The 288,358-nt window shown below is 47.1% G+C and overlaps 5 protein-coding genes and 2 long non-coding RNA genes across 16 annotated transcripts in view; 4 read left to right on the top strand and 3 right to left on the bottom strand.

The window, feature by feature from the left end:
• The first annotated feature begins 5,716 nt into the window (after positions 1-5,716).
• On the top strand, positions 5,717-23,301 carry LOC102917942 (pancreatic lipase-related protein 2). The gene is made up of 12 exons (XM_076567965.1): positions 5,717-5,774; positions 6,208-6,362; positions 7,636-7,761; positions 8,394-8,528; positions 9,277-9,388; positions 10,811-10,930; positions 12,616-12,735; positions 14,837-14,955; positions 16,718-16,847; positions 20,407-20,518; positions 21,660-21,827; positions 23,188-23,301. The coding sequence occupies exons 1-12, from the start codon at positions 5,732-5,734 to the stop codon at positions 23,249-23,251; spliced, it is 1,404 nt and encodes a 467-aa protein (XP_076424080.1). The 5' UTR covers positions 5,717-5,731; the 3' UTR covers positions 23,252-23,301.
• Positions 23,302-32,342: 9,041 nt separating this feature from the next.
• On the bottom strand, positions 32,343-39,512 carry Spmip5 (sperm microtubule inner protein 5). 3 transcript variants are annotated; one of them, XM_015997091.3, is made up of 6 exons: positions 39,379-39,512; positions 38,236-38,296; positions 34,347-34,565; positions 33,569-33,755; positions 32,673-32,761; positions 32,343-32,585 (listed from the first exon to the last, which is right to left on the bottom strand). In XM_015997091.3, exons 2-6 carry the CDS (start codon positions 38,288-38,290, stop codon positions 32,455-32,457), a joined length of 681 nt encoding a protein of 226 aa, XP_015852577.1. In that variant the 5' UTR covers positions 38,291-38,296; positions 39,379-39,512; the 3' UTR covers positions 32,343-32,454. The 3 variants fall into 3 exon arrangements, with proteins under 3 accessions (XP_015852577.1, XP_042122171.1, XP_042122170.1); XM_042266237.2 differs by lacking the exon at positions 39,379-39,512 and adding an exon at positions 39,045-39,089; XM_042266236.2 differs by lacking the exon at positions 39,379-39,512 and adding an exon at positions 38,951-38,973.
• A 1,116-nt stretch (positions 39,513-40,628) lies between these two features.
• Hspa12a (heat shock protein family A (Hsp70) member 12A) lies at positions 40,629-198,393 on the bottom strand. Of its 3 annotated transcripts, none has more exons than XM_015997188.3 (13): positions 198,254-198,393; positions 184,710-184,797; positions 74,897-74,982; positions 73,054-73,178; positions 69,297-69,483; positions 67,300-67,404; positions 66,395-66,511; positions 56,284-56,455; positions 52,238-52,324; positions 51,609-51,713; positions 50,670-50,928; positions 45,719-45,822; positions 40,629-44,895 (listed from the first exon to the last, which is right to left on the bottom strand). In XM_015997188.3, the coding sequence occupies exons 1-13, from the start codon at positions 198,254-198,256 to the stop codon at positions 44,258-44,260; spliced, it is 2,076 nt and encodes a 691-aa protein (XP_015852674.1). In that variant the 5' UTR covers positions 198,257-198,393; the 3' UTR covers positions 40,629-44,257. The 3 variants fall into 3 exon arrangements, with proteins under 3 accessions (XP_015852674.1, XP_076419519.1, XP_006978517.1); XM_076563404.1 differs by lacking the exon at positions 198,254-198,393 and adding an exon at positions 184,956-184,977; XM_006978455.4 differs by lacking the exons at positions 184,710-184,797; positions 198,254-198,393 and adding an exon at positions 112,630-112,826.
• LOC121824773 (uncharacterized) lies at positions 94,814-105,050 on the top strand. Its single transcript, XR_006066753.2, has 3 exons — positions 94,814-96,003; positions 102,589-102,799; positions 103,144-105,050. It is a non-coding gene; the product is annotated as an uncharacterized LOC121824773 (long non-coding RNA).
• Positions 198,174-228,985, top strand: Eno4 (enolase 4). Of its 5 annotated transcripts, none has more exons than XM_015997191.3 (14): positions 198,174-198,419; positions 200,300-200,428; positions 201,837-202,027; positions 212,481-212,623; positions 215,369-215,538; positions 215,641-215,772; positions 217,155-217,208; positions 218,954-219,010; positions 219,968-220,135; positions 222,260-222,385; positions 223,869-224,064; positions 226,772-226,839; positions 227,351-227,468; positions 228,682-228,985. In XM_015997191.3, exons 1-14 carry the CDS (start codon positions 198,255-198,257, stop codon positions 228,816-228,818), a joined length of 1,854 nt encoding a protein of 617 aa, XP_015852677.1. In that variant the 5' UTR covers positions 198,174-198,254; the 3' UTR covers positions 228,819-228,985. The 5 variants fall into 5 exon arrangements, with proteins under 5 accessions (XP_015852677.1, XP_015852681.1, XP_042122152.1 ...); XM_015997195.3 differs by lacking the exon at positions 198,174-198,419 and adding an exon at positions 198,469-199,250; XM_042266218.2 differs by lacking the exon at positions 198,174-198,419 and adding an exon at positions 198,514-198,847.
• Positions 228,986-232,005: 3,020 nt separating this feature from the next.
• The window catches only part of Shtn1 (shootin 1), a 107,114-nt gene continuing 50,761 nt past the window's right edge, over positions 232,006-288,358 (bottom strand). Inside the window, exons 9-17 of one of the 2 annotated variants that reach the window (XM_006978456.4) lie at positions 285,185-285,331; positions 282,605-282,758; positions 278,076-278,175; positions 270,742-270,824; positions 262,885-262,994; positions 259,041-259,094; positions 254,224-254,344; positions 249,308-249,500; positions 232,006-233,849 (exon numbers count right to left, since the gene is read on the bottom strand). In XM_006978456.4, coding sequence (XP_006978518.1) covers positions 233,627-233,849; positions 249,308-249,500; positions 254,224-254,344; positions 259,041-259,094; positions 262,885-262,994; positions 270,742-270,824; positions 278,076-278,175; positions 282,605-282,758; positions 285,185-285,331 — 1,185 coding nt within the window. In that variant the 3' untranslated portion in view covers positions 232,006-233,626. The remainder of the gene's footprint in view (positions 233,850-249,307; positions 249,501-254,223; positions 254,345-259,040; positions 259,095-262,884; positions 262,995-270,741; positions 270,825-278,075; positions 278,176-282,604; positions 282,759-285,184; positions 285,332-288,358) is intronic. The other variant, XM_015997190.3, reaches the window with a different exon arrangement.
• Positions 239,149-243,325, top strand: LOC143271190 (uncharacterized). The gene is made up of 3 exons (XR_013048415.1): positions 239,149-239,315; positions 241,694-241,748; positions 242,927-243,325. It is a non-coding gene; the product is annotated as an uncharacterized LOC143271190 (long non-coding RNA).

Consider the following 288,358-nt stretch of genomic DNA (forward strand, 5'->3'; position numbering starts at 1 on the left):
GAAGTTGGTACACTTGTATTCAGAGGAAGTGGTAGCCTGATGGTGCCACAGCAGTCCACAGACAGCCATGGTTTCCTGTGCTGTCCAGTGCTGCCCACAATCCCTCAGTGATGCCTGCTTCCCTTGTACAGTGACAACTCAGTGCCCTCTGGCCCTCATCCTGGCTTCTGCTGAACCCTGAGCCAGCCTTCCTTCCAACCCTCCCTGAGGCTCTTAACTCTGTTCTGTCCCTTCGACACCAGAGACTGGTGTAGTCAGAAGTTTTCCTGTGTCCTAGTTGGCTGGCAGTCAGGATAAATCTCTTCCACTTGCATCCCCCAAGTAAGCACACAGAGGCTTATAATTAATATAACTGCTCGGCTATTAACTCAGACTTATTACTGACTAGCTCTTACACTTAAATTAACCCTTGATTCTTATCTATGTTTAGCTACGTGGCTTGGTACCTTTTCTCAGTTCTATCTTCACATCTTGCTTCCTCTGTGTCTGGCTGGTGACTCCTGACTCAGCCTTCCTCTTCCCAGAATTCCCCTCTCAGCTTATCCTGCCTATACTTCCTGCATGGCTATTGGCCAATCAGCATTTTATTTATCAACCAATCAGAGCAACACACATTCACAGCATACGGAGTGACATTCCACAGAACTTCCCCTTTTCTGTCTAATCAAAAAGGAAGGTTTTAACTTTGACATAGTAAAATTACATATAATAGAACAGTTGTCAATCAAGAATTACAGTTACAATATCTAGTCTATTTGTATTTGGCAAAATTAAAGAAAATATTTTATCTATCCTATATTTGTGAGTCTAAAGTTTCATATCTAATTTATCCTTTATCATAACCAAGGAAAATTATAACTATCTAGTCTTCAAGTACATCAAAGACCTCAAAAGGATATAATATTACCTAAGTAAACAGGAAGAGCATTGTAAGCAACTTTCAGAAATCTAAAATGACAGAGACAGCTGCCTGTCAGGACAGTTATCCAAAGTTTCTCTGTAATGTTGGGGCATCCATTTTCAGCCCATAGGCCTAAAGTCTCTCAGTCACTTCTCTCTGTGTCCTGTAGAATATCTGGCAGTTTCTTCTGTGAAGCAGGAACCTGAAGGACCATTTTGCCTTGCAAAGTTCAGTGGTCACCTTCCTATGGGTCCTGCATGTCCAGTCGATACAACATTTTGTCAAGTAGTCCAGGCAAGAACAGTTTATTGCCCAAATGGCTAACTTTTGCCATGAGGAAGATAAACTCCATATGGACTGTCTTTGGTGACCATCATGTTCCTTGAAGTAATTGGTGCTGCCAGGAGCAGACATGTCTTATTGTCCAGAAAAGTCTAAGTTTTTTTTTTTTTTTTTTTTGGTTTTTCGAGACAGGGTTTCTCTGTGTAGCTTTGCGCCTTTCCTGGAACTCACTTGGTAGCCCAGGCTGGCCTCGAACTCACAGAGATCCGCCTGGCTCTGCCTCCCGAGTGCTGGGATTAAAGGCGTGCGCCACCACCGCCCGGCAAAGTCTAAGTTTTTAAAACATTTTAAATGCCATATTCTGTAGGTCTTTGAAGTGTTTTAAGATTACCTACCTAATTGAATTATATCTATGTATACCTATAAAACTTAACATGACTATAAGCTTGACTATCATAGAAGACTAATTATTAATCTGTATTTCTTAATTATCCATTACAATTTAAATGAGTTACATAAACATAATACCTTAAATGAGAGTAGAAATATACATACAGTATAACAAAATTAACTTTAAATTTGTATCAATAAACTAAAATCCATAGCAATGTAAAATATTTTAAGCAAGTTGTTGCTCTTTAAAAAGTAGGTTCAACAATCCACCCTTTTATCCTATCATATCCATATCCTATATTTCCATATCATACCCCCTTTCTTCTTTAGAAAGATATTGTCTATGACCAATAATAATTTGTAACCAACAACCTAAACAACGACAAACATCCATAATCTATTTTTTGGGAATGTGGGTGTAGTTTTTTTTAGGCTACTTCCTGCTGATAAAGGGTGCCGTATTCTTATGGGGATCCTGAGAAAATTAAGAATTATGGTCAAGCCTTGACTGAAATAGTCTATGAGGCTGCATTGTCTGAGCCAGTTGCCTTGAAACTGTTTTGGATGTTGTTGGATCATCTGGGCCATGGTGTCATCAGAGACCTTTCAGGGGGTCTTGGTTGGTAAAACCATATTAGCCTGGAAGCAATCCACAGGTTCTCATCTTGTGTGGAAACAAAAGCAGAACCTCTTTTCCAAAGCAACGTATCCTTAGACATAGATTTTGAAATCAAGATATCTTTAAAATATACATATTGATTTAACTCAGCAGCTTTTACAATCAAATGTCTTTCTGCAATTAAAAATCCCAAAGACAACATAATCCAGACTCTCTGTGTAATATCCATCTTTACATGGCTTATATTTATATTACCTTTACTGTCTCTTTAAAGACATTATTTTTTTAAACTATTTCTTTATATAACTGTCTATAGTCCTTTTCTTCTCTCTTCTAAGCCTAAGTACATTTTTACACACACCCTAAACCATTTAGAGATTTATTTAATCTGAATCTGTCTTATTGTGAATCTATTGCTTTAAAATGTAGAATGACTAGGACTGAAATGGCAGCTTTGGCTGCTGGTTCTGCCCACCTCAGCTTCCCAACATGGCGGAAGTACGTTTACTTCCAGCTCTGGGAACCATGCTCACCACTGACTCTGGGAAGCAGTGGGTCTATGCTTCCATCCAGCAGCGTATAGCCCAGGTTTTTTTTTTAGTAGCAAAAGCTATATCCACCACGCACTTGCAGAAACCTCTGTGTAACTCAGTAGGAATCCGCCATGCTGTAGCTCCAGCCCACATGCCATGAACCCACCATAGCCAGGGGACGCATCATTGTACCTAGGCCCGCCATGAGCGACATGAACTAGGAAGGTGCTCTTAGCTACATTTATAATCTCTTCTTAAGATCACTCAGATTTCAGATGGAGAGTAACTTTTGTATTTTTTTTAATCATAACTTTGACACAAATCTAACTATTTTGAAATACCATTTCTCCCTTAGGATGTAGCTTACTAATTTACATATGGGAAGCTACTCTTCTTACTTGTGATCAAGTCTTGTGTCATTTACCATGGAAATGGGCCAGTATAATGCCACTCTACATCTAACATCGTGTGTCCAATAAACAGCACTTAATTCACAAGAGGTTTCTACTGAGGCACAAAAAAGAGATGTTGGAATCGGTTGCCTGGTGTTGAGACAAGCACTTAGGTTTTAAATATGGCTAACCATTGCTCAAATTCTAAATGGTCTTATAATAAAACCTGGAGCCAGATATTGGGGTAAATGCTGAAAGATCAGAGAGACAAAGGAACAAGCCAATGCCATGTCTCACCTCGCCAACTCCATGAATGCCTCTGAGTCCTCAGCTGAAAGGCTTCATCAGCCAAAAGGGTTCCAGCTGAAAAGGCTCCAGCTGAAAAAGAGCTTTAGTTCCCGTCTCCTCACGCCTTATATACTTTTCTCTGCCCAGCCATATTACTTCCTTTCTAGTGCTAGGAAGGATCAAAGGTGTGTGTGCTTCCCAAATACTGGTATCAAAGGCATGAGATCTCAAGTGCTGCTATTAAAGGCATGTGATTCCAAAGTACTGGGATTAAAGGTGTGTGCCACCACTGCCTGGCTCTGTTTCTCTCCTAGACTGAGTCAATCTCATGTAGTCCAGGGTAGCTTTGAATTTACAGAAATCCAGATGTACCTCTGCCTCCCGAGTGCTAGGAATAAAGGTGTGTGCCACCACTGCCTGGCTTCTACGTTTAATCTAGTGACTTGTTCTGTCCTCTGATCTTCAGGCAAATTTTATTAGGGTACACAATATATCACCACAGCTAACCTGTCCCCCTACTGTTCTGGGGAAAAGCGCAACTCTTCCCAGATCTACCAACACAGACAGTGTGCTGCTGGTGGTGTCTTAGAAGCTGCTTTGGAAACACTCTATGCTTCGCAAGGACCACATCTGTGGGAGCATTTGGGAATACCTTCATGGAAATTGGGATGGGGGGCATGGGGTGTGCTATCTCTTGGCTATCACTATAAAACCACAAAACATTCCTGATTTCCCTTGTGTAATTTAGCTTCAGTCCCCACTCAAAGGAGGTCCACGACCACTCAAGTGTTCCTGTCCCACCATGACCTGCACAGCAACTGTAAAAAGTAGTGGGGGCTGGAATGATGGCTCAGTGCCTAAGAGTGCTTGCTGCTCTTGTCGCAGACCAGAGTTCAATTCCAGTATCCATGCTGGGTTGCTCACGGCTGCCACAACTCCAGGTCCAGGGGATCTGATACCCTCTTCTGGCCTCAGTAGTCACATATATATGCCTGACATATACATGCATAGACACACACACACACATTTTTAAAAAATTACTGATGCATGTGAAAACATGGGAGAATCTCAAAGATACCTTCTGTGAGGAATAAAAGACACCCAAGTATCAGCTCCTTTACCTAAATGTCTAGAACAGACAAAGTAGAAATAGAGATCATCGCATATGTCATAACAGCAGGTGGTAAAAGAACCACCACAGACAGTGCGAGCCAAAGGGAATCTTGACCCAGGCATATCCACAGGAGCATATGTTCTCCAGAACTCACTGCTAAGTTTTCAACTAAAGATCTGCATCCTTCAATGTGTCCATGCAATATACCAACCTAAAACATACCAAGGCAGCACCTGGCTGTTCCCAGGACCGCTTCTTAGCTGTGAAGGAAAGAAAATACTTCCACTTCTTATCTCTAGGCCAAAGTACAGAGAGCAGCTCACAGGTGCTTTGCAAATAGACTGGATTATTTCTAAACAAACCTGGCTGGGAACAAAGTCATCAGTGTGGCTATCTCCTCCCCCACCGTCTGAGCCTTTCCAGTCTCTTTCTGGGTTCACAGGGGTGGAAGACTGCTGGCCACCCATCCCACCCCTCAAGTGGCCAAGGCATGTGTCTTCACAAATACTTCTTTTCACTGAACAGCACCCCATAAGGTCTGTTAAAAGCAACAGAGTAGCAATATGATAGGGAGGCCTTGTGTCTAGAGGGACTGTGATGATGACGTACAGCTTGGGGGTCTCTTCTTCCCTGTTCTTATTTTGGAAACAGTGTTGGACTCAGAAGGAGCCACAGAGCCCTTTCTTCCTCACACCCCACCCCTCGCTGTTTCTTTCCCTTGAATCTCTCTTTATAACAGCCCTGCTCCACAGACTGTGCTGGTCTGCGTCTTTGTGATAACTGGGGTTCAGGGCACTTGTGCGCAGCCCTCTCTCTCTTGTCCTGGCATTTCTTCAACAGAGTCCGAAAGATAAAACATGTTTGTAGAAGGTCATGGCCAAGCCCCTGATCACACCTGTACATCCCACTGCAGCACAGTAAGTCACAGTGCCACCTGAACAAGAGAAGTGGGGAGGGCACCAAAGTGGGAGGTGGCTTCAGGAGCAGACTCTGAGCCCAAGATCCCGGGGTGGTGCTGCTGGCTCACTGTACCCTGGGAGGCCTCCCTCTGGTCCCGCCCTCCAGGGATATCCTCATCTCTGCGGTCCAGGCTCCTAGTCATTCACCTTCCCAAGCACACTTGAGAACTGCTGCCTTTTTGAGCGCTGCCCCTGCGGGCTCATCCCTATGTCTATGGGTGTCAACAGATTCCTGTTTCCGTCTGTGCAGATGTTGCTCTGCTGGACCATTGTCCTGCTGGCCACCGTCAGAGGTAAGGATGCTATCACCATCCCTCCAGTAAAAAGGTGACAACTGGAGACTGAGATGAACAAATGCCATGTCTAGGGTTCATAGGCATGTCAAAGTACTTAATGTTAAGAACGATGTGACTTGCTCTGACGAGCGGCTTCCTGTGCTGTTTCATTGCAGGTGAATGTGTCTTGAATTTGCCTGATAAGGATGCTTATTAAATATGCTATTGCAGAGTCAACCTAGGACCCTCCTAGTCTCTGGGGGAGATGCCTGGATGTGTATATGCCAGATGTATCCACACCCCAGATATCTCTTATAGGCACAGAAGTTCGGATAACTATTAAGACGACTGGTCTGGCCAAGGTCCACCCTGAAAAATCTTCCTGTGACAAATGACATTACCCCTTCCCAGAACCTAATGCCTGTCCTGTCTGTGGCTCTTCCTGCACCAGGGAAAGAGGTTTGCTATGGACATCTTGGCTGCTTTTCCAATGAGAAGCCATGGGCAGGGATGATTCAGCGGCCTTTGAAGATGTTCCCTTGGTCCCCAGAGGACATCAATACCCGCTTTCTTCTGTACACAAATGAAAATACAAACAACTACCAAGTAAGTGTGGGCATGGATGTCTGGGTTGGGATGACAGAATCAGTTTGGACCACATACCGGTGGCACTAAGTAGCTGGCTAGGGCATAACTGACACTTGGGAACCATCCTCCTAACGTGGGAGTTCTTGGCTCTAAGGGTCATAGCCCCTGAGTATCTGAGAAAATACAGAAATAAAATGCAGAAATGTACACATTCTTACACATTAACATACAGATCTCCAGATCCACCCTAGAACCCTGTCCCAAGAAGAAGAGTAACAGTGATATTTGTGGAGAAGGTATAACCCAGCTACGTCCTCCATCACCTTTTCATGGGGGTAACAGAGCAGTAACATATGCAAAGCAAGAACACACAACATGATCAGGGAGGACGTACAACTAACCACGGGATTTGAGAATATGGTGTCCCTGGGGACTTTCAGGACAGGCCTGTCCCTTGAAGTCACCAGGTGACCAGAGAGTTTTTCAAAGATGACTTTGCTATGAGTTTGAGTAGCTCAAGCTGTGGTCCTTGGCAAGTGGGTCTGCCTCTAGGTGCCTGGGGCCACCCGCTCTGGGACTTAGTTCCTCCAGCCTGGAAGCTGTGTAGACACAGTGGCCATTATTGCCTTTGTTGTCCTATCCTTCTAGCATTTGCTGGCAGGAGGGTCCTGAGCAAGTCTGTGGGCATGTGGAAGTCTATTCTAAAGTATCAGGCTCCCCAGAGCTGGAGCTCAGGCTTGTGGCGTCTAGCCAGGGGTTTTCTACCTTCCCTGTGTAAGGAATCTATTTAGCTACCAGAGGAAGCCTAAAGGCTCTTCTCAGGATAATATCTGCAAGTGGATAAAATAAAATTTAATGGACTGCAAATGAAATCAATTAGATTGAAAACAGTCATCAGAATGTGAAAAAATAAAAAATATGAAGCATAGTATTAAATATGCTATTTTATCATCTCAATAAAGATTGATCTAAAAACTACTGTAACTAAGCAGCAATGAGTATAAATGACACTTGGAGGTATTTACAACATGGCATGAAAATATCTGTGACTTTAATTGAGGAACTGAGTCACAGCTGTTGCTAATTCCACCATAGTTTCTTGCCTGAGCCATGCTTAACAGAAATACTAGATTTAGGTTCAAGGTTCAGGAAAACAGGAAGTCAGTGAGCATGTGCTTTCTGGATTCACAGGACACAGCTACAGGACCTGGGATCTTAGTCTCATTGGTCTGTCACAGGCCTGCAGATGGGCCAGGCCAACATTCAAACTCATCTTGTCTAATTAAACCAGGTGATCTCTGCCACTGACCCAGCCACCATCGAGGCTTCCAACTTCCAACTGGACCGCAAGACACGGTTCATCATCCATGGCTTCATAGACAACGGAGAGGATGCCTGGCTGCTTGACATGTGCAAGGTGGAGATCCATCCTCCTCACCCGATCCCACGCTGCATGCCCTTGACACCAGGAAAGAAAATATTCCTGGAAGAGAAGGATTCTTCCTAAAAAAAAAAAACCATTAAAGAATGCCTGTTTCTCAGGCCTCCATTGCCACATTCTCCCACGGTTGCTAGCCAGCAAGTCTCAGACGTGGGGACTCCACACACCACCTGATAGTTTGTCTCTGGCTCCTGTGTGGCATTAAAACGAACAAAAGTATTGCCCTCTTAAGCTCCAGCAGCTCACAGAATGTTCTGTGGTGATGGACATGTTCTGATCTGTGCTGGGAGCCGCTGGCCACATGCAGGTTTGGAGCCTTTGAAATGTGCTATTGCACCAGATGACATGCATTGTGAGCTTTATAGCCTAGGAATTTGTTTTTCTCTGACTTGGTAATTTATTTGGACCTGGCTTTGAGCCCTGAGACTAGGAACTCATCTGCTCAGGCCTCAGTTTCCGTTCACAGTGCCTCCCCAAAGGTCCACTGTGGCAGGCAGGAGGGAAACTGAGGCGCTGCCAAGGACCAAGTGCTTTATGGAAGAGAATCCCTGTCTCTGAGGTGTGCAACCTGGCCTGTTTATGAAGTTTGTTCTATTTCTTTCCCCTAGAAAATGTTTCAAGTGGAGAAAGTGAACTGTATTTGCGTCGACTGGAAGCGCGGGGCCAGGACCGAATATACCCAAGCTGCCTACAACACTCGGGTCGTGGGCGCTGAGATTGCTTTCTTAGTACAAGTGCTGTCGGTAAAGGGCCCCCTTTGGCCCAGTCTTGGGCAAGGTTGGAGAGGGGCGGGGCTAGATATGGGCGGGGCTAGAGAGAAGGGCGGAGAAGTGCCACCTTGTACACCGAGGTTGCTAGGGACCAAGGGCAGGGGTGGAGCTGTAGGTCAAACAAACCAAGTTCTCAACACCCTCCTGAGGTGAAGCAACAACCTTTCTCCCTGCTGACTGTGTACAATGTCCTAGCTGTGGACCTGGGAGCCTCGGTTTCCCCTTCTGACATAAGGCCTTCCTTGCAAGTTATTCTGGGAACTGAAAGCAGACTGGTACGGCCAGCAGTTCTCTCTGTGAAAGAAGGCTTTTGGGTTTCATCCTTTCTATGGGATAGGGGTGGGGTGGGGATTACTCTTGGATCCCTTTCTTCCCTGTTCTAAGTTCTAGAAGGTCCAAGGTCTCACTGTATCCAGTCCTCTACAACCAGGGCAGAGGCCTCCATGGCGACACCAGGTGGCGACAGCAGCCAGAGAGGTGGCCTGCAGTTAGCCTGGCGGCCACTGGCCAGCACTGTTGCTGCGCACAAGAGCAGGGAACCTTCTCCAAAGGCACAGCAACCTGCAGAATCACTTGGCTGAGCAGTCCCGGGTGGAGGGCTCATTCCCCTGAAGTCTCCAGCTCCGAAGAGTCCAGTCCCTCTGGCAAAGACCAGCCTCTGCTCCCCGACCTTCTCGTTCTCAAGTGGTTCTCGGGGAGCTAACGCTTCGTCTTTCCACAGACAGAGCTGGGATACAGCCCAGAGGACGTGCACCTCATCGGCCACAGTCTGGGAGCACACGTGGCCGGGGAAGCAGGCAGGAGGCTGGAGGGGAACATAGGCAGGATCACAGGTAGGAGTCCTGAGCGCCAGTCTGGGGTCCAAGGGCCGGGGAAGTGAGTAGAGGAAGCCTCCGCCATCGCATGTCCCGCGCAGAGGACGCGCCCCTCCTGCTTTCCTGAGTTTAGCTGATAGCCTGACTCAAAAAGAATTGTCCTTGGCCGGGCGATGGTGGCGCACGCCTTTAATCCCAGCACTCGGGAGACAGAGGCGGATCTCTGTGAGTTCGAGGCCAGCCTGGACTACCAAGTGAGTCCCAGGAAAGGCGCAAAGCTACACAGAGAAACCCTGTCTCGAAAAACAAAAAAGAAAAGAAAAAAAAAAAAAAGAATTGTCCTTGTTTCTTCATACCTATTAGAAAATTCATAGTCATAGATAAAAATATGTTTGTAAAACAAGAAAAAAATATAACCAAGTTCAGGCTCATGAAACCTAACTTCAGGGACATGACTGCTGGAATGTAGCAAGGTTATCTTTGTTTGTTTGTTTGTTTGTTTTAAGTGATAAGATTTTTTTTTTTTTAATTTATCAGTTCCACTTACTCCTTGAATGTTTTTGCTCAGTCTGGCACAGCCAGAAAGAGACTTACCACTTAGGAAATGCTTGGTGAATGAAGGAAATATTAGATGGAGCTCATGCACACAGGACAGACTGAGACAGCTATTCTGTCCCTGCCCTGGGCCCTGGACTGAAGGATAGGAATAGTGTTTTATAATCCTGTAGACATCTTCAGTTTGCAGGGGCCTGTCTGTTACATCTCATGGGATTTTCATAATAGACCTGTAAGAGGGATGGCCTGTTCTCATTCCCTGGATGGGGGCAGATGCCGGAACAACAGACAGTCCCCCTTCCCATCCTGGCATCTCTCTGAAAATGGTGGGTACAGCCTCTGTTTCAGGGAACCCACAGACCGGTCCAGAATGCAGAAAGCTAAGAGCACAAAATAATGTCATGGCTAGGACAGGAGGAGAAATAAAAGTTTCCATGAGGAGGCTGTATTTGAGCTGGGGCTTAGTGAAGAAAGAGGTAACTAAAGGGAGAATGTGTCAACGGGTCAGAAGGCTGGGGAATGGCATGGGGAAAGATGTCGGTCATGTATAGATCTCAGGGACTGGGGAACAACTGTGTGAGGTCATAGAGCTTGTGATCTCTGTGAAGAAAATAGGGGAATTGAGAGGAGTGGGTGCCTCACCCAGACCCTCCCTGGAACTGACGCTAGGAATTTCTGAGCATTCTCTAGGCAGCATTTCTGTTCCCCACCCCCTGCTCTGGCTTCTCTTTCTCAAGTAGACCAGGAGCTGCAGCATCGCAGCGCTGTAATCACTGGGGTGTGCAGGGTTTCCTTACCCAGCACTCCCCGCCTCAGTCTGTGGTTGGACACTTGAACCTTGTCTTCCGTGGGCTAAGATGCTTCTACCTCCATTCTACCCTTCAGGGCTGGACCCTGCAGAGCCCTGTTTCGAAGGCCTGCCAGAGGAAGTTCGGCTGGATCCATCAGATGCCATGTTTGTAGATGTGATTCACACAGATAGTGCCCCAATAGTTCCCTACCTAGGTGAGTTCTTCACCCCAACTCCTCATGACCAGTGACTGATGGCATCATGTCCAGGTGACTCCCTCCCCCCGACACACAGCTGCAGAGGAAATATTCAACATGGTTAAGTACAGAGCACCTTAGGTCCCGATCAGTAACAATGGATACCAGCCACAACAATTACCCAGTACAGTGCTGCTGGCAGGGGTCTGTGACCCCAGGCCGAACTGAAAACTCTTCTATAGCCTAGGACTCATCCATGGCTGCATCTCTCCCTACCTCCAAAGTAATAGATGTTTTCACTTGACCTGACTCCAGTTTTTAGACTTAATTTTTTATTTTAAAAAAAAAAATTGCCAAAGCTTTGGTTACAGTTTTGTAACACAAATCCTAATTGGTCTTAACAATAAAAACCCAGAGCCAGATACCGGGGTAAATGCTGAAAGATCAGAGAGACAAGGGAGCAAACCACAGCCACCTCTTACCTCGCCAACTCCTCAGAGGAAAAGGAGGCTGAGCCCCTGTCTCCTCCCACCTTATAGTCCTCTCTCCGCCCAGCCACATCACTTCCTGTCTCCATCTCCCTAGTGCTGGGATTGAGGCATGTGCCACCACTGCCTGGCCTCTATGGCCGACTAGTGGCTTAGCTCCACGCTCTGATCTTCAGGCAAATTTTATCTGTTCAAGCAAACAAAACCTCACAACAGTTTGTCCTGTTGAAACTACATCCTTTTGTTTAATTCTTCTAAAATCAGCATTCTTTTTCTTCAGTACTTTGTATCACATAACCACTCAAGAAACATGCCCACACAGGGTGTGCTTTAACAACAATGGCAACGATGATGACAGAGAGGGCATTTACTGAATATTTAACGTGTGCTGCACTGAACATTTTGTGCATAAAAGCTTATCATGCAGCACCCTAAAGGGGAAATTGTCAACACCTCACAGCTGAGGAGATTGAGACTGAATAACTCAGTAAGATCGTGAAGTTGGTCAGTGGAACCAGGGTCTGTGGACCTCAAAAATCTAAAGGTCCTCCCCATTTTCCTGCTCGGATAACCTCTGTGGCCTCACTATAGGAATACAAACTAGAGGATTTGAGACGTAGTTCAGTTGTAGAGAGTTTCTGTCATATGCTCACCACATCGCAAATGTAAGAACTGCAGTGAGGGAAGGGCTTGCTTAGTGGTTAAGAGCACACACTGCACTTAGAGGAGACCTGGGTCTGGAACTCTACCTCCAGGAAGTAGCTGCCTCTGGCTTCTGAGGGCACCTACACTCAGGTGCACGTATCCATACACAGACACCCAACATACACATAATTAAAAAATATATAATGCAGAAACCAAATATTTAAATAAATAATATAATACACATGCTACCAGATACATGCCAACTGGTTCCTTATGATCTTGGACTTTTCAGTATTGCCCAGGACCTCTCCAGGTTAGACAGATAGGCACATATATGAGTAGATACACACCCATAACTCACCCTCTCCCCACCTCCCCTCCTGTGTTGGTACTTCCTCCTTGCCCTGCCAATTGCCCATCTGAGAACTCTCTGCAGAGAGAGTTGATGTGGTGAAGGGGGAAATTGCTGAGGTTTGTGCTCCTGTTTGAATGGACTGAACACCTCACTGAGGCCAGATGTAACTCTGGGACCATATACACCCCTGCTCACTTGTGCTTCAAATATTTCAGGTTTTGGGACGAGCCAAAAGTCAGGCCACCTGGATTTCTTTCCAAACGGAGGGAAGGAAATGCCCGGATGTCAGAAAAACATCCTTTCCACTATTGTTGACATAAACGGAATATGGGAAGGTATGTGTGTGAAGGAAGTGAGGCAGTAACCACCCACCTGGGCGTGAAGGCAGAATGTTTGAGTCCAGCCACCACAGTGATAAACTTGCTGCCATTTATCACGGGCTTGGTCTGAGCCAGGCATTCACAACACCATGAGATATTTCACATGCAGGCACAGGGTGCCTGGAAAGCTACACATTTTGTTCAAGGCTGCACTATATATAAGCCTGGCTTCTTACTGGAAGGCTCTGAGCTCATATCTCAGTTGTCAGAATGCCAGGATAAGATTTGGACACAGTGGCAAACACCCAGCTCTGGCCTCGCCCTCATCACCTTCTTAGCTCCTGCTCCCCTAAAGCGCTGCAGAACCTCCACAGGTGTGCAGGCTCCGCCTCTCTTGCCATTGGCTGTGTCAGGCAGGGAACTGAGGTAGCTGGTTAGAAGGAGATGCACTCTGAGGGTTTGGGGTATTCATGGGCAGGGAGGCGTGAACTGTGAGTAACGGTGTGAGTTCCTGAAGCCTATGTGTGACTTTGTTCTTCTGGAGAGCAGGACTTGCACACTTCATATTAGGTGACACCCCAGAGCCACCAGGAGAGGGACAAAGAGAACAAGTGGCAGTCATATCGATGGCTCCAGCCACTTGTTGTCTTTGTCCCTCTCCTGAGACCAGGCTTCACCAAAGAGGGGGTTGGGGTCAGTAATCATTTTATTTGTCATTATTTTTCTGAAGCTGAAGCTCCATGTGGCTGTGTCTTTACACACCCCCACCCCATCACCCCAGTACCTGGCCCTGACCTGAAGCAAGCACCAAGCACAGGCTGTTGAGTGGTTTGGTGTGGCCTTTTAATGTCCCACGTGCTTAATGTCTGCAAGCAGTATGGATAAAGAGACATCCAGCACCTAGTGAGAAATAAACAGAGCTTTTGACCTCTTGGCCCTTTACCTGGTAACTCATTGGGGGACTGGCTGTTCTCCCCCTAAAGAAGCCCCAGTCGTGATAACAGCTGCCCCCTCCCAGAAGTGACAGACAGGGCACACACAATAGCAGAGAGTCCGGGTTTAATTAAAGAGGCAATTTAGAGCGAACCAGCCCATGAGCACTGGAGTGTGTTTCTATTGTATGCCACATAAGTCACGCCGGCGCTGGGCACAGGGAACCATTGAACACACTTTCTCCTCTATTATGGGATCCCTGAGCGGCAATTTTGGATGAAAGAAACAATTAAGTTTAAAGCAGGCTCTGTTGTCTACGGAGGGGCACTAGTGTGAGCACTCTGAACTGGATGGTGGGCTGGGGGCACAGCAGGAAGGGCGAGCTCTCAGCTGAGAGAGCAGCTACCCCACCCACAGAGGGAACAGGTCCTCTTTTGATGAGTGACTCCCATGAATGGTCCTATTAGATTCCTCCATGGGAAGTTTTATGTCAAGTAACTGGAGAAATGAAAAGTGATTTTTCCCAACAAGTCATCTTTGGGTCAAAGTAGAAGGCGGTACACTGGAATCACCTGAACTTGGCCCAGCTTAGAGGAGGTGTAACTCAGCCTTAGCGCAGCCTTAACAGTGAGGCCTGAGAACGGCCTCTCAGGAAGGGCTGTGTACACACGTGGCTGCTGTGCAGTACTGTGCTGACAAAAAGTCAGCACATGCTTTGTGCAAATACAATCATCATAGACCTAACAGCATGGTCCAGTCATAGCTGGCTGAACCCAAGGGCGTAGAATTCACAGACAGTGAAGACCACCTGTTGGCTATCTCTATCTTCTCTCTACTTGCATACCTATCTGTGTGTTCTGTTTTTAAAAACTAAGCCTTTAAAAGCTTTTTAAAATCGTTGGTTCTGTTTTCTCTTTCCATGTATATGCAGACTTGTCTGTTTTTGTCTGTTCCTCTTTCTGTGTGTCTATCTGTCTCTTTTTCTCTCTGACCCTCGGTTCCCCCATCCTTCAGTTCTTTCATATGTTACACACATTCAACACACATACTTCTAGGACTTGTCTCCCCAGCAGGTGCCTGGCCTAGCATCCAGAGGGTAGAGGCTGCTCCTTGCTCACTCAGAATGGCTGGCCTTCTGAAGGTGAAGGCTCTTCTCTCATTCCTGTCTCCTTGGCTTTCTCAGGAACTCAAAACTTTGCAGCCTGCAACCACCTCCGGAGCTACAAGTACTATGCCAGCAGCATTCTCAACCCCGATGGCTTCCTGGGGTACCCCTGCACCTCCTATGAAGAGTTCCAGCAGGTAGGTCACTGCAGGGCCCCAGAGAGAAGAGCCTGGTGGCCCCGCTGGTTGTGTCTGTCTCTGTGACATATAGCATAATAAAAAGATGCCATCTACTCTGCAGGCATGAACAGGGATGTGGGAATGAAGAGGTTTCCAAAGCTGCCTTCCTCCAGCAGTGAACTGGACTGGAGGGGAGACCACATTGCTGGCCACACTGGACCTCCCCAGGGTCCCCAGCTTTTCTTTTAGGACAACTCCTAGTCTATAAGCAGGTTGAAAGAGGAGCACAAAAGTGCCTGTTACACCTATCACTTACACATACCAATTACTAAGGTTTCACACACAAGCATGTATGTGTGCTTTGTCCCTTAAGTATGTGACAGTGAATCATGGGTCCTTCAGTATTCTCCTCCAAGAACAAGACCACCCTCCTGTAAAGGGCACTTAAGAAATTCATCTCTGTACCCCCACAAAAGACTACTGGCAATGGTCGAGAGACAGCTGGGACTGACCTACTCTGGTGATGGGATGGCCAAACACCCTAATAGTTGTGCCATAAACCAAGGACTGAGGAATCTGGATGCAGACATCCATGGCTAGGCCCCGGGTGGAGCACTGGGAGTCTAATTAGTGAGAAAGAGGAGGGTTTATATGAGCGAGAATTGTTGAAACCAAGGTTGGATAAAGCACAGGGACAAATAACCAAACGAATGGAAACACATGAACTATGAACCAAAGGCTGAGGGGCCCCCAACTGGATCAGGCCCTCTGAATAGGTGAGACAGTCGATTGGCTTGATCTGTTTGGGAGGCATCTAGGCAGTGGTACCAGGTCCTGGGCTCATTGCATGAGTTAGCTGTTTGAAACCTGGGACTTATACAAGGACGCTTGTCTCAATCTGGGAGGAGGGGACTAGACCTGCCTGGACTGAGTCTATCAGGTCGATCCCAGTCCTCGGGGGAGACCTTGATCTGGAGGAGGTGGGAATGGGGGGTGTGCTGGGGGGAAGGGGAGGGGGGCAGGAAGGGAGAGAACAAGGGAATCTGTGGCTATTATGTAGTACTGAATAGTATTGTAAAATAAATAAAAAATTAATTAATTTAAAAAAAAGAAATTCATCTCTGATACACTAACATTTTAAATGCATAGGCCAGGGTCAAAACTCCACTTACCTGAAGTTTGCCGGAACTGTGGTGGCCTGCCACTGTCCCTCCTTCCTAACTTCCTTTCTCTGTTCCTCACATCCTTACCCTCTTCCTCCCAGTTCCTCATTTTCTCTTCTTTTGAAATAACTTGTCTTCCCAGTTAACTTCTCCCTAGAGGCATTATCTCACGGACCCCCTTCCTATTTATTTTATTTTTTCCTATATGACTTGTCTCCCAACTATAAGTTTCCAAAGTAAACTTTGGTCAAGAATGATCCTATGTACAATTCTAAGAATGAATGCATGGAGTCACGGGTCCAGGGATGTATAGATAAATAAATGCATGCATGTTCAAGCTAGTAGGATGTGTGAATGACCAAGAAGATGACTGAAAGATGGGATAAATAGAAGGATGGATGGAAATAAGAATGAACATAGATAATAGATAAAAGATAAATCAATAAACCAGTAGATACAGCAGATGATAGGAAGGAAGGAGGGAGGAAGGGAGGGAAGGAGGGAGGGAGGGAGGGAGGGAGGGAGGGAGGGAGGGAGGGAGGGAGGGAGGGAGGGAGGGAGGGAGGGTGTCATCTGGGGCCAGGGTCTCCTGCTAACAAATGATCTCTTCCCACTAGAATGGCTGCTTCCCTTGTCCAGACCAAGGATGCCCCAGAATGGGGCACTATGCTGATCAATTTGAGGGGAGAACCACTGCCGTGGAACAAACCTTTTTTCTGAACACAGGAGATAGTGGTAACTTTACCCGTAAGTTCCCATTTCACTTAAAATTTTCTAAAAATAGGGCGGTGGTGGCGCACGCCTTTAATCCCAGCACTCGGGAGGCAGAGGCAGGCGGATCTTTGTGAGTTCGAGGCCAGCCTGGGCTACCAAGTGAGTTCCAGGAAAGGCGCAAAGCTACACAGAGAAACCCTGTCTCAAAAAAACCAAAAAACCAAAAAATTTTCTAAAAATAATTTTAAAAGCACCTGAGCTCTGTTAGTGAAGCCCCTTGGTATTAATTAAAAAACAAAAAAAACCTCAAGTGTCACCAGCTCGAGCTGTAATGTAAGGGTGGCAGAACAGCATGGGTTCATATTCACTCCATTAACCCATAATTCCTATGAAAACTAGAGTTAAGAACAGTGAGTGGCCAAGTCGCATGTCCATCTACTCATGACAGAGAAGATAGATGTGTTGATGCAAGAAGAGGACAGCTGAGGCAATGTGACTGTAAATCAGAAAATCATCATGGAGATGACTACCCTCTGACATCACACACTCACACACACACTCACACAATGTATACAAGCACACATGCACATACACACAACACTCCATTGTCATGGGCTTCATTTTGCTCAAGTTCTCATTAGAAAACACAAGGTAGTAGAAGCATTAAGGGTAATTTGTTACAAATAGAATCAAGCTAACTGAAAAGCCTTTTCTGTGGCAGCTTTATGCTTAAATGATTATATGGTATACACTTAGATTATCTCATGCCATCCTGTCTTTATCATAAAAAAAAAGAGTAACTCATTAGTATCTATAATGTCTTAACATGCATATCCTCTTGGCTTAGACACTATTCTCAGGACATTCCACAGAAACACAGATGTGCTCAGATATTCTTACTAGGATTGCTTTCAAATAAAAGATTGAGGGGAAAATCTAACTGTTGACCAATTGGAAAAGAAAAAAGTGATCAAATGCCACGAATAACAGCATCACCTGCAACCAAGCCTTAGCTGGTTCAGTCAGCTACAGCGGCACTCTAGACCAGGAGCTTTATAAGCACATCTATTCCCCAAGGTCCTGGAGGCTGGATGTGAGCTCAGCACAGCCGCATGGTCGGGTTCTGCACACAAGCATCTTCCTATCGTACCCTGCCTCGTGACTAGTGCAGAAAGGGCTGCAGCGCCCCTGGAGTCCCTTTAATAATCTCGTGCCCTCAAGACTTATCTTCCAAAGGCTCCCCCTCCCCTAACACTGTCACATCAGCAGTCCCCGTTAGGGATACTATTGCTGTGATGAAACACCATGACCAAGAGCGAGCTGGGGAGGAAAGGGTTTATTTGGCTTACACTCCCAGGTAACAGTCCACCACTGAAGGAAACTCAAGCCGGGCAGCGGCCTGGAGATAGGAGCTGATGCAGAAGCCGTGGAGGGGTGCTGCTTACTGGCTTGGGTCTCCTGGCTTGCTCGCCCTGCTTTCTTATAGAACCCAGGGCCACCATTCCAAGATGACACCACCCACAAAGGGCTGGGTCCTCCTCATCAATCACTAATTAAGAAAATGCCTTACAGCCAGATGTTATGGGGCATTTTCTCAATTGAGTTTTCCCCTTTCAGGTAACTGCAGCTGTGTCAAGCTGACATAAGACCAGTCGGCTCTACTGACCCTTGTCAGCTTGACACGTAAACACACCGCTGTTAAGCCACAGCCCTTCCTTTTGTTCTTTGCCGAGATCACACATTAATATCAACATTACAATATAAATATTCCAAATTTTAAAAGCCCCACCATCTTTAAAAATTAAAACACTTAAAAATTCAGTCTCTTTAAAATAATCTCTTTAAAATCTAAAGTCTTTTAAAATTAAGGTCTCTTGACTGTGGGCCCCTGTTAAATCAAAAATAAATACTTTCTTACTTCTCAAGAGGGAAGAACCAGGGCACAATCACAATCTGAACAAAGCAAAGCCAAACTCCAACAATGTAAAATCTCAATGTCCAATTATCTAGGACTCATGATTTTCTGGGCTCTTCCAAGGGGCCTGGGTCACTTCTCAGGCTTCCTCTTCTGCAGCACACACAGCTTGTCTTCTAGACTCAGTCCGACTTCACTCCATGGTGGCTGCTGTTCATTGTGTCAGCTCATGGTCCTGGCATCTCCAAAGTGCTTGGTCTTCTGCTGCAACTGGGCTGCACTTTCACCAATAGCCTCTCACAGGCTCTCTTCACGGTGCCAAGCCTCAACCTTCTCCATGATCCCTTCAATCCTGGGGCTTCCACTGCTAATCCAGCTGCACCTTCACCAATGGCCTCTCCTGGCCTCTTGCAGTGCCAAGCCTCAGCTGCTCTCCATGACCCCTTCATACCTTCAAAACCAGCACCACCCGGGAGGCTCTTACACTACCAAGTTCATATGCTAGCACAAGGTACAATCTTGGCTTCTGTGTGCTGACTCTCAGAAAACACTTCCAGGAGATTTCACATTAATGATGCTGGTCTCTTCTTAATCATCATTGATTTCTCAGCTTCAGCTAAGCCCATCGAGTATCCCAGGAAAGCAAAGGTTTTCCTTCAGTGGTTCTGGTCTCTTGTTAGTCACAGCTGATTCTTCAGCCCAGATGACAAGAACCACAGATTCTTAACTCAGAATCATTAATGGACTTTCAAATTTCCCTCTGAAACTTCACAAGCCTGGCCCCCATCATCTGGCCTGCTCTCATTGGTCTTCAAAGCTCCTACAGAACAGCCTACTGAGCTCTCAACACTCAATGGCTCTTCTAGCCCAAAGTTCCAAAGTCCTTCCACAATCCTCCCAAACACATGGTCAGGTCTGTCACAGCAATACCCATATCCTGCTACGGATTTCTGTCCTAGTTAGGGTTTCTATTGCTGTGATGAAACACCATAACCAAAAGCAAGTTGAGGAGGAAAGGGTTTGTTCCTTATACTCCACATTGTAGTCCACTGAAGGAAGCCAGAACAGAAACTCAAACAAGGCAGGAACCTGGAGGCAGGACCTGATGATGAGACCATGGAGGAATGCTGCTTACTGCTTGCTCACGAAGGCTTGCTCAGCCTGCTTTCTTATAGAACCCAGGACCACCAACCTAGAGATGGCACCACCTACAATGGACTGGCCCCTCCCCCATCACTAATTAAGAAAATGCTGTACAGGCTTGCCTACAGCCCAATCTTATGGAGGCATTTTCTCAGTTGAAGTTCCTGCCTTCAAGATAACTCTAGCTGTATCATGTTGACACAAAACTAGCCACCACAGTCAGGACTTCAACATACAAATTGGGATGGAGGAGGGGGATTCTCCTGTATCCATCTGGGGCCTGTGTAGCAATAGATGGTCCTTCACTTGTCAGGGCAGACACTGCGTTGTGCTCAGCTGTCATGTTTTCTGTCCCCTTGGTCTCCTCACCTTGCCCAGTATCTAAAGTCATGTGTCAACTCCATGGAAGAACACAGTCACATCCCTCACCTCTTACCCAAGGGAAGCTGATCTTAGAAAAGTAACACTTCCAGTTGAGTTTTTTTTTTTTTTCAACAAGATAAGTTTGTTAAAATGATATACTTCTTGGCACAGGTTGGAGATACAAGGTGTCAGTCACACTGTCTGGAGAAAAGAAACTGAGTGGGTACATCTTGGTCGCTCTGTATGGAAGTAATGGAAACTCAAAACAGTATGAAATTTTCAAGTGAGTTCTGTAGCAAATGCAACGGCTAAGCTTTCCATAAGAGGTGACTCATAAAGGTGTGGCTATCCACTGCTTTACTAATTCAGGTATTATTTACTCAGCGGAACCCAAGTCCCAGGCTGTCTGAGCTGGGAGGAAATTGCTACATCTAATTCAATCACCCCATCTTATATGTGAGAAGAGAAGACCCTGGGAGGGAGAGCTTATTGTTTAAAATGGATCACACAGATTGCTTTTGTTAATCACAGGACTCTGTGTGTGTGTGTGTGTGTGTGTGTGTGTGTGTGTGTGTGTGTGTGTGTGTGTGTGTGTAATACTCAGAGTTAGGGCCTCCTGCAGGCTGGGCAAATACTTCACCACTGAGCTATAGCTCCAGCCCTCTTTCTAGTCTTTCTGTTTTAGTTCATTTGTTCGTTTGTTTTGAGACAGGGTCTCATTAAGTTACCCAGGCTGGCCTTGATCTTGCGATACTCTTGCCTGAGCCTTCTAAATGGCTAGAATGACAGGCCTGCACCATCAGCCTGGCTTGGTCTTCATTTTTCTTTTGAGCAAGGTCCATCTATGTGACAACCCCCTACCTTACTTCCCCATCCCAATATATACAGAGAGACATGTGAAGCCTGGGGCCCACAGCTTATTCCTATCATGGTCTCAGCCCATAGCTTATGCTAGATGTATGAAGAGCTTGGTAGGTATGTGTTGAGTGAATATATAACTTAGAAGTACAAATTAGAGTCTGGTTTTGCATTTAACATTAATGGCTCTACAAAATAGTTTAATTTATTTGACAACTTCTGGAGTTACTTATGTGATATTAACAAATTGTGTTTACCAAACTGCATGCATCTTTCAAACAAAGACACTGCATCAACTTGTCCTGTAGCACTCTTAGAGTTCCCAGCTACCCCAAATATTTCACTCCTCTTTGGGACAAACAAAAACAATGATTATCTAAAGGCTGACTTTTTTAAAAGATGTGTTCTCCAGAAATATATTTGTTTGTGAAGTCCACTGGATATGTTTGCAGTTCTCCCAGGTGTTTGCAGAAACCCACCACCCACTTTATTTAGAAACAATGGGTGAATATCATCCTATGTAGTCATGCATCCAGATGACATGATATCGCTGTCTGTGTAATCAGAGGATCCCTCAAACCAGAAGCAACGCATGTGCAAGACATTGATGTGGACGTCGATGTTGGAGAAATCCAGAAGGTTAAGTTCCTCTGGAACAACAAAGTGATAAATCTCTTCCGGCCCAAGATGGGAGCTTCACAAATCACAGTGCAAAGTGGTAAAGATGGGAAAGAGTACGTATCTGATATTCCTTCTGTCTGGCTGTATTTATGTACCTGTCTGTCTTTGCATCCACCCATCCTTCCAATCATCCTTCATCCAGCCTCTTTCCTTTTCACTTCCTCTTTCATCACCAATTCATCTGTCTCTCAACTTTCACATCTTCCAGACATTTGTTCATCTAATTCACTCATTAAATCACCCAACTTTTCATCTCACCTCACCACCTATCCATCTGATTTACTGTGAAAACTTGAGTACAATTTCCCTTAGATAATAATATTCAACATGATGAGGACAAAGCATTGGTTGTAAGATATAAGAAACAAGCAAATGGGAGATCATTTCCTTTCCAATGACAAAATTATCTAGGAAAAACGTGGTGGAATTAGTTTCCGTTAGTATGCAGTGTTATTTGTGTGAACTGAGTTTTTTGAGACTTGGCATGGGAGGGATATAGACATGAGCTTGGCTTACGGTAACAAGCTCTTACTCTCAGGGAAGGGAATCTTCTTTAGTAGGAGTTGTAATGGAACCTGCTGTTGTAGTTTCTGTTCTGTTGCTGTGATAAAAGACTCTAACCAAAAGCAGCTAGGTGATGGGGGGAGAGGAGTATTTTAGCTTACATCTCCAGGTCACAGTCCATCACTGAAGAGCACAGGCTGGACTCAAGGCTGGACTGGCAGGCTGGCTCTCTTGCTATCCCAAACAGCATTCTCTGGTCAAGGAACTCACTTCCTAGCCAAATGGAGAATCCTGCTTGCTACATGGCTCAAAGGCTGGCTTATATTCAGCTAACTTTCCTCAACAGTTCAGGACTATCTGCCTAGGGATGGTACTGCCCACAGTGGGTTGGGACCTCTTAATTAAAAGTCAAGACAATGCTCCACAGATGCCCACAGACCAATCTGACCTAAGGGATTCCTCTGTTGAGGTTCCCCTCTAGGGTGACTCTAGGGTATGTCAAGTTGGCAGTTAAAGATAACCAGGAAACCAAATAATTTCAAAACATAGAAAAAAGGATACCTCAATTGACAGTAATCAGAAAATAATGAGATATTATAGCCTGAAGAAAATGCAGACCTCAAAGGGAAGACCTGCTCTGGGCCAGTGACAGGGCCACTGCTGGCTTCTGTGAGACCAAAGCAACAGGAAAGGCTGAGTTACACACTTTGCTTTGATGTAGCTGTTGCACTTTTGGCGTTTGAACAGCCCTCAAGGAGAAGAGTGGGTCAATTCCTCTTTGGAACTGGTTGGGTCCCTGCCTAGGGTCCTAGAGTCCTTCAGTCAGAGGAAGCAAACCTGGGAGACTGTCTCATGGCTGCATCAAAGCCATGGACCCACTGACAAGCCAGCCTGATGCTTTCTCCACAGGTACAACTTCTGTAGCAGCAACACTGTGCGTGAAGACGTCTTACAGTCTCTTTACCCTTGTTAAAGGTGTGCTCAGACTCTTGCCTCTTTTCCATAATAAATGTTTTCAATGCACTTGGTCTGAGGTTGAGGTTTACTATGACATTCTGTGCACTAGGGTCACATTTTGGAAAATGGTGACTGGGTCAAAAGGCAAGGTCACCACAGGACTTCACACAGACACACACATACACACACACAACACACACACACACACACACACACACACTCCTCTGTTACATCTCTCACTTTCAGGGCATTTTGTGTATCTTGTGCTCGTAGAATGCTGAACTTTTGTGTTTTGTGTTAAAATCAACCCATGGCATGAAAGAGGAAGAGCTTTAAAACAGCAAGTTAATGCATGCTGTTGGTACAAAATTCAAGTGATACAGAACATTCCTACATCTTCAGGTGTCTCAGTTTTTCTTCCTTGGGACAACTTCAGTTTATTCCCCAGAAATATTCTACATATGAATATGTTTGTGTCCACCTCACACCCTACCCTTTTGTCCAAGCACAAATAGAAGAACACTATACGTACCACTACCAGCTTGTGTATTTAATTCTCCATAAATTGGGTATTAATATCTAATGGTACAGAAAAGGGCTCTCATTCATCAAGAAGCTTTGTAAACTCCAAGGAGAGGCATGCATAGTGTGAATGGTGGGTCCTAATGCTGAGGAGGATGCACTCTTTCCCATCACAAGTAATCATACAATTAATATCCTTTTGTGATGTTTTCTGCTGGGTGAACTTGATGGGCCATAGTGGGGTGGTCTCTGTTCAATTCTTAGAATATAGAAATGGCCTCATTCAGTAACTTCCAAGAATGGTGTCATGGCAGCCAAGAGCAACGCTTGGTGAAGAGCCCACAGTGGAATCGAAGCTTCAGTTCAGTATCTCAGGCTTTTCAGCCCATTCTTTTTCCTCATTTCTTTTGTTAGTATTTTCCAACTCTTTTTCCTTGGAACCCTATGTATCATTTAAAACTCCTTGCTTGGTACAATGAAATGGGTCATTATCTGAGCCCTACTCTGTGTTTCAGATAAAGCCACAGAACACAGAGCTTCTGCTCTTGGTCTTGACCATGTATTAGAATCATTATGGGGCTTTCATATTCTGGCTGTATCCTAGCCCAGTCACCACCTCTGTGGTGGATACCTGTATTTTTTAAGCTCCTGGGAAACATACAACCAAGGTGAAAACCACTGAATACAGTTCCTTCTGGGTTTCTAACAAACCCTTTATTAACAACAAATTCTTTTCCTAAAAAACTTATTTCTTTAGGTTATATGTGCATCTGTGTGGTTGTAGAGTGTGTGTGTGTGTGTGTGTGTGTGTGTGTGTGTGTGTGTGTGTGTGTGCAAGTGAATGTATATTCTAGAGCTACAGGTGGTTATGAGCTGCCCAGTATGGGTGGTAGGAACCAAACCCAGGTCCTCTGCCATGGTAGTGCATGCTCTTAACCACAGAGCCATCTCTCCAGCCCCTACAGATCTTAACAGTAGGAAGAAAGCTTTTCAGTTGTGCTGAGCTGGCTCTATGTCACAGCCACATTGTCCTCCATGCTCAACAGCAACCTCGCACACAGGGCAGCAGTTAGCATTAAATACAGCATACCACAGCCTGGCACATAACCAGCAGCTAATCTATGAGGCAAAAAGTACTTGGTTGACATGAATTTTATTTCAGAGTAACAGAGAATCAAAAACAAACAAGACATGTCCAGCCTCAGAGAAGGTGTCCCAAGTAGGCACAACCAAGATCGAGTATTCAGATACCATAAATAGAAGACTACAATGAGAACATGGACAAAGGACATGGGCAGGTAGCCCATAGAGAGGCTGCTGTAATCTGTTACTATTGAAACAAACAATAACAACCTGATGCTGAACAAAAAAAGAAGAAGCTCACTTCTCATTTGTCTCACAGTTCTGGTGGCTGGAAAATCTACATGGCAAGGGCTGTATCACAGCATGGTGGACAGTGGATATGTGCAGAAACAAAAGAGAAAGAAGCACAAAGTCAAACTGACTTTTATAACAACCTATCCTTGTGAGAAATAATCCATCCCTGAGACCCGACTAATGCCCTGTGGGGACCTCAATCCCTTCCAATAGCTGTGCCCTCCTGGCACAATCTGCTTCCAAAAGGCCTCATCTCCTAAAGACCCACAATGTCTCAACATCCACCAGGGGACCAAGGTTCCATCATGTGACCCTTTTGAGGCCAATCCGTATCCAAAGCACACCAAGTGAAACTGAAGTACAGATGCTGGCGATTCCATCTCACTTAAGGAATCAGAGAAATGCAAATAAGACCAAAATGATAGTTCACTCATCAGATTACACAAAACTTGACTTTTTCAAACAAAAATGACAAACTGGGAACTATATGTATCAAAATAGGTAGAGCCTCCAACATCCTGGAGAGAACCTAAGCAACACTGAGAAGCTGCCATGGAGCTCAGAGATTTTGTATATTTCACTCCTCATAAAATATTACTATCCACCACCCATGCTATTTGAAATATCAAGACAGCCAAGAAGTCTGCTTAGAACCCTCCTAAGAGACCAGCAATATCATATCTATTTTCATTACAAAAGAAGTTGAGACAAATGTGATGAAAAGGATTATTTTTCATAACTCCATGTGGTTGTCAGTAAGGTTTCTTTGTAGTTTAACTTTTTAGAAGTCCAAATATAAGAAAAGGAAGAAATATAGAAACCATCTGATAGAGTTACAGGAGCCCAATAGATCACGTTTGTTACTATATTTGCAGTTCAGAGACTATGGAAGGTAAAAAGCAACCAAATGGCCTCCCCTGGGATGGACCTACGTCTCTGATTGAATTAGATTCTGATTTATCACCTGCTATTGCTGAAGCACAAGGCAAAGGCCTCTCTTCTCCCTCTCCCCGGACTCATGACTGTCACAGAGAACCCTTTTTCCTCACCTCTGATGCTCACACCCTATAGCTGTGGCCCTGCCAGACCAGCCAAAGCCACAGCTGTGTAGACAACTTTATTCCACACCAGGCTCAAGGCATAGTGCCACAAAGATTTTACTGACTGAAGATGTTAACAGCAACAAAGGTGCGATGTAAAGTCACCCACAGAGGATCTGGCATCTTCATCACATCTCCTCAGCCTCCATAGAGTGGAAAAAAAATGAATACTTTACAAAGCTATTTCGTAAAATGTTATGTTAAATGAATATCTTTTACTAGCTTTTAATGCTAATAGTGCCATTTATTCCTGACCTTCAGAAATATGAGATATTTTAAATGACAACATAAAAAGAGTTCTTGTTTGAAAACCCAAGCTACTTTAGACTGCATATTATTAGTTATAAGTATAGTGTGTGCCAGCATCACTCATTTCAGCATCCCATTTCTATCTGGCTGGTATATATTTCAGCTGACATTTATTGTTCTCCTGCGTACGTGTCAAATTCCTTAATGACGACCAACAAAGCCATAGTGCTCGGTATATATAAATTACATTTGCTACCATATAATCAGTGTTATCTATTAGAATGCTATTTGTGACAAATCACGTTCAAAATAAAAACGGAATCGACTTTTCTGTTATTTTAATATTGTGCCGCACGCAGCAAGCCTTTGATTGAACCTTAAACACTTTAATGCTCTATTTTTGTTTGCTGCAGATCAGAAATGGAGTTTGTACTATTCACAAAGCTAAAGCAATTTGCAAAAACAACAAAATCAAATTGCTGAAAAAGGAGGAGAAATATCATCTTTATTTTCCCGAGCCAAGGGAATATATTTTGTAAGGCTATCGTTAGAGGGCATACAGCTGAACGGCTGAAGCCACACACACTTTTCATTTCTGTGCCTCCATTTTCATCTAAATTAGATTTTAACTTTAATGCATGGTATAAAAAGCCTCTCCTGGGCCTTTGTTTCTGCCTTCTCTCAAGCCACCGTAGGCTTTCTCCTGGCTAATACAAGCTCCACACTGGTCTTTGTCCTCCTGTCTTTTGGCCAAGGGTTTAGACTATATCCTCAGGGCTCTAGCTGCAGGAGGCTATGTTTCTGGAATCTTCCAGTGGGCTGTCTCCTAGAGGGGTGCTTGCTTGGCCCATACTGCAACAAATAAATCACAACTAGAGTCTGGCTAGCACCATGCTTTGGACTTAGTGTGTGGCTTTTGCAGAGGCTGGACTTGGGGTCCTAGCCATACTCTTTGTCCTTCTTCCTTTCCTAAGAATGGCAATCACAGTTAATTGTGTCCTAGACATTCAAAACACAAATGACATTTTATGATACATGAAAATTTGTATGAACTTAAAATTTCAGTGTCTGTCAATAAAGTTTTATTGAAACACAGTAGCCATCCATTTAGTTACACACTGGCTAGTCTCCTACTGTTGGCAGAGTAGTCATGAAAGTTCATATGGCTCACGAAGCCTATAATATGTAATTGTCCGGGCCTATTCTGGTTTTCTTTCTGTTGCTGTGGTAAACACTATGACCAAAAGCAACTTGGGGAGGAAAGGATTTATTTCAGCTTACACTTCTGTCACTCATCATTGCAGGAGTCAGGAAGGAACTTGAGTAAGATCTGCAGGCAGGAACCACGGAGTAAGGCTTCTTACTGGCTTGCTCACTAGAAATGCCTAGCCAATTGGTTGGCAATTACTTTAAAACACACTCACACACAAATGGGGTCCTCTAAGCAAGTAGAGAGTTCCGGGTTAGCTTGCACCAGGTGAGGGGGTCTGTCTTTATTCAGTTTCTTCCTGTGTTGTCTGTCCTGGTGCTTTTAGCAATGATTATTGAGTGATCATGAAGGCCTGCACATGTGAACTTCACACCTGCAAACTGTTAATATCATGCTAAGCACATCATTTCACTGAGTCTTCCACAACAACCTCACAAGGAAGGCTGATCATTCTTACAACAGAAGACAGGAGCCTGAAACAGTTGTTTTCCTATGGAGATCATCCAGCAATAATACGGCAACACAGATCCTGAGGACTCCCAAAGCCAACAGTGGCCACCCAAACCCTGGGGCAGGCTGCATCCCACTCCTCACACTCTTGTGTTCACTCCTTATCCTCTCACCTGTTACCTCCTTAAGGTGACCCAGGGTGAGGCCACAGCTCTTTAGAAGTTGTTTACTGTGACAATGGCCAAGGAAGAGATCCACAGATCACAGAGTGGCCTGAGGGCTTAGTGCACAGACTGGTTGTCCCATGTGACTTCCTACACTGTTATTTCGATTGGCTTTGTCTTGTTCTGTTTTATAGGTGTAATAGTTTTCAAATTATCAACTTGGCAGGATCTAGAATAACCTAGGAGACACACCTCTAGGCCTGTCTGTGAGGGAGTGTCCAGAGTAGGAAGACCCAGTCTAGCCAGCCGTCATTCTACAGGCTGAAGTCCTGAACTGAATAAAGAGGGGAGCACTAGGGGAGCTTTCTGGCTTGCTCACTGCAGATGTGACGTCATCAGCTGCCTTCTGTTCCCACAGCCAGTGTCTTCCTGATGATGGCATATTGTACCCTCTTGAACTGTAAGAGAAGATAAACTTTTCTTTAAATTTCCTCTTGTTGGGTATTTGACACCAGCAACAAGTAAAGTGTAACTAATATTAACATAGCAGGGTTGTGGATGGAACCCGGGACCTTGGCCACAGTAACCAGGCACGCTACCACTAAGCTACAGCCACAGTCCCTCACCTGTCTTGTCTCTTAATATCATAAGGATGCTATGAGGCTCTTGCATAATCTTCATTTCACAAATTAGGAATACGATGCTCACAGAGTTTTAGGGGGTGTGTCCACGGTCCCATGTGCAGAAATAAAGAGCTGAGATGTGAACTCTGGGGATCTACAGCCTACACCACACACAGCTGCGCTTGAGCAAAGTCAAAGCTATAACTGAGAGCTTTGCAAGGAGGTTTGCAGGCAGCTGGTCACCTGCGGCAGGGACAGGGACCACTGGTGTCCCCTCTCTACCAACTTAAAGGAGGGCTATCAATTTCTGTACAACAGAAAGCAAAGGTGACCCCTAAAAAGAGGACTTTAATTCACAAAGATTGAGCTATCCTGACAAAAAGGCCCAGTTGGCCCAGGGATTCTTTTCTTCTCAGGTAATAGAATTGTTTTTAGTGGCAAGAATGAGCTCATTATGGATGCAGCCTTTGCTAATAACGATAATTTGCTGCAAGACAAAAATCACCTCTATACACCCCTCCCGACTGACAGAAGCTCTTGGAAATTATAGGCTAGGGAGAAACAGAAAAGATGAAGACTCAGGAGAAGAATTGCAGAGCAGCCCTGGGGAGACAAAGGGAATTGCAGTCCTGCGCCCTGAACTTGGTGATCATGACCTGGAAAAGAACAGACCGTGGAGGAGTTGAATGGCCTCATCTCATCACCTCTTCACTGGGTTGTTTCAGGGGTTTTGTTGGAGGTTTTAAGTTTCAGCCATTTTTTTAAAGTTACTGTAAAATGAATTAGCCAAGAAATTAAATATTGACACAGGCTTAAACTCCTGGGAGGAGGGCAAGGCGAGAAGTATGCCAGTTTGTCTCATTTCACTGCGAAGACCCCAGTAGCCCAACACGGTTACCTGCACACTGTGGGTCACGTGAAGGGCCAAGCAGACACACCTCCCATGCCTGCTCTTCTCACTCAGCCCATCTCGGAGAGGCTGATGGAGAAGCAGGGGCCTGGGCCACACACCTCCAGGCAGCTGGGGGACCTGCCTCCTGGTGCCTTTGTGGAGTTGTGTGATCACTCACTCCTTCAGGGATGAAGAGCCTGGAAGAATCCTGACTGATCTTGGAGCGTTGCTTCAGCCCTATGAAGAGAATGTCAACCTTCTACTGAGATGTGGCTTTTTCCTTTAAACAACAACTCCAATATATTTTTAATTTTTTAAAATGTATTTAGGCACACATGCCACAGCATACTTGTGGGAGTTAGAGGTAACAACTTATGGGGGGTTGTTTGTAAGATGAATTGCTAAATGGTCTTATTAATTAAAAAAAAAAAAGAGCCAGATATTGGGGTAAAAACTGAGAGATCAGGGAAGCGGAAAGAAGCTAGCCACGTCCTTACCACTAGAAATCCTCAGCCAAAAAGAGAGCTACTTCCTGTATACTCATGCCTATATCCTTTCTGTGTCCTCCATCTCACTTCCTCTCTCCACCCAGCTACATCACTTCCTGTCTATCTGTACAGACCTCCAAACCTCTATGGTTAATTAGTGCTGGGATTAGGGTTAGGGTTAGGCTCTGTTCCCAGTGTGGCCTTGAACTCACAGAGATCTGGATGGATCTCTGCCTCCTGAATGCTAGGATTAAGGGTGTGTGCCACCGCTGCCTGACCTCTGTGTTTACTAAGTGGCTAGCTTTGTCCTCTGGTCCTCAGATAAGCTTTGTTGGGGTGCACAGATAAAAGATCACCACAGTTGGTTCTCTCCTTCCATCTTATGGGTCCCAGGGATTGAACTTAAGTCATCAGGATTGATGGCAGGAGCCTTTACCTACTGAGCCATCTCCCTGGCCCTAACATATCTTTAAAACAACTCAGACTCACTCCCCTACCCTCAGCATGCTCTTTTTTCCAGAGAACTCAACTATGCACTATGCAGCAAGGATGGCCTGGCTGTGTGAGGAGCTCCCAGAAAAACAAACAAAACAAAAAAACCTCTTTCTGTGGGCTGTGGTGATATTTTGTTTGTGATCTAACAAATGAAGCTTGCCTGGAGATCAGAGTGCGGAGCTAAGCCACTAGCCAGCCATGCAGGCCAGGCAGTGGTGGCACACACTTTTAATCCCAGCACTCAGGAGGCAGAGGCAGATGGATCTCTGAGTTCAAGGCCAGCCTGGGCTACATAAGACTGGTCCAGTCTAAAAGAGAAACAGAGCTGGCATCGGTGGCTCACACTTTGATCCCAGCACTTCTGGTAGCTGGCTGCTCTGCTTCTCTGATCTTCTAGCATTTGCCCGTATCCAGCTCCAGGTTTTTATTATTAAGACTAATTAGAATCCGTGTAACAGTGGGCTCTGAGTTTCCAGGAGTTTCGATGCCCATGGACAGACTCTGTTCCTCAGAGCTCCCTATGACTTCTTCTGTGTACTGACAGCTACCACAGGAAATCAGACACCTGGCCTGCCACAGGAAAGACAGAAAGCCAATCTTAATGACTGAAATGTGTCCCTTAAAAACAAGGACCTCAGAATACGACTTGGAAACACGGTCCTGCAGGCTTGACTAGTTAGGATTGCATCAGGATGGAGCACAGTGAACTCCGGTGCCAACGTGGCCAGTGTTCCCGAGAGGAAGTGAGTCTGCAGACACATAGGAGGAATGCCATGCGACCAGAAGACAGAGACTGCAGATCTATGGCCTGGTCTGAATGTGAAACGTCGCCCACAGGCTCCAGTGTTTGAACACCGTCCTCCAGAGGCGGCGCTGTTTTGGAATGCTGCAGGACATTTAAGAGACGGAGCCTCACTGGAGGAAGTGTGTCACTTAGGGGGCCTCCAGGTTTGGTGTAGCCTGGCTCTGTCCCCCGTCTGACTGCAAATGCAGTGTGTCTGTCCACCTCGTGTTCCTGCCACGCCTCCCCCGCCATGACCGACTCTGAACCCCTGAATTGTGGCCACAACAAACCCTTCCACTCTTGAGTTGCCTCTTAGGTATTTGGTCCCAGCAACTGAAACCTACAGATTTGGACTTCGTGTGTGGTGAAGCCACCCCGCTGGGTACTGTGTTCAAACAGCCCTGGTAATCTCACAGAGCTGGGGTCTGCCAGCTGGAGTCTCCCTAGGGACTTGGATTCTAGAAAACCAGGGTTGGAGTAGGATATCTGTACCAGGGTTGCGGGCAGTCTACACCAGGGTTAGACTATTGAGAAGGATTGGCTAGGCTTTCGAAGAAGAGCCTGGCCCAGCTATACAAGGTTACCTCGGTGTCAAGAGGGGACAACCCTGGAAGGGCCCTTCACCAGGTCAACATGTTGAAAACTCCCATCACCCCTGTCCTCAGACAAAAAAAAAAAACTTAGCAGGCTGAGAGGTGACCTCTCTATTCAAAGATCGTCATGGGTGACATTGCCAATCACGCAGGGCACAGGTAGCAGTTAAAGAATTCTTATTAAATTTCCTCACTGCCCAAAGAGTGGGAGGGGCTGGATTTGATGCAAGTGCAGCAGGCTTTTGAACACCTCTTCGGGAGGATGAAGGATTCTAGCCCTCTGCAAATGTCTTTGCTGAGGAAGGTGGCTCCCCATACACGTTCCTGCTGCACGACAGACTGGACCACTGAGCACAGCCACAGGTTCCAGGAGCCCGGGAGCCCTCACTCGCGGGGGTTAGACCTGGAAGAGAAAGCCTTCACATGAGCTGCACACAGGCGAGCTAGCTGAGCAGGCAGGTCGGAAGGAAACAGTGCCTCCCTTGCTTACCTGGCACAGAGGATTCGGGTGGGAGACCTTGGAGCTGTGAGACTTTTGGGGAAGGGTCAGGAGGCTGTGCAGAGCTCACACCGTATATTCTAAAGTAAGCAGAAAGCATGAAGTTACTCCTTATGTAAGAGGTATAGCATTCAAGGCCTGCGCAAGCACAGTGTGTTATAATCCTTACAATCCACCCTAACGTTCAGAACTACGGTCCCTGTGTCACGGATGGTAACTGAGACACAAGAGCCGCCTTGGACAGTGCTCCAGTATCCCTGGCAGCTCCCTCCCTCGGCATCTTGAGAGACTGTTTTGAGGTTCTAGCATGGAGCACAGCAGACCAGTCCTCCTCTATTGGGGGAAGGCAGTCCTCTTCAACAAAGCAAACAACTTCCAGAGGGATGCACGTGGAGCAGCGAGGAAGAGGACAGCTGCCCAGCCAGCCAGATCCACTGAACCAACCCCAGGACGCTAGATGTTGTAACCGATCATCCTCATTTATTTTTTTTATTTGATTATTTGAGACTGGGTCTCTCTACGTAGCCCTGTCTGTCCTGGAACTCAGTATGTAGAGCAGGCCCTGAACTCACAGAGATCTGCTGGCCTCTGCCTCAGGACTGCTGGGATTAAAGGTGTGCGCTACCATGCCTAGCATCCCTTAGCATGTCAGCCAATGCTGGGACAGACAGTTCCATCGGTTGTTTGCAGTCCTTCCCTGTCCCCAGGGCACAGCTGCCTGCAGGAAGGCCCTGCTGTGACAATTAAGGCACATTCTAACAGCAGGCCAGACCCAGAACTAAGACAAGGTAATAGGAGCGCTGGGGTCGGGTGTGTGCCCTGCCGTCCCTTCCCCTCTGCTCTGCTCCCTGCATCCTGCAGCTTTGGGTAATGCAAGCTGCACTTACTGATCATATGGCTTCAGATGTGTCCTCTTGGCCTGCTCCATCCGATTCAGGAAGTCCTCGTAGCACTTTTTGGCCATGATGGTATACCTTGTGGCACAGCCAAATTCAGTGACCCTGGCTCTGGGCAGGAAACCTGCCCAGCCAGGGATGGGGGGCTCATCCAATGATTTTTTCACATTCTTGCATTCTGCAAGGAGACAGCAGGGGTCCTGAGGGCTTCAGAGAAGTACAGTACGGTGGGAAGCACTCCCAAGCCCCCAGCACATTAACAGTTAACCCAAGAGACCCCAGGCCACACCTAGATCCCCAACTTTGTGCCAGTGATCCTGGGAAGGGCTTCTCTCAGGTAGATCATCTTATTTCATTCTGTCAGCAGCCAAGGAGGCAGATGCCACTGTTAGCCTGAGACATAGCCAGGAAATATAGGTAGTGTAGGTCCAGGACACACTTTGCTCTCGGGTTCTAAATCCAGAAGAGCTTCCAGGTGGGAGAAAGCATATCAGAATCATCACCAGAAGTGCCATTAGGGTGAATGCAGGACTTGCTCAGAGAAAACTCCCAAAGTGGCATCCACAGATCCATGAGCTGATGCTCAAAGTCCACTGGGACTTGCCTAGGGCCCCAAGGGTGCTGCCCTCCTCCCCCAGCTACCTGGGATGGGTCCCTTCTCTTTGATATCAGCTGTGTTTGGTTAGGTACTCTCTCTGGCTGTACAAATGACCTGCTGGGATCTCACTCAGGACCAGGGTTGAGAGAAGCTGATGTGGGGAGGCCATACCCAGAGTCAAGGGGTGGTACTTCTTGGCATACTCATGCAGCGTCCATAGGACTGTGTCCTCAGAGCAGATGGGCTTCAGGGCTGGGGCGCTAGCAATAGAGCAGTTCAATTCCTGCATCTGCTCCTTGTATCTCTGTGTTCTCTCCTGGAAGGCTTTCACGCAGTGATTCATGTGGTCCTCGCTGGGGGTTCCCTGGCAACTGAGCCATGGTATGAAGCCTGAGAGAGCACAGGGAATCATAGCCTGAGTGAGGTAGCTGGCTGCCGTCTGAGAACCAGCCTCTGCACCCACCACCGCAGCCCTCCACTTGGCTCCCCTCCACTGCCACCAACGCTGTATTTTTCCAAAGGCCATTAATACAAATGGTGTTGTTGTTCGCGCCATGGCTGGTCCCTCCCAAGGCTGCAGAAAAAAATGACCTTGGAGCTGGGGAGGGAAGGTCCACTTCAACAAAGGATATGACAGTAATACACTGTGATGGCAAAGCCCCCATGTCAGGCTGAACAGCAAATGGGGAAAGCATTTAATGGGCCTAAATGATAGTCTGAGGAGTAACTGAAATTATTCATCTTTTTTTTTTTTTTTTTGAGAGAAAGCTTATTTTCCTTGACACTTCCCAAATGCAATCTGGGATCTTTCTTGCCAGACCGTAGAGAAATTGCAGGCCCATTAAAAGCAGAGACAGATAACATAAAAAGGTAAATTCATTATCTGCAAGACCCACGCCTAGGACAATTTTTCACCATTTCCCACGAAATAGCATGTAATCATTACAATTAGTAAGGGTAAAACACAAGTATTCATTTACACGGGATGCGGAGTCCTAAGTCCTATAACATTGCCACAATAAAGCCGTTTTCTAAAAGAACGAATGAGGGAAACTGGTTAAGAACTTGCTTTAAGCTGCAGAGTAAGTATCTCTCAGGACTACAGCTCATTGTTTTTCGCCTTTGTTGCTTAAGAAAGAAAGCCTGGCTTTGGGGCTGAACGAAGCAGCTCCAAGTCCTGTACCCCCAAGAAAGCACCTTCTAGAAGAATCTAATAGACTGACCTCAACAGAGCTGAAGTCACAGACCCCTCATCCGTTATGCTCTATGTGTAAAATGTATTCCAACGGGCTTATGTGTTTGAAACTTGGTGTCCGGTGCTACTGTTCCAGGAGACTGTGGAAACGTCAGGAGGTGGGGCCCGGCTGGAGGCGGGCTTTAAGATTTATAATCCAGCACCACTTCCTGTCCTCTCTCTGCTTCTTGGTGTTGTGGAACATTTCACCACGTAAAGGTGTGTTACGTTTGTTTATGCTGTGGGATATTACTTCAGCTGTGTAAAGGTGTGTTACGTTTGTTTATGCTGCCTTTGTTAATGATGTAAAGATGTGTTGCTGTTTCACTTTGCCTTTAAGGCACCTGATTGGTCTAATAAAAAGCTGAATGGCCAATAGCCAGGCAGGACAGGGATAGACTGTTGCACAAATCTTAATTGGTCTTATAATAAAAACTCGGAGCCAGATATCAGGGTGAAAGCTGAAATATCAGAGAAGCAGAGCAAGCCACAGCCAACCTCACCTCTTACCTCTCCAACTCCTCAGCCTGAAAGAGAGTGAGTTCCTGTCTCCTCCCTCCCACCCAACCATATCACTTCCTGTCTGGAACCTTCCTAGTGCTGGAATTAAAGGTGTGTGTCACCACTGCCTGGCTCTGTTTTCCTTTTAAACTGGATTAATCTCGTGCAGCCCAGTATGGCCTTGAACTCACAGAAATCCAGACAGATCTCTGCCTCTGCCTCACAGAGTGCTAGGATTAAAACTGTGTGCACCACTGCCTGGACTCTATGTTTAGTCTGGTGGCTTGTTCTGTCCTCTGATGTTCAGGTAAATTTTATTTGTTCAAAATATCACCACAATAGATGGGGCTGGCAGGCAGAGAGAATAAACAGGAGGAGATAGCTAGGCTTGAGAAGACGAGAAGGAAGAAGAGAATGAGGAGAAAGAGGGGAACACAGCTGGGGCCAGAAGCCAGGCAGCTGACAGACAGACACAGAGACAGCAGGAAAGTGAGATATACAGAAAGAAAGGTCAAAAGCCCCGATGCAAAATGAAGATAAAGAGAAACAGATTAAAAATAAGAGCTAAGATAAGGCCAAGCATTCATAACTAATAAGAAGTCTCCATGTCATGATTTGGGAGCTGGTTGGTGGCCCCAAAGAAAAAGGCTGGTATATCATATTTTGGTCTATCAAAATGTGAGGAGTCCCCTCCATAAGCCCCCTTTGCCAAGCCTTCTCAACCATCATGGGTCGTAGTTCTAACTGTAGCCAAAATAAGTTCCTTTTTCCTGACATTGTCCCTTATCAGGTACTCAGTCACAGAAACAAGTAACTATAGACTATTTCACCAAGCCCTGGGCAATCAAAATATGTCCTATGATGTCATGGAGAAAGCCACAGAAACTTAAGGCCCTTTTCGAAGTGGCATCTCTACCAGCAAGGCCTACTTTTATCTATATATTTATGTATGTGTATGCATATACATGACACTCACATACCTAGTTACACAAGACTTCCTACCAAGTGAAGTGTGCATATACTGACTTCTTTAATTATCATAATGACCATAAAGAATATCTAATGATAAGGTGCATTGTATTCCCCAAATAGACATATCCAAATTCCTAATACCTATGAGCACAGTCTTCTGGGGGAATATGGTCTCAGAAAACAGAATTAATGAGCTAGAAGTAAGATCGCTCCACATTTAAGCTGTCCCTAAAGCCAAAATGTCCTTAATAAGGGGGGGGGGGGACTGGAAACATTCAAATTTACAAACATCCATTTGAAGAATCAGATGATGGGGCTGGTTGCCATTTTATAGAATTCACTCTTTACATAGAGAAGGCTATTACAGTAGACAGTGGACAAAGGGAGGTGTGAAATAAATCTGAACTGTTGAAATCCAAAACACATTCTCTTACCTAGTTAGTAGGGCCAGGGTGAGCCTGGAAAACCATGGAATGCTTTCAAGCATAGCCCCTTCTGAAACCAGCTATGTGTGAAAAGTGAGGGATCACTGAGCATGTCAATTATTTGCAGTTCTCAGAAGCTTGAGGGGGAAGAGCCTTTAGAGATGGAGAGCAATGCCTGCATGGGATCAGCCTAGGCCCTCTACATGTATGTGACAGCTGTGTAGCTTGGTCTACTTGTGGGGTTCCTAACAGTGGGGCAGGGGCTGTCCCTGATGCTTTGGATGGCTCCTGGAAACCTATTCCTCACACTGGATTGCCTTGCCCAGTCTTAACACAAGGGGAGGTGCTTAGTTTTATCACAACTTGATGTGCCATGCTTTGTTGATACCCATGAGAGGCCTGCCCCTTTCTGAACAGAAACAGAGGAGTGGACTGAGGGGGAAGGGTGGAGGGGAGGAGGGGAAGGAAACAGGAGGAGAGGAGGGAGGGAAAACTGAGTTTGGGATGTAAAATAAATAAATGAAAAGAAAAAAAGAGAAATGGAGACCAACGGTCAAAGATAAAAGGGTTTCTTAGACATACAACATTCAGGGCTACAACTTTGATAGGGCAGGTGGTCAGTCTCCCTTTTGAGACTCAGAAGGAATGAGAAGGTAAGAACCACTCTTGTGGGAGACTTGAGAACTTTTCTTTCTCTGTCTATCCACAAGCCACCCAGCAGGTGTCAAATGCTTCTGGTATCCCAGCCAGCTCTTGAAGTGTTGGCCTAAGTGTTTTCTCAGTTATCCACGACTGACTGTCATCCTCCTGCGGCAGGGGGTGCTCTCAATGTGTGTCTTAGAAGCTGGAGCGCTTTCACTCTTGTTAGACACAGACAATGACCAAGACAAGCCAGAGCCCAGGACTACTTTTTATGAAGGTCACTTACCACTGTATCCTGGTGTGATGGGCTGTTTTCTCATGAAGGTCTCAGGAGACTCCATTTTACTCTGCCAGTGAAGGGAAAGAGGCATGAAATGGTCTCAAGAGTCCCTGCCTCAAGGACTTAGTGTGCATGTGCAAGAGTTCTTGGGTATAAAAGAATGACTTTGTCAGGAGCTGAGACTGAGAGGGAGGGCCACCATCACACCCAAAGCTAGCTGACAGTTAAGTTAGTTATAAACCAAAGACCTGGTACCAAGGGCTCATTATTTTTTATGCTTATTGCGGATCTCCACCTATGAGTGTCTCACTTTCCAGAGATACCCCTCCTACCACCTCCCATCCATCTACCCACTCATCAACCTAATAAAACTGTATGCATATGGCCATAGATTTGTGAATAGAAAGATGAGCCAGGCCAAGGAGCCACCATGTAAAAGCGACTTGCATGAGGGAATGATAAGAAGCCCATTTCTCCACAGTCCACTCTTAATTCAGGCAGAATCTGGTAGCGACTGGTATCTGACAATGTCTGGAGACATTTTGGGTGTCATAACTAGGGGGACAGGATGCTACTAGTATCTTGTGACAAGGTCCCTTCTCAATTTTATTCAATGCATATGAGACCCCTACAACAAAGGCTTGGAGCAATTCTGGTCTTGGATCTGAAAACCACACACACACACACACACACACACACACACACACACACACAAACTAACATGGAGTCCAAGGAGGGGATGAATAGAGGTGATGGGTGTCCATTCTAGTACCAGCTAGACAGATACCACCTCTGGAGCAAATCCTTCCTCTCACCAGGGATCATCAATAGTCTGCCACAACGGACCAAGGTTTGTATATGGGTTCTGTGGCTCATCTATGCCCTATCCTGCCAAGCTAGTGCATCTCCCTGTAAAGTGATGCTTTTGTGGCTAGGAGATTGTTTCAACGCTCTAGAGTGAAGGGGAGTATGAGCAATGACGGGTAAAGTCCTAGGATATGCTTGTGTCCCCTCAGTGGTTAGAACCAGGCCAGCCTGTGAGGAAATGGGGCGGGGAAACACTTGGAGGGATTTCTGAACAAAAGCAGGGCAGGGTCCAGGAGAGAATAGGACCCTTCACCACCCACTTCCACCGGGCCATGCTCTCACCTGGGCGGGCCGAGCACCCCCACGGGAACTAGGCAACCCTGCCTGCCCGCCTGCTCTTCCAGGCCTTTGTGTGTTCACACTAGGGGGGCGGGCGCAGATTCTGGATCCATCCGGGATATTTGGGGCTGGCCCCGCCCCTTACATGGGGACCAGGGGTAAGGGTGGGGAACCAGGAAATTGGTAAACCCAGTAAACTTGGCCGCGAATTCCTCAGCGGCTAGTTCTGCCCTGCACTGCCAAGTCCAAACGCTTGCCCATAATCGTTTGTTCTGGGAGCAGATGCCTGTAGCTTGAGTGCCCCATCCCCATCAGGAGAAGCGAGCTCCTGTTCGGTGGTGTGAACGCAGATGGGATGTGTGACGAAAACCACTCCCATTTTCCCCCAGAGGTTGCCAGTGGTCGCCATCCCCACCCTGTGAGGGCCAGCAAGGGGCAGGAGACAGTTTGGGAAAGAAGGCCATCTGTGTCTACGTTGGCTTCCAGACACAGGCACCTTCCCCAGCCTAGTACATCTTTCTCCATTAGAAGAGCTGGGGTTTCGGTTTTCTGCCAAGGTCTCAGGACACAGACGCTTACCAAAATGAAGGTGTGCTTGGGGAAGTTGTCTTACTCCTTTCTAGCAGTGGTTTAATGGGAGAGAAGATGGCCTGAGCCATCATTTCATTTGGCTGAATCTCGGTATGATGGAACCGTGTGAACCAAATGGGGCGTGGGTGCTTCTGCCTGGCTGCTGCTGCTAAGGAGAAGGAACTGCTTTCTATGGCCCTCCTGAAGCTTGTTAGTGCGCTTCCCTGGAGAGGGCAGGATCTTGCTATTCTGGAGACTCAACTTCAGATCAAGCCAGGTGGAGCCAACCACCTTTTCACCCCCTTGGACTCCTGGAACCACACCTCAAGCCATGCAGACACTTCTGGAGCCAATTTAGAATATGCCCCAGGGAAGCCAAGAATTTAGACAGATAGCCTCTGCCTGCAGGGATGCCCCAAGGGCAGGCACAACCCAGGCATTATACACTTTTAATGATTTTCATCTGGATGTGGTGAGTCATCAGTTGACCTGCCCTTCTGCCTTCTCCATAGCTAAACCACCCTTCCTATTTGGAGGAGACAGGACTCCAGGCATCCATGGAGCTTTGGTTCCCAGCAAAGGAAGGGCTGTCAGTAAGGCTTGAACTACCTGAAAAAGGACTTGAGACAGGAGGAAATCAGTCCCACCAATAAACCCCAAATGAGAAATTTCTAGGCCACATGAAATTCAGAGTTTCACTTTATTAGAATCTGTGAAGACAAGAGTTTGCAGACACAATCCTGTCTGGTTGTGGACTGCTGCAAAATTCTGTGAAGTTTGGCTCTATCTTGTAGTGAACAAGACTCCAGTGGCTGAGATCTTAGGATATTGTTCCATATTTCAAGCAGATGAGAGGTGTTAGGATATTGTGGCCAACACATTTTATACTAGCCATCCCCTTAGCCACTCCCCGGCATACTTACTATGCAGCCTAATCACAACGATTACATCACTACAATGTGGAATTCGATCTTCGATTAATAATGCATTTTGACTCCTGTGTATATTGGTGCATGCAATTCTTTGCTACCCTGGCAATTAACCAGACCTGGACTCTAAAAGCTAAACTTGGTTTAAATAACATTCTAAGGGTGGGGGGCAGGCTCTGTAACCTGGACTCAGCCATCACTCCCCAGGACCTCTTCCGAAGCATCTCCTCTTTCCTACTGTATGCCACTTGTCTGACAATCTGCATTTATGAATGCCTGCTGTGTACAGAAAAGGTAAGTAACCAGATAATATACACAAAGGGCAATTAGTCAAGACCACAGACCCTCTAGGACTTCCTAAGTTGGGGAATGTGTTCCAAGTGTACTTATCCAGTGTGCTAATAAGATTATTTCAGCTGGGGTAGGGATAGATTGGAGAGCTTTATTTAAAGAGTTTGGCTACTAGGGCTGCATCTCTGGGCCAGAAAGAAGTCAGTAAAATTACCACTCCTCCATCATCAGTTTGCTAACATTGCAGATTTCTATCAGCTCATTTAGGCGAAATAGGAGCAAGGAATATAGACTTAGCATAAGGTGAGGAGTGCTTTACATTAGCCAGGAAAAGAAGGGCTGAACTATACCGCTCACACTAATTCAACCCAACAGAGACCCTGGTGTATGTACCACTTGGTCCCTTGGATCACAAAGTATGCCACGCTCTGCCTTGCCAGAGAGGAGAGGTCAACCACCCTTGGAGACATGAAGCGTTTGGGTAGGCATTGCTTACAGAACCAGAATGTTCAGCTCTCAAAGTCTGGACAGGAGAATTGATACATGACTCTTCATGCAGAAGCTTTTCAGCTTTGGGCAGGGTGTGCAAGTGTGGAAGGGTCTGATGAGGCTGTCGATCTGGGTAGTCTGTGTGATCAGAATACTCTGACCCAAGGCACCTCTGTCTATTGCTCAGTCTTGCAATCATAGTCCATTGCATGGTATCAGCACAAAAAGTGACCAGTGAGAGCAATTAAGAAATGAAGCTGTGGAGCTAACAGGCAGCAGTGTTATTAACCAAAATTAAGAGTATTTTCCTTTGCAAACAAGCACACAGTAGAAATAAAGATTCTGTACAAGATTCTAGTATTATATATACATACATAAAATTATATCCATTGTAACAAAATTGAAAGTCTATTTGAGGACTGTGGCTGCAAACACCAAAAAGAGACCCATGAGCTCCTGGGGCAGAGTGAGCAGGAGAGTCCTAGCAAGCATCCTGATGCTGGGATTTGAGACCCTGCCATTCAGTTTGGGGTCCCATTCTCTTGTTCTGTGGTTTGATAGCATTTTCACATTCTAGCAGGGAATTCAGCAAGTGGTGTGAAAAAGAAGACAATAGGTTGGAATTCAAAATGCTACTTAAAAATACATGTTGGCTATGATGATGGGTTCACAAATCCAACTTGCATTTGAAGTCCCTTCCCTCATTCCGTATTCATTCATTCATTCACTCATTCATTCATTCATTCATTCATTCATTCATTCATTATGTATGTCTCCAGCGATTTGAAGTCAGAATGAATTCCAGCAGGTGGGAAAGGCAGCTTTGAACGGATCAAACGGACTGTGAGACAGATTCTTGATTCTTTATCCTCAGTTGGCTCCTGAACGTTGGCGAGACTGGCTTTGGCTTTGCACAGAGGGAAAGCAAGAACATAGAACTTAATGGCTCCCTGGGCAGCTTCATTCTCAGGGTTCATTTTGTGATGTCCTTTTCCTTCTCTGGGGGTTAAAAGGCGCCCCCACCCCCAGGCAGGTGGATCTCTAACCCCTCTTATCTGACAGGAAGGTTTGAGGCCACGTGCTGTGGTCTGGGGTCACTTCAGCTTTCACAAAATCTCAGGTGCAGAATTCTCCCATCTTACACTCAAAACGCAGACCCCATCTCTCCCGAGTCAGCAGATTCAGGACCTGCTCTTGACAAGCACCCAGGCAATTCTGAGGCAGGTGAGCCACAGACCCGCTTTAGAAAAGGCATTTTCATTTACCGGTCTAGGTTTACATACTATTTTCAGGTGAATTTGAAAAGCTGAAGATTTGATTGAGACATTTCATGGAACAGAACCCCCTTTCACATTTCCTTATTGGTAATGAAGAACAGCCGGAAGAAAGGGGTTAACTGGAAATGCGCATGGTTTGCAAGCCAGGGGCTGTGCTGGATTTCTGGGCTTGGTGATACATATAAACAGGGCAAATAAAAACTTCATTTTCTCAAACTAAATTCCTACTAAGATCACCTAGAATTATGCAGAGCCTCTGAACTCAAGGTTTATGGTTCTGGGAATTACTTTCTGATCTGTGTCTTCATTTACTGGGTTTTCAGTGAACCCTAGTCAACTGTGGTCCAAAAATGCATAACAGTATAGTATAGTGAGATATGCTGCGATAGACCACCACATTCATATAAATTTTATCAAAGTGTGTTTTCACAATTGTCCTATTTCATCATTATTGTTGCTAATCTCTTACTACTTTATTAAATTTATCACAGGTATGTAAGTATAGAAAAAACTCAGTATAGATAAGGTTGGTGCCATCCACAGCTTTGGGCAGTTGTCAGGCGACCTCAGAATGCATCTTCTGTCAATAAAAGGGGGCCGCTGTAATTTGGGGTAAATCACTAACTCTTCAGTGGGCATTTCTACCAAAGGAAGTTTTACCTGCTCTGGAAAATTGAGGTATCAGCATTCTTACCCTCATTCCCCAATCCTGGTTGAGTTAGCCAAGGCTGTCCTATCCTTCATTGAGCCTTCCTGGAATTTAAATTATGTGAGAACTTAAAATAGTGCCGGCAGTCTTCTCCCACCAGCTTAAAAATACTGTAAGTTGCCACTGAGTCACCGATTTGAGTCCCATGATAAAGAGAAGAAATTAACTGCAGGAAGCTGATATCTCCTATTCACTGCCATCCAAGATAATTTAAAAAGACCTCTAAAGAAGATTCCCGCCTGGCTCAAAGATCTCACTTTAAATCTAAAGAGTTGGCAGTGGGTGTCCTAACTCCTCCCTTACAGGGACCTCTTCATGGCAAGCTGCACTGATTTCCTCACCAAGGAACCTGTGAAAGCTGGCTGCTTTGGGATTCTTGAACTTTCTATTTCCAGACCTTGATATTAATTTCTGAGTTTTTCTGACTCCAGCGTACCCTCAAAAAAAAAAAAAAAAAAAAAAAGATCCTTAGTTAATTCTCTCCCTGGTTCTCATCTTTCCTACTGAAATTCAGGTGGGCAATGGCAAGGGTCAAGGTTGGGGACAGAACAGTCAAAGTTGAGGTCAGCGAATGCAGACAAGTCCCAGGGGGTTGGTGGCAGGGAGGGACGGTTACATTAGTAATTTAGGAAGTCTATCCCCACTTTGACACTCTTTGAGGTGGCGATATCAACGGCTGTGGCCTTGATCTCAGTGTCCCCAAACTGCATGAGGGTCTGGATTTCCCTGCGGGCAGGCACCGCTGTGCCGCCGGTCCCCGTGAGATCCAAGCGGAGCGTACCACACTTTTTCACCCCTGGGTCAGTGATGAAGCTGACATTGTCATGCTCAGAGCTGTAGATGTTGATGATGATGACCAGCTGGGAGGGCTTGGCTGGAGTGTAGCTGCGCTTGACCAGCTCCCCCAGGGCCACGGACTGGTCAGCAGAGATGAACTTGTCAAAGACATCAGTGCACCAGCGTGTGCCGTCCTTCACCAGCAGCTTCTCAGGAGGGTGCTTCCCCTCCACGTAGCGGTTCAGCACACCCACTCCGTAGGTGAGAGGAGACCGGCGCACCTTGATGACAGCAGGGTCCAGGCCAAAGAGGACAGCGCCCTTGAGGATGGTGAGGCCCACATCCTGGGGGATGATGACCCTGCACTTGTCACCAAAGGCGGCCTGCACTGCCTGCTGCAGAAGGGGCGCCTCTGCAAAGCCACCCACCAGGAAGAGGAACTTGACTGTGGAAACCTCGGGCTTCTGAAACAGGTCCCCTGAAAGGGAAGGAGAAGGGAAGATCAGGTTACCCAAAGCAAGCCAGCAAGGGGGAAACGCAGCTGTCTGAGCCTGTGGGGGTCACTGCCTTTGCCTGAGCTCATCGAACGGAGTTTGTACTGAGCTAGTCTTATGAGGAAAGGTTTACACACTGTATGCCTAGGAACAAAGGCCAGGGCTGTGCCAAGTAGAAGCCTAATTTGTCAGAGGTGGTGGTGACTTTAATTAGAATTCATTCTTCATAACAATAGTATTCCTTTAAACATGTAGTCCAAGCTGCTAGAAATAATTGTCTCTGATATTCGCAAAGGTGGGTGAGGGATGAATACAGGGTATGATGTTTGGATCCTGAAAAAAACTCTCCATCAGGTTACTGTGTGTCTCTGGGTGAGGACAACCGACACACAAGATGACAGCATGAACAGACTCTGTCTTGCTGGACCCCTCCCTTGGTTCACCAGACAGTTCCTTCTTTCCCAGTGAGGCAAGGATTCCTAAGTCATCCTGATACTTCAGACGAGATAAATTCCCAGGGCGTGTCACTCTAGGATGGCTTCAGAGTTTCTTGACCTCTGACCTTCAAGGCCAAAGTGAAGCCTAAGTAAGGGCAGGTCCTCAGCTTTCTCAGCTTTGCAGAATTAGAGAACAATATACGGAGCCACGTCCAGCAGCCTCCCTCATGATGCACCCAATCCCTGCCCATTCCACAAGGCTCCAACCTTGTAGCTTCCAGATCCAGGTTACTACCAACTAGTCTGCCTCAGTAACTGTCCCTATTCCAAGTTCTGTCTCACAAGCGGCTGAGGCCCATCTGATACTTACGGAGGTGCTCGATGATGCTGTCAATGGTTGGCTTAAAGAGGGCATTCATGGCATCCGGACTCATCCTCAGCATCCCCTGGGAGGACCACTTCACAAAATCCACACTGGGAATAGCATCAAGAAGAAGAAGCAGCAGCAATGAATGAGTGCCCAGTGCCCAGGTTGATCTGCACAGATGTGTGGCCTGAGGAATAGCTGTCCCATCATGGGGATAAAGCATCTTAAAGTTGGGAATTGACTCAGCTGCCTGGACCTGGACCCTCGGAAGCTCAAGAGCTACGACATAACCTTATTTGTTTCTCTTCGCTCTATACCAGCCCCAAACTCCCCCCAGTATAATGAAGGCCAAAGTCTAGCACAGGAGACACGGAGAGGCCCTCAGTCTTTCACTTTACCCAGTGATAGCTGGATACAAGCATGTTAGAGGACTGTGGGACTGACATGCGCTACAAACCTGTGCTCAGGCGCACCTCCTCCGCTCTCCAGGCCCCTGTGGTGTCACAGAGCTGAGCCTAATCTTACAGGATGGACCCTGGGTTTCTAGTTCTCTAGTCAAGCAGCAGTGTGAAGCAGAAAGAGCACTGGCCAGGGAGGCTGGGCTGTGGTGTGGCCTCATTACTCAGTAGCCATGGACTCTGGCCACATTGCCCTCCATCTTCTCGAAGCCTGGTCTCCATGGCTGGAAGCCAAGGTTAACAGTTCAAACCTTAGTGCCCCTCCCAGGGAAGGCTGTGAAGATGGAGTAGATGCTATGTCTGTGGAAATACTTGGGAAAGATTTTTCTTTTCCTAGCTTAACTCATGTTGGTAACTATTCTTTATCCAGACCCTCAGTGGAGACCCCACCTTCTCAAAAGTTCAGGGACCATACAAATGACATTTCAGGCTCTGAAGCAAAGTGCACACCAGCTTCTCAGCAACACGTCTGGATGACACCAGGTTTCCTGAGCCAGGACAGATTTCCATGGCATAAGCCAAAGGACAACGTATGGTGTGGAACGACCCTGTGGCTGCTTGTGGCTGACTGGTTTCCACAATGGGATGATTGGAAGGCCCCAGGACCTGGGATTCAACCCAGAGGGCAGGTGTTCTACCTAGGAAACCAATGGGGCAGAGAAAACACCATCCCGGAAGATTGCCAGCCTGATGTGGCCCTGTTCAGAAGGCAGGGAATCATGAATCAAATCTACTCTGTTTCTCACTAAAAGGAATCAAGGCTTCTTAGAGAAACGGTCCAGTCCAGGTCCCGGGCAGGGAGTGTATGAAGTGAATCAAGAACACCTTCACAGAGCAGAGGCCATTTGTGGCATCAAAGGGGCTCAGAACCAAGGGGAAGAGGCTGCTTCTCTCCCGTGGGACATTCTGGGCACCAGTAAGGCCATAATCACCATGGTTTAGAATATGCCAAGCATACTTAAATCCACATTTCCCTACAAAATTAAACTCCTTACCACTTTGAAGGATGTTAGGATCTACTTTTTTTTTTTTTTTTCCCGAGACAGGGCTTCTCTGTGTAGCTTTGCGCCTTTCCTGGATCTCGCTCTGTACCAGGCTGGCCTTGAACTCACAAAGATCCACCTGCCTCTGCCTCCCAAGTGCTGGGATTAAAGGTGTACACCACCACCTGGCTACTTTTTTTTTTTTTTTTTGAGACAGGGTCTCACCATGTAGTTCTAGCTGGCCTAGAACTCCCTATGTAGACTGGACTGGCCCCAAACAGACAGTCAGTCTCCTGCCTCTGCCTTTCTAGTGCTGGGATTAAAGGCATGTGCCACCACTCCACTTTTAAAAAACAACTGGGAGGAAGAATCACCATTTATTCTCTTTTCTGAAGTGACCAAACCATTGAGGAAAAACTGTTTCTTTCCGAGTGTTCCAGACACACCAGCTAGAAAGAGCAAGACAGCAGAAGAGTAAGCGTGGGTCCACCCCTAACGAAATGTGGGCCTGGACAGTGGTCATCAGTGGGCACTAACATCTCAAAAGAAGGGACAAGTAGACTGCACATGTCCCCTGGTGTGGTGTATTAGGAACTCGCAGCAGCTACGATTACCTGCACGAGAAACTGCCCAAGGTTGGGCTTTCAACATCCTGTCATGGGAGGGGAAGAACTCACGAAGCCCTGCTCCTCCCTGAGAATTACAGGTAGTAATGGCTGCTGGAGAGGGTGATGCTTTGCTTCCAACGATTTAGTGGTAAGGTGCCCATGTTCCTCTAAATAACCTTTCACCAATGCTCCTGTACACAGTCCTAATGAAACTGGGCTACACACACACACACACACACACACACACACACACACACACACACACACACACACATAAACTAGAAGGGGACTGGTAGGGAAGAGGAAGGATCAGTGGGAGGGGGAGGGGCACAAGAGAGGATGATGAGGGATGTGCTGGTTAGTTTTAATGTCAAATTGGCAGAGGCTAGAGTGATTTTGAAAGATGGAATCTCAATTGAGAAAATGCCCCCATCAGATTGTGACTGATATGGGAGGGTCCAGTCCATTGTGGGTGGTCTCACCCTGGTAGTCCTGGGTGGCACAAGCCAGCCACGAAGAGCAAGCCAGTAAGCAGCACTCCTCCATGGACTCTGCTTCAGTTCCTGCCTCCAGGTTCCTGTCCTGCTTGAGTTTCTGCCCTGACTTCCCTCGGTGATGGACCGTTACGTGGAACTGTGGGCTGAAACCCTTTCCTCCCTGACTTGCTCTTGGTCATGGTATTTTATCACTGCAACAGGAACCCTAACTAAGACAAGTGGTGAGATCAGAGTACATTATACACATATATGAACATGTCACAATGAGGTTATTGCATATAATCATTACATATGATTATTCTGTGGTAATAAGCATAAATTTACAAAAACTGCCATACATTAAATAGATTTGCCCAAAATCCAAACATGAATCCACCTGAGACTCAGTGTCAATCTATTTGGAAGCACAGACCATGGAACCTGTGGGTGCACAGTGAGTAAAATTAAGACTGTGGAAAACTCTCAGGGCAGCCAGTCACCTTGACAATTAACACACATGAAGGGTGAACCCAGGAGGGAGTTTGTATACGTGTGGGTGTGAGAGCACCTCATGCAACACAGCCTTCGTTAGGTTGCTGATACAAACTAAAGAAAATGAGACAGAGAAATTGATAATGCTAGTTGGCTTTAAAAAAGTGTGTGTGTGTGTGTGTGTGTGTGTGTGTGAAAGAGAGAGAGAGAGAGAGAGAGAGAGAGAGAGAGAGAGAGAGAGAGAGAGAGAATGTGTATGTGTGCATGTGTACTCATGCAGACGTGTGGGCCCAGACATGTCACAGCATGTATGAGGAGTCCCCACTATTCACCTTGTTTGAGATGGCCATGGTGTTTATCACAGCAATGGAAACTGCCCCCCACTGAGTATTTCAAGCTTCCAGGGGATCCTCCTGTGCCCACCTCCTCTCTTCTGTAGGAATGCTGGGATCTCAGATGCATGCTTCTGAGCCTGGCTTTACGTACGCTCTGGGGACCCAAACTCTGGTCCTCACATTTGATAGTGTCTTACCACTGAGCCACCTCCCCAGCCCCTAACTCAACAGCACTGAAGAACAATACATTTTAAGTGCGACCATATTATGGTCCTATTAAAATATCTCTCCTTTAGAACTCCAAGATGACACATTTATGGATTAGATAATAATCAGAGATTTGCTTTAAAGTAATTGGGGGAGGCCCATGTGATTTAGACTGGCTAGGAACTGCCAATGATTGGAAGTAGATGATAGACTTTCATTTTCCATTATAAGAAGGCCATTAAGAGGGGGTGACTATGGAAAGTGACAGGTAAGAAAATTAGACTATAGTGCCAACCACTCTGGACATGTATAACAAAAGTAATTTTTAAAATGGTCTTGTTATGTTGCCCAGGCTGGTCTTGAACTCAAGACACACCTACCTCAGCCTCCATATTGCTGGGATTATAGGCATGCGTTACCACATATGGCTCAAAAACAACTTATAAAAAGTTATCAGAAACTTAGGGAATGTTTTTCTATTTAAAAAACTTTCAGCTTTAATCAAAATCTTCCATATGGGTTCATTTTGCAACAAAGTGAGCTATAATTGCAGGCCAGAGCCGTGGAGAAGCAGGAAAACCAAATTCCCACTGAGGTTCATTCGCCTAGAACACACCAAATCCTATTCTGGAAGCTGCTATAGCAGCCACCTATGGTGGTTGGAATGAGAACGGCCCCCACAGACTCATACATTTGAACACTTAGTCACCAGGGAGTGACACTATTTGAAAAGCATCGGTGACGTGGCCTTGTTGGAGGAAGTGTGTCACTGCAGGGTGGGCTTTGAGATTTCAAAAGCCCATGCTAGGCCCAGTGTCTGTCTGTCTGTCTGCCTACCTGCCTGCCTCTGTCTGTCTCTCTCCTTTCTCCTCTCTCTCAGTGGATCAGGATGTAGCTCTCAGCCAATTCTCTAACACTATGTCTACCTGCATGCTGCCAAGCTCCCTGCCATGATGATAATGGACTAAACCTCTGAAACTGTAAGCAAGCCCCAAATTAAATGCTTTTATTTACAAGAGTTGCTTTGATCATGATGTCTCTTCACAGTAATAGTGACTAAAGACATCACCCAAACAAATTGTCTTATTTTTGTAAAGCTATTATTTTCTCAGGGAACATACCAGCTAACACGTAGACCACACTTTCTGGGACCTGGGTAGTATGCTAGCTGCCTAACCGACAGGAACTCATGTTATGCCCACAACCACCCTTTGAGGTAAGTAGAATTATTACCCTCATTTTCCACAGCAAAAGTGAAATTGGGGCATTGATGAATTGAGTCACTTGCTCAAGAGTACACCGAGCATTGTCAGAATGCACAGTCTACACCTCATTTCTCTGTCCCATCAACACTGTCTACTCCCAGACTCTGGAGCCCAAGGTGAGCCAACTTACTTGCTCTTCCTCAAGGCATGCTCCACGCTGTGCCCCCGGAACTTCTTGTAGTAGTCGATGAAGGAGAAGGGCAGAGTGATGTTCAGGGGATTGGTTCGATCTGGTGCAGCGGCTCTTTTGCGAGACTCAAAAGCGATCATTAGGTCAACCCAGGCTGCCGGGCGCTTGATCTTGAACTGTTCAATGAAGTCCTCTCCAAATATTTTACAGAGCAGCTTTTCAAATTCATAATCTACTCCCAGAGATCCATAGGGTCCACCTGAGATGAGAACCAAATGGGAGCCCACAATGTTAGAAAACCCATGAGAGGCTGAAACCAAACGCTGAAACCCAGGCCTCCCCTGTGTCCTCTGAAGCACACTGGGGCCCCCTCACTCTTTAATACCTTAGGCTCTTACTCTGTGACCTTTTCCCATGCAGCAATCCAACAGTCTGTTTAAACCTATTTCATTATAAATAAAATCAATATAGATAACTAACTTCAAAAATCACAGTCCTCCCTTTTGGAAAACCCACAGGTGAGGTCTGGAAAACCAGCTGGACTCAGGCCATGCAGTCTGCCGATGACATCACCTCATCTTCTAATGACATCACCTCGGCAGACTTGCCCTCCCAAATGGAAAGGTATGTTCCTTATTTTGATGATCTTGATCTAGGTGTAGAAATCTGGCCTTAGATTTCAGTCAGGTGACTACAAGCTACAGGCAACTCATGGCAAAACTGCATTAACAGTGTCACTATCCAGTTTGATGCCCAAACTCAAGGGGTGGTTTGCCTTTGCAAGAACACTTGGCTATATTTTGCTTTCCTATTGTAAACAGATGGAAGGGCCCTCTGCCACCCACTGTCCACATGCCTGTGATGCTGAGAGAAATTTAAAATGAGTGAACCAGGAATGACTGGAGGCTGGGGAAGCCAACCAGCCAGGCGGTGGGTCACCTGTTGCTTTGTACAGTTCTTTAAGGTGTCCCTCCGGTAACCGTATCTGATGGACCGTCAGGTCTACAGTGCCTCCGCCACTGTCGACAACCACATACTTGTCACCTGGCAGAAAAGACAGTAATCTTTAAGATACGCCACGTATCTGTCCCCCTCAAACAAGCTGGCGAACGATAACTTGGACTCAGCCACTCACGTCAACACCGCCCACAAGCACAGTTGTTTTTGTTAATTAGCAGCAGCACAGCAAGTTATTCGGTAACTAAAGAGAATGCAGTCATGCCCATCCAAGAGGGAGGGCTAAGCATGGATGAAGGGGCAGCTGAGAGGATCCAGAGGACCAAGGCATTCATGCCACACAGGGCTGTGTCCCCACCACAACCCACGGCATGTGCTTCAACACAAGACTCCCTCCAGAAGTGGCGAGCCTTATGTTCCTTGGGAAGAGTATCTGCATGGTTTTCCAACACGCGGGACTCCAGATCCCAGAAGGGCCATCCCTGAGCAAGTGGCCTTTAAAGCTACTGAGCATCTTCCCAAAGTGCAAATGTAATGAATAATAATACATTTTTGCCGGCAGTGAAAATAAACAATAACAAGTAGGGGCAAAAGACATCCCAACACACTACCTTCCTCCAGCTCAGACCAGATCTCTCCTATGACATTCTCCACCAAGAAGGTCCGACTCTGCCGGTTACGCCGAACATGTTCCTTAGCTAGCGGCCAACAGAGAGAAAAAGACCAAGCATAAGAAAAAAGCATGAAAAGGCGACATTTGTCTGCAGCAGCTGGAGACAACAGCATGGTGGGTCCAGGGATGGGACATTTACTGACCCTTAGCCAATAGGATTAAGAAACACAACATCAAAAACCAGAAAGCCAGTTCCTCCAAGGGAAGAAGCCCTCATCTTTGGCCCATGCCCAGCTGTAAAGCCTGCCCTGAGGAGATTCTTGGCTGTGGTGACTTTCTTCTGGGGAGCGGGTTAATGAAATGGGCCAGTTTCCCAGCGGCCCACAGTGCACTAGGTTAAACCATTTCACATCATGGAGCTTTGGAATGCCGGGTATATTTTGCTCGCGGGAATCTCTGGGATAAAAGGATCTGGAGCCCCTTTCCCGCAGCTGTTGAAGGCAATGTGCACTTCTGCCACATGGGGGCGCTTCAGCCACAAGGCAGCATCTGCACGTAAGGAATCCCAGCGCTGCATCACCAGGGCACCCAGGGGATGCCTCTGCCAGTGTGATGAGTGGCTGGACCACCTTTGCGACAGACAGGGCACTAATAACCGACCATCCTGTGCTCAGCTGAGGAGGGTGAGGACGTGGGACTCAGAAATCCAAGTTTTTTGTTTGGCAATGTGAATCCCTCAGACCAGAGACCAGAGACTTTTGAGATCTAACAATTTCTAAGTTTGGAAAAGCAGAAAAATGAGCCAAGAAAAGTATTGTGAAAGGGTATGCTGGAGACAGCAGGCCACAGACAAATGGGCTTTAGCCCTTTGGGCTTCAGTTTTCTCATCACTAGGTCTAGGTTCCCCGTGGGCAGAAAAGGGATTGCTTCCCTAACGCATCCTGCGGGCCAACTGTATACCTGGAGTGACGGCCTGCATACAGTAGATGATAACAAAGGCAGAGCACCTACTATGAGACCTGGTGCTCTGTCTCAAAATGCCAACCACAACAAATAATTTCTTAGAGCAGCCCTAGGGTGACAGAGAAAAGCTCTCCTGCCTTGTCCTCCCCCGCTCCCCACCATTGTGTTCTTTAAATCCCTAAGCTACCCTTCTCCTTCTGAAATGCCTTTGAATCCCTCCTTGCTGAATATCTAGCAGCATCCTTGACCTTCTAGTCTCTTTCTGCAAGAAGCAGTGTTTGCAAAACTAACTTCTCTCAGGATTAGACCAGCAAACGCCCAGCCGGCTCCAGGTTCTTCAGAGCCTGGGTTGGAGTGGTCAAGGGGGCCCCTCAGAGGGCTCCCCAAACTTGGACTTCTCTCCCATCCCCACACTGGTTCCCGGTGAGCTATAGTAGACTAGAGGTATGGCTCAGTGGTAGAGCCCATCCGTAGCATGCAAGGAGGTTGACTCCCAGGCACAGCACGGGCCAACCAAGACGCAAACTATGTCTTAGACCTTGTAGCAGGGATCTGGTTTGCTTTGCTTTCTTTTCTTTTCTCTTCTTTTTGAGGCACAGTTTCTCTGTGTAGTTTTGGTGCCTGTCCTGGATCTCGCTCTGTAGCCCAGGCTGGCCTCGAACTCACAGAGATCCACCTGGCTCTGCCTCCCAAGTGCTGGGATTAAAGGCGTGCGCCACCACCACTGCCTGGCCCCGGTTTGCTAAAACAATTTAGATGGCTACAGATGGGATTCATAAAATAATATCTGAGTGAAGGCAACAAAACGTCTTTCCAGTTCTCAGAGAATTATCCCAGTTTTTCAGGTAGATTAAGCCCAAGATTGGAGAAAGTATCTTTTATGGATTCCATTAAAACCCATCAGGAGTCACATAATGTTCCCTGTAAACCCTGCCTAGTGGAGGCTGAATGTCTGCCAGCTCCCTCCCTCTGTAGGAGCCTCTGTCTACCAACCTGTGATCACGAGGACCCTGAAAAAGTGCTCCTCTGGGGTCCGGCAGCATCCCACCCCGGGGAGAGCCCGTCCAACTGCAATGTGAGGCTGACACCCAGCCCCTGCCTTGCGCTCCTCCGAGGCATGTCGGCCACCAATGAGGGCTCCGAAAACCAAAGGAAAGGCCCCGGTGAGCACACACAGACAGCAACAAAACCCTCAGGCCACAGGACAGACACCACGGTGCAGCAATGAGGAGACATGGATCTCATCTGAAATCAGCAGGCACCTCCCGAAAACCGGGGGCTGTTCTACACCACAGGTAAAAGCTGTGCACGAGCTTCATGGCCCTTCCAATGAGACAACGGAGAAACTGCCTTTGTGTATTTGAAATGACAAAGCACCGAGTTCCTTAGAGGAAAGGCTGGCCTTGGCATCCCTTGGCAAGGCCAGGGTGGCCATTAATGAGGATAAGGACTAATCCAGCCCTTGGGCCTAAAGGAAAGTCTCTGCCCCCATCCTGGTAAATCAGATAAGGTGTTAACGCATAGCCCCAGGCAAGCAGAACGGGCAGCTCAGGGACAAACATAGTTCTTGCCACCTCCTGGTAGCCACTAACAACTAACTCAAGGGATGAAAAGGAACAGGGTGTCCCCTGGGACGGAGCTGTCCTCATGAAGATGACTGAGGAGCGACCAGAAGAAAGCTGGGATCTTGGCAAGGGCAGACTCAGGCTTTTGAGTGTGGGGACTACGGGAAACATAGGTCCTGTTAGGTCCCAAACCTAGAACAAATGGCTGAGGTGCCTATTTAACATATCAAAAGAGGACCTGGCTGCCAGGTTCTCCCAGCATCCCTCAGTCTCTATCTGTTACAGGGCCCTCATGGCTGGCATACCCTGCCCCTTACCCTAAACTTCTCCAGCCCAAGGGGTTGGGCTGCCCTTCTCTATATAATCCAACCATCTTGATTGCCTGCTCTTTTTTGTACCTTTGGGCCTCCTGGCTGCTGCACCAGGTTGTCCTCTCTCTTCTCTCCCTCGTCCCTCCCCCTCTCCCCACATGACACAGCTCTGTCTGGTCAGGTCTAGACTCTGGACTCCCCAAGATGCCCCTGCCTCTGGCTGTGGGTCTCCCTTTTATCTACAATAAACCTTCTCCTCCACCAAACCTAGAAGCAGTCATGTTACTTTCAATGTTTCCTCCCCCCCCCCCCTTTTTTTAAATTCAGGTCCAAGCTTAGGTCAAGCAATCCTCACTAATGTTCTTCCTAACTTCCTCCTGGGCCTGGGTCCTTCCAGAGCCACTTGGGTGTGAACGTGGGTAGAGGGTGTGTTTCTGCCCACCAGGTACTCATCGCGGAACTCAGCGGAACTCAGAGCTGGGGCATATAGCACCTCCCCACCCATACTATGCTCCCCAACACATATGGTGCTCCCCGTTAGTATCCAAGCTCTCAGTGGTGCTTTGACCATGACCTCATCTCTCTAAAACCCCTGGAGCCCTGGATAGACCCACAGAGCCTGGACCCACAGAGCCTGGACCCACAGAGCCTGGACCCACGGAGCCTGGACCCACGGAGCATACAGTTCTGGGGACCGAGATAGTCAGTTTATGCAGGGGAAAGCTCCTTATAAAATACCTAGGCTGGGTCAGGCTGAGCAAGGGCTCCTTCCCCACAGCTCAGGGTACATCTCCTGGGTCGGCACAAATCAGCCACTTTCTCAGCTAAGGCACCTAATGAGCTCCACACACCCAGAGCAGCCCAGTGAGTAAGACAGCGATAAGACAACAATCTTAATGGGGGAATTAATAGCAGGCAAACTGGATTAGACTGACTCAGTTAGAGACAAGAAAGTCTCAGATCCTAGTGAAATGCAAGGCTAGGAATGGCTCTCGGGTCACCCTTGGGTTCTGGGAGAGAGGCCCCCAAAGGGTGGCCAGCCAGGGTGACCAATGCTTAGCTCACGGGGGAGTCCCTCCTAGGGGCCAGGTGGGAACACCAAGCAAAGAGGGGCTTAAGACCCACCTTCCCCACGGCATATCCCGACCCTTACAGCCTGAGGTGCCTCTGGGGGAGCAGAGGGGGGAGAGAGAGAGCAGAGGTACCCTGTGTGAACCCCGCTCCTACTGTGTCACTGGCGCTGTACCCATTGACCACCGCCTTGCTGCTGAGCTCAATCATCTGGTGCAGCCGCAGCTTCCGGCAGTAGATGGAGGCGGCCTCTGGCTCCAAGGCGATGATGAGCTGTTCCGAGTTCTCAGGGGAGGCCAGGCCCGCCTGGAAGACAGAGAGATGGAGACTAGAACCTAGGATTCGTGGGCAGGCCTGCTCAGAGGACACCACACCTTGCAGTGTGGTTGGCACTCTCACGGAAGAAACTGAACAGTAAGCTTAGCTTGTTCAGGAGGGACATTCCCTCCACAGTCCTCTGCAGAATTTAATACTGGGGGTGACCAGACATTGAGCTTTTAACTGCCTCTGAGTATGCAAAGGACTCCTGGGAAATTCAGGGCACTCTGGCTATAGCGCCTCTGGCTTGTTCAGATCAGAACTGAAAAGAGCCATTGAAGAGGCCAGGATACTATGGCGGGTGGGTAATGATGAGGTTAATACGCAAGCAGTTGGGGGACAGAGTTGCAAAGGCCCCAACACTTTGAAAAGCATGACAGAGAGAAGACAGGTGGACCCCTTCCCTGTGACAGTGGTCACACACCTTCCCTCAGGCTGTGCGGGGATCCTGATCTTGGTGACCCGCAGCTAGGCAAACACTTGGAGGGCTCCTGTCACTTGCCTACTGGATGTAACATACGAGCAGTGGCTCCCAGAGGAAGCCTCCATGGAGTCTCCTATTTCCTAGAGTGAGGGTGGGCAGTCAGCTGACAGTTGCTTTAACTAACGCCTTTATTCTTTCGAGAACTTACTGTATAATACTTTTATTTTTAAGATGGGGTTTCATAGATCCCAGGCTGACCCCAACCTTGCTGTGAAGTCAAGAGTGACCATGACTATCTAATCCTCCTGTATCTACTTCATGAGTGCTGCTCTGGGATTATTACAAGTGTGTGTCACTGTATCTGTTTTATGTGATGCTAGTGATTGAAGCCAGAACTTCACACATGTGAGACAAACAGCACTCTACTGACTGAGCACACCCCAGCTTCTACATATTCTTAATATTGTAACAGTTACACCCCCAGGTTCCCATCTGCAACTCCATCTGCTAATATCTGGGATCTTCCTTGGCTGGCAAGAGGCAGAAGTGCTTTTGTTCATGACATGTGTGTGACCTGTCCCAGTCACCTCCCCTCCAGGCTCTGGAGGTCCCAAAGCCACCCTTCTGCACATATGCAGAGAAATAAGCATTGGCCTGTAACCAGATCCTTGGGTATGCCCAGAGCCCTGGGCCAGAGCAGGAGTTCTTCCTATAGACACTGCATGGTGCAATTTCTTGGCCATGAGCAGCACAAATCATTCCTGTCACCATGGTGCTGCTTTTCTGCTGTTTCCAAGGAAACCTGGGGATCTGTCTCCAAGCCACACCCACTTGGAGAAAGTTCCCCCTACTCCCACCTCCACTCTACACCAGAAGTTTAGCAGATAGAAAGTCTCCTAATGCCACACAGTTACCGGAAGAGCAGCTAGGAGCCAAGGGCAGAGGGGCTCAGGGGGTTTCCATCAGTGAGCAAGGAGGAGAGCAGGCTCAGATTGGAATGTGGGAAGCCCAGGGACCCTCAGAGCCTTTTGTGTAACTCCTTCGCTACAGGTAACGTCTTAGTTACTTGTCTATTGCTGTATAAAACATCATGACTGGCAGAGTTGCAGGGTTGCTATTGCTGTGACAAAACACCATAACCAAAGCAAGTCGGGAGGAAAAGGTTTAATTGGCTTACACTTCCACATCAAAATTCATCTTCAAAAGAAGTCAGGACAGGAACTCAAGCAGGGCAAGAACCTGGAGGCAGGAGCTGATGCAGAGACCATGAAGGGGAGCTGTTAGTGGCTTGATCTCCATGACTCGCTCAACATGCTTTCTTATGGAACCCAGGACCACCAGCCCGGGGGTGACACCACCCACAATGTGCTGGGCCCTCCTGTGGTGGTATTGTGTTCCCCAAGATATTGTGTACCCTAATAAATTTATCTGGGGTCAGAGAACAGACAGCCACTAGATACAAAGGCTAGAAAATGGTGGCACTCACACCTTTAATCCTAGCATTCCAGGCCGGGCGGTGGTGGCGCACGCCTTTAATCCCAGCACTCGGGAGGCAGAGGCAGGCGGATCTCTGTGAGTTCGAGGCCAGCCTGGTCTCCAAAGCGAGTTCCAGGAAAGGCACAAAGCTACACAGAGAAACCCTGTCTCGAAAAAGGCAAAAAAAAAAAAATCCTAGCATTCCAGAGATAGAAATCCCTCTGGATCTCTGTGAGTTCAAGGCCACATTGGAAATAGCCAAGCATGGTGACACATGCCTTTAATCCCAGAAAGCCAACCTTTAATCCCAGGGAGTGGTGGTAGAAAGCAGAAAGATATATAAGGCGTGAGGACCATAAACTAGAAGCATTTGGCTGGTTAAGCATTCAGGCTTTTGAGCAGTAATTCAGCTGAGACCCATTCCGGATGAGGACTCCGAGGCCTCCAGTCTGAGGAGACAAGACCAGCTGAGGATCCGGAGAGGTGAGATAGCTGTGGTTTGTTCTGTCTCTCTGATCTACCAGCATGGACCCCAATAACTCGCCTCGGGTTTGATTTTATTAATAAGAACTTTTAAGATTCCTGCTACACCCTCCCTCATCAATTACTAATTAAAATCACTAAAAACAAAACAAAAACACCCATATGTTTGCCTACTGAGGTATTTTCTCAGTTGAGACTCCCTCTTCTCCAGTGACTCTAGCTTGCAACAAGTTGACATAAAACTAGCCACCGCAATGACCAAGGCACTTATATTATAAAGAGTTTATTTCAGCTTACAGTTCCAGAGAGTTAGAGTCCACGATGGGAGAGCAAAGGCGTGGTGGAAGAAGAGGGCTTACATCTGGAACCACAAACATGAAACAGAGAGGGCATGTTGGGAATGACTCTAGGCTTTTTAACCTCAAAGGCCACCCACAGTAACATACTTCTTCCATCAAGGTCACACCTCCTAAACCTCCCAGTGACACAACTGGGGACCAAGTGTTCAAATGCTCAAGACTATGAGGGACATTTAACATTCAAGCCACCACAGACAGGAAGACTCCAAGGCCCCAGTAGAAAGTGACCAACTACTCCAGTTTGTCTAGGAGAGGAAGTATCCCATGGAGCATGGGGCTTGCAGAGTTAAACAGCAGTCTTATTCACAGGTATCCAACATCAGCACAGGTGAGGATTTGAGTCCCTTAGACCAGGCTCCTTAAATCACACCAACTCTCCAGCTTGGAGTGCCCTAACATTACAGGGGAGAGGCCTGGGCCCCACCTTTTGATAAAACTTCATCCTCCGTTGGCTTTAGGTGCCATCTCTTCACCTGCTGGGTGGGACAGTATCAGATAATGCATTGCCCACAGTTCTCCATGGCAATCATACCCCAAATAAATGTCACTAATAGCATCGGAAAGAGCTGCTACCCACCAGGCAGGAGAAGGACAGGCTCCTTCTGTATTCACCATGTGCCTCTCTAGTAGCAGAACCACTGTGGGAGGACTGGCTTCCAAATCCATACCAGTGCTCCACACCAGTCATAGGGTACCTCTTCCCCACAGCCTAATACCCCCGTTACGGCCAACTACACGGGCAACGATAGCGCTTGTTATTCTGGTCCATGGGGCAAATAGGCTGGGGTGCCTTTGGATGACATCCATCAATAGGCCACTGGCTTAGGCATGAAGGATCTTCCACTGCCCCCTGTCAAGCATGATAAGTACCCCTGCCCCAGCTACTCCTCCCCAGGTCAGACCATAAATCCTCAGCACATAGACAGACTGTTTGAGGAAGCTGGGGAGCCTTTGGAAGGTGGAACCTTGCTGGAGGAACTGGGTCACTCGAGGCAGGTTCCGAATGTTCCAGAGCTTCACCCCTCCTCCAGTTTGCCCCTGCTGACTGTGTTTGGAGTTGAGGATGTGCTCTTCCAGCTCCCTGGTCCTGAACCCATGCCCGTTCCTGCTGCCATGTCTCCCACCATGATGGCTCTTATCCCTCTAGATAGTGAACTAAAGTGAACTTTCTTCTAGAACTTGGTTTTGGTTGTGGTATTTTATCAAAGCAACAGAAAAGTAACTAACACAGTAACCATACGCCATTTATCTGTTCCAGCCCCTGTTACATTATCCAAGAGACCAAGGAGCCTTGTTGCCACCAGTAAACTCCTGTGGAGCCGTGATGAAGAGCTACAGGATGTGACTGGTCAAGAGAGTGGAGAAGTCAGGTGATCCTGCACAAAGACTTCTATCTTCTCAGAAGGATCTGAGAATCACTCACAGACCCGCCCCCCAAGAACAGGAGGACATAGAAAAGATCTGCCTAGACCTCAAAATCCTAGAGAGCTTCATCTCCGGCAGGAGACCCTGTGCTCAAACGCTTAGAGCAACTCTCATTCCAGCTCCTTGGCCGGGAAGCCCTCAGGAGACCGGGGAATCCATCTGCCTGGGATGGGACCAGGGTTGCTCTGTCTTTGGAGCTGTACTTCGGAGTCACTATTCTTGTGTGTGCTCTTCTCTACTGGAGAGGCAGGCAAACACAGGGGACAGCTTAGCAACCTGGGACTTCACTCATTTTGGGCTGTGCGCGCGCACGCGCGCGCACGCGCGCGCGCGCACACACACACACACACACACACACACACACACACACACACCTCTTCTAATAATGCACTTGGCAGCCTAGATCTCTCATCTGCACATGGTATGCGCACACATCCTTCTCTGAATAGTGCAACCTGTTAGCAACCGAGGACTCCAGACTGCACTGAGCTACACACACACTGCTCTCGTAGCAATAGAATAAGTTTTTCCTCTTCCTAAAGACCATCAAACTTAGATTCAATACAATTGTTTATGTCTGGGCATAGAGAGTAGGAAGGCCAAGATGGCATGAACTGGTTTGGGGTATATGCACAATAAGGCTAACTATGTCCTTAAAGTGAACATTTAGAGACAATCCTCTATTTACCTATGCATAATTGGGTATATATATGACTTAAAAAACCCTATGCATTATTTGAAGGGGCATGCATTGTAGAAAAACCATTATAAAAGTTAATCTGTCAATATAATAGAGAACCACACAAACTACCTCCCTAGGAATCAAACGTGTCTTACCATTAGACCCCCATAAAAGGGGGCTCCTGGTAATAACCTGGGGCCCTGTGAATCTTTACGCATGTGACTGTCAATCTTAACAGCATATTCCTTTCTAAATGCTTTGAGTAAAGCATTCTTGATACTTTGCAACTCCATATATACCTTTCTTTCTTGAAGGAGAAGCCAAGAACTTGGAAACCAGTCCAGCCCCTGACCACCAGTAACCCTGGCACTGCTGCCAAGCATTCCAGTCTGTCTCCAGCTATGTTGAGTTGGTACAGACACATCCAGCCTCTGTGGCAAGGCACTGCACCCCCTAAGGGCAACAGTGAGGCCTTCTTGCTCTGTAGCAGGTATCAGTTGCTCAGGAGGCAGCTGCTGAATGAGTGATTCAACCACTCCTCCAGCCAGCCTTCTTCTGCACTCTCCTGGCCCTGGTCTCTGCTGAGAAGAACATGAGCGTTCTGTAGGACCTGGGTGTCCTGCAAATAGAAAAGTGTGCAAGCCTGTGCACACTACCATATTTACTCCTCCAGGATCTAATAGAATCTTGAATGGTAACACCTTCCTGGAATCGTGAGATCCATGCAGGAGGTGGAGGTGACAAAGCTGCTCTCCGAGGAGCCCACAGAAACGACTTGTTAGCCCGACCACTCAGCTCCTCGGTCCCTGCAATCTGCCAGGAAAATCTGCCAAGAAACCGCGTCCACGGATGAGAAAAATGGCCAGGCCAGTGATGCGTTCTACCCGCCTGTCAGTGAGTTCCAGCTGCCCCAGCTGGGCGTCCTGCACTTGGTTTCTCCTGATAGGATTATTTTTCACTGCAGCCTGTTCAGGCAGGGAGGCAGTTACAAGCTGTGTCTCTGTGTTAAATGAGGTCAGCATACATGGGAGCATCATTAATTTAACAGGCATCACTCACCAGAGTTACACATTTTATGCAAAACACCTCTAAAAACTGGACAACTTCCTGTCTCTGATCCCCTGAGATTCAGTAGCACTTTCTCTCTCTCTCTCTCTCTTCCTCTCTTTCTGCATGTGTGTGTGTCTGTCTGTCTGTCTCTGTCTGTCTGTCTCTGTCTGTCTGTCTGTCTCTGTGTCTCTGTCTCTCTCTCTCTTCTGTCTCTCTCTCTCTTCTGTCTCTCTCTCTCTTCTGTCTCTCTCTCTTCTGTCTCTCTCTCTCTTCTGTCTCTCTCTCTCTCTCTCTCTCTCTCTCTCTCTCTCTCTCTCTCTCTCTCTCTCTCTCTCTCTCTCTCTCTGTCTTTCCTGAAGGCCTCAGCTGTCCGTCCTGACATCATCTTACCACTGTCTGCTCTTCAAGCATCTGTAGCTGTCCTGAGTGTATAAATCCATTGAGGTTTGGCACATTCTTTTACCCAGGACTGAGGCCGGACAGGCCTAGGGAGAGTCTCCAGATGAAGCAGAACTGTGTGCAAAGCTCTGCAACCCTTGCGGGCACTGACTCAGCACAGACTCTGGACCTGGTCCAGCCTAGAGGACGCTATGCTGAGACCACTGCAGCTCTGCTCTCTCCCGGCCTCCTTCCCTCCCTCTGGCAGGTGAATGTACCATAAACTTGTACTCAGAAAGCCTCTTCAAAGCCTAAAGGTGGGCCTCCATGCTTCCAACCCAAGCAGAATGGCATGCCCAGTTGTCTTACCATTCTGGTGGCACACTAGTTCTGCTTCGTTCTGAAGCCACTCTTGGGGGTTTATTGGCAGACAGCTACCACCATGAAGGAGGAAGCAAATACCCACCTGATGCAAGGACCTTTCATGGAGATGGATATGTGGAGAGCATCCTCAGAAGACACTGGGCTAAGAACTCAGGTTTTGCTCATGTGCTATATTGGGCACTCAGGGCTCTCCAGAGAAACAATACAAGCTGTATACTGAGACACACAGCAAGAGGCTTCTTATAGGGATTTGGCTCACGATTACAAAGCCTGATGAGTTCCAAGATCTCCAGCTGGAGACCCAGGAGATGTAGCTGAGCAGCTCCTGTCCAAAGAACACAGGCTCAAGATCCCAGAAGAGCTGATGTTTCTGTCTGAATCCAAAGGGAAGAAAAGAAAAAGAAAAAGGCCCAGCTCCAGGGCAGGCGGGAGGGATTTCTTCCCTGTCTGGGAAGGGTCAGATCTTTGGCCTCTTTAGCCTTCGGTCCACTAGAGGAGGCCCGTCCATGTTACATGAGTATCCGCTTTACTCTGGACAGTTAAATGACGACATTCAAAACACCCTCACAGGAACGTCAAGAATATTATTTAGCCAAACATCTGGGCAAACTCTGGCCCAGTCAAGCTGACCAACAAAAATTTACCTTTACAGGATTGGACCTTTCTCATGCCATATTAAAACAGCATCAGGGTGCAGCCAAGGGCTGCGCTCCCATTCTTCCTGGAACTCTTCCTTAGGACACCGTAGAGCAACCACGCTTCCTGTCACTTCCAAACTATGAGCCACTGGGCCCCGTGAGCAACCTGAGGACAGGGACCCTGACTCAGCTGGGTTGCTGCATCCAGTGTTTTCCAAAGCCTGCCACACCGAGGTCCTGATGTAAAGGCCTCATGAAGAAAGAGTAAAGGAGCAGAGACTGGCTGAATGAGGTGGCCATCTTTAAACCCACCTGGTCATGGGAACTGAATGTAAATATCAAAGCAGAACTACAAAGGGTCAAAGCATAAGCTGCAAAAACACTACCAAAGAAAGGTTGCCCTGCCCTGGAAGGCAGTCCCTGTGTCCTGTGTGCCTCTGAGCAAACCATGCAATGTCTGTCCCAATCTTTCTGACCCAGCCTTCCAAGTCCTGAGATTACAGGGATGAGCCACCAGGCTGGACTAGTAGGGTCATTTTTATTCCACCAAAGCCAAGAATAGTGTGCCTGTGCCCTCCACTGTCTGATTTTATCCTCAGACTCCACAGGGTGCGGCCCCACCCCTTGTCCCACCCCCTCAGAGACTTTGTCCTTAGGGAGAGCCAGTCCAGGGCTGCACAGCCTAGCGACCTGACCAGCCACCACATTTCCTTCTTTTTCCAGTCTAAAAATAAGATCTGACCCCTTTACAGGTCACACATTTACTGCTGAAGTCTTCCTGTGGGCTGGGGAATGTGAGCTGAGGCCACGAATCTTGCCATGAATATCCTTCCCGGGAACAGCTCAGGGCACAGTGCAATGTGTGCAAATGACCATGTCCTGATGGCCCATCTCTGGACACTCCCTGAAGGCTGAGGCTGTGATGCCCAGGGCTTCTGAGAAGAAGAACTAAGACGCATCTACCTTCCTCCTCTTCCTAATGAAACTACCTCTTTCTGGAACTTCCACCCTCTTCCCTCATCCCTATGAAAGCAGATCTATTTTTGGCAGATCCATACACAGAGTCAGATTCTCACACTGCATGAAGGAAGGGGAGAGCAGAGGAAACAGTCCCGGAAAGGGGACAGTTAGGGGAGGGATAATCCGCCCTTGACCTGGTACAAGCTGAGCTCTGCAAGCTGGTCGGGTAAAGCCCTGAGCACTGAGCAGAGCCTATGGCGCTGGAGTTCCTGGGGCCACTTTACCATCTGCTGGGGCTTGGGATGATTCTGTGACCCTTTCTTTTGGAAGGAAAGGCTCATATACATGGCTACTAACTTGATGTCAGAATTGTGCCTCCCGGGAAAGATGGGCGCGATGCCCCTTGAGAGGTGTGATGAGGATGAGGAGACATCTATTGCATCAATGTGCCTGCCCTGCTGGGACTGAGATTAAAGACCGAAAACTGACTCTCAAGGCACAGCATTGACCCAGGCTCAACAAAAGCCAGCTCTGTGCTGGGGACAGGAAGAGCAGTTTGGCGTGGCTGGCTGTACCTATCACGGAAGACTGCCGGGCACAAGTTGTCTGTGACAGTAGGAAGCTAGCTGTATTGGTCACTTTCCTCAATGCGACCACAAAACACCTAACAAAGGCAACTCCAGGATGGCAGCGTTTATTTTGGCCCACAGCTTGAGAGTACAGTCCACCATGGCAGGGAAGGCATGGAGGCAAGAGCGTGAAGCAGCTGGTCACATCGCACCATTGGGAAGCAGGGAGGTGAATGCTGGTGCCGAGCTCCCTCCCCGCCTCCAGCATATTCAGTCTGGGACTCCTGTCCCTGAGGTGGCGCCATCTGCCATTAAGGTGGATCTTCACCCCACAATTATTGCCAGAAATTCCCACACAGAAATGCCTGAAGCTTTGTCCCCTGGGTGATTCCAGATCCCATCAAGTTGTCCATCAATATCAATTGTCACAAAGACCATGAGTGTTTATGGTGTTGGTGGACCCTTGATAGCTGGTCACCAAATACAGGAGAGTCTTACCTCTGAGGCTGACCATGGAGCCACACTGCTGCTCTCACGGGAGCCTGCCAGCACTCGGTGTCAGCTCTCCCTTCCCGGGAGCCCACGTACTACTGTGTGGCTCCGACAGGCAAATGCTATGAAAGACAATTCAATTCCCCAGCTGCAGATGGCCATTTTCAGCCTCCTGGCCAAGCTGAAATGCCTGGGCCCAGGCCAACATCCTTGTCTCTATTCCTTTCTTATACAAATATTCTTGTTTCCAAGGCTTTTCCTGAAGTTTTTCACTTCCCTTCATCTACAGGAAATGTCTCTGAACCTCAGTTTGAAATCCAACCCCAGAGAATTTACAGTGGAAACATGACCCAGACACATAAATCCAGAGAGAGAGAGAGAGAGAGAGAGAGAGAGAGAGAGAGAGAGAGAGAGAGAGAGAGAGAGAGAGATATCCCTGTTAGACTGACCCAGGAAGCTGAGGCATAGGAAGGCTCTTTGTCCCATGCCCTTTCCCATCCTCCTTAAGAAGCTGGAGAATGCTGGGAGACACCTGAGCACAGTCACCACTGTGGGCATCCCAGCTCCCTTTCCTCTACGCCCCCCCCCCCATCCCAATGTCCCTCACCTGGTAGGCAGCTTCTCTCATGAACTGCTTGGCTGGCTGCTTCCAGATGGCAGGCACTGTGATGACCCATCTGACATCAGAGTTCTCAAAGTCCGACCCTGCCTGGTCACTCAGCTCCTAATGTCAAGAAGAGTAAATGGAACAGGTGGGGAGATGCTGCTGGTCCCCTGGGACACACCTCCTGTGGCTCTGCTGAACAGTCAGGATTTTATCAGACTCCAGAGGAGCCTGTGCCTGGCCCCCACACATAGCAGTGTGCGGGCCGGGTGCTCCTGGCTCTCATTTATCTCATCACCCACGTCCTTTAGGGGACTGTCCTCATTCCTATACCCCTAGCTCCCTGAAAACTGCTGCCTCTATGGATTTACCTGTCATGAACATTTCATACAAATGGAATCATATGATGTGGCTTTTATATATTGTTTCTTTTGTTTTACAAGACGTTTTTAAAGTTTATCCATACTGTAACATGTATCAGTATTTTACTCCTTTCTTGTGGCTGAATGACATTCCAATGAACAGACGCACCACATTTGGTTATCCATCAGTTGATGGACATTTGAGTTGTTCCCACTTTTTAGGTATTATGAATAATACTGCTATGAACATTCATGGAACAATTTTATGTGCACATGTTTTCATTTCCCTGAGGTGTGTGCCTAGGAGTGGAATTGCTGGGGGATGTCTGTGTTTATCTTTTTTTTTTGGTGGGGGGGGGGGACTTCCAAATTTGTTTCAAAATGCTGAGCCATTTCACCTTCCAGCCAGCAGTGCTGCAGAACACGCTCCACTGTTCTGACCCCAGAGCCTACCTCTCCGCCCTGCAGGCGGCACCTCTGCCCAGCTGGTGGGTACAGCAGCCCCAGATGGCCTAACACACGAGGGGCTGACTGCCACATCCTCACCTTCAGCGCCTGCTCCTTGAAGTACTGCAGGGCGTATGTGAAGATTTCCAGGGCTTTGACTTTCTTGCCATTTGCCGCTATCAGGTCCGTGTCCATGGTGAGGTCCTGGGGGAAGAAAGACGCGTGCCGGTAGAGAGGGGCAAGGAGAGCCGGGCCTTTGGTCGGGGGAACTGCTGTTTGGAGGTCAGCGGAATCTACGGGTGCACTCCCAAAGGCACCGGACAGTAATGCCCCCTTACTGTAGAAGAGTTCTGGCTGTTCTCTCCAGGCCCCACCTCATGGCACCCCCATCCTTCCCTTCCCCCCTCTCTCTCCCTTTGTTGGATCCTCAGGAGTCGGCATCTCTGGCCAATAGCAGGTCCCGGGAAGAACGAGTGGGTAGCAGGTGCCAAGCCCAGGGAAATTTACATGCGACTTCCAGACACCAGTCACCCTTGGGAGCCCTGTGATAGCAGCTTAAATCATGCCACTTCTCTGCCAAGCAGGATGCTAACACACACGAATCTCTCCTTCCCCGGTGAGCTGCCAGCCAAGTCCCTGAAATAGAAGAGCTCCTATTTTAAGGCCGGTTCTGTCTAATCTGCTGAAAGGGAGGCATGGCTGCCTCTCTGGCTCTGTCAGAAGCCAAAGCAGCTGTTATACATAGTCCCCGGGTAGAGGACGCTGTGCAGAGGCCAGATGGTGGGTGGAAAGAGGTCATCAGAAAAATGATGAGCAGGTCTCCAGGGGGAGAGAATGGGTGGAGCATGGAAGGAAGCCCCTGGACTAACCTGCTTATTAGTGCCAGGAACAAGTTAATCAGTAGACACCAGACTGACGCAGCTACATAACTGCCTTTGTTTTAGGTAGGGCCACAAGTTACTAACGGGTCCTTGTGGAACCTTTGTGTGTATTCTAAACCATCTCCTCATGCTCCCTGCTCCCAGCCAGCACCCGCTTCTCCTGGTGTCCAGCAAAGCCTCCCTGTTTCTAGACTCTCAGGCTCAGGGAGGCGGCTGAGTCCCATGAAGCTACACTTCATCCTGTGTATCCACTGCCCAATCCTGACAACCAGCATGGAGTCCCACGCGGAGAAAAGGGGTGAGTCCTTTGCAGTCCAAGCTGATCCACGGCCCAGAAATGCAGCCTCACGTGAGCCTGGAGCCTTGGACGGCGAGGAGCCGGCGGTGGCTTTCCCACCACCTCTGCGCTGCCATCTGTAAATGCTAATGGAAGCCACTTGACTATCGCGTTCCCTCCTCTGGAGCACCGTGCATTTCTACCACTTGGATCCTTATATTCTCCTGGTGAGCAAGATGCTATAACTGTCTGCATCCTAAAAAGGAGGTGTAACGAAGTACAGCAAGGTCACATGGCTTGGACTAAGTGTCTTGGAGGAACCAAGAGTGAAACTGAAACCCAAGGTATGCGGCTCAGAGTCGGTGGTCTTCATCTAGCCCCCACCTTTCCCATGAAGCTCTGGGGCAGGGATGTCTGCTGGACCCAGGCATCTCACAGAACTTGCTCAGGGTTTCAGAAGAGAGGCCACTGCTCTGGCATTCAGGCCTCTAATGGCTGCTCCACTTGTACTTGGCTTCTTGCTCCACACACAGACAGTGGCCTGTCCAATGTTACTGGTTGTTACTTCCAAACCAACCAGCTAATAGCCACAGCCCTGACCCACCTTCCCTCCTTGGGCCTTTGGACACAAGTTGGTCTCAGTGGATAGAGGGCAGCAAGGTGGCAATACCCTATACCTGTGTCACAGCTGGGGTCTTCTCAGGCTTGTCTGCTTTCTAAACAAAACAAACAGCTAAATACCCCCAACCCCCCTGCCCTCCCCCCACCACAGCAGGAAGAACTGTCAGTCCACAAATGGATATGAGGAGCCCTGCACTCCAGGCTGTTTCCAAGAGCCAGTCAGATGGGCATTCATTTCTGTTTGGGGCAACCTGGAGGGCTCCGGTGGAACATTCCTCACACTAAGGTCCCTTGCTCTCCTAGAAAAGCCAGCTCACCCCTGTGGTGTGGAGTTTCATCTTGAACTTCTCCAAGTATAGCCACTGCTTGGCCTCGTTGGGGTCCAGGTCATGGTAGAAGTCCCTGGCAGCGTACCCAAAGCTGTGGAACTTCCTCTCTGGTGTCAGCAAGATGGTGGTCGGGGTCTTCTGGTTGGAAACGCCAGGGTCACCTCCCTCCCATCTCCTGTCACCAAGGGAAAGCAGAAGTTACAGGTCTTTGAAAACCCCAGTCCAGTCAGCATAGTGGAGCTGAGTACCTGCTATGCGTATGTCTGTCACTGAGTGCTCAGACTTACTCTGTATCAGCTAACATCTAGACACACCTCAGAATGAGAAGAGGCAAAAACCAGGTTCTTACTCAAAATAAGCTGTGTTTATCTTTCACTCGGTGTTTGCTGAGCACCTACTATGTGCCACATGCTGGTGTCACAGGGGACAAAGCTTATCATGCTTCAGCCTTCCAATAATACAAAGTCTGGATGGTCATACATTTTCTTTTGTTTTTTATTGCAAGCACTCAGACATGGATACAGAGCTGGCCGGAATCCTCTTCTAAATAGGATGGGTGTGAACAAACACATCGAACCTTCCTGACCAGGGAAATGGCCTAAAGGGCCAAAGAAGGTATTCATAGTGACTGGTGGGGCCCAGGAGACAGGACTCAGGAGAGAATGGAAGATGGGGAGAACAAGTAGACCTCAGAGAGAAGGTCACTCCAGGCTACTCTGAGGTGAGCTGGCCCAGGAAGCTAAATGATGGTGTTGGTCAGACAAAGCGTGTGTATGTGAGAAAAGCCACATGTAAATAAGAAGAGCGAGGAATGAGCTGGGAAAGCAGCAGAGCCAGGCTGGAGAGAAGCCCGCAGACTTGGGTTTAATCTGTGAATAATGGGGGTCCCTGAAAGCCTAACAGATCAGAGATGCTGCCATTGAGAACAGACTGAACTCAAAGGAATGGAGGCCAGGAGGCAGATGCAGAGGTCAGGCCCAGCCTGGGACAGAGCTGAGAGAGACAAGAAGAGAGAGGTGAGTACCAAACAAGTCCAGAGGGAGATGACAGCCAAGGAGCCTCAGGACCCTGCAGTGGGGAGCACAGACAGTGACCTGGAGTGCTGGGGAGGAGGGGGCCTTAGGGGAGCACCCAGAAGAGCACAAGCATTTCACCGGAGGGGAAGGCCCCAGACACAACTTCCAAAGCTCAGTGACAGCCCCAGTGACAAGAAGGGATGGCACTAGGGGTCATCCAGGACCAGTCAGTTATAAACTGAGGAAGCAACAGCAGAGGCAGAGGAGGGCACAGGTAGACAGACACAGGTGTGCAATGGGACAGAAGGAAAAGCAAGAGCCAAGGACACAGTGTGGGGAGGACAGGCTGCTCATGCTTCTTCTCTCTTTGGGGTCCCTGCCTTCCAGAAGCCAGGGCTGCCAAGAGCTGTGTCCTTCCCTGCCAAGCTTAGACCCGAGAGCAGCCTCAGGGGGAGACTGGGTGCCAGACACTGGCCCAGTCCAGCAGGGGAGGGGGCAGCTGCAGCCCAGGCTGAGTTCCAGCCTGTTCTCGTGCGCATCACTACAGTCAGCATGAGGAGACGTCACAGGGCAGATGGGTGCCTCCCTCCCGAGGGACTTCCACTCGATGGTTCTGGCATTATCCCTGGCCAGCTTCCCAGTCAGGAAGCATGTTCTCCCTCAGGCTAAGTGTCCTAGGTGACTGAATGGGGACATGGGGTGACTTTTAGGCTAGGTAGCTCTGTTCTCTGCTACCTAGTGGACACCCCACGAGCTTCTTCCACTCAATCTTTTATTCTTTCACTCCCATAAATTTTATATATTTATCCCCTCAGCACTATGTGTGTGCGTGTGTGTGCACACACACGCATGGACTGCATGTAGAAGGGTCCTCACAGAGGCCAGAAGAGGGCATCTGATCCCCTGGAGCTGGAGTTATAGGCAGCTGTGAGCCACCCGATGTGGGTGCAGGGAACTGAACTTTGGTCCCCTGGAAGGACAGCGTAAACTTCTGGGCCATCTCTCCAGCCCTCTTCATCCCCATTCACATGCAGTCTTACACTTTCTCACCCATGCCTTTATCAGGCAGAATCTGGCCATGTCAACATGTTCAGAGCGACAGAAAACCAGAGCAGAGGCCACCTCGCCACCCAGCATCAACGAGGCTGACACCTCCATCCAAAGGACTCTCGCTGTGTGTCACCTCTCGATGCCGACCACCCTGAGGAACAGCACTTCTTAGAACAACTTCAGGGAAGCTGACAAACAGGTCTGTGCTCTCTCTCACTGGGGTTTTCCATCTCTAGGGACATCTGTCTGGCTGTCAGAGGGGGAATCCAGGGTCCATAGCCCTCCGAGGGCCATGTGACATCGGGGTTCAAGAGCCGATCTGAGCCACTAAGCCGGATGACCTGAGTTCCATCCCTGCCCAGGACTCATGAGGTGGACACAGAGAACTGACTCCTGCACCACGGTGTCCTCTGACCTCTGCGCCCTCCCTGCAGCAGAGGATCACCTTGGCATGTGCGTCCCCCCAACCTTCACCTAATTAATGAATAAAAATAGTTCTTTATGTTTTTAAGAACAAAGCTGGCTTTCCATTGTTCAGTGTGTATGTGTGTGTGTCCACATGTGTGCACGCGTATGTGTGCATGGGGGCGCCCAGGCATAGGCCGGAGGTAAACAATGATATTTTCCTTAATTGCTCCCTGCCTTATTTTTTGAGACAGGGTCTGACTGAACACGGGCTGGCCAGTGAGTTCCAGGGGCTGGCCTGTCCCCACACCTCACCACTGTCCCCTGCTCTTCACCATTGCTGGGGACCTGAACTCATGTCCTCACACTTGCTCACAAGCTCTTTACCCACTGAGCCACCTCCCCAGACCCTGGAACCTCTGGTGGCAACAGCCTCAGGCCGAAACACCTGGTTTTCAAGAGAATGTAGGGCCTCACGAGGCGCGTTTGACATTTGACGTTGCGGAATGATGTCGTCCTTTACAAACCTCACAATACAGCTTTGGAAAAATAACCAAAACAGGAAAACCCAAACAGAAACCAACCAAACAAACAAACAAAACCCAAAACAACTCTTAGTGTTTTAAGTGAGGCTATGCTTTTCTGCTGGGCCACATTCATAGCTCCTTAGCCAAGCGTGGCCACATGCAGCCTGCTGCAGGATGGACACCTGGTAAACAGGCTTGCTTTGAGTCAGTTTTACGACGACGACGACTTTAGACAGATAGCTGAGGTCTCACTCTAGGAGTGATGGCTGAATCCCACAATTAACCCTGTTACAGGCAACACAGCACCAATCCCGGTGCATCTTAAATTAACCCTGGCTGGAAAAACAGTCACAAATCCTGAGCTCCTGAAGCTTTCTGTGGATGTCTGAGGACTGCAGGAGCTGACGATGAACCCCAGGGATGGTGGTGTGGGAGCCAGGCTGCTGTAGGCATTAAAGTTGCTCCAGGGCACTTGGGCTTTAGGGTCACCAGGCTAAGGTCCACTCTTCCTTGCTTTCCCAATTGTCTGGTGTTTTCTGTACAGAAGGAAGGCTCCTTCCTGCTTACATGTTCATGTATGCTGATTTGCCCAGTAGAAAACCTCACTAAATTTGCACAAACCGCACATGAGGCATGCACTGCCGTCATCCCCAGTGTTCTCCCTAAGCACCAGTGACTAGCCCTACCTCCAAGTTTACACAGGCGAGGTGACCAGGCTACACGATGCCCTCCCCCGGCAGCACTCACCTCATCACGTGGATACATTCTGGCTCCTTGGTAAAGCTGTAGGCATAGCCACTGGATGTGGTCCCAAAGTCGATGGCCACCACCACAAGAAACGTCTGCTGTTCTGAGACCGGGTCAGCATCGTTCTGCAAATGCATAGCAAGGCCGTGGAGGGTCAGCGCCAGGCAGGAAGAAGCCTCTGCCCTGCCCAGTTTCACCTTCACTACAGGTAGACCACCCCAGCTCAAGCAGACCAGCCTCAGATCCCACCTGAGTGGCTCCAAGAGAGATGAAGACACCCCAGATTGGGGTGTGGGTCAACTGTCTAAGAGCGCCACCTACAGACACTTCTCAGCTGTGCACACGGAGGTGCTACCATCGTGCCCAAGCCCCGTAGAGTGGCTCCGTGTGTGGACACAATCTCCCCACTGCCGCTGTCCCCAGCTCCCTCTACAGAACCCCTGCCACCACTCAGAGCTCTCGCCAGCGCCTGCTCCATCTTTACAGTGTTTCCTTTACCTGGACAGGTGCATGCGTGGTGACTCTGTCCAAGCCCACATACCCATCATGAGACCTCAGGGCCCAGGCCTCATGTGCACAGCTGTTCCTCATCTGTGAGGCCATTTGAACAGCCCACCTCAGGTATCTCAGCTTTCTTTTTTTTTCCTAAAGCAATGTAGACTTTCCTTTCCTTTTCTTCTATTTTAATTCCCAAAGAACACCAAAATTATAAACCTGGCAAACTGTGGACTGAGCTGCTCTGGCTAAATTGGGGGTGAGAACACTACCACTGGCCTCCCTTCTCACTCTCCGCAAGTGCCCTCCCAAGGAGCAAAGGGTACAAAGTCTGAATTTTAGGGGACCAGGCCCACAGGTTACTATTTCCTCCAGTGTACTCAGGATGTGGTCCAGGACTAAGGGAGTTTCCCAGATTCAAGACTGAGACTCCTGAGTGTAAGCCTTTCACACTGAGAGGGCTCTGGGACAAACAAAAAAGGCAGCAACCCCCTAGGGGGCAGTGGCTCCCATGTGTTCCTCACTAGAGCCTTTGTGGATCTGAACAGCGAGTCCAAAGCTACGCTTCTGTGGGCTGCCCCTGCCATCCATCTTTCCTTGTATGGGGACTGGGGAGGGCAAGAGCCCATCCCCTAAGACCAGTGGCTGCTCAGATCTCTCCAAGGAAAATGGAGAAAGAAGCAATTCCCTAGCCACTGATTCTTGGACACAAAGAGAACCTCTGTAGTGGGTAGCCATTCCAGCTTTGATCTGGAAGGTCCAACTCCCATTGAGACTCTGGCAACTGTCACACCTACGAGGCGGGGCCAGGGGAGGCGCCTGGAGACCCAGATCTGGATGGGCCAGCGCTCTCTCTCTCAGTTCTGGGACTCTGAACAGTGGAGGGGGACCGAGCAGAGCTCCAGAGAACACTGCTGGACTGTGATACACCTTCCCCAGATCCCGTGACCTACCTATCACTTAATTTGTAAGTTACGCCATTAAATAAATATCCTTTTAACTACGTGGAGTGGCCTTAATAATTTCACCAATATCTAAACCTCCATGGACAAAGTCACAACATTTTGCTGACTGGTCCCCAAGACATGGTGCTTCCTTACAAGAAGTTGCCTTGTCATTTCTAGGCTCTGGTCTCTCAAGAGCTGATCCCTCTGTCTGCTCACATTATCCTCCAGGCTGGTGTCTCGGCAAACATCAGCCACACCTCAGAAAGCTTTTCCAGGCCAGGGTATGGAATAGGTTTGGCAGAGTGCACACACTACCACCACCTCAATGTACACTCAGCAAAGGGAGAGAGAAAGCAAAGGCAGTTAGTGCATGCACATGCTCACACACACATATTTCTTACCAAGATATGGGAAGGGGACAGAGGTGTTATTCCTGTGTCCCCGAGACTCCGGGCTGGAGAGGAATATGCAGATGTGGGGGCCGTTTCTAAAAGCAAAGACAAAAATTAGATTCTTAAAAGTGACATGGACCAGTCTAGGGAGCAGAAAAAGATGCTATGTGGCTTTGCTCTCCACACAGGGGTTCTTGCAAGTCTGCTACCATGCTGAGCAGAGCGAATTCCCAGCCAGGAAGGCAGGATGTCCCTGCCCAGGCCAGCACCTTGTGCTTGGCCTTTAGAACTTGAACAACTGGATGTCCCTATCCCTTTTCTCTAAGTGACCACCAGGCCTGTCACTGTCCACACACACACACACACACACACACACACACACACACACACACACACACACACACACACTGCTGAACAGGAGGTGCTGCTCTGTTCCCAGAAGGGCTCAGCTCCTGGCCAGGTGCTCTGTAACGCAGACTCCACAGTGGGCTAGTGCAACCTGAATCCTCTGCAGTAGAACGTGGTCCTCTGAGCAACGCAACCATCACCTTCATCAGATCAGCTGTAGCTGTTTGCAAGAACCCACCTCAATGGGGCCTGTCAACTATGAACATTCCCTCACCTGAGAGTCCAGCCTTTCCTCCCAGCATGTGTATGCCATTCTGCCCTAATTGCAGTGGCCTTGGGGTCTTGGGAGTGCTGGAGTACACAGGCAGGGGGAACTTTAATGGAAGGGGCTCCTCCAGTGTGGCTATGGAGAAGCCATGACCCCAGTGCTCGGTGAAGGTTTTCTAGTATGGCTGCTTTGTAGTCACCCATGCTCTGTAAGCCCAACAAACTCATTTCCCACTCTGACCTTTGGTGGAATCATATGTTGTTACTGAGACTTTATTTTTATTTATTTATTTGGTTGGTTGGTTTTTTGTTTGTTTTTTTGAGACAGGGTTTCTCTGTGTAGCCTTGGCTGTCCTGGAACTCACTTGTAGACTTTTTTTTTTTTAATGTGCAATGGTGTTTTGCCATGGGTGTCTAGTTGACTGGAACTGGAATTACAGGCTGTTGTGAGCTGACAAGTGGGTGCTGGGAATTGAACCCGGGTTCTCTGGAAGAGCAATCACTGCTCTTAACCACTGAGCCATCTCTCCAGCTCATCACTTGTAGACTTTATAATGGGGAGAGAGATTCCGTTTATGTCTCTCCAGGGAAGGAATTTTTGCAGCAGTACCAGAGAGGATGTGATAATTTCCATGGATTCTGGAAAAGCATCTATAGCCCACAGGCTCCCAAAGGTGCACAGGACACCCCCTATCCCAGGGTTAACAACTCCTGTCCACAGGACATGGAGCATGAGTACAACTCCGAGGACAGCATCTGATGGCCGATGCACGACCTGCCATCTTCTTCTAGCACAAGGACCTCCAAAGCATGGACAACTCATGTCCAATATTGGGGGCGTGTAGCAGCCAAAAGGGGGCTAGGTTAGCTTCCCTGGCCCTGGGACACAAGGAACCCTAAGTCAAACAGAAGAAGGGCCAACAGCAAAGTAGCATAAATATCATGTTGTCCCGGCCCTGTTGCAATGATCCAAGTACAGACATTTGTTCTGCAGTAGTCTCAGGGGCCCCCAAGGACAAGACACACTGTCCCTGGTCAGTGCTTGAAGGCTCCACAGTGGCCTTATGCCCATTGCCCAGGGCTGGCAGGGCACCAGAGCAAGCAAGCAAAGACCAGAAGCTGCCAACCAAACGGGGAAACAATAGCCAGATGCCTCACGCCCACCAGTACCAGGGTCCAGGTCTTACTCTGAATACCATGCTGGTTTAGTACACAGCTTAATTCCATGTGGGCAGTAGGTGGGTTGGCTTTCTCTGGGAAAGGCTCTCCCCCCCACCCGCCGGGGGGTGGGGGGAAGCATGAAAAATAGCTCCATCTGCTAAATCACTTTGCGTTAATCTCAGGCTCTTGCAGAATTACTTTTTTTCTACTTGGTGGGAATTCAAACAGCATCATCTCAGTGGCTCTTGAACAGACTGAGGAGTGAAACAGATCACGAAAACGCAAATGGAAATCTTTGATGGGAAGCTTTGAATCTGCAAGTCACCTCCCATCTGTGGGCTTACAGCCCTTCTCTTCACCAGGAGAATCAGCAAGTATAGAAGATGGCCGGCTTCAATGCCACCAGAGAAATGCAGACCAAAACTGCAATGAAAGCAGGGTGTGGTGGCACACACCTTTGATCCGAGCACCTGGAAAGCACAGGCAGGCAAATTTCTTGAGTTTAAAGCCAACTGGTCTACCAAAAACTACAATGAGATGTTACTTCACCCACAAGGATGACTATAATTTTTGAGAGGAAAGGAAAACAAGTTTAGAAATTGGAACTCTCATGCATTGCTGGTGAGAATGTAAATGGTGCAGCTGCTGTGCAAAACAGTTTGGCAGCTCCTCGAAATGTCATATACAGAATAACTGTATGATCCAGCAATGTGACTACTAGGGACTTGAAAACAGACTCACAGAGAGACTTGTATGTGAATGTTCATTGCCGCAATATTCACAATAACCAAACGGTAGAAATAAGCTCATGTGTCCACCAACAAAGGAGTGGGTAAGTAAAACGTTGTTCACTCAACACAGTGGAATGGTATTAGGAGCAGTTCAACTATGTGCAAAGGGAATGACATTCCTAGACACACTGTAACACCAGTGGACCAGGAAACTATTGAAATAAGCTAGACACGAAAGGGCAAATAGTACGTAATTTCACTTGTATGAACTATCCAGAACAGGCAAATTCAAAGAGTCAGAAAGTAGATGAAAGGTCACTGGGAGTTACTGCTTAATGAGCCCAGAGTTCTTGACCGGGACAATGAAAAGTTTTGCAAATAATTAGTGATGCTGTGGCACAGTGTTGTGAATATAAACCATGCTGCCCAACTAATGTACATTTTAAAACTGTTTCAATGGAAAGTTTTGTGTTATGTATACTCTAACATAATAAAAAAAATCATTTATTAAAAACTCATCTTGGGCTGGGGATGTACCTCAGCTAATAGAGTGCTGGCCTAGCATACACAAAGCCCTGTGTTTGATCCCCAGCATCATATGGTGACCCACACCTGTAATCCCAGCACTGTGAAGGTAGAGAGGCTGGAGGATCAGATACTCAGGGTCATTCCCATGCTGCATAGGAAGTTTAAGGGCAGCCTGGACTACTTGAGCTTTGTCTAAAAACAAAACCTATCACTCATCTTGCTCATCAGAGGACACAATATTTCCTGTACCTATCAGTACCCATGTCCCAGGGTGCTTGGGAAGAGAGAGTACAGTTGGCTCCTCGGCTAGCCCACTGAACACCTCCAGCTTTGTTCGTCTCCAAGCTCAAGGCCCCTCTTTCCACAAAAGCCAGAGGATTCCTCTGTCTCCACACGGGGGCCCAGCCAGGCAATCATTCCACTGGGGTAACCTCGGGAGAGCTGCCATCTACGCAGGAGCTGCCCTCTCCCCACCTGCTACCTGGAAGGCCTAAGGCTGTGTGTCCACGTTTGCACAGAAGGTCTTGGAAGACACCAAACATCTAATTGCCCAGAAAATCTGGTGCTGGCAATTAGCAAACAAGTTATCATGCACAGATGATGCATCCACCCTGCTGTTGCCTGGTTCTAATTATCCCATCACTCAACCCTTCTCAAGCATGTCTTTGTTTGTCCCACTGACATGCAAAACAGCACATGTCCAGCCATGCATTGAACATGCACATGCCTTGGAACCTCAGGGGACACCAGGATATACTGAGGGCAAAAATCAAGGAGGCGGTTCTCATCCTCCCCTCCGCCGCTGCATATGGCATGGTATTTAAAAAAAAAAATCATTTGACTTGCTGATCACTTTCCAGGCCTAGAGGCAGTCGAACTTCATGGACTTCTTCCATTAGAAATTAAAAGTCAGCTGCACTGTGCAGATTTCAAACTGATCTGCATAGATGGGGTGGATTGGTAACATTTTCATAGACATGAACAAAAACACTTTTTAAAACTTCATGAGGAAATGGAATAGCCTACTGTACTCCCTGAGAGGTAACAGTGAAAAGTTCCTGGGCACTGACAGTCTCAACCAGAACTGACTTCTTTCATGCTGTACACAAATAAGGATAATTAAACACACACATGAAAGGACAATGGAGCATCAACCACTTCCTGATGGATAGGAGATAACAAACCCCAGAACTGATCTATGAGTCTGCGAGCATAGGGAAGAAGAGTATTTCTCTGGCTATCCCTTACCAAAGGCCGTCTACAAAGGGACACGCCGCGTGTCATTGGTTCATACTGCTGTACAGTGACATCTCCATAGGACACAAAGCTCAGCCAGCAGAAGTTTCTGACTGGTGGGCTTAGGAACAACGAAGCCAAAGAGAAGAAAACTGGCTCAGCTGTAGGAGTGGGGAAGGAAGACAGCTAAGATGTAGACTAGAGGGAAGTGCTTTACGAGGAAGGTGGCCAAGGGCAGAGCTGAAAATCCTAGGAATCCCACTGGATCACACAGAGACTATCCAAGGTCTGTCCATAGCACCGTGGGTGGATCAGCTTTCTGTGGCTGTGACAGAATACCTGAGATTATCAACTAAAAAAGAGGGGTTTATGTTGACTGACATCTCAGAGGATTGGCTCTGGTGCCTTGGTCCTGCTGCTCCAGGCCTGTGGTGGGGACATGTGGTGGAGGAAGTCTGCTTACCTCATTTGGGCCAGGAAGTACAGACAGACAGACAGAGACACAGACAGACAGACACACACTCACACACACAGGCGTGGGGGAGTCTCAATACCTCCTTCGAAGACACATGCCCAGTGACCTCACATCCTCCCAGGAGGCTCCGTTGTCTCCCAGTGGCCTTGGCAGGAAGGGAAGAGGGACCCCGAAGTTAAGTCACAGAAGTTAGAAGGACAGGGACCATTCAAAGATGCAAGCCATCAATGGCAAAACCCAACAGGGCTAAGAGGAAGTGACCCTGGTGTTTTCCGGTGAATGGACATTTAATCATCAAGTCTCCTTCATCACTAGTTTTAGATAATTTTTTGTGGTGCTAGGAACTGAACTCAGAACCTCACAAATGCCAAAGGTGCTCTACCGCTAGGCTATATCCTCAGTCCATGGTTTAGATAATTTAATATCACTCTGGTCTTGTACAATTAGGGCATAGGTGATCTTTTTCTTAACAGTTTAGTGAATATAAAAGCAAGTTGACAAGGGTGTTTGTTCATTTTTAATCCTGGAAGCCTCCAATACATTCTTCAACCAAGTCACTTTTAAAAATAAATTTTCAGCACCAAAGGCTACAGAAAATCAAAGTATTTACACAGCAAAGGAAAAGAGAAACTAATAAATGTATTCTGAACCAGTAAGTCTCCTGCTACAGACCTCCTTGGAACCCCAGCCTAGCAGTGGGGAGCAGGTAGTTAGCTTAACCCTCATGGCTTGCCTTAATGGCCTAAGAATTAAAATGTGGGCTTCATTTGGTTCTAGCTACAAAATGCAAGGTATGTAAAAATACGACGCTGTTTTATTTGCTCCGGACTCTAATGGCTTTAATCCGAGCAGACGTTCTTTAAAAAGAAAAAAAAAAAAAAAAAACTTGCAAAGGGAATCGTAATTCATAAACTTGCTTGTTGCCCTTGTCTCCATGGGGGACATTAGTCAGCAATGGCAGTGAGCAGACTCCCCTGCTGTCTGAGATACATGAAAATCGATCTCCCACCCTAAATACAACACTCTTAAAGATGAAGATGGAGCCACTGGCCTGACCTCAGGCTGCAGCGCTCCAGATTCCTGTAAGATGTGACAGGTGGTCTCAACACAGGATGACCTCTCTGCAGTGTTTTCCTTGCTGACTTTCAGATTTATGTGTCTATTAAATAAACAGTCCTTTTTAAAGACATCATTTTTTTAAGGTCCTACAACTTTAAAAAATGCAATATGTATACATTTTCCATTTCTTCTTTCCGGGATGACAGGCGTTTGCGAAGAAGCCTGGTCTTTCTCTCCTCACACACACTCCCTGCAGTGTTATCCTGGAAACTGATCTGCTCAAGGTCGTGTGTAGGTTACTGGGAAATGTCTTTTGGGAGGGGGATAAAAACTCTTTTATTGCCCTGGAGCAGGCTTCACGGCTAGCCGAACTAACACATTATACCAAGCTGAAGTCCCATCTCAGTAAATAATTGATGGGATTTTTTTTTTAATTAATGTGGTTGATGTCCAGAGTAAATGGAAATTTTATTAGCATGAGCAGGGAGACCCTCTCACTATAGAGAACGCTGAGTATAAAATAACTGCTCTCCAAATGCTAAGTCCTAATTATGGAAATAAATGCTCCCTGGTTGAAACCAAAGCATCTAGTATAGGCCGAATGGGGGCTGTCACAATGGGCTGTGTCTTCTAGTAACCCTTCCTGCTTCCTGAACAATCCAAGAGATGAGATGAGAACAGAGCAGTTAGGTCTCCCCAGTCGATGAGTTCCCAGAATGCTCAGTCGGATAGAACATGCTCTCCTCATATTGGGTTCCCAGGCCTTCAAACTGTGCCTCTGCATGTCCAGGCAACTCCCAGAAGCGGTGAGGAAATGCCTTTTAGACCAACAGCTTACACAAACTGGAACTCAGCAGCCATGCAGCCCCTGGCCACCAGCATCCAGCATTTAGAGAAACTTCACACATGCCTCAAGATAGTTCAGCCCACCAGCGCCCCACCCCCACCCCATGGACTCTGTTCCATGGGTGGAGGTCAGGTCTTACTTCCTTTCTGATGCCCCTGGCTCCTGACATGTCACAGGATAGTTGGATGGACTGGTGAATGGATGGGTAGACAGACTGAAGAGTGGACAGATGTGTGTGTGTGTGTGTGTGTGTGTGTGTGTGTGTGTGTGTGTGTGTGTGTGTGTATGATGGTTGGTGTTAACTGTCAGTTTGATATCTAGAATCAGCTGGCCTCTGGACATGCCTGAAGGCAGTGATCTTGATTACCCAAATTGAGGTGGAAAGACCGGCTCCTCCGCTCCTCCACAGGCAGCATCGTTTCCTGGCTGAGATCCTGGAGTGTGTCATAGAATGTAATGGAGAAGTGGAGCTGAGCGGGCAGCATTCATCCATCACTCTCCACTTCCTGACTGTGGGTATCATATGACCAGATGCTTCCAGCTCCTGCTGCCATGATGGACTGCACCCTTGAACTCAGAGCCAGAATAAAAGCTTTTTTCCTTGAGTTGCTTGTGTCAGGGTATTTCATCACAGCAACAGGAAAAGAAACTAAAACAGACGGATAGGTGGGTTTTTATGTGTCCAAGAGTGGACCTGGTGGCTATTACCCACAGATTTGGGGGGGGGGGCGATGAGGTCTTTCCCAACTGAGGCTCTAACCTCTCAGTCAGAGTATTAGGAATGCACCCAGTGCTCTTTAGGTTACTGCTAAAACGTAGAATCAACTCTCAAATCAGCCAGATACGCCTCTCTCTCTCCTCAGACACCCCTTTCGTCAGAGGAACCATCGTGGTTCCCAGACAAGGAAGGTCCTACATGCTCTCTCTTTCTCGTTCCATCCCCAAGCCCCATCATTCCTGTTTCTAACGCCTCTCACTTCTTAGTTTGCATTCTGCAAAGTCACTACCACAGCCTTGTCCCAGACCCTCTTGGCCTCGATCATGGATCCTGCTTGGACCTGCCCAGTGCAAGCCATACTCACCCACCTTGCAGTCAGAGCATCCGGTCAAAGCTCAGCTTCTCCCACATCCTCAGTCCTGTCAGGGGCTTCTTAATGTCGATTCCCCGTGAGGGAAGGCTCTGCCCACTGATAACTCTGGCACTTCAAAGCCCACTGCATCCACCTACAGCCTCCTTTCACCCTATGCCTGGCCATGCCACATCTTCCCTAGGATCCCAAACACTTTGGTTACTCTGCACACAAGAGTGTCCCAGCTTCTGTGCCAAGACAACCCTGCCTTGTCCTCAGGCCCTATCCCCCCAAGTCAGCCCTTTTGTTTGGGTACCAGGAGAAAGGACTCTGTTCATCGGTGTTTGGCAATGAACCGGTGACGTTCAGGTGTCAGCTGCTCTAAATTGGGTTTCTCCATGAAACAACCACAAGGAAGAGGCAAGGGGCTGGGGACATGGATCGGAGGGTTTCACGCTGGTGTGCATTAGCGCCCCCTGGAGGGCTTGTTAAAGTGGAAGCTTTAGCACCCAACCCTTCCAACAGGGTTGAGGCACTAAGAATGTGAGCCCACGAGGAGTTTCCAGTCCCTGACTCTGCCCCAGACACCAAGGGCTACAGCTTTACAGAGACTCAAAACACGTCCATCACAGGAATCGCAACCTGTGAACTTTTACAGGATTGTAATTTTTGTTTGTAATTTGTGAGACAATGAAAAATGTAAAGACTGACCTGATATTAACGATTTATTATTCATAGCATGGTTGTGGAATCCTTTAAAAAAGATTTCCTTTAGGGATACATCCTCAGATATTCACAGGTGAAGCAATACAGTGACCGAGAGTCACGCCAAAATAATTTGGGCGGGGTTGTGGCTCAGTGGGTAGAGCGGCACATCCTGTAAACACAGCACTTGGGATGCAGCCCTCCAAGGTTACCTTTGCTGTCCTGGTTAGTTCAGAGTCACCCGGGAGGAGGAAACCTTAACTGAGGAACCGCCTCCATCAGCTTGGCCTGTGGGGCGTTTTGTTAACTAGTGATTGACATGGGAGGTCCCAGCTCACTGTGGGTGGTGAGCTCCACACTCGGGCAGTCCTGGGTCATACAGGAAAGCAGGCTGAGCAAGCCACGGGGAGCAAGCAGCATCCTCCATAGCTTCTGCTTCAGTTCCTGCCTCCAAATTCCTGACTTGAGCTCCCGCCGCCGTGGCTTCCCTTGATGATGGACTGGAACCCGAGTAAACCTTCCACACATTTTATTTATTTGTTTGTTTGTTTGTTTGTTTTGGTTATTCAAACTTGAGTTGATAGTTTGGAACTATTTGAAATATACAAGCCCAGAAATCTATTGGGAAAGTTCTCACTGAACACACATTACATACCACGCTGAGCACTTTATAAGTAGAACTCACAAAATCCTGCCTTGTAAAGTTGCTGTTAGATACTGTCAAGATTCCCATTCTAATGATGAGAAAAAATTGAAGCCTGGGAGGTCTGGGTGCCGCCCAGCTGAATTCAGAGTTCTCCGAGTCCAAGCATTCTTCCCACTATCAGGCCCCATACGGATGAGACCGTGAAACAAGCGTTGTCAACAGAATGTGTGGGGCTGGGTACTTCAAAAAGAATGGGCGTTTGTTTCCTTGAGTAGCTGGACTGGTTAGTCTTTATTGTCAACTTGACACAGCCAGCAGTCACCTAGGAAGATGGAGTCTCAGTAGAGCATTGCCCAAATGAGATGGGCTGTGGTGTCTGTACGGAACAGTCTTGGTTGCTGATGGTTGTGAGAGGCCCACCCCACTGTGGACAGTACTAGCCCTGGCAGATGGTCCTGGGTTGTGTGAGAAATGTGGCAGGGCACACAGAGAAGGGGGGCGGGGCGGGGCGGGGAAGAGGGAGAACGGGAGAACGGGAGAACGGGAGAACGGGAGAACGGGAGAACGGGAGAAGGGTAAGCAGAGTCCCTCCCTCGTTTCTGCTTCAGTCCCTGCGCTAACGTCTCTTAGCAAAGCCTGTTACCTGGAAGTGTAAGCTGCTTTGGGTCATGGTGTTTATCACAGCAACAGAGATCAAATTGGAACAAGTTCCGGAAGCTGGGAAGTCTAGGGCTGAGAAGCCTCATGTGGATAGGCCTCCTTGCTGTGTCATCCCATGGCCGAGAGCAGAAGGGCAGAAGTAGCAGTGATCTGGGGACCAGAGGGGACACAGCCATCCTTTAGTTAGGAGGTCACTCTGTGATCACTAACCCACTCCTGAGGTACCAGCAGTGATCCATCCACAAGGACAGAGTCCTTGCGACCGATCTAACCTCTGGAAGAGCCCACTCTTCAGCACTGCTGTGTTGGGCATTAAGTTCACACCACGCGAAACAGGGGGACACAAACAATCCTAACAGTTATGAATGAAAATCTCTACTTCACATATGAGCAAAACAGTATGGGGGCATCAGGGCATTCCCAAGTCAGGCCACCATGCAGTTCTGCCTTCCTTGGGGGAAGGAAGTTCCTGAAGATCTGAACAAGAGCCTTCATTTTTCAAGCTATTAATTGGCCAAAACTCAAAGATCCAAGTAGGGGAGGGATAATTTGATGTCACAGAAGAATAGGAACAAAGTTAGGAAAGTGGGGGTTCAAATCCTGGCCTGGCCACTTTCCAAATGCAGGCCTGGAGTGGGCGACTTTCCTTCTCAAGACCTCATTTTACTCACCTAGAAAGTGGGGCTGGGTAACCATGGTGATATATTTTATTGGTGCACTATGAGGATTAAGTAAAAAAAAAATATCTATCAAACATGGAAAGCATCCAATAGAAGTTTTAGGTATTTTTTTTATTTATCATCATCATCATCAAGTTGGTCCAGCTGCTGCAGAGGAAATGATCTGGTGGTTACACCCTGGAACAGGCAAAGAGTCCCCAAACATACAAGGTCAGTAAATATATTCCCTCTACATTTAGATTCTGTGGGTTAGTTCATCAAAGCTGAAAAATCCATACCAGACAGAAATTTGGCAGATGGAACCTTCAGGAAAACTCCTAGTGATAGGAACTGTGAGGGCCAGCACTGCCAAGGATGAGGGAGACCGTCTGGCCCCAGCTCCCCGCTTAGGCTGTCTGCTCACCCAGGGGCACTTTCAGAATAACCAAGAATGTGGGAGCCACGTGGCCATGACTGCAGCCTTCTTAACTCCTGCGAGGAAGCCTGGTTTCCCATCTAAAAACTAAACAGGCCAACACAGGGCTCTTTTCTACCTGGGACCGACCCCCCCACCCGGCTCTTTTCTACCTGGGACCGACCCCACCCCACCCCACCCCCGAGTTGATAGTGAACATCCTTGGGATTGGTTCTGCCTTAAGAAGCTGAATCCACAGCTGCTGGGATTGCTCTGAGGCTAAAGAAAGTTCTTCTACCATCCCAGTCAGTTGGTCTCACACTGAGCAAAAGAGCACTCCCCTCCCCCACCTGTCTTTGGAAGGAAAAGGGGACAGCAGGCGAGGGCAGGGGATGGAATGGCTGGGTTCACCTTTCCATAGCTGAGCTCTCTACAGAGTGTGGCACTGTGTCCAGGAAAGGGGTTTCTCAGCCAACCGGGTGTTCCTAGCCTGGGGAACTTGAACACAAACCTCCAACTTTATTTAGGTGTCTGGGAGAGTAGAGGTGTGAGCTCCTTCAGAGTCCTCTGCAGAGTTCCTTAATAGATGTCCCAAGGCAGATGTGTAAATGATTCACTGACCTTGGAGGGTACCTCCCAAGCACAGATGTGTCATTTCCTTATACATAGGTGCTATCCCATGCCAGGAGCTTAAGGGCTACTGTCTCTCTTGGACACCAAGATGTGGCAGCACAAGGATGTGGTCACAGACCAGCACAGGACTGCTCTGAAGCCCAGACTGCTGATGCAGCTGAAGGGCTGAGAAGGGGCCACCCTCCTCCCTGTCCCTGCCTGGCAGATGAGCAGTTTCAAAGTGCTCTGGAATAAATGCTAAGATTCCTAATAGGCCTCGGGAGCCACATCGGGATGAACAGCCCCAGCACTGATACAGGCTGTGTAGCGGGCCACGGTGGTTCATACTTGTCATCTCAGCACTTGGGAGGCTGAGGCAGGAGGATCAACATGGGAAGCTAGCCTGGACTACACAGTGAGTTCAGGGATAGCCTGAGCTTTGGAGTAAGACCCTGTCTCAAAAAACTAAATGAATTCTGTGTGACTATTTTCATGGACCAAAGCTTCTGCTTCCAGAAGGTAAAAGCAAAGAGACACAAATGCTCAGAGGTTCGGGGGAACCTTGGGAGAAACAAGGCAGGACCACTACCCAGCACAGCCAGAGGAAGAGGCTGGTGGCTGCTGTCCAAACTGCAGGGACACCTCTGGGAACCAACACCTCACTTAGAAAAAACTCTTGCACCACTGTGGGTAACTTCCTTGGAGGCTTACAGGGAGAAAGGAGAAAAACGTTCTTTCAAAGACTTCTTAAGATCCTTTTAGCTCAAAACTCATAATTATTTCTCAGTGTTTTTAATACAAAAATCTTTAGTGGTGAATTTGTATGTCAACAAAGACAGAATTTGTCAGCTAGACCCAGTTACTGATTAATAGTGGGCTTTGCTAAGGTAAGTGTGTGTGGCAAAATTTTAAGAGGAGCTTCCCTCTGAGGGAGTTGACAAAGGAAACTTAACTCAGAGAGGCAGAAAAGAGAACACCGGTGGATACCAAAGGAGAGCCCACCCCAACCCTCACCCGCAGGAAAGGTAAGGGGTTCTTGAAGATGCTTTCTAGGGAGGGGGTTCAGCTCTGGGGCATCTCCATAGAGCAAAGGGTGAGTATCAAAGCCCTAGAGACCAGAGATAAGCAGCCAGCCCAGAGGTCAGCAGCCAGCCCAGAGGTCAGCAGCCAGCCCAGAGGTGAGGAGCCAGGCCAGAGGTCAGCAGCCAGCCAAGAGGTCAGCAGCCAGCCCAGAGGTCAGCAGCCAGCCCAGAGGTCAGCAGCCAGCCCACCGGCCACCTAGGAATCTACCATGAAGTCGGCAGGGGTGTCCTCACGAAATGTCCCTAGTGCTGGTCTTACCCAGAGAAGGCAAAGGCTGACCACCAAATAAAGATAAGCTTTGAAATTTCAACTATAGTAAGTCTCAAAACAGGAATAGAAGAAATAAACCCCAGACTCCTTATCCCACCCATCCCAACCTCCACCCAATCACACACCTCTGCTAAAACACAAATTGAATCCCTTCAAATTCTTTACAGACCTGAGGTGGGAGAACACAGCAAAGCCAGGAACTAGCATGTGTACTAATTTTCAGGGGTCTGGAGAGACAGCCTGGGTGTTCACACACCCCAGCGTGTGTGTTATGTGTACATGAGTGGGCTTAAGATCATGTGGCATCCCAGGAACCCTTTGTTCCTGACTCACATTCAGCTCAGCAATGCTTGGGCCCAGGAAAGGAGACTTTGTACCGTGACGGCCATGCATGGGTGGCCAATGGCCCCATCTGGGCTTAGGGAGGAGATTGTGGGCACCCAGGGTGGTCCATCCGCCCTGTCATCCCTCTTCTTGCCCCACAGGCCTATTCCTCCAAGGACGCAGCATTCTGGCTTCACTTGGCCATGGGTGGCCTACAAGGACAGCCTCTCTGACCTCAGTGTTACCTTTAACAGCCTGTCTGGAACTCAATTAATCGGCACCATCTCCTCTGCAGAATGGAATGCTCCACACCTCCCAGAATGACCAGCCTGATTCCTGCAGGCACACCCCACTGAATCTGGAATGTCTGAGTCCTGTGTTGACCCTAAGACGAGGAAATGGGCTGGTCCCAGGGACACTCAGCCTTTACTTCCCATTTAGTCTGAGAGGGTCCTGAACGGTGTGGGCATCTGCTGAGAATAATCAGGGATAGTGAACAAGCAGCTACACACACTACCGGGAAAGGAAGCAACTGACCCTGGGCAATCAATCGCTTCAGCTCTCCCTGCAAAGGAAATTATTGGAATGAACCAGGACCTTAATAAACATCTGCCTGACACGTGTTCTCTCCCAGTCCTCTGCTGCCCACCCCACCAGCCTGCCATCCTCTGGACCAGAGAGCGTGCAGCCACGTGAATTTCATAGAGGAGGAGCTGACTGTGTGCCCTCCAAACTGAGCCAGTGACTTCAGATTAATACCGCAATGGGAAACATCACAGACTTCTGAGCTCTTTGTGAGATGCTGGGTAAATGATGCAGCGGTGGGACAGACTGATGCCACTGGAGGCAGTGGGAAGGCAGCCCCAGAAAGGGAACGCTGACTGGAAGGAGGATTGTGCTGAGTGAGCAAGATGCAGAGGGGACCATGGCAGAGGGAACATCATGAGAGAGACAAAGCAGTGTGAAGAGCTTCCCTGAGGGCCCCTCACCCATCGGGCTGGTTTCTGCCTCCAGGTTGCTCCCCTTGGACCCCACCTTAACCATGAATGTCATTATAAAACCCCCGCCTTGGTACGTGATGTATCCCTCTATTGCCCTTTGCATACGATTCAACTATGTAACCAATCAGTTGCCTTAATTAGGATCTCACCACTTCCTCTTGTCACCTTTGCCCCTCATACAGCCTCTCCATCAGCGGGCTGTGCTCTCTGCCATCTGGGAAGCCATCTGCTGTCCCCCAGTCTGTCTCCTGCACTGTCTGCAGGACCAGGGCCAGCTTCCCTTCCTGTGGGAGGAGCTGACCCTTAGGGCTGTGCTCCTCCAGGGTGGGGGATGGGACTAAGCTCAGAGCTAGCTGGACTCCAGGGATATCCAGTTCTTCCTTCAACACTTCTGCCAAAGACAGGGCTTTGCCCCAGGCCTCAGATTCTTTGCTACAAACAGCTAGCAAGAGTCTCACTCAGGGAAGACCTGTAAGAAAGCTTCAGTACCACACGGGATAGAGAAAGGGTGCTCGTGAGAACGGGAGCCACCTGCCACCTGGCCACAAGGGAGGGTTTCCAAGTCAGGCTTGAAACCTGTTTTGGTCCAGACAAGGCGCCCATCCCACGTGCACTGCGAGAAATGACTACAAGCAAGCAAGGCAGCCACTGACCCCAAGTCCCTGTGACAGCCATGAACCTTACTCATGTGTTGAAATCCCTGTGTAGTTGAACATATGCCAAACCTATGGCCTAGTAACTCTACTGTCAGGCCTTTACTTATGAGATGTGAAGGCTTGCATCTAACATGAGAGTTATTTCAGAATGTCCACAGTGGGATTTGTTTATTTGTTATTGCTTTCACAGGAGTCAAACACAGCTCCAAAGAGAATGGAAAAGCAGAGTATGGTTTAATCTTGCAGAGCTACTCCTCAGCAATAGGAAAAGACCCAGCGACTGGGATATGAGAGCCGGAGCAAGCCTCCAGGTCACTGCAGAGGAAGAGGCCCTGGGCAGGGCGCACATACTCTATGGTTCCTTTATGAGAAGTTCGGGAACAGGCAGACTGGGCTAAAGAGTCCACAGGCACTGAGAAGGGGCACAGGGAACTCTGTGGAGTGATGCCATCATAAGAGCTGGTGGTGTGGCTCAGTTATAGAATGCTGGTCTAGTACGCATAAAGCCCTGGGTTCCATGTGCAGCACTGAATTAACTGGGCATGGTGGCACATGCTTGTAATAACAACACTTAAAAGGCAGACAGGAGGAAGAGGAATTCAAGGTCTTCCTTGGGTATATAGCAAGTTCAAGGCCAGCCTGGACTACATTTAAAAAAAAAAAAAAAGAAAATTCATCCTCTGTTTTGCCTGATGTGGTGCTTAAAACATGCTTCTTGTTGCTATGGTAACAAGTTATTAGCATTTAGTGGCTTAACACAAAATGCCTTCATTCCGTTACGGTTCTGGAGGTCAGGCATCTGAAATGGGACTAATGGCCACATTCAAGGTGTAAGAGGGCAGGGCTGGTTCCTTCTGGAGGAGCCAGGGAAGAATCCATCCCATGCCTTTTTCAGACTCCCAAGGACATCTGCATTCCTCGGCTCAGCTCGCCTCCAGCTCCACAGGCAGCCGCACTACAGCTTCAAAATGCCATGTCTGATTATCCTGCCTGTCTCCTTCACTTATGAGAACCCTTGACATTACACTGGCGCACCCAGGGAGTCCAGGAAGCATTCATACCTTCAAGGCCCCTCCTGCCATGCCAGGTAATATTCGGAATATGTTCCTGGGAGATATTGGCTTAGTCCAGTTGGACTGTAAGAAAATAATAAAGTGGGTAGTTTACAAATGACAGATATTAATTTCTCAGCATGGAGGTTGGGCAGCCCAAGGTGAATCCCAGGCAAATCCAATGGCTTCTGAAGGAGGACCTGCTTTCTGGGATGTGTCTGGCCCCATCTGGCTGTGTCCTATTATGGTGGGTGGAAGAGGCAGGGCAGGTCTTGGGGAATCCTTTATAAGGGCACTAATCCCATTGATGAGGTTCAGCTTTCATGATTAATCACTTCCCAAAGACCTTACTTCTAATGCCATCAAGCTGATGACTAGGGGGTACAAAGAAACCAGAGCAGACATGTTTAGGGGCCCGGTACCCTGCAGATACACATACCGAAAACCCATGAGCTATGTACTCACTACCTGTATGTCTATTGGTTGATAAATCATATCAGTAATAATAAAGAGCAAACATTAAGGGCTCCTAAGTTGGCTGCAGAGGCCCCATCCCCTTTGCCCACACCCTTTTACTGAATCCTCACACTCACCCTAGATCATGATTTATGGAAACTGAGACACAACCAAGTTGCTTAAAATCTCTCTTGTAGCTGGAAGAGGTAAAGCTCCCTTGAATCCAGGTCCATGCCCCACCCACTGAAGTTCCCTGTTGCAAAATCCAGGCAGGCGACCCAAAGGAGAAAGGAAGCGCTGGGGTGTAGGCACCAAAACTCCATCCTTGCTCTGCCCTAAGCAGATCAGCAAAATGAAAGAAGATGGCGAGAGCAGGCACAGTGGGAGTGACGGAAACCACAAACTGAAGAAGAGCTCTGATCGCCGAGGCCATGGAGCTCTGGCTCCACCCAACAGAGGACTCTGAAATCCAGACTTCCACACGAATACTCTCATAGGCAATGAATCTAAACTTTCTTAAGAGAATAGAGAAGCCAGGCTTTCCCACACACACACTCCCAGGTTGGCACCATGTGCTCCTTGCATAGCCTCACCCTGGGAGAGTGGCCTGGGGTACCCATGCGGAACCTGTCAGTGGGAAACAAAACTTCCCCCAGCATAAGGAACCTCAGATCCTCAAGTGTCCAGTATCCAGAGCCATGGTCATACACACCCAGGAACATGTAGTGCCATGCTCAGTTTGAGTTTCAAATGGCAATCCCAAACCCTAGGAAGAGAAACCATGGGCCACTTGTCAAATACTCCTCAGTAGGCTGGTACAGAGTGCTGCAGCTCACAGAGTCCAGCCCTTTCTGCTCCCCACATATTTGGGTTGAGGGAACCACCGGGCCTTAAGAGTGGTGTCCTCGTAGTTCATGTCAGTGTCCCCAGGGAATGTCATAGACAGTGTGCAGGACAGAGATGCAGCACATGTCCCAGGAACCATCAGGCCGTCACCATGCCACAAACCATTACCCTTCAAGTCTCAGTGTCCTGCTCCGTGGAGGAGGACAATGCCACCACCTTGTGACACTGGACTGTGAGTGCTAACCTGCAGCTTTAGGGACAGACAGGTTGACTCTGGGTGGAGCTCCCAGCTGTTTCCTCTTTCCTGCCTTTTGGTTATTCTTTCTACAGAGGACAGGGAAGTTCCAGCCATGGGAACCGATGCTGCCTTACTTCATACCCAGGCCCTGTCCAGGAGATGTGGGTGGGGGGCGTGACAAAGTGCTAAGCTTGCTCCTACCTCTCACCTCCTGCCTACCTGGATGCCCTGCTGCCCAGAGTCTGGAGACCCCAACTGCTTCTGGCCAGGGTGCTAGTCCTGTCTGGGTTTTATGTGTCCTTATCCTGCCCCAGGATCCTCAGCCTCCACCAGCTCCCAGAAACTGTCTGGCTTCCAAGCCCCAGGACCAATTCTTCCCAGCAAATCTCCCTGGCGACACTCAGGTTCAGGCCCTCATTCTTAGCTCCATCCTCTAAGTGGGGAAACAGAAACACAGGGAAGTTTAGGGGATGCTGAATTCTCACAGCAGATCACAGCACAGGCTTGAGCTGGGGGCTTCAACTGTTCCCATGATACCACCTTCCTCCCAGAGAAAATCCAGGTCAGGGACCCTGTCCTAGCAGACTGGAGTTACTTTGCCCTGATCACCCACATACACCCAGGTCCCCGAAGCCACACTTTATGGGTGTAACTTCTGACCTCAACCTTTGACGGCTCAAATGTCTTCTGCCTGAAATGAGGCTCCTCCTCAAAGGCAAGATGGGAATCCTACAGGTTTAGGGGGCACTTGGTTTGGGTCTCAAGCCCCACACAGGGGACAGGAACCTGGTTCCATAGCTGGCCTCCAGCTTTCCCACCTGAATCTCTGCCCGCAGCTTGAGTGCTGAATTCAGAGTTCAGTTGCCAAGTGTGGGGATATCTGGAGCTGGAAAGGTGGGGTGTCCTTGGGATGACCTCAGTCACAACAGGCTATGAGCCCCTAGAAGGATGGGCGAGGGGCATGTGGAGTGTAAGCAGGTGGAGGCCCATTTACAAATTCTCCAGCAAGTCCTGGGACAGGGGAAGGAAGGGCAGGTATACTGGGACACAAAGTCCTGACACTCCCGTGAGTCATAGGCTAGCAAGAGCTCATCGTAGTGTACAGTCTCCGTGTTTTAGGGCTGTGTTTGTGTTCTGCTGTTTATTTCAAGCTCATGACTGAGAATTTCTTAGAAAGTTGGGTTTCTTTTTTGCTTTTTGTTTTTTGTTTTCCTCCTTTCCTACCCTTACCTCAGGATTCTGGAGAAAAATCTTTAAAAAAAAAAAAAGAAAGAAAGAAAAAAGATTTATTTATTGTATTTTAAGTATTAGAATGTTTTGTCTGCATGTCTTGCATGCATCTCGTGCATACAGTGCCCTCAGAGGCAAGAAGAGGGCATCAGACCTGTGGAAGACACCCACAGGCATGAGCGAAAACCTGAGTAAAGGTGTGCTGTTGACATGGGCACCTCCTTGTCAAGGACCCTGACGCTCCCCACAACGTCGTGTCCAGGGCAGGGTGAGGCTCAGAGGGAAACGGTCTGTCTGTGGATGTTGAGAGTGTGTGCAGAAAATGTCCACCACAGCCTGCTCCCTCCACCCCAAAATTTATACCCTGGGAACTGCGCCCCTCCAGAACCTGGTTCTATGGAGCTTAGCTAGACTTGATTCCTTGATCAAGCTACAAACCACAAACCCTCCTCCTTGTTTATCTGTGTGTGATAGCCCCAACTCCTTGGTCAGCAACACACAATAGCCCTGCCTCCCTATTCAACCGTATGGAATAAACTTGTTAAGCTTCCGGGGTGCTGTGGTTTCTCCATCGGAGAGTGAGTCCACCCGATCCAGCTTTGCTGTGTGTTCGTGTGTTTGTCTCTTCTTCATTCTCCCACCACCCCAGTCAGGTCTGTCCCTGGAACCACGATAAACACAGCAGATGCCCTGGAACTGGAGTTACAGTGTGCTGTGAGAGGTCCTGTAGGTGCTGGGGATTGAACCTGGGTCCGAGGCAAGAGCAAGTGCTGTAAACTGCTGAGTCATCTGTCTACCTCACCCCACCCCGGGCGGTAAAAGCCCACCGTGTGCTCATGCTATTAGGGGTCTCACTCCTAGAAATACATCTCCCTCTTCATCAGGCCACTCGGCAAGGATGCCAGTTTTCTGACTGAACCTCATTCAATGCACAAAGCTTTGCTCTTCAAATAAGCCTCACAGGACTGCAGGACCTGACATGTCCGTGCCCCCCCTAAACCCCACACTGCGGGTTGCTGCCCTGTCTACCGCTGCAGGCTCTGCTCCCCGCGCACAGCCCTTCAAGGACTCAGTGAACGCTCACTGAAGGGCAAGGAATGCAGTGTCGAGAGAACCAGCCAGATCCTGTGGGTTCACATTCGATGGGACCAAATGAAACTTAAGGGAAGACTTTCTAGAAGGTCCTACCATCTCCAGTCTCTGGGTCAATTTCCGTCTTTCTCCCTCCTTAGCCCCTTCCAATTCCGCGGCTCTCTGTCGCACGCACGCACGCACGCACGCACGCACGCACGCACGCACGCACGCACGCACGCACGCACGCACGCACGCACGCACGCACGCGCCTCTTCCTGAACAGGCCTGGCGGGACAACAGCAGCACTCAAGGCTTTTCTGCGTCTTCTGCACCACGCTCAACACGCGCCCTGTCCCATTCCCCTTAGGATGTTGCTCCAAAGAATGGGGTCCTCAGGCCACAGTCCTCTGCTTCCCACGTCCCCATTGCTTAAACATATCCCCTAAAGGCATGCGTTAGAAACTCAACCCTCAAACTCATGGGTTCGTGGTACTGAAAACTATTTGGGAGACAATTAGGATTAGATGATATCATGAAATTAGGGCCTCCCTGACGGCAACAGTAGCTTTGTGCTTCACAAGAGGAGGACACACTCATTCTGTCTCTCCATCTGGTGCCCTCCGCCATCTTATGCTACAGGAAGAAGGCAGATTCAAAGCAGACACCAGCATTGTGTTCTTGAATTTTCCAGCCTCAGAACCATGACTAAACAAACCGTGTGTGTGTGTGTGTGTGTGTGTGTGTGTGTGTGTGTGTGTGTGTGTGTGTGTGTGTGTAGGGCAGAAGTTTCTGTCCCACCAGCAACTTCTAAACACCCAGCAGCCGCTGTAAAAAATTATTTTTGTCATGCTGTATATATGTTGCTACTTCTGTTTGGGATATTTTTGTATGTTGATGCAAATTAAGGTTATTTTTGTCATATTGCATTTTACATTCCTACCTCTGGTTAAGATTTTTTGTATATTGTCACAATTTCGAGGTTGTCCTTATACTGCACATATGTTTCTATATTACATAAGGTATGACCTCTACAGCTTGTTTATTTTTATAGATGAAGCTTTAGTCCTTAAGGTATATAGATTGATAAGAATTACAGGTTAATAGTCACCCATGTTTGTCAAACTCATTGTCATGTTAGTTAGGGTTTCTGGATGTGCAAAGATATGTTCCAAATAGATAGGTGATCTTCAAGCATTTCAAAGATGTACAGAATATGGCATTTATAATGTTTTACTAACTTAGAATTCTTTTAACATGAGACACATCTGTTTCTGGCAACACTGATCTACTCTAGAGAGAATGATAGGCATCAAAGACATTCTATATGGAGTTTGTTTTCCTTTTGGCAAAACTTCCTACTGGGCAAGAAACTGCCCTTGCCTCGACTGCTGACAGTAAGCACAATGTCCAATCTGGACAAGCAGAACACAAGGAAAAGCGACTTTGGCCAAACTTTGACAAGACAAGGTAGGACAAACCTTCAAATTATCCTGCTTCTGAAAAGGGTCTGTCAGATATTCTATGCCTGTAAGCCAAAGTTGGATACCCCAATGTTACAGAGAAACCTTGGGTGACTGTCCAGGCAGCCAGCTGTTTCTGTCATTTCTCACATTTTTTGGAAATTACTTGCAATGCACTTATTTACTCAGGTAATATTATATATTTCTGGGGTCTTTGATGGAGTTGAAGATTAGATATTGTTATAGTTTTCCTTAGTTATAATAAAAGGTAAATTAAACATGAAACTTTAGACTCACAAAGATAGGATAGATAAGAGACTCTTTAATTTTGCCAAATACAAATAGACTGGATATTATAACTGATTCTTACTTGATAACTGTTTTCATTGTATATAATTTTACTATGTTAAAATTAAAAACTTTCCTTTTTGATTAGACAGAAAGGGGGAAATGCTGTGGGATATCCTTCTGTACACCATGAATGTGTGTTACTATGATTGATTGATAATAAAGCAGTTTTGGCCTATTGCAAGGCAAAATAAGGTTGGAGGGGTGGAATCAAACTGAGTTCTCAGAGGAAGGAGGGCAGAGAGAGGCAAGCAGCTGCCCAAGGAGAAAGATGCCAAAGGAGTGATAAGCCATGGGACAATACATAGATGGATAGAAATAGGTTAATTTAAATGCAAGAGCTAGTTACCAATAAGCCTGAACCATTGGCCAAGCATTTATAATTAATATAAACCTCAGACTGATTGTTTGGAAACAGCTGCAGGATGGTGTGGGACGGAGAAACTCTTTTACATATATACATGGGGGCGTGTTTTGGTGTTTTGACTGAATGTCTATCTGTGCATTGTGTGCATATCTAATGCCTGCAGAGACCAGAAAGGCATCAGATCCCCTGGAACTGGAGTTACAGACAGCTGTGATATGCTATGTGGGTGCTGAGAATCAAACCCAGGTCTTCTTGAAGAGCAGCTAGTGCTCTTAACTGCTGAGCCATCTCTCCAGCCCCAGAGCATTTTAAAATAAGCCCAGTTTCTGCTAAAAGAAGACAAGACTACATTAGTTTATCACTGCTATTGCAAACAAACAAACAAAAACAAAAATTCACTCCATAATTTAGTGGTTTAAAACAACCACTTATTTGTGAAGAACTCCAGTGTTTGTTTGTCATCTGGGGCCTCACAGGGCCTTCATCTGAAGGCTTGACGGTCACTGCGTGGCCCATGGCAGCCTCACTTGTGCCTGACGCACTCGGCTGTTGGTCAGGGGCCTCAGTTGTCCTCTGTGTGGAACCTCAAGCCCGACAACTTACATGTCCTAAGTAGCAAAGTAAAGAGGGGTGAGTCCCAACACACTGGCATTGCTCAGTTTATAGCACTGGTATATGTTAAAGGTTTGATCCCCAGAGTAGAGAGAGGTGAGGGGTGTCCCATAAGCACCTTGGACCAAGCCCTTTATCAATGGGACTCCAGGACTCTGGCGTGTGTCTCTGTCCCCACACCCACCTTGCTTTCTGGCCATAAGGTAAACATTCTCCTCACCATCCGGCACCACAACAGGCCTGAAAGCAAGTCCATCTGATCATAGACTGAAAACCTTTAGAGGGACATGAACCAAAATAAACCTTTTCTTTTGATAAGTTAATTCTCTCAAGTATTTTGCTCTAGTGATAGTTAGCGCAGGTTAAAATGCCAAGCTCCTGCTGACTTCCTGTTTGCTAAAACAACACACACAGCTGAGCCCTGAAGCCAGGTAAGAGGAGAGTACCAGGATGTGTGTACCTGGAGATAAGGTTTATTACGACTAGGCAACGATCTACTATAAGGACATACTGTCTGTGGTATTTAATCACGACTGTCAACTTGAATAGACTCAGAATCGCCTAGAGGACAAACCTCCCGGGGTGTGTCTGTGAGGGCATTTCTAGGGATCTTAACTGGGGTGGGAAGAACCACCCTGAACAAGGGTAGCCCCCTCCCGTGGGCTGGAGGTCCATACGCAATAAAAAGGAAAAAGGGCTGAGGACCAGCAGCCGTTGCTCTCTGTTTCCTGAGTGGACACAACATGGCAAGTAGCCACACTCCTACCGCCATTACCGTTCTTTCCTGCTGTGGTGGACTGTGCCCTTATACCACGAGCTGAAATAAACCCTCCATTCCTTGCTTTTATCAGGTATTTGCTTACGACAATCAGAAAAATAGCTGATGCGTGATCAGAAACTCTTTTTGAGATGGAATAAACGTGGCTTGGTGAAACCATCTGGGTAGCCTCCTCATAAACCACCGTGGCCCTTACCAGAGCCTCCTCGCTGCCCAGCCCCGTGGCAGGCCTTGGGAACAGTGCTCAGTCATGGCCTCACTCTTTCAGCTGAGCCAGAGCTAACAGTGACTCTTATCCACACAGCATGACAGATGGCCTCCTCCTTACTGGTCAGGGATGCTGCATGTGACAGAAGCTACTTGCCTTCACTCGGCCAAGGGCTTTATTGGCAGAGCGGCTGGTGATACCTTGTCCCTAATCCTTAAGTCATGCTTTCCCGGTGTCACCTAATTGTTTTTTCTTACGCCAGGCAATCAGTCTCCCAGGACAAAGCTCTTGCACCTCTGCTTTATGACCAAAAGCGAAACAGAAAAAAGAGACCAGGGTCCTCCAGTCCCCTACAGTGACCTGTGGATCTCTGTCACTATGCTTTATCTCCCATTAGCACCACACCCTGGAGACAAAGTCTTGAACGCATGGTCTGCATGTGAGGACCACAGGCTATCAGTTTGGACCAAGCCTAACCCGCCCTGGCTTTCTGAATACTTCAGAGTTCACCCCTACCTATGTCTCCACCCCCAGTCCCATGGATCCTTAGGCTCTACCTGCAGCACCACCTAGTCTAGGGCCTGACCAAGGATATCCTGCAGGCTCCAAGTCTCCCTTCTCCATAGCCAATGAGGAGCAGGCTAGGAAGCACAACTAAGGTCCCCACAAATCCCTTGCAGAAAGAGCCTCAGGGCCCAGGCAGAGAACCTGACTATCATTCAATGAAACCCTGAGGCCCAGACCTCGGAATGCCCTACCATCTGAGGTGGGGTCTTCTACAAACCAGATGGATCCTATTTGCAAGTCTTCCAATGACATAATTCTCCCAAGCTGGAAATAGTCTACACTTTGATGTAATGGTGGTTATATAACTATATTATCTTTGTCAAAATCCATGGAACTGAATACCTGGAAAGCTTTCACCTCATGTGACTTACACCTCAATAAACAGAAGTTTCCAGGAGCCACCCCAGCAGGGAACCTCACCTGATTACCCAGCACTATGCCCACCTGCTAGCAGGTCCCCAGTGTGCTTCAAATAGTAATGATGAAACCTAACACTGAACGCACACAATTGTGTTCAGGGCAAGTTCTTGGCGTGTTTGACCACCTCAGCTCTCAGGACCATCCTGGGAAGTGTCAGAACTAGTTTTCAGCTGACATAACAGGTTCAGAGAGGTTGCACACCTCACTCACAGAACTCAAGCAGGACTTCTTAATGTCACGTCTGCCTCCCCCCACCAAATGCCCACAGTAGCTGCTGAATGGTGTGTTAGGTACTTCTTACACATGAGGCCCAGAGACACCAACTGATGTGCCTAAGCCAGTAAAAAGTGACTCCAAGATTCAAAGCAAGCACTGTCTGATTCTGAAGCTCCCTCTGCTCATGAAGGCCCTGGGTCCCTCCCACCCCATCCTCAAGGATGGCCTGACTCTGAAGACTCTGCTTTCTAACTCCGCTCATCCAGTTCCCCTGGCCAAGACTACCAGCAGCAAAGCCCAGGGAAGAAATCGGTCTTCAAAGCATCTTGCTAAGTCTGAGACAGACGCCCCAAGGCCGTGGGTAAGGGCCTTTCCAGAGCATCCACGCAGTGCTGGGGACACACCTGACTTCCCTAGCTGGGGTCAGCATGACTCTCCTCCAACTCCTGAGTTCTCCCAGCATTTCCCGGGGGAAGTGGAGGTGGGGGGGTTAAGGAAACTGCACCTGGGTGAGACCCACTCCTCAGCACAGCCTGGTTCCCAGGGTCTGTTCCAGTGTCCTGCCGTGTGGGCCTTTGTCGACTCAGCCAGGGATACATCCTTAACATGCCTCCCACAGATAACCACTCAAGCCCCCCACGGAGGGCCCTTAAGTCCGTCCTTGACTTTAAACAGAACTGGCGCTGGAGCGGATACAGTGGATGATGTATTTGGCATCATTCGACGAGCATCGTGTCCCTTCTGCTGGGCTCTGACAGCTAGCCAGGGAGACCGCAGCTTGACCTGGTGCCTAGAGTCCCCTCGAATGGGCCCACTGGCCAGTGCCATGTTCACAGACTAGGAGGGCCCAGCCTGCATCAGGAAAATAGCCTTGGATCCGCCCTTTTTTCTCACTGGAAGGACCCAGTGGCCATTTACCCTGTGCAGCATGAAATACTTGGAGGAGGAAAAATAATTTTCTCCAAAAAAGAACGGAAGAAAATATCTCCAACAGACTGCGGAACCATCCTCTGTATGTGCAGCCCTGGACTTGGTACTACGTCCTGTACTAGATGGCTCGGCTATCAGAGCTGGAAGTGTGGAGCGGATACCACGCTCTAGTCAACAAAAGATGCATCCACTCATTCTCTGCTCCCAACAGATGACTTTATCCTCCAGCCAGATTTGACTGTTCCGGGAGCCTGAACACAGGCATCACCTCTGGAAATCTGGACTTGGGAAGACAGACAGTCAGATGAATAACAGACAACAGCCCTTAGAGTAACCAATATTGTCAACTTCAGCATGGGCACTGTGGTAGCCACACTGACCCTGCAGATACGGACTACACACCATGGGCCTGCAGGAAGGCAGGAAAAGTACTACACAGACCTGACCTGGCACGTGAGTACCACTCCAGGATCTATACCTTAAAGTCACCTTTTTTGCTTCCTCAAGCAAAAGGGTTTGTTGCCTACACCTAATGCACTAATGACTGGCCTTTTACCCAAGACATTGTGTGAACCAGGCCAAAAAAAAAAAAAAAAGAAAAAAGAAAAGAGGCAGCCACCAAGGCCAAGTGAGAGGCTACAATATCCACGGTTCCGACATTAAGGAGTCTTATTCATGGCAATTTGATTTGACACCTCACTCCTCCAAATCAAGCTTTTTCTTGGAACACTGTTTGATAACGTAATCCCTGCAGGGAGAGACACATCGTTCATCTATTAGGAGCACCAAAGCTTAGGTCTTGTGCTGTCCATGGTGGCCGGACGCCCATGTGGCAGAAGGCCTTGGGGCCATACCCCAGCTGAAAGTCTGACGAGGGGGCCAGCAGAATGGGCTCTAAGCTCGGTGCTGCATGCATTCCTAAGTGGTCTGTTCCCATCCCGAGCTCAGTCTGCCCAGCTGGGGAATGGGAGATAAGACCCAGCCTGAAGTTTGATGATCTGGGTCTCTGGTGTTTATCACAAGTTCTGTTTTCTGACAGTAACTTCCATCTGCACTTAGGGACCAGGACACCTTACATTTGTGACATCCAGCTAGCAGAGATGGCCCCTCATGACCAATGAGAAAAGGAAAAGAAAGGAAGTGGCCAGTGGAAGTTATCCTTCAGAGCAATCAGACACAGAGAGGCCAGCAGGAGGCCACAGGGTCAGCCTGGAGCTCAGATGCCCACATCTGGCATCCCAGAGGGGACCAAGTATCTGAGCATAAGAACCATTGTCCTTCATTACAGAGAAGCCAGGGGGACCTTAGGGGACAGAGAGGGCCACAAAGATTGACTTTCATTACCAGTTCCTAGGCAGCAAAGGGAGCTGGCAAAATCCACCTTCCTCTCAGATCCTAGCGTGTTCAGCAGGGAGCAGAGGATGATGAATCAAGAATCCACAGAACTTACAACCTGTCAGATGAAGGATGCTACACGGCCAGATCTTATAAGGGCAGGACGGTAATCTACCACCACCCTGTGCTGTGGATGATTCATTGATTGATAAATAAAACACTGATTGGCCAGTAGCCAGGCAGGAAGTATAGGCGGGACAAGGAGAGAGGAGAATTCTGGGAAGTGGAAGGCTGAGGCAAAAAGACCCTGCCAGCCACTGCCGCCATGACAAACAAGATGTAAGGTACCGGTAAGTCACAAACCACATGGCAAAGTATAGACTAATAGAAATGGGTTAATTTAAGATAGAACTAGATAACAAGAAGCCTGCCATGGCCATACAGTTTGTAAGCAATATCAGTCTCTGTGTTTACTTGATTGGGTCTGAGCCGCTGTGGGACTGGCGGGTGAGAGAGATTTGTACTGACCGTGGGCCAGGCAGGACCAGGAAAACTCCAGCTACAACCCTGCTTGGACTTCTGCTTCTAGGTATGGAAACCAGAACCCTGCAGTCACAACTGCCCAATCCACTCTGTCTGGAAACGCCCAGGAAGCGAAGCAGTCTTCAAAGTTCGGTGTGTAAACCCAGAGATGAAGCAAAACGAGAGCAGACAAGAGCTCCACCTCCCTGTTGGAGGAAATATGTTTAGGTAGACATTCATCCCCATGTGAATATAAACATTTCTAATATGATATTGTCTCTTTTCCTAGAAGTCTTCACATTCTGCAAAATCACTCTCTGAAAAAAAACACAGGATTCATGAAGGGAAGCAGAGCTGGGACACTTTTCTCAACACCTTTGTAACCTTGTTACCAGAATCTCCCCCAACAGCCAAGCCTATAATGAGGACCCAGAACAGCAAATCAAAAATTATCCCAGCTGCTATTCAGAGATGGAGCAACTATGGCCCTTGATGCTTAGGTGAGCATTTTCATTCCTGTTCATGTTAAACACCTACCCAGCTTAACTGTTGGCTACTGATAGATTCTGAGGGAGGGGAAAACATTGTCTTCAGTTGTATGCCAAGTGGTGAGTCTACCAGCCTCCAAGGGATAGTTTCAAACCTGTTGCCACATCGACCATCAGTAGATTGGTAACAAAACAAAAAGACTGGAATGTAGAAGGGACCTGTTGGGAGGAGAGTGTGCATAAGAGAGACAGGACGGAGAAAAGAGAAGGTGAGAGTATTCACGTGTGAAACTGCCAGGGAACAAATTTAATCAACACAAAACCATTTTTGAAGCCTACCCACTATTTTCTTATAGGGACAACATCTCTGTAGCTCCTTTGGTGCCTTCTGGACTTCTGCTTTAATGGCATGGAAGCCGCTAAGACAGCCAGAACTTGCACACAAATTTGGTGCATCCGTAACATTTCCAGCTTTCTCTTACTACTTCCTCATCTGTTCCTCTTTACTCATAAGGAAGTTTATCCCAACCTATCAAAACCACCAACGAGCCTGCATGACTTTCCCAGGACCAACGGCATCCCTCTGTCATCCCTCTGTCCATCACACAGACCTAGGCTGCAGCCAGTGCCTCCAAGTGTCAGATTGCTGCGGAGCACTCCAGTCTTGCCAAGGGAGGAACTCTGGCCTGCAAGCTGTTGCGACAAACAACTGTTTTAAAGGTTGGGCTTTCAACATTTTAGTCCAGCTGACTCTGTTAGAGGAAAAACTCACACATTATTTGTAGCAATTCCCCTTCGAGGTAGTTTATGCCCTCCATTGCAACCCCTTGTAAATTGCGCTAGACTTCAGAAATACAGCTCAGATGATTCTCTGCCTCTAAGGAAGTCTTGGGGGAGGCTTGGAACCCCATCTTGTCCTCTCACTGGCCCGAGACCATCATATTACAAGCTGAAGCTGGCCTCCTGGAACAGAAGATCCTGGCTCAGAGCCAGCACTGTTCCCATATTCTTTCACTGTCCAGTGCAGTACAGCCATGAATGAGCACAAACACCTGCCCACGAAAACGGCCAGCAGAACAAAAACAGTTGCTTTAACCCACCAAAGATTGTCTGAGCTAATATAATGAGACATCTTTGTAGATGTTTCACTAGTTCTTTGATACTTTGATAGTTTTTCCCTGCCTGGGAGTCGATAGATCTTTATTTGGATCTTTATTTAGCATGGGCCTCTGAAAGGAGGCTGACTCACCCTGAAAATGGCCATGACAGGTCTAAGGAACCTGTCAAGATTGAATCATGCCAAAGGTAATACTCCAAGAAGGAACTTTCCAACATCCAAACAGGTCTCAAGAAAGACAGACCTTCGACTAACAGTCCCCAGTCCATGGAGACCTCCTCTACTTTCCTGGCTAAGACCTCACCATCCACAGTGTATCATGTCCCAATTCCCAGGACCTATGAATGTATGACATTCTATAATCAAAAAGGAATTCTTCAGGTGACTGCAATAAGGATCTTAAGACAAAGACCTCTATGGTCCAGGTGCACTTTACAAGATATCCTTATGCTAGTGTCCTTATGGAGGTGAAGACGGAGTGGAGACATCACAATGGAGTCAGAGCTGGGAGCGATGGACTCTGCAGATGGAAGAAGCAGTCTTGAGTCAAGAATGCAGGTGACTTCCAGAAGAGTAAGAATGTAGGAGACAGATGGACGCTTCAGACGGGACCCAGCTAGGCCAACACCTCAGTGAGACCCATCTTAGGGCGCATGTCTAACTTCCAGGAACCAAAGATAAGAAATTTGGGCTCTTGGGCTGTGATACAGCTCAGCTGGTGGAGTTTTGCCTGGCATGCCTGAGGCCCTGGGTTCAATATCTAGCACCACATAAGCTAGGTATCCTGGCATGTGTTAGTAATCTCAGCATTTGTAAGATGAAGTCAACCAGATCAAGAGTTTAAGACCAACCTGAGCTACATAGTGAGTTTGAGGCTAGCCTGAGCTGCAGGATACTCAAAAATAACAACAATAAATCATTATCATCATCATCATCACCTTTGGGCTGGTTTTTGATCACTACAGTTGTAGTCCTTTTTATGATGCCTTGGCTTCTCCCTGCCTACAAGAACAATCTTTGGAGGTCCATTTGCAATAACACTAGCAGTCAGTCAATAATGCAATTGTCAACACTAAATCTGTGCCTCTTCCATGATCAGACTTGTCCTATGTGCTTTCCTTGAATAAACTCTGCTCACAAAAACCTATGAAGAAGGCACTATTATAATCCACATTTTTAAAAGATTTGTTTTATTATTGATTTATGTGTACATGCGCATGTCCCTGTGTGGGTTTGCACACACAGGTGCCTGCAGCAGACAGAAGACAGTGTCAAATTTCCTGGAGCTGGAGCTACAGGCAGTTGTGGGTCCCATGAACCAAACTTGGGTCCTCTGGGAGAACAGCACACACTCTTAACCACTGAGCTACCTCTCCAACCCCCATAACCCTCATTTTGTAGATGAAAAAGGAAAGACTTTAAGAAGATAGGTACCTTTTCAGAATCACAGGACATGAAACAATATAATATGAATGGATTCAAACCCAGGTGCCTGTTCCCAGATCCCATGTCCTCACCAAGAACCCAGTGACACCACTAATAAAGTCGCTGTCACTTAGGATGGCCTCTGTATAGCAGGCTCACGCCAAGCCCTTTACAAATATCCTCTCTCATCACCCAGAAGCAGCAACATCAAACCCCGAGGTCAAATCCATCGAACCCACAAGGGTGGGTTTCGGCCAACCCTCCTGCCTGCCTTGTCACACCCAGAGGGGACAAAGATGAGGAATACAAACAGATGATTCATCTTCTCAACAGAGACACTTAGAAAGTGAAAGGAGTTGCTATTAGTAATTAGGGATTCATGTTTAGAACCATCCCAGCAACGCTGGACACGTGGACATGCTAAAGATAAGGGCAGTAAGAACAAGATCTGGCCTGTGGGCAGCTCAGGGTTTCCCAAATGGGTGTCTGGGAGCAGCTGCTGTGCCAAGGGACTTCCTCAGTCGTTAGGTCCCAGTCAAGGCTGGTTTACAGAAGACCAGCCTACAAAGCCCCAGGTCTGGAGCTCAGCACTGTGGGTGGAGCCCGCCTAGGGTGGAGGAGTTCTTCTGAGGTCAGAGGCTAGGCAGTGCTGGATAGAGTCCAGGGATGCAAAGACTTTGAACCCCACTGGCTGCCTGTTCAGAATAGCCAGTGAGGAGCTGGGAGCCATGGCAAATGGCCCAGTGAGCAAGCAGCCTGAGACCTCCTAGGTTCTGGGTCTGCTGGACAAGACTCTGCACAGCCCTTGCCTACCTCTGCCTAGCTGTGGAGGTCTCAGGCTAGCCTTTCTCCACTCTGAGCCTCCTGGACAAAATACAGCTGCTGATGGCTGCTCTGCTGCTTCCACAGGATTCAGGACAGTAAGCAACGATGGCCGATAACAACAAACATGGACCATACTCAGCACTTACTGACAAGGGTTATGGGAAAGAGTAAAATCCAGCGTGAGATACGTAGTGTGAATATTTTCATTTTACAGATGAGGAAACAGGTAGGGATAAGGAAGATTCCCAAAGCTAGTCAGTGGGTGTCCAGGCTGGCCTCTGAGCTCACAATTCTTTATAATCTTTTGGAACACTTTTGTTTTCTACTCTGCCTCCACAGAGCTGGCCACCTTCATGCAGGGTCACCATTAGGGGCCTCAGCCCTCTCAGTGAGCAGAGGACTGGCAGTACACGGCCACATCTCACACCAGTTCCACCAGGTTTTAAGCTTCAGTGGTGAGTTTTGCAAATACGTGGTCCCAGGCCTCATTTCCTGGAGGGACCATTGTGGGAATAGAAATTACAACACCAGCGTCATCAGCAACATCCATCCATCCATCACAGAGAATGTCTCCATCTGCTGCTCTGACCTACTTCACTATAAAACTCTCCAGGCTCTTTACAGCCTAGACATAAAGCCTTCTGTGGGCAGGATCATCTACAGGAAGTATAATAACCTGATTTTAGACATGCATGCTTCATGCTGTGAGCACCTGCTGTTTATGGCAAAGGACACAGATTTTTCTGTTTGTAAAATTGACATAGTCTTCCCAAAATAATGGCATATTTTTTAAACAGTGGGTTGACTTTTAAAAGAAGCTATATATCATTATTGTGGCATGGAGGTATCCATACATCCACTGGAGTCAGTTTTCGGGGGATATGGCATGCTGTCTTCTGTCTTAACATCACCCCTAGAGATCCTGACACCCTAGGACCTGAACTTAACTCTCCCAGCCTCAGGGTCTCCCACTGTAGAGTCACACATTTTATGGGCTATTGGTGAGGACCGAATAAGATAATTTAAGAGCCAACAGGATGCTGCCTGTGGCCCCAGCTACAAGCCCAGGAATCCAAGGCTGGCAGGGACTGTACACCGAGATCCTCTCTCAAACCCGAAGAAGTTAAAGGCACAGGGGAAGCCTTGGCCTGGACCTGTCACTCAAGAGAGGCATGCTGGCTCAGAAGGCATGGGGCCAGGGGTGGCTAACCTGTTGCTACTCCCAGCCCCCACACTACATGATCAGGTCCCTTATCTGTTGGAACACAAACTATCCTCCACAGGCTCCTGTAGAGGGGGGCGGAGGGAGACTGGGGCACCAGCTCTGGGGAAGTGACTGGATCCTGAGGGTTCTGATAAGCAATGGATTCATCCCTTAATGGATTCATAATTTGAAGAGACTGGTGGGCGGGGCCTCGTTGGAGGAAGAAAGCCAATGAAGGCCTGCCTTTGAAGGGAGATAGCTCTTCCTCACCCTTCCTGTCTGACTCTGTCTCTCCGCTTCCCCACCGGCTGCCATGAGCTGCTTTGCTCTTGTGCATGGTACCTGCTGCAGGTTTCTACTCCACCACAAGCTGAGAGCCAGAGGCCACGCAATGAAATTCCTGAAGCATTTGGCTAAAAGAACAAGTCCTCCCTTTAGGTCATTTGTCGGGTGCTTGTCACAACATGGAAAATGGGACTAACACAGGTCTGGAGTCTGACACCAGTTGTGTGGGCCTCCCTGGTTGGTGGCAACAGCAGATGTCTACTAGAAGAGGTCTGGCTGTACCAGCTCTGGAGAGGACTCAGCCTTGGCACCATGTCTAGGTGACTCCAACAGTAAAATCAGCCTGAAGGACATCTAGTGAGCACAGAGTGACTCCTGCTCTCAGTCCCCAGGGCAACCCTGCAGCAGACATCATCCTCACCCCCACCATGGAATATACAGGGATAGGGAAAGAGCCTTGAGGGAATACCCATGTCACTCCCAAGGGGCTGGCTTCTAAAAGGGAAGAACCTCAGGTCTAAAGGACCAAAACAGGTCTCCACATAGCCCCAGTGCAAGGGGGAAAAACCCAAACAAAACAGAACAGCTTGACCCACCACCACAGCTCAGAAGGAAACTGAAATCCTGATGGGCAGAGGCAGGAAGGCAGCAAAGAATTCATTCAGTGAGTGACAACGCCATTTCCTGCCCATCCCTTATCTCTGGCTGTTTCCAACAGACCCAGGCAATCACCACGTACTGCTATCACAAACCAAGGAAGCGAAGTCTAGCTGGCGTCTGCATTCCAAGTGTGGCTGAACATCTGGGGGACAACAGGCATCAGGCACAAGCCCTGCAAAGCAGGGAGAGTCTGCAGGGCCTGCCCCTGTGGGCCAGAGACCCTGCTGGACATTGTGGCTCCTCCCTGGGGGCCTCCTCTACTCCCCTACCCCCTGTAAGGAATGCCAATGTCCTGTGGGGGCAGGTGTTGTCCCTGCCACTGCTGCTTGTTCATTAAAAGGCCCTGATTTCTCCTTGCCATCTAATTATGCACAGCGGTCATAAAGAAGCTTTCTCCTTTACCAAAGAGGCCTATTTATATGATGAGAGAGCACTTCGCCCCCACAAGATTGAATCGTCACTCAATGCCTTGTTGGAATCAAAGCCTCATCTCTTCAGAGATGCCCGGAGCCCCGCCTGCCTCTCCCCTCCAGCTTGGCCCACTTCTGAGCATGTGTTCCCAGAAGTGCCACCCTGGAGTGGGCAGTCATGGATGCCGTTCCCCACTGCTGTGGTTCTTCACATCTTGCTGACAGAGTCATTCAACACACAGGCAGGTATTTACTGAGAACCTATGTGTCCTTACTGAGAGCGATGGACATGAAAGATAAGGACCCTGTCTTTGTTGAGAGAAAGGTCACAAGCTGTTGGACAACATGACTGATTCAAAGCTGACTCCAGTGTCCACTGTCTGGGCAAGCTACCAACTTCTCAAAGCCCTCAATTGCCTCCCTGTCAAAATGAGGTAATAATAATACCAACCTCAGAGGGTTGTTGGAGGACAAATAGTATACAAGCATCTAAAGCTGACACACTCTCTGCACTCAAGATGCACTGGCTGAAATCATCAACATTAAGCACCCAAGGATTGACAGGTGCATTTCACCAACATGCATGAATCTGGGGTTTCCTAAGAGGGGGTTTTGAAGGATGAGTAAGAGTTTTATAGGTCAAGAGAGACATATCACAAGGGAGAACTCCATATGTCAAGAGCCAAAGGGGAGCCTACATAGGGCTTTAGTAAACACAAGACGTTGAGAGATGAGGGATGGATGCCACCATGCAGGGAACAGCTCCAAACACAGGCATTGACACATCATGGGTCCACGGCAGGACCCTAATACCAAGAACAGCACCCTTTCGACTTTTGCTTGATTCCTTAATCAGTCAGAGGGAGGGGGAGGCCTCTCTTAATTCTGTGCCCAGTCACACAGACACACTTCACATCACTCTGAGGGCCTACAACATAGCAGGCATGACCTAGGAGAGGCTGTGCGTGGCATTCTTCTGAGTCCAAGTGGCCTGGGCTCTAAGCCTCACCCACCCCCTTCCCCACAGTGTACCATGCCTGCCTGTGGCAGAATGGTGAAATGCTGGTCACAAGGCCCCTCACTGAGCTGTCAACAAGTGTGGCTGCGGCTAGATGAGATGATTCAGTGCTCTTCATTAAGTCCTCCATTAATATCAGTGCTTATTTTTATTAAGATGAACTGCTGGGGTGGTGAGAATCCCATCTCTAAACCCCGGGGCTCCACTCCTCCACCCACTCCTGGAGAAAACACCTGGGCTTCCACTGTCTATGCCAGCCCTGACTTGGACACCAGAGAACCTGCCCCCATTTGAACCACCAAGCGCCCCACCCACTCATCTCCCGCTAGGGCTCCTGACACAGTCACTCAGGTCATGGGGAGGAACAGAACTGAAGATCATCTCAGTCTCTGCTGTCTAAGAGACCAAAGGTGACCCTTCAGATCTTGTGAATTAACTAATTAATATTCTATTAAGGAACTTTGCAAACACAGTCAAGCTGAGTCTCAGGGGTCACCTACTCACCACCCAACTTCTACTACATTCTACTCTTCTTGTTTCATTTCAACCCCACTCACCCCACCCTTAGGTCCTTCCCAACATGAGAGACCAGTAGTTCACAGATCCCAATAGGCTGGGGCCTGTGGAATCTTTCAACATTCATTTGCTTCAAGAGCATCCTTGAAATAGCCCCTTGAAACACAAATACTTTGTCATCCCTAACAGTATGGTGGCCACCAACGAGGGCTGAATCGGTAGAGTCAGATGGTCTGAGTCCTAAGCAAAGCTTCCTAGATCTGTGACCTTGGACAGGTTGTTTAATTGATGTTTAAATTTCTCATCAGTAAAAGGAATGCTGGTGACACATTTATCAGGACACTTGAGACATAAAATAGACATATTCATCACCCAGCAAAGAACATGCAGTGACAGAAACCTCAGAAGTAGAAGGGACTCTGCAGATAAAGGGGTGGTCGCTCAGAAAAGCACAGTGACTTGCCAGGATCACTTGCCCTTCAGGTGGCTGGGCCCCAGGTGTCCCTGCACCAGGGTGCCTAAAAATCACCCTACAATAACCCCGGTGAGCAGTGACATGTCTGCCATCATGAATGTGGACCTGTCCCAGCAGTGTGTGTGTGTGTGTGTGTGTGTGTGTGTGTGTGTGTGTGTGTGTAGGGTAGGATAGAAGCAACAATGTGACTTTACAAGACAAATCAGGGAGAGGGTGCACATCCCTGCCTCCAATTCTGATTTGACAGATCTTATACTCAGCCTTGCATTTGATATAACCACCCACTCATTATCTCAGCATGAGAGACATGAAACTGGATCACTTACTCTCTAGCTTAAAGCAATTCTTGATGCCTCTCACCAGCATCCTAAATGTTGGGATTTTTTTTTTTTTCATTTAAAGAAAAAAGGTGGGGGAAAATGAGTCGATCCAATTGCTGAGTGATGCTCAGACAAAGAAAGGCAACACTGCCAGGCCATGGCCCGTGTCTGCAGACCAGGAAAGGTCAGGACACAGAGGCACATTCCGGGTGCCTGTTGGAGTACCACCGCCTGGGCGTGGGTTGGGCCTCTCCCTCCGTGGCTCCCAACCCCCACCCTGCACTCCTCAACCTCCGCAGTGCCTGCGGCCTGGGGAGGCCCCTCCCAGATCCGCAGGAACAATGGGCTGGGGAGGGGGCAGGTGTGGCTAGCAGCAGAGCAGAAGAGGGGGCTGAACCCAACCCACACCCGGACAGAGAACGCCATCGCCAATGCCAGCTGCGCCGCAACTGGCCTCAGTTTCCCTGTTTGGGGTCTCCGCAGAGCACAGAGCTCTTTTTTTTCTCGCTGGATTTCGCTTTAAGTCCGGGCATTTTAGTGTCATCCTTGCAGCTTGCTTGGAGCTCCTGGGAAACCGGCTCAGGCGTCTGCTTCATCCAAAGCTCTGCAGGTCAGAGACACGCGCGGCACCTCCCTGCAACCAACTTTCCCCACTTGAGATACACAGGAAGAAGTCTGGAATCCTGACCAGCCCATCCCCTGTGCTGGCAAAGCCTTGATTTACAGCTCTGGCTCGAAAAGCACATCATCCTCTTCCCGGATCCCTAGACTCTCCCTCCCATGCCATATGAGCCGCAACCATGCTCCAAATGAGCCGCTCTGCCATAAATGTAAGAGGCAAGGCTACAGTACTCCGCATGGGACACCCCTCCAACACACACACACACACACACACACACACACACACACACACACACACACACACACACACACACACACACACCTCTGACAAGGAACGCACAGCCCAGTCTCCGCAGTTTCTACACCCAAACTCAGAGAATCCTAGAGAATGAGGGGAGAACCGTGGGACACCCTTTGGCCTGCAGCTGCAGCCGCTACTCCTGGCTCCTGGGTCCGGTGGGGTGGGGTGGAGACAGGGGACAGATATGAATCTGATTTTTCCCAAGGCTTGCACCCCTGCCTCATTTGAGTCACAGAAACGAACCGTTGGGGACCCGGGGCCACCTGGCGGCCAGCCATCTACCAGGTCAGCACTGGCATCCGCGACACAGCGCGCAGGCGATGGACAGGAGGGGCGGTTCTCTAGGGACTGGTACCCGGCCCTAACCAAGGAGCTAACCCGAGGTGGAAACAACCAGGGTGCCCCAGGCAGGGATTTAGTCCTGGTTGCAGTGTCCGCACCCTGGCACAAACCTCGCACGTGACTGGAGGGCGGCCTCCCACCCGGTGGGCCGCGGGTCGCGTCCAGACGCTCTCTGATCCGGCTGGGGATGGCAAGATGGAACCAGAGAGGTCACTTTTCTAACGCCCTCGACTGGGCTCCGGGCTGCTTTACGGAGCGTGCCTCATCCTTCCCAGCCCACGGCAGCCCGAGCGGCAGCCACGGGTCCCTCGCCCCGCGCTCACCTCGGGACCCGGTGTCGCCGCCGCCAGCTTCCTTGTCCGCCATGGTCCTGCAGCCCCAGCCCAGAAGAGGAGCCGCCGGTGCGAGTCTTCGGCTCTCGAGCTGGGTCTGAGCCTGTGAACAGCGGGAGCACCGCTCTGACGCTGCCGCCGCAGCCCGGGCTCCTCCCCGCGCTCCTCCCTGGCCCGCCCCACGGAACCAAGCCACTAGGGAAGGCTGGAGAAGGCTCCTCCTCCGAGCTCTGAGCCCGCGGGTCGCCGCCCAGCCAGGGCCACGCCCCGTCCTGTCAGTAGCGCACAGGGACTCAGCGTGGGCGGTGGAGGGTTAGAGGCGAGCCCGGGTCTCTGCAGCTGGTCCAGCCCGGTGGACACAGGAGCGCGCAAGGTCTGGTTTCCAGCCCCGGAATTCCCGCTCTCGGGAAGGTACAGCGTGGCAGGGCCTGACGCCTTCAGCAACCACTGCACACTCAGCACTTCTTGGCAAGGGTGTCTGCTCCAGTCTGCATCTATGACCTCTGTCCCTAGGTCCCAGAGGAGCGGACCAAGGCAAGCCCTGGAGACCCTGCAGCGGCCAGGAGCCAGGCCACAGCTCCAGGACCTGCGCAGGGCCGAGTCCCAGCACAGCCATCCAGCTTTCCCCTTCAGGATGTCTGCAAGACTCCAAAGCATCTCCCGACCCAGAGAGGTATTCGACGCAGAGACAGTGTTGCCCTTCCATATATGGGATGCATCCCTGGCCCCATTAGAAGTCTGAGAATACTACATTAATTATTCAAGACTTCCATGGTTGAGTGATTCACCGGTCTCTGCCTTCTGGCGTGCTCTCTCTCTCTCTCTCTCTCTCTCTCTCTCTCTCTCTCTCTCTCTCTCTCTCTCTCTCACACACACACACACACACACACACACACACACACACACACACACCCCTGAGCCTCTGGCACCTGTTAAGGCCAGGGAGATCCTGGGTCCTCAGTACCCCCAACTCTTTGGCAAGAGCAGTGGTAAGGATCTAATTACCATAGTTATTGGGTCTTCCCCAGGGGTGGGGGAAGAGGGTCTGACACTAAATTGCTGAAGTGCCTATATCCTTAACTCGTAGCTGTCGGTTTTTGCATATAAGAAAACCTGGTGTGGCAGGTTTAAATTATGATTTCAATATCACACACAGCAAGTGAATGACTGGCTGGGATCCCATCCGGGTGGTAAGCACTACCTATCCCTCTTACTGAGACAGGCAACATCTCTTGCCCGGGGTACCTAGGGAATTGCCTCCACAAGCAGCCTCCCTATGGATGGTGGGGTGACCAGAGGTCTGCTACCAAAGCCTACAGAGGAGCTTCTACTCAGAAAGTGACAGATGGGAGAATGAAAATGAGCAAGACAAAACCCGGGCTGAGGATGTAACTCGGTGGTGAAACTATCACCCAGTGCTCACAACTGTCTTCTATTTGCATTAGAATGTCGCAAATGCAGAGTCCCAGGCTGTATGTGAGCCCATGATCAAACTGTGTGACCTCTCTGAGCCTCACTGCCCTCTGAGAAATAGATTCTCAAGACTAAAAACGATTAGATGAGATCATGCCTAGCTTGGAACCTAGGATAGAACAGTTTAAAAAGCATGCGCGACAAGATGCCAGGCCAGTTGTGCCCGGCAGTGGTAGTGGGTGCCCGGAAGCCACTCCCAGAGTGTAGAGAACATGCTTCTATGGAGCAAATTCTCCCAATCAAGATGGCTTTCATGCAGTAACAGCACCCCATTATCTCAGAGGCAGATCCAAGAGATCAGTTCCCAGCAAGGAGCTGGAGGCCAGGAGCTGGAGGTACCCAAAAGCAGAGAGGTGGGGAGCAGTTGCTCATGACAACAGCCTGATGCTCCTGAGCCTGGGACAGAGAGGGGAAGGGCTGGCTTTGGCCCTTCATCCACCCATAGCTACCTTCTGGTTCTGTTCACACCTCCCAATTAAGTGAGAGCAGCTAGATAGAGGCCACATGAGCCATAATATGAAAAGGCAGGAATAACCACTGACGCTGTCCACTAAGTCCGTGTCCTGGAGACGTGTGTGATAACCACTGACGCTGTCCACTAAGTCTGTGTCCTGGAGACATGTGTGATGACCACTGACACTGTCCACTAAGTCCGTGTCCTGGAGACATGTGTGATGACCACTGACACTGTCCACTAAGTCCGTGTCCTGGAGACATGTGTGATGACCACTGACACTGTCCACTAAGTCCGTGTCCTGGAGACATGTGTGATGACCACTGACACTGTCCACTAAGTCCGTGTCCTGGAGACATGTGTGATGACCACTGACACTGTCCACTAAGTCCGTGTCCTGGAGACATGTGTGATGACCACTGACACTGTCCACTAAGTCCGTGTCCTGGAGACATGTGTGATGACCACTGACGCTGTCCACTAAGTCTGTGTCCTGGAGACATGTGTGATGACCACTGACACTGTCCACTAAGTCCGTGTCCTGGACACAGGTGCCTAGGTTACAGAAGAGTTGATGGGAGCTAGTGTGCCAGTCATGCTGGACTTCCTCATTCCCTAAGGAAAAGCCCTAACTGAGCATGAATCTGCGTTTTGTTTTGTTGAGATGGAGTTTTGCTATGCAGCCCAGGCTGGCCTTAGACTTTCTATCCTCCTGCTTTAGCCTATAATGCTGGTTTTACAGATGTGTGCCACTGTTCCCTTGGTGCAACATTCAATACTTCACTTATGTGCATGTGTGTATCTGTGTGTGAGTACATGCACATAAATGCAGGTGTCTGTAGAGGCCAGAGATGCCAGATCCCGCTGGAGCTCGGGTTACAGAAGACTGTGAGCTGCCTGACGTGGGGGCTGGGAATTGAACTCGGGTCCCTTGGAAGAGCACTATGTGCTCTTAACCACTGAGCCATCTCTCCAGCCCACTTCAATACTAGTAAGCACCAGACATTTCCATCTAAGCTCTCTCCCAAGGAACGACCATTAACAAACTATTTCAGTTTCCACGGCGTTTTATTCTTTGTGTCTTTTCTCTACCAGCCACACCCAGGCATGCACCAGGGCCACCGTCCCCTGCTGCTACCCATAGCTTGCTGTGACGATTAGTTGACACAATCTGGAATTACCCGGGAATAGCATCTAAATAGGAGACTGTCTACACTGGGTTGGCCTGAGGGTCTATCTGTGGTACATCTATGTACATCTACATTATTTGGTGTGGGAAGTCCCAGCCCACTGTGGGCAGCAGCACTCCCTAGGCAGGGGGTCCTGAACTCTGTAAGAGTGGAGAAGGCAAGTCAGGCATAAGCAAACAGGCAAATGAGCATGCGTGCATTCATTTCTCTCGGCTCTCAACTGATCATGGGACGTGACCAGCAGTCTCAAGTTCTGGCCACCTTGATTTCCCCACAGTTAATGGGAAAGCTGAATTTGTGAGCTGATATAAATCCCTTCTTCCTGAAGTTGCCTTTTGTCCAGACATTTTCGTACAGCAGCAGAAATGAACTAAAACACGCCCCACAACGTCCAACACCCAACGCCTCTATTTATTGCCCTCTCTGTGTTGACTCAGCAACTCTGCCTTTCTCGCTCTACCTGTAGGGATGCCCACCTCCACACCCAGGACTGGACCTTCCTCCAAGACTCCACAGCTACTGAGCCTCTCCCAAGGTGGCTCCCGGCCTCTCGCACTTGGCCCCTCTCTCCTGGGGTTAGACGGTACTACCCACCAGGACCCAAGCCGCACACCAGGCTACCCACCAGGACCCAAGCCACACACCTGGCATCCACCAATATTCCTCCTTCAGTGTCTATTGTGTTCGGCATCCCCAAGTCAAGTGTGGCTGAGCCGCTTCTGACACCTCGTTTCCATCCATCCATCCCTGGCTGCTTGTGAGTCTGCAGCAGCCTCCTCCCAGGCACTCATCCTCCTTCCTCCCTCCCTCTCTTCAGTGTGAAGGCAGAAACGTGCTTCAAGCCCGGGTCACTTGATTCCTTGTCCTGGCACCTTCAGCCACTCAGATAACAACTTTTTTTGCAAGCATGGACTTCCCGGTTCCCCTATGCTAACCAGGGTCCCTCTCCAGATTCTCCACTGTACCCTGTCCCTCCACATCACGCACTTGACCCTGGCATCAGGACATAGGCCTTGGCAGTCTGTCAGAACCAGGAAGATCCCACATCTGCCTCCTGCTGTAGAAAGGCCCTGGGCACCATCTGCCTTCACTGATAATCCTAACCACAGTGACATGAGGCACGTGAGGAGGATAGGAGATGACATGCAGGTCCCAGCGCTAGGGGCAGAGACTCGTTTTTATTTTCAAGGGAGCATAAAATGCAGTGTGTACTGTGCCCTGCCACTGTTCTCACCATGAAATTAGTAAGTGTCCTGATGAGGCTGGAGAGATGTCTCAGTGGTTAAGATCACCAAGGTTATATTTTCAGAACCCACACGGTGACTCACAACATCTGTAACTCCAGTTCCAAGGGATCCAGTGCCCTCTTATGGCCTCTGCAGACACATGGAGCACAGACACACATTCAGGCAAAACACTCATATACATAAAATCATTTTAAAAAGGAGGAGGAAGAAGAAGGAGGAGGAGGAGGAGAGGAAGAAGAAGAAGGAGGAGGAGGAGGAGGAGGAGGAGGAGGAGGAGGAGGAGGAGGAGGAGGAGGAGAAGGAAAAGAAGAAGTGGTGCCCTGGCTTGTGGCCAGGTCCAATAATCTGAGTTTAACCCTCAGGACTCACAGTTACAAAGAGAGGACTGACTTCCGAAAGTTGTCCTCTGACCTCCACACACTTCATGATAGATAAATACCAACACACACAAGAGTTCCCACACAAAATAAATGAACAAGTGCAATAATGAAAGAAGTACTCTGGTGAGCACCGCTCTGCCAGCCAGGTGCCATTATAAGCTTACTTCCTTCTCCTGGTGGCCCTGGACATTTCACACAAGAAGAGAGGGGGACATGCAGAGGCTGAGGTACCCACCGTAAGCAACAGAGCTAGGCAAATTTCCACATTGTTCAACATCAAGAGAGAGCTCCCACCTTCCTCCCCTGAACCCTGTCATCAGCCAGGGGTTGCCATGGTTTGAGTCTCAGATGTCCTGAACAGGCTTGCGCCCTGAAGGCTCATTCTCTAGCAGGGAGACTATCTGGGGGAGGCTACAGAATCTTCAGGGACACAGTTGCCAGAAGTAAAGCACAGTGTGTTACTCTGCCCGTTCCCTGTCTTGCGCTCTGCTTCTTGGGTCTGTGTGATGAGAATAGCCTCTGCCACCCATTTCTGCGGCTATGAGCTGGGTAAGCTTCTCTGACATGCCCTTCCCTCTCACCACAGATGGACTGAAACTATGGACTCAATCAAGCCTTTCCTCCCTGCGGTTGTCCGGGACATAGTTTTGGTGTCCATGATGCTAAAGGAACCAACAGACAGGGCTACATGGTCAGCTCCTGATACTTTGATGGTTTCAAGTCCTTCTACCTTCTACTCACCCTCACTCATGATGTACATATATATCACCAAAAATTGCACCCCACCCAACCCATCCCCTGCTGGTGCATCATCTCCCCAAAAGAATCATGGCACATGCTCTCTTCTTAGCTTCATGAAATCATCCCTTATCAGACGTCTTTATAAAAACTGTGATGCCAGGAGCTCACACACCTCCCTGCATCTCCAGTTATTCAAGCCTGCCCAGCCCCGTGGGAAGGCTCGTCTGTCCCAGGTTCTTTCTAGACCCTTCACAGCTTCCTCCTCTGTTCTCTCTCCCTCAGAGTCATCCAGCACATAGCCAAGCCACCATCTCCCAGTCTGCCTCCAGCTGGTCTGGTCACGCCAGCCTCATGAGCTTGCTCTTGGTGGGAGACTTTGGTCTGCTTGTTATGCCTGGCATTGACATCTCCTCCTACAAGTCTCAGCTTGGATGTCCTCTGCACCAGGTTGCCACCTGGCCTTCCATGGCAGCAAGAAGACCCTCCTCTGTCCCCTGTGACCAATCCTATGACCTTTGCTGTAGCACTTACCAAAACTCTGAGATCAAGATTACTGTTGACGCCTTTACACAGAACGGTCACTGAACTCAGGAGCCACAAAACAGAGGCCAGAACTTAACAACCTCAGGTTCCCATCTCCCTCTCTGGTTGCAAGCTCTCAGGGTGGGCGTGGAGGTCATCCACATCCACATAAGCAGTCCCCAGGCCCTTGCATACTACCTGGCCCCAAAAAGTTAAATGTGAAGCCAACAGGCTCCTCAACTCCCTTCCGGCCTTCTCCTTTTTCTCTGGGCTCCTCCATCCACCAGCCCACAGACACTTCTCTGCCCACAGATTCCCTCTCTGTCCTCCAGACCTAAAATAGGCGCCTCAACTTCAGTGTTAACTCGGGCACACAGAAGCTAGAGCCAAGACACAGGGCCAGCCGACTCCACCAGGCAGCCAGGGACACTGTCACCTACTGTACTAAGCCCCACCCAGGAGTCAGGCCTGTGACCCTGGACAGGGAGGTGGGCGCATCCCCTGGTCCCCAGCTCAGAAGAAACCAAAGACCATCAACTGGCAGATGAGCTCAATGAATTCTGGGACACATCAAGACAGGGTTCGAGGGGAGCAGAAGAGAGGTGGGGAGCCTGGGGCCAGCAGGAATCTGAGGTCAGCCCAGCCCTACAGACCTACTGACCCACACTACAGGGTCTATTTCTTCACCTGAAAAAAAGGTCCCAGTACTGTAACTATAGTAAATACATTATAATGGGATGCAATACATGTAAAGACATCCAGCTTAGGTCAAGGCTATCTATGTACAATAAATATAACAAGCTAAGTTAAACATTTGGACAGCGAAACACCCTCGTGTATCATAAATCACAAAAAAGTGGATCTAAGCACATTTTCCTTTTTTTGCCACTGAAGATACAGATCTAGAAACCTCCAGTGGGGACCTTAATTTTCTTTCTTTCTTTCTTTTTTAATTTAAGAAACTGATGCATTCAAATCTAGGCTTTTTCATAGGAATATTCTAGAAAAAAAACTGCTTCTGATTTTAATATAAAAGTGACTCCTGCATTTGAGAGGCAGAAGCAGGAGGATCTCTGTGAGTTTGAGGTCAGCATGGTCTGTGTAGACAGTCTCCAGGCCAGCCACAGAGTCTAAAAAAAAAAAAAAAAAAAAACACAGTGACTCCTGAACAACAGGACCAGGGCTTCATTGCGCAAAGAGGACGTAAAACATAACCTGGGCCTGTGTTACGCTTGCTGACCGCTGAGGAACTCTCAGCACGGAGCCTCAGTGACCAGCGTCCTTCCCACTTGGTTCCCATCCCATCTGGGGTGAATCAGCCTCTCCACTAACATTCCGAAACACACTTCACCACATGTGCTGCTGGAGGACTTTTCCAGGGCCAAATTTCAAGGGTGGGAGGAAATGATGTCTCCAAATATCAGAGTCACCCAGGCCTGCAATGTAAACTTTGGAAATGCCTGCTCAGGTGGCAGAGGGTTATCCAAATATTTTTCAGAAGTATTTCAAACAGCAGAAGGATCTATGGCCACTTTATCAGCAGCCTTCTCAGACCCCTTCAGACCCTGGCTCTACAGAAGTCTTGGCTCATAGCAACACAAGACATTCCAGACGCTGCGTCTCAGAGGGGAAAGTGCAAAGTGTGGGATGAGGTTCAGAGAACCGCAGTATCCTTCACTTTCCCTGGGCTGCAAGGAACCACTGACACAAGGGCTTTTCACGCTGTGTGGTTTCTTTCTTCCCGTCTTAGTCCACACCTGCTCTCAGTACATGCTCAGTAAACACATGGAAGAAAGGAACTGATGGCCCATGGTATGCATCATGGTGTGAAAATTGGCTCCCAGAGAGCCAAACTTTTAGTCAAAGTCACACAGTTGAAGAGGAACTAGAGCCAGACTCTACCCCTTCCCCGGCCCCCACACTCCTAGCTTGACATTCACTGTTCCCTTTACCAGGTGCCAAGTGGGGCATGGTTTGTGCCACAGTCATGTGGAACACTTGGGTAGTCTGGTCTCCATAGAACCCAGGCCTATCCTGTCCTGCCTCTGGGAAGGAGCCGGTGCAGGAAGATGTCTAGTCTGGCACAATGCACAGGCCAAGGTCTCCAGGAATGTGTTGAATGAGGAAACAAACAATCCAACTAAGAGACAGAGTAACCGTTTATAAAATGTTCTGCTTGCCCATCTCTCCTCTTTTTCAAATCCTGTCTCAGGATGGAGAGAGAAGCATCGCTACCCTGGACTTAGTGTAGATAGGGAAGTGAAAGCCCCATGAGACTGTGAGCAGCAAGTAGGCTGCCATTCTATGCGGATGCTTTGTTTAAAAGTGGCTTATACAGTTTTCATTCTATTCTCTGAGCTATCTGTGATTGTTTCTTAAACAAAGCTAACATCTCAGAATCTATTAAACGCTTTTAAAGTGTATTATTGAGGAAAACTGTAAGCATTCACAAAAGTAGGGAGGGTGTAGTAATGATCCCCCAGGCACTCATCACCCAAATTAATTAAAAAGCCAACACTGTAAGGAAAAACAGCTTACCCAGACAGGACTCCCAGCAGCTGCCATCCATACTCTTCATGCCAATATGAACATTTAACACCATAAGATATTGAAGGTCAATTCTCTAGTAAGACATCTTGGATACAGAACTGGCAGGGCCTGGAGCCACCAAGAGCTGGCCTGCTTAGTCACTGCATACACCTACATGGGGCCCCAGGGGCAATGGCTCCAAAATACATCTGAGTCTAAGGTCTCTTATTCATTTCTTTAGTGCATGGTGGATTGGTGTGTGTGTGTGTGTGTGTGTGTGTGTGTGTGTGTGTGTGTGTGTGTGTGTGTGTGTGCTATTGCTCATGTGAGTGCACTCACCTATATGGGTATGGGTAGTGGCTAAAGGTTAACTCGGGCTGTCTTCCTCAATTCTTACTCCTCCTTATTTACCTACTTTCATTTTTGAGGCTGGGTTTCTCACTGAACCTGAAGTTCACCATTTTGACTGCACTGGCTGGCCACTGAGCCCCAGATCTGTCTGTCTCTGCCTCTGTTGCTGGGGTAACAGATACAGGCTAGAACTTGGGTCCTTATGAGCCATCTTTACTCACTGAGCCATTTCCCCAGACCCTAGATCCTCTGTATTTTAAGCCTCTGGTTTGCATAAACCTCATGGTTTCTAGAAGCACTCCATGTCTGTCATCCATTCACGGTCCCCCATCCTCTCCCAGATACTTTCAGGAACCCACACTGTGCTGAGACATTAAGTTTACCCAGACAAGGACCCAATGTGACCTTGGGGTGGGGAAAGAAACAGATAGATATGACCAAAATCGTGGCAGACCTTGATAGCACCCCAGAATGGAAAACTTATTGGTAAACTGTTCCACACGTTCCTACCCTCAGCCTCCTCCATAAGGAAGGCCAGGGGAGCCAGGGGCAGAGAGGATAAAGGTGTGGTTGGAAAGTGAGTTTATATGTGGATTTGAATCCAGTTCCATCCTTCCCTAGCTGTGCATCCTTAAGTGAGTCACCATTCTTCTCTGATTCATTCCTAAAAGAAGGTTGATAAAGCCCCCAGATGCTAAATTCTCTGCAGCAGCCTATTATCTAATGCTTAACCCAGTTTCCGCAACAGCGGAAGTTCTCCATCAGTGCTGGCCACTCTAATTGGCTGTTATCCATGACCAGCTCTCACTCTGCCTGGCAAAGCAGCAGTGCACACACCTACATGCCCAAAAAGATGGTTGATGGGAGAGCAGGTTTTTTCGTTTTGCAGTGTTGGGCATTAAACCTGGACCCTCAAACCTGCTAGGAAGGTGCTCTACCACTGACATGTATCGTCAGCCCTATGGTGGTGGTGATGTTTTGAATCAAACTCTACTTGGAATATATGTAAATTGGGAAAAATAAATTTAAAAGTAAATATCCCTACCTGCTGTAGGGATATTAGCCACGTGGTGCCAGTCTGTGAGGTCAGGACGAAGACACCCTGCTATTCCCCATTTCAGCACTCTGACTCTGTCATACACTCCATGGTCCTGCAAGCCCACAGGCATGAAGGCCAAGATGGTCAGAGCGAGGGCTCTGCATGTGAGCATGCCCGGGTCTTGGCCAGCCTTACTCGGGAGCTTCTTCTGGGTGGATTGAAGGGGCCTAGAAGGGCACACAGCATGCAGTGAGCTCTTTACTGACTCAATGAAGCATCTGACCTCCAAGATCAGTCTCTTCCACATATCTGCTGTGTAGTCTTGGAAAGGTCACCTAAGCCCACCTGATGCCCAGGATCCCCCAGCTCCCTTTATCATGCACAGGAGGAGAGGCAGCCTTTGGGAACAACATGTGCTCAGCCCGTTCCTCTACCACACCCAGGGATCAGCTATTGCAATTTCACCAGTGGCTATGTATCCAACAGTGCTCTAGAGTCCACTCACGGCCTTCCCAAGCTGGTAGGTGCAGAGAGGAAGAGAAGGGAGCAGCTTCCTCCCTACCCAGCCTCCACTCAACAGTCTCCATCCAGGAATGGGGAAGTGGCTCTGTTTCGGGATAGTTGATCGCACTGTGAAAACTCTGAGACGTGTTAATAAAATTAACCTTGGATCAGGGGGTGGAGCCAGTGACTAGTTGACAAGAATTAGCCATAGAGAGTATGGAGGACCTGGGAATACAGAGAGACACTCAGGAAGAAATAGAGAGGGACTTAGAGATTCTTGGGTCTTTTGGTTTGGTACAAATGGAGAGAACACTCTCTTGCTGGGTCTCCAGGAAGAAGGTCAACTAGTTGCTTCTCAGCTTCTCTGATCCAGCAGATTTTCCCCAACATCTGACTCCTGAGTCTTTATTGGTAGGTAGAAGAACTTAGATAAAAACATCATGGCTCTTGGCATGAAGCTGAGAAATGCTAAGGTCTGGATGAAAGTGAGAAGGTTCTACTTTACCCCATAAATGTTCTTACTATATTTCTTATTTTGCTTCATATCCAAATGAAGTTCTAAGATTACAGCAAGAGGAGAATTAAGGGGAGAAAACTTGGAGTCTTGGCATATTAAATATAAAACTCAAATCTGGTGTTTTAGGAAGTAAAATCAGAGATGGTAAGAAAACGGATGGGGAGATAGGTCTTATCCCCCTACACTGTCTCACGGCCCATCTGAACCTTCCCTTAGCCCAGCTCGGCAGTCACAAGGAGATATGCTCAAGAAGAAAATAAACAGTTAAAAAGGTGCATGAAGGTGTCATCAATCCTGCTCAGCAGCTGGCATGTATGTACATACACAGCTAAACACATGGTGAGCACACGGTAAATGATAAAATGAAAACACCCATGGTGGTGAGGTCAGTGCCAAGTCTATGTTTTCAGACCGTCATAAACTACGTCATTTCTAACATTTTAAACAGGCTGGGTTTGGATGTGGTAGCACACACCTGTAATCCCAGAATTCAGGAAGCTGAGGAAGGAGGATTTCAAATTAAAGTCCAGCTTGGGTTATATAACAAACAAGACCTTGTTCCTAATTGATTAAGCCACCAAATCCTTCTCTTAGAATTTATTCTATGTCAAAAGAAGACTATTACATAGCACTCTATGGATACAAACATGGAGGAGGTTTGGCATCATAGGTAAATGCCACTTACTATTAAGTGGGAATAGTTCATAATTTTAAAGTCAGACCTACGTAGGCGTGGACAGTACCTGCGGACAGACCAAAGAGCCCCACAGGCAGAGACTAACGAGAGATGTTGTGTCCTGTCTGGGCTTCTCTTGGGGCTTTGTCACTGCTTCCCTGTCTCCCTCTTTCTCCAAGCTCTGCCTAGAAGCCGAGGCCTCTCACTTCCAGGCAGGGCTGAGCTGTGTCCTGCCCTAGCACAGCTCTGGCTCTTGCTATTTGATTTGGTCCCTAATGACACCACTGTCTCTTGAAACTGCAACTTAAAACAAACTGGCCCAAGTGTGTGTGAGGTCAGAGGCAAACTCCTTCAGCAGATATTGTGACCACAGCAAACACTCCAACTGAGTGCTAGCGCCGAGGAATTTCACACTTGGACACAAATTGTGTCTCGGGCCTTCTGGAGCCTCTAAAGCAACCCAAGAATGGCTGTCTTTCTTGGAGCACACTTTTCAGGGCACAGGCGCACCTGAGGTAAATTTTGTTCTTGCCTCCATCTCCCTAGACCTGTGGCCATCTCTCACTCTGCTCCAGGTCTTCTATACCTTTGAAAATTGCACAGATGCTCAGATGTGGCTAACTACTTGGAAGGGTTCATAGATCCAAGTGGTAGTGGTCCATTCACACACTAAAATAAGCATGTATCAGGGATGGGTGTTAACCAGGCCATCGGGATAAATGCAACAATGTGAAAACATGGGCTCTGTCTGAAAAAGACCAGTCTCCAAAGAGAAGGATGACTTCCCAGAGTTGAAGTCGGGCTAATTGGAGTAGAAAGCTGTGCCAATTACCAATGTCAATATTTATTGAGCATTGACAAAGTTCCAGGCATTGTCTTTGGACTTCTCTATGAAATATACAACTCTGTGTAGATTATACTTAAGTCATCTGTTCTCCTGACGACAGCCTTCTCATGGTACAGAACAGGGTGTGGAGGCTCAGGGTAGTTCCCTGACTTACTATAGGATGGTTAGCCATGTGTGCAGCCTATGATTCTGGCTAGTTCTGTGCACGCCAGTGCTAATGCTGGGAACCAGGCAGCTTCGGGCATAATGCAGAAGGGGCCATTAGTAAATAGGAAGTGGACCCAGCACTCCAGGGGTCCTCTCTAGACTGTGATTCAAACTTGGTCTGTTCCTTCTGAAACTGTGGATGGTTACTGCCCACTGTGAAGCATTACAAAGCTGGAAACTTAACACAGTGACTTAATCTGACTGTGATATTTAGAGGTGGGGCCTTTGGGACGGTTAGGATAATGACATCTGGGAAAAGCCTCATCATTGAACCCTGATGGCTTTGTAAGAGACTATACTGGTAGTTTTATGACAACTTGACACAAGCTAGAGCCATCTGCTGTGGATATCATTCTGTACAAATAAAACACTGATTGCCAGTGGCCAGGCAGGAAGTAGGCGGGACAAGGAGAGGAGAATTCTGGGAAGTGGAAGGCTGAGTGGGGGAGACACTGCCAGCCGCCACCGTGACAAGCTGCATGTGAAGATGCCGGTAAGCCACGAGCCACATGGCAAGGTGTAAATTTATAGAAATGGGTTAATTTAAGATATAAGAACAGTTAGCAAGAAGCCTGCCACGGCCATACAGTTTGTAAATAATATAAGTGTCTGTGTATTTATTTTATGAGGGCTGTTGGACTGCCGGGGTTTGGTGGGACCCAGAGAGAAAACTCCAGCTACAGTCATCTGAAAGGCAGTAACCTCGACTGAGAAAATGCCTCCATAAGATCTGACTGTAGAGCATTTTCTTAATTAGCAACTGATGGGGGAGGGCCCAGGACATTGTGAGTGGAGCCGTCCCTGGACTGGCTGAGCAAGCCAGAAAGCAGCACTCCTCCATGGCCTCTGCACTAGCTCCTGAATCCAGGTTCCTGCCCTGACTTCCTTCAGTGATGGACTATAGTGTGGAATGCCACCCAAATAAACCCTTCCCTCCTCAACTTGCTTTGGGTCATGGTTTTTCATCACAGCAATAGTAATGCCAGCTGAACTACGGAATCTTGATCACTGTCCCCTACCATGTGATGAAGACCGTGTACCCACGTGGAGTCACTTGCCTTCCAACCAGAACTGAGGTCTAAAATAAAAACTCATTTTTTAAATAAGTCACCCAGTTTGTGGTATTGTGTTATTAGCCACCAAAAACATTTACATGGTGTGATGACTGGCACACTGGTGTCCCGTGAGCTGCTGTCTCCAGGGATAAATGAACTCTGGCCTTAGTGCTGAAGATCTGGCCTTAGCTTCTGAAGGTTTCTCATGGCCTCGGTGAACACACCAGTTTAGCAGAGTCTGAGGGCAGCCTGGGAAACTTCAGTGAGACACCTCCCCCAGCTCTAAACAAAAAGAGACGGCTAGAAGGAAATACGCTAACACACTAAAGTGCTGACACATTAAGAACAGTACTCCCAGTCTGGACGCAGAGACAGGAGGATCTCTGTGAGTTTGAGGCCAGTCTGCTCTACACAGTGAGTTCCAGGCCAGCTAGGGCTACATAATGAGACCCTGGATCACACCACCACCACCACCACCACCACCACCACCACCACCACCACCACCACCGAGTAGTTATCGCTACATAGTGAAATGGGTATTTTTTTTTCTTATACTTCTCTCATTTTCAACAGATTGTATTGTTTTTCTTCCACAATGAGAGTAGAACCAATAAACAATTCTTTCAATACCGAATCAACAGAAGCAAGAGCAGTAGCTTAGAGACAAGGATAACATCCAAAAGGTCTGTTTCCAAGTACCTGATACTGTAAAGATGGGGCCTTGCTGTGTAGATTTCAGCCGCTCCAGAGCCCTCCAAATAACCCTCCCAGCCGACACCTGCCTTCTGAGCGACTGCTGCACCCGCTGCCCTCCTTGCCCCGTGATCAGTCCCCTTCCTCCCTGTCTGTGTCCCGGCCTCCTCCCTTGGACTTCTGGCTACCTTCTGTGGACCACCTATTTTACACCCAGCTCTAGGATAGCTTTCATTCTGGGTGGCCTCTGAGCTGAGGTCATGAGAACCAATTACTTGCCCAGGACCACCCAGCCAGGGGGCAGCATAGCTGGAATTCTCAGCTCAAGTCCAAAGTTCATCTTACTGGTCAGCTCCAAGACACAGGCATGTAGGGATTACAGAGATACCGTCTGGGCCTGGTGAGGTGGGGTCTGGGTGTTTTTGGATACAAACGTACTTGTGTGTATATGCATATGATTGTGTTCTGGAGAGGAGAGGGAATATGTTCATAAGATGTTATTCATAATCCAAGGGTAGATATCAGCACATGGAACTAGTTCAGGTTTTTTTCAAAGGATCATAGAAACTGAATTTAAAAATTAAAAAAAAAAAAAAAAAGGATGGACTTAGAGGAGAAGGTGGGAAAGGCTGACCCTGGAGTGCTTTGGGATGGAGGCAGGCCTGTGTAGATTGCAGACTCTGGTCCTTGCTCTCAGAATCCTGAAAGTTCAAAGTCAGGTGGAGCCTCGGGGTGATGTTGTTGAATCTTTGGCTGTATGTGGAAATTCCTGCCACACCTGGAAGCCAGCTAATTTCAGTATCTCCAGTCCTTGTCTCACATCAGCAGCTCCACCCATAGACATCTCCCCGGTGGTCTTTTTCCATCCTCTACAGAGGGAAGTACATCTGTCCTTGCACCCAGAAATGTTCCTGTAGCCATGGGAATATCTGCAACTGATGATGATAAAGCACCCAACTCAACAGCCAGGAACTGTCTCCTACCCTCTGGTTCCTCCTCTCTGGCTCTGCCCAGTCCCATAGGCAGTAAGATGGCTGTTACAGAGCCACATTCCGCGTAGATTCTGTAAATGTCCAGAGGAAGAAGACAGTGTTTCTTCCCAGACACCCCAGAGAACTTCAACGTCCTTTTCACTGGGTGAAACTAGATCACATCACTCTACAGCTGGACTCAGTCATGGAGAAAGACAATGGAGCTCCTGGAACAGGCTCAGATGGACTTGGCTCTTACCCCTGAGCTGGAGATGGAGTCATCTCTCACGAGAATGAATCAAACCAGGCTCCTTTTCAGCAAAGAATAAGAAGACATGGGTACGAAGCAAGTACTACTTTGACAGCACCAAGTCTCGGTTTGCAAAGTGGAAGTTATCTCCTCAAACTGATGGTGTCTACTGTTTCCCATGATCCATTCCATCTTCTGTGGCCACAGCACCTGCTCTGATTCAGAGGAATCATCTCCCAGTGAAAACACATCAAGGCTGTCCTCTGCAGGTTGAGTGATCAGCATCTCCAGTGAGTCTATATGCTGTCTGCATCTTTCTACTGTGTGTGTGTGTGTGTGTGTGTGTGTGTGTGTGTGTGTGTGTCGTGTGCATACATGTGATGCAGAATCCAGAAGAGCATGTCAGATTCCCTGGAGCTGGAATTATTAGAGGTTGTGAGCTGCCTGACATAAGTGTGGGAACTGAATTCAGGTCCTCTAAAAGAGCTCTTAGCCTCAGAGTCATCTCCAGCCCTACCCCTCAGACATTTTCTGGATAAAGCACCAGCAGGTCTGACTTTCTCACCTATCTTGGGATGTTATAAGTGTTTATTTGACCTTATATCATGGATTGTAAAGGTTATGTACAATAGTCACTAGGTTCCTCCGGAGTCACAGGCACCATGCTGGGCTCCCAACAGCACAGCCTCCATCACCATGTTCCCAGTGACATACTGAAAGCAACATGGGCTGGCCCTACTTCACCCCCAACAATTACCTCTCTTCCGCTAATGAGCATGTCCTCCAGCAGGGTGTTTTCATTTGGTCTCCCTGGCTCTAGTACCAATCCCTTACTCACAACCCCACCTCTTTTTTAAAATCCTGCTGCCAAAGTGTCTTTTAATAAGATGCAAATCCGATCACGGCCTGTTCCCACTTTGTCTTGACTTCCTCCTCATGCCTCCTGGATGCAGCCACAATGACGCCAGCCTTCTCAGCATCTGAGGTCTGTGCCAGCCCATGACCTTCCTTCCCACCTACAGCCTCTGCATCTCATGTGCCTTCATTTTCACATTGCCTGGAAACCACCTCTCGTCCATGGGGGTGGTTTAGTGTGCAGGAGGAGGGAAACAGGTGTGCCCAAATGTGGGGACGAGAAGGCAGCCTTGGAAGTTGTTCCTCAGGTACCATAAACTTTTGTGTATGCTTTTTGTTTGTTTTTGTTGTTGTTGGGGTTTTGCGGGGGAGGGTCTTGAGACAGGTTCTCTCCCTGGCCTGAAGTTCACCAAGCAGGCCAAGCTGGCTTACTACAACAGAGCCCCAGGGACCACCATCCTTGGGCTCCCTGGCACTGGGGTTACACACACCCACCACTGCCCCGGCTTCTTGGTTTTGTTTTGTCTTTTACATGGGTTCTGGGGATCAAACTCATGTTCCTGTGCCTAGTGGCAAGCTACAAGTACTTTGCTAGCAAAAGTATCTCCTAGTCCCCATGATCTTTTTTTTTCCTTCAAAACTTTCTTTTGTTCTGCAGAGTTTAGCCGGTGTCACCGGCTCCCTTGCGGAAGTCTTCTCTGGGAGTTGTTCATCCTTGTCCTTGCACCCATCAGAGCCAGGCTTCTCCATCTAGAGCACAGCTCTTTTTCTTCTCAGCATTGATTTCTTTATCTGTGTCTCTGACACTCAGCTGTCTCCATCTCAGGGACAACAACTGCATCATGTCACCTCTAACACGGTTCTTGGCAGGTGGAGGTGCATAAAGTATTGTTGAGACGGTGACAGAGATGACATGGTGTGGAGACAAGCATACTGTTTAGAGTGGATGACACCACCGACTCCACAGTCATCTGGAACTTGTGCCTAGTGGGAGACTGCAGTTTCAGAACGCGTCTGTTTTCTTCTTTCTCCTGGCACATGTGAGCCAAGGGAGGATAAGTAACTGTAACTAGTTGTCTTAGTCAGGGATTCTATTGCTGTGACCAAACACCATGACCAAAAGCAAGCTGGGGAGGAAAGGGTTTATTTGGCTTACACTTTATATCGCAGTCCATCACTGAAGGAAGTCAGGGCAGGAAGTCAGGACAGGAATTCAAACAAGGCAGAAACCTGGAGGCAGGAGCTGACACAGAGGCTGTGGAGTGGTGCTGTTTACTGGCTTGCTCATCAAGGGTTGCTCAGCCTGCTTTCTTATAGAACCCAGGGCCACCAGCCCAGGGATGGCCCCACCCACAATGGGCTGGGCCCTCCCCCATCAATCACCAAGAAAATGTCCTAAAACAGTCAGATCTTATGGAGGCACTTTCTCAATTGAGGTTCTCTCCTTTCAGATGACTATAGCTTGTGTCAAGTTGACATGAAACTATCCAGGACACACTATTTTATAGAATGAACTTATTTGGGCCAGCAAGATGGTTCATCAAGTAAAGGTTCTTGCTTACTGCCGCACCTACAGTCTGAGTTTGATCCCTGGGACTGACATGGTAGGAAGACAGAACCAACTCCCCAACATGTCCTCTGACCTACACACACACACCACAAAACCAATAAATGTAAAATAAAAACTTTTTTTTTTTTTTTTTGGTTTTTCGAGACAGGGTTTCTCTGTGTAGTTTTGCACCTTTCCTGGAACTCACTTGGTAGCCCAGGCTGGCCTCGAACTCACAAAAATCTGCCTGCCTCTGCCTCCCGAGTGCTGGGATTAAAGGCGTGCGCCACCACCGCCCGGCATAAAAACATTTTTAACGAACTGTTTTCTAATTATGCCAGTGAAAACGATCATTGTCCAATGACAACAGCAAAATAACATTAAGTTCAAAGAAGAGGCTAAGACTTATGTGAATAAACCACCCTGGGTGGCACAGTGGTGCTGCTGGCCCTGCAGACCTCATTCCCATGCACATACTACATTTGTCTTGGGGGTGTGATATGATCCTGTCTTTCCATGACCACAGGGTACCAGCTTCCCAGAATCAGGGTGGAGCTGGAGGACCCTCTATGAGGGATCTTGGCCCAGGACAAACCCATGACTGGCCACTGGCCCAACTTGAAGCTCTACCTCCAAGCAGATACAAAGAGGCCATTTTCCTCTCCCTCATGTACAGAATGTGCTCTGAACTGAGTATTTTTCTGGGTTTATGAAATTCAACTCAGTGGGAAAAGACCATCTGAGGTTTTCCAAGAAATTCAGGCTTAAGAACAGCATAGATGAAAGCTTTATTTCCATCCAACATCGCCATGAATTATGAAAGCCATTGTCTGGAAGCTGAGGAAACAGCGGGCTTTTGTGGGAGGAGGAAGGTCATGGGTGAGATGTAGATGCTAACGGGACTTCTGCGCTCCAGGAGGGGCTCGGCAGGGCCTCTCTCACTTCCTGCTTATGGAGGGGAAGGCTCTGTGCTCCAAATCTGGGGCTGGGGCCACAGGACAGTTAATGTCATGAATTGCTCACTGCCAGGGATGAGTCTCACCAACCGGCAGGCATTTCATCATATTGAGTTCCTTTAATGCTGTGTGTGTTAGTGCTGCTACGTATGCACATGTGTGTGTATGTGCAGGCATCCAGCCAGGCATGAGCATGTGGAAGCCAGAGGCTGACATCAGTTCTTCCTCGATCAACTCTCCACTTGTATTTTGAGACAGGGTCTCTCACCGAAATCACCAATTGGCCACTGAGCTCCGAGGATCCTCTGTGCCCCCAGCGTTGGGGTCATGGGTGTAAACTACTGTGCCAGGCATTACTCTGCATGTTGAGGATCCAAATTCAGATCTTCATCTTGCACAGAGAGAACTTTACTCACTGAGACACATCTCCCCAGCTCTTGAATGCCCTTAAAACCCACTTTAGAGAAAACTCATGGGCTTGTAACACTCTATGGCAGCAATCACAGCATACAAATGTACTTTGGTTCAGGAGCCGCACAGCTAACAATTGGTGTACAGATGTGAACATTATTGCAAAATACCATTGTGTAATGACCAACAACTGCAAAGTATTGGAAACAACACACATGGAATTTGGAGACAAGTAGAATGTAACTGTATAGTAAGTTCATTGGCTGGGATTTTGTGTCTCTGTGAACTGACATTCCTGGATTCCCAGGACACACATCATTGCATTAGTGACTTGTCTTGTGACATCAAAATACCCAACAAAAGCAACTTGGGTAAGGAAGGTTTCACTGTGTCTCACACTCATGCAGGGTATAGTTCATTATGGTGAGAAAGTCATGGCAGAAGGAGCGAGAGGCATCTGGTCACACTGAATCCACAGTCAGGAAGCTGAGAGATCAGTGCTGGTGCTCAGCTCTCGCTTTCCTTTTTATACAGTGCAGGATCCCAGCCTGAGGATGGTGCCACCCGTGTATAGAATGGGTCTTCCTACTGGGACTTAATCTCCTCAGGATTCTAGGTGCTGTCAAGTTGACAAGATCAGCCACTTCAATTGTTAAATAAAACAAACTGCAATTCGAGCTAACAAGGGTACTGTAATCTGGCTGATGGCTTGGAGAGCAGCCAAAATGAGTTCCTGGGTGGGCTTCATTCCTCTCCAGGAAGGCCTCCAGGATATACTCCTACAGGCCCCAGCACCTGGCTGTAGCATCCTCCAGATTTCCTGTGATGTCTGCTCCCTTCTCACAAGCATCTAGAAGAATTCTCAGCTCCCCTGTGGCTTTGGTGGCTGGAAATAATATAAAATTCTAACCCAGATTGTCATTTTCTTCCCAGTGATTCAATCGGCTTGGCCTGGCTCATGGGAATACCTTTCTTTTTAATCATGTTTTTCTTCAAAAAAAATCTCTCTTGCTAGGAGCAAGGAGCACTGTTTGTGTATCTGTGGCTCAAATCATCTCAAATCCATTCCGGGCCTCTTCCTAACTTAATAAACTAACCATTTCATAAAAAGACTTCAACAAAATGCCAGGGATTTATAAATAAAAGGTTAGCGTGGGCATATGCAGGGCCCCCAGGGACTTCTGGGTTTGCGTCTACCAGTCATCCTCTGACAGATCTATCCATCAGGCTGACAGCCAAGCCAGGCTGTGCCAGCGTAGGGGGCTGAGAGTCCTGAGGCTGGAAGCCTGTGTCTGCTGTGGCTTCCACCTGATCATGACCTTCAGATGGTCAGACAGACAAGATGGGGCTGCAGGCCCCCGAGGGCTGACCAGGAAGGCCTCAGTCTGGTTCTATCAGGCTGCTGAAGCTCTAGAGTGCCTTCTTTCCTGACTGTAGGGGACCTGGCCCAGGCAATGGAGGCCCTGGGAGGAGGAGGCAGCAAGGTTAATCTGAGGACAAGGACCTGTGACCCCAGGATGGATGCGGCACAGGGCTGCATGTTGAGAAACTGACTCCCCTCTTTGGTGTCCTTGGTTCAGATGCTGTGACAATTCTGTCTCTCTTCACACTGGGAAGGGACTAGCAGCTTCATTCTGGCAGAGAACCTCTGCTCAGGGAGGGCAAACAAGAGGAAACACACACACACACACACACACACACACACACACACACACACACACACACGAGTCCTTGTGGTCGTTTGAACAAAAATGACCCCCATAGGCCCATAGGGAGTGGCACTATTAGGAGGTGTGGCCTTGTAGGTGTGGGTGTGGCCTTGTAGGTGTGGGTGTGGCCTTGTTGGAGGAAGTGTGTCACTGGGGCGGGCTTTGAGGTTTTGAGTGCTCAGGCCCAGTGTTTCACTGTCTTCCTGCTGCCTGCAGTCCAGATGTAGAACCCTCAGCTGCCTCTCCAGCACCATGTGCCACCATGCTCCCTGCCATGATGACAACAGACTGAACCTCTGAACTGCAAGCCAGCCCCAATTAAATGCTTTCCTTTATAAGAGTTGCCATGGTCATAGCATCTCTCTACAGCAATGGAAACCCTAACTAAGACAGTCACTCTAGTTGTCCTCACACCTCCCTCAGCCAGGGCAGGTCCACATTCCTGTCACAGATAGTCTAGGTGGAGCACAGTCCTTAGAGAATTGTATTAGTCTGCAGAGATCCACAGCAAGGGAGACGAGGCTGTTAGGAACCTTTGCTCTTTGTCAGGGAGGCCGCAAGGAAGGCTTAACCAAGTGTCAGGAAGACTCTTCTGCCTCTGAAGCCCGGCTTCCCTCCCTGTCCAGACCTCCAGGCTTCCCTCCCTGTCCAGACCTCCAGGCTTCCCTCCCTGTCCAGACCTCCAGGCTTCCCTCCCTGTCCAGACCTCCAGGATTCCCTCCCTGTCCAGACCTCCAGGCTTCCCTCCCTGTCCAGACCTCCAGACCTCCCTCCCTGTTCAGACCTCCAGACCTCCCTCCCTGTCTGGACTTCCTGGCTTCTCCACAGGTCTTTCTCTTGCTGTTCCCTCCAGACCTGTTTCCAGATTCAGCTTTGGGTTGAACACAGCTGAGCTAGTGAACAGGTTGCCTCCCAGGCTCTAAGGTCTCTCAACTCTGCATTCCCTATTTGCACCCCTTCTAATAAAGAATAATCACCTCTTCCAATCCCCTATCCCCCAACCTCACAAAGCAGCCTGTGAAAACATCTTGGTAATTCTTTGGAAGTTAAAATTATCAAGGATTCCCACTCTTAAGCACCTACCCAAGAAACATGGAAAAAAAATCTAACTTTGCACGAATACTCACAACATAAGCAGTGTTCACAATAGTAACAAGGTGTATACAACCGCAATGGCCATCAGCAGATGACAGGTAATCACAATGAAGCGTAGCTATACCAGAGGATATTATCCATCTGTAACAAGGAATGAAATACCAATACAGGCTACTACACAAATGAGCCTTGAAAAGCAGTATGCTAGCTAAGAGAAGGACCAGACACAAAAGACCACACTTTATATGATTTCACTTATAAATCCATAGAGGCAGAAAACAAAGTAACGTTGCCAAGGGCTGGATAGTAGGAATAAAAGGGATAATTAGCATCAACTTTCTTTGGTAGTCAATGGAAATGTTCTGAAGTTAGATAGATAGTGGTGGCTGTTGCCAAAGAGCATGCAAACCTCATGGAATCACACACTTCCTCACGGTGAATTTTCATAGACACACATACACAGTGTTAGGGCTGGGTAGATGGCTCTGTTGGTAGAATATTCAACATGCAACTCCCAAAACCACGCTTAAAAAGCCAAGTGTAAGTGGTGCAAACTTTGCAATCTCAGTGTTGAGTAGTCCAAGACAGGCAGATTCGTGGGGCTCACCGGGCAGCCATTCTAGCCTAGTTGGTAAGCTCCAATTGAGAGATCCTGTCTCAAAGCCACAGGGTGGATGGTGCCCGTGGAGGCCTCCGGCCTCCCCATGCATGGGAACACATTTGCACCAGCACACAACTAATGTGTGCAAGTATGCCTCGACTTTCTTAAAAACATGTTGCTGGAGCCCTCCGCATCCCTGACCCCAGCATAGCCCTGCTTGCCCAGGAAGGCTTACCTCATTTATCTCAGTATCTTTAGCTCTAAGCCTCTGCTTCCCTGACTCACCCTGCTTTGTGCTGTCCTCAGCTGCCTCAGGCCACTCTGTCCCTCTGTCCTGACTTGCAGAGCTGAGCTCTGTTCATCCCCCATATGCTCACCACATAGAGCAGACTATAAGGGGAGGTGTGGGGAGAAGGGGGTGACATCCAGATAGCCTACATGCTAGACCTTAAGAACCCATTCTGTAAACAAACAAGCCTAAGGCACTCCCTGCACACCCATAAATGCCCACTCTCTGCTCCCTTCTCAGCTGAGGAAACATTGTGTGTTGGGGGGTCGGGGAGGGGGGCTGTAATCTGGTCTCGAGCATAAATCCCTCATTGCCAGGCTACAGCCTGGGGCCACCGAAGTACCCTGAGCTTGCCCTTAAGAGCCATGTCTTCTTGCCTGGCCATGACTCTCACTTGGGATGGTGCTGTCATTAGGATCTGTCCGTCTGTCCTGACCACCACTGCCACCTATAGCCCAGATATGTACATGAGTCTGCTACGCAATCAAATGCTCATCTGAGAGGATCTGAGGCTCCATGAGGCTGGGAAGCATGCTAATTGGGTTTAGGCAATTGAGCTCAATGAATTAAAGCAAAGCAGCTATTGATTCAGTTATCAGTTCCCCTTGAGACACACTGCGCTCAAGCCCAGTGCAGAGAAACAAACCAGGACTTGCAGAAGCCGCTACTTGGTCTGCACAGTAATTTATTTCTTTAGGAAAATGTAGGTTGGAGATGACATTCTCACAAGTACAGGCCCTGGCTTCCTGTGCGCAAAATTCCTTCTACTTTTCACTCAAGTTCTCCCAGAGCGCCAACCCTCCTAGAGAAACCCATAGTGCCCCAAGGTCCCTCTGCCTTGGGGTATAGCCCAAGATGTTGGGGTGAGTGTGGGGGTTTATCCCACACCCCCACATTTCCCCAGAGCACTCTTGAGTAGGAGCAGCAGGAAATATTAGTTAGAAGAGCAGAGGGGAGAAAAAAATGATAGAAAATACAGGATAGACTCAGGAAGGCCTGGATCCTAATCCTTTGGGCCTCAACTGTCCCTGCCCTAGAGTATTTAAAGGAATGCCAAGGGGTGGAGCAAAAGACCTCCCTGCAGCACAGCCAAGTGCAGAGCATCTCACACACCTGCACTCGGGTCCGTGGTCCAATCATCCTCTCTATGCAGACCTGCTGGGTAAAGCCACTAGGAACCTGAAAATGGGCTCCCACAGGTGAGGTATTCCCAAGTGTGCTCAAGGGGTCTGTTTGCACACCCTGGGGAAGGATCCTAGAAAGGTGGGTAAAGTGGAGACTGAGGGAGGGCACTCTTAAGAGAGCAGTGTCCCAGGCTTAGAACAACCCAAAGCCCTCGAGACCTTCCCCTTCCATAGATCAGAGCCCCGCCAGTTCTGTCCCCTCCCAGGACATGGGTGGGCTGCCCAATTGACCTTGACCGGCTCTAAGCACAGGCTCGGCCCTGAGAAAGTAAGATAAGGAAGCTGGCTGGACCCTGGCGCCCTAAGTGGTCTCTGTCTGGAGGGGCACACCAGGCAAGCCGCGGGGAGGGGAGGCCTCAAGTCCTGATGACAGGGACCAGGACCAGAAGCCGAGGCGTTAACCTCCTGAGCATTAAGTCGGGGCCACTCCGCTGGGGGCTGAAATGGCAACTGGTACAGGAAGAGAGCCACTGAGCTGTTTTAAGCCGCATAAGAGACCAGGCAGAGCCTGGGTCTGAATCACTTTCCTGGCTTGGACAGAGGGCCCTGGGGAGGATGTTTCCAGAATGAATGATTCTGAGAGGATGGGACAGCAACTGTGAAACCCCACATGGGAGCTCCCACCCTGCCTGCACGTCTCCACATGGAGAGGTCTCTCTCACCAAAAGCAGTGGGCCTGTCAATTCTCCAGGGCCAAGAGTTCCCCAGAGGCACTCGGAGCTGAGAAGCTAGAGAGAGCATGGCCATCCCATTCTCACCGATGCCAGCCAAGTCCAAGTCAGGCAGGCTGCTGCAGGGCCATATCTGCCCAGCCCGGGCAGCGCTTACATTCCCCATCTATCTCCTATTTTCCACCTTTGTGGGTGAGCTAAATTCAGTGACGTCAGCAACGGATAATGTGTGTAAGAGTATCAGGGAGAGGCTGGCCAGTGCTTTGGGTAAACAAATAGATACTAGATTATCCCCTGGGTTGGGCCAGGAGTCATGGTGAGGATAGCCATGGTTCTACCTTGAGACAACCCAGTTGGGAAGTCCCTGGGACACCCGAGTAAAGATGTACCAACAAGACTCACCTGGGGCCCACAATGTGAGAAGGAAAGTTGAAGCCAACAGGTAGAGAAGCTGAACGTAGAGACTCCACACAGGATAGAGAGGAGGGCCCAGAACCAAGTCTAGGCTCCCAGTATTCCGGTGGTGGTGGCAGAAAAAGAACCCACCCCACTTGCTTCAGGGCCAGCAGACCAGCATCCATGGGCTGGGCTCCTGACATAACATCCTGGCTACATGGGGGCATTTGGGGAGGGATTAGCTGCAGCCTTTAGCAGATGTTGGAACCCAGACTATAGCAAAGCCTTTGGTTCCTTAGAGACGGGACCTGGGATCCTAGCTAGACTAGAGGAATGAGTGGGAAGAGATGCCAAGCCCCTCCACCTGAGGGCCCAGTGGCTTCTACTGGCTCCCTCCACCCCAGGCTCTCCTTCTGTTCTGCAGGGAAGCCAAGCTCTAGTGAGGTAGCAGCAGACCTGCACTGGTCCAGGTATTTCTCCACGAACTCAAGAAGCCCAGGACAAACTTCAGACGTGACGTGAGACCCTTATGACCATCAGAGGCTTCATCTAGAGGGCACAAATGTAGGCCTTACACTCTGGAAGCAAACACTGCTTCCCTCCTCAGAACACACAGCTTTGACCTGGGACCATTGGCAGGGGGTGCCTTGGTCAGCAGCCAGGAAACAAACTCTACACAGCCAGCATTGAGAAGAGCTGGCTGGCTCCACACTGGACGGGAGAGTCTTAAAAGAACTGACTTGAAGCTCATGGTACCTGATGATGGTGGTGGTGGTGACAGCTGATGGCGGTGTGGCGACAATTGGTGGAGAGGTCCCCATTTCACAGCTGAATAATTTGAGGCTTGGGAAGGGGATGTCCCAGGAAATCACATAGCGCATGAGAGGGGAGCCTGAAATGTGAACTCCTGCCTGCCTGCCTGCCTGCCTGATTTCAAACTCTCTCAATTGTTCCTGCTGCTGCCTCTAGGGCCCCTAAATCCAGAGGACTTGGTCACTTTGGGGCACAGAAGGCAGAGACTTAAAACCCTTTCCAACCCATCACAGAGCAAGCAGCCTGTGACCCTGCAGCACCTAGGCCTCCCTGTCTGCAGAGAGGACACACTTTGAGCTCTGTGTGAGACTGGGGGACAGTGGGATTCCCTCACCATGCCAGGAATAGAGCCAGCCTTGAACTGACACCATGTGCTGACTCCACAGAGCCTTGGCTTAGGGTACTTGAGTTCTGTGAAGTGTTAATGTGACCTCACGGTGGCGGCGGCTGAGTGCATCTGGGTTAAGTGACCTATCCACTCACATCTACCCAGCTCTCAGCCTTTGAGGGTCCCTGGAACTAAAGACAAGTGTGTCACTGCTTCCAGTTCTCAGGGCCCTGTCCTTAGTGCGGCCCCCCCCCGCACCCCCACCCCCACCCCCGTCTACTGTAGGACACAGGCAGGTCTCATGATGGACAACTTGGAGGGCTGATTCTCACTTCCCCAACTCCTGGGCACACCTTCCTGCAGAATGGCCACTGCAGACCTTTCCCAGAGGACTGAACGCTGCCCCTTCCTCATCCTCGTCTTGAGGGAGTCACTCCATCACACCCCAAATCCCCTCTATTTATAGCGCATAAGAAGACCATGTGATCAAATGGACAGCGTGGTCTCTTCTGATCTAGAGGAAGGCTTTGAAATTTAGAACTGTGTGTGTGTGTGTGTGTGTGTGTGTGTGTGTGTGTGTGTGTGTGTGTGTGAACTTGGTTCCCTCCTACACTATGGACACCTGGGTCCACACACAGGTCGCCAGTCGGGCAGCAAGCACGTTTGCCCACTGAGCCATCTGGCCAACCCTGAAGGCACTTTTCAGTCTCAGCAAAGCCCTGCTTTTAAACTACTTACTGTCTTGACAAGGAGATAAAACAAAACCTAAAAAAAAAAAAAAAAAAAAAAAAAAACAAAACTCAATTCGACTGTTAAAGCTGAGCAATGAACTCTCAGATTCTTCCGGTAGAAACCTGCCCGTTCCCTGAAGTACTCAAGCCATTGATTCGAAGCCATGGAGCCTTGAAACGCACGGGCAATTAAAAATACATGGGCTTTATTTTTAAAATCGTTGGCTCCACCTGGAATGTTCAGGTTCTAAAAGCTGGCACACGAGCTGGAGAGAGGGTGCTTGGGGTGAGTGCTGGCTGCACCATCATGAACACCTGAGTGTCAACCCCAGCATCCCCATAAAAAGCCAGCACTGGGTGTGAGGGGACAAAAGGATCCCTGAGGATTTCTGGCCACCAGCCTCGCTCCAGTCACAGTGAGATGTCCTGTCTCAAGGGAATAATGTAGAGAGTAAAAGAGGACACTGACATCCTCCACCTGCCCCCCCCCCCCCCCCCCCGCCTCTACAAATGTGCACAGGTGTACACACACACACACACACACACACACACACACACACAAGGGGTGGGGGTAGACAGAGACAGACAGGGAAGCAGAGACAGATAAACATGTAGAGAGTGACTCACAGACACAGACACAGAGAGGGAGAGACAGACACACAGACAGAGCACCCAGTCTGGTACACTGGTACAGCATGGGCTTATATCTTAGGCAGAATTCTGAGCACTATTTAAAAATGCATTTCCTTTGCACAGATTTCTTTGAGAGGAGAAGGTGGGGGCAGGGCCAGCACGACCATTTAAGGCTGCAGGAAAACGTCCCACAAATTGCTGAGCAGCTGTACCAGGATCCTGGACTGGGTTCGTGCAGGGATGGAGCTGCTGACAACCTGGACTGGGTTCAAGTTTACTTTCAATTTGATTTACTCCTGTAGCTTCAAAGCAGTGATGGAAAGGAGAAAAAGCAGGTGAGAAGGCCTGTGTGTGTGTGTGTGTGTGTGTGTGAGAGAGAGAGAGAGAGAGAGAGAGAGAGAGAGAGAGAGAGAGAATGTGTGTGTCTCTGTGTGTGTGTGTATGTGTGTATGTGTCTGTCTGTGTGTGTATGTGTCTGTGTATGTGTGTATGTGTCTGTCTGTGTGTGTATGTGTGTGTCTGTGTATGTGTGTGTGAGAGAGAGAGAGAATGTGTGTGTGTGTGTGTGTCTGTGTGTCTGTGTGAGTGTCTGTGTGTGTGTGTGTGACGTCCCACCTTGTTGCTCCGACTACAGATTGGCAAGAGATGAAAAGCAGACTGAGGACACTGACTGAGCTGCAGACCCCTTTGTACCAGGGCATCTTTACCACCCAGGTGTTCTGGTTGCATGGCAATGAGTACCCACTGTCCTCATGTATAAGGCTATACCACAATCCTTTCCATTTTTCCCTCCCCAGAACTTTCTGTGAGCAGCTCAGGTATGAACTGCCACACTGACAAGTGACCTAAACAATCCAATTAATAAATCATTTAAAATAGCATCATCCCAACTAATTATTGTCTGTTTCTTTGTCAAATCTGCATTCTTCTGAATATTAGGAGTCTTGGGATGGACAGAGTTCCAAGACAGACGCAGCCTTGTCCTTCTCCTTCCTCCCCATCCAGTCGCTCCATACTTGATTCTAAGGAACTCAACATCCACACCTCCCTAACAGAGTGGACACAGACATCTGGTGCAGGACAGGCCACCCAGAGGATCCAGACACGTGCTCAACAACACTGCCTCTCTAGTGAGTATCTTCTGCATGGGGTCTGCACATAGCCCCACCTCGGCTCTCTAGTGGGTATCTTCTGCATGGAGTCTGCACATAGCCCCACCTCGGCTCTCCAGTGGGTATCTTCTGCATGGAGTCTGCACATAGCCCCACCTCAGCTCTCTAGTGGGTATCTTCTGCATGGGGTCTGCACATAGCCCCACCTCAGCTCTCTAGTGGGTATCTTCTGCATGGGGTCTGCACATAGCCCCACCTCGGCTCTCTAGTGGGTATCATCTTCTGCATGGCGTTTGCACATAGCCCCACCTCAGCCAGTTGCAAGCGAGTCAGAGGAGCTAGGCAGAGATGCACTGTTTGATTAACCCTCCACTAATACTGTAAATACAACTGACATAATTAACTCTGAGTGCACAGATAATAAAATACACTAAATTCATCAGTGCCGAGTTTTTGTTACCAGCTTCAGTTTTAATAAAAATTCAATCAATTTTAATATTGTCTCATTAAATTTTTGATCATGATTATATTCAACAATTGCCTCACAAAATTCCTGCAAATGAACATCATTACCTGCTTTGAGTGGTTTCAACAAACACTGGGCTTGCTTCCATGGGCAAAAAAGAGGAGATCATGCCCCTGCCACCAGACACGTTTGCATTTGCAAACAGTATATACTTCAAATATGCACATTTTGTTTATTCATTTATTTTTGCTGATTGGTAGTAGGTTTTTGTGCCCCTCAGAGGCTGGTAAGGTTGTAAAATGCAGTTGACTACCCTAGTCAGAGGCATCAGTGCCACAACAATTCAAGTCTCTGCGGAGGTTCAGCGGCTCCCAACCCTTCAAAAGGAGCTACTCCAGAATTTGTGTTAACCTGTCAGCTCATGAGGAGAGGTTCTTCATCAGAAACCATAGCAGATTAGATGGCTCTGTTTGTCCCAGCTTGGTAAACAAAGACATTCTTCTCTTTCCTCCATTTTGTTGTGATCAGACATCTTAACCAAAAGCAACCTAGCAGGGTTCACTTCATCTTACACGTCCAGGTCACACTCACCGAGGGAAGTCAGGGCAGGAACCTGAAGCAGCAACCACAGAGGGCTGCCGCTTACTGGCTCTCTCCCTGCCTCAGTCCAGGCCCACCTGCCTCGGAACGGAGCCGCCCACAGGGTCTGGGGCCTCCCACATTAGTCATTCATCACCGCGGTCCTTCACAGACCTGACCACAAACCAACGTGATCAAAGCGATGCCTCAACCAAGTACCTCCTTCCCAGGTCACTCTTGATGGTGTCGAGTTGTCAACGAAAACTAACAGGCACATACATGGAGCTATGATGCGGGTCGGTTGACTCCTTTCAAATGAGGCAATCAAACGTCCTTCTCTGAGTTCTCAAGCCAGCCACCATCACTCAGGGAACGCGGTTCCAAAGCCAGCAGAGGCTTCCTCAGCTAGAGTTTCCCTTTGTAGCAACATTATCACCACATCATGGGGACTCCTGGGGAGGGGAGAGCTTGCAAACAGTTGCAGTGGCCATCTGCCCAGACCTGGGAGACAGCACCGTTTAGAACGAAGTGTGCCTGTGTACTCAAACCAAGCATGAGAGTCTATGGAGACAGAAAGAGGAACAAGCACAGACAGACTCTCTGAAGGGCATGGTGAGGGCAGGGTACCTCAAGGCCATGATCTCCTCCTCCCTCAGAGAATTATATCCCTGCCCCCTGGCCTCAGGTGTGCCAGCACAAATCACTCTGCACAGGGAAATATGAGGGAAGTGATGCCCAGTGCCTGCCCACCACCTCCTTGCTCCGTTAGGAGACAGGGAAGGGCTGGAGGAGAGTGCCTCTGTCCTACAGTGAGGGTGGCCTGGACCAGAGAGGCATTTGCCCACAGAGGGATTGGAGGTGGTTTGTTCCCAAAGCTTCTCTTAGTCTATCCTGGCCCACCAGGGATGGCAAAGGTCAACAGGGGTCACTTCAGGACAGACTGGGGGAGGACACTGTGTGGACAGAAAGTACAGTGAGATCTGTGTGGCTAGGGAGGAAGAGACATCAAGGAGAATGGGGCACGAAAGGCTTGAGGCCTGAGTCCTCACAGCCTCTCCCCCCCCCCGCCCCCTCCCCCATCTACTCGGGGGAACTGCAACAGTCCATTTGTTCCCCTGAACATGCCAGCTTGCTCTCAAGTACTTAGATGAACTGAGACTAGGTAGACGCCCAGGCGGACTACTAGCTAGAGGTCAATAATCACCCAGGGTAACCTGTCTCATTCTCTCCGGGGATCAAGGTCATCCACAGTGACTGTCTGTCATGGGGAAACTAGGAACGGCAGTAGTTCCTCATGAATTACCGTGGACACTGGTGTCTCCTCCGCCCTCCACGGTGAACTAGATCTCAGGCTTCCCTGCAAGAAGCAGGCCGTCACTCCAGAGCCTGCCTCCCAGTCTTCCTGAAGACACAAGATCAAGGACCTCTGTGATGATTAGTTTTAATTGTACCTTAATACAACCTAGAATCCTGGTAAAAGTATCATTGAGGAACTGTTAACACTGGGTTGGCCCAGAGAGGGATTGTCTTAATTAAGTTAATTGATATGAGAAGACTCAGTCCACTGTAGGTGGCCCCATTCCCTAGGCAAGACTCAGTCCCCAGGCAGGGGGTCCTGATCAGCATCAGAGTTGAGAAACAGAGGTGAGCACAAGCAGGCAAGCTACCCTATAGTGATGGACTGTAACCGGGAATTGCGAGCCGCAGCTAACCCTATCCTCCCCTAAGTTGCTTCTGTCACTGTATTTCACCACGGCACCGAAAAAGAAACTGGAACAGCCTCCTTACAAGAAGTAAATCCTCACCCCTGGGCAGGATTCCCGCCCAGGACATCCTGAGGACACAGCATTGAGAGCCTCCCTGCAAGATGGGTCCCCACCCCAGGGTCTAACTCCTGACTTTCGGTTACACATGCATGTGCACGCATGCACGAGTGTGTGCACACACACATACAATTTGACCACCTGGAAAAAGCCTATGCAACCCTCTTCCAAATAATGCGTTCCTAGTGCACAATGACATGGGGTCACCAAAGCAGCTCATTGGTTGGTCAAATACTTAAAAAAAATAAATAAATGTGCTGAGTTCTTCCTCATCAACACATTACACAATGAAAATCCCGTAACTCTGAAGTTGGTATGTTGAAACATCTACTGAAGAAAGCGCCACCTCAACCCCTCCCCCATTTCTCTCTCCCCCCAGACCCGCCCTATCTCAAGCCCACCAAACACGGGCTTCTCCCCCAGAGATGCTCAAGACCATTCCCACAGGGTACTTAAACTGCCCCTCAGAAAACAGACACGTGGTTTTTCGGTCTCTCTTCCCTGTTGTCTCCTCTCTCGGGGGAGGGAAAATCATCCGAGAGTGCTTTACTCAACGAACCTGGGCTTTTTCTAATTCAGTCTGATTTGGACTGCTGTGTCGGTGGAGAGGCTTATCGGAGTGCAGAAACTCTTCAGAAGAGTGATATAAAACACATCACTGTGACAGCTGTGATGTCCCTTGAGTGGCAGGTCACAAGCACTGCTGACTTTTTGGACTCCTTACCCTCATTCTTAGATGAAGGTCGTGCTAAATTTCAGCCACGCATTCACAAAGATAAAATGTCTTCTTTTTTCCCTCTGCAAATCCCTGAGAATTTAACTATAGTAAGTAGAGAGCTCTAGTTAGAGCCACTCACTCCCAGCTCCCAGCTGCCTTGGCCAGCCAGCCCTATACCCATCTGTGCTTCAGAAAACCCAGAGATTTAATGTTGCTTAGCCAGCCCTGAGTGATTCCACACCACACATGCGCAGATCTCTCCTGGTGATCTATGCTTTATCCTTCCCAGGGGTGAAGCGATGCCTCAACGAAATGACTCAATAAAGGTTCCTCGGAGAAGTGGGGGGAGGGGGGAGGAGGAGGGGGGAGGGGAGAGGGGTGGCAGCCAGAGCAAAGAGCCCCGGGGCCAAGGTGAAGCCGAGGATAGCCTTCCTCCACTCACCTTCTATTCTCAAGAAGTCTCTTGCTGTGGGATCCTAGAGACAGTTTAATTGTTGCTAAGAGGATCAAATTCGAAGCACTCAGCCTCTCACGACTGTCATTCTCTCTGCTCACTCTGGCTTTTAATCAATCTCCTAGCTGTCAGCTAGACCAAGAGCCCCAGGGACAGCCTCGGGCTCTGCCTCCCCACAGAGCTGCGCCTGTGTGTGGGTCCTGGGGTCCAGTTATTAAATCTATGTCAACAGACAAAGGATTTCTCAAAACAAGGCTCAAAACATGCAAACAATGGAAAGAAGGCAGTCTCTCCCTGACAGGTTAAAAAGAACACAGCACTCTCCAGGTGCTACCGAGTCAATAAAAGATCAAACCAGGAGACCAGATTCATCACACCTCCATAATCAGTGACAAGGGACCAGGATTCAGGATGAATACAAACACCTACAAACCAACTTAAGCGGACAAGGCGTGCAGCCAGGGCAGTGGCGTCCACCTGACATCCCAGCCCTGTGAAGGCTGAGGGGAAGTTTGAGGCCAGCCTGGGCTGCAGAGTGAAACCCTGTCTCAAAAGCAAAACAAAATAAAAACAAGCCCATGGAGACAAAGAACGGCCAGGCACTCCACTCTCCACAAAGGCATAATGAGGGTAGAATCCTTTGTGGACAGACTCGGTCTCAGCCGTGGCTGTAAAAAAGCAGACGGAGCCAAAAGGAAGGTGCCTCTTTGTACCCACTAGACGGGCCTAAATGAAGCAATGTGACAGTCCCAAAGGTGGGCAGCAGGGGTAGCCTCGTGCATCTTGATGCAGAACTGGGGGGAGGGGACTTGATTCCATTGTTTTGTAGAGAAAGTCAGCAATCTCTAAAAGGTTGAAAAATGTGTGAGCTTTGACTCACCTGGGTGCCAGGCATCATACAAAAGGTCAAGACAGAAAAAGACAAGATGTCCCTTAAGTGGAGAATGGATAAAGAAGTTGGGCAGAGTCTGCACTTGGAACATCTGTAGCAGCTAAAGGAATCATACTGCAGATGTATCAGCAGCAATGGATGAAGCTTGGGACTGTAAGATTGACAGGATCTGGAGCCACTCAGGAGACGAGGCTCTGGGCACACCCTGAAGGATTGCCTAGACTCGGTTTATTAAGGTGGCAAGCACCAGTTCACAGGCTGGGGTCCTGCACAGAATAACAATGAGAAAGCTGGGTGAGCATGAGGACTCACTGCTCTCTGCTTCCTGGGGACGCATATGACAAGCCACCCCACTTCCTGCAGCCCTGCCATCCCCTCCATGATGGGCTATAGAAACTAAAAGCCCAAACAAACCCTTCCCTCCCTAAGTTGCTTTTAAGTGTGGCATCAATGAGATAAGTAACTACAAAGCGGCTCCTAAACCCAGTGCTATCAATATGAGCTCACACGCTCATGCTGACAATGCAAAGGGACAGAGGGAAGGAGCTGCTTCCTACAGGAGCCCAGAGGTGCCATACTACTGCGTCTTGCTTTGTCTGCTCTGTGAGCATCATGGGGTATGTTGCCCTAAGCACAGGCCTGCTTTGCTTACACTGACTTGGAAGGAATTGCTCTTACCCACCACCAAGAGGGTTCTGCATCCTCAAGGACCAAGAAAGGTCCTGGAGACTTTGAGAGGAGAGACTCCACAGCCTTTGGAAGGGATGTCCTGCAGAGCCTCTGTGTACCACACCCCCTTTCCACCCTGAAGTCCCCCATTGCTGTTCCCCAACTATTTTAGTTAGGGTTACTATTGCTGTGATAAAGCACCATGACCAAAAAGTAAGTTGGGGAGGAAAGGGTTTATTTGGCTTATACTCCCACATCACTGTTCATCACTGAAGGGAGTCAGGGCATGCACTCAAAAACAAGGCGGGAACCTGGAGGCAGGAGCTGATACAGAGGCCACAGAGGAGTGCTGCTTACTGGCTTGCTTCCCATGGCTTGCTCAGCCTGCTTTCTTATAGAACCCAGGACCACAGCCCAGGGATAGCACTCCCACAATGGACTGGCTACCCAGTCAATCGCTAGTTAAGAAAATGTCCTACAGACTTGCCTACAGCCCAGTTTCATGGAGGCATTTCTCAGCTGAAGCTCCTCCTCTCAAATGCTAGCTTGTGCCACGTTGGTATAAAACTATCCAGTATGCCACTTACTGCCTCCCCACCCTGTCCCTGGCATCATCAGAATGCTGAGTCAGGTGGGGAATGGTGACTTCCAGAACACAGGCAGGGACTCCTGCCTTGCCCGGGTACCGCCGGTGCAGCTCGCGGAGGGGGAAAGGACAGTCTCAGACCTTCAGCAGAGATAGCAAGGACTAACAGAGCAAACTTAGACATGGGGCCAGTCCTGGCTGCCAGCAGAGCCCCAGGGAGAGCGCCACAGAGAGGTGGCCGTGTCTTGTTCCCTTCCTTCAGCTCAGAATTGCTGACTGGGTTCAGGCCAAAGCTGCCATCTGGCTCTCCCTTAGAACCTCCTCTTCCATGGAGGTGTTGGCAGGTGCATGCTCCCCCCTTCTCTCCCTCCTACACACACACACACACACACACACACTCTTCCTGCCCTCTGAGTCTGTCATTCTCTCTCCTCCCCTCAACAGTCCCCCACGCTGGCCATTCAATCCAGAGGCCAGGGGTCTACCTGCCGCCCCCCCCACACAGCGTCCCCTGTGGATACCTGACCTAAACTCCACCCAAGAATCAGCCCGCTCCTTCCCCAGCCTTCCCACCCACATGGACCAATAGCCCAGCTCTGCCGCAGGGGCACAGCTTCCTCCCTGCCTTCCTCCTTCTATGGCCCAAAGACAGCCCAGGTCCAACCCCACCTATGTGCTGCCCACCTATGAGGCGGACTCCAGGAAGGAACAATCATTTGTTCTAGACAAAGGGGGTTATAGAGAAGAAGTCCCCACTGCAGGCCTCCAGGACCCAGGTGCAGGTGGGACACCAGGAGACACCCTGGGCCTGAGTGAGGGATGGGAAAGGGACAGGCAGAACAACCCTGGCTTGGTCTCACCCTGGGCTGTGGGCCCTGCAGAACTGAGGAGGAGCACAGGGTGCTGTGACCATTTATATGGACGTTCACGTGCCTTACACATTTGTCTAGTTAGGACACAGAACTCTTGCACACTTGGGGCAGAATCCAAGCAAGAGCTAAACCACCGTTCTCAAAGAAAAATGTCCCATCCTCATTTATAATTAAAGAAATGTAAATTTAAATCAGTGAGGTATTTTTCATCTGTCCTGACAGTGATCATCTGTATGTGATCATTTGGGTCTCCTGGGAAACTGCTAATGCCTCCTCCCAGACACACACACACACACACACACACACACACACACACACACACACTCACACTCAACACATACAGTCATATATACTTATACATTCTCTCACACTTGTACACTCCCAGTAACAAGGCTCTCACAAACTTGACTCCTCACACACATTCATGAAAACCAATATACAGGTACACAGTAGTACACAAATCTAACACAATCACTCTTTCACTCATCCACACTCATGTAGGCACACAGACTGACACAAACAATTGTGCACATAGACACACTCAAACTCATACACGCACTAACTCTCACATTCATACCTGCATATACATTCAAGACACTGGCACCTACACACTAACACCCAAGCACACACATTATCACACTCACATCCAGGAATACTCTGGAACTTTCATTCTCACTGACCCACACTTAGGCATACACACATATACATGCTATAACACAAGCATGCAAATCATATGCATATGCATACAAAGCACTTGCCATCACACTTGCTCACACACACTCATGCACACATATTTTCACACACACCATCCATGCAAATTCACAGGTCACATCCACACATGCTGTCACACCAACATGTACATATTCACACATTCTTCTGAATTCATGCATTCACACACACACACACACACACAAACACAAACACTATCAGATTCATTCACAGATCCATACTCCCATACTCATGTGCACACTCACAGGCTCATACACACGCACTCATGAGACTCTCCAGTCACACATAGACTCACACCGTATCACACACTTACTTTCTCACATTTTCTTTCCATATCTCACACTGACACTTTCACACATGCCTTCCCCCTACACACACACACACACACACACACACACACACACACACACACGAGTCAGCTCTGCAAGCTTATGTGGAAGGTTCTAGTACATGTTTTAAAACCCACTCAACAGTCATTGCTTCGGGGAAGGACCTGGGAGCCAGGGGGGCAGACCTGATGCTCACACACACCTCCCTTTTGTGCCATCTGCCTATTTGTCCTGAATAAGCATTGCTTTTTAAAAAACTTAGGGTGGTAAAAAGGAGACAGGGAAGGAAAGGGAGCAAGGAAGGCCCGAGAGCTACTTGGCACCGGAACTAAGATGAGGAGAGCTGTATCGCTGCGCGGATGGGACAGGGAGGCAGTGGGCACCCTCAGTGCCCCTGCTCAGCAGAGGTGGGCGGGCTGCAACCAAATCCTTCTGCACCTCCAAGCCACGCCATTAAAGTAAGCGGCATTCCAACCGGATAGGAAGAAACAGTGAGAAAAACAGCCGTGCCGTGGTGCAAACGGAAAGCGAAGGACGTACGTCCTGAGTGTGCAGAGGTCCAGTTTACCAAAACTTTCCCTGCAAAGCGGACGGTACAGAGGCAGCGGGCTCTCAAATTCCTGCCAACACCGCCCTCTGGTGATGCGTCTGGTAACTGCACGCAGCTCCACACCCTGACTGCAGTGATTTGAAACTTAATACAACCTAATTCTGAAGTGAAAACAAGGGCTCTGTAAACAGAAGGCACACTCAAATGCAAAAGTCTGTGCATGAGGTGCAGTTCGTGAGCTTCCTCTCGGGCAAATCTTCCCCCAGAACGAAACAGCTTCGCTTCTTCCCCTCCACAACAAACTCTACAGTGCTAAAAAGGACGGAGGAGACAGCTGCATAGACAAGCCGGTTAGCATTTGGTGAGCATCTCCCCAGATTGTTTAAGTCCGTGTGCCAGAGACATGTGAAAACTCACAGCAATGGTGCCACTGAAGTCAAGGAGCCACAATTTTAATTTTTACCCTTATTTTTGTTTCCGCCTCAATAACACAGTGCAGACAGACATCTGCTCAACAAACCCGCACTATGTCGTCACTTTGAATGTTTTGGTTTTGTTCTGCTGCTATCCTTCCTCTTTTGAGACAGGGTCTCTTTATGTGGCCCTGGCTGTCCTGGAACTTGATAGAGCAGACTGGCCTCAAACTCACAGAGACCCACCCGCCTCCTCTCCTGAGAGCTGGGACTAAGGGTGTGCACCACCACCACCCTTTTTGCTTTTGGGGTTTGTGATGCTAGGGGTCAAACCCAGAGGTTCACACATACGAGGTAAGTTCTCTACCCCTGAGCTACAGCCCCAGCCCTTACTTAAAAAAAAAAAATGAGACAGAGTCTCACAAAGTGACGGGGCTGGCTTTGAATTTATCCTATAGCCCTCAAGAGTCTTGAACTCAAAATCATCCTCCTCAGCCTCCTGTGTGGGTGGAATTTATAGACTTGTGCCATTACATCCAGTTGTTTTTTAATTGTAAAAATTAACTTGTGTCCACAGCAACAGTGGCATGAGGCAATCTTTCTGCTAAGGTCACCATGCGTGGAATTGGTATGATGGTACACCCCTTAATTACTTAAATTGTTGAAGAGCAAATATAAAAAAGGGATTTGTAATCTTCATTAAAAACACAAGAAGGGGAACTGGTTACATGTGACATGTTGTATATGTCCAGTGGAATACTATGCAGCCTTATTCCAGTTACTCACGGAAACATGCTAGAAATATCATATAATAAAACAAGGAGTCACTAAATTATAATACAGATTACCCTGAGTTAGCATACCAAAAAGATTCATGTTTCATATGTCTTATCTTTACATTATGTATAAAGAAAAAATACATACACCTGTTCCTGATAAGAAAATGTTTCTTCAAGAATACTCCAGCAACTACCTTAGGAAATGGGAATGGGAGATTATTCTGCCTTGTATTATCATACTATATCATATATATATGTATTATGATATATATATATATGTATATATATATATATTCATATTCTTGCCAAGCCTGTTGGTACAAGCCTGTGATCCCAGCACTCTGGAAACTGAGACAGAAGGACCTTGAGTTTCAGGCCATTCTAAATATATATCAAAATCCCATTAAAAACAAACAGAATAATTCTTTTCATACTATTCCAAAGCTTGAATGCACCGTGACTTACATAATTAGCCCCTGTTGATGAAAACTCAGGTGTTCCATCAGGAACTGTGGTAGTGTGAGAGGAAATGGCCCCCAGAGGGAGCAGTGTGGCCTTGTCGCAGGAAGCATGCCCCTGTAGAGGTGGGCTCAGGCCACGCCCCATGTTCAGACCATTTTCTGTTGCCCATAGGTCAAGATGTAGGACTCTGCTCCTTCTCCAGCACCATGTCTGCCTGCATGCCACCATGTTGCACCGTGATGTGCATTAGGACTGAACCTCTGAAAATGCACACACCCCCCTCCAAATGAGTGTTTTCTTTTATGAGAGTTGCCGTGGTCACGGTGTCTCTTCACAGCAATAGAAATCCTGACTGAGACAGGAACAGAGCTGCCACATCCACTGTCACTAAAATACAGGAAGAAAGGCTTAGTCAGGTTCACAGCTGTGGAGGGTTCCAGCCCACGGCTGCTTGGAGAACCGGTGGCAGAGAACAGCTGTTCACAGGGAGAAAGAATGTGACAGAAAACAGAGGCAGGCAGAGGCTTCAGAGGCCTGCCCCGCTCATGACCTACTTCCTCCAGCGAGGCCCCACCTCCTACGAGTCCTAGACCTGCATGGGATAGCACCGCCATCTGGGGGTGTGAGATGGCACAGCATGAGCCCGAGGGGCATTCCACAGTCAAACCTTCACGTCCCCTTGGACCAGAGTCACCATAGACCTGGCTCATCACATCTGAGTAAAACTCACGCGGGGAACTGCCGGGTCAGTTCTCTGGTTGAGTTTGGGGGTGAGAGCTGAGGGTGGGACCCAGAGGGTGTGCTGAGCGAGCACTCTGTCCATGAGGCACACCCCTGGTCCAGTTCAGTTTTTAAGTGTGTACATTATCCATGATAGTGACCATCGGCATGTGGCTGACGCATGAGAGGTGGTGCCCCACTGCATTTCTGAAGTGCCCAGTGTCTGTTTCTAGGTGAGGAGGTGGGGGGCATGGCGATGCTGCATCCCTCCCTAGAAACCTCGTTTTTCCAGACTCTGGGTCAGGCTTACCAGACTTTCCACACCCAGGTGTCCCTTCATGCCACTTTCAGCTACACCTCTATGCCTGCTGTGCTCATTCCTGGCAGTCTGCTCTCTCCATAGCAACTGGTGTGAGCCTTTCCCTCACTGGTCCAGCTCACACCCAACCAAGGGCTCTACTACACACTGCCAATCAATTTGAATGCAACCATGGTCTATGAGGCTGGACCATATGGACCAGTCTCATATCTTCTTATAGTTCATATTTTCACTCCATCAAGGCCACATGCACTCCAGTCAGCTCTTCCAAGTACAGTCCAAGGTCAGGGCCTTTGCATCCTCTGCTCCCACTGCTTGAAACGCTGGTTCTCTCAAAAGCCAGAGGTTTCTCTCTTGTACTTCTGCATCTCAGTGACATATTGGGGACCCTCCCTTTCCAGACACTGCTCATCTAGCAGTTTCCCTTAATTCCACAGCCCGAGACTGCATTAAACACCTACACGTGGTCCTTCAGTGGTCCACAGACTACAGACTCTCAGTAGAGTGTCTTGCCTGTTTTGTGACCACAACACCCAGGAAGGGGCTTCCTGCATGATGGGTTTCTCCAAGTGGCTACAGGATGAGGTCAGGTGTGTCTTAAACTGTCTTTTCCAGAGACAGCGCATTATCAAGAAAACCTGACAGAACCTTTTCAATGTAACAATTTGGGGGGAAATTTGCAAATAGCTTATTATTCAAGGGGAAAATGCCTTTCCTCCCGATGGAGCAGTACACCCTACCCACCGTACTGACTTCTTTAGAGAAGCAGAAAGGTTAATACGGCCCCATCAGAGCAAAGGAGCCAATTAGAACAACTACAATTCAAAAGAAGAATGGAGGCTAATTGCTTGGAGTCCACATGTCTCAAACGCCTAATGCTATATCATTATTTTTTAGCTACATATTATTCATTTCATAACACTTAAGTATTCTGCCTTATTACTAATTAGTAATTCCTTATCCTCAAATTTTGCCCAATGCAAGCTGTCACCATAGGGCTCCTCAGCCCCAATCGCCCCTCCCAAGACAGAGTCAGACGCTGAGAACTTGGCGCCCCTGCTCCTCACTGCCACCTCCCACTGGCATCCCCCATTTCCACCTCTTCTCTTCCTGGGCATGGTTTCCCTGACTTCTGACTCCTTTATCTCAGCCTCTGGCTTCACACCTCCTCCCCAGTCCTCAAAGGCGGCCCAGGGACTGGTCTATGTTTATCTTTAGTTGGGCTCAAGATGCAAATTCTTCTGGCTTGCAATGCTTTGCTCTTTTGAAAAGACCCATCCCTTGGGCATTTAGGTCATGCAGCCAAGCAGACCAGCACTCCCCTGGGAATGCAGTAACAGCATCGAGAATAAGAATAATGGGTGGACATGCTCTTTGAACATCTTCATGTCCTGGCACAGTGCAGAAGGGTTTCCACGCGTGTTTGGATCCACACAAAGCCATGCTTCAGCATGTGCACTGACTACCTGTGCTCTCCAGCAGGGTGACCCCAAGCACAGCCTCAGCTTGGCTGTGCTGGTGGACCTGTGGGAACGGCGTTTCCTCCCTGGTTTCCCTCCTGCATTATTTAATGTTGCTGTTCTCCAAGGCATTGCCAATTCCAAAGAGTCTATCAGGTGCCCGGAAGCCTTGAGAACCCTTGTCAATCTTCTAAGCTGGAATCTTAGTGACCAAAGCCAAGCTCTTTCTTCTCCTTTTCTGGAACACTGAACACACCAAACATGCCCGAATCCCCAGCCTACTTTAGATTTTCTGGAAAGCTCGACCATGGATAATGATGCCATTTCAGGATTTTCAACAGAGACAGAGCAGCCAAGGGAGAGAGCAGGTGTGGAGACCTGCTGTATTTTCTCTTCCTGGGATAAAGATGGATCTGATGAAATGAGCGGGGGAGTAACTCTCTCTTTAGTGGAATTAACAGTCATAGGTTGTAAATTGTGTTTACCTCATGGCTAGTTTGGATATATGTGCAGGGAACAAGAAACTGTGAAGAGTCCAGACATATTTTAAAAAAGAACAAAACGCCGGGCGTTGGTGGCGCACGCCTTTAATCCCAGCACTCGGGAGGCAGAGGCAGGCGGATCTCTGTGAGTTCGAGGCCAGCTTGGGCTACCAAGTGAGCTCCAGGAAAGGCGCAAAGCTACGCAGAGAAACCCTGTCTCGAAAAACAAAAAAAAAAAAAAAAAAAAAAAAAAAAAAAAAAGAACAAAACAGCCTGTAATCCTGTCACACAGAAGGTAGAGGCACAAAGATCAGGGCTTCAAGGTCATCCTCTGCTGCACCATGGCCTCAAGGTCATTCTGGGCTAAAAAGAAGAAAAGCTGAAGATTTACCGAGTTACATATCCATCTCGGAATTTGAATAAAGCAAAATAAATGCAAACGTTCTCCAGGTAGACCTTCAAAGAGCCCAGTTTGCAAAATGCAAAATGGCTTCGTTCTTTTCTGTCAGGGTCTCTTCCTTTCTTCATGAAATGTCTATCCAGACACAGAAGGTGGTGTGGAAGATTCCACTCACACCAGAGGCAGCTCAGACGGTGAGTCCCAATGGTACCTTGGCAGGCAGCTATTTTAATAAAATTTAAACAATAGATTCTGCCTACTCAAGACAGGTAATGTTAGTTTTCTACTAATTGAAGTCAAATAAGGCTTCCTTTTAAACTATATTTAGGAAGAAGACATAATTCAAAGGGAAATATTAAATAAATAATGGTGCAGTGATGGGTATAAAAAACTTATGTTTATGCTGGAAATCACAGTAATAGTGTCCATGACTTGTCCTGTTTTTATGCAGATCAAAGAATTTATACACAATGCAAGGTCAGACTTTACAAATTCATATACCACTTGTAAAGCATCCAAGCAGTCCTCAGTATTTAGAACTCAGTAAATGTCAGCTATTATCACGATCATTATTAGTAATAATATTTTAACAATTAAAATGTAAGAAAAATAATTCAGATAAAGGCTGTAAAATGACTCAGATAAATGACTAACCCAGTGGAGAGAGGTCTAGCAGCCTCGACCTCGCTCTTTCCACCTTTTCCTTCCCATACCCAGACTCTTGCGGCCCTGGACCACACTCTGTCGCTGTCCCATGCACACCTGCCCCATGCAGACAAACATATCTTAGCAGAGGACACAGGGTGGGACTGACCCGGCGTACAAAGCTGCCCCTTTCCCAAATGGGGTACACCTTTAAGACAGGAAGTGAGCCCCCACCCTTAAAGTGGCTTTTGCAGTATCCTGGCTTAGCTGAAGGGCAGAGATTTGGGGGAAAAGGCATCCAGTCCCAGGACCTTCCGAGAACCAAGACACTCAGTCCAGCCCACCCCCTGATCCGAGGTTGAACAGGAAAAGTCCAGCCCACCGTGGATCCTGTTCAGCTTGACCAGAATGGTGTTTGGTCACTGGAAAAACTGTCCTTAAAGACAATCAGCAAAGGTAAGTACTCGGAGCCTTCCCATGGCGACGTTTTAACTTTATCTTCCCTGAATGTCTCTGCTCTTGGTGGCTTTTCATGATTTCCTCCCAGGAAATACCACAGACGTGAAACCCACCCTGAACCACAGCAGGCCGACAGAACTGTTTTTCTGTGTCTGGCCGCCAGGCGGAGCTCGAGCTTTCTCTATGGAGCCATCCATGTATTTACTAAGTAAAAACTCTGGGAATCCTCCCTACTTCCACAGGCCTGGCTGAGGGCTGCTTCCTCACTGGCAGTGTCTTGACCCCAGGGGGCCTAAAGTCTAAGTGTGGGCGGGCAGAAGGATTCACAGTCCAGGCGCCAGGCACTCGGGTGCCTCAGGGTTCCCAACTGCGTTATGACTGGACAGGCATTCTGCTCTCTCCCAGAACCTAAGAGAGACAACCGTGGTGGACACATCACTCAGAGTTAATACTGTAACAGGAACACACACTGTGTGTGGTGATTTCGTGAGATGTCCTCCATAAGTCTCAGGATTTGGATACTTGGGCCCTGGCTGGTGGATGATTACAGATGACGAGGAGGAGTGGCCTTTGGAGGAAGTATGCCACTGAGGGTGGGCTATGAGGTTTCCAGAGACTATGACCCTTTTGAGTTAGTTCTCTCTGCTTCCTGTTTGTGGATGAGAAAGAAGTAAGTGCTTGCTATTCCTCCGCCATCAAGGACTCTAACCTTCTGGAAACATAAGGCCAATTAAACTCTGTCCTCTGTAAGTTGCCTTGGTCATCATGGTGCTTTATCACAGCATAGAAAAGTCACTAATAGACCCTGGGACGAGTGTAACCCTTCAGCTCCCTCTGACACTGAATGCAGGGGCAGCTTCTGCTGTTACACCTGGAGAGTGAGAGGTCCTCCAGCTTCAAGACAACATTCATTAAGCTGAAACTCCAAAACTGGGCTACCTCTTTGAACTAGAATTAAAGACATACCTTGTCTCCTATTATTGTCTTTGAATAAAATCTAATCCCCCATGAACTGACCTTGAACCAAATAGCCACTTCCTTCCGCTCCAGCTCCTGCCTAGCAGACTCATCCACAACCACGCTCTTCAGCCCAGCCAGCCAGGGAGAGGATATAAGGCTTGCCAGCCAGATGGCCGTTGCTGGAATTCACTGAACCCCTGCCACCTTTGGGGGCCTGCTTGTCTCCCCCTGCAGTCTGGTCAAGACAGTTGCTTCACCCTGCTAGGTTCAAAGGCATCTTCCACTCCCAAACATGTACGTGGCTGGCTTGCCCTGACTGAACACCGGTGCACACCTAACAGAGCCAAACAGACAGCTCTCGGCTCATCTTGCAATCTGATTGGGGTGGTCCCCTGAAAACTGGCTTCTGTCATGTAACCCACTGGATAGCAGCTTTGAGAATTAGCTTGAACATTAAAAATCACATTAGGAGGCAAGAGATATGGATTCAAATGCTACCTTTCCACAACCAGCTGGGTGACAGAAGCACGTTCACACGCACGCACGCACGCACACGTTCCTTTGCCCTTACAAGTCTTGATTTACAGGGAGAGGAACAAGAGGCTTCTGACAGTATATGCATCAGCCTCTCAGCTTGGAGAAACACCAGCGAAGGCTGCCCTGTGAGTGCTGCTGAGCCCACGCCCACCCTGGCTCTGCACCTAAGTGACCACCTGTGCTTCTCATAGGACTGACTGCAAATTCCAGAAGGGGTGGCATGATGGTCTCCGGTGCTTGCCATGGAGCAGGGTCACAAAAACAGCTTGCTGATGATTTCTTTCCTTTCAGAAAGACATGGGGACTTACTAGAGCTGTCCTACAATGCGCCAGTAAACACAAGTGGCCCAGACCATGTGCTACTTAGAATCTACTGGAGATTCAATAATGGCATGGGAAGACTTCATTACTGTGGTTGGGTTTTCTCCAGGGTGTCCATTAGGAACTCCACTTCCTGCTACAGGCATTCCAGCTCTCCTTCCTAATGCCCACCATGGGAAAGGATTAAGTAGAAACCTGCTTCTCCCAGAAAATGAAATACAAGAAAGCTGTCCTCGGGGCTGACTGGATTCCTTCTCACAGAGGGGTCCAGATTGAAGCTACAGCTGTCCCTAGCTTCAGTGTTAGTCAAGTACATTTCCACGGTGACAAGGTGGCCTTAGAGGGAAACAAAAGATTTCTGTGATGGCCCAGCCTTGCCACCTACTCATCCCAATTCTGAGAGCCGGCAGCCAGCTGATTTCCTAGCCTTGTGGGGCAGCTCAGAGACTTAACTATGTCACCAAGGCCACCTATCAGAAATGTATAATGGGTATTTGTTCCACCTATGGCCTTGGGGTACCAGCCCCCTAAGGCATGGCCTCTTGGCTAGCTTAAGATCTGGGGAGCACGTAGACAGGGCCCCTTCTCTCTCGCACTCTTGGATGTGAATCAGGTGGCATGAAGCAGCGTGGGACCAGTTCTCAGCCTTCCAGAGACTGACTCTGCCTCATCCTGTATGAGTGAGTTGTTCCCCCACAGAATCCATTAATGAATAGTCCTCTTATCAATATCTGTGGATTTCTTGCATTACAGACGGGTTAGATGTAGTGGGCTCTTTTGTCTAACCCAGTACCTAGGCCTTGTGAGTCCCAGGGACAGAGGTCTCAGCTTGGCACAAAGCCCTGGCAAGTTCCCTTTGCTGGGAACCGAGCTGCCCGGTGCTTTCTGGCTTTCCAACCACCTCCTGTGAACACGGGTACGGGAGCATTCTGAAATCTCTCCTTTTTTCATGTGAATGCCAACAGATACCAAGAGACCCTGAGGTGCCTTGTGTTCTGCCTTCCAGATGAATTCTCTCTCGGCTAGTGAAAACAAGGCAATTTCAGAGCATGTCTCCTTGGTGATCCTGGGTTCCCTGGGCTCCATGATGCTGTCACCTTACAGGTCTTGTTCCATGCCAACATTTCCTCCACTCAATTGAAAGTCCTCATCAATATCCTTTCTAAATGCAAACAGCAGAAGGGTCATCCAAAGGCAGCATCCTTGGAAATTTCTTTCTCATTTTGTTTCTAACGTGCCACAATTGCAGCAGGGGCCGGACAAGCTGTGAGGCAGACGAGAAAGTGTGCCGAGAGCACATTTCCAAGCCTAGGACACAACCCACCTGCAATTTGTTTTGACTCTTTCTCTCTGATGTAGAAGCATATGATTCACAGTTAAATTCAACCAAATAAACAAGCTCCGTTTTAAGGCTCTGCAAAACCTACAATTTCAGAAAGGCTTGATGTGGCTGACACTGAATTGATTTCGACACGTCCCGTTTCCGGTCTAATGCTGGGTTCCTTTGAGCAAGAACAAATGTCCTCATGATGGCTTCATTCTACCTGAATAGACTCAGTATAAACACATAGGAAGCACAGGCATTCACATTAATTTTCTCCTTTTTTTAAGATAAGAAAATATGGGGTGTTTTACTTTTCAAAGATTAATTTCCCACAAAGTTTTCACAGTGTTCCAGGGCAAGCTTTCACATGTTAAACAGTCAATCATTCTGTACCCAGAAAGCTCAGGTAGTGATTTTTTCCCCTTTTTTCATTTGTGTGTGTGTGTGTGTGTGCGCGTGTGCGTGTGCCTGTGCCTGTGCCTGTGCCTGTGCGCATGTGGAGACCCTAGGTTGCTGTTGGGATTCATCCTTGATCTCTCCATCACAACCAGAGCTCACCAGTGTGGTTAGTCTACTAGCCAGCTTGCCCTAGAGATCCAATCTTCTCGCCTTCTGAGGCTTGACTTACAGGAAGGCTGCCAGACCTACGTGCCCAGCGTGCACATGAATTCTGAGGAGCTGACCCTCAACGCCTCTCGTGCACTCTCAGCCCAAGTGGCGTTACCCGCTGAGCCGCTGCCCCAGCCCCAGGGCATCTGTTTAATCCAACACCTTTGGAGATGGGGAGGTCTCCTGGTGTTAAGGCCCCATCCTGAACATGCTCAGGAAAGGGAATGCTGGAGAGAGTGAATCCCTAGCACCAGAACACCCATACTCAAAATCAACAGGCTACCTGACCCCAGACCTGACCCCGATGGCGAGAACTCTGAAGGCTTCAACCACCACAAAAATAAACTGCATTGAGAAAAAGTTTATTTAAAAGAATTGCATTGAGGAAAAAAATTATTTCTCACAAAGGAATATTGTATGCATTAAGTTTAAAAGTTCTGTGGACAATTTCATGGGACTGTGATAAATATCACCATAAGAGGGGACTGTAGCTCAGTAAGCACTTGCCGAGCACACGGGAAGCCCTGGGTTCAATCCCCAGAACACCAGCATCACAAAAAGCAAACAAATAGACCAAGAAAATGTAATGAGACTGAATGGAAATCAGAATAGTAGTGGGAAAATAAAGGTGAATCCAGAAACTGATAACAACCAAGCAGGTGTAGTTCCTGCTACTGTGGCAGTGAATTTGCTGGGTTTGACCTCAACTGTGGTTATGGAAAAGGCTCTCTGGGGTAAAAGGAACGCTGATTATTATTTTCCGTATTACAACGTGTGCAACCTCTGATGGTTCTCTCCAGCAACCTCTACAGATACCTCAAAATGAAAAGGCATGTATAAATGTGTGTGTATGTGTATACATGTATATGTGTATATGTGTTTGTACATGTGTGCACATATATGTGTATGCAAGTGTATATATGTGTGTGTGTATATATGTGTGTGTATATATGTGTGTGTATATATGTGTGTGTATATATGTATATGTGTGTGTGTGAGTGAGTGAGTGAGTGTGTGTGTGTGTCTGTGTGTGTCTGTGTGTGTCTGTGTGTGTGTATGGTTGTTCAGGGCTGTAATTCTGGCATTCAGGTCATTGAGTTGGGAGGATAAAGTATTAAAGGCCAGCCTGGGCTACATAGTAAAATGTTGCCTCAAAAGAAAGAAAACTAGCTTTCACCTTTCTGTTCAAAGGATGCTACAGAACAACTTTTTTTTTTTTTTTTTTTTTTTTTTTTGCCATCTCAAACCCAAGTTCAACTGACACCAGCCTTCCTCACCATACAACCCCAGCAGGTGTGGAGCTGCACACCTGAGGTGCCCCAGAGGCAAAGTCACTGTCACATCTGCTCTGGCCCCAGACTGGCTTGATGTGTCTGTCTCCAAAATGTACTGGTGATGACATCACCACGACAAGCCGTGACGGGAAGGGTCAGAGCGTGACAGTGCAGCTGACAGTTCAGATAACAGGCGCGTGTGGAGGAGGTCCTTCTGCCTCGAGAAGTCACAAACGGACAGAAAAGAGAGCAGAACGGCATTAAACAAAGTAGGAATTAAACATGTGATTACATTTTTATCTATTTTTTGTAGGGAATACACACATGCCATAGGGTGTGTGTGGAAGTCAGAGACGATCCACGAGAGTCATAGCTCTCTTCCCACCTTGTGGGTCCTTACGATTGAACTCAAGTCACCATGTTTGGTGGGAGCCGCCTTTACCTGCTGAGTCTTCTTGCCAGCCCCACAAATAGTGCTTTTAACAGGATTGTCAACATCACCCAAGAGACCTAGCACTAGTCTTTAGTCAGAGAACTTTCTGGAACTGTTACAGAGATCTTGTGGGCCGCGCTGTCCACAGCTGCCACTCCCATGACATCAACAGTGGTGCAGAGCAACACCTGGCCAGTTCAGAAGCACGAGAGAAAATGCTGCACCATAGATCATCGGCTGAAAAAGGTAACGTTCGGAGGACCGAGAGGGACAGACACAGACCTCCCGAGCGAGGGCACACACTGGGCAACAATCAGGATATACCCATCCACGTGTCAAATCCACCAACCCATCCATCCCATATCTAGGAAGATGGTTTGCAAAGCTTTGTGCACGCACATTTAGAACATTCTTTTCTAACACTGTCACCAGAGAAAGCGGTTGGGCATGAACTCTGCCAGTGGCCTTGTCAGAGGAGCAGCAGGTGGCAACTGACTTCAGGAGGTCGGCCCACCAGAAGACAAGGTACTGACGGGTGAATCTCCAATAGGCAAAGCCCTGGGGGCTTTGGCTCCAGAACGTCTCTTGTTACTGCTGTGCCTTTACATGTCTGCCACTGCCATTTTTCTCTGGTGTCTGGCATGGTGGGGACGAGTGTGTGGCGATCCCCACTGCCTTTAATGTAGTGTGATTATCTCACGGAAATATCCTGTTCTAGTGGGCATTTTTACCTGTGCATTATTATTGTGAAATTAAGATTTCCTCTTAAGCTGTACTGTTTAACTGAAGCAATGATTTTTATACAATAATAGTGTTAGTTTAGTATAATTTTGATGATTAAAGATTTTTAATAAATACAGTAAGAGATTATGATAGAGATTAGTTTAGTGGGAAAATTAATACAGGTAAAGGTAGGATATAGTGTTGCCACAGTCCCTGATAAAGCAGGGGCTACAGAGGACAGAACCAAAAAATGTCACACAGCTAGGACTTATGTGTAGTGATATATTGTGTACCCTAATAAAATTTACCTAAAGACCAGAGAGACAAAGGAATAAGCCACTGCCACATCTCGCCTCACCAACTCCAAGAATCCTCTGACTGAAATCCTGAGTCCTCACCCGAAAGCCTCCAGCCTAAAAACTCTCAGCCAATAGGCCTCTAGCCAAATGAGCTTCCTCAGCTGAAAAGGCTTCGAGTTCCTGACTCCTCACACCTTATATACCTTTCTCCACCCAGCCATTAAAGACATGTGTGCTTCCCAAGTACTGGAATTAAAGGTGTGTCCCACCATTGTCTGGCTCTGTTTTTTTCCTAGGCTAAGTCAATCTCATGTAGTCCAGGGTAGCTTTGAACTCACAGAGATCCAGATGGATCTCTGCCTCCCGAGTGCTAGAATTAAAGGTGTGTGCCACCACTGCCTGGCCTCTATGTTTAATCTAGTGGCTTGTTCTGTTCTCTGATCTTCAGGCAAATTTTATTAGGATACACAATATGTCACCACATTTATGAGTTTCTTTTCAGGAGCTGTACAGACTGTGGCTTACATGATTAGGATAATGATTAAGGAAAACAGTTGAGTCCCAGAAAATAGGCTAGCTCAAGTCCTTTTAATCTTAATGTTGAGAGATGTGTTCACAGGTTTCAGTGTGCATCATAGCTAAAACAAAGCTTTAAATAATGACTTAAGGTTAGGTTAAGATGTTTTTGTTAATGGCTTTGAGGTAGGAAATCTTGGGAGACATTTTAAAGTTTAGAAAGGCACACTTTTAATAGGTGAGTGAGGGACTCATTGAGGTCAGGGAACAGAAAAATGGCAGCCTGGGGATTGCTGACTGACATGCTCTTCTTGCTAGGATGGGTTGGTGATCAAAGGTGATGACTAATTCCTTGTACTTATTTCCGCCCTCAGCTTCCTAATATAGGAAAAACTGTTTTATACATCTTTTACATATAAATGAGTGGGTGTGTTCCCTGAGGGTTTAAAGTAGAACTGACTGATTTTTTCTCATATATAAAAGTTTAGATTTGTGATTCTTTTAAGTTTTTTTTTTTATAAAATTACCTTTTGAGATAAATAATAAAGTGATTGATTCTTTCTCTGTAACCGCAAAATGCAGCTGTCCAGCAAAATAACTGGCTGAGAAAAATACCTTGCTTGCTTACACTCTGTTAATCTATCACAAGTTGCTTAGACATGAATGTATCGCGGTTCTCAGGAAAAACTTGTTTTTATCCTGTAATATGCTGTAAAATGTTTAATCATGTAAGGGATATGGAAAACATGATGTTTTTTACTTGTATTCATTATAACCATTCATTTAAAAAATAGAATGAAACCACATTGTAATTTTTATATTACTCGAAAGATTTTGCTGGTGTATACAAACTACAAGGGAAAAATTAATAAACAGTAGGGATTCATCTGGATAGAGGTAAGAAAAGAAATAAAGGAGGTAAGAGATGATAGAAAGACCCTAAAGTGGTGTGTGTGTGTGTGTGTGTGTGTGTTTCCCTTTTTTGCCGGCCCCAGGGAATTAAGTTTTGCTCCCTCAGATACCAAAGTCAAACTGAGTGATTAGTTTGCGAGTCCGTGGCTCCCCCTCACTTCCTGAGCCGCTGAAGGCTGGTCCTCATGGCAGCGTTCCCTGGCACCAGGAACTGGTGGCCACGTCAGAAGGGCAGCTGGTGGCAGAACTCCATTTCTGTGATAGGAGTTAAAGGTCCATGTGCTGTGCTGTGTCAACAGAGCACTACCCTCATGGGACAAGTGCAGCAGCTCCATGTGGAGGTTTCCGTGACGCACTGCTGTGCACAGATGTCACAGAATGATGCACATGTGTACAGGAAGACCACACGCACCTGAAAGTGTAAGCACGTGTATGTACTTCATCTGGTTCTGTGAGCGTGGGTAGTGATATGTGCTCAGTGGGTCATCGTGATCACTTCTTGAAGAGGATGCCCTTTTGCAGGGGTAATGAAGGGTGCCATCGTTTGTTTTTCGTTGCTGTTGTAAACACTATGACAAAACCCAACTTGAGTAGGAAAAGTTTACTTCAGCTTAATGGTGATAGTCCCTCACTGAGGGAAGCAGAAGCAGGGGCTGGGGAAAACCATAGAGAGATACTTCCTGCCGGCTTGCTGCCTCTTGCCAATCAGCTACCTTCTTCACACAGCTACCCATCTGTTTAGGGATGGCACCAACGACAGAGGGTGGACCCCTCCTATATCAATTAGCAGTTAACAGGAAGCCTCGTAGACGGGTCGATCTGACGGAGGTGACTTTTCAACTGAAGCTCCTCTTCCAAAATGAGTCACTTAGCAACCAAGATTAACCATCACAAAGGGTCGCTCTCACTTTGCTGGAAACACAAGCCAGTGAGAACGTGTTGTTTTTATAATCAGAACAATTAATAACAGAAACAAAAAGAGACCACAGGAACAGGAAGAAGCATCCAAGGCCTGAACTGGAACCATAGGAAAGTGTGCCCAACAAACCCAAAGAAGGTTGTGGTACAGCCCAAGTCACTCGCTCACTTTTTCTCTGGAAGAGGCTAGAGCCCACAGACATCCCTATCTATAGGCATGGGGTGTGCAGAGGTGTCTCACAGGAGGAATGGCCTTTCCTGCCTTCCTGCGGCCTTGGCCATGAGGCTAGCTTGGCACAGTGGAACTCAGGAACTAAAAAGCGTAAGAACCATTGAGTAGGTCTGCCACTTCAAAAGCTCTTCTCTTTGTGTGCCCCCAACAGGGTCTAACCCTTCAGGGTGGGTTCCAGAATGGGGCAGACTCAAGACACAGAGTCATAGCCAATGCCATGTAAGGGGGGGACAAGAAAAAAGCACCCTGGGGCAAGACGCAGAGGGGTGAGGATGTTTGTTACTGGAAAAAGTAGCACACGTGATAGGGTCCAGGTCGAAGGCGAGGCATGCGCTTGCACACAAGTGAGGGCTGATGAAGAGGTGGGGTGTCCACAGAGTGTACACTCGAGGTGAGGCAATATGCCCATCCGAAAGAACATGAGCAGGTGGCTAACGCCTTCCTTGAGGAGAAGGCATTCAGACACTTAGCTATATATGCACCAATCTGCTCCCACAAGACTCTGGGGTCATGGGAACATAGGGAAAGAATGACAGTTGGCTTAGAGAGACAGACACCCTGCAAAAGAGAAGAATCCCACACCCCAGAGTCAGGTACCATGTTCTGGGTTGGTATCTAACCTCTATGGCTTTTGCTGGGCTAAATCAGGGAATTCTAATAAAGCATAAAAGCAATACTTAGTAGTTTAATCACACTTCCCTTTAAGTAGAAGATTCCAGGAAAATTCCCAGCACCTGGAAGTTCTGTGCAGACCTTTTGTCTCCGGGTAGCCAGCCCTCTGTGTTGTTCAAGAACCCTTCTTGGATGATATGCTCTGTGTCTTGAAAATGATAGGAGTGTTAAGACATTTCCAGAAACCTGATGTTTGTCTTAGAATGAGTCTGTCTTTGTGTAGGAGACCAAGGGACACAGGCTCTGTGGAGGATTAAGCAGCTTGTCTCCTTCCTTCGCTGTGTCACCACGGTCCGTTCCTAGACAGTTTCACACAAACAGGCCACTTGTAATGTCCTCCAGATCCGGGCATTTCTGCTTGGACCTTCATCTACTCCCTTTTCACAATAGCACATGAGCAAACCACTAGAGAGTTCCCAGGGAAAGATGCAGACCAGGAAGCCCACGGAGCAAACTGTTAGGTCTCCCTTCAACACCCCCCTTCCCCAGCAACTCACATGGCCTCTGCACTTCCTGAACCCACAGGAAGAGGCGGGACATCTGCATTTGTGGCCTTTATTTACCTTCCTCCTCATTCTTCTTACTGCCCCCACAGAAAGTGGGGTGGATGTACTTTCCTTTCAACCACCCATCACTTTTGTTTTCTCCTCTCGGCCACCTCCAGGACCATTCTCCTGAAGCTTTGGGTGTTTCTTGGTGTAAGCCACTTGGGCTGCTAAACTCAGCAGAGCACTTGGCGGGTTGAGTTCTGCTGGGCATCCCTGTGCCAAGAATCTTGATTGGAAAGTTATTGAAGTCCCTTGCGAGGCTGGGGGCGGGGGGATCCGTTGGTAACATACTTGCTGTGAGAGCATGAGGACCCATGTTTGATCCCTAATGCTCACATGAAAGCTGGGTGTACAAATGCCTTTAATCCCAGCACTAGGGAGCTTGAGATAGGAGGATCCCTAGGGCTTCCTGGTCAGCCAGTTTATCCAAAGCAGTGAACTCTGGGTTCAGCAGGAGACCCTGCCTCAAAACCAAGGTAGAGAGCCATAGAAGAAGACACTTAATGTTGACCTATGGTCTCCGAATGCACGCACACACACACACATATGCATGTGCACCTGTACACAAGAACACACATATAAGCACTTAAACACACATACACATAAAAATTAAAATCATTTTGGGAAGAAGTGCTACTGGACTTTCCTGGTACCCTGTGATGTAAGCAAAACTTGGGACAATTTATCTGGCCCCATGCTTCCAGATGGGGCAGAGTGCCTCATATTGGCCTCAGCTGTGGTCTTCCTGGGTCCCCAGGGTTCCACCTCAGCCTCACCAGCCTCACTCCCACCAATCATCAACTTCCTTCCCTCCCCCACTCCCTCAGGCTATAGCAAGACCCACCTCCCCCTTCCCTCCAGGAGAGGCACTGGGCACAGCTGTGGGAAGAAACATTCTGTGTGTTCCTATGCAACAAAATTGAGTGTGTGTGTGTAGGTGTTCTGTGTTTTTACAAACTCCCCTCCTTGGTTGTTATAAGATTAAAACAATTTTCTCCCTCAGTAAATGCTTCCCTTCAAGACCACTGGAAACACATAATTCGCCGGCCCATTTTCAACTCCGATTTTCTTGGGGACAGGAGGAAATGGCAATTGAGAGTCCTGTTTCCCTCTGAAGAGGCCGGCATGGAACAAGCTTCCGGCCAGAGGAAGGAGCGTTTCCATGACAGCTCTGATCAATGTTTCATTTACTCTAAACTTCCGCAAAGACAGGTAAGCATCGTTGGTCCTTCAGGAAGGCACAGATAGTATGTTTTGAGGTAAATTACTCTTTTATCCTCAGTAAATTTAGTGGACACCGTCATTAAAATGGCAGGGAATTTTAAGCGAGTTCTATTCCTATTTTAAAACTATGGTTGAGGATTTTCTTTTGTAATCCCTGGATTGTTTCTGCTGCTGAGAAACTAAACATTTTGACCACGCAGCCCGTTTCTTTTCCTTTACAGTGATGAGAAATTCATGCCCACCTGAGAACACAGAAACACTGCTTAAAGCCGCGGCTGATTTCAAAGCAAAATGCACATAAAGAAGAAAATAAAAAAGCTGGCCTGGCTGATGCAGGGTGGGGAGACAGCAGTCATGTTTGTCCTTGAAGTAAATAAATATATATATAAACAAATCAAATTCACCTGTCACCGAACAGCAACACCAGTCTGCCACCAGGCTCCTGAAAAAGCCCTCCTGCTGACAGCCAACAGCCCCATTGATGCAGTGTTTACATAATTACACAGGGAACAGTGCAGTCCTTCCGATTTAATGTGTGTTTTAACAAGCCCTTCAGCCACAGTGTGGGCTTCTGTAATCAAATCAAGCCTTTTCAATTAAAACACAATTAGAAAAAGGTGTCATGGTGTTATTGCTACGCACTTTACTGTGTTGAGGGTTTAAGAATTGCCGGGCTGGAAGTCTGCACTAACTCAGGATGCCTGAGTGTGAACACCTCATGGGAACCCCTGGCAGGGCATCTGGGTTGTGCACTTTTGGTCCTAAGGGATGGATGTGAACCATCGTAGGCCATTTCTGTGATCCACTGAGGACAGAAGATGGAAACCAAGGGTGATCCAGGGGAGTCGGAGATACCCATGGCTTTGGTTTGGAATGCAAGTGCCAGCAAATGTGGTGAGGACCAGAAGTGATGGGCACACAGCTCCAGAAAGGTCCACCTTGCTGTGGTATTACAGCACAACAAATTCTAGGGATATAGACTATTCTAGACACCTTTGAGCTTCGTTCTAAAGCTGTAAGACAAGCCCCACAGAAGACACTTGTCTTGCCAAAGGCCATGATGTTTATCCGTTTATGAAACAAAGAAAAAAGTACACTACCCCACAGACCCATAGATGCTCCCCAATGAAGGATCCTTACAGCAAACGTGCAAACACACTTGAAGTCTGGCTCAGACACGGCGAGCTCCCTCCCAGCTTCACACTTCAGTCACCACTGACAGAGGCAGTCCGCTGCAGTGAGTCAGCGGGGCAGTGGCCGCCAGAAAGACGTTTCACACCAACCCCTGGGACCTGTTAATGCCACTGTACTCAGAAAAGGATATCTGCAGATGTAATGATGTCAGGAAACATGAGATGAGGAGATCATAGTGGGATACCTGACCTAAGTCCAATGACAAGAGTCTTTATGAAGGACATGGACAGAGGCTCAGAAACAGGCAGGGAAGTGTGGGGATGGATGTAGACTGCATGGAGCAGAGTAGAAACTCATAAATACCTGATCTTGAACTTCACAGTGGGCTCCTCTGACTCCTGGCTCAGTTCTAGGACCCTGGGAGGGCTCCTCAACCTGCAGGCTTTTCAGTCCAGCTGCTAACTCCTCCCTATCCAATACCATCTCTCACTTTGGGAAACAATCCACTCAATAAAAATCTCCTCTTGTTAGCTGAGTTGAGTGTGCCTTGTGTTATCTTGCCAAAAGCCAGGTTATGATGGTTTACTGAAGCAATAAAACAATGTGCTTTATGGAACATTGCATCTATTTTATGGCCTGATTTATTCTACCTATATATTTGATCTACTTAACAGCACGTCCCTGGTGCTTCATTCCAAGTATGTCAGTAGCTCATTCCCATTTCCATATGATATAAGGGTGGTGGGTGTGGCCACCACATGGCCAGTACTTGAAGTAAGGATCCCAGAGGTGACCTGTCTTTCTAGAATGTTTAGCTGCAAGTTGGAGGGGTCGAGGATCAGAATGTAGCCTTTAACTTCCATTCTAGGCTCTTTCCTAGATGCAGTTTTAAGTAAAAGTATGGCAGATCTCTGGATTTGAGGGTATCAATGCTCTACTTCACTGCCGGGGCAGACACTGCTTATCAATCATGACAGGCCTCCTAGCTGAGTCCAGATTTGACAACACAACTCTCTGGAAAGCCAGATGATAGAATTCATCAAGCTACAACTTAACAGGCTGACCTTAAAAACCCAATGGGCACTTACTCTACACATATTGACCAGGCTGTTATTGGAGAGGGCACCACCATGGACCACCACCGGAGACCAGCATGGACCACCACCGGAGCTATTCTAATGGTATTGCCCTGGCACACACACTCTAGACCTTCTAGAAGACAAATGCTCTGGAGTCAGAAATGCTTGGACTCAAAATCAGGTCTTGCTCTTCCTAAGCAAAGTTCCAAAGTTCCTTTGATGAACTTTTTTGAAGTTTCCTCACTTCTTAAAAACAGCATTTTGAGGATAAGATGGTTAAATGGAAGAGTCCAGTGAAGTGAGCAGTCCATTGCCTAGCACAGAATAAATGTTAGATTGATGTTAGTATGGCTGCTGCTGATCATGACTATGTCGATGATGATGATGATGATGATGATGATGACAACCATGACCACAACAAAGACAGTTTTTAGCAACACATCTCAACAATTCAGAGGACTGTTGGCAGGTGTGGCAGCTTGACTGAGAATGGCCCCCATGGGCTCATATATTTGAATGCTTGGTCCTCAGTGGTACTGTTTGGGAAGGACTAGAAGGTGTGGCCTTGTTGGAGGAGGTGTGTCACTGGGGATGGGCTTTGAGGTTTCAAAAGCCCATGAGAGGCCCAATGTCAGGCTCTGTGCTTGCAATTTGCAGATCATATGTGAGCTCTCAGGTACTCCTCCAGTACCCGGCCTTCCTGCCTGCTGCCATGCTCCCCACCAGGATGACCATGGACTAACCCTCTGAAACTGTAAGCAAGCCTGCAATTAACAATGTTTCCTTTTAGAAGTTGCTTTGGTCATGGTGTCTCCTCACAATAGAATAGTAACTAAGACAGCAGGAGACACCTGGGATTCTAGATGGCGGATGCTTCACAAAGCTTGACTAGTGTTTGCTCTCTGGCGCCTCAGCAGGTCTGGCTCTGCTACTGCATCTTCTCTGAAGGTGTTTCACCCCTAAAAGAAGGCCATCGCTAGAGAGTGGCTCCCTTTTGGGATCAACAGAGTTAGTAAAGCAACAGACATGAGAACTAGAGGGGAGGTAGCCATGTAAGCTACATGGCTCGACTCAAAATCTAATTGCAAAAGGTTCATAGTGGGAAGAGACAGAGGGAAGAACAGTTCGGTTTAAGGAAAGCTGTGTGGACCAGGGATGTGGAGGAGAGCTGAGGCTTGCCAAGGGAAAAGGGAAGAAGCGAACCCGGGGCTGCTCTTAACTAATGCATGCACCCCCACCAGGGCCTGGCATTACAGATGTTTCTTCTAGTCTCCTCCCTCGGTAATTTTGACTCTCTGCTTTTCCCCTCTGGGAAGGAGATGAACGTTTAGGCTGGCCAGAAGCAGAAGCGCACTCCAAACCCCGGCTGCAGCCTCCGGCTTCATTTGCAGCATTGTTCAGCGTTCTGTGCCCTGCTGCAGGCACTTCCATGTAGCCAGCCTTTCCCTTTATGAACCCCGTGGGTAGTGTTGACCCCTCTGGCTTAGACAAGGGTTTGATTTTTTTTTTCCGTTCCTTTCCTTCCACTACTTCCCTCACCTTGTTCTTTTTGAAGGCAAAGTTATGTTTCAAAATGCTTCCCTCATGCATATAGTCTTTCTAAGTACAATACCTTCACATTCATTATGTCAATCACAAGGTAAATCAGAGCCGCCTGTCAAAAGGGGTCTATGCATGGTCTTCTCCTGTGGTTCTCAAAGAAGCAGAAAAGAACAGAAGCAGCAAAATGGCCCAGGAACACATTAGAAATGCACATTTTCTGCCTCTCTCCAGATAACTGGCATAAACTTTGCAATGGGGTGTTGCAGGAATCTTAAAAGTTCTTATTAATAAAATCAAGCCTGAGCCAGGTATTGGGGTGAATTGGAAGATCAGAGAACCAGAACAAGCCACAGCTACCTCACCTCGCTGGATCCTCAGCTGATCTTGTTTCCTCAGACTGGAAGCCTCTGTGTCCTCATCCAGAATGGCTCTCAGCTGAACTGTGCTGCTCAAAACCTAAAAGCTTAACCAGCCAAATGCTTCTAGTTCCTGGTCCTCACGCCTTATAAACCTTTCTGCTTTTTACCACCACTCCCTGGGATTAAAGGCTGGCTTTCTGGGATTAAAGGCGTGTGTCACCATGCCTGGCTGTTTCCAATGTGTCCTTGAACTCACAGAGATCCAGAGGGATTTCTACCTCTGGAGTGCTAGGATTAAAGGTGTGAGTGCCACCATTTTCTAGCCTTTGTATCTAGTGGCTGTTCTGTCTTTGACCCCAGATAGGTTTATTAGGGTGCACAATATTTTGGGGAACACAATACCACCACAATGGGGTCTCCAGTCTGTCCAGGCAAGGCTTCTTGGTGACTCTGACGCATACTTGGTCAAGCTTGGGAGTCCTCACGGTGACCAAAGCTCCAACACATGTGCCTCTTCTCCACTGACCAGACTAGGAAACCGAGACCCATGGTAATGTGGTCAAGGTCATTTCTGCAGCCACTCAACAAGGTAACAGGGTGGCAGGAATTACCAAACAAAAACAGACAAGTGTGACAGTAGCCTTGTCCTCATGAATTCACTTTCAACAAACAAGAGCACAAAGAAAATGGAGACAGGATGTTATTGTGACACTAAGAAAACAAACGTGGGAACAAGATGGAGAGGGGCTGGAAAAGGGCCCCCGGGAGGAACGGTGGGGAAGAGCTTCCCGGGCAGTGGCTGTTCACTCGGAACTAAGACAGGCGCTGGCCTCTGCACGAGAAGAGGCATGGGGTTGGATGTGGGGCAAGGGCCTTGGTGGCTAGGATTGGAAACATTGTTAAAAGAGGGTCTTAGTGCAGATTAGACACAGCAGAAGAGAGGATCAGCAAATGTGAGAGCATGTCAGTAGGAAACAGTCTCACAGAGGGAAAAGAACACAGAAAGCCAGAAAAGATGGCAAGATATGCAGGGACCTAGGAAAGGATCTAAAGTGTAGTGAAGTTCTGAAAAACAGAAGGAAGTAGCTGGAGAGACTCTTCTGGGGATCTACTGTTGACCCTCGCCTTTCCCTTTACCTCATGACACACCTTAGCCAAAATCACACGCTTTCATCCCCACTAGGACACCAGCAGTCTTTTTCCACTTGAGTTGCAGAAAGCTCCAGCGGAGGAAGGAACTGGAGTCTCTTGACTCCAGCACACACCAGGACCTCTCGCCTAGCGGTGTCCTGGTGGAGAGCCAGACCAGACAGCTTAGTGACAAGGGGGAAGGACCCTCCTGGCACCTTCTCAGACACACTGCATAAGGACATGATGAGACCACCACAAAATTGGTTTTGCATCTTTTACCACAGACACCTTCTTGTTAAAATCCTGCAACTCTCTCCTCCTCTGAGAAGGCAATTGATAGTAAATGTATTATGGAGAATGGAGACTTAGAGGGAGAGAAATAAGAACCGTGTAACCAAAGTCAAGACATGACTTCCCAAAAACCCATCAGATGGGGAAAAACCCTCAGTGCATTGTCTTACCTTTTCAGTAAACTGGGACAAACCTTAAAAGTCCCTTTGCACATACACATCCATTCTATATGCAGCTGATCTATATAGTCAATTTGTATGCACATAATGTGTGTGTGTGTGTGTGTGTGTGTGTGTGTGTGTGTGTGTGTGATATATACATGCTGCGGGATAATGCTCTTGTACACTGTAAAGATTTGTCACTCCTATTGGTATAATACAATGCTGATTGGCCAATAGCCAGGCAGGAAGTGTAGGTGGGGTGACCAGAATAGAGGAGCTCTGGGAAGAGGAAAGGCAGAGATAGAGTTGTCAGTCAAACACAGAGGAAGCAAGATGAGAATTCTGGACTGAGAAAAGGTACCAAGCCACGTGGCTAAACATAGACAAGAATTATGGGTTAATTTAAGCATAAGAGCCAGTTAGTTATAAGCCTGAGCAATAGGCCAAACAGTTTATAATTAATATAAGCCTCTGTGTGTTTATTTGGGACTGAACGGCTTCGGGACCAGGCGGGGCAGAAACTTCCATCTACATTGTGCAGGTACATGTATGCAAATTCTGGAAGACATCAAGTGTTGTCATTTATCATTCTGCATCTTAATTACCTTGAAGTTGCATTTTCCATTAGGTTAGGATGGTAGCCACCAGGTCCCAGCAATCCCCAACATCACTGGGGTACGAGGTGCACATAGCCATGCCTGTTCCCTGCCCCTTTTCCCCCTGCCCAGGTCCTAGAGACCAAAACTCAAGTCTTCTTGCTTACACAATAAGCATTCTCACCCACCTATCACCTCCTCAGTCCCTGTAGTTGGCAGATGAACCTAAGTACATGACTATATGTTTACCCATCCCCAGCATGCTGTGGTTTTGTGTTGGTTAGTTATGTTTGCTTGAGATAGAGTCTCACTATGCAATTCAAGCTGACCTTGAACTCATTATGTAACCCAGGCTGGCCTCAACATTTCCATGCTCTTGCTCTGGCACCACACTTGCAAATTTTGTTTTTTATTAGCATCATTTCTTTTCAGTCAATCAGTATAATGTAAATCTGGCCCAATTTAGTAGGTTTCTTCTGCCACGAGTCCAATATACAAGAATAAATACATAAGATTGTGGGAAAGAACCAGGTGATTGACATCCTCTTAAGCAAGCTGTGTGGACTGTCCGAGATAAGGTGGTGAGTCAAGGCTCCTCACTTTTCTTTGGAATACTCCTACTCTCACCTAAACTGCCAGTTACAAATTCTCCTTTCAAGTGCATGCTTGACACTGGCTGTTACTGAGGCCCAAGACAGAGAGCTGGGGCTGGAAGGGCTGTGTCCCTAAACAACGCATCTGTGCGATGCATACGTTTCCACGGAGGGGCACAGGAGGGAGTTGACTCTAAATGAGCAGTTGGCATGGGCCAACACTGTGCTGAACTCTGCAGTTCTGGAGTCTCGGTCCACCCTCCTGCAGATCTCCTGAGGTAGCATGGCGGCTAAGTTCACTGTCAAGTTGACTAGATCTGGATTCACCTGGCAGCCAGGGTGTGTGAGTGTTTCTGAGTGATGTGACTGAGGTGGGAAGACTCACTTGGAATTCGGGCACATCATGCCATGAGCTGGGGTCTCAGAACGCATAGAAAAGAGGGGAAGAGCTCGCGAACCCAGTTCTCTGCCTCCTGATCATCTTGGATGCAAAGGGTCCAGCTGCATGCCTCTGCCACCATGAATTTTTTGGACTGTTCTCTTAAACAATTTGTCAATGTAAACCCTTCTTCCTTAAGCTGCTTTCTGTGACAGACTCATAATACAGGCAGAGACATTACTTCCTTGTAATACTGAGGATGCTGAGCTTGAGTATTGCGGAAGTTGCAGACTTCCCAACTTGAGTCCCAGTCACTGGTCTCCCCTGCTTGAACCATCTCTGTGGCTCCTCCCTCCAAATCCTGAACTTTTTCCTGCAACATTGGCCATCAGCCAGGCCCCTCCCACAGGATGACTACAAATCCCCTTAATATCTTTGTTTTCACTGATCAGCTGCCATTTCCAGAGGCAGGGGGTGCCCAGTGGGTTTCTGCAGCCCCCACACGAAACAATTAATGTTGGCCAAGTGCCAGCTGATGATGCTGCAGATGTAGTTTAATCAATGTGCTCAAGCCCTTTTCTCCGAGAGCCTGGACTTTTCAAGAGCGCATATGACTGCCTGAATTCACAGCACCTGGATCATCTCAAGGAAGAAGCAATGAAGATGATCACACTCTGGACTTCCTGAACTCAGGCTGGCATAATGTGCAGTTACAGAAAACATCAAAATGCCATCTTGCTTGTGTGACAGTGCTGACAGTGAATTAGAAAGTATTTAATTGGACTTATAGTTGCAGAGAGTTTAGAGTCCATGATGACAGAGGGAGGGCATGGCAGCAGAGATGGCTAAGAGCTGGAATCTCAAACCATAAGCAGGAGGCAGAGAATACACCAGGAATGGCATGTGTCTTCTGAAACCTCAGAGGTGACAACTGGTGGCACACCTCCTCCAACAAGGCCACACCTCCTAATCCTTCCCAAACAGTTCCACCAACTGGGGACCAAGCATCCAAACATATGAGCCTACGGGGGCCGTTCTCATCCAAACCACCGCAGGGGACTATGAAGTCTACCCTCAGAGAGTTGTGAAGTCCATGCTGTCTTTTCCTTTCTTCATATGTACTGACGGTACCGCTTGCTCCATGTTGAGTTTGCTGAAATAATCTGGATGATTAACTCTAGACTCTACTTCACAGGCCCTTTTCACCAAACTTCTCATCAATTTTCTTTTCAACTAACAAAAGGAAAAACCCCATCAGCCATTTCCCCACTAGGGGTCCAGTACTGGATTCACTGCCGGTGGCTTATGACTTCTTTTCCTGCTCTTTAGAGTCTGCAGAGCTGCCCAATACGTGACCCCTGAAGTCACATGTCTCCAAGGAGAGCTATGCATGTGACCTAATGCAAAAAACATACTTAGAACTTACTTAGAACATGAAGGGATTTTTTTTTGCAATGTTTTTGGTAGATTGATTGTGTAGTTCATACATGTGAAACTCTGTAGATAATGTCATGCTACAACACATCAAAATAAACCTATATGTGCACTGGCAACCACTGGCCATGCGTTGGGTATCCCTAGATTTAATGTGTGGCCCAGGGAACCCCAAAGCTTGGACACTTGTGCTTTAACACTTCGGGGTTTTTTTGTTTGTTTGATTGATTTTGATTAAAAAATCTAAAAAGTTGAGGTGCTTTCCTTCATTCCAACCACTTGGGAGGCAGAGGCAGGCAGATCTTTATGAAGTCAAAGACAGTCTGGTCTATATCTAGTTCCAGGCCAGCCAGGGATACATAATAAAACGTGTGTGTGTGTGTGTGTGTGTGTGTGTGTGTGTGTGTGTGTGTGCGCGCGCGCGCGTGCGTGCGCGCGCATGTATACACATGCGGGTGTGTAGGCTTTCTCTACAGTGAGGAAACCCTGGTCACAAGGTCAGCTTGCTTTATAGAGCTTCAGAGATAATAGAGAACAAAGTATCTGAGTGTGCTGAGCACCCCACCCAACACAGCATTCTGTAGTTCAAGCGACTCCTGACATTTGCAATGACCATTTCATTTAATTATCAGACGATGGTCTGAGGACCTCACTAAATGATCAGCTCCATCAAAGAAATCCAGTGACTTGTCTCGTTCACCATTGTCTCCTCAGAACTTACTGCCATGTCCACCCTACAGAAGAAGATGCTTAATATACGTTTGGTGAATGAAATACAAAGGCTGAAAATTTCAAACTGACAGTCTATGGAAGAGCCTTCTGTGGGTGTCACAAATGAGCCATCCTGGGCATAGCTATTCCTTTCTGCTCTATCACTGTTCAAGAGACAGGACACAGGGGTGGCCCACAGAGCCGAGTGAAGCACCAGAGATGGTCAGATGGAGTTGCTTCTCCCTCTGCTTTAAAAGCTCAGATTTCATATTTACCCTGTGTGTGTGAGTGTTATATATATATATATATATATATATATATATATATATATATATATATATATCATACACATATCCTTGTATACCTGGGGGAGGGGTATAATCTGATCAAATCATCTGTAATCGTGCTGCCAAATGATAACAGTTAACATGGTGTTATCTTTCTGGGCTTCATTTCACACACAAACAATGCTTTAATTATGGGAGATTACTTGACTCTCTGATCATAACTCACATTAACGAGATGCTTAACTTGTGCCAGCCACCATGCCAAATACCTGACATGCCTGCCTAAAGCCCAGCGAGGTAGATACTTAATATCAGTCACTTCTCAGGACAGAGATGGGTCTTGGGGGCCGAGGAAATCAAGTAACATCCTCAAGGTCGGAGTCTTGGCGGCAGAGCCAGGTTTCAGTTCCAGCCACCGGACTCCAGAACCCAGTGGGGCTCCTGCAGATGTTTGCTGAACAAGGCACTGAATGAGCTGACTGCGTGTTCAAGCACCCACTCTAGGGACAACTAAGCCACTGTGTGTCTGTCTGCCAGCTGGATGGCTGTTGTCTTAGAAATGCTCTGAATCTTGTCATTCCTATCGTCATGGGTCACTAAAGCTAAGTATGGTTCTTTTTGTTTTGTTTTTGTTTTTCAAGACAGGGTTTCTCTGTGTAGTTTTGGTGCCTGTCCTGGATCTCACTCTGTAGACCAGGCTGGCCTCAAACGCAAAGAGATCCGCCTGGCTCTGCCTCCCGAGTGCTGGGATTAAAGGCGTGCGCCACCACTGCCTGGCCAAGCATGGTTCATTCTAAACAACATAAACTGCATTTTCTTGGCTCCTTCTTCTCACAGCCATTGGTGATATCTTCCTCAAGGGGAAGCCTAAGCCCCTCTTTCCATCACCCCTTCCATGGTCGCTCACTGACCAGGCTTCTGTCTCCCACAGACACACCCGCATGCCCCTCCCACTGCTGGCCCTGCCGGCAGAGGCCACGCTGGTCACTCACACTTGGTGCTACTGCTCTGCCACTGAGTCCAGTCTGAAGATGGAAGAGGGACCTCTTCTGCTGGTACAGGTGCCGTGAGTGCTGGTACCACAGCTACCATGCAAGCGGCACCAACACCACCAACGCCGGGCACACGGCTGCCGTCCCGAGGTGACTGTGCACTTGGGTCCCACTGACTTTTAGGCCAGAGGAGAGCAGATCTCTCTCAGTATCTACGGGGATTACCTCTAAGAACCCCACAGGTACCAACATCTGCAGATGCTCAAGCCCCTGATGTAAAATGGAACAGTGCTGGCACAGACCCCACAGATCTGAATACTAGATTACTCACAGTGTTGAATACAACACCAACGTGCTGGGACGGCTCTTACACCGCTGTGTAGGGACAGTGACAAGAGTAGGCAGACTGGCCATGCTGGGTACACACGCATTTATTTTCCACACAGACTGGGTTAAATCTGTGAAGGTGGAGTCAAGGGCTCAAAGGCAACCGCCCTCAGGATGACCCCTCACTCTGGACCACCTCGGGAGTTTCCTCAGAGAGAGTCCCTCAACCAAACAGATTCTTGAAAAACTCAGCTTACTTCCGAGACATCTCGGCATCTTGCAGGGCTGACAGGGGAAGCCACACAGGTGCCAGGTGCCGGTTGGGCTTGGTGACAAGTACTTTTACCACTGAGCCACTTGCCTGGCCCCAGACTCCTTCCTTAAGGAGTACCCAGTCCTGTGCGTTGCACGGATTGGCTGAAACAGATGGGTTCATGTTAAAGTTTCAAGGCTTTAATTCCATGACTTGAGGTCCAAGAGGCATAAGGAGAGTCAGTACAAAATGAAAATGCAGGGCTTCTCATTCAAGGCAATAAGAACTCCGAGGAAAGAGGACTGAGCGCTAGCTCAGTGGTAGAGTGACAGCCTCGCATGCACGAGGTCCTGAGTTCAAAAACTGCGTTTGGGGGTTGAGGAGAAGTCCAAGTTGGAAATAGCACAATACTAGATCTCATGCAAAGCCTTGTGTGACAGCTACACATCGAAGCCATCCTTGCAACAAGGACATAAAAAAAAAAACATACTTTGGAAAGCCATTTTAATATATAAGCATGAGTTCTGATTTCTGTGAAAGAATGCTAAATATTTGCAAGTATTTACAAACCAAAATAGGAAACATCACAGAAAGATGTGCCATTCTTACAGAAGCACAGTTAACTCAGCCTTGTAGTGTGTGAAAATGCAGGAAGAACACTAGTGTGTGTTTGTTTTCATCAGACCTGCACACCCCACTGGAGTCCTATGTCAGAGAGAAGCACAGAGGGGCTGCGAGTCTGGACACGGCACAGCACAGCGTGGTGGGCAGTGAGGCATCGTGGGTGAACGGCACACGAAAGTGGTCCCTATACCAGAGGTATTATGGGGCAAGAGATAATCAAACAGAAATAGAAGGGTTTGTTGCCACAAAACTAGGTGCCACCCAACCCTCATCAACTCTCCCAATCCACTGTTGTCTCAAACTCCAGCAAAGCGTTGGTTTGGGCTAAGGGATCCTTCACCCTGGGTCAGTATTAGCCTGGCCATTCCCATACTGCACCACTGTTTTAGTTTAATCTCTAATGCCATAATAAAACACTCTGACCAAAAGAAACTTGGGGGGAAATGGTTTATTTTCTCTTATTGGTGGTCACAGTCCATCATTGAGAAAATACAGGGCAGAAACCCAAGCCCAAACCATGAAGGAATGAATGCTGCTTGCTGACACAATCAAGTTTACACTTAATAAGCTTTCTAAGATAGCCCAGGACCAACTGCCCAGGGAATGGTGACACCCACAGTGGGATGAGCCCTCCTACATCAATGAACAGTCAAGACAACCCCCAACAGACATGTCCACAGGCAAATCTGATCTGGGCGCTCCTTCAGTTGAATCCTTCAATTCCCAGGTGACTCTGGGCTCTGTCAAGCTGACAGCTGCCTCCCATTGCAGGACACTATGTGGCTCACCACCATTAACACACAGGCTCAAGGGCTCAAATGAGGATGGAAAATGCTTGAACAGTTGGGTTTGTCTTCTCTCCACCTCAAATGATGTGGAGGGAAAGTGGGACACGCCATGCTCCCTGAGGCCCCTCCCCTAGTGGACCTTCTGATCTAAACAAGATCACCTGGGCAGACATCGGCGAGTTTGTAGGCAAGTCTCAAGGAACACGCAGGCCACGATGCAGGTGGCACCATTCCTCAGGGCACCAAGCTGAACGCAGAATTCAGCCCATGAGACCACATACCATATTTATATGCTTCCAGGCTGCCACGGATACTCTCTTCCATCCCAAACTGTATAGTTACAGGGGCAGGGCATGTTTACATACATATGCACATATGTGTACACACTGGCATATGGCATATGCAACATGAATATGTGCACATATGCATGAAATATGCATGTAAGTGTATACATACATATATTTAACGTAGGCATATACACAAGCAGGCAAGGAGAAAGAATATACACATGCATATGTATAAACATTTAGCGTAATTCAGCTTTATTAAATTCAACCAACAGTAAGAGTCTCTGCTGTATTTCAGTCCTTGGCTAGGCACGCGAACACAAGGTTAAATGAGTGTCATTCTCTCAAAGGAACTCACCATCCAGAGAGGACACAAACTGAAAACCGAAGTGCCTCTACCTATCGGCTGTTTACCAGAGGAGGCAGGGTGTCTTCTGGAGGTCTAAACTGAGAGCAGCCAAGATGGACTTGACCCATGTGAGATGGGCTCCGGTCTCAACTTCACTTCTTGGAGACCATGTGATGATATACAGCATGCAACTTGAGCTGCAGGGCCCCTGTTATGAAGTTGAGTATCTACGACAGTGCCTTCTTCTCGGAGTGTCAATCTTAGGTGATGTAACACTGAAAGCCCTTATACTTCTGGGCCCCCAGAAGGTGCTCAGTAATGTGAGCTATCATTCTGTGTATCGTTATTAATTATCATTATTAAGAAGGATATTAAATTGGAGCAGGTACAGAAAGACAGAAAGGCCAGTCTAACTCAAGAGGCACAGGAGGATGCTGTGTGGAGCTCAGTCTTTCTAGGAACAGGTGCTTGTGAGAAGACCAAATGAGGAAGGGCAAGCAGTCCAACTGAGAACCAGTTTGTTCAGAGGCCTGGAGGCATGAAACATCCCAACAGGCCCAGAGAACCACCATACTCAGAGTAAGGGTTAGATCGAGGTCAAAGAAGAACTGGGGTGAGATCTGGAGAAGGTGCTCAAGAGCTGAACAACATAATACCACAACTCAGGTTTGCCTCTCAGAGAGTTTAGGTAAAGTTAACCGGACATGACTTTACCTTTCCGGGGTCACCATGTGGTGACCAGTTACTGCAAACACCACTGCTGCCGTCCACGTGATCCTTGCTCTACATGGTCAAAAGTGTCTTGTTTCAGTTTTTGTAACTAATTAGCTTGTTTTTTTCCATTTTGACTTAGATGCCATGGAAGGTTTTCTTTACCACTAATCCCTTCCCAGTGATTTTTAAATACCTATCCTTCTCACCACAAGGAGACTCTTAAGTGGCCACATTTTTCTGCACTCACAGGATTCACACAGCAATGACTTGCCCTCCGAGGAGGGTGACTGCAGTCTCAGCCTCAAGGGTCAAGACTCCAAAATGGAGATGGGTGTGGGAGGACAGGCCAGAAAGCGTGTAGAACTGTTCTCAGGAGCTGAAGGCACATGTGTCTGGGGCAAAAAGCACTAGGAAATAAACAACAGCCCCAGGGACTGTGAGAGGCACAAAGAAGGTCACCTAAGAGGAGAAAGACTCAGGGTGACATGATGGGTCGTGGGGAGGAACCAGCCTAAGATAAGACTCAATGTTAGTGATGGAGGAGCGCCCCCCCAACCCTGGGTAGACGAAAGAAACTTCTGAAATAAATCCGGGACAGTTTCCTCATGCTTCATTCCCGAGCACAGCCTATCAGCCAATCCTGTCGGTTCTCTCTGTCCAAGTGTGTCCTGAGCACCTTCTCTGCCAGGCTTCAAAGCGGCAGAGCTGAGTGTCCAGTCTCTGTCTGCACTTAGTAGGCTCACTGACTAGAGAAAACAGCTTGATGCCACAGAAGGACACATAATCCAGCCATGTGGACTTGGGGAGGAAGAGAGAGTTCTGCTGCTGGCACTGAGCACCCAGTAGGTCACGAGTATTGGCCCAGATGTGTGCCTGTGACCCTCCTCTGACAAAAACCATCAGCCCCAATTCTCACTCTTCAGTATGAGAGAAAACAGAAGCCACAGCTGGGAAGGGGGGAGGTAAACAAAAGAGGATGGAACACCACCTCTCAGACACTCCTTACCTCTTCAGACCTTTGGGTCTAGTCTTGGATTTTCATTAAGCATTGATTTTTCCATCTCAGTTTCCCCCATACCATAGCATTGTTCCCAAGTGCCCATGTATTATCCTGCTGTTGTGCCAAAGACCCAGTAATGCGCTCTGTGTGTGCACATGTGTTCATGTGTTCTCAAGTGTTTCTGTGTTTAATTCACACCCAAGCAGGGCGGGGGCACATAGACTCAGACGCCCTGCCCTGCTGTGGGATCATCTCTGTAGCTGTTGCTGCAGTCAGGGGGACCTAGCACCAAGGATGGTTAGCTTGTTTTGCTATGAAAGAAAAACAAAAAACAAACAAACAAACAAAAACAAAAACCAAGGTTATCAGATCAACCTACAAGTTCGTGTTTACTTTAGGAGCAGCTGGGTATTTCAGAAAGCATAGCTGGAACAGTGTGGGCAGACAGAAAAACAGCAGCTTCAAAACCTTCTCAACTTTGTCTCTCAAACCAAGAAACAGCTGAGCAGACACCTGCTGGGTGGCAGGTACAACCCAGCCCACTGAACCCAGCCGGAATTGTTCCCGTCACTGGTTTCTTTTCAATACTTAAAGCAGTGTGTTGTGGTGCTGTGGATGTTTCTCTTTAACAGTTCTGTTGGTGGTGATTTTAACACTTGGATGCAGAGCTTTCTGAGACAACTCTTAGTTTCCTTTTCTTCTCATCACTGTTTACTACCCAGAGCAAAATAAATAAATAAATAAATAAATAAATAAATAAATAAATAAATAAATAAATAAAATTATTCTTTTTCCCTGATTTTTTAGAGAAGGGAAAGAAATTCTAGCATCTGGGGTCTGGGACCACTTGAAAAGTCTGGGCAGGGGCTGCTAACGACCTCCCAGAGATAATCCAAATGGCTGATTTAGCAAAGCCCATTCTTGACCTTGACACAAGACAAGACAGGCAAAGGGGAAGGACTTGGGAGGGCAGAGCCAAAGAAAAAGGATCATAGAAGCTGGCTCAGATCTCGCCAGGCCCCCTCCCCCATTCAGCAAACACCTGGCTGAGTTGGAAAACACGCCGGCCCAACCTTCCTCCGGGCAGCAATTGAAGCTGTCAGCTCCTGCTTGTCACCGGTGGCACTGCAAGGCCCGGGGCAGCCACAAGAGCCCTAATTAGGCAGAAATGACACTTCCACAACTGACCTGCCAGGACCTTTGGCGGACCATTTAACATCATTAGTTAACATTTTTAAAAAGTGTGAATGTAAATGAACAGCCAGCGGCTTTCAATGGGGTCTGTCGGTGGCATCCCCGCCTTTCTCACTCTTTCTTCTCTTTTTGCATGAATAGCCCACTTGTTTTCTCCGGAATTGGAGGGAGGAGTGAGGAAGGAGGGGTAAGAAGACTATCCTGAAAACGGACAGACATGTTAAAGCATAAACAAGCTCGGAACACCAGAAAGGCTGTCTCTTCTTGCCTGCATATGGCACCACATGTAGCCGATCTCCAGGGCCACCAGCTCGGAACTAGGAGCCGGCAGGAGCCCAAGAAGGCCCACAGACGCCAGTCCCCACTCCATACGCTGTCCACAGTCCCTCTGAAGCACCCTTTCAAACCCCTCCTGTGGTCCAGCTGTGCCTTCTGGGGAGCCCATGTGGCTGGTGTGCATAAGTGTAAATGTACCAGTTCCCGATGTGCCCGGTCCCCCTAAAGAGGGATCATTTCAGATGCCCCATCCAATACTTACACACGTGAGTTCATTTCCTACCTGCTGCGGTTATTTCCCACTTTGAATCACACTTCATTTTGCTCTTTCCTTTACACCCACAGAATCCGTACACACCGACACTCTCCATCTGCAGGAGGGGAAGAAAAGAGTTTCACTGTGACAACACTTGGCTTTGTTTCCTGTGGCTCATAAGTCACAGACTCCCGCTGGCTGACAGTCTGGGAGGAGGGATGGCAGAGGTGCTTGGCTCCTGGCTCAGGGTACCTTGGCGCCCAGTCCCAGTACCTCTGTTGTTGGCCTTGGGTGCTTAGTCCTGGGCCTCAGATGTTTTCATCTGTAAGACAGAGAAAATGCCTCACTGCATCAAGTGAGAAACAAGAAAGTAGAAGTATCACAAACACAGGAAACTGTCATCTGAATATCAGGAGTTATGGATGGGTGAGGGCTGCCCGAGCCAGGAACCACACCAGCTTCTCATCCTTGACTTTTCGTGGTGGGACAAAGTAAAAAATTAGTCCTTGTTTCCCAAGGCACATTGGACACAGCAACCAGAGCATCCCAGGTCCCTTCTTGGCCTCCCCCACCCTGTTTAGTTAGTGTTCTCCAAATACTGAGGTACACGGATGTAAAATGACCCTCACAACCCTGGGTAAATGAGCTTTTTACTCCCTCTTCGGGACCCCACACGGCACGAATGGGAAGCAGACCTCATCTACTTCTGGGCTTCAGGAAGCCCTGAGAGCAGTCGTGGGTACATAGTAGATGCATGTACAATAAATGTGTGGTGGGATGCAAGAGTCCAGCTCCCAGGACTTGAAGGATGGCCTGGGTGCTACACAAAGCCTGGGCAGGAGAGTCATGCTTGTGAAATCGGCAAAGGGTGTGTGGTGGGAAAACGCCTGTGTTGAGCCATGAGACAGAACCAAAAAGAAAACAGTATTAGTTTGGGGGCGGAAAGAGAGAAAATACTTAGACGGCCCTTCCCTTAGTAACATTTCATGGAGAGGGAGGGAGGGGAACCTCCTCCTTGAGGCATTTAGTGCTTTTAAGCTAAATACCTCTGCATATTAAGCAAACAGAGAAAAGCCAGCTAGAAGATGCCATCCAATTGAACCACACTGGGCTCAGAAAGCCTGTAGGAGGTGTCGGGTTTGACCCCTTTCCCCATCACATGCCTGGTCCCAGCCCCGCTGTTTAGCATAGTGGCTCCTCTCCAGCTGTGGGGCTTATTGAAAGCCTCTAGCCCCCGCCTGGCTTTGGCACATTTTCTGCAGGTCCCTCCTACTGTGGCCACAATGGACTGCTCGGGAGGTTTAGACCCGGAGACAGCCACAGGAAGGGAGGCGGGCAATAGCCGAGAGAGTGCAGTCATTGTCTTAAAGGGCCAGTGACACTGTGTGGCACTACCACAGGGGCTGCGGCTCTGGGACCTGCTAATGAGATGGAGCCTCTCCCCCCACTCGCTCTTTCTCTCTTTAATGATTTAACTTGATCGCTTTGGTTCCTTTCTGGAAAGGGAATTGCTCCATTGATCATATAAAGTAATCGTCTGTAAGACATGGCAGTGCAGAAGCACCACTCCTTCCCTGGCTGAAAATGTCACAGCAATTGAAAAGCTCTTAGCCCAGTGCAAGAATGAGGTGGCTGAAGAGAATGGTCTTTGCATATGACCCCAAGTACTCCTTGTTCCTAGAGTTTGGAGATGTGACGGAGAGGTTTCAGAGGGAGAATTTCCCTCCTGTGGCTCGCCAGGATTTTTGCATAAGACTCTGAGAGGCTGACCAAGCATAGTTAAGAAACAAACCCCAAACATCCTTAACCCTAAAATTAGATATAGTCAGAGAAATTATTTTCTTAATGACTCACGATATTCTTTTCTTAGAATCCTGTGTTCAAAGGGCACCCCGCAGGTGCAGCATGATTTAGGAGGGAAGATACAGCACCTTCTGAGTGAGGGCAGGGGCCCTGGTTTGGGAAGGAAGAATGGATGCTCCGATTGTCAGGGTTTGCTGATGTTTCTGACTTGTCACTTGGCGGCAGCAGTGCCACGCTGTGGGGAAGGGGACCACACACTTGAGGAGTTTTCATAAACAGCTTTATTAAATAAGCATTGCCATGCCGAGAAGCGGGAGTAATTCACTTGGGGGGGGGGGTTGTATGCATGGACCTCCCGGCTAAATAGGCAGGAGACTTGTTAGTAATCTTTCCCTTTACTCTGACAGGTGAAAGTCCAGGTTTGTACACAGACAAGAGGGGTGCTTGTTTCCAGCACCGCAGGCTGGAGGTGCTGCTCCTGATGCTCCTCCTCTGCGAACAAAGCTTCAGGTGAATCACCGCCAAGCACCGCGGGTTCCTTTGCATCCCGTGAGCTAGGACAGTAGACATGATCATTACTGTACTTCTTTAAAAGGCAGAACACCTGCTGGCTTGCTGACAGAGAAGACCACTTACAAGTTCAAATCTGAAAAATGCAGAGGATGCTGCATGCCAGCGCCCGGTGAAAGGTCACTGCACAGGTGCCCTCACTACATGTAAGTGCAGCAGATGCGTCATTTGAAATTTAAAGACTTGGGGGTTCAGATTATAAAATCTCATGTTGTTAGAACACAGAAGACAGATGCTCAATCAGGAAATCATATGCACTACACCACATTACACCACACATATTAAAACACATATTTCCCCTTATCTACTTATCCAAGAAAGAAAATAAAAGGGGTGGGAGAGTGTTCTTTAAAGTTAAGCCTATTAAGGAAATTTGTTCCTTAACTATGAAGAATTAGGTTGGAAGCCATTAAATGAACCTTGAAGTTTATTTATATTTATATTTATATTATTTAAAAAGCATTTTAGAGCTGGGTGTGGTGGTGTGCACCTTGAATCCCAGCACTTGACAAGAGCAAACAAGTGGATCTCTGTGAGTTGGAAGTTAGCTTCACATAGTGAATTCCAGGTCAGCTAGAACTATAGTGAGACTCTATCTCAAACAATATCTTATACTTTTGTCAGTAAAATGAGACAATTAATTAGATACATAACCAGATTATTAATCTAGAACTACATAAAATATGCATATGCTCAGAAGTTCTGTCTGGCTCTAAGACTGTTAGCTCAAAAACCCAAAGACTGACCATGTTGAAAAATAGCTGAGTGATAAAGAGTCTCACGGTTACTTCCTGAAGCTTTGCCTATAAAACAGTGGTCTGAGCCGGGCGTTGGTGGCGCACGCCTTTAATCCCAGCACTCGGGAGGCAGAGCCAGGCGGATCTCTGTGAGTTCGAGGCCAGCCTGGGCTACCAAGTGAGCTCCAGGAAAGGCGCAAAGCTACACAGAGAAACCCTGTCTCGAAAAACCAAAAAAAAAAAAAAAAAACAGTGGTCTGGACGGGAAAGTAGGTTGAGGCTAGCCCCTGAGGCCAAGAACAGGGGAACACGAATACTTGGGGCAGAAACCCCATCCCCATAATCAAAGACTAGGACAGAATGCGGGCTCATGGCAGTGACCAGACTGCAGGCTTGTCTGTCCAGGTGGGGGGAACGGGGGGGGGGGGGTGTGGCCAGCCTATGCCAGGGCTCAGGCTGCCGGTGTCATCTGTATGAACGTCAGAGTACGTGGTGTGTGCGTGCGTGTGTGCGTGCGTGCGTGCGTGCGTGCGTGTGTGTGTGTGTGTGTGTGTCGGGGAGGGGGGGTGATGTGGTTATACCATGTTTCCGGAGGGAATAAAAAAAGACTATCTGATGAAGAATGCAACAAGCCAAAAGGATCAAGATGTCAAATCTCTGGTAAGTCCCACAGGACTGCTGCCATCTCCTGTGCTCTCTCTGCTCTGCGCACGACGGGAATCCCGCAGTCCAGACCGAGTCCTGCTTTACAGCTCACTCCTAGTGGGGATCTCCCTAGCATGTTTTAAATCACGAGGTATAAATTAATCTTCATTATTTTAATGAAGTACATCCGAAATTCGTATTCAACAAACTTTGTAAAGCTGCTGGGTGTGTGCTTAAAAGTTAATAAATGCATTTTAAAATGTTGCCTTGTTCCTACATGCATGCTCGTCTATTGGGTAAAAGCACACAAGCACCACATCCCAGGCTCATCTGCAGCTGGTCTGAGTAGTTATTCCCAGGGTTAAAATCCAGACTTGTGGTGAAAGTCAGACAGCTCAACCTGAGCTTTTTAATTTACTTATAAGTCTACACATTTGTATTTGCTACTGACATGTATCTCAGGCACCAGAATTTACCAAAAGCATGTAGTCAGATTCTTTTTACTTGTTCAAAAAGCTAACCTCAGGCCGATGGGTATGGCATTTGCTGGAGTGTGTGTTTAGCATATAAGGTCGTGTGTCTTCCAGTTAGACAGTGATGCTGCTTGAATGTCACTTTACAGCACCCGAGTCAGTGCAGAATCACAGGCTACAGGAAGAAAGAGCCATGCTGGGCCTTTGTGGAATGCAAGAGGGCATGCTCAGTGAATGTTTGGATCAGAGTGGATGGTGAGTCAGACAAGACTGTGGCCACGGGAGCCGACTTCTATCCGTCCAACGAAAATCTCTTCTGCAGTTTCTCTTCTTCTGGAAGCCAGAAAGCTTGACTAACCCCAGGAGTTTCCTGTTCTGTCCTTTTCTTTTCAGTTTGATACAAATCCCAGCCTCCTTCCTCCAATCAGTCTCCCAGAGTTACAGATTATTTTAAAATGTCTGACTGAAATGGACACACACTTGTAGTTATCAATACCAGTGCAACTGAATCCCTGGGATGACTCACAAATGCCTACCACAAGCTATGGATGACACAGGGTGGCACCAGCAGTAAAGTCCCTCGCCTACGTTTAGGGAGCACAGTGTGCCTTGCATAAATAGAACGAAGGACAGACCAACCCAGATGTGGCATCAGCTTTAACCCAGAGGGGTCAAGTGTGTGTGACATAGCCAGGGTCTGTTGGTACCAGGAAGGACACCAATGTTTTTCTTGACATTGGGGCTTGAACAAGAGCATGTATAAAGTTCTGGGGTACCCCCAATGAGTCTGAGTCAAACCCAGATAGCACTCATAAGGGAAGGAGAACATGAACACACACACACACACACACACACACACACACACACACACGGCTATTTTTCCTTCGTTTAGCAAATATTTGGAGATGAATTTCAAAGTTATAATTTTATATTACTCATTTTGATCAAATTTCCTGCTTCTGCAGATTTATAATTATCCACTCCAACAAGGAAGTAATTTCCACTACTGTTAGATTTATTAGAAATGTACACAATTTTTAGCTGGGCAGTGGTGGTGCACACCTTTAATCCAGCACTTAGGAGGCAGAAGCAGGTAGATCTCTGTGAGTTCGAGGCCAGCCTGGTCTACAAAGCAAGTTATAGGACTGCCAGGGCTACACAAAGAAACCCTGTCTGGAAAAAAACAAAACAAAACAAAAAGAAAAGGTACAAAATTTTTAATTGAATATATAATATTTTTCTGGAAAAGGTCTCAGTTGTGAATTCAAAATAGTTGTATTTCCAAAGCAATAAATGATTACACACATCCTAAAACTTCTAAATATCATTCTTTAAAACAAAAAGTGATAGTTAAGACCCCTTGTTTTTATGCTAAAAATTAGTCCTTGGTTTTTGCATTTTCAAAAGCCTTATGTTCTTGTCAGCTTAGTGGCAAAGAAGTGAAAATATGTATCAGTAAGCTAGCAGCTTTCAGGTCAGACCCACAGTCAGATACATCCTAGTAAGTGCTGGCATGGAGCAGTGTCACACGCAGACACAGACACACACAGACACACACACACACACACACACACACACACACACACACACACACACACACACACACACACACACACACTTGGTCCCTCAAACAGGAACTCTGCTTTTAAAGTTCTAGGGATAGAAAACTTCGTTAGTAGCGTGGAGAGCTTAGGTTAGCTGACAGGGCCCCCCAACATTCCCGGTCCTGTGAGCTCATTCTATGCCTTTCCTTTTCGTTCTCCTTGCATTTAAGAGCTGAGTGCAGGTGCTTGGTTGTGAACACTGAGAATGACATTTCAGTTTTTCACCCTCACTGAATGTTCCCTCTTGGAGGATTAATGGAAGCCCTGTTTTTCTGAGTAAATAATCCTTATCACTACTCCTACAATATTATCCCCACATCCTCTGCTAGCATGTAATTCAATGTATTATATTAAATTGGGAGTGGAAATTTAACCTAGTGCATTACTCAACTCTGAAAAGTGCACAGTGCTCCAGTGATCATCCACCTATGACTGGAATATTTGAAAAACAAGATTAAATCGCTACTGAGAAATTTGCCTCAAATGACTTCATTCACTTAAAGGTCCTAGAATTCACTTCCCCAAATTACAATTCTTGAAGAATAATTCCTGCTCTGCATTTGTGACGTCCATTTTTTTTTTAATACTGAAAAGACTAGAATTCTTAATGTGTTAAACAGAACAATACAAAGACAAGTCCAGCCGGAGACATAAAAGAGCAAGGATGGCAAACCCAAGACCACCGCACCGTCAGCTATAAATGCAAAAACGTAAGTCCCAAACTTCTGACAACCGAATGCTCTCTGTCTCCCAAGCTTCAGCATCACTACCAGACTCCAAGCCAGGCTCCCGGCAATCAAGTGATAAATTCGAGACAGTCTTTTGATTTTGCTAATAAGAAAGAAATTACTCTTCTTAAGCAGATTAAAGTACAACTTTGGGGAAGCTGAAATCCCCTTCAGTCCGGTTCTTAAGTTTAATTACAAAAGTCAAACAACGTATTAACTCTCTCTCAAGTGCAATAACAAAATTGATAAGGCAAAGAGCTCCAGGGGCCAGGAAGATGGGAAGGTCTAAACCTCAATTCCTTTCAACAGTGTTAGAGAAAATATTTTTTTTTGGGGGGGGGGGTTGCCACAACTTGATAAAAACACTTGGGAGGCTGGAGAGAGCACTTCACGCTCATGCTGCAGATCCAAGTTCAGTTCCTAGTGCACATACTGGGTGACTCACAACTGCCTGTAACTCCAGCTCCAGGGGATGCAATGTCCTTTACTGGCCTCCTCGGGCACCAGCACACATAATTAAAGTAAACAGTAAACAAGAAAACAAACGCCCACCCCACAGGCCTCTTAACTGGCAACCTTTTTCTTTCTTCTCTGCTGCCTGCTATGTGGAAAACATACAGGACAACACATTCTTCACCCAAAATAAAAGCAATTACCTTATTTTGCTACTTGTATCAAGAAAATCACAGATGAGAAAAATCTAGTTTTGTAGAACATTTTCTCAGCATTCCTTGGCTTTTATTAGACCTGTCCTTATGCCACAAAATACCTTCAAGCTGGATTTATGCCCATAAAGCTTTTAAAATTGCAATCTATTTTAAAATGGCAAACTAGGTTACTTAGAGAATCTCTTTGGCCTGGTCTTTCCCTCTTCTCTTTATGTTCCAAACTCGCTGGATAATTGCCTCACTTCTGGCTGTACAGAAACTGCTCGTCTAATTCCTGAAAAATACCAATTAAACTGCCAGCATAGCATCTCCAGTGTTGTGTCCGTGGGTCTTCAGTGTCAGAGGCCCTTGAACAAATGACCGGAAGGCTGCATCTGAAACAGCACTGACGGGCTGAACATTCACACTTTAGCTCCGGCTTAAGCGTTCTGCTTTGCCAGAAAGCGAGCGAGAAATATCACATCAACTTTATAATGCTGTGCAAGTGCTAAAGGTTATGACAAAAGTGACGATTTTCCAGGAGACTAATCACTTTCAAAGGTCACTAATATTGTTTTAAAAGGAAGGGGTCTCCCTTCTATTCAATCTAGATTTCTGTACAGAGCTAAAGAAAGGTTTTCAACACAACAGCACAAAACCGCAGCAAATGCTGCACTTGCCCTTCCCCTGGTTTCTTTGGCAAGAACATCAGTTTGTATTTGTGAGGCATAAAAGGGGACGTCTAGACGGATTTCGGTCTAACAGCAAAACTATGAAATTAAAAATACTAATCAATGAAGAGATGGGTTCAGAAGTTAAGTGAATTGTAGAAGGTCACAGTTGAGGCCATGAGTTCTGATTCCAGAGCTTCTGGGCTTTCTTGACTGCATCTGCTTCCTTCAATCATTCTTGGAGGAAACCTCAGTCCTTCTCATCCCTGCCTGACTCAGAGCAGTGCTTCTTAACCCTGGCTGCAACTGAGTATTTTAAAAATACTTCTGCATGAGTTTCATACATGAGTATGATTTAGACCTGGAGAATATTGAAATTTAGACCTGGGGAAGGCATAATTAGCATTTTCCAACATGCCTCTTTAGAGTGTTTAAATTCTAATGGTGCTTAGACAAGTAGAATCTACAGGTGGCTCCAGTGTGGTGGTCAAAACAGGAACTAGTCATGGAGAGAGCCAGAAGATTTACCCTGTGTCTTCAAAGACTTCCATGTGAGTTATTCATCTGGCTGTGCCATGGAGGGGGCGCTGAAGACTGAAGAGCTACCATGACAGAACAGAACCTATGGGAATGGGAATGGTGCATGATGGGAAAGGAATGGGTACCAGAATCAGGTCTCACTCCTGCTCTGCAGGAACTGTGTGAACTCTGGCCAATCACCTGTATTTCCACATTGGTTTGCAGTCTCAAGAGGTCTGATGTCTGGAGCTGCTGCTGGGAGTTTTGTTGTTACTACTATAGTGATAATGACTACTGCCAGGGGGCACTGGTAAATAAAAATAAAATGTGAGAAGCTTTTTTTTATTAGTCAATCATTCCTACCTTACTTAGCATTCCTTTTCAGGTGTTTATATTTGCTGTTAGTTTGGCAACCCTACTTCTCAGCTTTGACAACCAAGGGAGGAAAGGAAGGTGTTACTCCTCCCATTTTCCATGCATTCTGTCTCTAGTTTCTAGGAGTCTGTGATTAAAGGCACCTGCAGTCACGTTCATTAGTTCCCTGTGAAAATGATTTTCAACACAGATGTCAAATGCAGGAAAAAAGAATTAACAAGCACTTGATAGCAGCCCCCAAGTTGCATCTAAAAAATCACTCTTGAACATTAAAGTCGTGGCAAATAGGTTCCGATCTAAATAGAGGTGTTGGATAGGACAGAGAAATAAAAATGAAAGAATTGATGATGAAATTCATCAATTTATGAAATGACTGACATGGGCTAGAGATTTCTTTTTGAAATGCAAAATGAAAAGCGTTTCGTTCCCTCTATGAAGGGTCTCCAACTAGCAGGTTGAGACAAGTGGATGCGTCTCTAATATTTTCTCTTGAATCACAACTACAGAGTAGAAGGGGTCGAGGAGGGAAAACAGCCTCACTGGTTCTCAATCAAGTTCTCCAGGAGGCCCATGAACTCTATGCAAGAGGCTCCCAGTTCTAAACATACACCAAGCACATCCCCAAGAGAGTAAAGGCTTAGCTGTGCAGACAGTCTCTTTTGTGTGTGCAAATCATCTACAAGTAAATTATAAAGGCCTATGAAAGCACTGCTGTGTTTACAGCTACTATTACCTGAGGGGTGGTCAAGTACTCCATTGTTGTTGTTATTAAAAGGGTGTCTATAATTGGGTAGTGGTGGTGTACACCTTTAATCCCAGCATTCCAGAGGCAGGGGCAGGGGGATCTCTGTGAGTTTAAGGCTAGTCTGGTCTACATAGTGAGTTCTAAGACAGCCAAAGCTACACAGAGAAACCCCCATCTCAACAAACCAAAAAAAAAAAAAAAAGGAAAAGGGGGTCTTCATACTCAAAAGGGTTAGAAAATACAATCAATCCAGACCTCTGTGTACTGAGAGGCAAATCTCGGAACCCAACATAGATATTCTCATTTCAAAACTGCTCTCGCCTCCCACTCTACATGTAGATCCCTGTGACATCCACAGTGCTGGTGTATGCATGCTCTCTCTAGTACCACATCCTCTTCCTAAAGGGTGGGCACAGTCCCCTCCTGTCTGTGTGTGTGTGCTAGGCACCTTCACCATCTCCGAGCCTCTCCTTCTGCTCGGTACCTTCTCTCCCACCCCCAACTCTCCAGCTTGGTATTTTTAAGGTTAACCTCACACCAACTCCTTTCATGTTCTGATGCTGTAGAAGAGTCCTTAGACATTTAGTCTCAGTAGAAATGGAAAAAGAATCACCAACATATTATAACAAAGGTGTGAAGTTTGTACACCATTTGCATACATCTGGTTATATTCTTTAGCAAACTCCCAATGTTCCCGATGTTTACTTGTGGAAAATAGAATTGCAATATTAATAAATAATCTTTTGACTAGAAGCTGGCCACACTGACAGGCTGTTAATAAGTGTAGAGCATAGGAAGTTTCCAGATGAGTTTTCAGGTCTCTGGTTTCAGTGTACTGATGACTCACGATAGCGAGCACAGCTGAGATGTCATCAGAACTTCAGTGCCCTGGAATAGTACCTGGCCTGTGGCGAACAGTCAAGAAATCTTTGTCCACTGAATGGAGAGAGCAGACAGACAGGGACTTATGCTTCTCTGACTTCACCCAGTTTCATTTTAGAATAGATGGAGTCTAAGCAACTAAGTAACTAATAACCCCTTCTTAGTACTCAATCCTTCCCTGGGCTTTGACTTAAATACCCTTCCCTCCAACATACTATAATTTTCAGTCATATAGGTAATTCATTTGAAGAAAATTAGATACTACTAATATATAAAAAGAAAAGCTTCCAGGGAACCACTGCCCGAGTACAGCATGACTACCATATCCCTTCAGACTGTCCTGTGTGTGCACAGTCACACACACCTGGTACATCACCAAGCCTCTCCCCTGGCCTTTGGGACTGTTGCTCTAAGTTCATTTTGTCTGTTTCCTCTTATGGCTCCCGCTCTCCTCCCATGTCCTCAATCTGTCCCTTCTGCAGCACTTAGCTCCTATTTCAAGAGGACTGTGTCCCACTTCCCTCCTGCCAACATCTCCATTCTCCAAGTTGTTATACTATGAAGACATCTAGCTGTGTCTTCAGACCTCCCTTTTTCTCCAGGATTCCCAAACTCAAGGCCAGCAGGTGGAGAGCCCAGGGCACATGTCGCTCTAAGTCCAGGCCATAATATATGCTACTCTTGTTTTTGTTGATTTGGTTTTTTGAGATAGGGTTTCTCTGTGTAGCCCTGGCTGTCCCGGACCACTCTGTAGACCGGGCTGGCCTTGAACTCAGAGTTCTGCCTGCCTTTGTCTCTTTAGTGCTGAGATTAAAGGCCTTGTGCCACCACCAATATCCTACTTCTGAAAACTTCATACTACTCTCAAGTCTTCTTTGGTTCCCCGGCCTCCATCCTATCACCTCAGAAAGTTCATCCTTCCTCTACACCTTTCTCATCTATCTTTTCCCAATGGCAACTTCACTGTTTAACCCTCTAATCATTCTCTACCCGATGTACGGCTTTTTGTAGAATCAAGCATGCGTCGCTCTTGCCACCGTGGCAGCCGGCCACTTCTGTCTTCCCATCCTATACTTTTAGAAATGCCCCACTCTTGCAGAATGGCATTCAAAGCCTCTAACAACTTTTCTGCAGGCTAAGTTTCTATCCTTGTTTTTCGTTTCTGAAACAGTAATTATTATTCACCCAACTCCAAAACATTTGTCAGTTAAATATTTATTGGTGGTTTTTATGTGCAAAACCTATCCACTCATCCAATAGCTATTTGCTGACCATCTAATCTACTAGAGAGTGTACTGATGCTGTGGATGCAGTATTGAATAAGACATGCAAACCCTGATCTCATGGAACACAGAGGCCAGTGGGTCAAGAACCCATTACACAGTGGTCCCAACCCAAATACTTCCATTAAAACATTAAATGAGGGCTCTGGATATAGCTCAGCTGGTGGAGTGCTTGCCTGGCATGCGGGAAGCCTGGGGTTCCATCCCCAGCTCCAAATTAACCAGGCATGGTGGCTCACAGCTGCAATCCCAGAACTGAGGAGGGAGAAGACAGACCAGAAGTGCAAGGTCATCCTCCACTACATGGCCAGTTTCAGGCCATCCTAGGGTTCATAAAACCAAGTCTCCAATTAAAAAGAAAGAAAGAAAAGAAAAAAATTAAATGGGGTCTGAAAATGCAGTTAGTTCAGTGGCTGCATCCAGGTGGTAAGCCCAGAGAACTAAGCTGAGCACAGGAAGAATGAAAAGAAAGTCAAATGGGTCAGCCCTGAGGGATGAGGGATGAGATTTGTGGCCCAGGATTCAAGTGGGCAAGGAGTTCAGAAAAAAAGAACAGGCTCCTGGGGGCGAGAATGTAAAGCACAGGACCCACACCGACCAGAACGGGGAAGGAGGTGCCTTCAGCTGGAAGTGGGTGGCTATGAGGAAGGGCACACAGAAGAATGAAAGCAACACTGTGGGCTCGTTTTATGTAAGGATCCTCTTAAAACCCAGCTGTCAGCAGCGGGCTCTGCAGTGGACAGGAAGATGACTCAGCCTCTGCTGCCACCATCAAAGGACCTGCAGCCAGCCAGGAGGGTGGGTCAAGTGTGTGATGATCCATCACACCACAGAAAGGGATTCGTTCTCAAAGAGACACAAGAGAGACAGAAGAAGAACAAAACAAAAAACCGCTTGGGGAGTCCAGGCAGGGGAGGGGAGGTGCTGGTCTGGGTTATGTAACAGTACTTACAAAATCATGTATTTTATTCACCTACATCCAACAGTACATCTATGGAAAACAACTGTCCCCAAATGCTTCTTCACTCTCAGGGTTATTTTAAGTGATCCCAAGCAGACAGAGCAGGTAAGATTACGTTTTCCAGATGAGCAATGCAGGCACAGAACTTTTAAGCAACCTGCTTTCTGTTGGGAACATAGAACAGGCAACGGTAAACAGGAGCACCCTGTCCTTGTCTGTCTGGCCCACTCCTGCACCACCCAAGTATCCAGAACACAGTAAGTTCTATCATTGCGTACGACACCCGACTCTCACAGGAGCCCCCTGCAGAGACCATGACCCAAGGACCTTCTGAAGTGCTGCTTCCGCATCACCGTCCACCCTCACCCTGGGTCTCTCCAAAACATCATCATCCTTACTGCCTACATTTGAGTTTTCCTCGCAGAGATTTCACCCTCAGTAATCTCCCCCGGAAGGGTGTGCAAAGCTGTTTCTGAGAGGATCACGAGGCATGCAGCAAGCACACTGCATGGGTTGGAATGGATGCATTTCTAGGACCTCCACGGCTCAGGAAGGGCACCCTGGGCTCTTGCATCCCTCTCCCTCGTAACTGAACAGTCGGGGAGCACCTGTCCACAGCTGAAGTAGCGGGCACCGCTCCCCAGCTTCTGAAAATGAACTCAAACAATCATTAAACGCTTCCCCATCTGGAAAACTGTCGGAGAAACAGTGACAAATGAGGTCGGGAGAGCACTGAGAACGAAGCGCGGGGAAAAGACGAAGCGCGCATGGGACAAGCAGAGATCCCGAGCGGAAAGCAAAGGTTCTTTCCACGGAGGGCAGGAAGCCTCGCGAGATCTAGGGGTCGGGATCTCGTGGCGTTGCCTAGCGACAAAAGGACGCCGGCGGGCCCCCTGGCGAAACCCCGCTGAAGCCCTGAGTCTCCTACCATGGGGGAAGAAGGCGGCGGCCGCAGCTGTGGGATCACTAGGGACCTGCAGAAGCTGAAGCAGCAGGCGATGGCGTACTACCAGGAGAACGACGTCCCGCGCAGGCTGGAGGAGCTGCTCAACTCCACCTTCTACCTCCAGCCCGCAGACGTCTACGGGCACCTGGTAGGGACCTGCGGCGAGCTCCCTCCCCCTCCCCGGCCCCCTCCCCCGCCGGCTCACGCTGCGGCAGCGCGCTGCGCTTGCGCCGTGGAGTCGCGCCTGCGCGCTGCTGGGGCCGGGGGACTCGGGCGCTGCTTGGTGACAGCAGGGAGGCTGTGGTCGGGGAAACTGGGACTGGCTGCCCGCAGGGACCGAAAGTTGAGGCGCGAAGGCCGAAGCGAGAGTCGAGAAGACACTGGGCGGCCCTGTAGCTGGGAAGACTGCCCGGAGCCTGCGAGCTTCTTTCCGATCCAAGGAGCCCGCCAGCCCGCCTTTGGTTTTCTAAAACACAGACCTGACGCCAAACTCACCTCGGCTGCTGTCAGCGACCGGGACTGGGCTGTGACTTCCACTGCCACCGAATTTCTCAGATCCCAAGCCTGTGCCCCAGGGTTTGCATGCCTCATACACCTTACTTTGGCTAGGTACCCAACTTCACGGGCCACTGAATACCTAAACTGCAGATTTCATCGGAGGCCCCTTTTCCACTTGGCTCTGGATTTAGTGTACTTGAGCTGTCCTAGGGCGCGTCCTTCTACTGTAATCCTTTGAGTTGGCTGATGAGCTATTGCTGAGAGGAGAGCCCTGTGCATAAGAGACTGGCTTGGGGGAAGGCAGTTAGGGTACCACTCTTGGTTCTCTCAGTCTCTAGGAACTCTCTGCAAGGTTAAAACAAGACAATAAAAACCGATTCCCCCTTTCTAAAACAACAACAACAACTTGTGCCTCAGGTATTAAAGTGACCCCCCCCCCCAGGGGACACTGAGTGACAGTGGTCCATCATTTGTGAAGTGGGTGAGTGAAGGCTTGATAAGGATTTCAGTCTCTGAGGTCTCTTGCTAAAGGAACTAACTGTTAACGTTGTCTAGTCCCAATTTAAAAGGACCCCAAACCCTGTCCCACAGGTATTTAGTGTGCAAGGCTAGAAACTTGCACTTTTGTCTCCACGTGTAAGGCTCCCCCCACCACCACCCCCAGTCTGCTACCAGCTGGACACCGGTTTATACAGCTCTCTGGAATCTCCCATACCTTGGTTAGGGACCGCCCTAGTTTGCTTTCTATTGCTTTTCTACAACATTCTGACCAAAAGCAATGTAGGGAGGAGAGGGTTTATTTGGCTCACATTTCCATGTCACAGTCCATCACTGAACGAAGTCTGAGCAGGAATTGAAGCAGCAGCCATGGAGAAATGCAGCTTACTGGTTTGCTACCCATGGCTTGCTCAGCCTGCTTTCTTATACCAACCGGGTCAACCTGCCCAGGGATGGTACTGCCCACAGGGAGCTGAACCCTGGTACATCAGTCTTGGATCCCTTCCAAATGCTCTGCCACTTAAGACAAATTGCAATTACTAAGATTCCCAAGAGGCCTCTTTTAGTGAGGTAGCATTGTACACCAGCTGACGGTAGGTGAGACTGTAGTTGTCTTTTGCTGTTAAAAAGCCAGATGCCTGCTTGGTTGTGGGGGTGCGTGGGGGGGGATAAAATCATTCCCCTTCAGATTTCTTAAATCTGAATGCATCGCAGCACTCTAGAGACCAACAACTTCCCTAATGTGGGAAGAAGTATCAGGGGGTTAGTTGACTTGCCATAGAAAGGCCTGCTAAAGAGGGACACAAGGCCTGTGGGTTAAGATGGGTCTCTGCCTTCCCGATGAGAGGTGAGAATATAACACATGTGCTGGAGACTCAGCATGAGCTGTTCCAGCAGAGGTGTAGGGCTAATCCAGATCCGGGAAGGGCACACATAGAGAGAGAAGTTTTGTAGGATAGAGTCAATGTGCCTGGCTGTGTAAGACAAATTCAATGCAGTTTTCTGATTTTTGATTTTATGTGTGTATTGAAGGCAAACTACTTTTCTAAACTTGCAAAGCCTCCCTCCATATGCAAAATAGTGGGGAAAATCATCCTGGATGGAATGGGACTCCCTACGCTACAGGTGGAAATCTCCTGCACCATTCAAAATTTCCCGAAGGTATGAAGCAGTTCGCGTTGGCTCTTTAATGTGTCCTACCCATCTCTGTACTTATTAGCAAGAATTACCTAAATTGCAGAAACTTAATGTTTTGGAATTCAATATTTGTGAAGCAGATCCACGTACATATGCTGTTTATTCATGGGTACTCACTCATATAAGCTCAAATTGTAGAATCAACAATGCAGTGTGTTTTATGTTTCAGTGTGACTTTGATAAAAGACATGACATGCTAACCTGAAAACAATCCCAGGGGGAAAAAGGAAATGAAATGAAAATACCTTTACTATTCGGACATTACGATGCAATGCATTCTATAAATCTACATTTGGGTTTATGTGTTTGAGATGTGTAGAATAATGATTTAAGTAAAGAAAACAATTTGTTTAAATAATATTAACAGCTGGATGTAGTGGTACACCCCTGCAATTCCAGCACTCGGCAGGTGGAGCAAGGAGGATCAGTAGTTCAAGGCTATCTTCTGTTATACATAGTGAGTTCAAGGCTAGCCTGGGCTACTTGATACTGTAAGGACTGGTACTAGCTCAGGACGCTCCAGGACCAAGGTCTCAGCACAAAGGAGAGCATTTGTTCCAGAAGGACAAGGGACAGGGAATAAGAGACAAAGACAGGAGATAGAGGACAAGGGAGAGTGGGGAGAGATATTTGTCCCAGAGTGGGAAAAAGGACAGAGAGAAGACAGGCATGGCCCATTGTCAATGGCAGTTTATAAAGGGAAAATGGGAAGCCCAGTGTTAGGATGAGGTGTTTAATTGGGCATGCTAATTAGGTGAGCCCAAAGGGGCTTTTGACTGATGGATTTCAATACTTTGATAGCTGGACCTTGTTAATCAGCCTCAGGAGGAAGTGGCCAAATAAGGGAAGAGACCTTGGTGGCTAGCTTTAGGAATGTAATCTAGCGGTTTGGGGCAAGGCAGAGGGAGTGGGGGAGAAGGGCAAGGCCTGCCAGAGCCATGTTTGCCATGCTCCAGCTGGCTAGTGTCCCTTCATTGATTCTATCTCAAGAAAATAAAAGTAAATTTAAAAATTAAAAACAATTTAACTGTTTAATTCATGTTGTTACCTATTTTTTATAAATAAAATTGCCACAGCCTATGAGAGGAGAATAATAAGATTAAATCTGTAGCTCATTTTTGGAGAGGTAGTGTTAGGAAAAATTCAGTGTGGGGATTTTATACCAGCATTTTAACAAGAGAATAATTTGAAATGTTTCATAAAGTCAAGTTTCTTAATGTTTCAACGGATATGCAAATATAGCAAAAAATTATGTATTGTTTTTCCCCTTGAAGTTGATGATAAGATACACTAATGTTAAACGCTAGATTAGTTAATTTCCCATCTCCTGAGAGAGGCAGAGAAAACGTGCAATGTGTTCTGTCACTGTCAGTACATCTGTTCCGTGGTGATACCTGCTCACTTTGAAGTCTCCGAGAATGCTTTGCCAGAGGTCGTGGATGCCGAGGAGGCAGAAAGGCACCAGGCAGTGAACGCGGCTCTGCAGTGGGTCAATGAATCCATCACAGAGGAGCTGTGGGGTCTGAACCCCTCCAACCAAGCAGAGGTAGACCACAGGCTCAGGTAACAGCTTTCCACTTCAAAACAGTAACGGCCAGGTATAACTGACTGGCTCACCTCTTTACACGGAGACCTGCCATAAAATGGCCCTGTGAGCAGGGTTCTTAGATGTGTATCATTCACAATCCTGTTTTACCCAAGAAATTTAAAAATTGTTGGTATGTGCATGTGTGCATACACATGTGCACATGCACTGAAGGCCAGAGTTCAACACCAGCGATCTTCCTCCATCACTCTCCACCTCGTATTTTGAGACAAGGGACCCTGTCTTTACCTGGAACTCACCTATTCAGCTAGATTGGCTGGCCAGTAAGCACCCTTTGTTTCTGCCTGTCCAGTGCTAAGCTGACAAGCTTGTATCACCATTTCTGGCTTTTTACATGGGTTCTGGAGATTGAGCTTAGGTTCTTTATTCTTGCATGGCCAACACTCACTATGCTCTCTCCCCACTCCAAGAAATTTTTATGCATAGATATATAAAATTGATATACAAATCAAACATACTAATATACTAATACTGTACAAACATTGTATACAAGCAAAATATGTATATAAACATACAAATATACTAATAAAAATAAGCTTATTTAAAATTATTCTTTGGTATATAATTTTACGATTCATTAAGGACTAAGGCAAATTTGCATACTAATGAGATGGACATGTTTATTTACTTTGACATTTATAATTGAATCTCGGCTGAATATTTGATACTGCAGAATACAGGGCACCTTCAACTTTTTTCAGAGTTGATCAATATTTTTATTTATTCATTTTGTATGTGTGTGCATGAGTATGTGCATGTGACCATCGCCGCACACTTGTGGAGGTCAGGTGACAGCTTGCTGGGGTGCGTGCTCTCCTTCCAGGGGTCAAACTTAGGGTGCCAGGCTTGGAGGCAAGTGTTCTTGCCTGCTGAGCCATTTTGCCAGCCCCAGAGTTGATCAATATTTGATTTTATAATAGTCAAAGCTGAGTATATGGCTTTGCATCAGTACACAGAATACACAATTCAAATGGAGAATTAATTATGTTTATAACCATATCAGAAATAGTTGGAAATTCTACCCTAATCCCAAGCTGAAATTCATTTAACAACATTTTTTACTTTTAAAATCTTTTAATGTTTTATTTATTTTCATTTATATGTGTGAATGTTTTGCCTGCTTGTATGTATGTGTACCACATGTATGCCTGGTGCCCAGAGACACCAGAAAAAGTCACTGGATCTCCGGAACTGGAGTCATAGGTGGCTGTGAGCCACTGTATTGGTTCTCAACTTTCCTAATGCTGCTACTCTAATATAAGAATATTATATATATATATAATATATATAAATATAATATATATATATATATATTATTCTTAGATACAGAATATAAGAACTAATATAGTTCTTCATGTTGTGGTGACTCCCAACCCAAAATTATTTTCGTTGCTACTTCATAACTATAATTTTGCTACAGTTATGAAGTTATATGTAAATATCTGTGTTTTCCAATGGTCTTAGGCAACCCCGTGAAAGAATGGCTCCACACCCCCAAGGGGATTGTGACCCACAGGTTGAGAACCACTGGTGTAGGTGGTAGGAACTGTACTGGGCCCTCTACAAGTCTCTCTTAACTGCCAAGCATCTCCCTGCCCTCTCACTTGACAACCTTTTTATGAAACTCAAGTCAGCAATTGAAGCAGCAATTTTAAAAATCAAACATTCTAACAGTACAAACCAAAGACACACTACAATATTTACCTGCTGGGGAAGATAATAAATGTTTTTGTTTTACATAATTAAACCATGATGTTTCTATAAGATCAAGAAGCTTATATATACAACAAAATACTACAATTTGTAATGTACAGTAGTCTTAAACCTGAGGTGTTTCAGACTGGTTAGTTGGTGTTGTGTGGCAGTGCAGAGTACACATTTGTGTTCAGACCCAAAGTCACACGATGCAACGTGGGTGAGCTGTACTGCCCCAAACCCCTCAGATTGATTATGTGGTGGATTTGGAATTAATTTTCACTAATAACATGTTCAGAAACCTTCTACTGTTACCAAATAGTTTGCAATCCCCAGCATTCTTTACCTGGTCCCTTGGGAGGTTGTGACCCACAGAATAAGAAGCTGGATTGTAGACTGTAGAACTGGGGAGACAGGCAGTTTCTGAAGCAAGTTAAAGCAGCAGGGGTTCCCCGACATCTGACTTTCTCCTGTTACTGTGCTCTCCTGTGTAAGGTGGGGCCAGCCAGTCTCTTCTGCTGATAACTCAGGATACAGATCAGGTTACAGAGAACTTCCTTTCCCTGTGTTTGGGGTCAACTTTGAGCCCTTCAGATGGCTCCCTGTGGACACAGTGCTGTTGCTTACATTCTGCCCTCCAGCCACAACCAAGTCTTAGACCTTTAGCCCTTTAGATTTTTTAACTCTTAAGATCAGAGAACCAAGTTGGGCTGAGTAAGTGTTACTCAGTGCTACACCGAGTAATGGGTTAGAATTACCTTTCTTATGCAGGTGGAAGGCTCCAATGCCCTTAGCCAGGCAAAGGTCAACTGCAGCCTCTTTTCTAAGTTTTACTACTTAGCCATGAGCAATGCCATGTTTTTTTTTGTTTTTTTGTTTTTTTTTTTGTTTTTTTTTTGCCTCAGAGTTGGTTGATGACCTTCATAAAGCAAAACAAAAACAAGCAAAAAAAACTTTGAAAGGCATTTTTTTTTTTTTTGTCTTCTTGAGTTAAACGAGACCCACTTACTTCTGTTTTTGGCCACAGCTTCTACTGCTTTATTGCATCCTTTCTTCTGGAGATTTTCCTCCCAAACCTCCTCTCCGGACTGGTTTATGTAATTTTTTAAATTAGACAGGCATCTACAAACAGGCATCTTCTTTTGTCCAAACTGGGCCATGGTGGATAAAGGCAGTCTTTTGCATGGCACAACACTATTAGGATGTTTCCTATGACAAGGGTGCCTTTTATTTCCCCTGTCAAGATGTGCTTAAGTTCTCTTTGCATAGGCCAAAAACAAAACTGTTAGCCATAGGACAACCATGATACACATTTCAACAGCAAGAACCCAAAGTTATGTTAGACAGTCAAACCTTAGAAAGTTTGATTTTTAATGGTCTTTTTCAGTCACTTTCCACCTCTGGGGGTCGGACTCCTTCTATGGGTTCCTCAGGTACCTTCTTGAGGTGTGAGTGATGAACCCAGGGAGAAACACCAGTGACTGAACAGCAGTAGGCATCTGGAGAATCACAATGTAAGGTCCTTTCCATCTAGGTTCAAGCCAGTCAGTTCTGAAGCAGCAGACTAATACAGCATCTCCAGGCTGCAACAGTGAGCAGGTGGGCAGTACCCAACAAGTTGAGCAGCCTGGAGCTGAGGGAGAATCTTATCCAAAGTTAACTGAGATTGGAGTGGGGCAATCTGACAACAGTCCAGCATGTACCTGGAGGATCATGGGAGGTGGTTGCCTGTAGACTATGTCATATGGGGTGAACTTTTCTTGGTAGGGGTACATTAGACTCTGAGAAGGGCATAAGGTAAGAGGTCAATCCAGTTACCACCAGTTTCAAGAGTATATTAGTTAAAACCTCCTTTAAGGTTCTGTCATTCTATTTTTCCTGAGCTCTGAGGATGATACAGACAACAAAGTATCCGATTTATGTTAAGAACCATAGAGAGCAATTGAGACAACCTGGCCATGAAGGCCAGGCCATTGTCAGACACCAGAGATATGGGGAGGCCATTTCCATTATTAATTTTTTAGCTACCACTTGGGCCATTTCTGTTCAGGATGGGAAGGCCTCATCCAGCCTGTGATAGTATCAACAAAGACCAGTGGATGTTTGTAACCATACAGTCCAGGCTTGACTTCAGTGAAGTCCATTTCCCAAAATTCACCAGGTACTGTCCATTGAATCCATTGGCCTGGGAGAAGCATATCCTTCTTTGCATTTACCTGGGCACAGGTCAGGCATCGGTCTGAAATGATCTGAAGTTTTTCTCGGTGTCCAGGTAGCCAGACATGAGGGAAGATGAGTTCTGAGATTTTCTTAGGTGATAAGTGCATGCATGGCATGATGCAAGACAGCCAGTTTTGGCCAGTACCTTTGGCATGCAGATTCTTCTATCAGGCAAGATTCCCCTTCCATTGCGGCTTTCCTAAGCTCCCAAGTTAGAATATGACTCGATCTCTTCTGGATCACCCTCAGGAACATCTCTGTCGAGGCAGAGTAAGGGCTCAGGGACAGCAGGTAGTTCCAGAACAGTCTGGGGTTTGGGTTCCCTGAGAGCAGCCTCTTACCCTGAGTTTGGGGGCTTTTGTCTTTTTGGTGTCCTGGCCAGTGAATAATGGTCAGTTTAGTTGGCAGCCAGATGGCCTCTAGCAAGTGGACAATTTCATGTTTATTTGTAATAGTCTTTTCTTCTGAGGTGAATAAGACCCTCTGTTTATATATCTGTCCATGAACATGAACTGTGGCAAACACGTATCAACTGTCTATATAGACGTTCACCTTTTTTCTTTCAGCCCATCTTAAAGCCTATGTCAGAGCAATCATTTCTGCTCTCTGGGCAGATGTGCCCCTGGGCAAGGCTCGTGCCCACATGACCTCTTTCAGGCCTGTGACCACCGCCGCCCTTGCATACCCGGTTCCTTCTTGAATGAAGCTGCTGCCTTTGGTATAGCGATCTGCGTCTCTGAGAGTGAGAGGAGCTCCTGTCAGGCCAGGTGGCATACCTTGGATGACATCAGCATCTCTAGGCAGTCATGGATGGGCTCCTCAGGATCATCAGGGTGGTGGGATTAATGGCCAGCGATTTACCAAAAGTCAGTCTGTCCTTACCTAAAAGAAGGGCTTGGTACTGGGTCAGACTGGCATTAGACATCCACCGATTGGTGGCGTCTCTCAGCAGGGCTTCCATGGCATGTGGAGCTGTTGCAGTTAGAATCTGTTCCATAGTGAGTTTGTCAGCCTCACTTACAAGGATTGCAGTGGCTTCGATGGCTCTTATGCAAGGGGGCCACCCAGAGGCTATGGGATCCAGTCTCTTTGAGATGGAAGCTATCGGCCTTTTCCAGGGACCCAGAGTCTGAGTCAAGACTCCCATGGCAATGGCCTTTCTTTCATGGGTGTAAAGATGAAAGGGCTTGGAGATATCAGGGAGAGCTAATGTGGGCGCCTGTTCCCAGGGCCTCTTTTAAGTTTTCTTAAAGGCCTGCACATGTTCCTCAGTTCGTTCCAAAGCAAGGTTGCCCCCAGCCATAGGGGGCTGGCAAGGGTTTGGCAATTTCAGCAAACCCAGGTATCCAAAGATGGCAGTGTCCCACAGCTCCTAGAAATTCCCTAACTTGTTTCTTGATGGTTAGAGTTGGGATTTGCAGTATGACTGCTATGCGGGCCTGGGACAATAGTCTTTTCCTTCTCTGAGCTCATATTCCAAGTAAGTAACCTAAGGTGAGCAAATTTGGGCTTTCATTTCAGAATCCCTATAACCTAACTGAGCTAGAGTTTCCAAAAGGCCTCTGGTGGCCTTCAAAGAGTCCTCCTCATCCAATAATAAACCATCTACATTGAAATAAGGTTACCTTGGGGTACTTACTAAGGAAGAGATGTGAATCCTGGGTGAGTGCTTCATCAAAGACGGTGGGAGAGTCCCTTGAACCCCTGAGGCAGTCTGGTCCAGGTTAGTTGTCCTGATATCCCCAGTTCAGGGTCAGCCCATTCAAATGTGAAGATGGGCTGACCTAATTTTGACAGAGGGATGGAGAAGAATGTATCTTTTAAGTCCAACACAGTGTATACTTTATCCTCTGGTGGTAATAAACTGAGCAAAGTATAGGGGCGTGGAACAGTCGGGTAAATGCCTTCTACTCTTTTGTTCACATCCCTCAAGTCTCGTGCTGGTCTAAAGTCTCAAGTTCCAGGCTTTTGGACAGGCAACAAGGGGGTATTCTAGGCTGACTGGCGAGGAATAAGTATGCCTGCTTCAAGGAGGCACCTGATGTGAATCTCAGTCCCATCCCTGGCTTTTGAACTGATGGGTACTGCTTGACCCGAATGGGCACTGCCCCAGATGTTAGTTGCACTATGATGGGTGGTACATGTTTTGCCAAGCCAGGAGGATTGTCCTCTGCCCAAACTGTAGGAATTTCCTGCATCAGCAATTTTTTCCATTCCCCTTCCTGGGAATGGGTTGGATTTTGGGGGATCAGACATTCCTCACTTATGGGCAGGTTATACTTTAAAGCCTTAGCAGGGCCTCCCAATTGTAACCTAGGAGAGTCTCCTGAGAAGGATATTGTTACCTGGAGCTTGTTCAAGAGGTCCTGCCCAGTAAAGGGTAGGGGCATTCAGGAACAACAGTAAAAGGATGAGTCATAGTTCCTAGGTTAATAGTCCAGTGGTCCATTTGTATTCTTGGACATCCCCTGTTGTCCCTGTACTTCCATTGTTTGGTTGGTATGGGGTCCCAGGGGTTTCTGCAATACTGAATGAGTAGCCCCTGTGTCCACCAGAAGTTTTACAGGTTGGCCCTATGGTGACAGTTACCATAGGCTCCTGGGGGCCTCGTTGGAAGAGGCCTCACCCTCGCTGGCCCTCTGTACTAGGCTGGCTTGGGCTTGAGGGGCCCTGCCTGTTTCTGGCACGGACATTCACTTTTCCAGTGACCCATTTCTTTGCAGTAGGCACATCGGTCCTTTTGTAAAGGTCTCCTCCTTTATCATGGCCTGTATGGGCAGAGCTGAAGGTGGCCTAGGTTTGTAGTACAGCCACAGGGGCATGCCTCTCTTTATCAGAAGATCTTCTTGGCTGTTTCTGCCGTCAAATGCCTTCAGGGCTATTTCTAATAGTTCTGACCTGTTCTTTCCTGAAAACCTGTCCATCTTTTGTATCTTTCTACATATGTCAGGGGCTGGCTGAGTAACAAAGGCCAGGTTAATCGCCTTGAGATTTGCCAAGTCCTCTGGGTCTATTTATAACTGATAGATGTCAGGAGGCACTCGGGGGGAAAACTGAAAGTGACTCATCTGGGCCCTGTTCCACATCTGCTACCATAGATCAGTGGACTTTCCGGTTGCTCATTTCATCCCTTCCAGAAGAACCTGGTGGTATTCACTGAGTGACCTCCTACCTCTCTCTCTGTTCCACTGGGGTCTCCTTCTTGGCAGAGCATGGCTAATCACCTCTACCCTCTGGCCATCAGCCATTGAAGCTATTCTGGGGAGCGCTTCTGTTGCTCTTGTGAGAATCCGTTCCCCTTCTTCAGTAGCAAAGAGGGTACAGAGAATCTGCTGACAGTTGTCCCATGTGGGGAGATGATTGAAAAAGAGAATCAAGTGGAGAAATGATGGGATCATCAGGCTAGTGCTAAAAGGGGCTCTGGTTCTTCCAGTTGTAGAGATCTGTGGTGGAGAAAGGGGCACACAGGTAGCAAGTGTCAGGAAACGGGAACTGAAGGAGGAGCCACCCCAGAGCCGGAGGAGGAGGAAGAGTTGGGAGGACGGTGCTGGGAGGGGAAAGACAGTGAGAGGTAGGGAAGAGCTGGGGTGTGGGGAGGTAGGGAAGAGCTGGTGTGTGGGGAGGTAGGGAAGAGCTGGGGTGTGGGGAGGCAGGCAGAGGTGGGGTGTGGGGAGGCAGGCAGAGGTGGGGTGTGGGGAGGCAGGCAGAGCTAGGGTGTGGGGAGATAGGCAGAGGTGGGGTGTGGGGAGGTAGGGAAGAGCTGGGGTGTGGGGAGGTAGGCAGAGGTGGGGTGTGGGGAGGTAGGCAGAGGTGGGGTGTGGGGAGGTAGGGAAGAGGTGGGGTGTGGGGAGGCAGGCAGAGGTGGGGTGTGGGAGACAGGGAAAAGCTGGGGTGTGGGGAAGCAGGCGGAGCTGGGGTGTGGGGAGGCAGGCAGAGCTGGGGTGTGGGGAGGCAGGCAGAGGTGGGGTGTGGGGAGGCAGGCAGAGCTGGGGTGTGGGGAGATAGGCAGAGGTGGGGTGTGGGGAGACAGGGAAAAGCTGGGGTGTGGGGAGGCAGGCAGAGGTGGGGTGTGGGGAGGCAGGCAGAGGTGGGGTGTGGGGAGGCAGACAGAGGTGGGGTGTGGGGAGGCAGGCAGAGGTGGGGTGTGGGGAGGCAGGCAGAGCTGGGGTGTGGGGAGATAGGCAGAGGTGGGGTGTGGGGAGGTAGGCAGAGGTGGGGAGAACTGGATGGTGGGGTGGGCCAGGTGCAGACGGAGGCCGTGTGGGGCCTTGGTGGTGGGGACTGGGGTGCAGGGGTGGAGGCTGAGGTGAGGAGGGGAGAAGAGGGTGAAGGTAGTAGGAGGGTTCTTCCTCCTGAGAGTCCCGAGAGTCCTGAGAACGGTCTTTAGCAGGGGCTCACTGGTCTCCGTTACAGGCCTTTGGAGGGTCCATCTGCTGACAACCAGAGCTTAGCCACCTTACTTGTGGATTATCCAGGGGGTGGTTTGGAAATTGCTTCAGCCCAAGGAAAGATGTACCCAATCTGATCTGGGTGGCCAGACTTAGCGAGGGTGACATTAACCTCTGCCCAGGCCATCTGAGAATCAAAAGTACCCTGGGAGGGCCAGTCAGCCCAGAGTGTGGGCCATTCCATATCACAGAACACTGGAGGAGACATTTGTTGATAGGATAATCATAATCCTCCTTAACTATAGCAAGGTAAAGTTTTTATCAGAAGTCTTTAGAACACAGGTTAGAGGGCTGTTAGGCTTGCTAGTCTTATTACCCACACTGTCCGATAGTCCAAGTCCAAAATAAACCAATTAACACGGAAAGTACAAGAGGCAGAAAGAGGACAGTAAAAATGTCCCAGAGACAAGACAGACCTACAAACACCAGACCAAGAACCTCAGGTGGGCGGTGCAACATCTCGCTTTTTGCCCTGAATAGGGAAATATTGGGGTCCCATACAACCCTCTCCTCATCCCAGATAGGGACCCACAAAACAGAACCAGACCATGATGCACCAGGAGGCCTTCGTGGATGCTTGCTGCCTTTCTCAGCACGAAAGTTCAACCTGATAGTTCGTGAACTGAAGGCGGCCTTGGAACATCTCAAGACACATGCCTGCTGAGGCAGCACCCCCCAGGCCCCTGGAGTTCCAGAGCCAAGGGCCAGGTTTAGAATTTGGGTGGATGGTCTGAATCTCACTGGGGCCTCCAAAAAAGTTAATCCCAAAGGCAAGAATAAGACCACTATTACAATTTAAAGCCAAATTTTAGGCAAGCTTGAATTTTTCTTGGGGTGTATGTTAATATTCTGACCTGTCCCTTGGTGCTGCCCTGTGTGTGGTGATATTATATTTCCCAAAATATTGTGCACCCTAGTAAATTTATCTGGGGTCAGAGAACAGAACAGCCACTAGATAGATATAGAGGCCAGAAAATGGTGTCACACACCTTTAATCCTAGCATTCCAGAGGTAGAGATCCATCTGGATCTCTGTGAGTTCAAGGCCACACTGGAAACAGCCAGGCATAGTGATACACGTCTTTAATCCCAGGAAGTGATGGCAGAAAGCAGAAAGGTATATAAGGTGTGAGGACCAGGAACTAGAAGCATTTGGCTGGTTAAGCATTTGGCTGGTTAAGCTTTCAGGCTTTTGAGCAGCAGTTTGAGATACATTTGGATGAGGACTCAGAGGCTTCCAATCTGAGGAAACAGGATCCGCTGAGGAACTGGCGAGGTGAGGTAGCTATGGCTTGTTCTGTCTCTCTGATCTTCCAACGTTCACCCCAATACCTGGCCTCAGGTTTGATTTTATTAATAAGACCTCTAAGATCCATGCTACACCTGTGTCCTGACATAAAAGCCTCATTTTAAGGAAAAACTCCCCTTCCTCTCTCTCCTGCTTTTCCTGCCGTGAAGTGTGCACCCCCAGCGCCCCCCATCTCTCTCTTCCTCTTTCTCCTTTCTGTCTTTCTGTCTCTTCATATTATAATAAATTCATGTCCGAGCAGATGCAGCGCCTGGGTTGTGAATGAACGTCCACCACCACCGCGGCCACCATGCCCGCATTTCCTGTCCCGCTCATGCACACACACATGCACACACACCTCTGCACACACACCCGGGCACACACACCTCTGCACACACACACTTAAAAATAAGTCTCTTGGTACGGGAAAAGGAAAAGACATCTTCACAGCACTGTTTTCACTAAGGATTCTTAAATGGTTTGGTTTCTAATGTCATTTATATAAAAAGAAAATCCAGTAACCCTTAATCAAATTATGTCTTCAAATTTTATTTTGAGAGTATAAAAAGAGCTCAAATAATTTAAATGGTAAGAATTTGATTCTTGAAAAATGGCTTTAACACCATCATTACTTTTATTAATCTTGGAAACTAAAGCTAATTTGTTCTTCATTAGCTTAAAAAAATCATATTATTGAAACATCCGGGTCAGCTCTAAAAATGACATCTCATTGTAAAGCCTTGTATTTCCTGCCATTCAGGATATTCTTTGAAAATAAAGTACAAGAAGATAAAGAGAGAAAAGAACTGGAAAGGAGCTCTGAGGAGCCAGTGCACGCACCTCCACCTGTAATTCCTCCACCACCTCCTCCACCCCCCACCAAAAAGAAAGGACAGAAGCAAGGTGAGTGGCTTGTCATCTTCCACACCTGTAGTTGCAAAGGCATGGGGAAGAAAGGCCGGACTTTGGTGCTGGCAGTGCCCAACCAGGTGCCATCCACCCCCCTTGAAGCTGCTGTGCTGGGTGGATAAGGTTTTATCACATTTTACCCTCTGTTTTTATTTGAGAACCAAAATGACTGTGCTCTTATTCACAGGTGAGCACTTACTGAATAAAATGCCTTAAACAGTGGCAGTGGGGGAGGGGGGAGCATGGAGGGAAGGAATTTGCATCTCCCTGAAAGTTTCCGTGAGGCAGTCAAAAAGCCATCCCAACATAAAGCGTCTGCTTTGATAGAGGCAAGTTCTGTGATCTAATTGCATATCTGTGAGACATGAGGATCAAGAGGGGGAAAGACCACATCCACAATTGTCCAATTAAAGCAGGATGTATTTTGGGGTACACCTGGGACTAGTCAGCTGGCTGTCTCACCCTAAGCTGAGATTTGAGAGAGCAGCCCCTACTGGCCTCTTGAGGTTCTTTTAAGGAGAGGTAAGATGTTCACAGGGGCAAGAGAGTTGGCTATTACACATTGTTAGAAAAATACAGTGAAAGGGATGGAACAAGGGTCAGGACATACATCGTGTGAATGGGGTTGCAAATTTAGTGTAGTTGAAAAACATGTTTTGCAGTTTACAACAGGGCCTTATTGTCAATTACAAATAGAAACCTTAACGTGCAAGTACTTAACACAGGACAAACAGGAACTTATTCTTAACAGTCTTAGCTGCAAACAGAAACCTTAACCTTCAAGGTATGTTGTTCTGTTTTGGTCTCACATATCAATTAGCATTTGTTTTCTAAAGCTTTGCATCGCCCTGGTCTCTGCCCACACTTCCAATGGCGGCCCCTCCAGGATGTTAGCACTAGAGCGGCCCCTGGCACCGTGTTTTTATGTCTCCTAATGACTCATGCCACGTTTCCTTCAACTTGCCACGACCGCCAGCTGCTAATGTGACCCCAGGCACATCTGGACGCCCAGTTGAAAAATTGGTTTCATTAAATAAGAAAACACTAGCCTGATGGTGGTGGCCCACGCCTTTAATCCCAGCACTCAGGAGGCAGAGGCAGGCGTATCTCTGTGAGTCTGAGGCCAGCCTGGTCTACAGAGCGAGATCCAAGACAGCCAGGACTACACAGAGAAACCCTGTCTCAGAAGATATAATAATAATAATGATGATAATAATAATAATAATACTCCAGACTAGGGAGGAACTGAGGTGAAAAGCGAGAGCCTCTATTTTGTGTGTTAGACCTGTCTTTTCCCAGAGGGTGTGGACTGAGCTACAGATGGGCCGGTCCACCAATGAGCTTCACTTGCCAGATGCTTTTGACTCAGAACTAAGAGTTTAAGGAGAGAGGCATGGCCCATGGAAACGGATTTGCTCTGTACTAACCATGTGCAGGGTGCTTATGTGTCTTCTCTCCACTGAGGACCCAGGGTAGCTGTGGGGAAGAACAGGAGACTGGAGGCTGAGAACTGGCAGAGCGAAGAGGGGTGAGGATGCTGGGTAGACTGTTGGGCATGGGGCTTTACTAGAGATGGTGGCCAAACACAGAACACAGCCTGGCTTTGGGTGCAGAGAAAAGGACGGCAAGTTAGGCACATGAAGAGGTGCTCAGTGTTAGGTCGTGGAAACCACGGTGACCCAGAAGAGCACTGGAATTCAAAGACTAAATCAAGTCTGCATCTACTTCCTACAACATATCATATTGTTTTAACTTCACCACAGTGGCTATGCCTTAATCTACTGCTATTTCAGCCAGCAGTTGTAACTCTGCAGTTACCTACCTGCCAGCCACTTGGGCCAAAACCTGGTGAGAATTCTGTTTGCACAGCCCCGGCTCTGTGACTGCCACTAATGGGAGCTCTAACTAAATCTCTGTCGTTCTATTTGTAAATAAGAGTCGAGATTCAAGCTGGGCGGTGGTGGCGCACGCCTTTAATCCCAGCACTCGGGAGGCAGAGCCAGGTGGATCTCTGTGAGTTCGAGGCCAGCCTGGGCTACCAAGTGAGTTCCAGGAAAGGCGCAAAGCTACACAGAGAAACCCTGTCTCGAAAAACCAAAAAAAAAAAAAAAAGAGTCGAGATTCAAAGTCTGGGGTGAAAACCCACTAGTTCAGAGAGGTTGAGTAGCAACTAGCTAATCTCCTTTCCTTGCTGGTGTCTCCCTAAGAGTGCGTCCTGAGCCACCACTCCAGATCCCTCCCTCCTCATTCTGGTGCATCTCTTCCAGATGCCCTCTGATGCTCTGGATTACTTCCTGTCAACTAGTTGCTAACTCAGCCCCCTGACCCAAGCTTAATTTTATTTAATTAACACAAATGTAAACTCGGGGTTCACAGGGTGATCAAATATCCCCCCAAAATATTGGGCAATAAATAAGCTGCGGTCTCTCAACCACAACGAATCCCAGTTTACTTACATGAAAATGTGGGAGCAGCAGTGTCTACCACTTATGATTGTGGACCAAGTTCATGGTGAGTGACCTAAAAATCATGAGGCAGAATCCATGGCCCAGGATGATTGAGTACTGCTGAGTGAGCAGATCTGAAAATCCCTGGGAACCGAGGAGGAGAATTCTAGCCTTGTCTCTCTCCCTTTCGTCTGTGCTGGGTCTTCTATGAGAGCAGCATTAAATGAAAATGTGGTTTTTGTCATGGTGAGATTTCTAGAAACGAATCCTTTCTCCATGCTTCCCTCTCCAGGACGGAGGGACACTCTTTTGGAAAAGCCTATCATCCCCCCAGAGCCCCCGGAACCAGTCCTCCACGGCAGCATGGCCATAGGAGCTGTGTCGCTGGCCGTCGCTAAGGCCAGTGCCAGGCTGGCCGGCACACCCCTGTACATGAGCATGGCGTCACTGAAGCACGGCCAGGTCAGTGGACAGACGCTGCATCCCGTCACCGCATGGAGCCTGGAGTGGGGTGGTGCCAGAGAACTGCCATTCTCACCGTCCCTTGCTTTCCTGACATTCCAGGAGCCGCCGTCCATGCTCACCATGCCCCTGGTGATGGGATCTGTACTCAGCTGTGGGAAGTCATCACCTGGGAAGCTAAATTTAATGAAAGAAGTGATTTGTATACCCCATCCTGGATTGACAACCAAACAAGTACCTGATATCAGCTAAGACGGTTTTCCTACCCCCCACCCCCAGCCTCCATCACTGGTGAATTTTAGTGTAGCCCAAAGGGACGTGAATTAAATGTATGAAACGGTATTCTCTGAAGGAAGCAGGCCCACTTAGAGGTCTGGTTTGGTACAGCCTTGGCTGCAGTTGCTGACTCGCAGGAGCAAGGTCTTGTGGAGGCTATCATCTGAGAGTACGGAGAACAGCCTTACTCATTGGCTGTAACAGAGGCCTGTGCTTCCCAGCAACCCATGGGGTGTTCCGCGCTTATCTGTGAGATGAGCACATCCGGTGTCAGAGCTGCACTTCTCAGGGTTGTACTGGTGACGTCTACGTTGCCCTTTAGTGCCCTGAGGGTCAGTATGCTCCCTTGAGTCGTCTACCAGTTAGGCATTAGAAATAACTACCTAAGGTTCATGCTACAGTGAATGCTTTCCAAAAAAAGCAGAGGAAGTTCCCCCCCACTCCTCCTGCAGTGAGTGAAATTTTCCTAAGTTAGTGAAAATAAGCTTCACAAAAGTTTCACTTGCTTTCTCTGTGAAAAAGGATCCCTTTTAAACAAAATTGTCATTACCTCACAATTTACATTTCCAGGTGACTAGAGTTTACCTGTGACCCTCCAGCTGCCAGATTGATTATCTGTCAGGTCATATTCAGACCCTGTTGCCAGGATTCCCTCTTAGTTATTGTCGCTGTGCTATTCCAGCCCCAGAGCACTCTGCACGCCACACTTCATCTTCATGTGCAGACGTGCTCACAGTCAGGCCATACCTCCTTCTCTTCCTCCTTGTAAAGGTGTTTTTATTTTTATTTTATGTGTATGGGTGTTTTGCCTGCATATATGTCTGTGCACCCTGTCTGTACAGTGCCTGAAGAGGCCATAAGAGGGTGTTGGATTCTCTGCAAGGGGAATTACGGACAGTTGTTAGCTGTCCTGTGGATGCTGGGAACTGAGCCCTTGCCCCCAGCAAAAACGAGTGTTTTTCCAGATAAGCCCTCTCTCCAGTCCTAGTGCTCTACTTCCTAGGTGACAGGGATTCAAACTAATTTAGCCAGGCTTCCTTGGTGACCTGTGACATGTATTGTGACGTTGTCCAGCTTGGCCAAGAGGTTATGATAAAGAATAGTTAGTCGGTTTTCACAATGAAGATACCAAGACAGAGAGCCTGTCCCTCACACTCAAGCCATTGGGGGTCAGAGATGAACATTTGCTCTTCTCATTGTGTAGACCACACCATCCACTAACTGGCAGTCCTCAGTAGGGGGTCCATGAACAATCTCAGTAAACAGTGGCCGTCAGGCTATGAGTCTTATGTTTAAAATCTGCAGACTGAAGTTGTACACCATGGCTGTTCTGCTTACAGGGTATAGATTTGCTTCTGGAAATTCAGAAACAAGTTAACAGAGTGATGGAGACGGTACGTAAAGGGAGCTTGTGGTAATTACTGACACTCAAATCCAGCTCGTACTTCAATTTGGGATTAAATCACTGTTGCTATTGTTGCTCTGGAGAATGCATTTGTTTGCTTCGGGTTTCCCATCCAAACCAAGTTCTCCTAGCCTCGATTCTGTGTGCTGCAATAAACACCATGAGCCGGGCGGTGGTGGCGCACGCCTTTAATCCCAGCACTCGGGAGGCAGAGGCAGGCGGATCTCTGTGAGTTCGAGGCCAGCCTGGTCTCCAAAGCGAGTTCCAGGAAAGGCGCAAAGCTACACAGAGAAACCCTGTCTCGAAAAACCAAAAAAAAAAAAAAAATAAAAAAAAAAAATAAACACCATGACCAGAAAAGCAACCTGGGAGGGAAGGGTTATTTGGCTTCCACTTCCGGGTACCAGTCTACCACTGAGGCATGTCAGGGCAGGAACCTGGAACAGAAAATATGGAGGGGCCTTGCTTACTGGCTTGCTTCCCCTGGCTTGTTCGGGTACCTTTCTTTCTGTCTTGGTTTGCATAATCTACATTTCATCACTTTAAAATCGCTAACATTATCTTGGGTCCATTAAATAGAACCAGCACTTCCGGGTCTGTTTACATTATAAAGGGGGTGGGGGCACAGGTCACTGTGTACAAACCCAGCCAGGATGGTCATGATGGAGTGGGAAGGAGAGGAGGTGTACCTCTGGGGGAGTCTAGGAAAAGAAAAGGGAGCTCCCAGGCATGAGGGGGCTGATTATCCTAATGGGAGGGGTGTAAAAGACATGTTAGAAAAGGGGCTTAGGGGAGCGGCCTACGGATGGCACCACACACTGTCAGCTGGGCTCTCCTGTATCAATTAACAATTAAGAAAAGCCTTACAGCCAGGCTGTGGTGGTGCTTGCCTTTAATCCCAGCACTTGGGAGGCAGAGGCAGGCGATCTCTGAGTTCAAGCGAATTCCAGGACAGCCAGGGCTGTTATACAGAGAAACCCTGTCTCAAAAAGCCAAAAAAAGAAAGGAAAAAAAAGGAAGAAAGAAAGAAATGAAAAAAGAAAAAGAAAATGCCTCACAGATGTGACCACAGGCCAGGTCTGACCTGGACAGTTCTTCAGCTGAGGGTCCCTCCTCCTAGGTGACTCTGGGTTTGTGTCAAGTTGGCAGTTGAAGCTACCTATGATCCAAGTGCATACATTGTTCATTGGCAGTGGATCTATCTTCCAGAGAATTGGACAATCCATTTTAGTTCCTGAGACACTGGCTCTTCGCTAAGATCATCATTTAGGATTTATAAAGTACTTCATGACCTTTGGCTCTCTCCAAAAATCAAATACACCTTGATTTTACTCTGAAAATATTGGGCCTGTGAAAGCAAATCCCACAGTGGCAGGTAGTAGTTCTGAAGGTCAGGAGAGGATTTGCTATGCTCCTGCCCAGAAGGAGTGTGTGCACACACCAGGAGTTCCTAGTGTGACCTGTGAATGCTTTGAGGACCAATGTGCAGTGGGGTAAGGGCAGAAGAGGATGAACTAAAGACAGACTTGAGGTTGAGGGACTTGAAGAACATTTCTGGAATGATCTCTGTGTCTGTGTAGCCGACTTCGTATGCATGTGAATGGGAGTGAAATTCACGGTATGGAAGACCACTCCCCTAAGAATAGCCAGCCTCAGGGCCAACAGCTCTGCTTGCTGCCACAGGATGTCTGAAAATACCAAGTGATACATTTTTCTTCATTTTCTCATCCACAGCCCCCACCTCCAAAACCAGAGACCAAAAAGGGCCATGATACAGGCAAAAGAGGTCAGGTAAGCATGTGTCCTCCTCCTCCTCCTCTGGGCACTGCGTGTGCCCTGCTCCCTCCCTCCCCACCCCCTCTTAGTGTTGTGTTTTGTTTTGTTTTCCCCAAGACCAGGACTAAGTCAAAGAAATGGAGACTTTACTCCAAGAGTGCTAATGTAGACCTGGGGCCTCAGTCTTCCTCTTCCTGGCTACAAGTTTCCGGGAGAGGTCATCCGCTGCTGAAATCTTTTTATTTTTTTTCTTTTCCTTCTTTGTTTTGTTTTTTGAGACAGGGTTTCTTTGTGTATCTCTGGCTGTCCTGGAACTCACTCTGTAGACCAGGCTGGTCTCAAACTCAGAGATCCTCCTGCCTCTGCCTCCTAAGTACTGGGATAAAAGGAGTGCACCATCAACACCTGGCATTAACTGAAATCTTAAGATGGAGAGGTATCCTTTATGATTACTGGGACTGAATTGAATCCTGTCTCTAGAAAGAGCGGAGTATCATAGGATAGTCTAGATACTCATAGTATCTCTAACAGAGGGAGAAAGAAAAAGGCAGTGTTCACAATCATGGAGGTCAGAGAACAACTCAGATGATTTGGTACTAGTACTAAAAAACAAAACAAAACAAAAAAACCAACAACTAACAGTGATACTCACCTAGAAGAAACCTGAACGTAAGAAAGTGGTTTGGAAGAGGAGGACTAACCAAGGTAGAGATCCGTGGATATTCATAGGGATAGCCAGGGGATTGGTGGCTCAGGTTAGCCCAGTGAACAAGGGCAGAGCCAGTCAGGTAGTGTAGTTAGGTGCACCAAAGAAAGAAAGGCAGATGGTGTTGGGGATTAAAGGCTCAGGCCAGGGTTGGGGGTGGGGTGGTTTAGAAGTAGATGTCCAGTTAAAATCCATGTCTGTGGGAAGGTGGTCCAAGAACCTTAACACACTATGGTGACCTGAATCATTCTCTTTTGATCTTGCAGCAGCCAATCACTGGCAAGATGTCTCACCTTGGCTGCCTGACCGTTAACTATGACACCTTAGAGCAGCCACTGCTTCTGATTCAGGGCATCTGCTCAAACCTGGGGATAGAGCTGGGAATGAGCCTGCACCTGGCCATCAACTGCGCTGCCCACGAGTTGATGGACTATGTGAGTTTCCAGAACGGCCTCCCTGTTTGCAGGACATGATTTTTAAATTAGAACTTACCTGAATATTTTCTGAACAGATGCTATTATAGATGCATAAATAAAAATGGAGTTAAGAAAGCCAAATTAGGTAATGACTAGAAAATAATGCACTATTAATTTTTAAAAGTAACATGAAATATCATGATCATATATAGAAATCTTGTAATTAAAATGGACACATAAAATGAAGGCTTTAAAAAATGAAAAACGTATTAAAATCCCTTCATTTTTGGACTTCTTAGGAACCTATTTAATAGCATGATTTATAGTATAATCCTGAAAGCTGTTGGGAAATAATTTAACAGTCTGGTATGTTTTGTGAGTATAAATCATTTGGTTGGTAAATGCTGAATCTGTCAAGCATGAAAGAGCATGAAATCGAACCCTGCTTCACACATGCTAGGCAAGCATTCTACCACTGAGCCACATCCCCAAGTTATTAACTTTATGAGGAATATGGTTTTATTCCAACTAAATACATTATTGTCCCCCACCTGGACGGTCACCTGGCAATCACTTCACCTACAGAGAGAAATATTTTAAAAGGAAATGAAAGCTGACCCCCCACCCCCAGCCCCAGGCTACAGCAGCAGTTCACCTCTATGCCTGGGAATCCGTGCTTTAGGAAATCTAGTCAGTTTCCTATTTTACACACTTGCACACCCTTCCCATCCTCAGATGCACCAATGCTGGTTCTCAGTTTTACAAATACCTGTCATATCGAAGCAAGCACACTTGTGCCAGCTTGGTAATTAATGTCGGTTCGGGAGACATGGCAAGTAGGATTTCACTTAACTGTGATTCTAACTTTGACTACAAAGAAAATTTTGAACAGTATAGAAGAACCCTAAGTTTTGGCTGATTTCTAGAAGTTATTTTACTCTCAAAGGAAACCAAGCACATAAAGGGATGTTTAAAGTAATTTCCTATTCTTCATGTAATGATTGGTTCCTAGGCATACCATTAAGAAAAATAATTGCATGTTTGCATCAGCAACGTATACCCAGAACTATGAATATACTGACTGCTAGTGCTAGCTAGAATGAGTATTTATTGCTTATATTCAGTAAAATGTATTAGCTTGATATCAGATAATTCTTACAATAATGTTAGTTCAAAGTCATTAGCATTTCTTCACCGACAAGATAGGATTTTTAAGCTTCTCATTATAGACGCTAAAACTTCTTGCTGCTTTTTAATGTGAAAAAGGTAGAAAATCCTTTTAACTGTAGACTTCTTAGGAACCTGCTTAGTTCCAGTGGAGTCCATTCTATTAGCTGGAACAGCAGGAGGGCATTAGCAAAGCAAACCGCCCACTTCCTTGTCCACCTCCCTCCCTAACTTAAGCATCCCTGGTGCCACCCCTGGTCACAAACTTGGGAGCGAGCTGCTTTGTCTTACAGGACTAAACTGGATCCTTCAACCCCGTTTACTTCCACACTTAATGCCACGAGTCTTTGCAGAAATCAAATGAATAGGCTTGCGTCAGAACACCTCTCCCCTTCCAGGGCAAGTGGCAGGCTACTTGAGGAAGAGCCAGTTTGCAAAAGCTTTGCCCTGATTTTAGAGTTTATTTATGTCTACAGAAAGGGAAACAAGTGACTTGTTCCCTGTGAGTCGAAAGACAGTGGGTTCCAGAGTGGGCAGGTCTGCACTGCTGCTCTGTGTGGCCCTTGGTGGATTTGTGTTATTGTCCACCTACCCAGGCAGCTAGGGGCCTGCACTACTGTGTCATAACCCTAAAGAGAAGGCCGCTCTCCTCCCACTCTGTACCTGATGTGTTTTTTGTGCAGAAGGCTTCATCTGAAGTCTGTAGGAAGAGCTCTCTGGGGCATCCAGAGCAACGGTGACTTGCCTTCCCCGGGTTAAAAACTATGAAATTTAAAGTACAGGAGAGGGAGAAGGGGAAACTGTGGTCAGGATACAATCTGTGAGAGAGTTAAAAAGTACCAGTGCATAGATTTTGCAGCGGAATGTGCCTTGAAAAGAGCTAGTGTATAATCATTGCTATGAAAGAGAGTTTGAGAGACACCTTCATCCAGAGAACCCATGTTTATCTTTCACTGCCTTCCTCACACACGTCAGAGTAAAGGGAAGTACGAGGTGATGGCGGGCACGCACAAGAACATAGCTGAGATGGTGGACCTGTACGTGGATCTGATCAACAAGTATCCTTCCATTATTGCCTTAATTGATCCTTTCAGGAAGGAGGTAAGCAGGGTCCACCTTTTCTGTTTTATATGTGATAAAGTAAGGAGTCTCACCTTTCACATTTTATAACAAAGCAGAATACAAAACCCATTCTTCTGGACCTCTGTTGCTGAGAATGTGTTATAATTTGGGCTGGGCTGGGCTTCTTTGTTTTGGTATTTATGAAAAGTCACTTACCAAGCAAATGAACAGCGGAAGCACAATTACCTAGGAGCATGCCCGTCTGTGAAGTGGCAAGCCCTTCAGGAGTACCTGTGTGTTTACCAGCAGCCTGGCTGATGGAAGCCGGCCCTGCTGTGCCAGCCAGCGCTTCGATAGGTTAATCATATATCATTTTCATGTGCTCGTGGAAACAGAACTTCTAGAAAGCCAGATATTCCTCAGGCGAAGGCCAGTTTCTACATATGTATACAAGTAGCGCGGCTGTATTCTGAGGAGGTGTGAGATTCTGAGGTTTCAGAGTGCATTCGGATGAAAGCCCTGCCAAGGGTCATCTAAAGGCCATGGAAGACCATGTCCAAAGTGAACTTCATGATTTTATGAAGTGGAGAACCATCTGTGTATTGAACAGATATCCTCTGAGACAACTAATTAGATTCCAGACAACAGGAAAGCTAGATCTAATTTGGAGTTTCAGGGCTCCCCTCTCACAGCCTAGAGTCCTTACAGCACTCTCAGAAAATACAGCTGAACTCGGGGCCTCGCTGGGCCTTGTAATGACCGTCCTGAGACTGACCATAGCTTCAGGGCTCCTGTCTCGGCTCTGCCTTCTAGGCATGACAGTTACCAAAGCCTCAATGTGGGTAGTACTTCCAGGTCAAAGCTGGAACAGCTACCCACTGCATCATAGCTCTGTCAATGTGAGAGGACCCACCCACACAGTCAGCAAAGATGGGCTGGCTTGAAATCTGGTCCAGTGGCCAGGATAACTTTGTGTGCATGTAGATATATGCATAAACACACATCTAATTAAATATTTCATGTCACACACAGTGGTGTTGCCATCTTGTTATTGACTATTAACAGTGAATAATTATTGACTATTAATACAATAGTCTTAACAAATAAAGATGGCTTTTTTTTTCAGGTTTTTGTTTGTTTGTTTCATGGAAGTAACTGAAGAATCTCCTAACCAGCCAGTGTTTAACTGTACTAAGGACAAAACAGTGGGTGGTGATAGCTGGGCCTCAACCCCATAGGCAGTGTGGGGATAATACTTTAGACACTAACGTTGTGGGTTTTTTGTGGTTTTTGTTTTTTCTCCACAAGATCTTCAGGCTCAAATTAAATTACTTGGAGCTTCTCTCCATGAAGCTTATTAATTTGTACGACAGTGGCACAGAAATCCTTAGGGCACAGATGTCAAGGAAAATATTTTATGTGTTTCAGAGAAAGTGTGTGAGTTGATCGTATGCTGTTATTGCTGTTGTCTTGTGATGGCATTCAATGCATTATAATGATCAACTCTTAAATATTTACCCAGGACGCTGAACAGTGGGACAGCATCTATAATGCTCTTGCTTCCAGGTGCTACATAATTGCAGGGGCTGCTTCCAGAAGCGTCTCTAAACTCCTAGAGCACAGAAATATCAGCACCCCCAAATCCCACGGGCTGATCATCAACCATACAAACCAAACCACAATGTCTGACTTGGTGGAAATAACCCATCTTATCGACAGTGAGTAAAATATCGATCTGAGAGACCCGTAATGGCTTGGTTATGCAAGGAGCCAAACCCACACAGTATGTCCATGTTAATAAAAAGCGAGGATTAAATCTTGAAAGCAGAGAAGTTCAGCCATTTGTGGGGGGATTGAGTGCAGCTTAGCACCTGGCACTATGATGCTCTGGGGCAGCCTTAGTCCACAAGGTCAGATCTTTCACTGATCACGACCACTAGTGGCTTCACAGCAGGGAGGGCTTTCTGCCCCTAGCAGAGGGCAGAGCCACCCTAGCACACCCATCTATTTGCTTTAGTCTGTGGCTTTGGGGTACAGAGGAATATCAGAGACTCAGAAGGGGTACCCAGCCCTTCCTGCTAAAGAACAGGCCTAAAGCTTTGAATTCTGCTCTCGGAAATACCTGGTACTGTGGCTAGCTCACCAGAGACAATGCAGTCCTCTGGCTCAAGGAAACGGCTTGACATTCATAAAGGCGAGGCACCAGGCACCATGAGGGAGCAGAAGGGTGGATGTGTTAGCTTGCCCCAGGTGGCTAAAGCCCTGTGAACTTACCTCCACATCACGACCAGTGTGTTTGCTCATAAGCATGAGGACCTGAGTTCAATCCCCAGAACCCCTGTAAAAAGTCAAGTGCACGCTTATAATCCCAATGATGGTGTGATGGAAACTAGAGACGGGATCCCTGGACTTGCTGGCTGGTTAATCCAGCCTGTTTGGTGAAATTCTAAGCTAATGAGAGACCCCGCTGTCCTCTGACCTCCAAATGCATATACACATGTATGTATGCTTGTGTACACATACACATGCACCCACATGGACACACACAATTAATTTAATAATAGAGTCATTTCCTCCATGAATCCAGGAGATTCTATGTGGAAGGGTGAGCTTCCAATCTTCCAGGTAGGCACAGCCCACGTAAGGATGTGGCAGTTAACTTGATTGAAACTTAATTGCCTGTCATATACCCAGACCTCCCGGGGCCATTTTGCTTTACACTGGCATGGCAAAGTCTGGGATTGGGTGGAATTTGGAGCTAGATCACCCTCAGAGGGGAACTGGTCTACCTCAACAGGAAATGGCAGGAAGATCCCATTTAAGAGAAGCAGTTTTTCTGTCAGCACAGGGACCTGGAGCAGGAAGGAGGCTCGCTGACTGCAGTACCAGGAAGCTGCCTGCAGGTGGACAACGCCGTGTAGCATCAGGAAGGCACCTGGATGCAGGTCCCTAGCAAGGAGTTTGGAAGGAGCAGGATCCCAGAACAGGGTCCGAGGGGTGACTCGTGGAACCAAGGGGTTGTTGCTGGTAGATTTGGGGCACCAAGGAGAGCAGCTGTGTAGTACCAGTGCAGCCATTTCAGCTTCAGGGTGAACTCTCACAGCAAAAGTCATAGCACACATCGGCCTCTCCATTTTCCTGATGAAAATTGAGGTTCGCAGAGGTTAAACTCTCCCTCGGCCCTCAGTGATCCCACTTGCCCACACTTGCTCATTTCCAGTTCCATATGTTTCAAAGTCAGGACATGCTATTCCTTTGACTAAAATGCTTTGCCTTGCCATTCACTTGGTCATCTCCTCCTCATTTTTCAAGTTTTGACTTAAATGAACTTGTGCTGATGTTTACACCATACTTCACCTGCTGACCCCTAATGGTTTTGCTCTGGACTTCCGTCATAGCAGTACCCACCTGTATTTTCTCTCTGTGGTGATAACTGTGAAGACTTATGTGGTTAAAAGCTGATATCTCCGATGCAGTGTTATTCCAGTGAGGTCATAGCTGTCCTGTACACTTACGCACAGTCCCTGACACATAGATAACATCATTAAGGGTGTGAGCTAGACAGAAGGGCAGTCTCAGACCTGGAGCAGGGCTCAGAGCCAGCCTAGCAGCCAGAGGATGGGGCAGGTGCCAGAAGCTGGGCTGGCAGAACTGGCTAGGAGGTGCCGGTTGGAAAGCTTCCTGCCTGAAAAATACAAACTCTCTCACTACAGAACTCTGCCTTTTATAGACCTTGGCAAGTTTCAAGGGGTTTTGAGACCCTCAAATGTATAAATACTAGCAACTCCAGGAAACCATTCCTCTGAGTAAACTCCCCCAGGATGAGCTGAGAAAGTTGCTGTGCCAGGGAAGGACACCATGGCCCGTGTCCTTGAAGCACATTTTTCTCCACTGAACAGCAATGGAATTGAATGTCATAGCTATGACCTTTAAAAGTTGATCTGACTTGAGCATGTGTCCCCCCTCCCCCCATCCTTTTAGTAGCAAAACTAGTAAAAGCCTCAGGTACTGGTCCTCTCCGTCCACCTTGTTTGAGACAGTCTCTTGTCACTGTCCCACTGCACAGGCCAGGCTGGCTATCCTGAGAGCTTCCAGAGTTTCTCCTCTCCCTGTGGAAATACTGACATTGCCGTGGGATTACAGACGTCAGTGGTGTTGTATGCAGCTTTCACAGGGCCCCAGGGATTCAAACTCGGGTCTCCATGCTTGTGCAGCAAGTGCTTTTACCCACACAGCGTCTCCTTTGCCCCCCTTTTTGTTTTTTAATAGCACTGAAAAAGAACCAAACAGATAAAGCCAGGGCGAGAATGCTCAAGTGGTTAGATAGCTTGGTTCATCCCCAGAAACTCTGAAGCCTATGGACACTTGTAGTTTTGACCAGAGTCCTTGTAAGCCTCGAATGACTGACGGGAGCTGCTCTTGCAGGTAAGAAGCAGCTCGCCATCTTGGGGAGCACGGAAGCAGAGTCCTCTGATGACAGCCTCGTCGATCTGGTAAGTGCAGAAGGATGGTCAATTGCAGAATTGCCAAAACACCGCTTTTATGATGAATTGGTATTTCAGAGAAATGCAGTCTTTGGTGGAAGAAAGTCGAGTAACCTTTTATGAAATAGGCTTGCTTCCTCCCAGACAGCTCCCTTTTGCAAAGCGCTAATCTTTGAACTTTTTAAAAGAGGCAAAATTGAAGTCCAGGGAAAATGACGGGCACAGTATAAAATGACTGGGGTGTACACTTGCAATCTTCCCTCCACGACGGGTGCGAAAGGCCAGGCCGTGCTCCCATGAAATCGGTGCACTCTCAGGACTAGTAAAGTGCCCGATGGCCTGTCAGGCACACCATCTGTTTGCCCTTCAGTGCTCAGCTTGCCAGCAGGCCACTTTACCTCCATAAAGACGAAGAGAACACCCCCCCCCCCCAATCCTGCAGCAGTTCCCTTTCTCGTCAGAGGACTGCTTAAAACCCAAACTCTCCTGTTTAAAATAAGTTGTTTTCCCCCCACTTCAGGCTGTTGGACTCGGTGCCCGGTTTATCAAGTTGGGGGGTCTTTCTCGGGGTGAACGGGTGACCAAATACAACCGCCTTCTGGCTATAGAGGAAGAACTCATCCAGAGTGGAACATGGGGTATGTGCTGCTTTCCTGCTTTGTTTTCCCTTGGCCGTGAATAAGGGAACAAAGATTGGAAGGGAGGGAATAGAAGTCCCTCAGCAGGAGGGCGGGACAATCCAAAGACTGTAAATCAGAGCTGACAAGAGCAGGATGGCACTCGCCACAATGTCCATTGTTGGCTTAATGGATTATCTATTTACCTGAATGCTTAAGACTCTCACCACCCTTCTCCTTGCTGAATAGGCTGCTTGGTGCTTTTCAATAGAATTAATTGATTGGAATCTCCAAGCCTGCCTTTTGTTATGGCCCAAGTTATACTTAAGGTTTCTCTGCACAGCCCCTGAAGTTAAAGGCAGCCGCGTTCCTTCTGGAAACAACTTGTTTCACTTCCCACACGTAGGCAGCATGTTGACTCGGACGTGGTACCACAGCGAGGAGAAGGTCCCCCAAGAAAGGAACCGATTGCTTTGAAACCCAAACTTCAGAAATCTGCATGGGGAGCTTCTTGTGTCCCCGTTGGAGAGAAGTTTGCTGTATATTCACTTTTAAAGGCAGTCCCAAGTTAGTCTGTGTGGTTTACTGAGTGATACAATGGCTTGCCCACCACCCCAGAGGCCAAATTATATTGTTTTTTAACATCTCCTTGTCTTTTGTCATTCTGACTTGTGGGGCCTTCAGAGACCTCTCCTGTTACCAGTTCTCCGGCTGCTTCAGAACATCAAAAAGAACCCTGGGAGACTGGAGGCCCAGCCCCTTCTTAGGTGCTAGGCCAGTGCTTCTGGCATTCTGGAATGGATTAGGCCGATTAGTGAGAATTTCTCTAAAGCTGTTAGACAAACACCAAGAACACCCCAAATTAGCAAAATAAATAGCTTCACTCCCACTTTTGAGGAGGCAATCTTGGCAAAATGTCAGCCACTAAAGTATGGTTGTTATTATGTATGGTTCTGCCTGGGATGGTCATGTCTGCGCGGTTTCCTTTGGGGTAGCTGGTCCTCCTTTGTATTCATGTGCAGGGCTGGCCTTTACTGGTGAAAATCAGTGCCCTGAATGTCACAGTAGGTGTAACACAAACAGAACAGAGCAAGGGGCGGGCTGTTCTGAGAGTCTGGATCTGTTCTGGATGGGTCTGGTGAAGGAAGAGCTTTAATCCTGGGAGACATAACATAGGAATCAACACTACTTACTGGTCAGGACTGTAAACTTTATTTATTTATTTTTTAAATAGGTTCCAGTGAAGAACACAATTTTGCGTCCTTTCAAGAGGATGCTGAAAAGACACCAGAGGCGATTGCTGAGGAAACTCTTGGGCCCCTGGACTCCATCTTCCCCACGGAAGTTGTGGAGGAATCAGCTAAACTGTGAGCCTCATGGGGCTGGACTCCCAGGGGATACCAATACTGCAAGTGTCGTCTGTGTCTGTGGTGTGGAGTGTGTCTCCACACTGGCTCGACTCTTCACCAGCTCGTGCATTCTTTTATTCTTTCGGTCTCACCGTTGGATAAAATCTCCCTCTGATGGTTTTGTCTGAAGTTCCGCGAGCTTTATTTTACAGCCATCACATTGCATGGTGACACAGGCGCTGCTGTCCTTCTGAAGGTCACGACCTAACTTCATTAGAGGCTAATCCATTCTGATGCCAGGCCCATCCTCAGTCATCGCCTTGCCCCGCACAAATCAGAACACCTCTAGACCCGAAAGACTATTTCCCTGAATAGCGCCCAGGGCCCCACAGGCATCCATTGATTCTGTTAGGATCTCTGCTACCTTCAGATGGTTTTCATGGCCAGGCACAAACACCAAGCACCACAGGGCTGCACCACAGGGCTGCACCACAGGGCAGTACCACAGGGCTGCACCACAGGGCAGTACCACAGGGCAGCACCACAGGGCTGCACCACAGGGCAGTACCACAGGGCAGCACCACAGGGCAGCACCACAGGGCTGCACCACAGGGCAGCACCACAGGGCAGCACCACAGGGCTGCACCACAGGGCTGCACCACGGGGCTGCACCACAGGGCTGCACCACAGGGCTGCACCACAGGGCTGCACCACAGGGCTGCACCACAGGGCAGCACCACAGGGCAGCACCACAGGGCTGCACCACAGGGCTGCACCAGAGGCAGCGCCTGCAGCAACACTGAATCAGCTTCCTGCACTGGTTGCCTTTCGCCCATCCCTCCTGTCTGTTGTTGTCGTCACTGCCATTCTTGTATTATTTTCTCCCCAGATCCCTCTGGCACAAAGGTGGGCATAACTTAATCAGCACACTTGTAAATGAATGTTCTGATCCTCTTGTTGATACCGCAGCATGGGGAAGCGAGCAGCGAGTGGTTAAAAACGATGACAATTCCGTGTTGACAGATGCGCCTCTTGTGACTCAGTGCTGGGCTTTCAGCAGAGAGCACCAAAGTAAATATTCAAATACGGAAAGAATAGCGGTCAACCCCTTTACGTTATCGTGTTCTTTGTTAGGTGGGTTATTACAAGGGCTGTCTGTAACTAAAGACTGCATCAAATTGTAGTGTCCTGGCCTATAGTAGAATTATTTCAGTTAAATAGTCTGTTTTGAAAAGAATGGCCAAGGGAACATCATGTCCTCACAGGGGAACCAGCCTCCTCCCCTCAGCACCGTGATTTGAGATTGGCTCAGTGGCAGGCTCTTTGGAGCATGGCACGGGGAACTGGTTAGCATCACTCCAAGCTTGGGAAAATGTGTCACAGTTTGTGGTGGCCACCGTCTCTCCTGACGCTTAACAGCGAACAGTGGGGCAGAAGAGATTGAAGGGAAATCCGTTTTAAAGTCAGGACGGATAAGACAAGATGTTCGCGTGGTCTTAGCGGTTGTCCTCACACACACGTGATATGAGTATACCATGCAATGGAGATAATTCTAATCAATGAAACCAGAGCAAAATAAATGACCAGGTCAGTACCTTAATGTCAGCCCAGAATGCACTCTGCTCACATTAGCCTTGCTCGAGGACTGTGCACCAATGCCTAGGGACTTTCCTTAGAGGGCTAAGCACTGCCTCTGTTTATTATTTATTAATTTTCTTATTCACATGCTCCCTCCCTCCCTCCTTCCCTTGCTTACAAGGAGATCTATAAGGAGATGAAAGGAGCTAGTCTTACTGAATAATTGAGTTTGTTATTTGCCTTAAAAAAAAAAAAAAAAAGAAAGGAATTGGTCAAAGCCTAGATTAAAAATGACCGTGAGCTGGGAAATGAAGCCATTCCAGGGCTTGTGTAACAATGACAAATGGGTTACCCATCCTCCACAACTGTTCAAGTTGCTCTCTGTTGGAAGTGACTGAACATAGTGGCCTTCGCAGAAGCACCAGGATGGGTTTAAGACTGTAATACAGCTATCCCTTGCCCAACATGCAACCCAAAGTGGTCTGAAAAGATGACCCACAGCCAACAACTTCCCTGTGCAACAACCCTCTTACTGTTCATGAAAGTAAGGAAGGAGTTACTTGGCAAAGCCATAACACCCCCCCCACCACCACCACTACTCAGAACAACCCAGTCTGGGTGCTGGAAGCCCTGGTGAATCCCGTCAAGCAGATGCCACAGGCTGGAAAACTAATGTCTACGATGGGAGTTTGTGTGGGACTTGCTCAGATACAAAGGCTTCAGGCATTTTAATAAAGTTCTTACTCTCCCAGCAGAGGAGAGAGACATCTTCCTTTACTAAATAGCACAAGGGGCCTGCATGCCTTTCTGCCCACTGTGGCTATACGAGTGTTGGAAATAGTCAAGAGAGCTACAGCAGAGACCTAATCCATATCTTCAAAACAGAATAAATGTCCTGCTAGAGAAAAGAGAGATGTGTGGTCCCTCCCAGCTCGAAGACTGTATGAGTTGAATGCGTCAAAGAAGCCTTTCTGTGCACACCCAAGAGCTTACCTTGAAGATACAACACACCACCTGCATTGCCAACGGCCACCCTGGCAAAGGGCAGAACCTTAAAGCTGAGGTGAAAATAGAAAAACTGTAGGGAAAGAGTGAGCAAAAGTCTACGTCAAATACCTGTGTATCACAGTCATTTGCAAGGCTTTGTGGTCACAGGGAAGGAAAGCATATTTTCAAAAGTATGAAAGGCAAAGATGCTTTCAAAACACCAGGTACAGATAAACCTGGCCCAGCCATCACGCCTCACCTAATGGTTAACTTCTGCTGGAAATGAGGCTGCTTTTCAACCATGTTATTCTGTTGATATGTGATGGAATAGTATAGAAAGGTAGCATGCCCGTTTTTATATTCCTAGATGTGCGAAAGACCCACAGCAGCAACCTGGTGGCAGATTCAAGAAGCATGGAAGAGAGCTGCTCAAAGCCAGCCAATCTCATGAAGATTCCTGGTGCTGCCTGCTCACGCCACTCTTCTACTGGAGACTGCCAAGATTGGCTTAGTCTACGGCTGGGAGGTAGGGGGGTAGCAGAAAGTTTGCCTGCCATGGAAGAAGCAGAATTCTATTAAAGTGTCCCTCTAGACACTTTAGAGTGTCTGGAGAACTTCAACTTGTCAATAACCACAACTGACCCTTAATGAGAAGCTGTTGTGTGTCTCCTTTAATGTGTTGTGTTTGAGAAGAGTTCACATCACAGCATAACAGAACCCATCTCAACAAATTAACCACTTGCAGGTAGCATATCATTCAGTTATGGGAACACACAGTCAGAAAAGAAAAATCACGTTTAATTCCCCATGAGTAAACTGACAGGGAGCGGTAAAATCAGCACTGAAGGAACACGGGAACAGTCAGGCCTAATGAACCTACGTAAAGAGAATTGTCTCCAAATCAGGAGTGTTCTCACCTGCCTCCCCACTGCCTCAGCCTACGCTAGCAGCACACGTGCAGAAATACAATTGGACACAACCACCGCAATTGTTACTATCGTTTTCTTTTGCCCTCAGGTGCGAACCACCTGACAGCTACATGCTGAGTCATGCTAACAAAACTAAGCCTTTCACTTTCTTTAATAGTAAAATTAACCATTACTGAATCATTATCATAAAAAGTGCATTCAAGTACATTACCACTTATTTTAAATAAACACCAATTTGAAACAATCAACTTTGAAAACCTGCATAAGTTTTTTTTTTCTTTTAAATCCCTGATTACATTTCTATTTATTCACTGTGGTAGTCTGAAACATTGTATTTTTAGAAACTACCACTTAATTTCCTCTAAAAACAAAACAAAACAAAAGGCCCATGTAATATAGAACGGCAGTGAAGAAAAAAAATATGTGCTTGTCACTTATCTTCATTGTGCATAAAAACTGGAGTGACACATGGTATTTGTGCTATGAGAGTGTATGGGAAAACACAGATAACTTGGGGAACGGAAAGTATGGTTTACCTAGGTATTCCTTTTAAATTCAAGGTTTGGACTTCCCTTTGAGCTCTCTGTCCTGCAACTGGAACATTAACCCCTGACGTCCTTGGCAAGCCTTGGACATGGGGTCATGTTTTTCAGCAAAGCAGTTAACTGTAATCAACTCAGACCTAAGAGACCTTGGAGCTTCATGCCACCTCTAGAGCTCTACTACGGATGGTGTCAGCGCCCCCTACAAAATGGAGGTGCTGCTGGAGCCACTGACTTCCAGGCTGCTTCAGTTTCCCCATCCAAAGACCAGACCCAAACAGAGGCTCCTTTGGCGCCTTCATTTCTTTAGATGGAGTCTTACAATGTGACCCAAACTGAAGTCCAGGCTCAAGCGATCCTCCTGCCTCAGTCTCCCTGGTGCTAGGGCTGCACATAGAAGGCTTGGATAAAAGGGTGCATTTTTAAGATCATTTTTAAGTTCAGCGGTCTCTGTTTATCCAATTATTGGCAACCACCTTGAATTTCAACATGCCTAAATTTGAAGAGTAGTATGCACATTCCCTACAAAGACATGAACATATGAGTTTCCTGCCATATGAAGTCGTACGTCATATAGAAAGGACCCTTACCCTATAAAGAACAAAAACTACCCAGAAGATGCAGTTTGCTAAACAGCTTACTTATGTTTATAATTGCTACTTACAAAGTGACACCAGCAAAGCAGTGTGTGGCCAGAGCGAAGGAATGTCCAGTAGCCCTTGCCAGCACACCGGGATGAGCCGTGTGCTCACTGACCCCCCAGGACTCGGAAACACACCGCCCCTGGTTTTGGGTCAGCAGTGAGAACTGTCCATCTCGGCCGTTTTCCCACCGCCATCTTCTTTGTGTTCCGGCTGCATTTCACCTCCTTCCTCCTGGCACTGAGTTGGGTCTTTTTCAGCAGCCTGGTCTTTGGTTTGGGGTCCATGTGTGGAAACAGGATCTAAAACTACAACTGGCTCAGCTTGCTTTTCACTGCCCACACATTTTCTCCTGTATCCACCTTTACTGGGAGGCCTATAAGAAGAGAGTTAAACAGAAAAATAACTAAACAGAGAAAACATTTGACTTTCAGATTCCTGGGTTCAGGAAAATAACAACAAAAAAAAGTTCAAAGTCTAACCAACATGCATAGCATGGTAGTCTTTGAGATGCAAGGCTTTAAAAAAAAAAAAAAAACAGGAAGCAGCAGCTATCAGATTACATCACAGGAGCAGAAGGCCAGGAAAGAGAAGGCAGGAAAAGTCAGAGCGATTAACTACGGAAGTAGTCAAAAGCCAACTGCACCTACCTGTGTAATCGCATCCTCCTCTCGGGAAATACACAGCTCCACGGTGCGTTCCCAAACACTGCCCACGCCAGCTCTGTCCTACCTCCCTTGAAGGCGCCAAGCCAGCCCCCCACCCCTCTGGCCCCCAGCACAGCTGTTTGCAGCTTAGCTGTGAAGAGGCTGCATGGAGAGGGTTGGGGATCACCCTGGCTCAGTGATGGACAGACAGATGAGAGTGCCAGCCAGCTGTGCCCACCACAGCCATTACCACCCAGGAGGGAGTCCTGACCTCAGGAGGTGGGCGGAGAAAAGGGCTGATGGGAGAGCTCAAGGAATAAGCTCCAACACTGCGTGACCAGAAACTTCTGTAATCAGGAGAACGTGGTTCTTGAGAAGTTTCTTACAGAATTTTAGAAGCCGTTTCCATTCCCTCAGAAGTTGCTTCCCTTCTGATGCAAGAAGCTTCTGTTTTTCTTGCCACGCAGGTGACATTTCCATGTGGGAACAGAGGTGTCCCTCAAACATATCTTGCCATGTATCAGGCTCTGGGCCCTGAGTCCTCTCAGAAGCAGTGGTCAGCACCTGCTCTGGGCAGGTTCTGGGCTGCAGAGCTTGCCTAGAGGGAATGTGGCAGCACTGATGTTCTCAAGACTATTCTGGTCCTCCTGGCCAATTCCAGGAAAAGACTTCTTCATTCCAGAGAACCATGAGCCAGGACACTACAGGCCCACTTGATGTATGATGGAGAGCTACTGCTTACTGCTTAGCATCTGCTCACTGCCCTGACCTCTTGCAGGTCAGATCTGAGCTACTTTCACATGTGGTGCTTCTCCCTTTCGGAACTTACCATAGTTAATTAGATGTTACTTATTTGTCTCTCTGATGATGTATGGGACAGGGACTGTGTAGTTTTGTCTAAGATTCTATCCCCAGCACCTATTGCAAATCATGTGTAGAGTAAACAAATAAATAATAAGTAGAGAAGACCCAGATCGAAAGCTTTGGTAAGAGTGGACCTGGAGGTCTCTTCTATACATGGAAACAGAACAAACCATCTGTTATGGAAGGTGGCCTGCATGACCTGTTCACAAGGCACAAAAGCCTGAACCCAAAAGACCACGCTTATCATCATGAGCTTCATCCAAATGCTTAAAAGTCATTCTCTAGCTGTCAGGCCATATCAAAGACATGGCTTGGCCATCACACTACGTAGCAGACTACCACATAGCATTGTCTTCCTTGGGAGTAGTGGAAGGAAGGAGATCCTCCAGGAACGGAGAGAACAGAGACCATGATGGCACTGTCCTTCTACCTTAGCCAATGAGACATTTCTCAAAACACCTGCTACTGTGTCCTAGAGATGGGTTGGGGTACCATTTCCTTGGTAGTACCTGTTCTGACTTTCTCTGGTCCAGACAACATCTTATAGTTCATTATCACAAAAGCAAAGCCACTGATAAGAGCTGTTACAGTAATTAGACCCTGGGCAGCAGAGGACACTATTAGGTATAGTCTGTGGGAGTCTGCCATCTCTACGCATGAAGTTAGGTGTCCTGGCAACTAAAAGGCAAGACAGCTGTAAATTGGCAGAGATCAAAGACAAACTAGAAATGCAACTTTCTCTGACAAAGGCCAATGAGGCTAATGCACCAGCCCTGCAAGACAAGCTGAGCCCTATAGCTTAGAACTGCACATGCATCAGAGCCGGGAGGTGGGCAAGCTGGAGAAGCTGAGAGGAACTGCAGAATGGATCCACAGGCCAGCCACTGCCGCATGCCAGCTAGGTGAGGTAGCACATTATGCCCTACATAAGCTATCCCAGAGCCTGCTCTACATGAACCTTCTTGGGGTTAAAAAAATGTTTTTAAGAGATTATTATCTCACTTCGGCCTTGTATACTCATGCACATTTCTCTCATAGCCAACTAGGAACTGGAAACAAACAAGTAGAGGACTCCAGGGGTAAAGCTGCTGCTTAGCTTAGGTTTAGGTAAAAGCCGCGCAAGTCTGCAGGTCAAGTCCAGTTAGCTTCACCAGCTTGCTTGTGAGTCCATTGCTGTCAGCCAGCCAGTCTGCTGGAAGCATGCACAAGTGTGTATCTCATTCTGCCATTTGGAGTGAGCAACTACCATCAGTCCATACCAACCTTGGTTGCTCCTGTGAACTACTGTTTTCATGCCCATGAATCTGCAGGCGAAGTATGGTTAACAACTCCTAGCAAAAGCTGTCTTCATCAGCTGGGGATTAGACATCTCCAGGAACTGCTCTCAGCATCCTGTGGCAGCAACACACAGGCTGAGCTGAAAACTTAGAAACCATGGACTAGTGGGTTGATACTGTTTCTGGAACTATTTCTGTCACTGTTTTTCTGTCCTCAAGCAAGCTGCTTATCTGCAGAGTAACCTGAGAAGTGACCTGCTGGCCAGCCTGAGAATCCCAACCTGAGAATGGTTGACTTTCACTAAACTAGGCACAGAAGGTACTAGGCACAACGGTACTGCCTGGGAACCCCAGGGCAAGATAGAAAGAGCTGAGAGCAGTCATCCATCCAAACTGCCCTTTTATGGATGGAGATGGTGCTGTGTGCAGAGGGAGAGAGCCTGGCCTAAGAGCACACAGCTCATGAACAGCAGAGCCACTGCGAGAGTTGAAGCTGCCTCCTTCCTGCCTCCTCCTGAGCCCTGAGCTATTTTCCAAATACAACATTGGTGCCACAGGGTAATTGTGGACATTTTTACTAGCTTATTTCCATTGTCTCCACTTTAAGATCAGCGAGGACAAAGTCCACTCCTCAAAGCTACAAAGCTACAGTTTGTAGTTCTTCCTGGTTTGATATCTCTAGGTCCTTCCTTGGCTTCCTGGGGGAGCTGCTCAAAGTCCTTCTGGAATGAGAAGCCTTCCTCCCTGGGCAACTTTCTATCTCTATTCCCATGATGTCATTGATGGTTAACTTGTCAGGATCAAGAATCACTTAGGAGACAAGAAGTATGCCCGTGAGGAATTACTTAGACTAGGTGAATTGAGGTGGGAGGACCTGAATGCGGGTGGCACCATTCCCGGGCTCATCTCCTGAAATGAATAAAAAGGAGAAAGAGCTGATCTGTAGCATTCATTGTCCTCCGCTTCCTAATTGTGGATGCAATGTGAATAACTGCCTCAGTCTCCAGCCACATCCTCCCTACCACGATGGACTAACTGAGCCAGAATTAGTCCTTTCTCCCTCAGAGGATTTTATCTCAGCAACACAAAAAGCAACTATTACAAAGTCCTTCAGGAACAGCACTGAGAGCCCAGCCAGGGTCTAGAGGTCTGAACCTGAGGCTTCTCAAAAGCTCAAGCAGCAGTCCACAGGGGTTGCAGACCACTGTTGCTCTGTCCACTTTCTACTTCAGTGCAGCATCAAAGGATACTGGCTACAAATTAGCAACTAAAGTTCATACTCCTAAAGAGTCACGCAGCCTTTCTCCTGAGGAGCAGAATGGTAAAGCGAGACTGCTGAGTCACAGAGGGTGAGGAAGACTGGGGGTCGGTCTGTCCCTCTCCTGTCAGATGCATTCTCCAGGAGAGCAAGTGTTACCAGTCATCTTGGGGCCCAAACTGCAGAATCTTAACCAGGATTTCTCTTCCTTTTCAACATACTTGTAGTTATCTGTGATCCACTTAAATCGACCTTATTTATGGATCATTCTGGATCACACGTTCAACAATTGTTTCAAGACAAAAACAAAAAACCAAGGAAAAGCTAGGATTCAAGATCTTAATCTGCAACCCTATCATGACTGACAGCGGCTGTCCTCCCGACTACAGGAGAGCCAGAACAAGGGGCTCTGGCAGCTGGTAAGAGAAAAGATCTGACTCCACACCATACTGGTGCGAGAAGAATCAGAACTGTTGCAAACTGTTCCACCAAAGCTGAACTTGGTAAAGGGATTCGGTGATTTCTCTGACCGTGTCACAGGAGACAGAAGAGAAGCCTTCTATGCCCCTCCCCCAAAGCCCGTCATTGTTTGCATTCAATGAAATTCCTTTCAAAATCAACTTTCCACATCCCAATTATATTCAACAACATTCTAGCTAACATTTCGGCTGCAATTCAAATTAACTAATGCCCCAAAGAGCCCCTAATCGACACGGTTCTGAGCTCAATTGAATACAATCAAAGCTCAGGAAATGAAGGGGGGGGGTGCTTATTTCATGCAAATTCTGAATATCGCTCAAGCTTAATTTTACTGATAATATAAAGGTGGGACATTTTGAACATTACAGTGAATGAAACCTTTAAGCGGTGAGAGTTATTTTATAAAATGCTACCTCTGAAAAGCTGATTGCCAAACAGTATAAAAATGGTTTGAGGCATAAATGCCAAGTTCATTTCTATTTCACTTCCGAGGTAACTATCTTTCAAATCGCAACAGCTGGACTATTTAACACAATCTGGTGAATCACAGTGTAGCGCTTCTCTGGTCTCCCAGTGGGACGTCTGCATTAGTCCGTGGCAGCCATCCAACAAATGACGTACAGTGGCCGGTCTGAACTCTGTTTCATTTACAATAAAAACGGATAAAACCACAATCATATTTACCACCTTCAAGGATGGAAAGTGGAAAGATTTAAATTTGTCTTTATAAAGTAGTTTTCTGGGAAAACTCCAAAGAGGAAGTCAGTTTCTATTTCCCTAGTGTAAAAATAAGTCTTGCTTTTTTTCCCTCCTTCCAATCCCTGCACACAGCAGAGCAGTGAAGGGCAGTAGAGCTGCTGAAGCTAATGTTCATTGTTTCTTTCAGAAACTCTTGTTTTTCAGAGCTTTGCATGCACTGGTTCAAAACTTCAAAAACATTACATTCTAAACATAAGCTGAACACTTCTAATTACTATCAAGTCTTACACTTGTGGAACTGGAGGTAGAACAAAGCTCAATATTTTTGGTTTTGTGTACTTTCTGTCAGTTTGACTCCGCTTTTTACTTGTAGGAAGACAGATTTACGTTTAAAGTGTAGAGAGTGTTGCTTGCTTGCGTCCTGATTAACCAGAGTTCCTTTTGTCACAGGTAACAATAGCTGGGCAAAGACCATGTGCCACATTCAGCAGAATTTCCTTCAGTTTTCTTTAACTGCCATGCAGTGATCCCTTCAAGGCTGTATTGGTTTGTTTATTCTGCTAATGCCAGGAAGCAGAAGACAACTGATAGGTTCTGAACCTGGACAGCTCTCACTGGTAAGAGAGCCATGGAGGCAACCCATGAACTCATTACAAAACACTTTTTGTCATGTGTGACACTTTTCTTTGGCTGCTGGGTTGGTTTTATACTGTGTTTGTTTGTTTTTATAATTTTGCACAGGTTTTAGTCCCTATGAAAATTCATTTAGATTCCAGGTATTTAAAAACTGAGTGTTATTTACAAGAAATATGTTAAAGGACACAAAGTCTTTCACAGAAATCACCAGAGCTAACACTGGTTCCTTTAAAATGAGCTATGCACAACATGCATTTCCACACATATATGTATTTTAAGTTTTCCTTTCAATTTGCTGCATTTTATACACCAACCTTTAAAGCAGGAGTCACAAGGAATTCTGTCTGTTGCCTTATACCGTCATATACTTCCATGACATGATAAAGTATATTCTCGGTGAAATGTGTGGGTTTATCCCAGGCTCTGAAATTGCTTTTTCAATCTTGTAAGTTACTTTTCTTTCAATCAAAACAGAACAAAACAAAACAAAACTTCACTCTTCCCCATGAAGCACAAATAAAAGGAAACATAAACACTGTTAAGAAACAGTTTTTAAAAACCTACAAAGTACCAAAGGCAATTTGCAGAAATGATACATTTTAGACAAAGTCCTGTAAAATCAGCCCTTGTAACTGGAAGCAAACATTAAGAGGCAATTAATTCTTTGAGAGAATGGAGAATTACTCAGCAGCACTTTTCACAGTAATTTTGAGATTTACTCAACGGTATTTTACCAGTCATTTTTTCACTAGGTGTAATACATCCTGAACAATTAATCTGGAAGAAGTTGCTGTCTGTACAGCCCCTCGGAACACTGAGACAATACTGGCTGCTGAGCTTTCCAGCAGTACACAGGATAACTCCTGGTGGGGGGAAGAAAAAAAGACCAAGTTGGGGGATCTCAGCTTCCAGAGCATCCAGTTGTTCGGCTAATTTTGTTGTTAAAACTTAATTGTCCATGTACCAGTGCACACGGGGCTCCATTGTGGTCTTGCTCTGTGGAACGGAGCCGTTTCCTGCAGTGTCCGCACACAATCAGCAGTGCTAAGACTACAGCCGAGCGCCCAGCAAATCCTTTAATTGTATAAGAGCATCAGATTAAGCAGGAACGTCCATGCGGCTCATTCTGCAAGTAGACTCTTCTCTGAAATAAATGTTTCCTAAGTACAGGGAAGGTGCCTTCCACCCCCTCTCCTGCAATGTAGAGCCTACAGACAGACACACAGACACACAGACACACACCACACACACACACACACACACACACACACACACACACACACACACGGATGAGAGTGACCAGAAGAAAGCACAGTCCTTTCACCAGGGACCCACAACTTCCCTGGCTGACCATGCCTCTCTGAAGAAATGGTTACATGACCAACAAACAAACGCATGCCCCGCTGAGACCAATGATAGAAAGAAAGATTTTATGCAAAGTGGCTCTAAAAGTAAGTTTGAGAACAGAATTTTCTATTTGAGAACATATTTCAAAAGCTCAAACTCTCCTTTCCAATTGTGAAAACTAGTACTGTTCCATTTCATTTTTAAACATTAGATTCCCACTAGAAATAACAAATAAAACTGAAGAGACGAGCTAGAGGTCAAACAATGATTTAAAAAAATCAGTCCTATTTTTAATTAAAAAATTGAAATGCATTAGCCTTTTCCCCCCCGTCAATGGAAAGGTTTGACTGGTCACACCAACCAAGAGACATTTAAAATTTCTCTTCTATCAGCTACCCCTCGCTAATTCAGCAAATAGCTTACATAAGATGAACTCTTGCTAGAATATATCTGTATGAGGCCAAATGTCACAGGTATTTAGAGATACCACAGATCAGGAAATTAAATGAAAATTAAAATAAAAAATGGTTTCACTAGAAAAGGACACTTTTCTATTGAAACTGAAGTCCTATAATTGCTACATGGGTTTTGTGGTTTTCTTTCTTTCTTTCTTTCTTTTTTTTTTTTTTTTTCAATTCTCCAAGGGCAGAAAGTGACCTGTGTTGAACCTCCCAAACAAAAAAAAAAAAAAAAAAAATCAAGCTAACTGCCTGCCTGGTGGCTCAAAGGGATATTTAAAAGAACTTGAAGCTTCCAGTGTGGGGAGGGTCTGGGGCTCAGAACAGGATGCATTAGAAATGTGCTGGCTGGAAGAGTCTCCAGGAACTGGGCTTTTTGACAACCTTTGAGAGAAGAGGAGTGCTCTGGGAAATTGCTGCCTATCAATCACTCCACTGTAGTGGGGTTTGAGTTCCCTTCCACGTGGCTCCACTTCCAGTGCAAAGTTGCAAATGAAAAGTCATCATTTGGTTGGCTGTTTAATTGCAACTCACTGGAGGATATTCATTTTCAGGAAAGTAATTCATGGATGGACAACGCCCGGTTCAGACCAGCAGAGCCACCTCCAGGTGAGACTGAGAGTGGAAAGAAAATGGTGACAGCAGGAGAGACTCACACCTCTGCTTGGTTTGTGAGGCAGGGGCCTGTAAGATCTGCTCAGCATTTCCTCCACATTGAAGACCAACTTGTCCCTCCTTGCCTGCTACCTACCACAGGTGTACATGTGACACACACACACACACACACACACACACACACACACACACACACCTATCACCATACACTTCAGACTCAGACCAAACTTTCAAAAAGGCAACGCATAAATTGAAAATAATGATCAGCTGGGCAGTGATGCTGCACACCTTTAATCCCAGCACTCGGGGGCAAAGACAAGTGGATCTCTGTGAGGCCAGCCTGGTCTAGAGAGTGATTTTCAGGACAGTTTACATAAAGAAACCTTGTCTCAAAAACCCCCAACAAAATAATAATGATAATAGTGATGATGATGGTGGTGGTGGTGGTTGGTAGTGATCAAATGTACCAGGGTTTGAGAATTCATGATTTTAAAACAAATAGCTTCATAGACAGTTTTCCTTCACAGTATATTACCATTTACTAACATTCCCTTCTGATCCCCTGCTCTGGGTCAGGCATATTTAATGATAATGAGTTTGACTTAAAAGAATTAAGTACTCCTAGCAAGTTTGAAACATCCAGGACAGTAAAACAAACAAACAAACAAGAAAACATATATATATATATATATATATTTGGGTTGGGGAAATGGCTCAGTGGTAATAGGAGTGTCTGCTGTGTAAGCTTGAGGACCTAAGTTCAGATCTTAGCACTCAAGTAAGAAGCTGGAGATGACTGTGTATGCTGTGACTCAGCACTAGAGAGAACAGACAGCAAGATTCCAGGACCAGGCTAGCCAGCCTTGTCAAAATGATAAGCTTCAAGTTCAGTGAGAAACCGTATCTTAAAGTAGTTAAGTGGAAAGTGATAGAAGATATTCAACATTCTTCACTGGCCTCTGCAGGTACATGTACATATGTACACACACACACACACACACACACACACACACACACAAAGGAAACTAACAAAAGACTAAAGTATCCGGTATTATGGAGCAATTTCCCAAGTTTATCTGGAAGAAAGCCCTTTTAGTGGAGGTACAGAAAAATTAAAACAATCTTCCCAATCACTCATTAAGACGACTTGCTAACCAGATTGGCTGTTTCAGAATGCTTTGTGCTTCTGGGAAACTCCAGGACATTTCCATTGCTCAGGGTGGACTTGGGAAGACAACAAGAAACAGAAAAGAAGAGCTAATGCAGTCTATGAGTATTTACGGTCAGAGGAACAGGCACCAAGGAGCGATATAACTACAGAACCTCCACCTCCTACAAGGGACATCTTACATCAGCCTCCTTCTCTTCCCTAAGCTCTTAATACTTAATGCTCTAAGTGCAGTCTATCAAGATTTCAGAGGAATTTAGAGTTAAGTTATCTGACTCAACTATTAACCAGAAGCATTATTTTGGGCGATTTGTTTACTTCATTGAGCCTCTGTTTCCTCATGTACAAAATGGGAATAATGTCCATTCTATAGGTTTGGGATGATTAAAAGAACACATGTAAATACCTGGCTTACTCAATCTTGGTGAGAAACAGTATCAATGACTAAAATTTATAGAAGCAAATCTCAGAATCCTCAGATCCCAAACTAGAAAATGGTTTCACCATCCATACTCTCCACCTGTCTACACATACATACATCCTGCCTACTAAGGTTTGGGCACATTCCTCTCAATATGTAGTATTTTAGTGTGAATACCTTTTGATGATGAGGAAGAGGAAATATTAACTAAAGCACACACATGATGGAGTGGTGTGGCCTTTTCCCAAAACAATGTTTTTCCAGTTCAATGCACATGTATCCATCGAGAACATCGAATTTACACATTTTGTTGACAACAGAGTTAAAATGTTTGGGACACCCTCCACAGGATTAAGATGGAGGACATGGCCACCCAAATAAGTATTTGGGGAATCTCATATTTACTGTTGAACTTATGCTTCTATTTCTGAAATGCTGATCAATTGTCTACCTGCCATTAATCCACGCCCCTGTGGGATGAGGTGGGATGAGGTAAGTGGTGAAAAAGGTTGCAGCCTAAATGTAGTGTGCCATGCTCTTCTATACATGTGGTTGGACATGAAAACATGCGTACACCAGCACTAGTATGCAGGCAATGGTTATTTAAAAAGCCCGAACCCACTTCCAAAGCCAAAGTTTTGGAAATGTATGTTAAGCATATAGTGGTAATTAAAATGGACATCATTTTTTTGGTTGATGCTACTGACATTAGTTCTCTTTCTGGACCAGTCAAGGGTCTCTGATGCAGGCCCCACTCTTCACCTCTTTTCTCTAACCTGAAATAAACAGTTAGAAAGGACTACAGTATCTTCTTCTGTGGCCAGGGGTCTCTAAACCAAATGGATCCAAAAGCATTTGGGGCAGTAGTGACAGAGCCAGACGGAGTGGACAGAACCCTAAGATTACCAGTAAAAGACAAGTCATTTTCATTTGGACATGTAAGTTCTGATGCAGTGTTTAAAAAAAAAAAAACAACTATTATTTTATATTTCTGGGTTTGTGTTTTAGAATAAATCTATAATATATTATAAAGCAAACCAAGGCTAGAAAACAGGTATGGGTTTTTTTTTTGTTTGTTTGTTTGTTTTTGCTCATCTTAAAGGTAAACATTTACCAAGTGATGATGTTTCTTAGGGATTATTGAGGTCTTAGAGATGGAGAAGATTCATGGGCATGTCTAATATACTGGCTTCAAGTTTAGTTTAGAAGAAACACAAAAAGAAAGTAAACCCAGAGAACTTAAATGACTTGACCATCATTACCTGCCCAACCAATGACCCAAGTCTACAAACTTAGCTTCACTTTTGGCCTTGATTATCTATCATTCAAGCAACAGACTTTTAATATAAGATAGGTAAGAAATATTTCAAACATATTCCATAAACTACCTAATCTATGTGCCAGCCCTACAAAGTAGGTGTCACCACACTCAATTTGCTATGAGGAAACCTATGTCATAGGTTAAGTCACTTGCCAGAATGATAATGACAATGACCAGTAAGTAGGTAGATCAAAGATCCTTGGCTGACACAGAGCTCGGGTCTTGGAAATGACGGTATGTTCTTTGCCACCGCCAACAGGAATAGGAAAGGACTGGATTAGAAAAGTGACCATGTTTGCTCGCCCGTCTTCTCTGCTGTGTGCAGGCTTAAACTGGAAACAGAAGTAAATCCTGGCAGTTTTGGTTGTCTGACCTTGCAATACTTGGTCTAAAAGTGAGAAGATAGTTTTTTTACACAGTTCTGTAATGTAGAATTTTTTCTCTTTGATACTAAACATCCCACCGTTGATTAGCTTGAGCCAAGGAATCTTACTCCATCATAGTTGTGTCAGCAAGGAGGAGCACAGAAGTAAAAACCAGGTTGACACTGGCATTTGCTGAGTCAGCTCTTCACCTCTTAGTGTAAAGGGAGGGTCCAGCACGATTCCTAACCCAGTTACAGTCAAAATAATGAAAGTCAAAGTCACTATGAGATTCAAGACAATAGAAGTAGATAGAAACCGCCCATTATAAACAACAGGGCAGAGACTCTTTCTCTCCCTCCCTTCCTTCCTTCCTTTCTTCTTTTTTTTTACAGCTATCATTAAAATAGAAGCAGAATAAATTAGACTCCTCAAGCTCTACTTATCTTTTTCTTTCCTTTTCTTTTTTCCCCTTAAACCCCTCACTTTGTATATGTTAGTGTCATTCATTTTAATGAATCCTCGTACTTAAAGATTGAAACTAACTCTTACTTTCTTAATAGACTCCCAGGACATAAATTAATAGATACTGATTTTATAATTTTTAGACGAGTCATCTAACTGTCTGAAAGCCACACACATTGATCTACACTTTGCAGGGTGGCTTGAAGCTTCCAGTTTTCCTATGCAGAAATCCCTTGGCTTCTACTTTGGCATTCTAACTTACCCATTGGTAATTACTCATTACTACTGAGCCAATTGGGTGAGCACAGCTAGAGCTTTCTGCTATTCCTGTGTATTGTGAGTCTGATATCTTAACCAATCAGAAAGTCTTAAGCTCTGGCCTGTGTGTATGGCTGCTGTATGATGGGTATGTGCTATTCTAATCAGCTGATATTTGGCCACTTGACTAATACTAAAGAAGATGCTTGTTCATTCACCCACTTATGGAGAGCCTATCATCTGGCAGGCACCATTCCTGGTGTGTGAAATACCACAAATACATAAAACAAACAAAAAAAATCCTATCCTCATATGGTTTGCATTTCATAGAGGGAGAAAAATAACCAACATGGTAAAGGATATGGTAACCACTGTGGGGAAAATAGAGTGGGACATGAGGAATCAGGGTCTAGGGAAACACAGTCAGGGAGACTACGTTAAGGGAAAAACTCAGAGTGTGAGGGGTAGGCTAGTCTTGTACCCATGAGGGGAGCATGGAGAGCTGAGGAAGCCCTGTTACTGTTACTGTGGGCATGGCCATGTCAAGGACCAATGCCTCAGACCCATGAGAAACTGCCAGAGTCTTTCCCCTGGGGTGAAGCCCAGAGGGATAGTAAATCCGTCCTCTAAGTGGGAATGTTGGCAAGTATGCACAAAACCATCAACTGCAGCTTCCTCCTCCCAAGACTCCTGTGGATACTAGCCAACCTCTCCTCTGTGCTGCGGAGTTCCAGGTTTTGAGTAGCTGGTGCCCTCCATCAAAGCTCACACAACTCACCCCATACCAGCTTTTCTGCCCATGTCTTTCTTTTCTTCATTCTTTGCCACCCCGGTCAGGTTCCCAGGACCTTGCCTTGCAGGACACAACAGGGAAGGACATTCTTGGTAAAGTGGGTAGTGCAGCACCAGGCCCCAGAGCAGGCAGTGTGGGCAGCGGGCCACAGTGCAGTGGGACCTGGCCAAAAAGGCTAAAGTGGGAGGAGAAAGGGAGGTGAGGACATCGGGGCTACAGTGAAGTGTGTGCACATATGTGTGTTGTGCACGTGTGTAAATCATGCAAGTTGGGGTGATCAATCAAATGCATTAGAGACCACTAAAGGTTGGCATCCTCCCTAAACCCTGATTCCTGTCAACAGCTGATAGTGCTGACACACCATGGCGGTGATGCCAATGATCAAAACGAAGGGCTGGTTACTAGAGTGCGGAAACACGTTCATTAACAGAAGGAGTGCAGTGACACATGTGTAGGAATGTCACAGTGAAAGCCATCACTCTGAATTCTAACCTAGAACGTCGGTTTAAAAACTGCAGGACTGGGTAGATGGGCTGGGGGGTAAAATGCTTGCTGCATAAGTATGAGAACTCAAGTTCAGATCCCCAGAGCCTCTGGGAAGCTGGACTGGGGCGTGCATCTGTAATACACACACACACACACACACATACACACCCCGCGTGCGCACTCTGTGGTGATAGAAGGTGGACATGTGAGAATCCCTTGAAACTTGCAGCCCAGCCAGCCTGGTGTACACAGCAGTGAACAAGACAGCCCACCTCAAACTAGGTGGAAGGTGAGGACTGACATCTGAGTTTGTCTTCTGACCCCCACCCCCACATACACTATGGCATTTGCATACTGAACTAATAGTTCCCCCTACCCTCCACCCCCAATGATCTCATCTCTACGTGTCCCACTTGCTCAATACTATGAGGTAGGGCAAGATGGTTACAACCACCACAGTGGTTAGTATAACTGAATGGACTTACTAGTCAAAGCCCCAAACAGACCTGAAAATAACCCCCGTGGTTCCTAGCAGTTTCTGGGTTCACATATAGAACCTGCAGGTAAGTCTGTCAGTCATCTCAAAGCCAAGTTTAAATGTAAGTGAAGGGAAGTGAATAATTCGCCTGCATATGCACAGAATTCTCAGATTCATTTGGTCTTGCTGTACTTGAAGCAAGGGGTTTTCAGAAAAGGGCGTTCTGACTTCTTAAATAACTGTCAATGTGAAAACACATGGCACCGGTTATCTCGGCCAAACAATTCAAGAATGGAAGACACAGCATTGGGTTACAAAGTTGAAAAGTTAATACAGCCACACATAATACTTAGATTAGTGCTTTAAGTAGATAAATTAAGTTGCAATGTGTCTCTTAAGCAGTCATTGAACAAGCAAGATGAGAAATAAATTGAGTTCCACATCGGCCTTCCTGGCATCTAACATCTCTCTGTCAACACACTGATCCTTTTCGCTGTCAATTCAACACCCATTTTGCAGACCCTGGGCCTGCAATTATTTCATTTCCTTTCTTGGAAATGTAATTTCCACTTACTTTTGGAGAATAAAAGGCAGACAAAGGGAGGGAAGGAGAGCAGTATTTTCTGATTAAGATTATCTGTGCAAAATGGTGAAGGGGGAAAAATCTATACACACATACTGAAGCATTTCTCAGAAACTAACTTGGATCTGCCAAATTGCTTTTGTGTCTGGATATTGGTTCAAATGCTGCCAGATTGCTGATGTCAAATTAGGTGTTAAACAAACTTAATAGCAAAGGCAAAGAATGAATATGGATCATCTTTCTGGGAGATGTGCAAACAGCTCCTGGCAAAGAAAGGCAACAGGACTGGGAGAAGACATGCTTTGAAAAACCACAATGAAATTAGATAAGACTGTAAGTCAGCAAGGAAGGCCATTCATTCCAAAGGAGATGGGGGATTCTCAACAGCCCCAGTGAGAGAGCGCATGAGAGGAAGAAAATACCAGTTGGCAAAAATAGATCCAAATTGAATTTCAACTTCATTTGTCCAGGTTTCACCTTTTAAGCTAAGACAGCTGAAACTACAAAGGAGGGGCTCTTTCTCTCCTGACAGAACAGGAAATCAGAGGTTTAATTAACTGTGATTACAAGATTCGGCTGATCTGATTGGCCTCACCTCTTCCTTTTCATTAAGTGACAATCTAGCTGACATCCTGGCAAGAGAATTAGTGCACAAGTGTAGACTAATTTCAAATGGAGCTTGCTATTGTTATAAAACAAATTGATCCTCTACCACACTGGTCTGCAACATGGTCAATAGTAGGATTAACCCTGACAAAGTGCCACTTGGAAGTTGGTCTCTATAGAGAACCCTCTATGTGGCACAGTCTCTAGAAAGAACAGGATGAAGGCACATCTTCCAAGGGCCAGAAAACGAGGCTATACAAATGCAGACTCCAAAGGAGTCGGGAAAGATCTAATATCTTCTTCAGGTTAGGGAGCCGTTAAGAGTGACAGCCTAAAGACAGGTGTCTTCCGGTGCAGAAGTATCAGCCAGGTCAATTCGTTGTGAAGGAGGAGAACCCAATGGCTAACCTGTTCAGCAGGTATGGTATTTACTTTGGAGCTGAAGGAAATCCCCAAACTGGGAGCCTAGAAGCAGAAGCTGACTCAAAGGAGAGGGAAGGGGGATTGGCAGGCCACCTCAAAGTCTTTCTGAAGAGCAACAGATCACAGAAATGCATATTAGTCATTACAGATTTGTCTACATTCTACTTAATAAAGAGCGTTGTTACTTACTGAAACGTAACCTTGGAATTCGTGCATCCTTCCAATTTACGGGGCCCTTCACCTGGCTCAGGTGTTAGGGGACACGGGCTGTTGAATTCTGCCTCCAGAGTTTTCTTGTTCAAGGCTGTTTTTGTTACACTGGATACAGAACCCAACACTGGCATGGATTTGGACTCTGAGGTGGCTAATATCCCGGTAGGACCTTAAAACCAAACACATACCTCAAGTTTAATAAATCCGTGTGATACTTATTAATGGTAGGAAAGATTAGCTGAAAAAGGCCACAGAAAGCAAAAAGGCCAAGTTGGTTAAAAAAAGTTTAAGCACATGCTTAAAGAAAAAACAAAAGTCCCTACTAGAAGCCTACTTTGCTTTGGGGGTAACTCTACCTTTCAGTGCACCGGGACCATGCTGGGAAATTGTGTGCAGACTCTTAAGAGGCCACAAAATCCCAGGCCACACTCCCTTCACTGACCCGGTCCTTAGCAATACTGCAATTGTGGAAACTGCTTCTTCTTTCCAAATATGGCTTTTCTGACAGCCCTACTTGAACCATTTTGCCTCTCAAGAGTTAATTCTTCCAAAAACTCAGCTCTGCATTTTAAACAGAAAATGGACCAATGTCAAAAGGTTCTTTCTAAAAGGCTCATGAAGACTTCTTGAGCATTAAACAGCTTTTTATGAACATTTTCATTTTAATGTGAATGAGCAGTAAGTGGATTTATTGCCTCTTAAAAATATAGACACAAGATTATAAAAATTAAGTGGCAAAGAGTTTGGGCTGTTTACCTTCTGGTCTCTGCTGCTCTTTGGGACAGGATTTAATGGCTACAATAGGGCTTGCTACTGAAATTATTGGCACAGCATTCTGGAACTCCTGGGCTAAAGCTAAGCCTTATCCCGTTTTCACCAGGTAGTATGCCTCAAAGTATACCTATCTTAAAACTTCAGAAGGACTGCTTTTAACAGAGAAACTGACTAAAGAAGCCACATATATGCAAATTAAATAATGTCAAAATGAAGTTAGAAGAAACCTTGAAGGGCGCATTGAGAACAGAACTGACGGGAGATTAAAGAGTGTCGTGGGGTTGGAATGTGGCTCAGGTGGAGAAGTGCTCTGCACAGCAGCGTGGAGTCAAGGGCTCCATCTTCAGCATAAACCAGGCATGGTAGTGCACACCTGTAACCCTAACACTTGGAAGGTGGAGGCAGGAAGAGTGAAAGTTCAAGGTCGTTCTTGACTACATACCAAGTTCAAGGTGACCCAGAGCTACATAGAGACCCTGTCTCAAAAATACAAAATACAAAATGTTAGTAGATCCTAATGGAATTAGCTTGGGAGTTATATTCTTTCATGTGGCTATAACTGTATCTGGAAAAACCTATCTGAGAAGGACCGAAAATCTGTTCAGCAATTCTACTGGACTCTAAGACACAGACCCACTCTGGTCTGATGACAGGTGTGTGACTCTTACTTCATCTGGGCAGGCAGGGTGGTGTCATCATCCCTGAGTGCTCTGTTTAGAAAGGCCCGTTCCTGCCAGCTACACTACGCCTCGTGTTTCACGGGGATGGGAAGACAGAAGGGCACAGGGTTCAAGCAAAGAGGCTTCTGGGAAATGCAAAGTCTAATTCAAGATTTGCCTCCTCTCAGGTGTTTTGTCCTTGGTAACTTTACTGCCACACTAGACAGCGTTAAGCAGCCTGTCCTTGCAGGAAGATCTCTTTCTGAATACACCGACGCTTGCTGCTTATTTCTACATCTGAAGCTACTTAAAAAGGAGGGCAATGTGAGCGGGGCTCATGTTTTCCATACATACCAAAAAAAAAAAAAAATGAAGAGCAGGCACAGTGTTTGTGATGGTGATTATTGCATCCTATCTTTCCTAAGAGTCTCTTGCTGATCTCTGACATGTCAGTCTGGCAGGCCACCAGGCTAGGGGGGAAAAGGGAACAGCAGCCGGACCCAGGAAAACAAAGCCAAACAGAGGATCCAAAGGGCAGATGGCCAGCAGCCCAGGTTGGGTCTACAAAGCCCAGCTACTTCCTGAAGTATCCTTCCTCCACTTGTTCCCTCCCCATTTCCCGTAAGTCTTAGTGTGCAAGGGCAGTGTGGCAGGCCCAAGCCTGTGCGTCACTTATCTCTGTCACTCCGTTCCTGCCATGCACCTGGCACCTCCCCATGGAATTTTCACCTTGTCATTTCATGAGCTTTAGAGAAATTTTCACCTGACAAACTCTGTCTGTTTGGTGCTTGGAAAATCGTGGCCCACTGAGGGTAAAACCGGGGCTTTGTTAAAGACACTGAGAAAAAGCTTGTCAGCTTTCATGTTTTCTTTTTTCCCCTTGGCTATTAGGAAACTCAGAGAAAATTCTGCTTAATTACAACTTACCCCTCAGTGTGTACTGACTGTCTGCTTCACCAATGACAGATTGTAAAAAAAAATTGAGACAGGCTTGTATGTAGCCCAGGCTGGCCTCTAAGTCACTATGTAGCTGAGGATGACCTTGATCTCTCCTGATCCTCCTGCTCCTACCTCCCAAGAGCTGGGATTGCAGACCTGTGACACCATGCTGCTTATATGCTTCCTGGGAACCCAGGAACCCAGGGCTTTACATACTCTAGGCAAATACTCTACTAACTGAGCTACATCCCCAGTCCCTAGCTCTATTTAATTTTTATCTTTTATTCTAATTTCCCTGGAATGGAACACTGAATATTTCTACACTGGTAAAAAAAAAAATCAATCAATCAAACAAATAAATAAAATGAGAGATTCTTATTGTGTCTCTAAAATGTGTTCCCTCCTCCACTTGTGGAAGTATTCCCATTCCTATGTTGACTGAAACCAACGTGCTGGAAATGAACTCAGAAGCAGTGAGTGATGCATGTGTTTGACTTAGTCCATGAGTGGAAAATGTTTTTGGAGAAAAGAGAAGGTGTAAAGCAAAACACACAATATAAATTATGGCAGTAAAACTGCCACAAAATAAAACCTAAAGTAGAGAGACCCACAGAAGACCCCTCAGTTAGATTTTGGGATGGCTGTGAGAGGTACCAAGTTACCAAATGGGTGAGATGAGGTGGCTGAGTGGAGGCAAAGCAACAAAAGTGTCTCAGCACACCCTCTTAACTCCCCTTTCAGGCTGTTTGCTAGGTGGGAAGTCCTTGTGTGCGATTTGTCAGAACAATTTTCAGACCAAACTAAACACTTAATATTTTTATGTCAATGCCCTTCCTCCTTTTCGGAATAGGGGTCTCTTACTGTCCCAGAGCTCACTCTGGAGGCTCAACTGGCTCTCTAGTGTGGGGGTCCACTTGTCTCCACCTTCCCATCACTGGTTTATTTAAAAGTGTGGGGATTGAACTCAGGGAGTAATTAACTATCTGTTTAGATCACTCATATGTTTATTATAAAAGTTTAGCTGCTTATTTGGCCAATTTTGATTTGAGGAATCACTCAGTTGAGTAAGTCCTCCTGTAAAGCAGAGCCTGACCATCACAATTCCACTGTGAATATTCTAACAAGTCCAGCCAGGCAGGGCGGATCATGCTTATAATGCCAGCTCTAGGGAGGCTGAAGCAGGAGGGTTGCACAAGTTCAAAGCCAGCCTGGGCTACATGGCAAAATCTTGTCTTTGAAACAAACAAAATCCTTGCAACTTCAAGTTGGTCAACATGACACAACATTTTATAGATTTAAACTCCCCAATGGATTGTTTTTGACCAAGCTGAGTCTTACAAAAGCTCATCCCAGTACCTCTGGTTGCTGATTGATTATTAGTCTTCCTTGGCTGTGGTTTTTCAGAGCCGGCTTCCTGGCTAGCTCCAATGGGGAAACTTCAGAAAGGTTTTGGCTTATTGCCATCATCGAAGTCATTCAGACAACTGCATCCACTCAAAGTCAGAAACAGATCCTGTGATGCAATACATGGATAATGATGTGGCTCAAACACCCAACGACAATGGGGAGCTCACAGCTGGTGGCAGAGCTAGAGTCCTTCCCTCATGTGGTTCACAGTGACATGAATGAAATGGGTAAGAAGGATGAAGATGATTTCTCTGTATTTGTTGTAACTGAGGTGTAATTCTCACTGAAACTGCAGATTGTGCCAGGCAGAGTTGGGGGCAGGGCACTTTCCATGTACCAGCTTACTTCATCTTAAGAACAATGTCACAAAGCCATTAGAGACACACAAAGAAACTGAGGCACAGAAAGGTTGAATAACTAGCCTAAGGACAAGCAATGGTCAAATGATGGGCTGGGACTGAAACTCAGATGCCTGCTTACAGACCTCCACCAGAGGCTATATCATTGACAAAATCCATCCTGATGGGGGAAGGACTTGAGGTCCATCGCTCCCTAAGGAGCTATTAGTCTATATGGGAGCTGTGAGAGGATCCCAGGGAAGAAGGAGACATTTCCTTGGGCAATACAGCCACTGGTTAGCTGCCCATGTTCCTGTAAATGACCCCCCTCACTGATGCCCCTGTAGACAACAGCAATGAAACATGTAAACAACCAAAGTACAAAAACAAACAAACAAAACTCCATGAAAACAGAAGAGTGACAAGCTGGAAGAAGATCAGTGGAGGGGAGGGGACAAGAAACTGGGGTGAATGTGATCAAAAAACCTCGTATACATGCATGAAAAAAAACGCCCTGAATGTCTTTATATGGGGCTTTGTCCTGTGGGTCTCACACTAACCAGATCGGATCTACAAGTGCTTGATTACCTGCAAATAAAGTTGCTGATGACTATGTAAGCATCCCATGAGGTGCCACAGACACTCTTTGCCCAGCCAGTACTTCTCACTCACATTAAAAAAAAACCTAAACATTTAATACTAATTTTTGGAAGATGATTCATGTTAAGGGTTTAGCAAAGGAGAGAAGGACCATGGAGAATTCAAAGCCGCTTACTACTGCTATCTGCTTCTGCGGTCACCTTTCTGCGACGTAAAATCCTCTCTAACTCAGTTTCACTGTTTTCAGGGCCAAGGGATTTTAAGCTTCTCGAACTAGTGGATTTGTTAAGTGTCCCCTAAAACAAAAACAAAAAGGTTAATATAATATGCAAAAGAATATAAAATGCAAAACAATAAAACATCATCAAAGTCTGAACAGAATTAGGAAACAAAACAAATTACACACAAATGTATATGGGTTTCTCAAATGTGCACATACATCCTCAATAACACCAAGTATTCAAAAAGACACTGCTGATGGTGGAGACCGTAGCTTCATCTCAGAAGAGTAGGCAACACAAGAACAACTCTTAGGGAGCTGACTGCAAAGATCAACCGGAGGGAGATACTTGCCCACTGGTGATGAAGATGCTGGTATGTATCCACGAAGGAGAGAATGGGCGCATCCACTCACCTTGGAAGGGCATCTTCAGAGAGCAGCCATGAACTACTAAGCACAAATCCTCTCTGAGCTAGAGAATTGTGTGGTCTATGACTGAGTGAGTGACCCTGGCTGCACACGAGGTGGTGGTGCCATGGCTGAGAAGCAGGTACTTCAGGGCCCCCAAAGGTCTACCTGAAGGAGCAGGTTGAGCTCCCTTGACATTAGTGTGGGAGAGGAATGCTGTGGTCCTATAGGGATGGACGGACTTCCATCAGTCTGACAGACAGAACACAGATGCATTTTCCCAGTGCCTAGAACATACTGCAGACAAGAGGCCATCAAGCTAGGCTCCTGAAACTGGCCTTGGCTTTCTAAGAAGACAAAGACCAGAACATTGACTCCCCATCCAGGCCCTTCTCGAAGTACATGACTGAGTAGCTACCCACTTCCTTTTCCACTGGAATGTCTGAACAGAGCACAGTGGCATACTCCTCACTTGGAGGTGAGCATGTAGCTCATCAGTAACAAGACTTTCATGAAGTGCTCCTCCTCAGCTGTACTTTAAGTGAAGGTTGGGGAGATCAAAAGACCTAAGATCTAATCAGAGGAAATTAGAAACAACCTACCAGACTTAACATCTGAGTGAGACGTGGCTTTTGTCCAGCCAGGCTTTGTAGCCAGGCCAGCCTCTGTATCTTGCTAAGGGCTTTTATATCTAATCCTTCCTAGCTTCCAGCTCCTGGAAGGATTCTGAGAATCCCATTGTTTAGAAATGGTAATTCTCTAGACCACTGAACAACAACAAAAGTTCCTTGTGAAAATCAGATAGTTACAAATCTCACATAGGAAAAGTTACCATAATGTTTTCATTATCTCTAAGTGGGGACCACACCTGTTTACAGATATAGACGAGGAGTAGAGTGGCCAACAAGGTCAGGAGACTGTGGTTGCTGTTAGCTGCCTCATCAATTGATGCCTGGCATGCTTGAAGAAGACTCTTACTTTATTCGGGCATGTGACATGTTTCCCCCAGAAGTGCAACATTTTGCTTTTCAAGATTTATAAACTATCCAGAAGGAACATGACGTGTAATTTTACAACAGCTTATTTAAGTTTAGAAGTGAGATGATTTGGTTTACTGGGTTGTAGGTCTCTATCTACTTGTTGCTAGAGAAACACAGTGAGGTATGATTGTTCCTGGAAATTAAAGAAAATGAATGGCCACTTTCCACACACTTGAAAAGAACGCAAAGAACAAGTATCCCCATGTTATTTCTATTTAAGCTTCTGGGAAACTTACCATTTGAAACACTTGCGAGTAGCTATTTAAAACTACAGTTCTCACTATGAAAATAACTTACAGAGCAGTCACATTGATTCTCAAGGCCACTGCATGATTGTCCCCAACGGAAATGGCTGTTGAAAAGGAAACTACATGCTATCTGCTGTTGTTAAATTTATCACTTGCTTGATCCTTCAGCTTTCCCTTTGGATACCAGTATTATTTCCCCCCAAATCCAGGCTGTGATGAACGGGGTGCCAAAAGAATCTATTTTCTAAGTTCTAACTTGTGAACCCCCAATTCTTTCTTTGTTTACCGACTGATAGGACTGACGCAGCTTATGTGCGAGTAAGGTTTGGAGGCACTGGCTCCTGGAGGACAGGACATTTCTGTGTCACTCTCGAGTGAAATAAAGCTCCTGAGATCATTTTACTTCTCTACTGGACTCATGAAGTAGGCTCAGAAGCCATGTGGTACACACAGTTACCTCACTTTACAAGCAACGGAACCCAGTGAGGCTCAGGACCATGGTCAGGCCCCACAGTGAGCCAGAGACAGGTCTGAGTTTTAGATGTAGATTGAAATCCCAAATAGTAATCTACTTCTGATCACCACTGTCACTCAGAAGTCTTGGTCCCCATGCACCTGGAATGTTAAAAATGTCACCATACTAACAACTGCCAGGTGACAATACATATTGGTCAACAATTGCTGCCCCTTGTCTGGAGTGGTGTGACACTGCCTCTGTCCCTCTGATCTACAGGAGTTTGCAGATTGATTTGTATCTGTTCGTTCTTTGGAAATTGCCAGTGCCTCCCTCAGACAGTGGATTTAAATGACAGTGTGCCTCCAAAGCCTCCACTTTCTAAACCTTAGACCTTCTATGTGAACACAAGAAATAACTGGTATAAAATGTCCAGCTTGGAAAATTAAGTGATGTTGTGAGTTTGGAAAAATGAGTTTAATCAATCCTGATGCTTTAAAAATTGGCTCGAAAATTGTACGCATTAAAAAAAAAAAAAAGAGTAAGTTTTCTAGCTCTCCCTCGTCAGAGACTTATATATCTAATTTCTCTCTGTAGTCCAAAGCTCTAAGTCATACACTGTGGGTTACAGTCAGTTTTAGCAGAAATGTCCCCCATGAAGCCTTCTCTGTAGTCTAGGAGATCTGAACACCTATCCATTGTGTCTCCTGGGACAGGTGCTCAGTTCCCGACTTGAGGGTCACTGCAGTTCTTAACACTTGCTTCATAGGTGTCATGATCACCCGGCTGGTATCTGCTTTCCTCAGAACTAACTGTGATGATCCTTACAGTGTGGGCTCCAGCTGGAAGCACCCAGAAGTACACTGTACTGGCACCCCATTTTCTCCCACACAAGAATGGATGTGGTTTCTTGGCCCCAGACACTGGGGCCATCCCTCAAACAAAATTCTGCTGGGGTAGAAGAGAGTTATCATTTGGCAAAGAAGAGAGGACCAGGACCAGAGTCCACTCTCAGAAAAACAAAAAACAACAACAAAAACCTTAATACAAAGAAATATTATTTCCAGAATCATTATTATTAGTGATACATGAATATCAGAAAAGGCAGAGATCTAAAAACAAACCCAGGGCAAGGATGAAACAACTTTTAAAAATATTTTTCACAAATAATAAATAATTCCACAAATCTATCTACATCAAGTAATATAAAATTATAGTGAATATTATATTGAAAAGTGACATTTAAGCTGTGGATGTAAATCAGTGACGCAGGCGCGCACACACATACACGATAATGCTAAATTTATTAAACTTGCTACCATCCACCATTATATGCCATTGGCATATTTTTTCTTAATAAATTATCTCATATAGATGTTTGATTTTCTTAATAAACCAAATTTTTAATAAGTCAAGCAATGGTTGATTCTTAGACATCAGAACTGCTCTTCTCCCCCTCACGAGGCCCCAGGAACTTCTTCAACTACAGGAATTAGCATTCGAATAAGAGGCAACAAAAGGGGCTGTCACGGGGCAGAACCCTGTGCAACAAAATCTTCCCATCATAGGATCCATCGGGTAATAGCTGCGTCCTTTGTCGGGGGTATTCTAATCCTTGATTCTGTAGGTAGGCCACCACTGTTAGCCAGTGATACACTGCTCTTCAGGGCTAATCCCACTCACTTAAAACTAAAGCAAACTAATTAAACCATTCTGTGTGAAGTCACTGTTTAAAGTCATTCTTGATGAAAATGATGTTGTTTACCATCATTATGCGGATGTCTACACGTGATGCTTAATTAGCACAGTAACAAACAACGGGGGATTATTCCTGCACCCCCCCACGTTTGTTGACTTACTATGCATAATAACGAGGGTGGACTGGAATGGGGTCTGAAATGGAGATCAGACTGAAGCACTTCCTGACTGCTGGAGAGGGGAGCCAACAGTGATTCCACCAGCCACAGCTTCCACTTGGGAAGAGTTACAGGGCTGGAGGGCTAGAGGTGGGCAGGTGCATGTTCGCCAGTAGGCAGGATTACTTTTAGAGAATGAAATTGGTGACATAAAGACTTTTCGTGGAACTGGAAATCTAGATCAGCTGATCCAATGCTTGCCTAGTGGGCTTGAAGCCTTTGGATGGATCACCAGCACCTATAAAATGAGTGTGTAGTGCATGCCTGTAATCCCAGTACTTGGTAGGCAAAGGCAAGATCATTTCAAGTTCCAAGCCAGCCAGGGCTGCATAAGAGGAAAAGCAGATAGGAACTGGCCCCCTCCACATGAGGCCATCATAGGCTGGAAGCTCGGATTTACATGTAGGCTCCAGGAATTCCACTCTCCTCTCTCAATGCCAACGCTCCTATCTATTACAATTCTGTTATCAGAAACAGGAGCTGGTCCTCACTGGGGCCAGAGACTGGCCCCTCCTGCTGCACTATCAGGGCCCCGGGGTGCAAGAAAAGCAAACATTTGACACATGTGCTAGAGGAAGCCATAGGCACAATCCAGTAAACAGCCCAAAGAAATAACCCTAATAATCAATGGACATAAAACACACCAAAAACAACTATCCATGAAAAGTCAGACTGCCACCCCGGAACACAAAACAGTGATTCTTACCAGTATTCCCTTCAGCTCATCCACTGCGCTTTCTGAGCCCTTTAAGGAGTCTGGCTGCAATTCAAAAGCGGAAAAAGAAATTACTGAATGATTCAGTTTTTCCAAAACTGTTTATTAAGTGTGTGGGGGTGGGGTGGGGAGGAAAGAAGGGGGAGGGAGAGAACAACCTGCAGGAGATTTTTCTTCTACCCTGTGGGTCCCAGGAATCGAACATGGGTCATCAGGCTTTAACGCACTTTGGGGGCAAGTGCTTGAACTCACTGAGCCATCTTGCTGGCCCCAAATCAAGATTTCTATGTGGTAAGTTGTTGGTGAACTTTGTGGGGGTAGGAGGGTGTGTGTTTTATGCACGAGAGTGTGCACCCACGGGCATGGACACGGTGTCCTCTTCACTGCTCTGCATCTTGCTCCCTTGAGACAAGTCTCTCATCAAACATGCAGCTTGACTTTTGGCGATGCTGACAGTCAGCAAGCCTCCTTGGGCCTCCCTTCTCTGCCCTCTGTCCCACCCCCACCCTGGGAAGGTGCTGGGGTTACAGGCATTCACAGCCATGCTCAGCTGGGTGCTGGGGACCTGAACTCAGGTCCTCACGCTTGTGTGGCAATCACTCTTTCAGAGCCACCTTCCTGACTCCCGTTTCCCCACTTAAGATTTAGGGAGTGGGGATTAGCCATTTCAATGCTTCCAGTAGCCACTGAGTAAAAACTTACAAGGTATATTTAAAGCAAAAAGATTCAGGCTATCTCCTTCTAAATATTAAAGTGCCTTGTGGGCATCATCCTATCTACAAAAGAACTTATGAATACTAGATTCTAAAGATTTGGTTCTTAGACAGAGCATAAATTTCTGCCAGCAAGGAGTGAGTGAGAAGACTGTGCCAGCGGAGAACAAGTGCTGGGCAGAGAATCCCACTGCTCGCTCAGTTCCAGAACCGTCAGCTGACCGATGGGCCTTTTGCAGTGAGACTACATGCAGGGGTGGGGTGGTGGGGTGGTGGTGGTGGTGGACGACAAACACCTCAGAAGGACACCGCCCAGGAAGAATGTTAACACCCCTGGTGCTGGAGCCATCAGGCCTGACAACCTGAGCTCAATTCTGGGCCTTGTGGTGAAAGGAAAGAACTGACTCCCCCAAGGTGTTCTCTGACTCCCCTTACACACACACACACACACACACACACACACACACACACACACACACACACACACACGATCCCATTTCCATTTTTCAAAATGAGGACAAAATCAGGCTGAGACATTAAACTTTCACAGCCCAGGTTTTCTGAGAAATGAGCTTTCCCTCTGTATCAGACATCAGCTCTCTGACACTAATTTCATCCAGGCCAGTTCTACCTACCTGCAGTATCAAGAGATTTGGAAAATAGGCCAGCAAACAATTATCCTCAAGACAGGCTTCCTCTTTCAGGAAAGCTGACAACTGTGTCTTCTGAACTAATGTCCTGCTAAAAAAAGCCTGCTCAAAAGTGCTGCCATGTACCTGCATGGCCCTGGCTGCTGGGGTCTTCTGAAGTCTGGACTACATACTATCAGACTGTGACATTCTGGGACTTGTGGTCCCAGGGAAGAAGTTTGGACTCCAGTGCACCCTGACCATGTCAGCAGAGGTCACTCAGTGCTACCCCTACATAATCTGCTGGCGGCCAGTGAAAAGCCAGCTGCCCACTGACCCTCTCTGCTGTTTTTCAGATTTTGAGCTCACATGAAATAAGGTTCAATTGTTGCGAGAGAAGAAAGCAGGAGAAGGGTGTCCTGAGGCTGAGAGTAGATGCCGAGCAGTGCTGCTTTAAGATGCTGTTTGTTTGGTTTTTGTTTTGTTTTGTTTGAGATAGGGTCTTACCCAGACTGGCCTCCAACCCACGGCACTCCTTCGACCGGGGTCCCTGAGTGCTAGGATTGCAGGCGTGAACCTTCACACCAAGCTCAACGTTTTCACTTTAAATTAATTTGGTTTTATTATGGTGCTATATTTTCCTCTAGAAATAGTTTGCTCTCATTTATTTTTTCCATAATAGTTGTGACATAAAAGTAAAATAAAATATTGTCTTTGCAAAGTGGCACCCAGACCCTTCATTTTAAAATGTTTTCATGTTTCATGTCGATTGATCCTTACAATAGTCCCCTTGAGTGGCACACAGAAGGGCCTGGCTGAGGCTGCAGGGCCGTTCTACCCAGCTTCCGCCTGTCTTCATCTTCCTTTGCTTGGAACCCTGCTTCCAGATCACTGGTTCACATCTCCATGGCACAGTTGGCTGAAACTCCTGGCTGCTTAGCTGTGAATCTGCTCTGTGAGTTGGGTAAGACCATGGCCTACCTTGCCGGGCAGTCTTGCCTGCTGGTGACCAAGTGACAACTGTAGAGGCACCTTAGAACTCAGTCCTCACACTGGGAGTTCAAGAAGTTAAAGGGGCGTGGCCTCGGGGCTGAGGAGAAGGCTTCAGGTAAACTGCTTGTCATTTGAAAAGAGCTTGGTGCAGTGGCGTGTGTTTATAATCCCAGCCCTGGGGAAGTGGAAATCGGAAAATTCCCGGGGCTCACCAGCCAGCCAGCCTGACCTAATCAGCAGACTCTAGATCAGTGAGAGACCCTGTCTCAGAAAAATAAGGCAGGTGGCATCCTGAGGAGAGACTCCTTAGTTTTCCCTTGCCTCTCCCCACATGCATGAACATGCACACCCACAGATGTGTGCATCTGCACAAACATACACAGACACAAAGGTACAGATGTGCTTTCACACACACCCACACACGCACTCACTCACAAAAGAGGAGCAATCTTGGAAGGAAACAGAAACAAGCCACAGAGTATGATGAACAAAGAAGGAATAGAAGTCTGTCCACATCTCATTAGAGTGAGGAAAGAAAGGATATTTTTTTCAAGAGAAATCTCAAAAACTATTACTGGGCCTATCTGAAAGTGACAGACAGCCACAAGGAGGGAGGGAGGCCTGCAGTGGGCTCTTAGCATGGATCCCTCACTGTGCTACTTAGGAGGCAGCTGCTGGCACGCAGGCAAACCAGCTTAGCCTACCTGTTCTATCTGGTCTTAGTTCTCTTCCACTATTACTGTGTGGTCCCCCTACGCCAGTCCACCAACACACATACACACACAGAAGCCTCAGGGAGGCAAGAGTGCTGTCTGCCTTATTTGACACAAAGCAGATTCTCAGAAACTCAGAAGAGAAGATGGAATAAAAAAAAAAAAGGAGGGGAGATAGTAGCTGTTACTTGTCTGATAGGATGACTTTCATCAACACCCCTCTGCAAGAGATAACAACACTGGACAAAAACATGACACACCTTCCAAACCAGTTTAGGCTCACCTGTGGTCACAGAGCCCTCTCAAAACAGGATCATAGGGAAGAGAAAGCTTTTTGGACATATTAGTCTTCCAAGCCTTGGCATCAGTCTTGATATAGCTTTCATCAAATTCCTAACTTTTACATTAAAAAAAAAAAAAAAAGGCAAGGGACTGGAGAGATAGCTCAGCAGTTAAGAGTACTGGATGTTCTTTCAGAGGGAGGACCAGGCTTTGACTTCCAGCACCCACATGGTACCTCACAACCACCTGTAACTCCAACTCCAGGGGCTCTGACGCCCTCTTCTGACCTCCTTGAATACCAGACATGAACACAATGCACAGGCACACATGCAGGCAAAATACCCACCCACCTATAACCCCCATTACCGCATGCGCGCGCGCGCGCGCGCGCGCGCGCGCGCGCACACACACACACACACACACACACACGCACGCACGCACGCGCACGCACACACACACACACACACACACCAAACAACAGAGTGGAGTGCACAGTTGCACACACCTTTGTCTTGGGTCTGGCGGTCTGGTTAACTGGTCTAAGATGAACTCCCTTTTTAATTCTGTCCATCATCTCTTCCACTGCTTGTCTCTTCAGGTCTGTGACTTCCTCAGCTGTGTGAAAAACACAGACAGAAATCATCCTAGGATATAAGAAATAGCTAATTCCTCTTTCTGGTAACTTGGAGACATTGTGCTGTGTAATTAACAGAAATCATTTTTCAGACAGTGGCAGAACACCAATAACTCACCAAGGGTAATGGCTACCCTGTGGAAACTCTTTAAGCAATATATTTTTTAAGTAAGAAAAATTTCTTATCAGAGCACTTAGAATTACAACAATCAAAGTCAAGTTTGTAGCATGGAAATCAATAGCTTCTCACCTATGAGAAACAAAACAGATTTGGTTCATTCATTAACACAAGAATAAAACTTGGAGACATGGATATCTCCAGGTCTCCTCCTCACCCACCCCACCCCACCCCACCCCTCCCCACTCGTGTGTGTGTATGTGTGTGTGTGTGTGTGTGTGTGTCTGTCTGTCTGTCTGTCTGTGTCTGGGATATATGCACATGTTTGAGTACCTCTGTGCACACATACAAAGACCATAGGAACACACTGGGTGTCTGTCTGGGGTATATGCACATGCTTGAGTGCCTCTGTGCACACATACAAAGACCATAGGAACACACTGAGTGTCATGCTCTGTCTGTCTGTCTGGGGTATGTGCAGATGTTTCAGTGTCTCTGTGCACACATGCAAAGACCACAGGAGCACACTGAGTGTCATGCTCTGTCACTGCCCATGTTACTCTTTTGAGACAGGGCCTTTCACTAACCCTGGGGCTACGTTGCCTGGTGGCCAGCGAGCCCCAGCAATGTCCCTGTCTCTACCTCCTGGTGCTGGTGTTACAGGCACTTGTGTAGCCAAGCCCTGCTTTTTAAGTGGGTGCGAGGCATCTGAACTCAGGTCTTCATGCCAAGCGCTCTTACCCACTGAGTCATCTTTTCAGCCTCCTCCAGGTTTTTCAGAAATGCAACTCTGTACCTTCCCCAAATCAACCATTTTTGTCGCAAAGATGTTTTTTATAAGTTATAACATTCTGTATGTCAAAATGAACGAAAGCTTGTCCAAAAGAAGATCAAACAGACGTCCTCTTTCTTTTTGTTTTTTTGAGACAGGGCTTCTCTATGCAGCCCTGGCTGTCCTGGAACTCACTCTGTAGACCAGGCTGGTCTAGAACTCAGAGATCCACCCCCTCTGCCTCCTGAGTGCTGGGATTAAAGGCTTGCCTGGCCAAAAGTTGTCCCCTTTATGGGGAAGAGTCAAGAGACAAACAGCAAGCAGCCAAACCTATTTTCAACCCCATCTTTTGTGGAGGAATCATGCAGAAAGGAAACATTTAAGCAAACCTTATTTCAAGTCTTTTAAAACTGCCCGTGTTTTAAAAATAACAAACATGCATCCAGCAATAAATGAAAAGACGCAATTAAATGTGATTACAAATTTTAGCTTTCAGAGTTGGGGTATAGCTGAGGAGCAAAGTACTTACCTACTATGTATGACAAATCCAAACCACTTGTTGTCCAACTGTGTGTATGTGTGTGTGTGTGTGTGTGTGTGTGTGTGTGTGTGTGTGTGTGTGTTGCACACATGTGGAGGCCAGAATAGGAGCCAGGTGTCTTCTTCTATCGTTCTCTGCCTTACTGACTTGAGACAGGGTCTCTCATTGAACTTTAAGCTTGTCATTTGGTTAGGCCAGCCAGCCAGGAGGCTCTTAGAATCTGCCTATCTCTGTCTTCAAAATGCTCGGGCTGTAGGCATGCAAAAGTCTTGGTTTGTTTTATGTGAGTTGAACTCAGTTCCTCATGCTTACGGAGTGAGCATTCTCAACTGAGCTACCTCCTTAGCCCCAACTGTCTAATTTTGCCTTGCTTTGTTGCATGTACAGCAATCAGAGGGATAAAGATGAGTTAAACTGAAACCTGTTGACTGCTTTTCTCATAGAATTGCTTGACTGAAGATATGGAGTCATTTTGGAATATCTGTCACCAATAACATGCTTCTACACCTATATTATTCCTGGTGAACTTGCTTCAGCTGACTTGGCAAGGCTAGGTTCCATAGAGACCTAATCTGCATGGCGATTACTCAAGTCTTCTGATTGACTTCTGAAGTCTGGGCTTTAGACAGATGTTGTAGCTGTACTTTTGAGTAGGGATGCCTAAGCCCCACAAAGGCTGCCTTCTAGATGAAGGAGACCATAGATATCCCTAAACTAATTAGTGCTAGTTTCAGGCCTAACTCATGGCTTCTTTCCTGAGAAGACTCCGTGTGGCCCTGTGGAGCCATTCCTTATCTATGGGAACACCAGAATGTAGAAGTTTCCACTATCCTCAACTCTGTAGCACTAATGCCTACATCACTGCTACATTCACAGTACAATCTGACTTCAAAGAAAAGTCTGTCCTCAGAAGCTACTGAAATGCTAAGAATTAAAAGGTCTAGCCAGGCAGTGGTGGAGCACTCAGGAGGCATAGGCAGGTATATCTCTTATGAGTTGGAGGCCCGCCTGGTTTACAGACTAAGTTCCAGGACAGGCTCCAAAGCTACAGAGAGAAACCCTGTGTGTGTGTGTGTGTGTGTGTGTGTGTGTGTGTGTGTGTGTGTGTGTGTGTGTGTGTGGTGTTTCATTGTGGAACATGTTCCAGATCCAAGCATCTTATCTTTTGACAGATGTCTTAGTTACTTTTCTCATTGCTGCAACAAAGTATCTGAAAAAACTACCTAAGGAAGGGTTTATTTCAGCTCAGTACCTGAGTAAAGTCCGTTACTGTGGGGAGTCCAGGCTTCAGGAGTGTGAGCCCAGTGGTCACTCTGCAGTCAGGGAGCAGAGGATGGATACTAGCGTTCTCCCTTTTATTCAGTCTGGAACCCCCACAGTCCTACCCACACTTAGGATAGGTCCTTTCACCTCCACTAACCTACTTCTTTGTGGGAATGCCCACAGATTTGTCTCCTGGGAGAGTCTAGATCTTGTTGAGTTGACAATCAGTAGCAACCATCATACAAGGCAATATGGGAAACACATCACCAAAGTTAGAACTCACCAACAAAAGAAAACTGGTGGATACTTTGGGGTGATCAACTGTGTGCCCTTAAACAGCATTTTGAGGCTACAGAGCTTATTCTGATGACTCACAAATATCTACAAGGGGACAGGCAAGAAATTCACCCTCATTCATTCCCTTGATGTCCAAACATCTACTGTGCATACATAGTGCTTTTCTGATCCTGTTCAAAAGGAGACAAAATGCAGGTCTCATACATAAGCACCTGGCACAAGATGTGACTTAGTCTTAGGAACTCAGAAACCAGCTTCAAAACACCCCTTTTTTATTTTTATTTTTTGGTTTTTGTTTTGTTTTGTTTTTCAGAAAGGCTGCCATTTTGAGTGAGACTAGGAAGAGCTGCATGGCAAAAGGAATACCGCCTACCAACAGATTAGCACTCTGCAAGGAATGACTGCAGCCCAATTAAACGCACCACACAAAAACTAATTAAGGCAGACAGATGGAGAATTACGGGCCACACCATTCAAATCTGCTACAGCATCTACCAGCAGGAATTTAAAGTAGTTCCTTATATTTGCTTGCCAGAATCATAGTGATAATTCAGAGAAGTGCCACTATCTGTATTGTGCACAGATTATAAACCAGGCTTTAATTTCTCAGCCTTTTTTCCCAAATATAAAGGCTTAATTGGTCTTAAGGAAAAGAAATCACTCTTATCAGCTTCCCTACTCAGGCGCAACACAAGGGCAGCACGAAGCTAGCTGCACAAGCTTTCTTCGTCTCACCGACCTGTTTTTGAAATAGCAAAAAGCAATCTATATGAACTTCTGAACTATTAAGCAGTTCTAATAAACTGGCACGAATCACCTACGGAGCGCTCATGGTATGTTTTGTAATTCTTTCTGCAATCACACAGTTGGTAATTGTCTCACAAAAGCATGTAATCAGAGGGACAATGGAAATATGCAGGATGCTGGAGATTAGAGAAAGGGGGCTAATGAAGACAACAGGTCTAATGTTATTGAAAAAAAATCAAAGGTTCTTTGAGTTAGTGCTTCAAGGTCAGTCTTGGATCAGAAAGCTACATGTAATTAATTGGGGCTTAAATTTTAAGACCCATTTGGAAAATAAGTTAGATCTTAAAAGAAGAGAGAGAAAGAGAGAGAGACCCACAGACGAAATCATCACCTTGTCACTCAATCAAATCTCCAGTTATTACCAAGAAGAAATGAAATTTCTTTTTACATCCTGTTTTGCTGTATATTTTTAAAGAAGGCATTGAAAACTAAGCCACCATATATCATCGTGATGCTAAAAACTACCAAAAGGGCACATTATGTTTGAATAAGTTTAGAACTGACCTACAGGTTATAAAATTAAGGAAATTTCTTGACTACAGTATCGCCTCTTCCCAAAAGGGATTATGGGGTTATGGAGATGGCTGAGTAGGTAAGAACACTTACTATAGAAGCATGAGGAGCTGAGTTCAAAGCCTTAGAACCCATGTAAAAAATTGAGTATGGCTGTGACACTGCACTGTTGTGGACAGACAAAGGAGGTCCGGAGGGGCTTGCTAAATGCCCAACTAGCTCTGGGTTCAATAGGAGAATTCTCTGAGGAATAAGGAGGAGGGTGATGGAGCAGGGTACCTGATGGTCTCCTCTAGCCGCTGCACACACACAAATTTGTACATCTGCACCCATATATGTGCAGACACCACCATGAATACCACCACAACTGCCACACACACACACCCCTTGCTCAGAGAGCAGGCTGAAATATGTGCAAATTACTCATACACCAGAGTCCAGCAGAAGCTGAGGATGGGCCAATACATCCTTAAAGCAATGGAATTCAAAGCAAAATGCTACAGCAACATAGATATCTTAGTTAGCTTTAACTGTCAACCCGGCACAACCTAGAGTTGTCTAAGAAGAGAGTCTCAACTGATTACCCAGATCAGATTGGCCTGTGGTGGACTGTCTTGATTATTAATTGAGTAGGAGGGCCCAGGCCACTGTGGGTGGCACCATTTCCTGGGCAGGCAATCCTGGGTTGTGTAAGAAAGCTACTTAAGCCAGAGTGTTGGCTTATACCTTTAATCCCAGCACTAGGGAGGCAGAGGCAGGTGTATTTCTGTGAGTTCCAGACTAGCCAGAGCTTCAGGGAGGAGGGTGAGGGTGAGGGTGAGGGTGGTACTTATGTATAAGCCTTTGAGCCAGCAAGCAGCTTTCCTCTAAGGAAAGCTCCTGCTTGAGTTCCTGCCCTGACTGCCCTCACTGACAGACCATGCCCTGTAAGCTGAAATAAACCTGTTCCTCCCCCTATTTCGTTTGGCCAGTGTTTTTATCACACCAACAGAAACCAAACTAGAACAGGCTAATGAACCACTTGTGTGGGTTATGAATATTAATAAGCAGGTGAAGGTAGAGGAGGAGCCTGGGGTACACAGGAGAATGTGGAATTCTAACAGTGTCTTACTGAAGCTCTGGCTACAGGAGCAGTAGAGTAAGGCCACACAGGAGCCAGTGTCTATCAGGAAAGAGGTAGTGCTCCAGCCAGAGAGTGGGGTAGACGTGAAAAACAAGGAGGAAGTAAAGGTAGAGGGGTGTTGGAAAGCACAATACAGACTTTGGGTTCTAGACTGACACTGTGAGGAACACAGACATGCCCTAAGACCTAGGATGACACAGTTAGACTTGTGATTTAAAAAAGTCACACTGCTAGTGCATAGACTGGAGAAGGCAAAGGGGGTCAGAAAGAACCTTATGTAGGCATGGATTTGCAGCTGGCAAGTTCAGGGGCGCTTTGGAACATGTGCTGAGCAACCTTCTTGGTTCTAATTGGGGCTCAACGTTGTGAGGCACAACGGGCCAGGATTCTAGCCCAGTTTCAAAGCTCTTCTCTCATGGCTGCTACCCTCTGAGCTCTGTGTATGGACTCTGAATCAGCCACTGGTATCTCTGTTCAATGCTTCTGCTCAGTCCCTCTCCTTCCAGCCCATCACACATGGTCCTATACACCTCCATTTTCCAGCAACTTTCAAATTCCACCTTCCTAGCTAGACGACTAGGTACCTACTTCCTGAATCCATCTGTCTTTCTGTGCAGACAGCTGTCACCCTGTCTGAGCGTCCTAGGCTGAAGCATCAACACTCCTCTGCCACCTACCATGCTCACCCTTCTCCATTCTTGTCTTTACTCCTCCTGAACTTCAGCCGGAGTGACTTGGCAAAGATAAACCCCACTGCTTTGGGAACCTCTTCCCTGGCTCCCAAGTCAAAGGTGTAGAATGTTCAGTTTTATGGTGCATGAAGCTCTTTCCCTGCTTCAGACCTTTGAACCTACCACTATGCTGTCTGGGCAACTATCATCCTAAACACCATCTCACCAATGTTCCAAATCAGCTTGAATGTTGCCTTCTGACACCAGCAGTCCACCATCATAGTTTTTCAGAAACACATGCTTGTTCCCACAGTGTTTCCCAAAAATAGTGTTAAAGAATATCACATTTACATGGACAGTCCCTTGTTCACATCATGTCTGACTATACCAGAATATGATTTCAGTGTCTTGTACGTTCAGCATGTGAAACTGTAGTAGTATATAGCTGATAAGATACTTGATAAGATCTCAACTCCCTTGTTGTCATTGAAGATAAAAAGTCTTTCTCTTCTCCATGAGTAAACTGGGAATGAGGAGGGGCAATAGAGAGGAGGGGGGATGAAAACATGAGGGAACGGGATGGTTGAGCTGGGGGAGGGACCGAATGGGAAAGCAATGAAAGAGATATCTTGATAGAGGGAGATATTATTGAGTAAGGGGAAAACCTGGTGCTAGAGAAATTCCCAGTAATCTACAAGGATGAGCCCAGATTAGACTACTAGCAGTAGTGGAGAGGGTGCCTGAACTGGCTTACCCTGGTGATCAGATTGGTGAATACCCTAACTGTCATCATAGAGCCTTCATCCAGTAACTGATGCAGATGCAGAGACCCACAGCCAAGCACCAGGCCAAGCACTGGGAGTCCAGTTGAAGAGAGGGAAGAGGGATTATATGAGCAAGGGGGGTCAAGATCATGATGGGGAAATCTACAGAGACAACTGAACCAAGCTCATAGGAACTCATGAACAGCTGTGGAACCTACATCAGACTGGACTAGACTCTCTGCATATGGGAAACAGATGTGTAGCTGCGTCTGTTTGAGGGGTCCCTGGCAGTGTGATCAGGATCTATCCTGGTGCATGAGCTGGCTTTCTAGATCCCATTACCTATGATCGGACACCTTGCTCACACTTGAGGCAGAGGGGAGGGGCTGGGTCCTGCCTCAACTGAATGTACCAGGCTTAGCTGTTCCCCCATGGGAGAACTTACCCTTTTGGAGAAGAGGATGAGGTTAGATGAGGGTTGGGGGGAAGGGATGAGAGGGGGATCTGTGGTTGGTATGTAAAATGAACAGAAAACAATTTTTTTGAATGGAAAAAAAAAGTCTTTCTCCAAATTTCCTTTGGAATTACTCCTCCATCATGCCCCAAATGACCTGTTCCCAAACAAAAGCACATTTCTTAAAACAGTTTCTTGTATTGACAGTGGCGTGTGCACACATGATCTTCTCTAGACAGTAAGCTATAGGAAGGCAATGCCCATTATTGAGTTCCTTCTTGTGGTTGCTCTTTACACTTCTCTTCAAACAGTCTATTCAGGGTCAGAGAGCTCAGCAAACATCAGTTGCTGATGAGCTGTCCACCACCACCCACTTAATGGGAACCGAACAGACATCAGGCTTACCTGTTTCTGGCTGAGTTGCCTTTTCTTTCTTAGCGCTACTGCCACTGGGGTGGGATCGTTTCCGGATCATAGACATGAGGGAGCTTTGGGAAGAAGAAAAAGGTTCCAAAGAAATTAGTGGCGGCCTTATTGTCCAGCTGAAAAAATGAGTAAGTTGTTTGCTGGTGTTTGCTTGTTTGTTTTGAGACAGGGTTTCTCTGTATAGACCTGGCTGTCCTGGAACCAGGGTGGTCTCAAAGTCACTCAGAAATCCACTTGCCTCTGTCCCACCTGCTGGGATTAAAGGTGTGCGCCACCACCGCCAGGGTAAATGGATAGTTCTAAATGGTCAATGATAACCCAACTCTCCTACACTTGCATGATTAGAATTTGAGCAACCTGCTTTCTGCTTTTGTCAATATTACCATTTTCACCAGCTTACAGAAAAGGAAAATGCCCTAGTTTCCTGTGGTGGTATTGTATTCCCCAAAATATTGTGCACCCTAGTAAACTTATCTGGGGTCAGAGAACAGAACAGCCACTAGATACAGATGCCAGAAAATGGTGGCACTCACACCTTTAATCCTATCACTTGGGAGGCAGAGATCCATCTGGATCTCTGTGAGTTTAAAGCCACACTGGTAACAGCCAGGCATGGTGACTCACGCCTTTAATCCCAGGAAGTGATGGCAGAAAGCAGAAAAGTATATAAGACGTGAATACCAGGAACTAGTCTGTTTAAACTTTTGGCCTGGTTAAGCTTTTAGGCTTTTGAGCAGCACAGTTCAGCTGAGATTCATTCTGGATAAGGACTCAGAGGCTTCCAGTCTGAGGAAACAGGATGAGCTGAGGAATTGGCAAGGTGAGGTAGCTGTGACTTGTTCTGCTTCTCTGATCTTCCAGCATTCACCCCAATAACTGGCCTTGGGTTTGTTTTTATTAATAAGACTCTTTAAGATTCATGCTATAGTTTCCTGTACAAAACTATCTGATCACTGGAAGGTGGGACTGATGGTCACCATCAATGCACACAGCTTTATAAAAGGAAATAGATGTATAAAAAATACAGAACTAGTTATCCAAGAAGTACTGGTTGCCTATGAAGGACATTCCAGACACAAGGAAGGATGAAAGAATCAGGAGTGTGTTTGACATAAAAGAGCAGTATAGACAGGGTCTGTGGTCCAGTGGTGGTATTCTCACTTATTGAGTGTGGGCCCCTGCGTTCGATCCCAGCAGAGCAGGATAGATGCCATCAGTAAACATCTGCCTATGAAACAGGAGTATAGAATATCCAACTGTGCGCAGTGTGGGCCAGGTACCTGGGGACAGAGCTTATTTGCACTACTATCTCTCAAGCCTAGGTTTTTAAAAGTACACATAAAATCTGAATTATGACCAACTGGACCACATTAAAATTTAACAAACCTATGTGCCATTAAAATGCATTATGAAGAGTAAAAAAACAAATTAGACACGAGGATAAATGTATTATCCTTAAATAGATAAAAGAATTCTACGAATGAATCAAACACAGAATACAGCCTAATTAAAAATGAAAAAAAAATCTTGAAAAACCATGAAAGATGATGCCCCAAGTTTCCAACACACAAACAAAAAGTGCTTGATTTTCTTTGCTTTTTATTATTATTATTATTTTTTTGTTTTATAATTTAATTTAATTTTACATATCAGCCATGGATTCCCCTGTCCTGTCCCCTCCTGCCCCAGCCCCTGCCTTCCCCCCAGCCCACCCCCCATTCCCATCTCCTCCAGGACAAAGACTCCCCTGGGGATTCAGCTCAATCTGATAGATTCAGTCCCCTCCTCCCAGGCTGAGCGAAATGGCCCTGCATAAACCCCAGGTTCCAAACAGCCAGCTCATGCACTAAGGACAGGTCCCAGTCCCACTGCCTGGATGCCTCCCAAACAGATCAAGCCAATCAACTGTCTCACTTATCCAGAGGGCCTGATCCAGTTGGGGGCTCCTCAGCTATTTGTTCATAGTTCATGTGTTTCTATTAGTTTGGCTATTTGTTCTTGTGCTTTTTCCAATGGTTTTGTTTTAAAGACACGTATTGGTTGCTTACCACATTCACACACACACACACACACACACACACACACACACACACACACACACACACCAAAAAAAAAAAAATTCAAGTCTGAAAATATTGAATATTGGGGCTGAGACTCTCCAGCTGAAGCTGGCATGTAAATCAACAGTACTACTGTGGGAAACTATCTGGCATTATCTCATGGAGCCCATGCCATGATCCAATGACTCCTCTACTAGCTATCTTATAGAAACGCAAGCGTGTGTGTACCAGATATGAGTACAAGGAATTTCACATGGACTCTCTACAGTTTCCCTAGCCTGCAGATACCACAAGCCTCTGCCAGCCCCACACTGGATAAGCACATCTTGAGACATGCATAAGATGAATAGTACTCAGTTTTACCCACACAGCACAACACAGAGAACCTTCCAGAATAATGTGGACAGAGAAGAACAAGATACAAAGGATATAGGAAAGTCAGTTGTAGAAAGTTTTTAAAAATGGGCCTCATTGGTTTGCAGAATAACTATGATATGGATTCCCATTCCACAGCACTTAAAACTGAATGTAAGTCTATACATTTCTGTATATACGGTAGCATTTCCTCATAAACAGTTTACAAAGGGCCAGTGTTTTATAAACAAGTTTGACACCAAAGCCCAAGGCAGGGGGGATGTTTTAATTTTTCAACTTCATTATTAATGCCCTGTGGGGCAGATGCTGACAAATACAACAGCCCTAAGGTGAACTGAGCAGCTGACACCCCAGAGAAAGTTGTAGAAATGGGAGTGGAGTTTGCTTACACGCTGGGAGTGTGACCCGGGACCTCACACGTGCTGGGGTCAGCTGCCACGGAGCCTCAGCGAGTGTTTCTTAGTTATTACATTTTTAGATTTTTTTTTTAACTTTTTACTTCTGTATTTGGATATATTAATTAATTCTCTTTTGAATTGCCTGTCCTTAAAACTACCAGGTACACTGGGCAGTCTCCCCAGAGCAGAGGTCAAACGTGTCACAGCCCCTCCCCTTCTAGGCAGTCTTGACACTGAACATTAGAGTCCACCTATTTTATTTTCTCTTGTCTTATAAAGTCCCCAAATAGAATTAAATTATTTTTTAAGTTAGACTTTTTAATTTGTATAGACTTTCGATTTTTTTTTAAAAAAAATCACATTTTTATCTCTGATGTTAAAGGAATAAAATGCTGTAAACTTGGTTTTTATTTTTCCATGCCACAAACTGGACTCCAAGAGGATTCAACGTCTACTTGCCAGTGCATGCCAGGGCGGGCTGGGAGTTCCTCAACAGTCAGAGGCCTCTCCTCACTCCTCACTCTCCACACTCTTTAACGTCTTCATATCTGGGTACACTGAGCGTTATTGTACACAGGGGTGACAAACAGATTTATATTGCTCAGGTTGTTTACATATATTTGCATGTATGAAATAAGAATATACATTCGTTATTGTCCATCACCTACGTGAATGAGAAAAATGTTAGCTGAAAGTTGAAGCCTGAGCTGGAGACGTGGTACTCAATGAGTATCCATTACATTGAAAAAGACAAACTATCAAGGTGGAACGTAAATGCTGTGGAAAAATCTTTTTGTACACTGTGAAGATGTGTCACTTGGATTTGTTTAATTAAAAGCTGAATGGCCAATAGCTAGGCAGGATTTTCAGGGCAGAGAGGACACGGGGAAGAAGAAACAGAAACAAGCAAGATATGTAGGAGGAGAGGTAACAGCCACGTGGCAGTACACAGAGTAACAGAAATGTGTTTATTTAAGTTATAAGAACTAGTTAGGAACAAGCCTAAGCTATCGGCTGAGCTTTCATAATTAATAATTAGTCTCAGTGTCATTAATGAGGAGCCAATAGTCCTGATGAAAAAGGCTGACCACCTATACTACAGAGAAAATATACAGGATGGGCGCCACTCAACAGGTGAGATGACTCAACCATGACATCTGGGACCAACAGTCCAAACTTTTACATCCCTACCCTACCACTAATTGCTGTGGATATCACTCTATATAAATAAAACACTGATGGCCAATGACCAGGCAGGAAGTATAGGCGGGACAAAGAGAGAGGAGAATTGGGGAAACAGGAAGGAGGAGGAGAGACACTGCAGCCACCGCCAGGACAAGCAGCATGTGAAGACGCTGGGAAGCCACCAGCCACGTGGCAAGGTATAGATTTATAAAAATGGGTTAATTTAAGATAAAAGAACAGTTAGCAAGAAGCCTGCCACGGCCATACAGTTTATAAGTGATATAAGCGTCTGAGTGATTATTTTATATGTGGATTGTGGGACTGCGGGGCTTGGGGAACCTGGAGAGAAGCCCTCCAGCAACAAATGGCGCCCAACGTGGGGCGCCATTTGTTGGGGAAAATTATAAAGGCCACTCCACGTAGTTAAAAGGAAGATTTATTTAGTGGATGACTTACAAATGAAAGAATGGATAGGTCGCGGGGGTCTGGGGAAGGCGTATAGCAATCCAGCGGTGTTCTCTGGAGCTCTGCACAATCAATCTCCACCATCCAGGGTCCAGGCGCAGAGAGCGCGCCCAGAGCGAGCGCTTGCCCATCCAGCTCCTAGGTTTCCAGCACCTCCCCTCGCCCCGCCTCGTAGGCGTGACAGTTGCCAGAGTCTCAATGGGGGTTGGAGCTTCCAGATCCAAGCTGGAATGGCTACCCACTACACTAATTAACTTAGTAGGTTGAGAGAGGCCTGTTGCTCTCCCAGATGTTGGCCTCATCCAGTCACTGAAAGCCTGACTTGAACAAAGATTGGCAGTTCCTGTCACCAATAAGAAAGAATCTCTGTCTTCTAACTGGAACATTGGTTTTTACTGCTTTTGAACTTGATTCCCTATACTATGGCTGCCCGGGTCTCAAGGTTGGCAGCCTTTAGAATAGCACTCCATCACAGGTTCTCAGGTCTTGGACTCAGCAGGTATCCTGGTTACTCAGCTTGCCTAAGTGTCCTACAGATCTTGGACTATTAGCCAGCCCTCTATAATCACACAAGTCAGTTCCCTAGAACCAATCTATAGAGTCACCGCTTGGTCAATGACAGGCCACATCTATGACAATGGTCTCAGAAGAGTATGCTGCCTGTTAAGTTGACAGCCATCTTTATTGGTGTAAGTACTCACAATGGTGTTCATGTAACAAAATATTAGAAGCAGCCCCATGGTTAAGCAATGCATGACAGTGTTTATATGCAGCTTTGTCTACGTACACATCCTGTGGGCTCTGTCATGTTGGAGGACCCATTCCTCTCCTCCACCCCTCTCCCCATAAGACATACTTATCCAAGATCTACCCTATTTTCTCCCTTCATTACAACATGGCCCAGGCACACCTCCTCCTCCATTGGAGAATGGGAGAATTAAAGGAATGGGAGAAGACAAAGAGAAGCCATAAAGCCACTAAGGAAGCCATGAGCCCAAGTCCTTCCCCATCCCTACCATGTTCATTTCTATTCATGATCTATATTAGTATAGAAATAATGGCTCAAGGACAAAGTTGGAAACCACTAGTGGGTTTAGCACCCACGAAAGTTCAACACATATGCAAATATATCTTTGACAATAAAGTATTTTTTACCAAATTTTTTTTTCTGAAAAGTTATATCCCATACTATTTAAATCTATCTTAAAAGTTATTCATATTATTCAACGAGAATTTTCTTTTAAGAGTCTTATAAAAGAATCAGTGGTTGAGGCACATATAGTCTTGATTCTTATATTCATTTCTCAGTATAACTGTAAAGAGTTCCTTGGAGAAAATTCTATTTAGATTACACTTTAAATTCTAGGGGCTCTCAGCATTTCTAAGGCTAAAAATCAAAGGTCGACAGCAAGACTGTAATTGCTTTTTAATAGTTCTCCCTTCTCATAGAAGTGACCTTTCTTATCAGCTCAAAATTCTAGACCCAAGAGAAAGATCAAAGTGATGCATTTCCCATTTTAAATGTCACCTTTGGAATATCTCCTACAGACTTAGCTACCCAGGAGAGAGAGTTTAAAATACCTGAAATTCTTTCATTGGCTCTTGGACTCCATCACCTGTAAAGATTATTTAACCTCAACTACTTCAATGGCTTAAAGTAGATTATGTCATGCCCAACTCGGCAAGGCAAAGTAATGAGACTCTTTTTCAAAAGCCAAGTCCCATTTCCATAGTCGTGTGGGAGGAACACGCTACACATTCTATTCAGCTGGATCAGCTAAGGTGCAAAGCAGGAATAAAGGGCTTCTCTGTGTGAAAGGATTAAACAAATCACATGAGTTAATGAAAGCTAAAACATCCAGCAAAAGTTTAAATGCCATTTGTTCAAGAATAAATTATTCAAAGGCAGCTAACATCATGAGGAGGTAGGCAGTCATCAAAATAAGTAGCCTGACTTCTCTAATTCTGGATGGTGGTGGATAGACTCACAAAGGCGGCAAAAATCTCTCTAGAATGTATGTCGGAGAGAGGCAATGATGACAGGCTAGCCAGGCTTCAGAAAAGAGAGAGTTTCTGCGTGCATACAGGATTCCTTCCCCAAGACCTTAAACAGTGATGTTCTTCTGGAAGGTTCTACCCTCAGAATTACAAAAGGCTTAACTATAAGGATTGGGATAAAAATACTTAGTACTTTTAGATTAATTACTAGTTTATAACAATTAGTAGATGTAAGTTTTAACTTAGGTCTTGTAAAAAATGAGTAAGCTAGAATCTCCAAATTCAAATCAGTGAGGGGAAAAGAGTATACCCTCTGGAGACTCTTAAAATTCCTTGGTCTCATGGGTGGAGGGAGTCCTAGGGCTAGGAGTGGACTTTTAAAATGAGAAGTGTCTGATAAATGTCTAGTTCTTTGAGTTTGGAGCATTGCCACAGAATCCAGGTTCTGTAAGGGGACACGTGGGCTGTGGCGATTTCCTGGAAAGAGGATTTAAAACCGAGAAGTGGGAAACATTGTCTTTAGGAAATATTCTTTTCTGCGTTTTACTGTCCCTCTGAGGATGTAACACAGCTGGTGGAGTGCTTGCCTAGCATGCGTGAAGCCCTGGGCTTGATTCCCCACACTGCAGAGACTGGGCCTGGTGGCATGTCCATAATCCCAGCAGAGGATCAGTTGGGGGTCATCACCAGCTACAGAGTGAGTTCAAGGCTAGCCTGGGATACATGAGACTCTGTCTCAGAAAATAAAGAAAAAAAAAAAAAGACTGGTATGACTAGCAGGGTCAAAGACAAGGAAGTTGTAGGTAGCAGGAAGTGCCTTGATGGTACTTACCGGATTGGATTGGGTGGCGGAGGGGGGAGAGGTGGGGGAGGAGGAGGTGGAGGAGGCACTGAGTTCTCCGACTGGTTCACTCGCTTCTGGAGTTCGTCCACTGTACAGGGAACAAGGGTTCAGAGAGACCTGAGATAAACCACTACACACTGTTCACAGAACAGAAAACCAGCCTCTCAGATGAAGATTAAGCCACACTTAGACATTTCCAGAGGAAACAGCAGACTTTCTGTCAGCTAGTCCATCACTAACACCATAGCTGGGCCTTCATCTGTTAAAGTACACTGCCATTATTTCCCCGTGTAGACAAAAGAACGTGGCTAACGCGAGGGGAATAAGAATTGAACAGGCTGAAGGAATATTTTAACAACTGTAGTTCACTCCTCAAACACCCAGAAATTCTTCATGCTTGACTTTGAAAGTGTGTGGACTGAGGGCTGCTTTTAAAGATGACATTTGCAACACATTTTAATAACTGCATTCTTCTCTCCTACGCTTCATTTCCTTCAAAACCAGCAAATACTAGAGTTTTAACTAGATTCACATTCCTAAATGCCCATAACTTAACAAACCTTCTGCTCTTCTAAAGAAATGCCATTTATTCATTCAAGTCACAATAAGATGGGCATTTATTAGACACCAGCAATGTGAGTGGACCTATGCAGAGCTAGAGCGCAGCCATGCACAGAGCTAGGGCGCAACCATGCAGAGCTAGGGCGCAGCCATGCAGAGCTAGGGCGCAGCCATGCAGAGCTAGGGCGCAGCCATGCAGAGCTAGGGCACAGCCATGCACAGAGCTAGGGTGCAGCCATGCAGAGCTAGGGCACAGCCATGCACAGAGCTAGGGCGCAGCCATGCACAGAGCTAGGGCACAGCCATGCACAGAGCTAGGGCACAGCCATGCACAGAGCTAGGGTGCAGCCATGCAGAGAGCTAGGGCACAGCCATGCACAGAGCTAGGGCGCAGCCATGCAGAGCTAGGGCGCAGCCATGCAGAGCTAGGGCACAGCCATGCACAGAGCTAGGGCGCAGCCATGCAGAGCTAGGGCGCAGCCATGCACAGAGCTAAGGTGCAGCCATGCAGAGCTAGGGCGCAGCCATGCAGAGCTAGGGCGCAGCCATGCACAGAGCTAAGGCGCAGCCATGCAGAGCTAGGGCGCAGCCATGCAGAGAGCTAGGGCGTAGCCATGCACAGAGCTAGGGTGCAGCCATGCAGAGCTAGGGCACAGCCATGCACAGAGCTAGGGCGCAGCCATGCAGAGCTAGGGCACAGCCATGCACAGAGCTAGGGCACAGCCATGCACAGAGCTAGGGTGCAGCCATGCAGAGAGCTAGGGCACAGCCATGCACAGAGCTAGGGCGCAGCCATGCAGAGCTAGGGCGCAGCCATGCAGAGCTAGGGCACAGCCATGCACAGAGCTAGGGCGCAGCCATGCAGAGCTAGGGCGCAGCCATGCACAGAGCTAAGGTGCAGCCATGCAGAGCTAGGGCGCAGCCATGCAGAGCTAGGGCGCAGCCATGCACAGAGCTAAGGCGCAGCCATGCAGAGCTAGGGCATAGCCATGCACAGAGCTAGGACACAGCCATGCACAGAGCTAGGGTACAGCCATGCACAGAGCTAGGACGCAGCCATGCACAGAGCTAGGGCGCAGCCATGCACAGAGCTAGAGCGCAGCCATGCACAGAGCTAGGGTGCAGCCATGCAGAGCTAGGGCGCAGCCATGCACAGAGCTAGGGTGTAGCCATGCAGAGCTAGGGCACAGCCATGCACAGAGCTAGGGCGCAGCCATGCACAGAGCTAGGGCGCAGCCATGCACAGAGCTAGGGCGCAGCCATGCACAGAGCTAGGGCGCAGCCATGCACAGAGCTAGGGCGCAGCCATGCACAGAGCTAGGGCGCAGCCATGCACAGAGCTAGGGCGCAGCAGTTCTTGACACCAAGGAGCTCAATTTAAGCTTGTGTTGTAGTGCTGGAGGTACAGATCTATTCTAGAGCTCTTCCCTAGCAAGCACAAAGCCCTGGGTTTGATCCCTGGCACCCAAAAGGGAAGAAATATATATTATGGCCTAATAGGTGATGGTTACAAAGACTAAGCATTCAGGTCACTTGCTCTGTTCATCACTAGGCATGCTTTACCCCTCAATCCTTAAATAGGCAGTGTGGGCTAGGACTCTGCACCATACTCTCCAGAGGGATCCAGAGATCTTCCACCACAGATACATTGTGTGTGTGTGTGTGTGTGTGTGTGTGTGTGTGTAGGTCAATGGTCAACATCAAGGCCAAGAAAAAGGACATGGAAGAAGGAAGCTTGGTTGTTTGCTCTGCCCTGCTCTCTCTGGCAGGCTCATCTCTCCTGGTGCTAAGGCATTCCTTCGTTGGAGTTAGAACCCAGTTCCTAAGTTTCTAACATGGCCTGAAGACCAGAAGCTCTGTAGGAATCCTCCTAGACCCCGGGACCAGACTGGGACTGCTGAGACCTGCAGGCTTACGGGCTAAACAACTAAGATTCTTGACCTTTCTGCAGAGAAATAGTCATTGTTAGATTATTTGGACCACAGCCTACAATCCAGATTAATAAATCTCATAATAAATCCTTTATATATGTTCATTTTACCAGTCCTGTTTCTTTAAAGAACCCTGACCCTAACCTAACCCTAAGCCTCCCGAGAGGGATAACATTCATGTGCCACCATACCCAATAAAAATGTACGATTCTTTTCTTCTGTTTTCTTTTTTCATATTTACTTATTTTATTTGATTATATGAGTATTTTGCTTTTATGTATGCATGTTCACCACATGGATACAGTGCCTGCAGAGGACAAAAGAGGGTATAGGATCCCCTAGATAGTTGTGAGGCAACATGTGGGTGCTGGGAATCAAGCCCTCATCCTCTGTGGGAGCAGCAAGTACTCTTAACCCCTGAACCATCACTCCATCCCCTTTTCCTGTGTTTCTCATTGGGCTCCATGACAGAACTGCCAACATCGCAGATTCTAAGTAAATCAGTTCAAAGTAGAATTTCAGATATCTGCAATGCCTGCCCCTTCCATTCACTATAAAGATGGCTTTGCCTATAGGCTGCTCTGACAGTTACTAAAAAGAGTTGAAATTTTCTTAATTTTTGATTGATTTTTTTAAAATAAATTGTGATCACTTTTCATTGTAAATTTTTAAAAAGCATTAAATGTTTCAGAAATAAAGCCTCCATGATTCTTCTGCACAGATTTCAAAATTCTATTATAAATTAATGGAAAATATCTGAAGTGAACATTGAGGCTGTGATAAAGAAAAATGTACCCATGGTAAATTACCCACATTCTCAGAGACTTACAACTGTGTAGTAATCCAGCTCCTACATTTTTGTGGGCCTTCCAGTGTGAATGAACAAATCCCTTGATTCCAGAATCCCCGGTGTTTTAAAAGTTTTCCCATTTAATATATATATTGTTGCCCATTTCATTGTTAGGTGTGGCACAGAAAGTAATATTTCATATGTATAATTAAACCCCAAAGATGAAGGGGATACAAATACCAAAGACGGGGGTATTATTTAAAGGAAGGAAAAAAAAGCAGAGAAAAGAGAATTTAATTCCTCTGAAAAAGCCCTACAAAATGAACAGAGTAAAGTAAGTGCTTTGTGAGCAATCCTTGCTAAAGGCCCAGGGATGCTGACAGCTCGGGTCTTCTGTGCTAACAGCACCACAGGGTCTTGGTTCTATGCAGGAAGCTCAGAGACTCTACATTAATTTTTTTTTTTTTTTGTTAAAGTTGCAATATTTGTGACTTGTTTGATGACACTGCTCTGCTGAGCTGTGATAGTTAAAATGAAAAAAATTTACAAAACAAGTCTGGGCTGGGGAGACCCCTCAGTCAGGGGTCCACTCACTGTCCCAGCAAGCATTTGGACTTGCACTCCCAGAACCCGTGAAGAGCTGGGTGTGGTGGGCTATGCTTGTAATCCCGGCGCTGAGACAGCGCAGGCGGGTGGGTCTGTGGGACTCCCTGGTCAGCAAGCTGGGTTTACTGGCGAGTCCCAGACACTGGTGAGAAATATCTCATCCTAAAAAATAAAACCAACCAACCAAAAAACAGGGAAAGAAGATTGCAGGCTGGAGAGATGGCTCAGGGACTAAAAGCACTTGCTGCTCTTAGGAGGACCCAGGTTCAGTTCCCAGCACCAACATGGTGATTTAGAACTGCATAATTCCAGTTCATGGATTCTGACATCTCTTCTGGCTTCCATAGGCACCAGGCATATACATAGTGCACAGACATGCATGCAGGTAAAACACTCATACACATAAAAAATAAATAACACAGCGGGCAGCTTCTGAAGTTGACCTCTAGTGTTCACATACACATGTGTGTGCGCACACACACACACAAGTTTGGCGTCTCGTCCCGTGTCATCGTGTCGTCCCCCCCCCCCCCCCCCCCCCCCCCCCGCACATTCAGAAGCAGCTGCAGGACAGACTGTGTTGTGGGCGTGAGTGGGTGAGTGGGCACAGGAGCTGACTCAGCTCTCACCTGAATGCTTCAGGTTCCTAGCCTTCTCCTCCGAGCTCTGGTATTTCTGCTCCAGCTCTCTCTTGTCCTCTTCCAGGAGCTCCAGCTGCTGTCTCAGGTTATGGATCTCCTTGTGGAGTGCTTCGTTCTCCAGCTGCTCCTCTAACTCTTTGACCTGTAAGTTTTATACAACTTAAATAGGGCTGACACTTCCCCTTGTTGATGAAAAGGGGGTGGGGGATAAAATAATATCTAAAACTTATTTTAAAACAGACACATTATTTCTATATCCTTTTCCAAAAACTTTTGATGATATTTTTAAAAGACTGCTGGGACCCATGGGGGAGGGTCAGTAATGGCACTTTTTTAAAAAAGATATTTTTTATGTGTTTGACTGAATAGGTGTGTGTCCCACATGTGTGCAGTTTCCTTGGAGGCCAGAAGAGGGCAACAGATTCCCCTGGAACTGGAGTTACAGACAGTTGTAAGCAGCCATGAAGGTGTTCTGGGTCCTTTGAAAGAGCAGCAGTTCTTAACTGAGGCATCTCTCCAGTCCCAATAGTAGTACTTTTATGTACTTGTGACTCCGTGTTCAAATGCTTGCTTAGTACATGCAGGGCCCTGGATTCAATCCATAGCACCCAAAACTAGCCAATCAACAATGGTGAGTCTCAGGTCAATGTGAAAACACATCTCTAAGACATTTTTGAAAACCTAAGAATAACCTCAACATCCACCAGCATTATTCTTTCACAAACTATAAGGAAACACTATACAGCCATATAAAACCATATAGTTCAGTTGGTGATGGTGAAGCATGCCTTTGATACTAGCACTTGGGAGGCAGAGGCGGGTGGATCTCTGAGTTTGAGGTTAGCCTGGCCTACACAGTGAGTTCCAGGATAGCCCGAGCTACACAGTGAAACCCTGTCTTGAAAAACAAAACAAAGCAAAACTAAACTAAACTAAAAACAACAACAACATAAAAGACCCACATAGTTCAATACATATTTAGGGGTGAGAAGATATAGTACCAACTGAAAGGTTAAAGAAGGCCATACACCACATAGCTCCATCTAAACAAACCATATATGTCATAAAACCATGTATTTATGTAAAGTTTTGAGCTGCCCAAAAGTAAACATCTTAGATTCTCAGGTGATCTTAATTTTCTTTTACTCTTTTTACATTTCAGACAAAAATGTGTATTTACTATAAGGAACATACATTATTTTATACATGCAAAAGCAAAATATCTGTGTTTTAAAAGGTAATGGATCTATGAGGGAATTTGTGTTCATGTAGGACATATTTTACACCACACATGGTAGAGAGTACTCAGAATAAATGACTAGGACAGGATAAAACCTGTAGAACTAGTAATTGCTACAGTTTCATCCACATTGACCTCTGCTCCTTTACCAAACAGGAACATAGAAAACAACTCAATCCTGGAGTCCAATTCAATCCAGTGAGCATGTAATTTTAAGCTAAACACACACACACACACACACACACACACACACACACACACACACACACACACACACACTTTCTGAAAAGGCGATTCCTGCATGTGGGTGCAGAAAAAGAAATTCTTCACCTTTGGCCTCGAGAACAGAGGCTTTCTGTACATCTGCCAACACTTCCCACTGAGGAAACAGAAACCCAGCTTGACCTCGCTGCTAGCGGTAGAAGTGGAGAGGATTATGCATTGGTACCTTTGCTCTGAGATGCTAACAGGTAAAAGTCAGTAGCAGCTAACAGCCTTTCCTCATGAACGAGGTCTGCCATGAGGACCCCCCCACACTGACGTCACCATTCTGAAGTGGCCTCTGCAAGTCCTTTTCCCACATCCTCCCTCCCCCACCCCTCCCACCGCAAGGACACAGAGGGACCTGGGCCATGTTGACCTGAAGAGTTCTACTCCTGCAAATTGAATAAAATGCCACAGAGTCCTTTACTACAGATACCTACACAAGCCTGCACAATCAGAAACTGTAACTAAGAAAGCAATTACTAATGACAGGCTTTTCATTCCCTCCCTCTTAGAATAAGGCCCTATGTCCCCCAAGAAGCTCTGCAAGACCCATACACTCTCCTACAAGTAGTCCGTCTCTGAAAACCACACCTTCCCAGACTTCAAGACTACGAACTGCCCAATACACTCTGAGTCCTATCCTTTCCCTTGCTTCTCCAACCTTATTATTTGATTAACTTCAAGATCATTTTAAAGACTCCATGACAGTGTGCTATGAATTTTAGCTGAACAGCACATTAAATTTACTTGGAAGCTATTGTTTTCTCAAAGATATTTAAGACTTAGTAAGCAAGGCAAAATATGGAACTCTAGAAAGACTCACTAGCACCTCCTGTTTTAATGTATGATGTGCATTGACTGTACATGTGCATGTGTGGTATGTGTGTATGTGTGGTGTGTGTGTATGCATTCGTGTGTCTGTATGTTACATGTGTATGTGTGTGTGTGTGATGTGGCTGTGTATGTACATACGTATACATCCATTTACGTGTGTGTATGTGTGTACATGTGTATATGTCTGCATGTGTGTATGTCCACACCTCCAGAATGAAGTCAGTTACCTTTTGCTGATGCTGGATCCTCTCTTCTTCAAGCTGCTGGATGAGTTTTGAGTTTTCGTCTAGAGCTTTCAACAGCTGCTGATCAGGAAGGGCACTCTGCAGCAGAAGGTGGCTTTGTCTCTTCAGCTTGTTTTGTTCAATGAACATCTGCAAAAGTTAATGACAAACATGTGTACACAGATCAGCGCATGCAGATCCCAGTGCAGCTTGAATGCAGTGAGTCACTGACCCCAGAAAATCACTGAAGTAGGAGCTCCTGGAGCAGACATTGCCACGATGCAATTCCCAACTTCACACCTGCTTCAGTACCTAAATCACCACTCTAAGCAAGGAGTAGATACAGTAATCGAGTTCTAAAGCTCAACTTTAAATGTTCCCTTATTGCTTTAAAATGCATTGGCACTAATAGCGACAAGTATGTGTCAGTCACATACCGTGTGCCAGGCACCTCCTATGCGTTTCTTTTGTCCTTGCGTACACCCGTATAGCCTATGAGCTAACTTCCTACTGTGACGAGGTAGCCTTCACTAATCACTGAACAGTATGGTGGCTATCACTCTATGTGCAGATATCTTTCAACACTCAGAACAACACTGTCAAATAGATACCAACACATTTTCCTGATAAGGAAGCAGAGGCTCAGAGAACGAGTGAGTTCCCTGAGGGTACATGGGCATCAAGACCAGAACTTACACTCATTGCCTGACCTCCTCTGCTCTTATTAGACCTACGTTAGTTTCCTCCAGTGAGAAACAGTTCAGGAGGGAGGGAGGCTGTACTAACATGTATTGAACGCTTCATTGAGTTGTTTATGAATGCGACTCGGCTAATTCTCCCATGTTGACACAATTGACAGCAGAATTATTTTCTATTTGTCTGTTATTTATTTTCTCTTCACCATACCAAGATGACTGATGGGCAATCTCAAGCATGAGCTATTTCACAAATTCTGAAGTCTCTGAACAGCAATGCTTTACATTGTCAGGATCTTAATGGCTTCTTACATGACACTGTAGCTTAACTCTAAGATGTGCACAGTGAGATGGTTTACTGTACAGCATATATACAACTTCATCTGCAATGTAACAAAATGTCAGGAAATGTAACTCAGGACAAAAATAAAACTCCTGCAAACCTCCATGTGCAAAGACCGGAACTTCAGGGATTTACAGTCTGTCAGTCAGTCCCAGTCAGTTAAACTCACCGTGAATATATAATACAAATAAACTCATGTTTTCTTCCCAGTATATCGTTCTAGGAGGAGAAAAACGTGGCTAGAAGGGGGTTGCGGGGATGCCTCAGTCTGGGAGCGGCAGCTGCATAAGCAGAGGACCTGAGTTTGGGTCCTAATATAATGGAAAAGCTGGGCACGGCCTCAGGGCCTCGCACATCTCTAATGGTGGCTCTGGAGGGAGAGATGGGAGACGGGAACTCCTGCAGCTTGGTGGCTAGTCAGCCTAGCCAATCAGTGAGCTCAGGTTCAGTGAGAGTCCCTACCCAAAAATAAGATGCAGAGAGAGAGAGAAAGACACCCAGTGTTGACCTCTGGTCTCGAAACACATATGTGCTGTACACAGATGTGCCCCCCCCACACACACACACAATGGCTGGGCTTTCATTCTTTTCCTGTGCAGGATTTTCGAAAAGTCTACCAAGTTACTACAAGTTGTGCAAAATTAAGACATACCACCAGCTCAAACAGGTAAAACACACTATTTTTTAAAAAGGATTTCTTATTTATGTGTCCAAGTACATCTCTATGTGTGGATGTATGTGTGTATGAGGGTACCTGCACAGGCCGGAAAAGGGTGAGAAATTTCCCTGGAGCTAAACTCACTGGTGGTTGTTAGCTACCTGATGTGGGTGCTGGGAACTGAAGTCAAATCCTCTGAAAGAGTTGAAAACATGAAACACAATTTTGCCTAGTGCATGGAATCCATACTCCTTCAGCGTCACCTCCTCTCCGTAAGCATTATAGGCACAGAGACAGCCAAATGTGCACAAGCCCAGGCATTCTACCCAGGAGACTAGGGTTCCAACCAACAGGGGGCAATCAATGATTCAGCACAGTGTCTTGAATTTTTGAGCAGTGCCTATCAGAAATGAATTATTTTGGTTATCATTATTATTACAATAATTTTGACACATTTTTTTTTCTCTATTAAAACTTAACTAGCCAGGCTCCCTCCAACACCTTAGCCCCTCAGGAGTCCCCACAGAGGGCAGCTAACCACAGCTGAAGCAAAGTTCCAGGCTTCTTTTCACTGCATGTGTTCCTGGCAAAGAGCAGGGAAAACAAGTGGGGACCCCACTCCCTGGCACCCACTCCCCAGGAACACAGAGGCGCTGCTCCGTCCTCCCTCTGTGATTCTCTGGGAAAGAGAAACATTCTGGAAACCTTGCTTAACACTACCTGAATACAAAGTACCTCAACTGTGGCACTTTGAAAACAAACAAGCCAAAATACTACATCTTCCTAGTGTGAATTTCTTTCTCCGAATCTCTATGACACTCTCAAACACTATTGGTCCAGTTAGAGTGCTTGTCTAGTCTACATATCACCTGGGCTCAACACTCAGCATCACAAATACCGGTGTAATTACAAGCCTTTAATCGCAGAATTCAGGGAGGCAGAGACGGGAAGAGCAGGAATCCAGGGTTATCATTGGCTACATATCAAATCAGGAGCCAGTCTAGGCTACATGGGATTATCCACAAGAAGAGAGAGAGAGAAAAAAAAAAGGGAACACCTAGAGGAATTAGGGGGAGGGGTAGTAATCATACCACCTTCCCCAAACTTCAAAACTCCCTGTGTGTCCTCTTCTAGGACATTTAGTCACCAAACACTAATGAGTTTTGGCTTTGCTGTGGCAAGAATGACTCAGAGTCAGAAAGTTGGTCTCTTATTGGAGGAAGAACACCATAGGTATCAGAATTTCTGAGAAATCTCATGTCTTTGTGAAGACTGGGAGTGAGAATAAAAATCTTATGTTAATACAGAATTCAAAGCAATATTCCAACATCATCCAAATTATTCAGGAAGGAATACCAAGAAAAACACATTGAAAAGCATAAGAGAATCACTTTAAAATATGGTTGACAAGATGGTTCAGTGAGTAAAGGCACTTGCTGCATAAGCCTGAAGACCTGAGTTCAATCTCTAGAACCCATGAA

This window comes from Peromyscus maniculatus, chromosome 1 (assembly GCF_049852395.1).
Source record: "Peromyscus maniculatus bairdii isolate BWxNUB_F1_BW_parent chromosome 1, HU_Pman_BW_mat_3.1, whole genome shotgun sequence".
Classification (NCBI taxonomy): Eukaryota; Metazoa; Chordata; class Mammalia; order Rodentia; family Cricetidae; genus Peromyscus; species Peromyscus maniculatus.

Bases quoted from the DNA above. Each gene is read 5' to 3' on its own strand.
- Spmip5 (XM_015997091.3), bottom strand. From the start codon at position 38,290: ATGGAGTCTCCTGAGACCTTCATGAGAAAACAGCCCATCACACCAGGA. The intron at 33,756-34,346 runs GTATGGCCTCCC...GTCTCCTTGCAG, and splicing joins GTACCACCCCTTGACTCTGG to AATGCAAGAATGTGAAAAAA. The intron at 32,762-33,568 runs GTAAGTGCAGCT...TGCTTACTTTAG, and splicing joins CATCTGAAGCCATATGATCA to AATATACGGTGTGAGCTCTG.
- Eno4 (XM_015997191.3), top strand. From the start codon at position 198,255: ATGGGGGAAGAAGGCGGCGGCCGCAGCTGTGGGATCACTAGGGACCTG. The intron at 198,420-200,299 runs GTAGGGACCTGC...TGTGTATTGAAG, and splicing joins CAGACGTCTACGGGCACCTG to GCAAACTACTTTTCTAAACT. The intron at 202,028-212,480 runs GTAACAGCTTTC...CCTGCCATTCAG, and splicing joins GAGGTAGACCACAGGCTCAG to GATATTCTTTGAAAATAAAG.
- LOC102917942 (XM_076567965.1), top strand. From the start codon at position 5,732: ATGTTGCTCTGCTGGACCATTGTCCTGCTGGCCACCGTCAGAG. The intron at 7,762-8,393 runs GTGGAGATCCAT...TCTTTCCCCTAG, and splicing joins GGCTGCTTGACATGTGCAAG to AAAATGTTTCAAGTGGAGAA. The intron at 8,529-9,276 runs GTAAAGGGCCCC...GTCTTTCCACAG, and splicing joins TCTTAGTACAAGTGCTGTCG to ACAGAGCTGGGATACAGCCC.
- Hspa12a (XM_015997188.3), bottom strand. The intron at 51,714-52,237 runs GTAGTGTGTTGG...CTTTTCTGCCAG, and splicing joins CTGGTCTGAGCTGGAGGAAG to GTGACAAGTATGTGGTTGTC. The intron at 45,823-50,669 runs GTAAGTTGGCTC...TGCTATTCCCAG, and splicing joins CATGCCTTGAGGAAGAGCAA to TGTGGATTTTGTGAAGTGGT.